The 288,358-nt window shown below is 38.6% G+C and overlaps 1 protein-coding gene and 2 long non-coding RNA genes across 4 annotated transcripts; 2 read left to right on the top strand and 1 right to left on the bottom strand.

Annotated features, from left to right (window-relative positions):
* The first annotated feature begins 47,316 nt into the window (after nucleotides 1–47,316).
* On the top strand, nucleotides 47,317–220,326 carry PLA2G4A (phospholipase A2 group IVA). Its single transcript, XM_055582969.1, has 18 exons — nucleotides 47,317–47,409; nucleotides 81,275–81,377; nucleotides 95,640–95,721; nucleotides 122,158–122,306; nucleotides 123,371–123,484; nucleotides 138,157–138,194; nucleotides 140,403–140,544; nucleotides 156,378–156,514; nucleotides 165,154–165,376; nucleotides 166,280–166,394; nucleotides 175,658–175,795; nucleotides 175,884–175,976; nucleotides 180,277–180,348; nucleotides 185,920–186,162; nucleotides 193,918–194,102; nucleotides 205,519–205,714; nucleotides 207,451–207,608; nucleotides 219,697–220,326. The coding sequence occupies exons 2-18, from the start codon at nucleotides 81,345–81,347 to the stop codon at nucleotides 219,826–219,828; spliced, it is 2,250 nt and encodes a 749-aa protein (XP_055438944.1). The 5' UTR covers nucleotides 47,317–47,409; nucleotides 81,275–81,344; the 3' UTR covers nucleotides 219,829–220,326.
* LOC129653376 (uncharacterized) lies at nucleotides 119,557–140,287 on the bottom strand. The gene is made up of 3 exons (XR_008715088.1): nucleotides 140,173–140,287; nucleotides 136,744–136,875; nucleotides 119,557–120,192 (listed from the first exon to the last, which is right to left on the bottom strand). It is a non-coding gene; the product is annotated as an uncharacterized LOC129653376 (long non-coding RNA).
* Nucleotides 220,327–262,427: 42,101 nt separating the features above from the next.
* On the top strand, nucleotides 262,428–279,080 carry LOC129654067 (uncharacterized). 2 transcript variants are annotated; one of them, XR_008715372.1, is made up of 4 exons: nucleotides 262,428–262,514; nucleotides 263,355–263,513; nucleotides 264,478–264,622; nucleotides 278,692–279,080. It is a non-coding gene; the product is annotated as an uncharacterized LOC129654067 (long non-coding RNA). The 2 variants fall into 2 exon arrangements; XR_008715371.1 differs by lacking the exon at nucleotides 278,692–279,080 and adding an exon at nucleotides 264,879–265,056.
* Nucleotides 279,081–288,358: the final 9,278 nt, after the last annotated feature.

A 288,358-nucleotide genomic window follows, 5' to 3' on the forward strand; every position in this document is an offset into this window, starting at 1 on the left:
AGATACAAAAGGAAACAATAAAGCCGTCTCTCTGGGTGACATGATTGAACTTGTAGAAATTCCTATGTAATCTATACAAAATCTACTAGAACTTACAGGTAAATTTAACAATATTTTAGTATCAAAGCCAATATGCAAAACGAAATTGTATTTTTATGTTTCTAACACTGGAGAGTAAAATTTAAGATAGCATTTATAATAACTCAAAATTATAAATACTTAGGAATAATGAATTGTAAGACTCAACATGATTAAAAGTATAGTTGTCCTCAAATTGTTCTACTGATTTTTTTTTTTTTGACAAGTACACACTGCGTTATTTATCCGTGGTTGCACTGGGTCGTTGTTCCTGCAGTGGGATTTCTCTAGTGGTGAGAAGGGGTACCTCTCTAGCTGCAGGGCCTGGGCTTCTCATTCAGTGGCTTCTTTGGTTGTGGAGCACGGGCTCTAGGTGCACAGGCTTCAGTAGCTGCAACAGAGGAGCCCATTAGCTGTGGTGCAAGGGCTCTGGAGCGCAGGCTCCGTAGTTGTGGCACACAGGCTCAGCTGCTCTGTGGCATGTAGAATCTTCCAGACCAGGAATCGAACCTGTGTCCCCTGCATTGGCAGGCAGATTCTTATCCACTGTACCACTGGGAAAATCTGGTCTGTTGATCTTTGTAATCACATTCTTAGCAGACTTTTTTAAAGTAGCAGTTGAGAAGATAATTGTAAAATTTGTGTAAGTAATTCAAAGAACCTAAAAGAAGCAAAAATTATTTTTAAAATAAATGGTGCTAAAACCAGTGGGTATCCATGTGGGGGTGAAGGGGAAAAACTTGACCTTTACCTCAAGTCATATGCAAACATTAATTTGAAATGAATGATAGTCCTAAATGCAAAAGCCAAAACTATGAAGCTCCTAGAAGAAAAAAGGGGAGTATATTTGCAAGTTTGTATTAAGTATTTTCAGAAATGACACAGAAATAAAGCTAAACTTAAAAGAAGTAATGATAAATTGAATGTTAATATTCAAAATTTCTGTTCATCATTAAGAAAATGAATATACACTAAGAAAATGAATATACACACCATAGGCAAGGAGAAAAATACTTGCAACACGTATATTTGAGAAAAGGACTGGTATTCAAAATATAAAAAGTTAGCTACATTTCAATAATACAAAAATAACCAGCTCAGTATAAAAATGACTAGCAGACTTGCAGATACTTCACAAAGAAGATATACAAATGGTTAATAAGATCAGATCAGATCAGATCAGTCGCTCAGTCGTGTCTGACTCTTCGCGACCCCATGAATCGAAGCACGCCAGGCCTCCCTGTCCATCACCAACTCCTGGAGTTCATTCAGACTCATGTCCATCGAGTCAGTGATGCCATCCAGCCATCTCATCCTTTGTCGTCCCCTTCTCTTGCCCCCAATCCCTCCCAGCATCAGAGTCTTTTCCAAATGGTTAATAGGCACATGAAAATATGTTAAGCATCTTTAATCATTAGAAAAATGCCAATTAAAACTATCATGTGAAATAATTACATGTAGCCACTAGAATGGCTGGGCTTCCCTGGTGGTTAAGACAGTAAAGAATGTGCCTGCAATGCGGTAGACCCAGGTTCGATCCTTGGGTAGGGAAGATCCCCTGGAGAAGGGAATGACCCATTCCAGTATTCTTGCCTGGAGAATTCCATGCACAGTGGGCTATAGTCCGTGGGGTTGCAAAGAGTCAGACACAATTGAGTGACTAACACTCACTCACTCACTAGAAACACTAAAATGAAAAGACATAATCAAATGTTGATGAACATGTAAAGCAAATAATAGAATGTTGTTGTTGGAAGTGTAAAATGAGGTATCTATTTTGGAAAACTGGTAGTTTTTGAAACACTTAAACATACTTCTACCCTATGACCCAGCAAGTCCAATTTTATTGAAGAGAAAGAATAATATGTCTAAGAAAACTTGTACAACAATATTCACAGTAGTTTTATTTCTAATAGGTCAAACCAGGAAACAGACTAGATTTCCACTAATGGAAGAATGGATAGACAAATATACAATGGGATACTACTCGGCTAAAAAAAAGGAATAAATTACAGATGCACACAGCAGTATTATACAGAATGAAAGAATCCTGACATAAAGAAATATATATTCACATAAACTGGTAGTACAAAAAAATATTTTTTGATGGTGATGAAAAATCTGACCAAAGCTATTCTTACTGAGAAGCAATTGACTAGAAATAGGCATAAGCAGAATTTTCCAGACCCATAAAAATGTTTTATATTTTGATAGGGTGTAGATTACATGAACTTATCCATTTGACAAAACTGTATCTTTGAAGTCTATCTACCTCACTACAGTAAAATAAATCTCAATAAAAAGGGTTTAATAGCACAAACCAAATACTAATGGCAAACTAACATTCCCAATACAAGATAAGTTTTTCTGTAGATATTCTACTAGGCAGGCAAACTGTCATAAAGAACTTTCCTTGACCCTCCCCAGGTGGCTCAGTGATAAAGAATCCTCCTGCCAATGCAGGAGATGCCAGTTTGATCCCTGGGTTGGGACTATCCCCCGGAGGAGGAAATGGCAACCCACTCCAGTATTCTTGCCTGGAGAATCTCATGGACAGAAGAGCCTGGCAGGCTACAGTCCGTGGGTTCAAAAAGAGTTGGACATGACTGAGCACCCCACAAAAATGCTTAACTTTCCCCATTCCAGACTTTTCAGGACTTTGTTTTCCTCTTCTTCTTGTCCAGTATGAGACCTATGCAGAACAGAGTACAGCTGACATCCCCACTGGAGGTCAAAATATAGTCAACTTTAGTGAGTCAGTGGAAATGTGAGGATTACGTCATTTGTTCATATTGTTTTCTGATTCTACTAGTCTATCATTACAGGCTAACTTCAACTCTGACTCAGCACACTTCTATTATATTACAAAATACAGTTTCCCAATATTATCCAGGGATTGGTCACTGACTCTGCTAAGCCACATTTCTTCCTGGTCCGTAGATCGCTATTCTTCCGTGATCACAGTGGTCTTTGACATGACATTCCTTTTGCCGGAAATTTTAAGGTCGCAAAACATATGTATAATTTGTGATGCAGGTTTTTGTTATTAATAGAACAACTTGTTCTTGTTACTTTGATCCAGTGGTATGCAAGGAGAAATGAATGGCAAGCTTTTCATTTCCTGGATTACAATAAAAATTCAACTTTAGTACACTCTCACATTTTTTAATTACATTTTTCATGTTATTATTTACTCATTGTGTGAGACTGATGGAACAGTACTAACAAGTAGCCAATAGTACCATACAAACCGTGCCCTAGGTTAGTGGTATATATGAACTCTGGCTTGGACAATCTAAAAGTTTTTTGTTTTTTTTTTTTTTCTATTTTGCACAGATTTAGTTTATAGAGAGAAGATTAGGAATTTGATTGCTGTAATTTCTGAGCATATGCATTGATAAAAGAGACCACATTTCCTACTGGAGAAGTTTGACTATGGTACCAAAGTGCTCGGTATTACAACAGTTTCCAGGAGGCATTTCCTGTCTTTATTGTGCTACTTAATATTGTTTAGGTTTTCAGTATGTGAGCAAACATTTGGAGACCTGAACTGTTTTGGTTACACAGTTAACCAGATAAATGAAGTGAGTTTTAAAGACTACTTATTCAACATCCTGTGAGAATAAAATGTTTGAGAGGTTCTTGTCTCCTGGCAATTCTTGTATTTATGAGTCTTTGAAGAGAGAGGGGGAAAAAAAAAAAAAAAAAATCACTGAATAAACTCAGGTGTAGCTGACCTGCTGTGATGACCTCTATTAGAGATCTAGCTGGGGAAATTAGATTTGCCCGAAGCTTAACCTCCTGGGAATTACATGCTTGAAAGTTCTGGAACATATTTTCCATTCGACACTAAACACTATGGTTATTTTTTTTTAATATTTATGTGTCTGGGCAGCCAAAGCCTGATGAAACTGACTCCCAAGGTGTTGACAGATAAGGTTGGGTGAAAGACAAGTAATTCAAACTCTACATCATCTATCCCATGAACTCTGTTCCATGCCTTTCCTCAGTCCATGCAGCCCTACTTTTTGTACATATTATTAGATTTCCACTAGCTAATATGTTGCATTTATTTTTATAACAGTTTTTAGATGTAATTCATATACCATAAAATTCACTCCTTTAGTGTGCATGCATGGTGGTTTTTCATACATTCTGAGAGATGTGCAACAATTATTAGAACCTAACGTTCAAACATTTTAAGCAGCCCCCAAAGAAACCCCATTATCCATTAAGTAGTCACTCTCCATGTTCCTCTTCCCCTCCAGCCTCTAGAACTACTAATCTAATTTTGGTCTCTATGTATTTGTCTATTCTGGACAATTCATCTAAATGGAATCATATAGTATTTGGTCCTTTGTAATCGATTTCTTTCACTTAATATATTTCTAAGACTCATACATGTTGTAGCCTGTATCACTTCATTCACGTTCATTGCTGAATAATACGTCATTGTATACCTCATTCTGTTTATCCATTTATCAGGTTGATGGGTATTTGGGCTGTTTCCATGTTCTGACTGTAATGAATAAAACTAAATATGTATGAATTTTGTGAATGAATACATATGGATATTCATGTACAAGTCTTTTGTGAACATCTTAAACAATTTCTCTTGGTAGATACCTATGAGTGAAATTGCTAGGTTAGGGAGAACTCTGTGCTTAACATTTTGAGAAACTACCAAATTGTTCTAAAAAGGGACTGCTTCATTTTACATTTCAGCCAGCATTATATGAGAGTTCTGATTTCTCCACACCCTTGTCAACACATGTTGTCATATTCAGAATCGGAAAGAAGACATAAGTTTGAATGAGGACTGTGAGGAAGAAAATAGCAGTTGAGAAGGCTAGAGCTGAGGTAATCTGGACTTAGGTCATTCAGAACTTCCTAGAACATGTCAAGGAGTCTTCTCTTTATTTGAAAAGAAATGTATTACTTTTGAAGAGTTTGCCAAAGTGAGGTAAGGTGATGAGATTTATATTTTAATGAGCCCCTACAGATGGCTGGATCAATGGTAATAAACATCTTACCACTCCCCATCTCCATCTTGCCATCTCCCCACAGAGGAGGGGATCAATGGTAAGAAACAGAAACTCTATGGAAAACCAGATTAGGCAGCTACTCTGGGAGACCTTGTTTGAATGACAGGTGGTGACAGTGGAAAGCAAGAGAGGTGTACATGGATTTAAGGGATATTTTTAAAGTTAAATCAACAGACCTGATGATGGAGGTATCACTGGTGACAGTTGTCAAGGATGACAATCGAACGCGTATGCCGCTCACTGAGAACGGTGTCACCAATCAGGTGTGAGGCAACAGTTGTGGTTTTAAGTGTTATCACACTGAGTTTGAGGTGCCTTTGAGAGATCTAAGAGATGTCAAGTAAAGTAAGATACATAGGTTCAACTATGTATCTAAAATTCCAACTTGGAATTTTAGATAGCTTGAAAGGTAATCTGGGGGAAAGAATTTTAGTCTATAAAATCTTATAAAGAGAAAAAAGAAACACCCTGCTCATTACAAAGAGTATCTTATAAAAATTAAGTGCAAGACTATAGTCATTTACAAAGTTATAACAAATTTTCTATGCTTTCATGTGAGGATGTAAGAATAAAAGAAGACTCTGACAAATGAATACCTAACTCCTTCAGAGAGCTTAGTCAAACTTTTTGACCAAGTTTGGCTCAGTCACTTTCTTTTTTTTTGTTAACTTTTAAAGTTGTATTGGAGTATAGCCGATTAACTATGTTGTGATAGCTTCAGGTGGGCAACAAAGGGACTCAGCCTCATATATACGTGTAACTATTCTCCCCCAAACTCCCCTCCATCCAGGTTTTGGCTCCGTCACTTTAATCACCACTGTAGACAATGCCTTCAACTTCTCTTCCCAACCTGCTAATTTTTTCCTTGTCTGATGGTCAAGTATTTTTATGATGCATTCCAGAGCTGTGGTCATTTATGAGTTTGTGCTTGGGTCATGTGTGTTGCTGTTTGTGTTTTTCACACTTTTTCCTTCTATTATAAACTGGACTTTAGAGTAGCAAAAGTTGTTATTTACTAAAGAAATTATGTAATCATAAATAAGCAAAACACCCCTGAGCAAAAAATTAGAATTTCTTGAAGTAAAACAGGTAAACAGAAAATCCAATAGGTTGTGTATCTCAAGAATCTTTATAGTCATATTACTATTGTACTTAGACTATCTGCTCACTCACTGAACTCAGTTGCTTTCTGGTTTCCAAAACATCAGTAAACACTTACTTACCTTATTCTTTGTTAGGTTCTAAATTCCTTGGGAGGAACAGTCCCTTTCAAAAGGTTCCTTATCACCTCAGAGCCTCTGTAGGAGTTTGAATAGGAAGTCATAACTCATTTTAAATTATGTCATTTGGATTTATGAATGGAACTCTTGACAGGGTTCAACAATAGGAAATTTAACAGGAAGCCAGCATTTTAATTCAGCCAAGAGATGCTAATAGAGTGTTCTGTTAGACTTCAGTATTTGCTAATTTGGAAGGATGTTTTTATTTTATACTGCACACAATAACTTAATTTCTGTACTTTAAAAATAAAACAGCTAAAAGGAAGTTGCTGTGGAAATGAAGTAACAAGTAAGTCAGTCTGAATCATTCAGATAGGGTGAGAAAACCTAGAACTAAATGTCAGATCTTCATTCTTGATCTAACGCTCTTTCCATAATGCCAAACAGTTTCAATAATTAGTAAGACTGTGGTATAAAGACAAGGGCCTGTGTATAAATGTGTTAGATACATCTCTACACAGTGCACAGAAGCTACCATTTTGTATTTTTACCACTGCTTCTACCAGTCCCCAAGCCCTTTCACCCAAACTACATTTGAAATGTCATTCTATTTCATTTCTTTATACTCGTTTGTATTTTTTAAAGGAACCTTCCTACACTGTTGATAAGAATGTCAACTGACACAGCCACTATGGAGAACAGTATGGAGGTTCCTTAAAAAACTAAAAATCAAACTATGATGTGATCATAGTTCACATGATTCCACTCCTGGGCATATAGCCAGAAAATAATTATTATTTAAAAAGATATATGCACCCCAATGTTCACTGCAGCACTGTTTACAATAGCCAAGACATGGAAGCAACTTAAATGTCCATCAACAGATGAATGGATAAAAAAAAAATATGATTATATTTATAAGATGAGGTATTACACATCCATAAAAAGAATGAAATAATGCCAATTGCAACAACATGGATAGATCTAGAGATTATTATACTAAGTGAAGTAAATCAGACAAAGAAAGACAAATACCATACAAGGTCATTCATATGTGGAATCTTAGATATATGTATCAGTTCAGTTCAGTCACTCAGTCATGTCCGACTCTTTGCGACCCCATGGATCCCAGCACGCCAGGCCTCCCTGTCCATCACCAACTCCCTGAGTTCACTCATACTCACCTCCATAGAGTCATTGATGCCATCCAGCCATCTCATCCTCTGTCGTCCCCTTCTCCTCCTGACCCCAATCCCTCCCAGCATCAGAGTCTTTTCCAATGAGTCAACTCTTCGCATGAGGTGGCCAAAGTACTGGAGTTTCAGCTTTAGCATCATTCCTTCCAAAGAAATCCCAGGGCTGATCTCCTTCAGAATGGACTGGTTGGATCTCCTTGCAGTCCAAGGGACTCTCAAGAGTCTTCTCCAACACCACAGTTCAAAAGCATCAATTCTTTGGCCCTCAGCTTTCTTCACAGTCCAACTCTCACATCCATACATGACCACAGGAAAAACCATAGCCTTGTCTAGACGAACCTTTGTTGGCAAAGTAATGTCTCTGCTTCTGAATATGCTATCTAGGTTGGTCATAACTTTCCTTCCAAGGAGTAAGCGTCTTTTAATTTCATGGCTGCAGTCACCATCTGCAGTGATTTTGGAGCCTAAAAAAATCAAGTCTGACACTGTTTCCACAGTTTCCCTATTTCCCATGAGGTGATGGGACCAGATACCATGATCTTTGTTTTCTGAATGTTGAGTTTTAAGTCAACTTTTTCACTCTCCTTATATATAGTAATGTTGTGTCATACAACATTACTATATATAAAATAGATAACCAGCAAGAACTTACTGTATAGCACATGGAGCTATACTCAGTATTTTGTAATAATTATATACTACAATATATAAAATATACATTACATTAATATATATTATAATATATTACAATAATTACATAAATATATCAATATATATTACAATATATAATATACTATATATATATACAATATATAATATCCAATATAATTGCAATATAGAATAATATTTCCTATAAAGGAAAATAATCTGAAAAAAAAGAGCATATATATATATATATATATACATATATATATATATTTTGTGGAGGGGACTGCAATGGGTCTTTGTTTGTGCTTTAATTGACGTGTAATGGGCTTAGTTGCCCTGGTAGATGTGAGATCTTAGTTCCCCAATCAGGGCTCAAACCCACAGTCCTGCATTGCAAAGCAGATTCTTAACCACTGGTGAATGGGGAAGTCCCCAAAAGTATATATTTCTTGATGCAAATACTTTCAGGAATGGTAATCATGGCTTAGTAGTAAAGAATCCACCTGCAATGCAGGAGATACAGGAGACACGGGTACAATCTCTGGGTTGGGAAGTTCCCTGAAGGAGAAAATGGACTGAAAAATCCCATGGAAAGAGGAGCCTGGTGGCTACAATCCAAAGAGTCTCAAAGAGTCAGACACGACTGAGCAACTGAACACATGCAATCCTTCAAATACACTTTTATGTGACTCTATAAATCAGATAGTATCCTCATGGGTTGTTTGGCCACTAGATGGTAAAAGAAAAAAGTGTCTACTGGGGTGGTGAGGAAGCCAGATCAGAGAAAGAGGCACCATGAATGAGGAAAAGTGCAGAGGGGATCAGGCGACTGGAGACAGGCTTCCCAGTAATCTTGCCTGAAACCAAGTCTTTACTTTTCTTATACAGCACATTCCTCACAAATCTTTTAATCTTTTATGGATTTCCATATTCCAGGACCTCCAGTTAAGAGCCGTCTCACAGGCAACTCAATTCATAAAACAAATACAGATAAGCTCTATGCAAATATCTCTCACTATGACCTCATATATCATGTCGGATGAAACATCCTTCCATTTAAGAAATATAGGACATTTTGAGCAGATATTATGAGAGGAAATCACAGAGAACCAGAGGTCTTACCCTTTGTTTCTGTTCCCATAACAGATTTGGTAATGATGGAAATGTCTTTTAAGCAAATGAGATTTTATACATTCAGACCAATTCTCCAAGCCAGGCTTCAACAGTATGTGAACCATGAACTTCCAGGTGTTCAAGCTGGATTTAGAAAAGGCAGAGAAACCAGAGATCAAATTGCCAACATCCGTTGGATCATCGCAAAAGCAAAGAGAGTTCCAGAAAAACATCTACTTCTGCTTTATTGACTATGCCAAAGTCTTTGACCATGTTGACGACAACAAACTATGGAAAATTCTTCAAGAGATGGGAATACTAGACCACCTTACTTGCCTCTTGAGAAATCTGCATGTAGGTCAGGAAGCAACAGTTAGAATTGGACATGGAACAACAGACTGGTTCCAAATCGGGAAAGGAGTACTTCAAGGCTGTATATTGTCATCCTGCTTGTTTAACTTATATGCAGCGCACATCATGAGAAATGCTGGGCTGGATGAAGCAGAAGCTCGAAACAAGATTACCAAGAGAAATATTAATAACCTCAGATATGCAGATGACACCACCCTTAGGCAGAAAGTGAAGAAGAACTAAAGAGCCTCTTGATGAAAGTGAAAGAGGAGAGTGAAAAAGTTGGCCTAAAACTCAACATTCAGAAAACGAAGATCATGGCATCTGGTCCCATCACTCCATGGCAAACAGACAACAGTGAGAGACTTTATTTTTCTGGGTTCCAAAATCACTTCAGATGGTGACTGCAGCCATGAAATTAAAAGACACTTGCTCCTTGAAAGAAAAGTTATGACCAACCTAGACAGCATATTAAAAAGTAGAGACATTACTTTGCCAACAAAGGTCTGTCTAGTCAAAGCTATGGTTTTTCCAGTAGTCACGTATGGATGTGAGAGTTGGATTATGAAGAAAGCTGGGTGCCAAAGAACTGATGCTTTTGAACTGTGGTGTTGGAGAAGGCTCTTGAGAGCCCCTTGGACTGCAAGGACATCCAACCAGTCCATCCTAAAGGAAATCAGTCCTGAATATTCATTGGAAGGACTGATACTGAAGCTGAAACTCCAATACTCTTATGTGTGTCCAGTGTGGATATTGGTTAAAATACAGCAAGCAGGGGCTAGGGAGAGTAGGTAATCAAGAGGCAATGGTGTGAATAACCTTGGATGCCCTTCAGAAAATGACTGCGTAATAACCGTGTCCAGCCTTGAAACAGCATAGTTGATTATGTTTCTGAATGCTCTATTCAATCATTTCAAAACTTGTCCATGGTTAAAGAGTAACAACATTATTATTTTCTTTTTCCCAAGGGAATTACCAAATTGCAAAATCCTGTTATGAGGACCCAGGCCTCTGACAACATACTGAGTAGGAAAACCTCACTCAGAATAATTGTGCAGGCGGCTCCCTTGTTCTGAATGGGGTCTCTGGTGCGCTTTCGTAAATACTTTAATTTATAGACTATTTTGGAAAAAATGTGGCTTATTCATTTCCAGCACATTTTATGATACTCACATCAGTGAGTTTGGATACTCGTAGTTCACACCATGGTTTCAGCGATATTGTCTTAGAAGAGCCAGACAAAATTATTTGTAGCTCCAAAAGTTAACAACAGCAATGAGCAAAACTTTCAAATGAGAAGCTTAGATGTTTGTTTTAAAGGCTCTCCAAACTCCTATTCATTATTTTCCCCTCAACTTCAGCAGTATTTATTCTTTCAGATACCCACTGGGACCACACAGTTTAATTTCATTTCCTCTCATTAAGGAAAGAGGAATAGACCTGAAAGTAACTATAAGTGCTTTGAAATAACTAGTTTCCAGCAACATGAACATAAATCACCCAGGATGTGAACTTTCTTTCAAACATATAATGAATCAATTTGTCATTATAATATCACCAGGCACCTAATATTTTTACTTTCACAGTTTCAGGTCTTGTCATCTATGTTGAACAGATTGAAAATATATATTACTTAGGTTGACTGTGTGTATATAGGTGGATTATTGGATGCAAAGGTAGGATAAACTTAAAACAATTTTGTGCCGTACTTATAGATTCCTTTTCTTTGGAAATATTCACCTTTGTTCTGTAGAGAAGCAAAATTTGCCACCCCAAAATGTCTTTTCAGTATGGATAATTTTTGAGCTGAAAATAATCAAGGCCAAAAAACAGAAAGAAACTTTGATCTCCCCCCTAACTGCTTAGAAGAATTTAGAAAGAAGGCCTATTCCTCAAATAGAGCTACCATCTGATATATTTGCAAAGAGTTGGGTTAAATGGGCTTCCCTGGGGTCTCAGTGGTAAAGAATCTGCCTGCCAATGCAGGAGATGCAGGTTCCATCCCTGGGTCGGGAAGATCTCCTGCAGAAAGAAATAGCAACTCACTCCAGTATTCTTCCGAGAAGGCAATGGCACCCCACTCCAGTACTCTTGCCAGGAGAATCCCATGGATGGAGGAGCCTGGAGGGCTGCAGTCCATGGGGTCGCTGGGAGTCGGACACGACTGAGCGACTTCACTTTCACTTTTCACTTTCATGTATTGGAGAAGGAAATGGCAACCCACTCCAGTGTTCTTGCCTGGAAACCCCAGGGACGGGGGAGCCTGGTGGGCTGCCGTCTCGGGGGTCGCACAGAGTCGGACACAACTGAAGCGACTTAGCAGCCACTATTCTTGCTAGGGAAATCCCATGGACAGAGGAGCATGGTGGGCTAGAGTCTATGGGGTTGCAAAAGAGTTGGATGTGACTTAGTGAACAAGCACCACCACCAACAACATGGACTAAGTACGGGGGGGAAACTTTAGGTACAGCCTGGAGATCAGAGGCAACTCTGTGTCTCATTGTCTCCCAGGGCTCAGCGTGCATTTGTTTACCAAATATTTGTTTGCCCACCTCCATGTAAATTACCTTCCTCCTACTTGAGGTTCCAAACCACTACTCTCAACTTCCTCTTTTGTATTTAGCTGAAGGTAGTATTTAAGTGACTTGCTTAGCCATTTTAGTAACTTGCTCAGTCTTGTGGTATCTTTCCCATAAATACATCTTATTAAACTTCTGTTAGTTAATCTGTCTCATGTCTTAAAAAAAAAAATTTTATAGATTGATTGATTTTATTTTTGGCTGTGCTGGGTCTTCATTGCTTTGTGCAGGTTTTTTCTGGTTGCAGTGTGAAGGTTTCTCATTGTGGTGACTTCTCTTGTTGCAGAGCATGGGCCAAGTTCCTCCAAGGCATGTGGGATATGTCTTGGACCAGGGATCAAACCCATGTTCCCTGCATTGGTAGGCAGATTCTTACCCACTGCACAACCAGGGAAGTTCCTGTTTCATGTCATTTTAATTTTTAGACCTGTCAAAAGAACCTAGAAAGAGAAGAATTTCTCCCTTCCTGATTATTTGAAAGTTCATGAATTATACCAATTCACCCCTGGATCCAGATTGCCTGGCCCACTTGAGGAGGAAAATAACCAAGCTGATGAAAACTGCTTCTGCAAAGTACATCATGAGAGGGTCGGAGCTGTGTTTATTAATGCAAAAGACATTAAGTAATTAACTTACTTTCTACATTCTCTTAAATACATGAGTTGCTAAAGTTGATTGAGTTGCAGTCATCTGGGGGAATCAGTAGTTGGTAAGGACAATTGTCCAGATCCTAGCTGTGACAACAGAGAAAGCACAGCCCAGCGTCCTGGTTTCCATTGGTGCATAAAGTGAATAGAAAGCTGCTGCTGCTACTGCTAAGTTGCTTCAGTCGTGTTCGACTCTGTGCGACCCCATAGACGGCAGCCCACCAGGCTCCCCCGTCCCTGGGATTCTGCAGGCGAGAACACTGGAGTGGGTCGCCATTTCCTTCTCCAATGCATGAAAGTAAAAAGTGAAAGTGAAGTCGCTCAGTCATGTCCAACTCTTAGCGATGCCATGGACTGCAGCCTTCCAGGCTTCTCCGCCCATGGGATTGTCCAGGCAAGAGTACTGGAGTGGGTTGCCATTTCCTTCTCCCATGAATAGGAAGAGTGCAGGCTTTTCCCTCACTAGCTCCTTCAAATAGCTTTTTCCCCCATGAATTTTTTTAAGACTTAAAAAAATTGCAGGGTTGGGAAGAAAGCTGAGTGCCGAAGAACTGATGCTTTTGAACTGTGGTGTTGGAGAAGACTCTTGAGAGTCCCTTGACTGCAAGGAGATCCAACCAGTCCATTCTGAAGGAGATCAGCCCTGGGTGTTCTTTGGAAGGACTGATGCTAAAGCTGAAACTCCAATACTTTGGCCACCTGATGCGAAGAGTTGACTTATTGGAAAAGACTCTGATGCTGGGAGGGATTGGGGGCAGGTGGAGAAGGGGATGACAGAGGATGAGATGGCTGGATGGCATCACCAACTCGATGGACATGAGTTTGAGTGAACTCAGGGAGTTGGTGATGGACAGGGAGGCCTGGCTTGCTGCAATTCATGGGGTCGCAAAGAGTTGGATACAACTGAGCGACTGAACTGAACTGAACTGGGGAGGGAAGAATTGGGAGTTTGGAATTTGCAGATGTAAACTAAATATATACAGGATAGGTAAACAACCAGGTCCTGTTGTATAGCACAGGGAACTACACTCAACATCCTCTGATAAGCCATAATGGAAAAGAATATGAAAAAGAATGTATATATGTGGATAACTGAATCACTTTGCTGTACAGCAGAAATTAATACCACACTCTAAATCAACTATACTTTAATAATATTTTAAAAATAAATTTTAAAATAAAGTTAAAAAGAAACAAATTGTAAGCTGTTTTATATTTGCCTCTAAATAAGCACTTAAAATTTCTTTTATTTTTTAAAACAATTAAAAATGGCAAAATCTCCTAAAGCCATCTGTTCCTCACTCACTCCTAACCAGACTTGATACACTTGCCCTGACTGTGTGAATCTTTACCAGCTTCCCATATGATATGTTGTGCCAAGATGCAACTCTATAGCATGAATTGTGTCTCTTAATACTTGACTTAAATTTTATTGAGGATAACTTTGCTTATTTGTTCCAACAACCACTATTCTAAAGTTCTTCTATAGTTACAGTCTGTAATGCTCCATATCACTAGAGGAATTCTATAGTTTTTCCTGGGCTGACTCTGATTTTTATCTGCTTTTTAAAAAAATTTATTTTAAAGAGTGAGAAATTTGCTTTAATTCTGTTTTAAAATGAGTTGATTTTTGTGACAGTGATTAAAAAATAAGGACATGTTTGTAAAATATAAGCTGAGAATTTTAAATAATTTTGTTGCAATATTGTGATTTATAAGAAATATTTATATTTGATCATATATGTGTGTGAGTGCTGTGTACTCAGTCACGTCAGTCATGTCTGACTCTGTGATCCCATGGACCGTAGCTCGCCAGGCTTTTCTGTCCGTGGGATTCTCCAGGCAAGAATATTGGAATAGATTGCCATTCCTTTCTCCAGGGGCTGTTCCTGACACAGGGATCGAACCCTGGTCATATATTTATATTTGGTTAAATATATTTCTCATATATATATTTTGTTTTCATCTATAGTTTCTGACTTGTAGTTCTCAAAACCTTTGAAATTTCCTGAAAAATAAGAGTATCTTTGTTATAATAATTGCTCTCTTGTGCTCAGTTTCTAAAATGCTTCTTTGACACAAAGGTGAAATGGGTAAAATAGGTGTCTTGCTATTCGCAACAGGCTCCAAATAAGCATTAAAAAAATTTTTTTTAACAATTAAAATTAAAAAATCTCTGAAATCCATCTGTTCCTCACCCATTCCTTATCCGGTCATAACAAGTTCTTATAAGAACATTTCCATGCACCACAGTGCCAGGCCCCATGCTCCATAAGGACAACGCCGCCTTGTGTGGGACCCCCTCCCCACCTCCTTACCACTCTATGTTTCCCTTTGTCTGGCTGGCTCATATCCTTTAATATCCTTTGTAATAAATCAGTGATTGAGAGAGTGAATGGACTTTCTTGAATCCTGTGAGCCATTCTAACAAGCTAATGAAACCCAAGGATGGGGTCAGAGGAACCTTTGATTTATTACCAATTGGTCAGAAGCACAGGTAACCAATTGGACCCGAGACTGACATCTGAAGTGGAGGAGGGTATGGTGGAACTGAGCTCTTTTCCAGTGGAATCTGATTCAATCTCCAGTTAGATAGGGCCAGAAATGAATTGAGTTCTTGGACACCTTGCTGGCATCTGAGAATTGCTCATTGGTTTGGGAGCACCCCCCCCACCCCCGACCCTGCCCACACACAGATAGGAACTGAGTCCAGGAACAAAATTTATTTATGCAGCAATATATTAATTTTCTACAGAAGTCTAGAAAGATAGTTCTGAAAACTATAAGGAAACATGAGATTAATGCTGCTAAGTCGCTTCAGTCGTGTCCGACTCTGTGCAACCCCATAGATGGCAGCCCACCAGGTTCCTCTGTCCCTGAGATTCTCCAGGCAAGAATACTGGAGTGGGTTGCCATGTCCTTCTCCTATGCATGCATGCATGCTGAGTCGCTTCAGTCGTGTCTGACTTTGTGCGACCCTATGGGCAGCAGCCCACCAGGCTCCTCTGTCCACGGGATTGTCTAGGCAAGAATACTGGAGTGGGTTGTCATTTTAGAAGGGAATAAAATGAGAAGAGTCACAGCTGTCCTGGGTGAATTTCATTGGAATGCTTTGTTCATTCAAAGATCTCTTCTCCAACTACAGGAGCTTACAGGACGACAAGAAGGCTGGTGAAGTGACACCCCCTGCTGACCTGTGCGAGAATGCTATGTCATTTCCCTACGTTTCGTCTGACAGGCCTTTTTCCTGAATGTGATGATGATGATGGAGGACACATTACGTTCCATCCTCCCAGGTTACAATGAAACTCAGTAATTGCTGGAAAGTTTAGAGGTTGATTTGGGACCTTTGATCCTTTATTCTGATATTTAGAGTCTATGACACGAAAACTGTCCTATAATTTGACTCGTTCTAGCCAGGAATGTGCTATCTTGGGATTCTACTATACTGACAGCACTAGATAACCCTAAAGCAGTTAGGCCAGTATTATTAGATCAGTTTTACAGAAGAAGAAACTAACTTTTAGCAAACAGGATAGATAAAATGGTATAGTGCCAAGTCTAGAGAAATGAGTTTTCCATTTGTTGTTTTTTCTTTATTACTTAGACTATCTAGATTAGTGTGGTTGTTATTCATTGATGTCTCCATAAGACCTAAAAATCTTCTATTTTCCAATGGCTAAATGCCTATTTTCCAAATGCCCTATTACTAGCCATTTCCATAGGAGAATGTCTCACTAACAATCTTTCTTAATAACTCTTGCCTTAGGATTTGAGCAGACTTTGGGTTTTCTTTTAATGGTTGCTTATTTAACTACTACACAGAGTACATCATGAGAAACGCTGGACTGGAAGAAGCACAAGCTGGAATCAAGATTGCCGGGAGAAATATCAATAACCTCAGCTATGCAGATGATACCACCCTTATGGCAGAAAGTGAAGAGGAACTAAAAAGCCTCTTGATGAAAGTGAAAGTGGAGAGTGAAAAAGTTGGCTTCAAGCTCAACATTCAGAAAACGAAGATCATGGCATCTGGTCCCATCACTTCATAGGAAATAGATGGGGAAACAGTGTCAGACTTTATTTTTTGGGGGCTCCAAAATCACTGCAGATGGTGACTGCAGCCATGAAATTAAAAGACGCTTACTCCTTGGAAGGAAAGTTATGACCAACCTAGATAGCATATTGAAAAGCAAAGACATTACTTTTCCAACAAAGGTCTGTCTGGTCAAGGCTATGGTTTTTCCAGTGGTCATGTATGGATGTGAGAGTTGGACTGTGAAGAAGGCTGAGCACTGAAGAATTGATGCTTTTGAACTGTGGTGTTGGAGAAGACTCTTGAGAGTCCCTTGGACTGCAAGGAGATCCAACCAGTCCATTCTGAAGGAGATCAGCCCTGGGATTTCTTTGGAAGGAATGATGCTAAAGCTGAAACTCCAGTACTTTGGCCATCTCATGTGAAGAGTTGACTCATTGGAAAAGACCCGGATGCTGGGAGGGATTGGGGGCAAGAGGAGAAGGGGATGACAGAGGATGAGATGGCTGGATGGCATCACTGACTCGATGGATTTGAGTCTGAGTGAACACCGGGAGTTGGTGATGGACAGGGAAGCCTGGCGTGCTGCAATTCATGGGGTTGCAAAGAAGTCAGATACAACTGAGCGACTGAACTGACTGACTGACATACTTTAAAATTCTTCCTTTAATACTCCAGCACCCCAAAAGTTAGTGATTTGTATTATGCACCACAAAATAGCACACTTTGGACTAGAATCCAATTCTGAGCTTAAATAAATTTCTTAAGGATAGGAACTGGGTCTTCCTAAAATTGCTGTAACACCAAGTAGGCACAATTCTCTTTAAAATCCTTTGTTAATTGTTTTGCCAATGGGAGAAATTCGTGCTAAGAACTGGGGAAATTTCATTCTACTTACAGTCCCACAAAAATGTTGGTTTATTACGGTTTACCAGTGCATATCATTTAAAAGTATATACTTTAGATTTCAAGTTACTGAGAGCAATACGACAAAGCTACAGTAATCAAAATAGCATGGTACTGGCAAAAAACAGACATACAGATTAATGGAACAGAATGGAGAGGAGGAAATAAATCCACACAGACCAAGTCAGTTAATCCCCAACAAAGGAAGCAAGAATATACAGTGGAGAAAAGAAAACCTCTTCAGCAATCGGTGTTGAGAAAATTGTACAGCCAAATGCAAAAGAATCAAACAAGATAACTTTCTTATTTCATGCATAAAAATAAACTCAAACTGGACCTAAATGTAAGATATAAAACCATAAAGCTCCTGGAAGAAAACACAGGCAGCACATTATTTGGTGTTGATCTTAGCAATCGTTTTTTGGATATGTATCCTCAGGCAAGGGAGACAAAAGTGAAAATTTTAAAAATGGGATTATGTCAAACTAAAAAGCTTTCTTACAGTGAAGGAAACTATCAACAAAACAAAAAGGCTGCCTATTGAATGAGAGATTTTTGCAAATGATATATGCAATAAGGGGTTCATATCCAAAATATACAGAAAACGCATATAATTCAATATCAAAATAACAAATAACCTGATTAAATAATGGATAAAAAGAATGAATAGACATTTTTCTAAAGAAGACACACAGATGGCCAACAGGTACATGAAAAGATGGTCAGCATCACTAATCATCAAGGAAATGCAAGTCAAAACCACAATGAGATATCACCTTACACCTGTCATAATGATTATTATCAAAAAGACAACAAATCACAAGTATTGACGGAGATGTAGAGAAAAGAAAACTCTTGTACACTGTTGGTGGGAATATTGGTGCAGCCACTATGGAAATAGTATGAAAGTTCCTAAAAAAATGAGTTTGCTGTAGTCCTATTTGTTTATTTTTGCTTTTGTTTCCCTTGCCTGGGGAGATGTATCCAAAAAAGCATTGCTGAGACTAATGCCAGAGAATCAGTCCAGCCAGTTTATTCCTGGATATTTATACAAAGGGAAAAAAAGTTCATTCTAAATGATACATGCACCACTAGGTTTGCTGCAGCTTTATTTACAATATTTACAGGATATGGAAAGTAACTAAGTGGCCATCAATAGACACATGGATAAAGAAGATGTAGACTATACAGTTTCAGCCATGAAAAAAATAGTCTTGCCATTTGTGAAAACATGATAGATAGATCTAGAAGGTATTATCCTATGTGAAATAAGTTTAACAGAGAAAGACAAATATTGCATGATCTCACTTACACGTGGAATCTAAAAAACAAGACAAATGAACAAACATAACTAAACAGAAACAGAAGCATAGGTACAAAGACCAAGCAGGTGGTTGCCAGATGGGAGGGGGTGGGGAGACAAGAGAAATAGGTAAGGGAGATTGAGAGGTAACAAACTTCCAGTTACAAAATGAATGATGGTTATAAAACGTACATTATGGGAAATATAGCCAATACTTATACAAGATCTTTGTATAGTGACAGATGGTAACTAGACTTAACATGGTGATCATTTTGAAATGTACAGAAATATTGAATCACTATGTTGCATAAGAAAAGAAAAAAAAAAGAAAGTCGCTCAGTCGTGTCTGACTCTTTGTTACCCCATGGACTGTAGCCTACCAGGCTTTTCCATCCATGGGATTCTCCAGGCAAGAATACTGGAGTGGGTTGCCATTTCCTTCTCCAGGGGATCTTCCCGACCCAGGGATCGAACCCAGGTGTCCCGCATTGGAGGCAGACGCTTTAACCTCTGAGCCACCAGGGAAGCCATACCAGGATCAAATATAGTGTTGTAGGTCAATTGTAAGGTAAAAACAAATAAAACTCATAGATAAATAGATCAGATATATGCCTGTTAATGCAGGAGATACAGAAGACATGGGTTTAATCCCTGGGTCAGGAAGAACCCCTGGAGGAGGAAATGGAAACCTACTCTAGTATTCTTGCCTTGGAAATCCTGTGGACAGAGGAGCCTGGTGGGCTGCAGTCCATGGGGTTGCAAGGAGTTGGCTACAACTGAACATGGACACACATAATCACCAAAGGTTGGGGGTAGGAGGTGGGAGAATTGGATGGAGGTGGTCAAAAGGTATAAACTTCCAGTTATAAGATAAACAAGTACTATGGATGTAATGTACAACATGATAAATATTATTAACACTACTGTATGTTATATAACATTTATGGGAGCAAATAAATCCTAAGAGTTCTCATCACAAGGGGAAAAAAATCTGTATTTTTTCTATTTCTTTAATTTTGAATCCACGTGAGATGATGAATATTCTCTACACTTTTCATGATAATCATTTTGGGATGTATGTGAGTCAAATCATTATGCCATACACTTCAAACTTACACAGTGCTGTATGTCCGTTTTCTCAATGAAACTGTATGGGAAAAGAGTTACTGAGAGCATTTACTGGATGTGTTTTGTTAAAAAGTATTATATTCTTCTACTTTGACACATTTCAAATTCTCATTGAAAAATGACGTCACATCCAGATTTAAAATAGCAGTGCTTTGAATAGGTCCTGGCACGTAGGAAAAGTCCATAAACATCAGCTATTATCAGATGTTCTAAAGCAACAGTACTTAGGGGTCCCCAAAATCCCATTAAGAAGTCCACAGGGAGAAACATTTTCATAACAATGCTAGGGTGTTAATTGCCCATTATTCATTTAACCGTTGTATTTAGTCACTAAGTTGGGTCTGACTCTTTTGCAACCCCCTGGACTGAAACCTGTCAGGCTCCTCTGTCCATGGGATTTCTTGGGCAAGAAGACTGAAGCGGGTTGCCATTTCCTTCTCCAGGGGATCTTCCTGACCCAGGGATCTAACCAGCTTCTAGTGCATGGCTGATGGATTCTTTACTGCTGAGCCACCAAGGAAGCCCTATTTAACCATTATTAGAAGTTACTGTACTCTTCACTGCTAGAACTAGTACTCATTAGAGTCACTGAATCCTTTACTACCATACAACCTCAGTTTAAAAAAAAAAAAGCCAGCTTTATTTAAAAATGCCCTTTATGAAGTAGTAAAATATAGTAATTTTGTTATGAATAAACCTCAACTTTTGAGTATATTCCTTTTTAATATTCTATGTGATACAAACAGAATACATAAAACAGTTCTGTTCCCTGAATATGATGGTGTTTCAAGGAAAAAGCTTGCGTACAGTTGTCTGAGCTTTGAGCTAAAATAGTCACATTTTTTTAGAAACTATCATTTTTAATTGAAAGGCCCACTGACTGACAGATTATGATTATTTTGACTTTAATTTTTGGCATTCATTCTCAAAAATGAATGAAGTGAGACTCTCACTTCAAGGAAAACAGCTAACAATGTTTGTTGACAATAACATTTGAAGTTTCATATGAAAATCAGAATTTTGGAAAACTTATATCCAGCACTGTGAGCTTGACAGTTTCCAAATACCTAAACACTTTTCTGATGAGATAGGTAGTAATATTAACAAATGTGACCTTTCATTTTTTATAATGAAGTGTGCCAATGTTTTAAAGAGTGTGTGACTCAGTCAACCAATATTTTCCAAAGACAAACACATTTGCCACAAAATCATGCATGAGTAAAAAAATCTATTCAAGCATAAGACAAGCCAATGAATTTGAATATAAAAAAAAGTACAAAAAGTTTATTGATATTTGGTTTCAGAGTCCACATTTCAACTCACATTTAAGAATATTAAATTGTGGAGTGGTAGCAAAGGTAATTGTTTGTTTAATTTCATTTTGGCCGTGCTGGGTCTTTGTTGCTGCACATGAGGTTTCTCTAGTTATGGTGAGCAGGGCTATTCTCTAGTTGCAGTGCGCGGGCTTCTCACTGTGGTGGCTTCTCTTCTTGCAAGAGCATGAGCCCTAGAGAGTGGGTTCAGTGGTTGTAGCAGAAGGGCTTAGTTGCTCCATGGCATGTGGAATCTTTCCAGAGCAGGGATCGACCCCAAATCCCCTGCATTGGCAAGTGGATTCCTAATCACTGCACCACCAGGAAAGTCCAAAGCTAATTGTTAAAGAGTGATTAAAATATTTCTCTTTTCCCAATGGCATATCTGAGTGAAGCTGGATTTTCTTTGTACACTTTAACTGAAGCAATATATTGCAATGGACAGACCAGGGACAGTATAAGAATCTAGACATCCTCTCTTCAGCCAGACAGTACAGAAATTTGCAAAAATGTCCAATAATGCTACTCTTCCCACTAATTTTTTTTTTGGCTGGAGAATCTTATTTATCCCTAAAATATATCAATGTTCTTATTAATGAAGCTATTATTCTTATTTTTAGATGAATATATAGATAATTGTTTTAAATGTTTCTGTTTTAGTGGCAAAGGCTTTGGTTTCCTCATATGTAAAATGGGCAAGGTAATATCATCCATTTCACAGGATTATAGGAACAAATAAGAGAATGTTCCCTAACGATGGTAAATCTCCATAAGAATGTTATTGCTACTGTTATTATTATTGTCATTACTTTTTTTTAATGTGTGTATGTATTTTTATATCCCCAACTAGATTACAAGCTTTTGGAAGGAAAGTATTGAGTCATTCTTTACTTCAATATTCCTCCTTGGTTACTGGTATGTAATAAAGGTTTGAATAAGGCTTACTGAATGTATGAATAAATTTTTACAAAAAAGGAATTAAGAGGGCTGTGGTAATCCACAAATACATTTTTGTTTCGTTAAGAGAGAAAATACAGGGTGGCAGCCTAGCAATGTGAAGATTATACTGCTTTTGCTGAGAGATTGCCTTATAGTGATGAAAACAGTCTGTCTTACTACTGAAATCTTTTGAGCCACAAGAATTTTTAAAAGATTCCAAGATAAATAATTTATAGCTCCTCAAGGGAGATTGAGGTCAAAATTCTACAAGGAAAGAATGAACTCAAAAAGGAGAGACTTGAGTATGAATCAATATGAAAAATAGAACTATAACAGAAAATGGTGGTTCTGGATTATTTGCTAAGTCATCTCTGACTCTTGCGATCCCATGGACTATAGCCTGCTAGGCTCTGCTGTCATGGGACTCTCCAGGCAAGAATACTGGAGTCCTGGATCCAGGAATCAAACCCAAGTCTCCTGCGTTGCAGGCAGATTCTTTACCGACTGAACTATGAGAGAAGCCCATTATTTAAAATAAGTTTAGCTAAATTCCGGGACAGTAGTTTACCTCTTACACAAAATAATGTAAAAGAGATGAAAGTCATCTAAATCAGTGGTGCCCAACCCTCTAGGCACCAGGGATTGGTTTCACAGAAGACAATTTTTGTATTGACTGGAGAATGAGGACAATGCTCCTGGGATGATTTTCATGTGGAGCACGCATTCTAGATCCCTCATAGGTGCAGTTCACAGTAGGTTCAAACTTCTGTGAGTAGTGTCTCCTGCATTGGCTGTTGGATTCTTTACCACTAGTGCCACCTGGGAAGCCTGGTCTATATAGTTAAGCTCTTAATATTCAATCAACTGAATGATTGGCAGGTTATATGAAGAAAAGCTATGACCGACCTAGACAGCATATTAAAAAGCAGAGACATTACTTTGCCAACAAAGGTCTGTCTAGTCAAAGCTATGGTTTTTCTAGTAGTCATGTATGGATGTGAGAGTTGGACCATAAAGAAAGCTGAGTGCTGAAGAATTGATGCTTTTGAACTGTGCTGTTGGAGAAGACTCCTGAGAGTCCCTTGGACTGCAAGGAGATCAAACCAGTCCATCCTAAAGGAATCAACCCTGAATATTCATTGGAAGGACTGTTGCTGAAGCTGAAGCTCCAATCCTTTGGCCATCTGATGCAACGAACCAACTTATTAGAAAAGACCCTGATGCTGGGAAAGACTGAAGGCAGAAGGAGAAGGAGGCGGTAGAGGATGAAATGGTTGGATGACATGAGTTTGAGCAAGCTCTGGAAGATGGTGAAGGATAGGGAAGCCTGGCATGCTGCAGTCCATGGGGTTGCAAAGCGTCGGACACCACTGAGCAACTGAACAACAGCAATGATGAAGGATTATGGTTCTATAAGGAAACCAATGTTAGATGAATAAATTTTCAGTGCTTTCAGAATTACAAGAAATTTTCTTAAATTTCTAATAAGAAAATACCATCTTGAGTTAATATAACTAAAATTAAATTCTGATCCAATGAGAATATTCAAGGTTAAGATCAGGCTTATAAGAAAAGGAGTACAGCACCATATATGTGTATGTAAGTGGGAATAGAGAAGAGCAAATAGACCTCATAAATATAGGGATCAAATAAGTATGATCCAACCAGAGGATGCACCCAAGAGGATAATATCTGTCCTGTCTCCTTCTCATTTCCTTTTTCCAAACTTTATAGCTGGACTTTTTTGACACCTATGGGCACTGCTTGGCTCTGCTTCAGACTCTGGAACCAAATCATAATAATCACTAAAATAATAGTTTGTTAGCTCAGCCTCCAGCAAAAAATGTTGCTAATCTCTCTCTGACTTTGAGACTTACCTAGTTCTCGTCTTCTGCCTCTTACTATGATTGAAGCGAGCCCCTCCTTTGTTTCCTCTATAGCTAAGCCCTGGCTGAGCTGGGGTCTTATACGGTAACATGTTACTTTTCACCACTTATCTGTCACAAACATATCACTGATTCTTCTAAATCTGGGGTGTTTTTGCCTTCTACACAATATGGGAAAATAAATTACAAAACTGTAAACAAGATACATTGAAAAAGCACCTGCTGCTGCTGCTAAGTCGCTTCAGTCATGTCTGACTATGTGTGACCCCAGAGACGGCAGCCCACCAGGCTCCCCTGTCCCTGGGATTCTCCAGGCAAGAACACTGGAGTGGGTTGCCATTTCCTTCTCCAATGCATGAAAGTGAAAAGTGAAAGTGAAGTCGCTCAGTCGTGTCTGACTCTTAGCGACCCCATGGACTGCAGCCCACCAGGCTCCTCTGTCCATGGTATTCTCCAGGCAAGAGTACTGGAGTGGGGTGCCATTGCCTTCTCTGCCTATTGAGGAAAGAATGGACTTTCTGTAATAACATGTAAAAGAAAGCTAAGAACAGTGGACCTTTGATGTTTTGGTGCTGAAGCAATGAGACCCACAAGCACAGCCATCTGGAGTTGACCCACTGAGCAAGCACAGTCCAACTCTGTGACAATTCCATGGACGCCAAAGCAGCAGATCTAGCACTTCAGTGTCGCAGGCTAAGCTGTTGGCAGAGTGAAAGAGCTAAGCTGTGCTCCACAACAACCTTTGCAAACATGATTAATTTATTTTGGTTTTCAGTGACATTGAAAATAAATTCATATTCTAAAGCTAAGATAGTGACTTGTGTTAAGGGACGAGGATAAACATTAGTAAGTTTGGCTGAATGATGACAACTAAATGCTGTTGGCTAAAGTAGAGGGGTCAAATTGCTGATTTGATAAAGTATGAGTTAAGGATTGAGATGGGTAAAATAATGGATGATCTTCAATTATAGGCTTATGTGGATCTAGTGACTTGTATGGCAACCAGTGGGGTAGATCGTAAGAGAAAACTATAAGTTAACTGAAAGCAAAGGAATCTTGCTGGCCTTGAGAATCTGGAGAGCAGGAATTTATGGTCAGCTGATAGAGATATTCATTCATCCATTCATTAATCTTATATTTACTGATAATTTGCTATGTTCCAAAAAATGGTCTGAGCAGTGAGGGTAGGAGGAGAAGGGGATGACAGAGGATGAGATGGCTGGATGGTGTCACCGACTCAATGGACATGGGTTTGGGTAGACTCTGGCAGTTGGTGATGGACAGGGAGGACTGGCGTGCTGCGGTTCATGGGGTCGCAAAGAGTCGGACGCGACTGAGCGACTGAACTGAACTGAACTGAACTGTGAATGTAAACAACAGGGAGTAAAACAGACATGGCTTTAAACCTCATGGAACTTACATCTTAGTGGAAAGAGTCAGAAACAGATAGTCAACACATGGGAAAAAATACCAGATAACAATTGCAATGCAGAAATTAAAGTGAATACTATGAAAGAGACTGAGTTTGAGTTTTTTTTTAAAATCTGGGGATGGGGAAGGGAGGTGAGTAGGGGAGGGCCCTTTGAAGATGTGATATTTAAGCAAAGTCCTGATGTCAAGAAGGAGCCACACACATACTCTGAGGGATGTGTGGCTGAAATGAACCCAGTCTGGTGGAAAAATTTCAGCAGACAGACTAATTCCAAAACCCTGGGAGGCCAACGTGGCCAAGAAGGAGTAGACAAGAAACAAATGGCTAAGCAAGCATGGTAAGGACCCTGTGAGGAAGGATCTCAGGAACTTAAACCACGATTCTGAGGTATACAGAAGCAGAGAACCAGTTCAGAGAGAACGTGTCCAGAGCTGGGTACGGGGGTAGGTGTGGGATTCAGTCACAGATAAACTGGGCAAAGTTAGAATTAAGTGCAGTTCGCTGTAAGTAAGGAACCAGAAGTTAACTTGGATCTGAGGCAGTGTTTTCTGGTGGAGATCTTTATAATAATAATAACCACACTGACAACCACATTATCATAGTAATCTACCCACATACCTCTGACAGCCTTCCGTTCTCTCTTTGCCTTCATAACATTAACTCATTTTTGCCTATTGATTGAAATCAGGTGTCCCATTCTCTTGACCCAAATTTCAAAATTTTAAGCATATATTTATTTATTTATTTGGCTGCATCGTGTCTTAGTTATGGCATGCAGGATCTTTTGTTGCAATGCATGGACTCTAGTTGTGTCTCACGGGCTTCAGAGCACACAGGCTCAGTAGTACTAGCATTTGGGCTTAGTTGCTCTGGGTATGTGTGATACGTGTGATCTTAGTTCCCTGACCTAAGGGATCAAGCCTGAGTCCCTGCATTGCAAGGTGAATTCTTAACCACTGCACCACCAGGGAAGTCCCTCAACTTTCAAATTGAGCTTAAGATTCTACCCTCAGGGATCCACCAATGAACAATGTACTATTATTCTCACACAGGGCATTGCTTTATATTTATATTTTTACATTTTGATACTATGTGAGTTTTTTCAGGGTGAGGGATTACATTTTATTCTTTATATTACAAATAACTGACATAATATCTGGCACAAGGAAATGTTCAGTATGTTTGGTTAAATAAATGAATTTAAAAATGAGTAGATGATGGCTTATTTAAATCCTTTGTGAAATCAGGCAGGGCAGATATATAAGACAGTAGCTATTAAAAGTGTGAGTGTGTTTAATACATGCCAGGTGCTATATCTGTGTTGCTGTTGTTCACATGTAACTCTTTGCGACCCCATGGACTGCAGTTTTCCCTGTCCTTCAGTATCTCCTAAAGTTTGCTAGAACTAATGTTCATTGATTCAGTGATGCCATCCAAAAATCTCATATTTTCATTATATCTGTTAATTCTCACAGCAAGTCAATGTGGTAGAGTGTGAAATCATTTACAAACTGCAGCTCAGAGCGAATAAAAAGCAGCAGCAAGGTCATACGCCTGATGATAGGCAAGGCTGGGAAACAGTGGGTTCTTCCCACTACTGTGCTTATCTTATCCAGTTAGCCCAAGATCACAGCAAGGATGGTGATGAACTCACAGACATATGTGCAAGAAGGGGAATTTTCTGTCCGGGTGCAGATAGTTCCTGATTGCTATGAATGTTTTCACTTTACTAGGCAATGGAGAACTATTTAAGATTTTAAGTGATACAATAACATGTAATATGCTATGATGGAAATGATCTTTGAGATAATTATTTTCATTGCTTTGGCTACTTTGTACAGGCTGACCCAACAGAGAGATCAGTTGGTGCTTATCACAGATCTTCCACATGAGGAATTATGGAGAATTAGAATTGAAGCTGTAGAACTAGAAAGGAAAAGAATAATATAAGAGATACTGAGTAGGGGAAAAAATGACAGAATCTCATTAAATGTAGGATAACATGGAGAGAGTTCTTACAAATTTAACTCTAGGAATATGAGCCTATGGCTCTTAAGAGCATTAGGGAATTTGGAATAGAATCCAATTTTAGGAATGTGCTAAGGGCTGCTTAAAATTCATTACATTTTTAAGGTATCCTAATGGTTCACTTGGGCTTCCCCAGTGGCTCAGTGGTAAAGAACTTGCCTGCAATGCAGGAGATGCAGGTTTGATCCCTGAGTCAGGAAGATCTCCTGGAGAAGGAAATGGCAACCAACTTCAATATTCTTGCCTGGAAAATCCCATGGACAGAAGAGCCTGGGGGAGTCTATAGTCCACAGGGTCACAAAAATGTTGGATATGACTTAGTGACTAAACAACAAAATGATCTCTTTAAATATCACAGACTGGGTGAATGTAAATTAGAGCACAATTCATCTCTCAGTTCCTCATATTCGAATTGACGAGAATTTTATTAGGTGATTTTGAAGGTCATTGTCCCCTAAATTTGTAAGTTTCTTGTGAATTGAGGCAGCTTCCTTCTTTTACATTCCCCTCCCCTTCCTTCCCTCTTTTTATTTCAAAATGATGGTCCTGAAAGTGACCATTATCTGAATGAACAAATATGTTTAAAAACAAGTATATAGTCAGAAATCTTTCCCAGGTTTTACACACACTAGTGAATTTTTTTAGTTTGCAAGGCCTGAAAATGTTTGCAATTGCTTCTTCTCTTCAGTAAGCATTGTTCCACACCACCGCCTACCATTTTTTCTTTTTTAAAATTTAAACAACATTTAAATGTTTAAAATGTATTAATATTTAAATTTAAATGACAACTTAATCCATAGTTATGAGATGGTCTTCTATTGTGGTTTCCTTTTCCTCCGCAGTAATTATTTGACAAAACGCTTTTTCTGTTTACTTCCAACCATTTCACCAAATTACACCCTCAGGAATCACAAAGAAGCCCTTCTGTCATCAATCATCCAGTCGAGCTATGTTGCAGGCTTAAGACTTCATTCTAGAACCTTAATATGAGAAATAGAAGCATACTAGCTTGTGTTATTTATGGTCCTGTATTCATTGCATCTTATCTTAAAGAAATTAAACCAGAATTTGGGAAGCATAACACAGACTTTGGTAACACAAAGAAGAAATGCTACAGGAAAACATGCTATTATCATATATTAAATGCAGAGCAGTAGAACCTTGGAAAGTGCGATACTGATTTATCACATTGTCTCTTGACTGAATTAAGATCAGTTATTGAAACTAATAGAATAGAAAATAATCTGACAAAAGAGCTTAGAAAGCTAAGCAGAGATAATTCATTCATTGGAAATATGTATAGAGTTAATAAATTATTGAGTTAACCTAATAAATAAGTTAATTTCAACTTATTTAGGTATCATGCTTTAAATTGGTTCTATCAGTCAGCTCAGTCGCTTAGTTGTGTCCGACTCTTAGCAACCCCATGGACTGCAGCATGCCAGGCCTCCCTGTCCATCACCAACTCCCGGAGTTTACCCAAACTCACGTCCATTGAGTTGGTGATGCCATCCAACCATCTCATCCTCTGTTGTCGCCTTCTCCTCCTGCCTTCAGTCTTTCCCAGCATCAGGATCTTCTCAAATGAGTCAATTCTTCGCATCAGGTGGCCAAAGTATTGGAGTTTCAGCTTCAGCAACAGTCTTTACAATGAATATTCAGGACTGATTTCCTTTAGGATGGACTGGTTGGATCTCCTTGCAGTCCAAGGGACTCTCAAGAGTCTTCTCCAACACCACAGTTCAAAAGCATCAATTCTTTGGTGCTCAGCTTTCTTTATAGTCCAACTCTCACATCCATACATGACTACTAGAAAAACCATAGCTTTGACTAGGCGGACCTTTGTTGGCAAGGTAATGTCTCTGCACTTTAATATGCTGTCTAGATTGGTCATAACTTTTCTTCCAAGGAGCAAGTGTCTTTTAATTTCATGGCTGCAGTCACCATCTGCGGTAATTCTGGAGCCCCCCAAAATAAAGTCTCTCACTGTTTCCATTGTTTCCCCATCTATTTGCCATGAAGTTATGGGACCAGATGCCATGATCTTATTTTTCTGAATGTTGAGTTTTAGGCCAACTTTTTCACTCTCCTCTTTCACTTTCATCAAGAGGCTCTTTAGTTCTTCTTCACTTTCTGCCATAAGATGACTTTCTGTCATCTGCATATCTGAGGTTATCAATATTTGTCCTGGCAATCTTGATTCCAGCTTGTGCTTCTACCAGCCCAGCGCTTCTCATGATGTACTCTGCATATAAGTCAAATAAGCAGGGTGACAATATACAGCCTTGACGTACTCCTTTCCCTATTTGGAACCAGTCTAACTGTTGCTTCCTGACCTGCATACAGATTTCTCAAGAGGCAGGTCAGGTGGTCTGGTATTCCCATCTCTTGAAGACTTTTCCACAGTTTGTTGTGATCCACACAGTCAAAGACTTTGGCATAGTCAATAAAGCAAAAGTACATGTTTTTCTGGAATTCTTGCCTTTGATGATCTAACAGATGATGACAATTTGATCTCTGGTTCCTCTGCCTTTTCTAAATCCAGCTTGAACATCTGGAAGTTCATGGTTCACGTACCATTGAAGCCTGGCTTGGAGAATTTTGAGCATTACTTTACTAGTGTGTGAGATGAGTGTAATTGTGTGGTAGTTTGAGCATTCTTTGGCATTGCCTTTCTTTGGGATTGGAATGAAAGCTGACTTTTTCATTGGTTTTACAGCAGAGCGCAAAATAGACAGTTCCTTTGCTCCCCAAGAGTATAGTCCAGAGCATGAAACTATAGGGAATGTAGGGATTGCGTAAATAACTTGAAGTTTTCAGATGGAGACTTGCTGGGGAAATAGAAGGAAAAGGGGAAAAACCTGGTTTGTCTGGGCAGAAGAAGGGGAAGTGTTGACCTGGTAAAATCTTTTTGGAAAAAGTAATGTTTAAATTGAACATTGACATTAACTAGATGCCAGCATGGCAGAGATGATGAAAAAGAAATGGAATACATGGGATGATAATTAGACAGTCAAGAGTATGAGATATTCTTTGAACACAAGAAGTCTACATAGCCATGGAACAAACAAACAAAAAAACCTACAAATAGAACTATTGTTATGACTCAGAAATCCCATTACTGGGCATATACCCTGAGAAAATCATAATTAAGAAAGGCATGTGTACCCCAGTGTTCACAGTAGCACTATTTACAATACTCAGGGCATAGGAGTGATCTAAATGCCCGTTGACAGATGCATGGATAAAGAAGAGGTGGTACATATATACAGTGGAATACTACTCAGCCATAAAAAAGAATGAAATTGACCGATTTGTAGGACAGGGTGAAGTAAGAAAGAGGAAAATAAATATCATATATTCATGCAAATATGAGAAACAGATGATGATTATTGGGTCAAGAGATGGTGTCAAAGAGAATGGGTAGCATCCCAAAGGAAGTGGGGAGCCATTGAAGGAAAGTGACAAAAGATTTGTGTACCACAGTGATCATGATCTTATTGGATCCTATTGGAGAAAGCTTTGGAAGGAAAATGAATGAAAGTGGGAACATATGTGTATATATCTATATGTGCCTCTGGGAAAATACGTCTACCAGATAATAAGGTAGATTGTATTAACTGCAGAAAAAGCAAGAAGTTTAGTATGATGATTTATCACATTTACGCAGCCTGGGAAGTCTTCTTTCTTGATGACAACACTCATTGTGAGATTGTAAATGTTTGTACTGCTGGAAGCATTTCAAGAAAGCAAGATTTTCTAGCCTTTCTGGAAAGGGTTCAAAATTTTGGTTCTCAGACCTTTGGATATCAGGGATCAAAAATTACTTCCCTCTCCCCTCCAAAAAACAAAACAAAGCAATAGCCCCAATAAAAACTTGGATTGCTATTTTTAATGCTGAATTTTTTTTAAAATTTATTTTATAATCATTTTTCCATTGAATTCTTTTTTGCCACACCCCACAGCATGGAGGATTTCAGTTCCCTAACCAGGGACTGAACCCACACCCCATGCAATGCAAGCATGGAGTCCTAGACACTGGATGGCCAGGAAAGTCCTTAACACCAAAATTCAAAGAGCATATAATCTCACAGTAAATGGTAAGGCTTTTCATTCCTGTGAAAAGACAGTTAATAACATGTTTGCGTACATGATTTTTCTAGTTATATAGTTCACAAAGCTATAACATGTTGTCTTATTCACAAGGGCCCAAAAACTGAATTTGTGTATGCCTCAGCTCTACCTACCAGAGAGACAGGATAAAAACCAGTGTTGCCTTTACTTGTGAATCAAACATACCCCAAGTCACTTAAGGGTTTGACATATACCTTAGGTCCACAGCTGTGTCTTTGGCTTGGGGCTTCCCTGGTGGCTCAGTAATAGAAAAATCTGCCTGCCAATGCAGGGAATGCAGGTCTGGAAGATCCCCTGCAGAAGGAAAAGACAACCCACTCCAGTATTCTTGTCTGGGAAATCCCACTGGCAGATGGGCCTGGTGGGCTATGGGGTTCCAGCCCATGGGGTTGCAAAGAATCAAATATGACTGCGCCACTAACAACAACATCAACCAGGTGATTAACCTCTTTTACCCAGAAAGCAACATTAGTTGCTTATTCATTGGAAGAGAGCAGATGTTTCTTAGTTTTCTTTTGTTTGAAAGCTACTAGATTTGTAAATATTCCCTAGGACACAACACAATTCTGATGAGTCATCATGCTTTCATTTAAGGGTGCTGAAAAGGAACCCCAGAATAGGAACAGAAACTTAAAACCTCTTATTTTAAGACTTCCGTGACTTGTGGCATTTTTCTAAGGAACAGACACCTAAAATAGCTGTATATATATTAATTTATATTGAAAATGTTTAGGGAAAATAAAGATTCAGTGAGTGAGCATCTCTGAAAATGTTTATCGACATTATATTTTCACTTTCCTTTTATTCTTAACTAAAATAGTTCATCTGGTGGAAAAGAGCTTTGGAAACATAAATCTAATTTTTGTCTCTATATAAAGCAGGCTTAAGAAGGTCTGTGTGTTTAGTCTTCACCTGGAGAGGAACATACAAGCATGCCTCTACTAGCCCACCAAGAAGAGCATTTCCAGAAATTTGAACTTCCTGCTTCCGTCATCATTTCTTACATATTTTAGAGCAGAATAAATGCTATTATTATTAGCTAAAATCTTGCCTATGTACAGTGTTGGTCAAACTTGTTTTAAGTTATGCACATTAAAAGAAAGAAAAAAAAGCAATTAAAAAAGCCATGGGCTTTGAAATCAGGAAGACTTGAATCTGGATCTCTGCTCTAACACTTACTAACTTAAGCTTGGGCAACTTAGGGAAACTGTGCCTTAGTCTTTCATTTATATGGGAATATTATTAATTATTAATTAATGTGGATAATACCTTGTCACAGTGCAGCTGAAGTGAATGACAGATCATCAATATGTTTTCTGGACCCTCAATAAATGGTTGCGATTCTCTTCTCAAGCTCATTCTTCCAGTTCTAGTGTTCAGTGCTTCCTTTCCACTTAGATCCTTTTGAATATAGAGGATGGTGGACATCCATCTGCCTGATCTAGAGTGTTCTCCACAAGGAAACATGCAAATGGTAAATTTCCCATTGCTTCTCAAATCAAAGCTTGCCCCTTTGATTAATTCTGGATTTCAATTGAGTTTTAGTTACAAAAAATTTATCAAAGCATTGTTTATAACAGTGAAAAGTTGGAAACAGCATATCCTAAAATACTTCTCCTTTAAAAAATTCTAGTGTACCATATATTATAATTTTACACAATTGTTAAAAATTGGCGTGTTAAATATTTCCAACATGCTGTGAATAGGGAGAAATAGAAATAAAACAATGTATACAGTGTAATGATATAAAAAAGCATATGTACATGCATAGAATAAAAAACCAGAATGATAATACAACAAATGTTAATCATTGTTAACTCTGGGTGTATGATTTCTATTTTTTTTTTCTTCTATTTAACTAGGCCAGCAGCTATGACTTCTATAAGCCAGGATATAAGAAATACCATGTTTCTTCTATTTTTCTAGTCAAAGTTAAACCCAGTTGCCATCTGGCTAGGACATTTAATTTCAAGTACTGTTGAAACTTATTTCCTCTTAAAATTCTCCAAGTTTGTGAAAATGTCCTGTGGATATTGTAAAGTTCCAAACTTTTAAATAGAATCTTCAGCTTTTGGCATATTCTCATCATCCATGGTAAGCCCAGCATGCCTTTCAATCTAAGAATTGTTCTCATGCCTCTGTGCCAAGCTTGAGTCCTCTGAACTCCTGCAGATATAGTCCGCTAACCCCGTCATCATTCATTTTGTAATTCCCAATCTCTTCATGCTTCCTCAAATTGTTTTTCTCATTTCTTTTTTTTGATGGTGCCACATGGCATGTGGCATCTTAGTTCCCAGACCAGGGATTAAACCCATGCCCCCTGCAATGGAAGCCCTGGGAGGGTGGAGTCTTAATTACTGGACTGCCAGGGAAGTCCTGTTTTTCTCTTTTTCACATGGTAAAAGTGGTTCCCACTAAGAATAAACTGGCTTTTTTGTTTAAGAATTAATTTGTGATGTGTGTAAATATAAAGATGAAATCTAAAAATACATGATCAAATGCATACTATTGTGTATCACTGTGTATTACCTGTGTACTACTATGTAATAATATCTATTACCTACTATGTGTAAGGCGCTAAGTCCTTAATTCTAAATGGAGTCTCTGAACCAGCAATCCTACACAAATTATCTTCCATCATGTCACCAGGTAGCCATTCTGCAGAAGTCTTGTTACCTGCTCTTTATCTGAGGCATGGGGTTACCAATTCTCTGTAAATACACAAATCACCTGGATCCCTTCTACCTTGTCTTCATGTTTGTTCCCTTTCATAATTCCCTACAAGAATTTGCACTTTTCAAACATAATTGGGAAAAGGCATGGAGGAAAGTGGGGAGTCCACAGTAGTAATCTCCATGCTTTATGGTGGTTGCTTTTACTTCTTAAAAGATTCTTTATTAAGGGAACACAAAATCATGACTTGGAATAAAAAGAAAAAAATATCCACAATCATGAGGGATAAACAAAAAAGGATGGCACATACATTTTTCTAAATGTTCAACAATGGAATTGTTACCTTTCTAATGTGAATTAAAAAAAAAAGTTATCAGGGAACAAAGCAAGCAGCTGTAGACAAAAACTCAGAAACGTTCCCATCTCCTATTTATTTGGGAGCTTTTTCTTTGACTTCTAAGGCGCAATTAATTTATCTGTGAATTTGTTGTTGTTCAGTCTCTTAAGTTGTGTCTAACTCTTTTGTGACCCCATGGACTGCAGCATGCCAGGCTCCTCTGTCCTCCACTATCTCCCAGAGTTTGCTCAACTTCATGTCCACTGAGTCAGTGATGCTATTTAATCAAATGTGAATAAGCAATGGGAAATGGCTATAGATATGTAATTTGAGGTCAAAGGTTTGGTTAAACTTTGATGTTCAATTTTGGGTAAATCTACTTTACAAGGTTGGGGTAATGCTGCAAAGACCCGCCTTAATTTCAGAGTTTACACTCCATCAGAAGACCTCAGTACAATGGGGTCTTAAAGAAGAGTTTCTTCTTTAAGCATTCATGTCTGCCCCTCTGAGGATTTAAAAGCAGAGGATACATTTTATAATCCTAAATCTCCTTTTCCTGTAAATTGTTTTTCACAACTTTCAGATGGCAAAACTAAGAATAAACTGATTTAACTTGTTCAGACATAAATATATGAAGTAAGAGGCAATTTGGAGATTATATCTTCAGTCGCTCAGTTGTGTCCGACTCATTGCTTAATTCTTAATAAAACACTATTAAATACATACCACATATAAGTCATTAAGTCTCTAGATTGAGTGTCTGAATCATCCATCTGATACAGATTATCTTCTCAGATCAAATGGCTTGATTTATTCCTGTAGCTGAGTTTTGTCAGATTGCCTCAACCTAGTCTTTCCCATTTTGATAATTCTCCTCCCTTGGGAGTTGACCATTCCTTTTTGACACAGTAATAATTCTGGGTTTCCCCTCCCCACATTACAGTCTCCATTCTTCTGTCTCTGCTACTATCTTCCTAAATACCAGGTTAATAATGTCATTCTCTTACTAGGCCAAGAAACCAACACCCATCTCTGACAATCAACTACCAAATTCAAAACAAAATAGTGTAACTAACTACTTCCATCATTTAATAGCTGAGAAGTTTCTTTTTTTCTTTTTTTCGAATTTGCCACATTCATTTATTCTCTTTGTAAAAAATGTTTTTCGTTGCTGAAGTATAGTTGATTGACAGCTTCTTGGCTAGTTTCAAGTGTACAGTAAAGTGATTCAGTTATACATGTATATCTACTCTTTTTCATATTCTTTTCCCTTATAGATTATTGCAAAATATTGAGGATAGTTCCCTGTGCTATATAGTAGGTGCTTGTTGGTTACCTATTTATATGTGGTAGTATGTACATGTTAATCCCAAACTCCTAAATTATCCCCCTTCTTCTACTTCGGTGATACCTGGGGAGGTTTCTTTCTTTCTTTTTTTTTTTAATTAATTCATTTTGGACTGTGCTAGGTCTTCAATGCTCTCATGAGGGCTTTCTCTAGTTGTGGCAAATGGAGGGGTTGGGGGGAGGCTATTCTTCCTTATGGTGCATGGGCTTCTAATTGAGGTGGCCTCTCTTTTGCCGAGCACAGGCTCTAGGGCGCTTGGGCTCAGTGGTCACGGATTGCAGGCCCTCAAGCTTGGGCCTAGTTACCCCTCAGCATGTGGAATTTTCCTGGACCAAGGATCAAAACTTGGTCCCCTGTGTGCCCTGCATTGCAGGTGGAGTCTTATCCGCTGCACCACCTGAGAAGTCCAGGAAGTTTCTTCTTCGTCACAGGAAAATGTCTAAATTCCTCCATCTGTTTTTTCATGAATTTTTAAAGTCTGAGCCTCAGTGTACATTTCTGAACTGCTCTCTTCACAAGCTCTTCTCCTTTCTTAGAATTGCCTTTATACTTCCTCTCAATTGTTAATTCCTCCCTTACCTTTGCTGCTTAAATTGATCACACTGCTACTGCTAAGTCACTTCAGTCGTGTCCGACTTTGTGCGGCCCCAGAGACGGCAGCCCACCAGGCTCCTGTCCCTGGGATTCTCCAGGCAAGAACACTGGAGTGGGTTGCCATTTCCTTCTCCAATGCATGAAAGTGAAAAGTGAAAGTGAAATCACTCAGTCATCTCTGACTCCTAGCGATCCCATGGACTGCAGTCTACCAGGCTCTTCCGTCCATGGGATTTTCCAGGCAAGAGTACTGGAGTGGGTTGCCATTGCCTTCTCCGAAACTGATCACAGCGACCCACCAAAATCCAATCCTAGTTTCATGGCCCAGTTTGGATTTCAGATTTGATTTAGTGCTTTCTTGTCTCTTCCTTACTGTCGTATTTCCTGTTCAAGACACTCGTAATTGCTTTGGGTCATATATGTCTTTCATGATTCATGTGACAATACAGGTTTCTATGCTTGTACTTGTTTGTTCTGTCTGAAACTTTCCTCTCACATGGTTTCATGATTGGTTGGTGTATTCTCATCTTTCAAGTAAAAACGTATCCTTAGAGCAGCCTTTTCTGGACATGTTTTTATTTTTTTGTGTCATTATCATGTTTATCTTGCTCCTTGTCTACTGCCTGCGCTAGGATATAACCTCCATGAAAACCTGGACATTGTTCGCTCTCTCCAGTGCCTAACCATATGCTAGGCACAGGGTGAGTAGGCAAGACCTCTGGGGACTGGCTGTCTGGAGCCCTTGGTAAAGTTGGGTTATGTTTCCAGGAATTCTCAGGGCCAATCTTGGCATAGAGGCAGGGTAAACGAGTCTTATTTTCAAGGGACGAAGTGACTTGGCCACTTCAGTAGTAATTCTGTGCTTACTGAGTTTAATTTTTGCTTCCCCAAGTGTATTACAAAATTTGTAAAGGATTTCCTAGCATGGACATTTAAAAACTGTTGTGAATGAGTGACCAAATGAATGAATCATATTAACTGGGTGAACTGATGCTGTTTACTAAACACAGATTAAATCCAAAGAGAATGATGTATGAGAGTTAGTGGAACATTCTAAAATAATGATGATATATAACTTAAGTCATGGGTTTATTACAAATAGCAGAATGGCTGTTAAAGAAAGTAAACAGAACTATCTAGAGAGCCAAATGAAAAGAAGAATGTTTTTCTAGAACTATTATTTATAGCAAAATAGTCGTACCTTCTTCTTTCTTCCTATTTTAGTGATAAAGGGAAACATTATCTGATATTTCAATGCTTTCTTTAAATTTAGCAATTTATAAGTGACAATGGACATACAACTGTTTAGGATATTAGTCTAAAATTTTATTTTTAATTCAATTACTGGACCACTGCTATTTTCAGGAAAGCAAAAATACTTCAGTAAGGTATTAATTAGGGAATGTTTAAATTTGTTTAATCAGCACTGTTTTCTTTAATAGTCCTGTTTATATGTAGAAACAGTTGGATCATTTTGTTAATTTGGAATGAGTTAGATTAGTAGAAATTTTTTTTTTATAACTTCTGGATTTTTGTTATTGTGGTTATAAATGATCAAATTTTACTCTATCCAAAAAAATAAACTTGGGACTAACTGGACTTAAAGGCTAAATTATAAATGTAATGAAATTAAAATTTGTTATGTGACTATTTTTGTTATTTGGGTGAGGATCAAGAGTTCTCTTTCTTGTGTTTCTAATCAGAGAACGACTATATATATATATATATTCATTCCTTATATATAAAGAATGAATGAAAACATATTTTTCCAAAGAGAAAATGTTGGTCTTGACAATATATTTAAAAAGTCAAATAGCAAAAGTGCTTTTGAGATGCTTAGTCACTGGTTTTATAAACATAAATATAGAAATGCTATTACCATTCTCTAATGGAAACCCTCTACTGACATCATAGAGCTCAGTTAATTGAGGAACGCTGGACATTTGCTTAGCAGTAATTCTTCCTAATCAAGATTGCCTTCAAAGCAAAAGACATGGATTCAACCTCTTGCATGACTGCCAGTACATTTAAATTCCAAAGGCACAAGAATTTTTAAATCCCTATAAAGTGTCTGCAAGTCAGTTTCTGAGCTGTGTGACTGGGTTTGTGCCCATTCTGACAGAATGGCTGAAATTAGACATAAGCTTACTTTACCAAATTTAGTGGGATCTTGAAGAGAAGAAAATAGCTTGTACATTATTGCCACAGCGAGTAAAATGAATTAGAACCACTTGGTTTTGTCACAAGTTCCTGAACATGGTTCTACTGTGTATTAAGATACATTAATCACTGAAAATATGACTCCATTTGTACAACATAAATTTGTAAGCCAGGGATTTCGCTGACTTGGGAGAGGCTGAAAACATGGTCAAACAATACTTGCTATAAGAGATGGCATGACACACTGAAATAATTGTCAGGCAGACTTGGATTGAAATCCTGGCTTCACTACTGATTTTGTGTGCTTCAGTTCAGTTCAGTTCAGGTCAGTCGCTCAGTCATGTCCCGCTCTTTGTGACCCCATGAATCGCAGCACGCCAGGCCTCCCTGTCCATCACCAACTCCCGGAGTTCACTCAAACTCACGTCCATTGAGTCGGTGATGCCATCCAGCCATTTCATCCTCTGTCGTCCCCTTCTCCTCCTGCCCCCAATCCCTCCCAGCATCAGAGTCTTTTCCAATGAGTCAACTCTTTGCATGAGGTGGCCAAGGTACTGGAGTTTCAGCTTTAGCATCATTCCTTCCAAAGGAATCCCAGAGCTGATCTCCTTTAGGATGGACTGGTTGGATCTCCTTGCAGTCCAGGGGGCTCTCAAGAGTCTTCTCCAACATCACAGTTCAAAAGCATCAATTCTTCAGTGCTCTTCTTCAGCTTTAACAGCCGAGAGGAGCTACCCCACGTCTGAGGTCAGGGGCAGAAGCCGGGAGGACCCCATGCCTGAGAGGAGGTGGCCAAGAGGAGTTACCCCACGTCCGAGGTCAGGGGCAGCGGCCGAGAGTGCCAGGCTGCGATGGCACAGGAATGGCCGAGAGGAGCTACCCCGCGTCCGAGGTTAGGGGCGGCGTCTTGGGTGGCCCTGCGGGCATGGCTTAGTTTCATTGAGTTAGACAAGGCTGTGGTCCTAGTGTGATTAGATTGACTAGTTTTCTGTGAGTATGGTTTCAGTGTGTCTGCCCTCTGATGCCCTCTTGCAACACCTACCGTCTTACTTGGGTTTCTCTTACCTTGGACGTGGGGTATCTCTTCGGCTGCTCCTTTGTGTGCTTATGGTTCTAAATAAGGACAATAATGCTTAATTTAATACAGTGGTTAATGATACTGCAAATGAAGTGGCTCTAGATAAGGAGCAACAGTGATATGACTACTGCTTTATTTGGGATTGCTGTTGTCATTCAGATGTTGAGTTGTGCCCGGCTCTGCAACCACATGGACTGTAGCATGTCAAGTTTCCCTGTCCTCCCCCATCTCCCAGAGTTTACTCAAACTCATGTCTGTTGTGTTGGTAATGCTATACTATTATTTGGTATAGTCCTCTGAATATATTTTAAAAAAACCATTGAGGAGGAAAAAGTTTCATAAAGTAGTAATAATCTCTCTAACATGTTCAATTAAAAAAATAGTAATTGAGAGAAAAATACAACTTCCATTTTTTAGGTCAAAATATTGATGCAAACATGGGTACAGTAAATGTACATTGAAAGTATAGACGATAATCCCTGCTGCCAAGTCGCTGCAGTTGTGTCCGACTCTGTGCGACCCCACAGACAGCAGCCCACCAGGCTCCCCCGTCCCCGGGATTCTCCAGGCAAGAACACTGGAGTGGGTTGCCATTTCCTTCTCCAATGCATGAAAGTGAAAAGTGAAAGTGAAGTCGCTTAGTCGTGTCCGACTCTAGCGACCCCATGGACTGCAGCCTACCAAGCTCCTCCGTCCATGGGATTTTCCAGGCAAGAGTACTGGAGTGGGGTGCCATCGCCTTCTCTGAGATGATAATCCCTAGTAGGTAATTCAGCTATTAAAATAGAGTTCTTATTGCTCATAAATATACTCTCCCTAAATCTGTGTTTTCATCATGACATTTAATTTTTATGTATTTTTAAAAATACGGATTTATTTTGGCTGCACCATGCAAAGTCTTGGTTCCCTGATCAGGGACTGAACCTAGACCATGGTGGTGAAAGCTCAGAATTCTAACCACTAGGCAACCAGAGAACTCCCATGATATCTAATTTTTAAATTAATTGTAAATATATTTTAATTAGGGTTCATTTCACCCTTGTCTCTGATTATCTTCATATTTCCAGCAATTTTATTAGTGTGTGTGCGTGCGGGGGGTGGGGTGGGGGACATAGGGCTTCCCTGGTGGATCAGCGGTAAAGAATCTGCCTGCCAATGCCTGCCAGTATAGGAGACACAGGTTTGATCCCTGGATCAGGAAGATCCCCTGGAGAAGGAAATGGCAACCCACTCTAGTACTCTTGCCTGGAAAGTCCCATGGGCAGAGTAGCCTGGCCAGTTACAGTCTGTGGGGTCACAAAGAATCAGACATGACTTAGCAACTAAACAACAACTGTGTAGGGGCATTAAAAAAATTAACATTTTCTTCTTTAATAATGATGCAAACGGCAGTGACAAGTAGGGTGCTAATTGGGTGTTAGGTTTAAGACGTCTTTGAAACTAATATCATCAAAAACAAATTCAACAAACATCCTTTGAGCTCCTAATATGTTATAGACTTTGTGTGGAAAAAGGGTGTACTAAAATTAAGGTTTGTTTCTTACCATCATGGAGCATAAAATATTTTTTCTTGGACAGCTGAGTGTGATACAAATTTATCAGTGCTTTAATAAGTGTTCATCTTGAAATTGAAAGAATAATTCTGCTGGAAAGGGGAGTGGGTAGAGAAACTTTTCAGACAAGGTATAATTGAGGTAAGCCTGGCAGAATAAGTAGGATTATTTTAGTAGAGAAAGTTGTGCTAGGAGATTAGTTTCTATGGCAGTCTGAATGAAAGATGAGAGTTAATTAGCTGGATGCCAAAAAAATTCACAAGTGAGAATTACTTTCATTTTCTTTGATTGGGGTGTCTTATTAACTTGATTTTGTTAATACATAAAGAGAGGAATGACTCATTAATTATATTCACAAACAGCGACAATACCAATTTATTGTTTTACTCTCACTATTGTTGCATTATGGACTAGAACACCCAAGTGAAGCAGTATACGAGAGGGACATATTATTATAAGTAAATTGGTTCACTGGTGACGATTTAGAACCTTCTTTGTTCTATCTGCAATCTGTATTAGAGTCCTCTATTCAGGTCTCTCTACAAGCAGCCCGTGTTGGCTAATAATTTTCACTGGATGTATGGATTAAACTATCAAATATTACCTTATTCCTCAAGTCCAAGGTCATGGGAGACTGATCATTTTCATGTGCTTAGAATATAGGAAAGGTGAAGCAGAAGTTGTGAAAAAGAGAACAGAAAGCGACTGCACATATAGGAAGAAAAATCAGTCATGAAAACATCAGTCTTCTTTTTTGCTTTTAAGCCATGGGTTTTGACAAGTAACTACTTTCTTGTAGTTAATTCAGCAAGTTCTTAGGCTGTTCTTTTTGCTTACTTATCTAGTGATAATTACCTTATTATCTTCTGTCTAAATTTTTCAAAATTTTCATAACTAATGGTAAAAGATCTGAAACTTAACGACTAGTAATAATGCATAAGGTGGGATTGGACTTAAAGAGGCTGCTACATACAATATTGCTCAGTTTCAGATGGGCCCACCTATATTCCTTCTAACAAACCTTCTTGATGGGCAGGCCCAGTACATAGGATGAATAACAGTCTTCACACCTAATTCATCCTATATATTGAGACAGGCTATGAAAGCAGGGACTGTATTACCTAAGGTGGAGATTCTTGGAACTAGTAGGCTAATGTTGGAAACATTTTTGGAGGAACTAGGACAAAGCAAGGACAGCCAATTTGAATAGGCATCATTCATCAAGGAGTCTATGTAAACAATGAGATCATAGGTATGGAGCCAAACTGAATAGAATGTGGGCAATGGGAGGTGATCTGACATGCATTCCAGAGAGGAAGAGACATACCTGCAGTAGATTATTCACTATAAGGATGGAGTTAAGTCAGCCTGATTTAGTAAGGGTGGAAAGAGGCAAACATCTGCCCATACATTAAAAAAAATTAATTTATGTATTTTAATTGGAGGTTAATTACTTTATAATATTATAGTGGTTTTTGCCCATTGACATGAATCAGCCATGGGTGTACATGTGTTCCCCATCCTGAAACCCCCTCTCACTTCCCTCCCCATCCCATCCCTCAGGGTCATCCCAGTGCACCGGCCCTGAGCACTCTGTTTCATGCATCGAACCTGGACTGGTGATCTATTTCACATATGGTAATATACATGTTTCAATGCTATTCTCTCACATCATCCCACCCATGCCTTCTTCCACAGAGTCCAAAAGTCTGTTCTTTACATCTGTGTCTCTTTTGCTGTCTCGCATACAGGGTCATCATTATCATCTTTCTAAATTCCATACATATACGTTAATATACTGTATTGGTATTTTTCTTTCTGGCTTACTTCACTTTGTATAATCGGCTCCAGTTTCATCTACCTCATTAGAACTGATTCAAATGCATTCTTTTTAATAGCTGAGTAATATTCCATTGTGTATATGTACCACAGCTTTCTTTTTTGTTTTTGTTTTTGTTTTTCTCTTTCTGACTGCACTTTTTTTTTTTTAATTTTATTTTATTTTTTAAACTTTACATAATTGTATTAGTTTTGCCAAATATCAAAATGAATCCGCCACAGGTATACATGTGTTCCCCATCCTGAACCCTCCTCCCTCCTCCCTCTCCATTCCATCCCTCTGGGTCATCCCAGTGCACCAGCCCCAAGCATCCAGTATCGTGCATCGAACCTGGACTGGCAACTCGTTTCATACATGATATTTTACATGTTTCAATGCCATTCTCCCAAATCTTCCCACCCTCTCCCTCTCCCACAGAGTCCATAAGACTGTTCTATACATCAGTGTCTCTTTTGCTGTCTTGTACACAGGGTTATTGTTACCATCTTTCAAAATTCCATATATATGCGTTAGTATACTGTATTGGTGTTTTTCTTTCTGGCTTACTTCACTCTGTATAATAGGCTCCAGTTTCATCCACCTCATTAGAACTGATTCAAATGTATTCTTTTTAATGGCTGAGTAATACTCCATTGTGTATATGTACCACAGCTTTCTTATCCATTCATCTGCTGATGGACATCTAGGTTGCTTCCATGTCCTGGCTATTATAAACAGTGCTGCGATGAACATTGGGGTACTCGTGTCTCTTTCCCTTCTGGTTTCCTCAGTGTGTATGCCCAGCAGTGGGATTGCTGGATCATAAGGCAGTTCTATTTCCAGTTTTTTAAGGAATCTCCACACTGTTCTCCATAGTGGCTGTACTAGTTTGCATTCCCACAAACAGTGTAAGAGGGTTCCCTTTTCTCCACACCCTCTCCAGCATTTATTGTTTGTAGACTTTTTGAGAGCAGCCATTCTGACTGGCATGAGATGGTACCTCATAGTGGTTTTGATTTGCATTTCTCTGATAATGAGTGAGGTTGAGCATCTTTTCATGTGTTTGTTAGCCATCTGTATGTCTTCTTTGGAGAAATGTCTGTTTAGTTCTTTGGCCCATTTTTTGATTGGGTCGTTTATTTTTCTGGAATTGAGCTGCATGAGCTGCTTGTTTATTTTTGAGATTAATTCTTTGTCAGTCGCTTCATTTGCCCATACATTTTGTTTGCTTGTTTTGCCATACTGCGTAGTATGTGGAAGCTCCCCAACAAGGGATCAAAACCATGCCCTCTGCAGTGGAAGCATGGCATTTCAACCACTGGACCACCAAGAAAGTCCTCCCCATATGTTTTAACCCTAATCATAACATACCCCGAATTCTCTTTAAAAGCATTTAATCAAAACTTTTTGATTAAATGTTTTTAAAGATGTATGGATGTGAGAATTGGACCATAAAGAAGGCTGAGTGCCAAAGAATTGATGCTTTCAAACTGTGGTGTTGGAGAAGATTCTTGAGAGTCCCTTGGACTGCAAGGGGATCAAAACAGTCCATCCTAAAGGAAATCAGTCCTGAATATTCATTGGAAGGACTGATGCTGAAGCTCTAATACTTCGGCCACTTGATGCGAAGAACTGACTCATTAGAAAAGACCCTGATGCTGGGAAAGATTGAAGGCAGGACGAGAAGGGGACAATAGAAGACAGGATGGTTGGATGGCATCATCGACTTAGTGGACATGAGTTTGAGCAAACTCTGGGAGATCGTGAAGGACAGGGAAGCCTGGTGCGCTGGAGTCCGTGGGTCGCAAAGAGTCGGACACGACTGAGAGACTGAACAACAGAATCAAAACTTTTATATTTAACAGGTTACACACTGTTGGCTATCCCCTCCAAATACTGAGGTACAATTTTTTATTATCAAACTGATTTGAGCATGGTGAAGCTGTTTTTCAAAGGAGTCTTTCTTCACAAGAGTCTTAGGATGTGTGCCATGCAAAACATACTCTTTTTTTTTTTTTTTTTTACCTTGGGAAAAAGGTAAAAAAAAAAAAAAAATAGTAGTGTGCTCTCTGTTCCTCTACTTAGCATACTTAACCTTCAGAAATTCAGAATCTTCTTTGGAAAGAAAAAAATCTTGACTTTTAGAGATACCACAGACCTTTTTTTTTTTTAGGAAGGAGAGATTGATAATATAGCAGTTTGAATTTATGGGAGAAAATCAAGACAAAAAGAAGTTGGATCTTGGGCTACAGAAAGCAAATAATTTTCCAGAAAATTTAATGATGGTATCTGTGGAAGTTATAGTCTTTGAAAATGTTTTAAAAGAGTGTGCTCAATATGAAAGATAAAACCTAGAGCTTGTTATACAGAGTGAAGTAAGTCAGAAAGAGAAAAACAAAATTCATATACTAACGCCTATATGGAATCTAGAGAAATGGTACTGATGAACCTATCTGCGGGGAAGCAGTAGAGACACAGACATAGAGAACAAGCTTATGGACACAGTGGGGAAGGACAAGGTGCGATAAACTGAGAGAATAGCACTGAAACATATATACTGCTAAATCGCGTCAGTCGTGTCCGACTCTGTGCGACCCCATAGACGGCAGCCCACCAGGCTCCCCTGTCCCTGGGATTCTCCAGGCAAGAACACTGGAGTGGGTTGCCATTTCCTTCTCCAATGCATGAAAGTGAAAAGTGAAAGTGAAGTCGCTCAGTCATGTCCGACTCTGTGCGACCCCATGGACTGCAGCACCAGGCTCCTGCGTCCATGGGATTTTCCAGGCAAGAGTACTGGAGTGGGGTGCCATTGCCTTCTCCAACATATATACTACCATATGTAAAATAATAGCTAACGGCAAATTGCTGTATAACAGAGGGAGCTCAACCGGGTATTCTGTGACAACCTCCAGGGGTAGAATGCAGTAGCCGGTGGGAGCAAGTTTCAAGAGGGAGGGGACATATGTATACTTACGGCTGATTCACACTGTTGTACGGCAGAAACCAACACAACATTGTAAAGCAATTATCCTCCAATTAAAAATAAATTTTAAAAAGACCAAATTAGAAGATCCTGTGTTTGAAAAGCAAGATATACTAAATGGATAGGTCAGTCTTTAAAGACACTAATTGATTCTTATGGAATTTGGATAAATTTAATCTACATACCTTCTTTGTTACAGTGACATCAGGTATTTGAATTTACTTTGCATATTTTTGATTTAACCTGATTTGATTTTTTTCCCCCTAAATCCCAACATATGTATTACATTCTTTGGTATGTCTTTAATCTTAAATTTACAAACACGTGGTTATTAACTGGCCTTTGGTGTTTGGAGAGGAAATATTTAAATGGATTTCATTTTTAAAGTGGTCTAATAGTTCATCTCCAAAATGTGTAGCCTATATTTTAGGTTCGTTATAAACTTTGCCTTTGTAAAGAGGAAAAAAATGGGTTATTCATCTTTTCAATTGAGTTCTTGTTTAGAAAAAAAAGGAGGAAGCAGTAGCTACTTAAGGACAAGAAGTATTTTCAAACATACACACATACACAGCATCCATGACATTTAGAACTGGTTAACTTACATTTTACTTGTGCATGTTGGCTGACTTCAGGCTCCTAGTTCTAAACAGTAAACATTGACATTTAAGATGTTAGCTCCTCCAAGAACAGCGCTTTCCCTCCCTTCCTCTTTAATTCCACCTTAACGCATCTGCAAAGACGAAAGGAAACCAGCCCACATTTTAGCCCCTCCTACCAAGGGTAAGACTTGAACTTCTCTGTGGTCCCGGGCTAAGAAAGGATCCCGACAGAAAACTAGAGGCGTAAAGGAGCCCGAAGGATCTCACTGTAACTCTGGGAACTGTAAGCAATCTATTTACTCTTCCCCCACCCCCACCCCCGCTAGCTCCAGGTCTCGCTCCCACTCTCGCTAACTTTTAGTTTCTACTTTGCTTGGAAGGAAGAAGGGACGGAGGGAAGACTAGGAGTCATCGCTCTCTCGAAAGTCTGCATGTCCTCTGCCTTTTGCAATGAGACACAGATCGGGGGACCTTAATTTCCTTCTAACAAATGCCGATTTGCTTTCCGGGGGCTAGATGCACTGTGGAGTCCGAGATAAGGCGTTTCCTTCTTGTACAGCCCGGAAAGAAAGCTAACGTTCAGAACCGCGGCGAGGTCACTCTAGCTAGAGCTCCACGTGAGGTGGTGGCCAATACCCATACTCAAGCAACCTGCTGTTTGACAGCCCTGAGGATCTTTAGCCAAGGAATTTATCGATTCATTTAAGGTTTAATTGAAAAACGGTCATTTCGGTTACTTATGCAAAGCGTACCTGGGTATTTAATGTGTAGCAGTGTTGTGCAAAAAGACAGACAACATTGAAAAAATAATTGTACAATGACTGGCCTTCTGATTCGTCCTTCTAAGTTATTGGACATGCCAAGAGGGCAGAGCTTGAAACTAGATGTGGAAAAGATTTGCTCAAATAAGAAAGTTAAGTTTTGAGTGTGAAACTATTTTAGTAATTTTGTATTGAAAGCATTCCTTAAAAAAAAAAATAAAAAAGCCACTTGGATTTGAAATGATAGTGGTTTAACTTATTTAATGTACTCATTTTAGTCTTAGAATTGACCTCAAAAAGTAAAACAAGAAATGGTCTTCAGGTTGGTTGATGACGTAAGCACTTATTCATCTAAGGGAGATGGAGCATACTGGAGGCAGACCATTTGGATGTATGTCAATTTCAAGCTATGATATTTGCATGTATAACCTTTTGGGTTCAAAGGGAATTTCTGTTTTGTTTTATTTCTGTTTGTTGCACAAATTTGAAACTGTGGCCTAAGAGAAGTTTGCAGGGAAGAGTAATGAAACAAATCTTGCTTAAGAGTTTTAAAATTATATTCCAGATATCTCTAAACCTTGCCGATCAAGTTGAATATTGGGATTAAACAACAGGTATTTGGTTCTTTCAGTGTGCAAGAAAGAGTTAAATTTTCATTTAAGCAATAATTGTGAAATGCACAGAGAAGTGTTTAATCTGCATTTGCTCAAAACTGCTTCACAAACTTCCTGTAGGGGAAGCACATTTCATGGGACAAGAAACTAAGAAATCTATTTAATAATTTTCCTTTTCTCAATTAAACATGAATGAAAAATATCTCAAAAGTGACTTGCAATGTTAATTTCTTTCTTTTCTTTTTTCTTTTTTTCTACATTTTACATTTATCAGCTTCTTGCTAACAGTACCTGATAAAGCTCGTCCCACAGAGGTAATTTGCCTGTGTTTTTAACCCATTAGTATCATTCTTAGTGTCTGCTTAGAAAGCAAAGTCATAAAAACCAAATTGTTTGCATATTAAAAAAATATGTTCCAGGAATAAAAAAGAGGAAGACAGAATTAGCTGTGGTTCCTTTTCCTCTCTTATGCCTTTTATTTACCATTAGTTTTTTTCTTCCTCTTGCTTGCAGAGTTAAGCTTTAGTCATTCTCAACTTCTTTTTTATTTTCACAGACCCTTTTACAAATCTTATGAAAGCTATAGACCCCTTCCCTGAATAATGACATACGTTCCTCTAAAATGCACAAATTTTTAAACACCTTTAGGAATCTCAGATTCTCCAAATGATTCATGTCATGTGAAAACATAGTATTTCTTAGAATTTTGGAGTTTTCTGACAGTATAAAATAATTAGAAAATTATATCACTTATAAGAACTGCCTTATAGTAAATATTGCATTTATTCCGTTAGTGTTTCAGAACTCTAAATAATTGGTGTAATGGAAAAACTACTTGCCTGGAGATCAAATGACCTACATTCTAGACTTCACCCCAATAGTAGCTGTACAATCTTAAGCTTGCTATTTTTCTGTAACATCTGATATTTCTTATCGCCAAATGCAATCAGTAAAACATAATAGGGAAGTAAGATACATGTTTTTTTTTTATTAGATTGTAGGATGTCTATATTTGCTACTTGTGCTCCAAAATTCCTAATGACATTTCCCAGCATAATTATGTTTTATCATATTCTTATTTATTACAAAGATAATTCATCCTTATTGGTTAAATCTTGTCAAATATAGAAATTGCAAAGAGGAAAAGGAAAACTGTGCATATAGTCCCCCTAAGGGGTAACTACTTTTAAAATGTCATTTATTCAATCAGAAATATTTATTGAGTAACTAGCATGCATCAGCATAGACACAAGGAATTCAACTATATACATCTCTTTATATTTCTAGACATTTTTCTGTAATACATTCATCCATATGTAGATTTCACAAAATTGTGATCACACTTGTTAAAAGATAAACTGAGGCATATTAAAAATTTTTGAGTTTATTTGAGGAAAAAGTGATTGGCATGAGGCAGTGCCCAATCAGAAGTGGTTAGGAATGCTTCACTGACACTATATGGGGGAGAGATTTTATAGAGTTAAAGCAGAAGCAGAGTAAGAAATATATTGATTGACTAAAGCTTAAAGCTTAGTTGGCTGTTTCAGAATGATTGTCCTTAGTTTTTGATTTTGTAACTTTGAGGCATTTACTGGCTTAAATTTTGGTTTGCTGATGCAGGTTGTGGTGGGATTAGGGTCACCTTAGTCTAATGACCTCCATGTTTAATTAATTTAATGCGCTGTTCATGCTGTTTTGTAACATGCTTCTCCTCAATCATGAAATTTTCTCTCAAGACATTTTTATAGTCTTTGGTTTTTCTTTAATATTCATTCATATAATAAACAAATATTACTGAGCCCTCCTATGTGTCAGGCACTATGCAAGCAATGGCAATCTAGCCATGAACCAGAGAGTATGGTTCTAAGATCTAATTTTTTGTCAGTGGAAATTCTGTATTGGCTGATTATAAATTGCTAGATCTTTACATGGATGAAAATTTTCTGCTGTTATTAATAGTGTTTCACTTAGGACCTCTCAATACAAATGTTTGTTTATTTCATTTGGATAGATTTTTTAAATTTTATTTATTTATTTATTTTCGGTTGTGCTGGGTGTTCATTGCTGTGTGCCAGCTTTCCCTAGTTGCAGCGAGCAGGGGCTATTCTTCATTGCAGCGATTGGGCTTCTCATTGATGTGGCTTCTCTTGTGGAGCACAGGCTCTGGAGCATGAGGGCTCGGTAGTTGCTGCGCTGGGGTTTCAGCAGTCATCGCGCACCAGCTTAGTTGCTCTGTGGCATGTGGAATCTTCTGGACAGGGATCAAACCAGTCTCCCCTGCGTTGGTAGGTGGATTCTTATCTCCTGTGCCACCAGGGAAGTCCTGGATAGATTCTTAAAATGTATTTTTCAAGTTCTATTAAAAGTTCTCCTAAGTACAGGTGAGATCATTAAGTCAAATGCTTTATCAAAATGTTCTTTTGTCAACTGTAAAAGGTTAATAATAATATTTATTGAGTATCTAGAGGATTTAAAAAATATTCAGCAAAATATTGTAGAGTGCTAGTTATTATTTTTGCCAATTTTCTGTTGATAAATATTGTATCCATGTATAAATAGAATAAGAGTATAATTTCCCTAAGCCAACATGATGTTAATATATAAACAGAACAAATAACAGCAAATCAAAAAACTGAGACAATTGTTCTATGAAAATGGTATCTTGTTTAAATTTGCATTTCTTTTAGAAATAAGGTTGAACAGTTTTCATGACAGCCTCTTCTGTCTCTGTGTTTATGAATTGCCTCTTTTAATGTGATTTTTAAATCTTTTTTTCAGTTTTAATTTCTAATATGGTAAATATCAATGGATATAATTTATATAATCAAAGGCCCTTTCAGGTCCTCAATAATTTTGAAGAGTGTTAGGGGTCTTAACATTAAGGGCCAAATTTTGAAATGGAAATAGAAATTCTGTAAACATTGCTTTTTTCAAGTTTAGAGGATTGTTCATATTGTTTCCTGATAACTTTTAGTAAAAAGTGGGTGAGATGCATAGAAAAATGAAAGCAAGTTATTTTTATTCTCATCGACTGTCATTTTCTACAAAATCTGGGATGTAGAAGAGGTTTCCGAGAAGAGGGCCAAAACTTTTGTAGAATCGCCCACAGCTTTAGGAACGTCCAGACTTGCTTAATGCAGAGAAGATGGAGACAGGACTAAGGGTTACAGATGATTCTTTCTAAAGGCTTTGTAAGAAAAATGGTGTCCATGTTTGTCAAGAACCAACTTAGAGACAATGAATTTAAGCTTTAGCTATTGATCTTCTGCTCCTTGGCCACTAGGGCAGTGACAGTTGGGAGAACCAAACAGTTGGTTCTGGAGTTCTTTCCAAAGAAACCAGTACCCCAGAGCCGATTTTGTTGCTGTCTTTTGATGCTGCTACACACCTGAGAAAAAGAGATGCACCCAAATTTTGCTACCCTTGCCAGTGTGATTCTCACTTTTTTGGGGATTCTCTTTGATTTCTGGTCCACCCTTAGAACATTCTTTGAATATATAATTTATTTCTCCATCATACAAATATAAAATAAGCTTAAATAATTCTGTGTTCTCCATAAGCCGATTTATGAAGCTGCACCACCAGTTTGATTGCTTATTGAATGAGTTGAAATAGCTTTAGTGAAACTCAGCAATCGTCTGTAAGTGATCCCTGTCAGAGTTTAATAACCACTGAGTCAAAGATGAAGGACTGGGACCACGTTGCACTCATTTCCCTTGCTTTCCCTTTTTATAGGGAGGAGAGTGCACTTGTAAATCAACTGCGCCCTTTTCCTTAATCTTCCTCATTTGCTTGACTTCTGAAGTCTGCAGGGAAGTTTATGCATTTTAGGTAATAGTTTGTTTTGAGTTAGAAAACAAATATCCATAATATGTGTGATTTCAGTCTTCCATAATATGAAAAACTCATTTTTATAACACTGAGCTTTGTTTTTCATTTTATTTAATTTACAGTCTGTTTTCTGATTACATAGTTTGAAACAAAATATCAGAGGAACAATAATACCTTTTGTTTGCATAGCGTTTTGTGGTTTGTAAAGAGATTGCTTAAGAACTTTGTTCACATAATAACCATGTAAGTTAGCAGAGCAGATACTCACATTTTACAAATGTGAAAGAGGTATGGTTGGACAGTTAAATACCGTAAGTCCCTTATATACAAACCTTCAAGTTGTAAACTTTCAAAGATGTGAACATATGTTGCATCCCCTGTATGCCAGCTGTTATACCATACTACTGTACATTTCAAAGTACTGTACTGTAAGATTTAAAATGTTTTCTTTATTTTTTGTGTTGGTTTTTTAATGTTTATATTATTTGTGTGACAAATATTATTAATATAAACCCGTTATAGTACAGCACTATATAGTCACTTGTGTTAATTGGGTACCTAGGCTACCTTTGTTGGACTTATGAATACGCTCTTGGAATAGAACTAGTTCATATGTTGGGGACTTGCTCTAGTTTATTTAGTATCCAAGTCTTATGATTTTTATTTTGATGCATTTGGTATGCTTCAATTGACTAATTGATTGGTTTATATTTCCAGTTTTGATGCATGTTATTTAAGACTGTCAACCTCTTCCTGTTTGTGTTAACATCAGAAAAATTACAGGGGAAGAACTAGAGAGTATACATCCCAACAATTCCCCTATTAACTATTCTGTTCTTATAATGGGATTACTGATTGACATAATAGAGAAAGTTACATAAACATTTAAGAATGATTGAAGAAGTAGTATATGATTTATTTATTTGTTGAATTAGCTCCTTTTTAATTACAATTTTTTTTCCTTTTTTTCCCATTTAATTAATTAATTTATTTTTGCCTGAGGCACTGCAGGGCATGTGGAATCTTATTTTCCTGACTAGAGATTGAACTTGCACCCCTTGCATTGAAAGCACAGAGTCTTAACCACTGGACTGCCAGGGAAGTCTCAAGAAATATTATATAATTTAGAATTTCTTACTTTGTAACTATTTAGCATTGTATAGAGATATATGCTACTTTAAGAAAATAAGGTATATGAAGTTTAACCCAAAAATACAAAATAGACATATTATGAATTGTACAAAAAACATGAATTCTACCGAAGGTTTTGCTTTTATTTAGTAATAGAGCATTTTTTAGAATATTCTGAGTACAACCTGTAGAGCCTATGGTTCTTTTGGCCTCATTAATATTGGTGGTTAGCTTAAAGCATTTGTATCAAAATAGTTACTCTGACTTTGGATTTATCATTTGTATGAAAAACAATTATTTAACCTTTCCAAACAACTCAGTAGCTTACCTAAACTAAATATTTTTTTTTTTTCTGGAGTAAAAATCAACTTTAGTTATAGAGTGGCTTATTACACATATATATAAAACTCCATCATAAATAATACACAGTAGGTCATGTTTGACTGCTAGATGAAACTGTGCCATTTGATACATTAGGTCAGCAGGTAGCTTCTGAATTTTGGTCAGTAAACTGGCACACTTCCTATTTGCCCCATACTTTTATGTCCACAGCTTCAACAAGATGAGTGCCGTACCTCAGCAGTAACTTGAGATGTTAGACCCTTTATGTATTCTTGAGAGATTCTTGCATCTGTAATTGTAGAAGAGACAGTGTCTGCCTGGGATTGTTTAAGAGGAGATAACTGGTGTCTGTAAGTTTTCTTCAGCCTCTTCTTGGCATGCTGGATCTTATTCCCCGATCAGGAATCGAACTGATGCCTCCAGCAGCGGAAGCGTGGAGTCTTAACCTCTGGAACGCCAGAATTGTCCCCAGGTTCTCATTTTGTATTTCTTGAGACAAAAAGGTAGTCCATTTTGTGGTCTTTTTATATGTAGTTGATGCAATATTATGTGAGTAGTAAGAAAAGTGCATGTGTGTACATGTGCTCAGTTGCGTCCAACTCTTTGCAACCCCATGGACTGTAGCCTTCCAGGCTCCTCTATCCATGGAATTTTCCAGGCAAGAATACTGGAGGGAGTTGCCATTTCCTTCTCCAGGGGTTCTTCCCAACCCAGGGATCAAACTCATGTCTCTTGTGTCTCCTGCATTGGCAGGCAGATTCTTTACCACTAGTGCCATCTGTCCAGTAAGGAAAGTAATTTAGAGCAATTAAGTAACAATGGCACCCCACTCCAGTACTCTTGCCTGGAAAATCCCATGGATGGAGGAGCCTGGTAGGCTGCAGTCCATGGGGTCGCGAAGAGTCAGACACGACTGAGTGACTTCACTTACACTTTTCACTTTCATGCATTGGAGAAGGAAATGGCAACCCACTCCAGCGTTCTTGCCTGGAGAATCCCAGGGACAAGGGAGCCTGGTGGGCTGTTGTCTATGGGGTTGCACGGAGTTGGACACGACTGAAGTGACTTAGCAGCAGCAGCAGCAGCAGCATCCTGGAGGAAAGTATCTAAAGATGCATATGGTTTTGAGGACATACTAGATTCCTGCATTTGTAATCCTTCAATCCCTGTTATTATCTACCTCAAACAGGTATCAACTTCCTTTCCATGCAACTGTCATGAAGAAGTGGCAGACGAGTTTAAAACTGGTTGAGGTTATATGAACTTAGATCTCAAAGAGACAATGCTAGGGCATTTCTGTAGTTCATGGAATAGTTTTCAAAATCATTGCTTTCAGTGTGCAATGGGAATTCATGTTCAAATATAACTTCAGAATATCATTATATCATTGATAAGTATGCTCTTAACATATTTTAGGATGATTTCTCACAGCAAAAATTCTAATTTAAAAAGATTTCTTAATTAAAAATTTAGTTGCAAAATATTAAGATGCATGGTACTTATTTTTTGAGGCAGTGACAATCAGGGGTTTATATTTAAAATATATAAAAGTTCACAATGTTTATATGAGATTTTTTCTTATTTTTATCACTAATGACCCCTCTGTTGTCAGTGAAAAGCAATAGAAGAACCAGTTTTTTGAGACTCATTCAGTGTTTGCAGAAAATTTTACTGTCTGCTTAAATTATGTGTTAAATTGATAAATTGGTTTGGTTGATTAATACCTTATGAGCTATTGTCACAATGAAAAGAGCACTCTTGTAGAAATTATAAGTTTCTGTGAAGAAAAGAATTTCTAGATACTGTTCATGAATATGATTTGATCCCTGGGTTGGGAAAATCCCCTGGAGGAGAGCATGGCAACCCACTCCAGTATTCTTCCCCCGAGAATTCCAGGGAAGAGCTGGAGCCTGGTGGGCTACAGACCATGGGGTGGCAAAGAGTCGGACAGGACTGAAGTGACTTAGCATGCACACGCATTCATTAATATATGTAACATGCCTAAGAAAAGAGTAGGAAACATATACCTTTTTTAAATTCTTCAAAGAAGAAGAGGTATTAGAGAAAGCATGTTAGATAGTCTGTCTCACTTTTTCACTTAAGAATTTTACCTGCTGGGTCAAGGAAATAAAAAGGCAGATGCTAGTATTATCCAGGAATATTTGATCTCTGGGCTATGCACATTTTTTCCTTCACGAATTCAGTATGTTTTAATTAATACTAACTACATGCTAGGCACTGTGCTACGTTTATGACATACCTGAATAAAGAGCTAATTCCTTCTTGGAGGAGAGAGATAATAATTAAGCAAATAATAAGAGGAGCAAATGGACTTTATTAGTACAGGCTAACCTGGGGAGGTGAAGGAAAGGTTTCCTGGGGAGGTAAAATTTAAACTGGGATGTGAGGGTTGAGAAGCCAGGCATGAAAGGGGAAGGGATTGAGGGTGGTGAAGCTCAGATGGGAGCTTCAGACAGAGAACAGCATTTGCAAATAAGCCTGCAAAGGAACAACCAAGAAATCTGATGGAAAACCAGGAGTTAGGATGATGTCATGGAACCACAAAAGCAAAGTGGTTCCAGAGAAACAGGATAGGACAGTTGACAACCACATTTGAAAACTTGGACGTCATTAGTGGTGGTAATAAAAGCAGTTCCAGTGGAGTGGTGGGGATTCGATAACATGGCTGAGGGGATGGGAGGTAAGGACTCTGAGGACATGAATAGATACACTGGGAGCAAATGGCCCTTTTGAGAAATCTGTCCACGAAACACAACGTAAAAATGGAGACACTCTTGGCAGAATCCTGAGGAGTTATGTTGTAGCATCTTTGCTACTGATGTGGTCACAGAGTGTAGAAGTGGGAGTTTGTCTTTTGAGAGACCCCAGACATGTTCACTGATGGAAAAAGAGGGTGGAAAAACACCCAGAGAGAAGGCAATCTTCGACACTGGAAAACAGGTTGGAAGGGATTTTTTTTTTCAGCTTTATTTGGTAATTTATGGATATTTTAATAGTAACCATAATTGTTTTTCTAGTCGTTAAAGAAAGTGGTGTATTCCTACTATTTTTTAAAAAATGGAAACATGAAGGGAAAAGAAATGTGAAGTCAGCGGGGAGACTAGCAAAATTTGCCAATCAGCTGATCTAGTAGAAAGTAAAGTTTGATAACTTAGGAAAGAAAGGCATGGCCATTAGGGGGAAGTACCTGAGGAAGATAGAGGGATTTTGTGTCTAGAAGCCATCCATGGGTCGCAACAGGAGGAGGAACTCTGCCTCCTTCATGACGGGGAGAAGGAGAACCCGAGTGCCTGGGCAGACAGGTTTGCAGAGTCGCTGGTGGGAAGACGGGGAACTTCAGCCTGCTGCGTTCTGTTTTTTCAGTGAAGGGAAATGAGGTCACAGCCAAGAGTGAGGGTGGGGTTACATGAGAGACTTGAAGGGGAGAAGAAAGTCTTTCTAGTGTTGGCATACAAGGGCACCAGAACAATTTAGAGAGATGCTGTGTAGTCGTGAGAGCCTCTCTGAGATTTGAGAAAGTGAACCTAAGATTAAAAACCAGTTTGCCAGGTTCGGTGGTTTTTCTCCAGCTATGTTTAAATGCCAAGAGCAAACCTAGAGAAGCCAGAATGGCTTAAGTTTTTCTGGGGAAGTTTGTTTTGTTTTGTTTCAGCAGGAGTGAAAGAAATCTAGAAAGAGTGAAATCTTTAAAGAGTGAAAGAAAATCTAGAAATCCTTAAAATAAACCACCAAATACACAAAGCAAATAAAACAAAACACCGAAAACAAAAATACATAGAAATTCATGAGCTTGTAGAATACACATCCTTTTTTCTAGGGTAATTATTAACTAGTAGGGAGTAGTCATAAATTAGCTTCATTTCCAGCATCTGATTGGCAAGGACTGAGTCTTTGTTCTTTTAAACTCTTGGACTCTGGGCTTAGCCAACTGGTAGGTCTGGTTCTATACTTCAGTGACCCTCAGTGCCTTTACCTATTTCCAGGAGCCATCCTGCTGGGCTCCTTTTCCTTCCTATTTGACAGATTGTTAAGTTCTAAAAGTTTAACTGTTGCCTTGCCAACCTTTCTTGGATGTCTAGCTGGGTTCTTGTGTATGATTTATATCTTACTCCTCAACTCCTGCAAGCTCCTAAGGCCACCTCAGTGCTCCCTAGAAGACAGTGGTTATAGACTTGGAACCATTCAGATAAGATCAAATCAGTCACTCAGTCGTGTCCGACTCTTTGCGACCCCATGAATCACAGCACGCCAGGCCTCCCTGTCCATCACCAACTCCCGGAGTTCACTGAGACTCACATCCATCGAGTCATTGATGCCATCCAGCCATCTCATCCTCTGTTGTCCCCTTCTCCTCTTGCCCCCAATCCCTCCCAGCATCAGAGTCTTTTCCAATGAGTCAACTCTTCACATGAGGTGGGCAAAGTACTGGAGTTTCAGCTTTAGCATCATTCCTTCCAAAGAAATCCCAGGGCTGATCTCCTTCAGAATGGACTGGTTGGATCTCCTTGCAGTCCAAGGGACTCTCAAGAGTCTTCTCCAACACCACAGTTCAAAAGCATCAATTCTTTGGCGCTCAGCCTTCTTCACAGTCCAACTCTCACATCCATACATGACCACAGGAAAAACCATAGCCTTGACTAGACGAACCTTTGTTGGCAAAGTAATGTCTCTACTTTTGAATATGCTATCTAGGTTGGTCATAACTTTCCTTCCAAGGAGCAAGCGTCCTTTAATTTCATGGCTGCAGTCACCATCTGCAGTGATTTTGGAGCCCAGAAAAATAAAGTCTGACACTGTTTCCTCATCTATTTCCCATGAAGTGATGGGACCAGGTGCCATGATCTTCGTTTTCTGAATGTTGAGTTTTAAGCCAACTTTTTCACTCTCCACTTTCACTTTCATCAAGAGGCTTTTGAGTTCCTCTTCACTTTCTGCCATAAGGGTGGTGTCATCTGCATAGCTGAGGTTATTGATATTTCTCCCAGCAATCTTGATTCCAGCTTGTGTTTCTTCCAGTCCAGCATTTCTCATGATGTACTCTGCATCTAAGTCAAATAAACAGGGTGACAATATACAGCCTTGACATACTCCCTTTCCTATTTGGAACCAGTCTGTTGTTCCATGTCCAGTTCTAACTGTTGCTTCCTGACCTGCATACAAATTTCTCAAGAGGCAGATCAGGTGGTCTGGTATTCCCATCTCTTTCAGAATTTTCCACAGTTGATTGTGATCCACACAGTCAAAGGCTTTGGCATAGTCAATAAAGCAGAAATAGATGTTTTTCTGGAACTCTCTTGCTTTTTCCATGATCCAGTGGATGTTGGTAATTTGATCTCTGGTTCCTCTGCCTTTTCTAAAACCAGCTTGAACATCAGGAAGTTCACGGTTCACATATTGCTGAAGCCTGGCTTGGAGAATTTTGAGCATTACTTTGCTAGCGTGTGAGATGAGTGCAATTGTGTGGTAGTTTGAGCATTCTTTGGCATTGCCTTTCTTTGGGATTGGAATGAAAACTGACCTTTTCCAGTCCTGTGGCCACTGCTGAGTGTTCCAAATTTGCTGGCATATTGAGTGCAGCACTTTCACGGCATCATCTTTCAGGATTTGGAATAGCTCAACTGGAATTCTATCACCTCCACTAGCTTTGTTTGTAGTGATGCTTTCTAAGGCCCACTTGACTTCACATTCCAGATTGTCTGGCTCTAGGTCAGTGATCACACCATCGTGATTATCTGGGTCATGAAGATCTTTTTTGTACAGTTCTTCTGTGTATTCTTGCCATCTCTTCTTAATATCTTCTGCTTCTGTCAGGTCCATACCATTTCTGTCCTTTATCGAGCCCATCTTTGCATGAAATGTTCCTTTGGTATCTCTAATTTTCTTGAAGAGATCTCTAGTCTTCCCCTTTCTGTTGTTTTCCTCTATTTCTTTGCATTGACCACTGAAGAAGGCTTTCTTATCTCTTCTTGCTATTCTTTGGAACTCTGCATTCAGATGTTTATATCTTTCCTTTTCCCCTTTGCTTTTGGCTTCTCTTCTTTTCACAGCTATTTGTAAGTCCTCCCGAGACATCCATTTTGCGTTTTTGCATTTCTTTTCCATGGGGATGGTCTTGATCCCTGTCTCCTGTACAATGTCACGAACCTCATGCCATAGTTCATCAGGCACTCTATCTGTCAGATCTAGGCCCTTAAATCTATTTCTCACTTCCACTGTATAATCATAAGGGATTTAATTTAGGTCATACCTGAATGGTAGTGGTTTTCCCTACTTTCTTCAATTTCAGTCTGAATTTGGCAATAAGGAGTTCATGATCTGAGCCATAGTCAGCTCCTGGTCTTGTTTTTGCTGAGTGTATACAGCTTCTCCATCTTTGGCTGCAAAGAATATAACTGTGCAATGTAAAGAGAGCTGAAACATTTAGTGATTGTAATCCACCATTGAAAAGAAGGGTCTTTTCATGTACACACTGCTATTTAAAATGGATAACCAACAAGCATCTACTGGATAGCACAGGGACCTCTGCTCAGTGTTATGAGGCAGCCTGGATGGGATGGGAGTTGGAGGGAGAATGGATACATGTATATATATGACTGAGTCCCTCCACTGTTCACCGTGAACTATCACAACTTTGTTCATCAGCTTTACTCCAATATGAATAAAAAGTTTTATGCTATGCTATGCTAAGTCACTTCAGTTGTGTCCGACTCTGTGCGACCCCATAGATGGCAGCCCACCAGGCTCCCCCGTCCCTAGGATTCTCCAGGCAAGAACACTGGAGTGGGCTGCCATTTCCTTCTCCAATGCATGAAAGTGAAAAGTGAAAGTGAAGTCGCTCAGTCGTGTCCAACTCTTAGCGACCCCATGGATTGCAGCCTAACAGGCTCATCCGTCCATGGGATTTTCCAAGCAAGAGTACTGGAGTGGGTTGCCATTGCCTTCTCTGAAAAAGTTTTATAAAGGTTATTAAAAAAAAAGAAATACTGACTCTTGTATTTCCTCAAAGTTTAAAAAAAAATCTTGTTGTAATAAATTTTTGATTCAATAGCCATTTTTCATAAGTACTTTTATTGAAGTCTCTAATTTTATACTGTTGATGGCCAGGTGCTTCCATGAGTGGAAGCAGTGAATCTGTGTGTGTCAGGCTGGGCAGGGAGGTATGGAGAGGAAGCTCTTTGTGATCAGATGAACTTGAGTGTGCTTCTGGCTCGGATGTTTCTCAAATGCACTGCCTAGCACTCAGGAGATGCCTCTTTGTCCTCCTTCCCTCCCTGTTTCAATGACACATGTCTAACATGTGTTGGAAAGTCATCCTGGACTTTATTCCTGGTGCTGCCCATATTTCCTTAGGCTGTGGTATAGTTATCAAACATCTTCCTGTCCAAAATGAAGGGAAGAGTGTAACTTTGCTTTTGGTAATTTTGCATTTTCGCAAACCCATTGAGGCATTATATTTCATGGGTGGAAGCTCAACTGAAACATTCTTACAGGTTTTATTTATGTTCTTGTCTCTGTTCTCTGCTGTTGATCAAAGGTTGAGGAAATGTAAACTTCATAATTTGGAGCAAATGAGTATTTCTAGTTCATTTCAACCTTAACTATACCTAACAACGTGGCACAAAATGCCAGGAAAAGGAATGGGTTTTGAAAAGTGCATTTATTTCTGCTTATTATGTGTGTGTGTGTGTGTGTTAGTCGCTCAGACATGTCTGACTCTTTGTGACCCCATGGACTGCAGCCCTCCAGTCTCCTCTGTCCATGGGCTTTTTCATGCAAGAATACTGGAGGAGGTTGCCATTTCTTTCTCCATATGCTTATTATATGTAACCCCTAAATATTCAGGTTGGGTTTGCATGTTTATTACAGTGCTAGCAGAGGGAGAACAAAAGCAATTTAGTTTTCTATTGTTTTACCCCTTATCATTCTGTAAGTTCTTCTGTCTTAAAAAATTTTACATTGAACTTTAGAATTACATGGGTGTATTCCACAAAGGTAGCAAGAGAAAACGCAAGCCTTCAAAGCATACATAAATACCATTTAAGAGGTCTACTACACTGCATAGAGTCCATGTATGTCAGTATAATTGGTTTCCTTTGTAACCCAGTGTTCTCATTTTAAGAATTTTTCAGTGTCAGACTGTATCATGGGGTCTGTAGGCTTCATCAGACTGCCAGAGAGATCCAAGACACAAAACATATTAAGGGCTCCTGAGAACTCCTCCTCAGATGCACACTTTCTATGAACAGAGTTCTTAATCCTGCAAAAGACTAAATTTCTGGATTATTTCAAAAGCGAATTGTCATTCACAGTGTCCAGAAGCCCCTTCTAAAACTTCTTACAACCTGAAAACAGAATGATGAACTTGAATTCATAATGTTACACAATCCAGGATTTGTAGAACGCTCATGTCATGCTTCATGGTTTAGCTTTCCAGTAACCCATGAGATGGGCGGGTATACCGGGCCTCTGATCTTCCACAACTCCTGCTATTTTTTTCTTTCATTTTTTTCCACTTCGAGATCATAGTCAGCATCCCACTTTTAATTATGAGATCAACCTCAGTGGCTGCTTTAAATAGTTACAGTGTGAGTTGAAAAGTAAAACTTCTCCAGAATGTTATAACTCATCCAGTAATAAAATGGCTTTCATGAAACACTGAAGCCAGCATGACGGTTTTCCTGGGGATTTTCCCTGGACTGTTTTCTTTAGAAAAAGATATGGCTTTCCCTGCTGTGGCAATCTTGAGTACGTCATAAAAAGAGGCAGCAATTAAAGAGGGAGTGGAGCCCTCAACAAAACACAGATACACTCTAGGGGGACATATTTGCAAACTGTCTGGTCTGGAGAGAGAAAATTGTAGAAATAAATGCACTTTTCAAAATCCATTCCTTTTCCTGACATTTTGTGCCACATTGTTAGGTATAGTTCAGGTCAGTTCAGTTGCTCAGTCGTGTCCGACTCTTTGCAACCCCATGAACCGCAGCACGCCAGGCCTCCTGGTCCATCACCAACTCCCGGAGTTCACTCAGACTCACGTCCATCGAGTCAGTGATGCCATCCAGCCATCTCATCCTCTGTCATCCCCTTCTCCTCCTGCCCCCAATCCCTCCCAGCATCAGAGTCTTTTCCAATGAGTCAACTCTTCGCATGAGGTGGCTAAAGTACTGGAGTTTCAGCTTCAGCATCATAAGAAGCATTAATACTGATTCCTCTCCATGATAGGTTTCTTTTATATAAAGGTGGAACATTTTCTGAAAATGAGCATAATATAGTTTGTTCAGTGTCAGTGAGACATTATTCCATAGCGGTCTGTGTGGGGAAGAAAATTTTTAAAAACTTTTTTTTTCATATTTTATTTTTGGAATATACTTGCTTTACAATATGATATTAGTTTCTGTTATACATCAAAGTGAATCAGCTATATGTACACAGGTGTTTCTTCCCTCTTAAGCTTCCTTCCCACCCTCCACTTCCCCTCATCCCACAACTTAAGATCATTACAGACTACCGAGTTGAGCTCTCTGTGCTACACAGCAGGTTCCCACTAGCTGTCTATTTCACCCCTGGTAGTGTATATATATATGTCAGTGCTACTCAGTTCACCCCATCCTCCCCTTCCCTCTCTGTGTCCACACACCTGTTGTCTACATCTGAGTCTCTGTTCCTTGCCTGCAAATACATTGATCTGTACAATTTTTCTAGATTCCATATATATATATATATTAATATATGATGTTTTTCTCTTTCTGACTTACTTCACTCTGTATGATAGACTCTAGGTCCATTGTGAGAAGAGGAATTTAAAAAAAAATCCATGTAGGATTTGTAAGTCAGCATCTAATAACTATGATTCAAATCTAAAAAAGTATAAAAGGTGAAAATGGTTCTTTTCCAGCTTCATTTAACCAATCACAGAGAGAAACTCAGTTATTTCTTTCCTTCAGATTCATATCTTAAGCCTGCTTCACACCACCAAAAAATAGCTTAGCAACTTAAAATAGTGGTCAAGCTAAGTTGTATACAAATGCTCTTCTAATTTTGGCTCTAATGTCTTTTTAGCCTGAGTGTTTCCGGGGAGTGGAGGGAAAGGAGAGGAAGGATGCTGAAAGGGTGTAAAGAAAGGGCCCCAGCTTGAGAGTGCAACATGAGTTCAGCTGTTCTGTAACTGCGTGAACTCTAGGTTTGTTTATATCTTTAGACCTCAGCTTACAAATGTGCACAAGGTCTGTCTAGGTGGTGATTATGACTGCTTCTTTTTTGTGATCTTAAAATAGAGCCTGAGTGGCTCCTTATTTTTTGCCACCAAAGAGGTGAAACAATGGAAAAATAACAGCAAACTATTAGGAGACATTATTGCTTTTTTGTAATGCAACGTGTGAAACTGGGCTAGCCAGTTCTCTGGTCCTTAAAATAGTTTTGTACTTCCCAATCATGAAAGGGTGAACTAAACTACATTATGCATTGTGTCTCACTTAAGTACAGTGTGTGTGTGTGTGTGTGCACGCACACATGCGCACATGTGCACGTATGGGGTATGCTTTCAAAATAACCAGATGAGGGAGGCTGGTCTATCTAAATAGTGCTGTGCTCTCTCTCCTTTATCTCCTCACAGTCCTATTTAGGTGCCTATTTTATGACCTAAACTAGGCACCTCTCTAGTTACTCTAGGGACCTCTCTGCTGGTTACTCCTCCCTTCTCAAATGCCACCCTTCTCCATTAACAACTGTATGCTTATTTGTTTATCTGTTGCATTTATATTACTGAACTGCGATAGACTAATTTGTGCCCCTCCCCATTCATATGTTAAAGTCCTAACCACCCCCACCCGGGCCCTGAGAATGTGACTGCTTTTGGAGATTAGGTCTTTAAAGGGATGACAGAGTTAAACGACGCCCTCAGGATGGGCCCTCATCAAACTGACTGGTGTTATTATAAGAAGGGGCTTCCCTGGTGGCTGAGATGGTAAAGAATCTGCATGCAATGCAAGAGACATGGATTTGATCCCTGTATCGGGAAGATCCCCTGGAGAAGGGTATGGCAACCCACTCTGGTATTCTTGCCTGGAGAATTCCATGGACAGAGGAGCCTGGTGGACTATGATTTATGGGGTCGCAAAGATTTGGACACTCAAAGAGACACCAGGGGAACATGGGTACAGAGGAAAGACCATGTGTGGATTCAGGAAGAAGCTGGCATCTTCAAACCAAGAAGAAAGGCATCAGAAGAAGCCAAACCTGGGACTTCCCTGGTGGTTAAGATATCACCTTCCAGTGCAGGGGTCATGGGTTCAATCCCTGGTTAGCGAGCTAAGACCCCACATGCTGTGGGGCAAGTAAACCTGTGTACTGCAAGTATTGATCCCTTGTGGTCTAGAGCCCCTGCACCACAAGAGAAGCCAGAGCTACAGCTAGAGACTCTCATGTCCTGCAACTAAGATTCAGCAAAGCCATAAAACCCCAGGCCTGCTGGCATTTTGCTCTCAGTCTTCTGGCCTCTAAAACTGTCAGAACATAAACTTCTGTTGTTTAAGCCATGTAGCTTGTGGTGTTTTATTCCAGTAGCCTAGCAAACAAATGCAGAGTGTCACTTCCACTGTGTCCCCTTTCTCTGCCTGTGCTGTGGGTTCTTCTGTAGAGTGGCAGAATGATGTGGAAAGAGAACTTGGTATGAGTTAGAGGGTCAGGATTCTAGGGCCAGCTCAACATTTGTCAGCCGGATGAGCTGGGAAACATTTCTTAGTCTTTCAGGAAGTCAGTATTCTCTTGTAGAGTATACAGGGGCCCATCTGCCTCAGTTTGAGTTGTCAGTGATTTTAAAACTGATTTTAAACACTCACCCTTTATTTCTAAAATGGCAATAGCAATCCCTCTCTTATTATGAAGATAAAACAAGAGGATATATATAAACCACTTAGCACAGCATCACTGGCATCTAGCAAATGTTTAATGTGAACTTTGAAGATTAAGTATTTAAATTAGTAATTGCTGAGATATTTTCCAGCTTGTCATTCCACGTTCTATAATTAGGTTCTACTTCTCCTTCACCTCATCTATGGTTTAATCAGTTTTCCCCTCTACTCCATGCAGATCCCCAAGTTTGTTCATTCATCCCTTAATAAATATCAGTTTAGTGATCACTTGAGGTCCAACAAGAATAAATACGGGGAGAATGAGACAGAATTTCCCTCTTGTTGCTCACAGCTTGAGGAGACATACCCTCTAAATCATGGCAGTAGAGTACATAATGCTGTGGTAAGAGATATCTAGGAGAAATACAGGGTCCTAACCATGTAGATAAAAGACACGCTTTACTTCCAAGAGTGAGTTTATGCAGAATCCTGAAGGACAGGCAGAGACTCTGCTGTACTGAAGGCATGTGGGGGAGGGAGTCCCTGGTAGCCCAGTGGTTAAAACTCTGTGCTTACGCTGCCAAGGGCCCCAGGTTTGAGTCCTTGATCCAGGAACTAAGATCTCACAGACCATGCATGGCAAGCCCAAGAAGGTATGTGGGGGGAGGAGGGTAGGAAGGTTTCAGGTGGCATTTTGGGGTGGCTGGGTAGCACTGACGAGAGCCTGAGATGGGTTGGGCATCTCTACTGTGGCTGTAGCTTGCTATTCATGACCTTTCCCCACAGCACATGTTTTCATCGTCCCCTTTCTAGACATCTGCACCCTTTCCTGGTTTCAAATATCAGCTCAGATTTTTGCCTTCTCCAGCAAGCCTTGTCTGTTTTAAATCACATAAATCTTTCTCTGTTCTGAAACTCTAGGAGATTTTCCATATAAACTTGTCTGAATAAACAATGAACTTCCAATAATGAAAATTTGAGAGACAAAGAAGCAGTGTCAGTGGTCTAGGAATAAAAACAGAGTGGAAAAAGTCAATTCAAAAGGAATATTGTGGATGAACATCAGTGAGTGAGCCCAACAGGCACAAACCATACTCTTGGTTTCCTGGCTTGAGAAACAGGCCCAGCTCATTAATCTGTACCTTTGTATCTGGTGGCATGCTTTTCCATTTCCATGGAAATGGGACAGTTATTTTAACAGATTTTGTGTGTGTGTGTGTGTGTGTGTATTTAATTTTGGGTTGCACTGTGTCTTTGTCGCTGCACAGGCTTTCTCTTGTTGAGGGTGCAGGGGATACTCTCTACTTGTGGTGTGAGGCCTTCTTGCAGTGGCCTCTCTCGTTGCAGAGCACAGGCTCGAGGCGTATGGACTTCAGTAGTTGTGGTGCACGGGCTTAGTTGTTTCAGCGTGTGTGAAATCTCCCTGGACCAGGAATTGAACCTGTGTTCCCTGCATTAGCAGGCAGACCATTATCCAGCGTACCATCAGGGAAGTCCTTGTATTAAAATTAGGGTTCAGCCTAAGAGACAGGCTTCCCAAGTGGCTCAGTGGTAAGGAATCTGCCTGCCAATGCAAGGAATACAGGAGACACAGGTTTGATCCCTGGGTTAGGAAGATCACTGGAGAACGAAATGGTAACCCTCTCCAGTATTCTTGTCTGGAAAATCCCACGGACAGAGAAGTCTGGTGGGCTACATTCCATAGGGTTGCAAAGAATTGGACATGGCTTAGTGACTTAGCTGGAAAAGGAAATGGCAGCCCACTCCAGTATTCATGCCTGGAAAATCCCATGGACCGAGGAGCCTGGTGGGCTACAATCCATGGGGTCTCAAAGAGTCGGACACGACTGAGCGACTTCTGTGTGTGTGTGTGTGTGTGTGTAGTGATTTAGCACACATACACAGCCTGAGAGACAGTTCTAATATAAAGCAGCTCATTTAGTTAATTCTTATTGTTTCTTCATTCTTCCAGAGAAGGCAATGGCACCCCACTCCAGTACTCTTGCCTGGAAAATCTCATGGACGGAGAAGCCTGGTGGGCTGCAGTCCATGGGGTCGCTAAGAGTCGGACACGACTGAGCAACTTCACTTTCACTTTTCACTTTCATGCATTGAAGAAGGAAATGGCAACCCACTCCAGTGTTCTTGCCTGGAGAATCCCATGGACAGAGGGGCCTGGTGGGCTGTCGTCTATGGGGTCGCACAGAGTTGGACACGACTGAAGCGACTTAGCAGCAGTAGCAGCAGCTTCATTCTTCTGTGCTGTTGGTGATGTCTAACTCTTTTCTTAGCCTAGGTTTTAGAAAAGCAACAGCAAAATAATTTAAGGATTTAAAACTTTGCTGATGTCTTAGTAACTATGTGTGTGTGTGTGTGTGTGTGTGTATTTATATTTATGGATGATGATGGAAACAGTAATGAACTACCCTTAGTGCTTTTAAAACATGTTTCTATATCCAGAATAATGGAGAAAGCTTTGAATTTAGAAGCAGATAAATCAGAGATACACACACACACACACACACATATGTACGCATATGCTGCTGCTGCTGCTAAGTCGCTTCAGTTGTGTCCGACTCTGTGCGACCCCATAGACGGCAGCCCACCAGGCTCCCCCGTCCCTGGGATTCTCCAGGCAAGAACACTGGAGTGGGTTGCCATTTCTTTCTCCAATGAAAGTGAAAAGTGAAAGTGAAGTCGCATATCAGATCAGATCAGTCGCTCAGTCGTGTCTGACTCTTTGCAACTCCATGAACCACAGCACGCCAGGCTTCCCTGTCCATCACCAACTCCCAGAGTTCACTCAGACTCACGTCCATCGAGTCAGTGATGCCATCCAGCCATCTCATCCTCTGTCGTCCCCTTCTCCTCTTGCCCCCAATCCCTCCCAGCATCAGAGTCTTTTCCAATGAGTCAACTCTTCCCATGAGGTGGCCAAAGTACTGGAGTTTCAGCTTTAGCATCATTCCTTCCAAAGAAATCCCAGGGCTGATCTCCTTCAGAATGGACTGGTTGGATCTCCTTGCAGTCCAAGGGACTCTCAAGAGTCTTCTCCAACACCACAATTCAAAAGCATCAATTCTTTGGCGCTCAGCCTTCTTCATAGTCCAACTCTCACATCCATACATGACCACAGGAAAAATCATAGCCTTGACTAGATGAACCTTTGTTGACAAAGTAATGTCTCTGCTTTTGAATATGCTACCTAGGTTGGTCATAACTTTCCTTCCAAGGAGTAAGCGTCTTTAATTTCATGGCTGCAGTCACCATCTGCAGTGATTTTGGAGCCCCCCAAAATAAAAGTCTGACACTGTTTCCACTGTTTCCCCATCTATTTCCCATGAAGTGATGGGACCAGATGCCATGATCTTCGTTTTCTGAATGTTGAGCTTGAAGCCAACTTTTTCACTCTCCACTTTCACCTTCATCAAGAGGCTTTTTAGTTCCTCTTCACTTTCTGCCATAAAGGTGGTGTCATCTGCATAGCTGAGGTTATTGGTATTTCTCCCGGCATCTTGATTCCAGCTTGTGCTTCTTCCAGCCCAGCGTTTCTCATGATGTACTCTGCATATAAGTTAAATAAACAGGGTGACAATATACAGCCTTGACGTACTCCCTTTCCTATTTGGAACCAGTCTGTTGTTCCATGTCCAGTTCTAACTGTTGCTTCCTGACCTGCATACAAATTTCTCAAGAGGCAGATCAGGTGGTCTGGTATTCCCATCTCTTTCAGAATTTTCCACAGTTTATTGTGATCCACACAGTCAAAGGCTTTGGTGTAGTCAATAAAGCAGAAGTAGATGTTTTTCTGGAACTCTCTTGCTTTTTCCATGATCCAGTGGATGTTGGTAATTTGATCTCTGGTTCCTCTGCCTTTTCTAAAACCAGCTTGAACATCAGGAAGTTCACAGTTCACATATTGCTGAAGCCTGGCTTGGAGAATTTTGAGCATTACTTTACTAGCGTGTGAGATGAGTGCAATTGTGTGGTAGTTTGAGCATTCTTTGGCATTGCCTTTCTTTGGGATTGGAATGAAAACTGACCTTTTCCAGTCCTGTGGCCACTGCTGAGTTTTCCAAATTTGCTGGCATATTGAGTGCAGCACTTTCACGGCATCATCTTTCAGGATTTGGAATAGCTCAACTAGAATTCTATCACCTCCACTAGCTTTGTTTGTAGTGATGCTTTCTAAGGCCCACTTGACTTCACATTCCAGATTGTCTGGCTCTAGGTCAGTGATCACACCATTGTGATTATCTGGGTCATGAAGATCTTTTTTGTACAGTTCTTCTGTGTATTCTTGCCATCTCTTCTTATTATCTTCTGCTTCTGTTAGGTCCATACCATTTCTGTCCTTTATCGAGCCCATCTTTGCATGAAATGTTCCTTTGGTATCTCTGATTTTCTTGAAGAGATCTCTAGTCTTCCCCATTCTGTTGTTTTCCTCTATTTCTTTGCATTGATCACTGAGGAAGGCTTTCTTATCTGTCCTTGCTATTCTTTGGAACTCTGCATTCAGATGCTTATATCTTTCCTTTTCTCCTTTGCTTTTCTCTTCTCTTCTTTTCACAGCTATTTATAAGGCCTCCCCAGACAGCCATTTTGCTTTTTTGCATTTCTTTTCCATGGGGATGGTCTTGATCCCTGTCTCCTGTACAGTGTCACAAATCTCATTCCATAGTTCATCAGGCACTCTATCTGTCAGATCTAGGCCCTTAAATCTATTTCTCACTTCAACTGTATAATCATAAGGGATTTGATTTAGGTCATACCTGAATGGTCTAGTGGTTTTCCCTACTTTCTTCAATTTCAGTCTGAATTTGGCAATAAGGAGTTCATGGTCTGAGCCACAGTCAGCTCCTGGTCTTGTTTTTGCTGAGTGTATAGAGCTTCTCCATCTTTGGCTGCAAAGAATATAATCAATCTGATTTCGGTGTTGACCATCTGGTGATGTCCATGTATAGAGTCTTCTCTTGTGTTGTGGGAAGAGGGTGTTTGCTATGACCAGTGCATTTTCTTGGCAAAACTCTATTAGTCTTTGCCCTGCTTCATTCCATATTCCAAGGCCAAATTTTCCTGTCACTCCAGGTGTTTCTTGACTGCCTACTTTTGCATTCCAGTCCCCTATAATGAAAAGGACATCTTTTTTGGGTGTTAGTTCTAAAAGGTCTTGTAGGTCTTCATAGAACTGTTCAACTTCAGCTTCTTCAGCGTTACTGGTTGTGGCATAGACTTGGATTACTGTGATATTGAATGGTTTGCCTTGGAAACGAACAGAGATCATTCTGTCGTTTTTGAGATTGCATCCAAGTACTGCATTTCGAACTCTTTTGTTCACCATAATGGCTACTCCATTTCTTCTGAGGGATTCCTGTCCGCAGTAATAGATATAATGGTCATCTGAGTTAAATTCACTCACTCCAGTCCATTTCAGTTCACTGATTCCTAGAATGTTGACATTCACTCTTGCCATCTCTTGTTTGACCACTTCCAATTTGCCTTGATTCATGGACGTGACATTCCAGGTTCCTATGCAATATTGCTCTTTACAGCATCAGACCTTGCTTCTGTCACCAGTCACATCCACAGCTGGGTATTCTTTTTGCTTTGGCTCCATCCCCTCATTCTTTCTGGAGTTATTTCTCCAGTGATCTCCAGTATGATATTGGGCACCTACTGACCTGAGGAGTTTCTCTTTCAGTGTCCTATCATTTTGCCTTTTCATACTGTTCATGGGGTTCTCAAGGCAAGAATACTGAAGTGGTTTGCCATTCCCTTCTCCAGCGGACCACATTTTGTCAGATCTCTCCACCATAGTCGCATATACATATATATAATTTGATGGATCAGAAATAGCAGTACTTTTTAATCTCCATTAAACCTCATTGTTGAGTATGACAAGTACACAGTCTTTATAGAAAAGATGTTCATCAAATTTGCCTACTTGAGTTTCTTAGAAATCTTCATAGAGCCAAATAAATCTCAGAAATTTGGGAGAAAGCATCAGTTTCATAACTAATACTAATAACAAATGACAAGTTTGTATACTTAGGACTTCCTAGGTACTGTGCATAATTATTGACATACATACCTTCAATTCATCCTCCCATTGCCTCTATGAGGTGTGGGAACCATTTCTCCCATGTTACAGATAAAGAAACTACTATAATTGTGTGGAGGCTCCACACACTGCAGCCATATAGGACAGTAAACTTAGTCAATATTGTGTGTGTTCTGAAGACTCTATCCGCTGTCTGCTCCCCACCTCTGTCCCTCTCATCAGGTCTCTTTAGTCTCTAAGACACAACAATCTTGAAATTAGACCAATTAATAGGCCCTACCAGAGTACATCATGAGAAATGCTGGACTGAAAGAAACACAAGCTGGAATCAAGATTGCCGGGAGAAATATTAATAACCTCAGATATGCAGATGACACCACCCTTATGGCAGAAAGTGAAGAGGAACTCAAAAGCCTCTTGATGAAAGTGAAAGAGGAGAGTGAAAAAGTTGGCTTAAAACTCAACGTTCAGAAAACGAAGTTCATGGCATCCAGTCCCATCACTTCATGGGAAATAGATGGGGAAACAGTGGAAACAGTGTCAGACTTTATTTTTTTGGACTCCAAAATCACTGCAGATGGTGACTGCAGCCATGAAATTAAAAGACGCTTACTCCTTGGAAGGAAAGTTATGACCAACCTAGATAGCATATTCAAAAGCAGAGACATTACTTTGCCAACAAAGGTTCGTCTAGTCAAGGCTATGGTTTTTCCAGTAGTCATGTATGGATGTGAGAGTTGGACTATGAAGAAGGCTGAGCGCCAAAGAATTGATGCTTTTGAACTGTGGTGTTGGAGAAGACTCTTGAGAGTCCCTTGGACTGCAAGGAGATCCAAACAGTCCATTCTGAAGGAGATCAGCCCTGGGATTTCTTTGGAAGGAATGATGCTAAAGCTGAAACTCCAGTACTTTGGCCACCTCATGGGAAGAGTTGACTCATTGGAAAAGACTCTGATGCTGGGAGGGATTGGGGGCAAAAGGAGAAGGGGACAACAGAGGATGAGATGGCTGGATGGCATCACTGACTCGATGGACATGAGTCTGAGTGAACTCCTGGAGTTGGTGATGGACAGGGAGGCCTGGCGTGCTGCAATTCATGGGGTTGCAAAGAGTCGGACACGACTGAGTGACTGAACTGAACTGAACCGTGATCTTTAAGTGTTCACATGAAAGGAAAAGTCACATGTCTCTCACTTTAAATAAAACACTAGAAATAAGGTTAAGCTTAGTGAGGAAGGCATGTTGAAAGTTGAGATGGGCCAGAAACTAGGCCTCCTGGGCCAGAGTTATCTTAAGTTGTGAAATGCACAGGAAAAGTTCTTGAGGAAATTAAAAATGCTACTCTAGTGAGCACATGAGTGGTAAGAAAGCAAAACAGCCTTACTGCTGATGTGGAGAAAGTTTCAGTGGTCTGGATGAAAGATCCAATTAACTACAAAATTTAATTCAACCAAAGCCTGATGGTGAGCAGGGCTCTAACTCTCTTCAGTTTTATGAGGATTGAGAGAGGTGAGGACGCTGCAGAAGAAAAGTTTGAATCTAACAGAGCTTGGTTCTTGAGGTTTCAGTAAGGAAAACATGCGCAAGGTGAGGCAGGAAGTACTCACATAGAAGCTACAGTAAATTATCCAAAGGATCTAGCTAAGGTAATCATTGAAGGTGGATAAACAACGGATTTTCAGTGGAGATGAAACAACCTTCTCTTGGAAGAAAATGCTATTTAGGACTTCAATAGCTAGAGAGGAGAAATCATTGACTGGCTTTAAAGTTTCAAAGGATAGGCTGATTTTACAGTTAGGGACTAAATGCATCTGGTGATTTTAAGTTGAAGCCAATGCTCATTTACCATTCCAAAAAGCCCAGGGCCCTTCAGAATCTACTCTGCTGTGCTCTATAAATGGGACAACAAAGCCTGGATGACAACATATCTGTTTACAACATGATTTATTGGATATTTTAAGCCTACTATTGAGACCTACTTCTCGAAACAAAGGCCTTTCAAAATATTACTACTGTTCATTGGCAATGCAGTTATTACCCAAGAGCTCAGATAGAGATGAAATTAATGTTGTTTTCATGCCTCTTGACACAACATCCATTTGACTCAAGTCTTGTTCTTTAAGAAGCAAATTTTATATGGCAGTTGCTGCCTCTGATTGGTCTGAGCAAAGTCAGCTGAAAACCTTATTAAGGATTCTCCATTCTGGATGCCATGGAGAACATTTGTGATTCATGGAAAGAGGTCACAATATCAACATTCACAGAAGTTTATAAGAAGTTGATTCCGACCCTCAAGGATGACTTTGAGGGGTTCAGGATTTCAGTGGAGTAAATAACTGTGGTGGAAATGCTGAGAGAACTAGAACTACAACTAGAAGGGAGCCTGAAGATGTGACTGAACTGCTACAGTCTGATTGATAAAACTTGAAAGGATGAGGAGTTGCTTCTTACGGATGAACAAAGTGTTTTCTTCAGGTTGAATCTATTCCTTGTGAGGATGCTGTGAAGACTGTTGAAATGACAGTAAAACAATTAAGATATTACATAAACTTAGTTGATAAAGCAGTAGCAACGTTTGAGAGGATTGACTCCAATTTTGAAAGAAGTCCTACTCTGGGTAAAATGCTCTCCAATAACATTGCATGCTGCAGAGAAATTTTGCTTTGAGGAAGAATTAATTGATGCAGCAAACTCCATTGTTGTCTCATTCTAAGTAATTGCTACACACACACACAGGAAATTGCCATAGTCAGCCCAGTCTTCAGAAACCACCATCCTGGTCAGTCAGCAGCCATCAACATTGAGGTGGGACTCTCCACCAGCAAAAGATTATGACTCACTAAAGGCAAACTATTCAGTATCACAGTAATCAAAGTATGTGCCCCAACCACTAGCGCTGAAGAAGCTGAAGTTGAATGATTCTATGATAACCCACAAGACCTTCTAGAGCAAACACAGAAAAAGATGTCCTTCTAGCTCAGTTGGTAAAGAATCCACCTGCAATGCAGGAGACCCTGCTTCGATTCCTGGTTTGGGAGTATCCACTGGAGAAGGGATAGGCTACCCACTCCAGTATTCTTGGGCTTCCCTTGTGGCTTAGCTGGGAAAGAATCCACCTGCAATGTGGGAGACCTGGGTTTGATCCCTGGATTGGGACGATCCCCTGGAGAAGGGAAAGGCTACCCACTCCAGTATTCTGGCCTGGAAAATTCCATGAACTGTATAGTCCACAGGGTCACAAAGAGTTGGACACGACTGAGTGACTTTCACTCTCATCATAGGGGACTGGAATGCAAAAGTAGGAAGTCAAGAGATACCTGGAATAACAGGCAAGTTTGGCCTTGGAGTACAAAATGAATCAGGGCAAAAGCTAACAGAGTTCTGCCAAGAGAATTCACTGGTCATAGCAAACACCCTCTTCCAACAATACAAGAGACAACTCTACACATGGCCATCACCAGCTGGCCAATACTGAAACCAGATTTATTATATTCTTTTCAGACAAAGATGGAGAAGCTCTATACAGTCAGCAAAAACAAGACCAGGAGCTGACTGTGGCTCAGATCATGAATTCCTTATTGCCGAATTCAGACTTAAATTGAAGAAAGTAGGGAAAACCACTAGACCATTCAGGTATGATCTAAATCATATCCTTTATGACTATACAGTGGAAGTGACAAATAGATTCAAGGGATTATATCTGATAGAGTGCCTGAATAACTATGGACAAAGGTTCGTGACATTGTACAGGAGGCAGAGATAAAGACCATCCCCAAGAAAAAGCAATGCAAAAAGGCAAAATGGTTGTCTGAGGAGGCCTTACAAATAGCTGAGAAAAGGAGAGAAGCTAAAGGCAAAGGAGAAAAGGAAAGATATGTCCATCTGAATGCAGAGTTTAAGAATACCAAGGAGAGATAAGAAAGCCTTCCTCAGCGATCAATGTAAAGAAATAGAGGAAAACAACAGAATGGGAAAGACTGGAGATCTCTTCAAGAAAATTAGAGATACCAAGGGAACATTTCATGCAAAGATGGGCACAATAAAGGACAGAAATGTTATAGACCTAACAGAAGCAGGAGAAATTAAGAAAAGGTGACAAGAATACACAGAAGAACTATACAAAAAAGACCTTAATGACAAAGATAGCCATGATGGTGTGATCACTTACCTAGAGCCAGACATCCTGGAATGCAGAGTCAAGTGGGCCTTAGGAAGCATCACTACAAACAAAGCTAGTGGAGGTGATGGAACTCCAGCTGAGCTATTTCAAATCCTCAGTGATGATGTTGTAAAAGTGCTGCACTCAATATGCCAGCAAATTTGGAAAACTCAGCAGCGGCCACAGGACTGGAAAAGGTCAGTTTTCATTCCAGTCCCAAAGAAAGGCAATGCCAAAGAATGCTCAAACTACCGCACATTGCACTCGTCTCACACGTTAGCAAAATAATGCTCAAAATTCTCCAAGCCAGGCGTCAATAGTACACGAAGAGAGAACTTCCAGATGTTCAAGCTGATTTTAGAAAAGCTAGAGGAACCAAAGATCAAATTGCCAACATCCACTGAATCATAGAAAATGCAAGAGAATTCCAGAAAAAATCTACTTCTGCTTCACTGACTATGCTAAAGCTTTCGATTGTGTGGATCACAACAAACTGTGGAAAATTCTTTAAGAGAGGGAAATACCAGACCTCTTTACCTGCCTCTTGAGAAACTTGTATGCAGGTCAAGAAGCAACTGTTAGAACCAGACACAGAACAGACTGGTTCCAAATTGGGAAAGGAGTATGTCAAGGCTGTATATTGTCACCCTGTTTATTTAACTTACATGCAGAGTACCTCATGTGAAATGCTGGGCTGGATGAAGCACTAGTTGGAATCAAGATTGCCAGGAGAAATATCAATAAACTCAAATGTGCAGATGCTGCTACTGCTGCTGCTGCTGCTAAGTCACTTCAGTCGTGTCTGACTCTGTGCGACTCCATAGATGGCAGCCCATTAGGCTCCTCTGTCCCTGGGATTCTCCAGGCAAGAACACTGGAGTGGGTTGCCATTTCCTTCTCCAATGCATGAAAGTGAAAAGTGAAAGTGAAGTCGCTCAGTCGTGTCCAACTCCTAGAGACCCTGTGGACTGCAGCCCACCAGGCTCCTCCGTCCATGGGATTTTCCAGGCAAGAGTACTGAAGTGGGGTGCCATTGCCTTCTCCGAATATGCAGATGATAAGACCCTAATGGCAGAAAGAGAAAAGAAACTGAAGAGCCTGTTGATGAAGGGGAAAGAGGAAAGTAAGAAAGCTGGCTTAAAACTCAACATTCAAAAAACTAACATCTTGGCATCTGGTCCCATCACATCATGGCAAATAGATGGGGAAACAATGGAAACAGTGAGAGACTTTATTTTCTTGGGCTCTAAAATCACTGCAGATGGTGACTGAAACCATGAAATTAAAAGATGTTAGGTCCTTGGAAGAAAAGCTATGACCAAGCTTGACAGCATATTAAAAAGCAGAGACATTACTTTGCCAACAAACGTCCATCTAGTCAAAGCTATGGGTTTTCCAGTAGTCATGTATGGATGTGAGAGCTGGACCATAAAGAAGGCTGAGTGTCAAAGAATTGATGCTTTTAAACTGTGGTGTTGGAGAAGACTCTTGAGAGTCCCTTGGACTGGAAGGAGATCAAACCAGTCAATCCTAAAGGAAATCAGTCCTGAATATTCACTGGAAGGACTGATACTGAAGCCGAACCTCCAATACTTTGGCCCCCTGATGCGAAGAACTGGCTCGTTAGAAAATACCCTGATGCTGGGACTGATTGAAGGCAGGAGGAGGAGGGGATGACACAGGGTGAGATGGTTGGATGTCATCATCGACTCGGTGGACATGACTTTGAGCAATTTCCGGAGTTGGTGAAGGACAGGGAAGCCTTGTGTGCTGCAGTCCATGGTGTCACAGAGAGTCTGACATGACTGAGCAACTGAACTGAATTGAAAGGCTGAGATGCTAGTTAGCAATAAAGTATTTTAAATTAAGGTTTGTACATTGTTCTTTGGACACAATGCTACTGCAGACTTAATAGACTACATTACAGTTTAAATATAACTTAATATGCCCTGGGAAACCAAAGCATTTTTGTGCTTAGTTTTATTGAAATATTCCCTTTGTTGCAGTGGTCTGGAACCAAACCTGCAATATCTCTGAAGTGTGTCCATGATTGGGCTTCCCTGGTACTAAGACAGTAAAGAATCCACCTGCAATGCAAGAGACATGGGTTAGATCCCTGGGTCAGGAAGTTTCCCTGGAGAAGTAAATGGCTATGCACTCCAGTATTCTTGCCTGAAGGATTCCATGGACAGAGGAGCCTGGAGGGCTACAGTCCATGGGGTCCCAAAGAGTCGGACACGACTGAGTGACTAACACCTTCAGTTCACCTTCACATGTCCATGATAACCCCCCCTTTTTTTTTTCCTGTTTCCTATAATTCTAGGCAGGGAAAAGTGTTAGTCAGTCCTGTGTCTGACTCTTTGCGATCCCATGAACTGTGGCCTGCCGAACTTGTCTGTCCATGAAATTCTCCAGGCAATAATACTGGAGTGGGTTGCCATTTCCATCTCCAGGGGATCTTCCCCACCCAGGGATTGAACCTGGGTCTCCTGCATGGTGCAGATTCTTTACTGCCTGAACCACCAGAGAAGCCAATAGGTGGGGAAAGAGAATGACAAAACCTTCTAGTCTGTGGGTATTTTTTTTTTTTTTTTCACCTCCCCAAGAGAAGTCCATCTCTCCTGCCAACATGACTAACAGGGTTTTGGATAGACCACACACTATGAAGCACTCACTGAAAGCCAAGAGTTACATCGCACCGGCAAGTGTGTGTCGAAAAGTGTATCTGCATTTCCCCCTCATTAGTGTTCAGGAAGTATCTAATTACAGGGAAGGGAGGGCACTAAAAGAATAAAAGAAACTATGAGCTTCATATTTGTTGCTTCAGACTTAAAAGACTGTACACTCACTACGATTGGTTATTCAGCTTAATTAGTAAAAACAACCCTCCCCCCAACCCTGCTCCAAACTGCTGTTTTATAAGCATTCATGATAGTGGTTATGCAAACTGGTTGCAATAATGTTTCCAGGCTGTGCTAGTTGCCAGGGGTGGTGGGGGGGTGGTGGCATTTTCTCAATGTTTAATGTGTCTAGGTGGACAGAAATGTCGTAATTCCACAGAAACTGAACATGTCTATTGCTACTATTAACAGTGTAGGGAAGTAAAGGATGAATGGGTGCCTATTTGTAACTGGAACTGAAAATGTCATCACTGTCTGGCAATAATAACCAATGATTTTTTTCGGAAGAAACTGAACCTTACCCAACAGTTTTCCCATATGACTGATGTTGCTTCTTTAAGTTTGGAATGAAAATTGTATGTATAAATTGCACCTATTCACATATAGTGGACTTTTAAGATATATTTTTTATTTTGAAATAATCTAAGTTAAGAAACAGCAAAAAAAAAAAAAAAACCAGCAAAAATTGCCATTTCCATATATTCATTACCCAGATTTCCCCAATATAATATCTTATATCCTTCAGTTGCTAAGTCCTGTCCGACTCTTTATGACCCCGTGGACTGTAGCACACCGGGCTTCCCTGTCCTTCACCGTCTCCCACAGTTTGCTCAAACTCATGTCCATTGAGTCAGTGATGCCATCCAGCCATCTCATCCTCTGTCGTCCCCTTCTCCTCCTGCTTTGAATCTTTCCCAGCATCAGGGTCTTTTCCAGTGAGTCAGCTCTTCACATCAGGTGGCCAAAGTATTGAAGCTTCAGCTTCAGCATCAGTCCTTCCAATGAATATTCAGGGTTTATTTTCTTTAGGATTGACTGGTTTGATCCCCTTGCTGATCAATGGACTCTAAAGAGTCTTCCCCAGCACCATAGTTTGAAAGCATCATTTCTTCGGCTCTCAGTCTTCTTTATGGTTAACTCTACATCTGTACACGACTGCTGGAAAAACCATAGACCTGGGCAGTTAGCTATTGTATGCATGTTGCCTATTTTTGGCTCTAATATGGAGAGAGCCTCTATCTAGGTCCTGATGCAGGATACAGTAATGACAGAAGTGGGGAAGAGTTAGGTGGTAAGCACAGGGGTTATGAATGGAGTTGCTAGAAATGGAAAGAGGAAGTAAAGTTACTGAAACCAAACTTTGGGCACCAGCAACAAATTTCCTGTAAACATTCTGAGTACTAGTCTCACTTCTTCTGGGATTTCACTTGTTCCGATCTTTTTCTTTTAAAATTAGAGATGGATATTTAACATCCTTTTACATTAAGAATAGTTAGGAATGAAAAAGAGGGACATCAAAAGAGAGTACCAGTACTATTCTGTGAATTTCCTTCATACATAATCCTGAAATTATGTAATATTTGTCCATCCATCCACCCATCTATCCAACAAATATTATCCTCAACCTACTATATTTTAGGCACAGCACTAGGCAATAGGGATGGATAACTCTATGAACAAGATAAATATGGTCACCGACTTTATGCGTCTTTAGTTCTCTCAGAAAAGGCAGACACTGTGTAAGTGGAATGAAAGACTTGAAAAAGAAGTACAAGGTACAGATGAAACTGGGAACAGGCAAACCAAACCTATTCTGAACATCATGAAAGTCTTCTCAGTGGAGGTGATGTTTAAGCTGAGTCCTGGAGGGTGGGTGAGCTCTATCTAGGTGAATAGCTGTTGCTTCCATGGCCTTGCATGATCTGCTCCTCCCCATATGTCCAAACTCCCCATGAGCCACTTTTACTCTTGCTCGCCATTCACCAGCCAATGTTTTCTCTCACTTCCTCAAACGGCCTGCCTGGAACTCTTCTAAATTCACTCCTCCTCACCCTCTATAGTTGCTCCTTTACCGAGATCAAGTTCCCAGTTATTCTCTAGTTTCACTTGCTTGTTTCCATCATTTTGTACAGCACTATTTTTAATCACTTAAAATTTCATTTAACTGCTTTCAATTTAAACTGGTACTTTAGAATGAACAAATCATTTCTTTAAAATAATCAGCATTAAAAGTTGAAATTTAATATGAATATGTTTTTAAAACTCTTAACACATAGCTAAAATGATAAGCATTCCTTTTTTAAAATTGTGAATGTGTATAGTACTGATCCAATTAAGAAAACAAATGATAGCATGTGGCTTTTTGATTATAAATAGTACAAAAATAATTTTAATTTTCCACAATTTCAATAAATTTCTCATGAAGTACTTGGCAAATGCAAAAAAAATAATCCTGGAGTTTCCTAATAATTACTCACAGAATAAATTTATCAAATACGGAAAGTAAGCAGTAATAGCAGAATATGTTTATCCTTTTTAAGTGATGTGTGTATACCCACACGTATAAACAATTAGGGAGCTCAATCCGCATAAGTCCCCTTGAGTAGAATTTACTTCCTAAGAGTCACATCCATCATCATTTAAATCTTGTAAATGCATCCAAGAAAAGGCTTAACTATAAGGACTGTTTATTTTGTAGGTTTTAAAGAAGCTAGAGTGCCAAAGAAGACTTTTGAAGTGTGAAGAGATTTCTCGTAATTGAAACCAACATGTCATTTATAGATCCTTATCAACACATTATAGTAAGTCATTTACTGCTTATATATTCTTCTGGGAGGGGGTCAGACATACTTTTGTGCATGAGTATCAGTGATGTTGCTTGTTAAGTGTCAGTTACAAATTGGCACTTGCCATGGGCACTTGCCATCTACCTACCTTTACAAGTATTAAATCATGTGCTTCTGCTGAGACCTTCAACTACCCCCTGAAAGGAGTTCAGGGTAGAGAGTATAAATGAAGCAGGTAGTGAGTATAAATGTGCTGAAGGTGGGGAGCAGGGGTGGGGAACTGGCAGAATAGGTCTTTAGATAGATATTTTCAGGAGCCCATTTTATGAGCCTGATTCTTATATCTTCCATGTCTAGAAAAGCATTAAAATCCTTCATGGTGACAACTGATCCTTGTGACTAACAACACCTTCACAAGACTAGTAGAAACCTTCTGGAAAATATGTGCTTGATTGCATGTATTCACCCTTCACCAAAATCACATATATACTGACCTCTTTGGAGCAGATTCTTAGAGCTATCTGAAGTTCTGTCTCCTGGATTGCAATCCTCATTTTGCCCCAAATAAAACTTAACTTGAAGCTTTCTTTTAAGTCGACAAAAATATAAAAATCTATGAAAAGTCTAACATTTTTAGATGAAAATTATGTGAACTTACTGTGGTTCAAATAAGGTAGAATCCGTAATAAAACTAACTCATCTCTTCTTTTTATCACTGTAAGTTTCCAGAAAAGAGGGATTTGGAAGGGAAAAATGCCAAAATATCTGAAATAGCATTGAATGTTCATGAAACAATAAAAAGTGTAGTTCAGTTCAGTCGCTCAGTCATGTCCGACTCTGCGACCCCATGAACCACAGCAGGCCAGGCCTCCCTGTCCATCACCAACTCCCAGAGTCCACCCAAACCCATGTCCATCGAGTCGGTGATGCCATCCAACCATCTCATCCTCTGTCATCCCCTTCTCCTCCTGCCTTAAATCCTTCTGAGCATCAAGGTCTTTTCCAATGAGTCAGCTCTTCACATCAGGTGGCCAAAGTATTGGAGTTTCAGCTTCAACATCAGTCCTTCCAATGAACACCCAGGACTGATCTCCTTTAGAATGGACTGGTTGGATCTCCTTGCAGTCCAAGGGACTCTCAAGAGTCTTCTCCAACACCACAGTTCAAAAGCATCAAATCTTCGGCGCTCAGCTTTCTTTGTAGTCCAACTCTCACATCCATACGTGACCACTGGAAAAAACCATAGCCTTGACTAGATAGACCTTTGTTGGCAAAGTAATGTCTCTGCTTTTTAATATGCTGTCTAGGTTGATCATAACTTTTCTTCCAAGGAATAAGCGTCTTTCAATTTCATGGCTGCAATCACCATCTGCAGTGATTTTGGAGCCCAGAAAAATAAAGTCAGACACTGTGTAGTTCTCACTTAGCAAATGTCAACCTTCACTCTTCATATGAAATGATAGAGAGAGAAAATAATTATTGCATTAAGGACTATACTTTAGTATGCATTTTCAAGGTAATTAATTTTGTAAACTGTCCTTTAGTTAGATATATTGTGTGTGCTCAATCTCTCAGTCATGTCTGACTCTCTGTGACCCTATGCACCGTAGCCCACCAGGCTCCTCTGTCCATGGGATTTTCCAGGCAAGAGTAATGGAGTGAGTTGTCATTTCCTATTTCAGGAGATCTTCCCAACCCAGGGATTGAACCTACACCTCCCATATCTCCTACATTGGCAGGCAGATTTTTTACCACCAGCACCACCTGGGAAGCCCAAGATATATTTAAACAAAGTCTTTTATGGTTGGGTAATTTTTAGTAAAATGTTGAGCATTTCAGATTTTAGTGTGGAACTTTCCAAATTCCATTAGAAGTGTACTCTCTCTTCTGATTGTAGAAGCAGAGGAGAAAAAATTTCTTTGCTAAGTTTAACACTTGAGATCCAGTTAGATTTATATGGACTAGAAATAGTTTTTATGGATATTAAGGAATAATACAAAGCCTCATTTCTATTTAAATTGAACTGCTCTTCTCTTACCCAAAGCCTCACAAGCTGCCATCCTCTCTCTCTGTGCTTGGATAGCAAGGATTACTGTACTGTAACTTTGTGTAGTTCTTTCTTCCATTCACAACTTGAATCATTGAAAACTGTATTCAGCTTTTCTACTTCACAAAAGGGTCTCATCACTAAGGACCTCTTTGCTGCTGAATTAAATAGATTCTTCAGGTACCCCTCACCCCCATCTCTGCTAGTCATTCTCTTCTTTTTAAAACTCCTGAAAACTTTTTTCTTTGCAAGCTTCTTTTAATGTTTGATTTTTTTTAAAGAACTGAAACATATAATATATAAAGTGCATAAATTTTAATTGTTCAGCTTGATGGATTTTTGCACATGTATTTCACCCATGAAACCATCATCCAGATAAAGGTATGCATTATAAGTACCCTGAAAGAGTTGCTTATGTCCCTTCCAGTCCGTAAGCTCCACAAAACTAACCAGCTATTTGTCTTTTATTACCAAAGATCAGTTTCCCTATTCTTGACCCTCATTAGATGCCTGCATTCCACTCTTTGTGAGATTCATTCATGCTGTTGTGAGTAGCAGAATTCCACACTTTTACACTGCCATGTAGTATCTCATTATTTGAATCCTGTGCTCATGCGTGCCAAGTCTATTCATTCATGTCTGACTCTTTGCAACTCTGTGAATGGTAACTCACTAGGCTTATCAGTCCATGGGGATTCTCCAGGCAAGAATACTGGAGTGGGTTGCCATGCCCTCCTTCAGGGGATCTTCCTGACCCAGGGATCGAATTTATGTCTCTTAAGTCTCCTGCATTGGCAGGTGGGTTCTTTACCACTAGCACCACCTGGGAAGCCCGGAATACAGTGTACTGCAAACTACTTATCTAGTCCACTGATAACCCTCATGCCCTCACTAAATGGCAATGGTACCTTTGCTAATCGGGCAATGTATGATTTGGTTTCTTTTCAGTTCTATTGGTCTTTGTTTGCCCCAATACCAATCTACTTTAATGTCTATGGCTTTGAAATGGTAGTGTAAATCCTCCAACCTTTTCTTCTTTGAGATTCCTTGTCTTTTTTTTGGCTTCTGCATTTCCATATAAGTTTTGAAATCACTCTGTCAACTCACGTACACACACACACACACAAATGCTGGGATTTTTTTTAGAACTGAAATTGTTTTGAGGTAATTTAGGGGAGAGATGACATGATAATAATATTGAATCTTTCAATCTATTTACAATGCATGAAGCGTTAGTCTCTCAGTCATGTCCAACTCTGTGCGACATTATGGACTGTAGCCCACCAGGCTCTTCTGTCTGTGGGATTTTCCAGGCAAGAATATTGGAGTGGGTTGCCATTCCCTTTTCCAGGGGGTCTTCAAGATCCAGGGATCGAACTTGGGTCTCCTGCATTGCAGGCAGATTCTTTACTGTCTGAGCCACTAGGGGAGCCCTCAATGCATGAAACTAACGTTAAACTAATGTTCAACTAGAAACTAAAATACCAATGTTGCATTTATATGGAAACAGTTTTTGCAGATGCAGTGAACTTACTAAATTTCTTTATTAATTCTAATAGTTTGTAGGTTCTTTTAGATTTTTAACTTGTACATTCCTGCTATTGGTGAATAACTCATTTTATTTCTTCCTTTTTAATTTTTAATATTCATTTATTTTTCCACTTTACTGATTGTAGACCATCTATTTTAGGTATAGCTTACAAGTTTGAAAATATTTTATTTTCATAATTGTTCAATTAAAAGAATTTTCTAAATTTTATTATGATTTATTTTTTGACACATAGATTAAACATTTATTTCTTAATTTTCAAACATTTGGTAATTTTTTTTTGTTTCTCTTTGTCATTAATTTCTAATCTCATTCCTTTCTGTTCAGAGAATATACTCTATAATTTTTGCTGTTTCAGTTTTTACATGAGATGCTCTCGCACATTGTCTATTTTGGTAAAGGTTCCATATACAACAATGTGTTTCATATTCAACTTTTGCTTTATGAATTTTTAAGATATATTATTAATGCATATAAGTTTGAATTGTATATATCTTTGTTTAATTGATATTTTATCATTATAATAGGTCTTTTTAATCTCATTATTAGAGACTGAATTTTTACTTTGTCTTTTATTAAAATAATCCCTTTTAGTTTCTTTGATAAGTGCATCCTTTCACTTTCAGTTTATATTTTCCTTATATTTAATGTGTGGTTCTTGTAAAAAGCATATAATCAAGGTTTAATTTGAGATAATCTTTGTTTTCTGAAACAATATCCTACATTCCTTCCACCATTATGGTTTTTTGTAGATGAATTTAAAAAATGAAGGTAAGTTCTTTTTAACTGGTTTTTCATAATGATGACATTTCTATATTTTTTGTGCAAATTAGTTTTTTTCCTCACTCTACCATCTCAAGATATATGGATAATTTCTGTAACTCAGAGAATGCAATCAAAGTGTTGACATGGACACTTTGGCACTTGAAACTGAGGAGAAAGATAAGGTTAAAGTGTATAACCCTGAGCTTGGGATGAAGACCAATTATAATTCTAAATCTTAACATTTGGACTTTGAATTCACTCTGACTCCAAATTTATTTTAATTTTTTTTTTTTCTGAGCACTTATCATCATTTATTTTATTTTTTAATTTTTATTTTTTTGGTTGCAGCTTGTAGGATCTTAGTTCCCAGACCAGGAATTGAGCCTAGGCCCTTGGCAATAAGAGTGTGGAATTCTAAACACTGAACTGCCAGGAAATTTCCTTTATCATAACTTATTGAATGCCCATTGTGTTCTAGTCCCGGTCAGTAGGCACTGGGAATCAAAATAATCCCTGAATCGAGCTTACAGTGCTATATTAGTGCTCGGTCAATTCAATTCAGTTCAGTTGTTCAGCCGTGTCCAACTCTTTGTGACCCCATGAATTGCAGCAAGCCAGGCCTCCCTGTCCATCACCAACTCCCAGAGTTCACTCAAACTCACGTCCATCGAGTCGGTGATGCCATCCAGCCATCTCATCCTCTGTCGTCCCCTTCTCCTCCTGTCCCCAATCCCTCCCAGCATCAGAGTCTTTTCCAATGAGTCAACTCTCTGCATCAGGTGGCCAAAGTATTGGAGTTTCAGCTTTAGCATCATTCCTTCCAAAGAACACCCAGGACCGATCTCCCTTAGAATGGACTGGTTAGATCTCCTTGCAGTCCAAGGGACTCTCAAGAGTCTTCTCCAACACCATAGTTCAAAAGCATCAATTCTTCGGCTCTCAGCTTTCTTCACAGTCCAACTCTCACATCCATACATGACCACTGGAAAAACCATAGCCTTGACTAGATGGACCTTTGTTGGCAAAGTAATGTCTCTGCTTTTCAATATGCTGTCTAGGTTGATCATAACTTTCCTTCCAAGGAGTGAGCATCTTTTAATTTCATGGCTGCAATCACCATCTGCAGTGATTTTGGAGCCCAAAACTCAGTCACTTAGTCATGTCCAAATTGAGCTTATATCTGGCAGACAAACAATCTATAATAATCGTAATGACTCTGATAGCAGATAATGAAGATTACTCTGGGGATATACAATGTGAATAACTAATAACAGGAATCCTTCTGGAATTCCCTGAGAAAGTGACATGTAAACACAGACCTGAAGGTTAGGAAAAGAGCGAGAAAATGACTGGATTGGAAAGGGCATGTGTGAAGTAAGTAGTCTGGAGGTAAGAAAGTACATACCATTAGGAATAGAAAGAAGTTAGGTATGGTTGGAGGATAATACGTTTTGAAAAACATTATTTCAAATGACCTTCGCTTTTCTACCTCATTTGACCATTTACCTCATTAACGCCTGTGCAGTCCCACAGGTCTCATGGCAGTTGACCATATTACCTGGCCATTTAGTTTCTCTTTTTTTTTAAACAAGGGATAAAATATTTAAAATCAAACTGTATCTGAATATTTTAAGGCTCATTTCTGTCATCTTTCCTTGCAGATTTTGTTAACTATAGCCAAATACGTAGGTCATAATAATTATCTCTCTCTCTCTCTCACTCAGTTGTGTCTAACTCTTTGCGACTCTGTGGACTGTAGCCCACCAGGCTCCTCTGTCCATGGAATTCTCCAGGCAAGCATACTGGAGTGGGTTGCCATTCCCTTCTCCAGGGGATCTTCCTGACCTAGGGATCGAACCCAGGTCTCCCATATTGCAGGTGTATTTTTTGCTGTTGGAGCCACCAAAGAAGCCCAATAATTACCTGTATGGCACCCTAATGTGATGAAATGTGCCAAAGCCACATACCTGTATCACATTTTTCTTGACCTTCCCTAGCATCAGAATTGGACACTCCGTCAACATTCCAATGTATAGCCCTTTTCTTTTTAAAAAACTTTTTATTGTATATTGGAATATATCCAGTTAACAATATTATGATAGTTTCAGGTGGACAGCAAAGGGACACAGCCATACATATACATGCATCCATTCTCCCCTCAAACTCCCCTCCCATCCAAGCTGCCACATAACATGAGCAGAGTTCCCTGTGATTGTATAGCCCTTTTCAATACAGAGGATCCTAAGAGCTTTCTGGTATTATTCATGCTTGTTTTTGTTATGTGTTTAAAACAAACAAACAACTATGCATGTGTGTGTCTGTGTGTAAATTGCTTTTGTGACAAAATTTCCTGCTTTAGTTTTCACAGAAAGATACTATTCACAATATACAGGTGAGTGCACTCAACACAGAACAGTTTTATTAAAAAGGAAAGATGTGGAAAGCTAAGCCAACTTACTCGTAGTGAAGGGTGCCAGATGGGCCAACGCAGTTTCAGCTGCCTCAAGGCAGTGAAGATTGGACTCATCTTCACCATACCTGTGATGCAGGGACTTGTTGGAGAATCCTGTGGGCTGATACAGCAAGTTCTCGTTTCCACTGGTGCCAACTTTTAAGAATGGAGGAGAAAGTGGAGTAACACATCTATGGCAGAATAATGTCCACAGGTCTAGAGTTGTTCTGAGGTTCTGTCCAACCTGAAGGGTCTTTATGTCTCCACAGTCTACTGAAGTTGTGCTGGATTAGGAAGATATCAGTGTTACAAAGATAGATCAAATATAAAATATTTATTAAAAAAAATTCCATCTTTTTACTCTGAAGGGATGAGTCACTTCACTGGAGTGAAAAAAATCCAGAGCTCTTCCCACCACCTATTAGCAATGGAGGGCCAGGGCCCCACATCCATGGAAATCTGAGGTTGTGTCCACACTGAGGTCAACCACCTGGGTATGCGAGACTGCCTGCCTGCTAAAATACAGGGACCTTTGAAAAAGGTCATTGTAGGATGACTGGAAATGTTACCAAAAAAGTACAAAGCTATTATTCTAGATTATTATGGTAACATGGTGGGGTGGGGGAAACCACTGAGTAGGTCATCAAAGAACTAGTGTTTTAGAGGCAATTCCAGACTTCAGTTACGTGCTCTTGAGCACTTAAACTTTTAGCTGCTTCACATGTAGTATGAATAGTACCTGTATGTCTGCTCCACAGGGCTTTATAAATAATAAACTGTTACGTACATAAGTATTCTTTAGAAACTTAATGAGGCAAGATATTTCCAGGGGGCAGCAAGAGGTGAGATACTGCTGCTGGGAAATCAGAAATATAAAGGTGACAAAACCATTACAGAAATACCAGAACAGTGCACAAAGGAATAAGGAGGTTTATGGCAATAGCATATTTTTGGTGAGCACTAACAAATTCTAGCTAAGTGAGAAAGAGGACGGTTAATGATAAGCTTCTGCTGTTTTTCTGATACCAGCGTTCCCTGCCACAAGCCTTTCATTTGAGGCAAAAGTATGTGCATTTTAAGTAATGTCCGTATCTCTGCTTCTTCACCACAGAGCACAGGCTGGGGATCCCTAGAAAGTCACTGGGTTCACTTCTTAGTTCTTGAATTTTGATTTGGTTCTTTTTCAAAACTTCTGAGCCTTTTTTTTTTTTTAGTCGTACTGAAGTTTGACTTCAATTTCCTTAAACAGGGTAAGTGTAGTTTCACTGTTTCATGGAGAGAACTATTTCTGTGTCTGTTAATTAATTGTGCTGGTTTGTAGTCTTGGTGTGATACCCCCTCATGTTCCTAATGACCTTTGATTTTGCTGAACATCATTATAATGAAAAATCATCTCTGGAAATAATTCTTCAGAATTTCATTGGTTTCCATCAGGCTCCTTGGGAAGCCAGCAGTCTGGGATAAAGGAAATCCCAGTTTCAGGTTAGGAGAAGGCAATGGCACCCCACTCCAGTATTCCACTCTAGTCTTCCACTCCAACCCACTGTAGTATTCTAATATTCTTACCTGGAGACTCCCCATGGACAGAGAAGCCTGGCAGGCTACAATCCATGGGATCGCAAAGAGTTGGACACGACTGAGCAACTTATAACAAGGCACTGAACAGTACTACGGACTGCTTGGCTTATAAACAATAGAAACTTATTGCTCACATTTATGGGATCTGAGAAGTCCAAGATTGAGACATGAGCATGGTTGTATTTGATGAGGGCCTGGTTTGTAGCTGCAGTGCCCACTTTGTGGATGTGGCAAAGCATCTCTCTCAGTTCTTTCATAAAGGCACTTAACCATTCATGTTTTTTTTTTTTTTTCCTTCCCAAATGTCCCATCTTCTAATACCATCATCTTTGAGGTTTAAAATGTCAACATGTATTTTGGGGGGACATGAACATTCAGACTATACCAGATTGATCTAGCCATGGAGATATATTGTGAAGAATTGTCTTATGAGGTTATGGAGACTGAAAAGTCCCATATCTACCATCAGCAAACTGGAGATCCAGGACAGACAGCAGTGTAATTCAGTTCAAGACAGGAGATAAAATGAGCTCAAGCAGTGAGATAGGGGAAAAAAGGGCAAATTCTTCCTTTTATTCTTTTCAGGCCCTCAACAGATTGGATGATGCCAACCCACAATGGAGATGGCAATTTCCTTTCCCAACTCCAGTGATTCAAGTACTCATCTTATCCGCAGACACCCTCATAGACACACACAGAAATGATGTTTAATCTGGGCACTTTGTGGCCAAGTTGACAAATGAAATTAAACATCATAGTCACTTTTAGGAAAATGCTTACTTACCCTGTAAAGCCTCATTCTGTTTTTATTTATTTTCTGTGGGAAGTGGTAACTCAGATTATTTAGTCTGCCATGATCACAAGTGAAATTTAACGTCTTCCTTTTACTCTAAATCCGTTGTGCCTCTAGATAATTCGAAGAAGATAATTATCTCATCTTAAAAGATTTCCACAGATGGTAAAACTATCCCCCAAACTTGACATTCAATATTGCCTTGTGTGAAATTCTAATGTTGGAATCTGTGTTTGTAACAGGGGACCCTTGAGAAATCCCATGTAGTTGGTAATATTATAGTTGCCATTTTACAGATGAGGAAACCAAGGCTACAAGGGGTTCCTGGACCTAGTTCCAACATGTGTGTGAAGGGTTCTCCACATCAACAAACAATTCTTGGATACTAGCAGAGTGACCAAGAATTCAACTCAATTCTATGATTATAAAATGCATAATTATATAATTATAAAATTGTTATGATGATATATGTATATTTGATTATCTGAAAAACCAAATATATATATATATATATTTCTTATAAATCATAGCACTGCAGGGGTAGAAAATGAAGATGGAGAGTACAAAACACTATATTGTAAATACCTTTCTGACTTTTGCCTGTGTCTTTTAGATATTAATCACTTTACAATTAATGCTTAAGGAAAAGAACAAGTAATACAAAGAGGTTTTTAACAAGTCCCTTAAAAGGGGTATATTATCCAAAATAGTATCTGTAAATATATTCATATTTTCAAGTCTGTTGGGTCTACTAGACTTAAAGTTCACCTCTGAAAGTCATCAGTGCAAAGACATCTTAGATTTGAATGAATATGACATATCACCTAGGTCAGTAATTCTAAACCAAATAAGTATCTGACACCCAGAGGACTTTAAGGATTTATGGGGAGAACTTTTCAAGTGCACATGCTGCTTCTTGTGTTCTAGTGAGCCCCTCCAGTAGGGCAAAGGTGTATCTATACTTCACAGGCCTTACCTTAGCCATAATTACTCCTAGGAGAGTGTAGATTTTTTTTCAGGATTATTGTTACCTGAAAACTGGGTGAATGTTGAACCAAAAGACACATCAAGCAAAAGATCAAGAGAAGGAAGGATTTACTATTTGCAGCAAGTAAGGAGAATGGCAGGCTTTTTTCCCCAAATAGTGTTTCCAAAACTGCAAAATTGGGGAAGTTTTAAACTAGGGTACATGCATCTTCACGAAGAGGCTTGAGCCTTTAGTCTGGCATAATTGCAGCAAAGACTGACAGAGTCCAGGCTTTTGTTGACTGAAGTCACAAAGGCTAGAAAAGCTGCTGCTGCTGCTAAGTCGCTTCAGTCGTGTCCAACTCTGTGCACAAGTCATATTTCTGATTCTAATTTTTCTTAATGATGTCTGCTAAAGTTAAATTTTGTTGCCAAATTTGGTGTTTTGGACATTAGGGTAATTTGTACATACAGCCAATCCATGACTAATAGTTCTTAAAGCAAGTTTAGATAGAACTGTTGATTTTAAATAAACTGATTGCTCTTTTCTTTAAAAAATGTGGAAGAACAGTGTACAAGGTCTGTGTCCCTTAAATGTATTAGAATGAAATCACACTAGAATGTGACATTTAAAATAAGTATTTTATCTAAACAAGCATCTTGACTCTTGGATGACATCAATGCAACAATTCTTCTCAAAATTGCTGAGATCTGTTTGAAGTTGCCTGTGGCTGATTATGGTGATCACAATCTCTGTGTTCAGTATTGAGATTCTGTAGTCCTTATCATCCTAACAGCCTTTAGTTTTAATATGAGTTAAAATTAGGCAATGGTAGTTGAGCAGAAAAAAAAAATGTGTGCAGAATCTACCTTTTCTTCCATCAGATTTGTTTCATGCTTGTTCTTTGGTTCTTCTTTGTAACAGTAGAACTTTCAACAGATTAGGATAATCATCAAATTGATTTTATATAAATTGATTAGTTCTTTTCTCCAATCATTTTGGTTACAGATGTCAGTATCATTCTCCAGAATGAATTTAATGCAGTAGCAATTTTCATGATGACTTGGAAGTTGTAGTTGTGGGGAAAAAAAAGAGCCGGGAGGGGGGCGGGTCATGATTTTCACTATGAAAAAGATTTTGCATAAGGAAAGACACTCGGAGTAAGGTAATCCAAGACCTGAAGGCAAGGCTTAATCTTGGTGACTGAGTCAGGGCATTGAGCTTATATTTGACGTCTTACTTGAAATATGGCCTCTCTTTTGTCAACTACCAAGTAGTACTGTGCTGAGTCATTAGGTTCCCCACGGCACCACAGGGAACACTGGTTTTGTATTCAATAACATTATTTCCTCTGGCATCATTCCTGACACATAATCAAAAGTCTCTTATCCAAGTTAGAAGCTAGCCTAGTCCATACTAGTTTGAAACTGTATGTGATACTGGCCCCAGGAAACATGGCTCTCTACAGCACTTAAAAAGAGCATGATTTTGACACTCTTGTTTTGAAGGTGTGACCATTAATTTACTGGTCATCTGAAGATTTGTGATGCCTCCAAAATTAACATAAAAACCAAGAAAGTGATTGCTCCTTATCTTCTGTGAGCAGTGTGCAAGTTCATATATACAAGTTCTGACTGTAGTTAGTAAGATAGAATTGAGGCTAATGGAAATAAAAACAGGTTAAAATGGACAGTTGAATGACAGAGAAAATTACCCAATTACTAGAGAGACTTTAGATTAACTTCAGATATAATAGACTAGATTGTAACTACCTGTAAAACTTTAATAAATGGAAGTAGCCCTTTTTTACTATCAGGAATCGGTGTTGGTATTATTATTCTCTATAAGTAAAGGAATATAGAAAGAACAAAGACACTGGGGACAGGAAGACTGGTTTCTAATTCAATTTTAGCTTTTATTGTCTGTGAGATACTGGAAATTACTTAATATCTCAGAATCTTACTTACTCATCTGTAAATATATATAGTAGCATCTATTTTGTAGGATTATTGGGAAACAGAATTTGCATCTATTAGAATATTTAACATATGGTTCATTCTCAATGAATCCTTATAATAACAATACCATCTCTTTGCACATGTTATTAATAAACATTTGACATGAGTACATTTGTAGCAATTTCAAAAATTGTGTTAAATAATAGATGAGTATTGATAATCATTTTTATCTTACAGGAAAGGTTTTAGACATTTGAAAAATCTTGTGGTATTAAAAGTTCTAGGATATGCAGTCTAAGCACGGAGTCCTAACCCATGGACCACCAGGGAATTCCTTTGATTCTCTTTCTCTCTCTCTCTTTTTTTTTTTTTTTGGTGGGAGGAGTGTGTGTGATTTTTGGTAGTAGTATAAGACAATATGCCTGTTTTTAGGGATTCATTTTTTTTATGAGTGATAATTTCATTTATGTGGAATAACTTTGGCTCTTCAGAGCTCTTCTGAATATGGAAGGTATTTCTCTTTGACAATAATCTTGAATAAAAATTATCTTGAAAGATTTTATATGCTTCTGTCTTTTTAAACAAGATATGCTTATTCATGACTTCATCTCATTTTGATGCTGTTATAAATCTGAACATAAATTACTCTGTTGATAGAGTGATAATTTCAGAAATTGTTGAATACTTTATAACATTTACTTCTATATTTCACTACTGCTGGTTCTTTTGAATTTATTCTTTAATTTTTTTTCTGCCTCCTTGCTTTTAGACTCACTTCTCAGTATTGTCAGTTTCTTAGCTTCTTTTAATTAGTTATGGACTTTTCAACCAGTTTAGCAAGTCTATTAAAATTATGAAAAGTAGGAGTACCTTGGGTTTCAAAGGTGGGTCAGTGGTAAAGAATCCACCTGCCAACGCAGGAGACACCGGTTTGATCCCTGGGTTGGGAATGGCAACCCACTCCAGTATTCTTGTCTGGGAAATCCCATGGACAAAGAAGCCTGGTGAGCTACAGTCCATGGGGTCACAAAGAATTGGCTATGACTGAACACGCATGCACGCACGCATGCACACACACACACACAAACATACACAGTTGCTGCTGCTGCTGCTGCTAAGTCGCTTCAGTCGTGTCCGACTCTGTGCAACCCCGTGGACTGTAGCCTACCAGGCTTCTCCGCCCATGGGAGTCTCCAGGCAAGAACACGAGTGGGTTGCCATTTCCTTCTTAAGTGGAAAGTGAAAGTGAAGTCGTTCAGTCGTGTCTGACTCTTAGCGACCCCATGGACTGCAGCCTACCAGGCTCCTCCATCCATGGGATTTTCCAGGCAACAGTACTGGAGTGGGGTGCCATTACCTTCTCCCAACATACACAGTAATAACTTATAAATGTGAGTCTCTCCTAAAACAAAAATGGTTGAACTTTAGATAAAGACTGTAATCTTTACAGTTGCTCAGAGAACTTTGTGAATTCCTGCTTTCCCATTCTGCTTTGGTGAGTAGAGTTATTTGAAAACTAGTTTCCAGTTAGGTGTTTAATAAAGTGTTTAATTAAGTCTTCTATCTCTTAATATTTCCTATGTGCATACAAGCTATTAAGCTAATAGAAACTTTTGACATTGTCATGTATGGTTTTAACAGATATGTTAAAATTAAGTAGTTTGCTGGTTATTATTTTAGATCCAAAGAATTTTGAAAACTGCTCTGGAAATGTTATACCAGAAAAAAGAGTTTTATTGAACAGTAACAATAAAAACAAGCAAATTTAGATAATGCAAACATCTTCCTCTGGACTTCACCTTCCTAAGGCAGGTCTTACTTATCACCCAGTACAAAGCCTGATTGTACACTGAGAAAGCCTGCAGTCCTTATTTACATTTTTCCTCAGGGCTTGATAAACCCTGTAAAGTAGGGACTGCAAAGCTGTTCTAGCAGTCAGGCTGTAGGGACGTTATAAAGCATGATCTAAACATCTCAGTCGTCTGTGCTACAGAGAGGAGAGGATCAAAAAAGGAAGAACCTCAAGATCAAATAATGTTTCTGGTATGCATGTTACTTCCTTTCAACTGGAATATTTTTGATTTGTCTCAAGGAAGCAATGAGAACAATTTGCTTGAATCTTATATTTCAGGCTTGTTTTAAATTCATTATTGCTTATTTTCTTCCAGGTGGAGCACCATTACTCCCACAAGTTCACAGTAGTGGTGCTGCGTGCCACAAAAGTGACAAAGGGAACCTTTGGTGACATGCGTAAGTTCTCTTATTTGCTCTTCTGTTGAAAATACATAAATATGATTCACTCTTCAGTGGCTTGAGTACCTTGACAAGCCAGGGGCTGTCCCTTCTTCAGATGTAATTATCTTTGTCTACAGCTTTGAATGATAACATTTCAAATGGTTCTATGATGCTCTTTTATCTGTTGGAATAGTGTTCTATGTTGACTTTACATCAGTTGCGAGTTCAGTTCAGTCGCTCAGTCGTGTCCGACTCTTTGCGACCCCATGAACCGCATCACTAATTTCCTGTCCATCACCAACTCCTGGAATCTACCCAAACCCATGTCCATTGAGTCGGTGATACCATCCAACCATCTCATCCTCTGTCGTCCCCTTCTCCTCCTGCCCTCAGTCTTTCCCAGCATCAGGGTCTTTTCCATTGAGTCAGCTCTTCACGTCAGGTGGCCAAAGTTGTGAGTACTTGGAGTCAGATAAAATGACTGTCCTATGACATACAGAGTTTCGGATTTCAAAGACATTTGTATTCTCCTTTAGAAGGAGGACTGAGTCAAGAATTTAAATTACCTGCGTCTGTGAGATATTGTGCCTATGGGATTTTTTTTACAATGCAGTTTATCTAATTCTTACTCCTTTAAGTTGTGTTTTTTATGTGTGAAAATAGCTATAGAAACTGGTGTGGGACAGTTTGAAATGATGTGAACAAAAGCCTGAGGATAATTTTGAGTTAACTTGTTGGCAGTATCCTTCTCTGTTTTAAAATGCAGTTTTCCTGGTTAATCTTACCATTCAAATGACTGGGAGTCATGGATGTGGGCATACAAAGAAAAATGAATAAGTACTGTGATGCTGAATTGGGTAAAGTTAGTTGTAGATTATTGCTAAAATATGGAAATGGCAATCTACCTCTCAGAACAGGTTCTGAGGAAAGAATGGAGATTGCCATTAATCAGTCTGGGAAACAGGGAAGTCTTTCCTGCTGAAATGGCATTTAAACTGGTACTTGAAGGAGGAGGATCTAGTGCTGAGAGCAGGGAGAGTCTCAGGCAGAGAAAATAGCATATTCAAGGGTGAGAGAAGGGCAGAGTACTTGTGAGGTCGTGAGCTGTTGGACGTACAGCAAAGGTGAAGGAGAATGAGACTAATTCAACAAGGCTGCAATTTTATCAGAAATGCAGCAGGAAGAACTTGATGGCATTTGAGTCACAAGTCACGTGATTCTCCCTTTATTTTAAAATATATTTGTTCTGCTTATGGTTGCTGGGGGAGGGGGGAAGGATGGCGGGAAAAGATAGTTAAGGAATTTGGGAGGGACATGAGCGCACTGCTATATTTAAGATGGATAACAAACAAGGTCCTACTGCATAACACAGGGAACTCTGCTCAAGGTTATGTGGCAGCCAGGATGGGAGGGGGTTTGGGGGAGGATCGATACATGTATAAGTGTGGCTGAGTCCTTCCGCTGCCCACCTTAAACTATCACAACACCATTGGTCGCCTATACTCCAACATGAACTAAAAAGTTAAGAAAAATGATCTTGCCATAGTATGTTAAATATATTTGAGGTGACTGTAGAATATGCTTTTTATATTTAAAAATAGGAGTGACTTGAGCTTGTTGAAATCACAATGAAAATGGGCCACGAGAGAGAGAGGTTAAATACTAAGGAATGAAGAATTTGAGCTCAAGCCTTCAGTGATTGAAGAAGAGTGTCCAGGAAGTTAGTAAAAGTTGGAAATCAGGGGGTGACCAGGAGGTGGGATCTGATGAGCAATGCTTCTCAGGAGACATGATGGAACAAGGACAATTTCTTTACATCTAATCTGATCAGGGATTTATTTTCTAAATTTTTTCTCATACAGTGATACACTTCAATTAATCATGCCTCTGCCAATGTTTTTATTGTTATTCTTCTTTTGCTTTTTATACTACTTTGAATTTTCATCAATTCAATGAGAGTTCACCAGAAGAAAGGTATTTGTGAAAAAGAAGTCAAATCAGATGCCATATTTAAAATCTGGTAACCCTGTGACCTTGAGAAAAGCACATGCCTTACAACTCTAGATGTACTGTTGGTTAGAAAAGCCATTTATAATTCGACTAAAGGCTATGTCAGTGACTCATCAGCCATGCAAGTTACTGACCTAATTTGACTTTAAAAATTTTCATTATCTCTTATACAAAGTAGTATGGGCTTCCCGGGTGGCTCAGTGGTAAAAAAATTCACCTGCCAAAGAAGGAGACACAGGAGACGTGGGTTCAATCCCTGGGTCGGGAAGTAGGAACTACTTACCTTGGAGTAGGAACTGGCAACCCACTCCCATATTCTTGCCTGGAAAATGCCATGGACAGAGGATCCTGGAGGGCTACAGTCCTTGGGTTTGCAAAGAGTCAGACAAGACTAAGCACATACATATAAAGTAGCAGCATCCTTTTCTGTTATATCAGTGCAGAACTCTGTCCTAGAGAGACAAGGATCTTTATTATGCTTGAGGTGAGGTCACCAGCAGTTTAAATTCTACTCTGAATCTCTTCAACTAGTATGGATCTGATTTCTGAGCAGTCAGTACTTTCTCCATAATCCTCAGGCGCTTTGGCAGTGCTTATTTATTGTAGTTCTGGAGAAGGAAATGGCAACCCACTCCAGTATTCTTGCCTGGAGAATCCGCTTGACAGAGGAGCCTGGCAGGCTATGGCCTGTGGGGTTTTGAGAGTCGGACACGACTGAACGACTGAGCACACACACACACATTTATTGTAGTCAAGACTGGAAAGAGAGTAATGTCACAAATGTCGTTTTAAACCTACTTGAGTTGATATTGCTAACACTATTCAAAAATAAACATTGGACATTAATTCATCTTGCAAAATAGCCAACAGGTATGTTTTGGATCCCCATAGTGTATACAGCACAGGTTGCTCTCCTGAATTCCAGAAAGCTTGTTATTTATTTATTGACGTATTTATTTGCTGGCCATGCCAGGTACCTTGTGGGATCTTAGTTTCCTGACCAGTGGTTGAACCCAGGCCCACAGCAGTAAAAGCATCGAGTCCTAACCGCTGGACCACCAGGGAATTCCCCAAGGCTTCTTTTTTAAAGTGAAGCACCCATGAAAAGGATAGTCACCTGACATTAATCACTACTGGAGAAAGGATTGTGTTGTGAGATTCTCCTAACATTTTTAAACAGCATTTGTCATTTGACTTTATCTTGCTTGAGTTATAATCTTTTTTTGAGGGGGAGGAATTATTGCCACCCCGTGATGTCACCTTGACGAGTTTACAGAAAGAGAGTCTTAGAGAAATAAATTCAATAATAAGGTTGGTAAGCAAAAGTAGAGGGACAATACACCGTGCCAAACTATTTTTGAGAAGTTGTAGGTGATTATTGTGAGAAAAGGCATGGGCCGGCCTGAGCTGTCACTTAAGAGTCTTGATGGTGTTGCTTGGTGAGCTTGGTCCATACAAATTACCTAGTAAACAGAGTTTGGCATGTTTGTGCATAGAAGTTCTTTAAAGATAGCCAAGGATAGAACTATAAAAAATGTCCTAAGATCTGCAAAGGATGACAGGAAACTAGGCGCACTTCTGCTGTTGATAGTGTCTACATTTATTTAAAAAGGCAAATTTCCATATAGGTTTGCATGTTGGTAGAGAAGCGTGACCGATTGCTATTGGGTTTTTCAGTTTTTCCTGTGCATGTGGCGGCTGAATCAAGGATGCCACTTGAATCAAATAGCTGACACCTAACAAAATACCTATGTCTGATTTTTTAAAAAAATCTAATACTAAGATTGTATCTATTTTTTATTTTGTCCCTTGTAAAGCCCTCCTATTCTAACTAGATTCATTTTGGAATACCATCCCATGTTGCTAAAACATCATCACAGCATCAGGAGCACCCCACAGTCTCTCTTGAGAGGAGTAAGAGCTGACATCTGAATCATAACATCTCACTCTTTTCCTTTTTTTAATTTTTTTTTTAACCTCAGAGCACTGGGCCAGCCAAGGACAAGACAGCCCCTTCCCAGACATTGCTGTTAACCTCGGTTTGTTCAAATGTGTCATTAATACCCAGGGCTTCAGGGCCACCTTTCCCTGCCTTCGTACGCTCAGGCCATATGAAGAGGTAGTTTGAAGTTCAGATACGCACCTGACTCATCCTGTGTTGCTCAGTTGCTAAGTCATGTCCGACTCTTCGTGACCATATGGACTGCAGCACGCCAGACTCCTCTGTGTTCCACTGTCTCCTGGAATTTGCTCAAATTCATGTCTGTTGAGTCGGTGACTCACCATAGACTTATTTTTAAAAAAGTAGTTTGCATTAATTTGACCTGCCCAGGAGCCAGTCGGTTGTGCCAGTGCCAAACGTTGGTTGGATTAGATAACATTTTATTAAATATTATATTAAACTCTGTATTTTGGATTGCTCCTTTCCTCTTCTAACAGAAGATATATATTTGTAGAATGAGCACGGCAACAGTACAATTTCAGTTGGTTATTTAGTTTCCTTTGTGCATATATGAAACAAAGCACACATCCCTGGCCACAAATCTCATTTTATAACCAAATAAGATCGCTGGCACAAATGCGGTAGCTCCTTCATTGAATTTCTGTTCCTTTAAAGAAGCTGGGGAAAACAGATCATGTATGATAACAACTGATAATGGAGGCTTGTCTCAGAATTCAGAACTAGGTTGATGAAATCATTGACTAAGATGAAATCCCTAAGGGTGATATCAGATAATAAATATCATAGTGTTCTTGAAACAATAAAATACCTTATCAATGCTCAACATTTTTAATATCCTAATTATGCACATGTACTGAGAATTCTTGTCTCCTTGGATGCTGAACTCTTCACAAAATTAGCATCATAAACATTAGGGCTTCTAAGGACAGTTATAGAAATGCAGATAGATCTTCTTTCAGCATTCAGGAGACAACAAAGCTTAATGCCAACATTTAAACTCTATGAAGAAAATAAAAATACTTGGATGAATTGTGAACTCATTGTATTTAAACCAATTTTTACAAATTCTTCCTGCTTAATATTTTAAGGAAACTTTTCAAGGTTCTTTTTTTTTTTTAAGGATCCCACACTTTAATTTTTCATAATGTCTTTGTCTATGGGTAAAGTGTATTTATTTCAGATAAACTCAACAAGATCTGTATCAAATTCTTCATTTTTAAATAGCAGATCTGAGGCTGACCTAGTCTCTCCAGATAGTGCTTCTCAAACTTTAATGTGGCTATGAATCACCAGGGGATATTGTCCAAAATGCAGATTCTGATTCAGAAGGTCTGGGGAGTAGATTCTAACACACAAATGATGCAGACATTGCCCATCTATAGACTGCATTTAGGGAGGCAAAGTGAAGTCTCTCAGTCGTGTCCAACTCTTTGCGACCCGTGGACTGTAGCCCACCAAGCTCCTCCATCCAGGGGATTCTCCAGGTGAGAAAACTGGAGTGGGTTGCCATTTCCTTCTCCAGGGGATCTTCCCGACCCAGGGATTGAACCTAGGTCTCCCACATTGCAGGCAGACGCTTTAACCTTGTACCACCTTGGGGAGGCAAGGTCTAGGCAATTTCTTTTATGTTTGCTTATTCTGAGTCTGGGGCTTCTCAGGTGGTTCAGTGGGTAAAGAATACACTTGCAGTGTAGGAAATGTAGGAGACGGGGGTTTGATCCCTGGATCAGGAAGATCCCCTGAAGGAGGGCATGGCAACCCATTCCAGTAATCCTGCCTGGAAAATCCCCATGGACAGAGGAGCCTGGTGGGCTACAGTCCATGGGGTCGCAAAGAATCAAACAAAACTGAGTGACTAACACACACACATCCCGAGTCCACAGTGCTTAAAAGCTCAGAGAAAAGAAACAACATTGAAACTTTAAGTATTCCAAAATGGGCAAAGATTCTAATGTTTTGGGGTGTCTGCTGATTTGCCTTTTCTTAAACAAAATAACCATGAACACTTTAGTACATTTTATTTTTTAAACTCCTATAAAGGATTAATTACATGCCTCAATATATTCCTTGAGACAAATGATAGAAATAAACACAAAGATCTTAAACGTCCACCACAATTATATTATGAAATTCTGAAATTTATAATATAATTGCATGATCATTCTAGATGAAAACAATGAAGAGAGTAAGGCATCTATTTTTACCATTTCAAAGGTCAGTTCAGTTCAGTTCAGTTGCTCAGTTGTGTCCGACTCTTTGAGACCCCATGAACTGCAGTACACCAGGCCTCCTTGTCTATCACCAACTCCCGGAGTCCACCCAAACCCATGTCCATTGAGTCGGTGATGCCATCCAACCATCTCATCCTCTGTTGTCCCCTTCTTCTCCTGTCCTCAATCTTTCCCAGCATCAGGGTCTTTTCAAATGAGTCAGCTCTCTGCATCAGGTGGCCAAAGTATTGGAGTTTGAGCTTCAACATCAGTCCTTCCTGTGAACACCCAGGACTGATCTCCTTTAGGATGGGCTGGTTGGATCTCCTTGCAGTCTAAGGGGCTCTCAAGAGTCCCACCACAGTTCAAAAGCATCAATTCTTTGGCACTCAGCTTTCTTCACAGTCCAACTCTCACATCCATACATGACTACTGGAAAAACCATAGCCTTGACTAGATGGACTTTTGTTGGCAAAGTAATGTCTCTGCTTTTTAATATGCTGTCTAACTTTCCTTCCAAGGAGCAAGCGTCTTTTAATTTCATGACTGCAATCACCATCTGCAGTGATTTTGAAGCCCAAAAAATAAAGTCAGTCACTGTTTCCACTGTTTCCCCATCTGTTTGCCATGAAGTGATGGGACCAGATGCTGTGATCTTAGTTTTCTGAATGTTGAGCTTTAAGCCAACTTTTTCACTCTCCTCCTTCACTTTCCTCAAGAGGCTCTTTAGTTCTTCTTCACTTTCTTATATAACAGTGGTGTCATCTGCATATCTGAGGTTATTGATATTTCTCCCGGCAATCTTGATTCCAGCTTGTGCTTCCTCCAACCCAGCATTTCTCATGATGTACTCTGCATAAGTTATAATAAGCAGGGTGACAATATACAGCCTTGATGTACTCCTTTTCCTATTTGGAACCAGTCTGTTGTTCCATGTCCAGTTCTAACTGTTGCTTCCTGACCTGTATACAGGTTTCTCAAGAAGCAGGTCAGGTGGTCTGGTATTCCTATCTCTTTAAGAATTTTCCACAGTTTATTGTGATCCACACAGTCAAAGGCTTTGGCATAGTCAATAAAGCAGAAATAAAGATCAGAGTACACACTTAAAGTGAAATGATCAAACGTATGGAAGGTACTGTATACCTGTACAAATATATGTACATGAGAGAAAGAGTGCACTGTACAAATATAGTGCACTCTTTCTCTCATGTACATAAATATACTCTCCCTGTCATATACACAAATATACTTTTCCTCTCATATACACAAATATATTCTCTATAAATATTTTAATATGGTTTAATGCTCCCTCAACTTAGTAATCTGTGATTTTATTTAGGACATTTCTAAGAACACAGTCAGGGTAAATTTAGGTACTCTGCTTTTCATTGCTGTAACATTGTGAAATACTATTTCTCTCTCTGCAAAGAGCTTTGACTGAGATGTGCACTCGAAGTGTGTTGACTGCAAGAAGTTTGGATAAAAGCTTATCATTACTGAAAACTTGGCTGTTCTTCACAAAAGAAGTTTCAATTGTCATCTTTCACTTATTGTCAAAGAATGTATAAAAACATGGTGCTTCAAAAGGAATGGAAGACTTTTAAAATATTCTGGACCACCTGACTTCTTGTGGGGATTCAGGAAGAATGTTGGGTTTGTACCCCTTGGTCATCTTGCGGAGAGAGGAAACACACACTTGTGGCTTTACTCCTACTTTCTGGGGTGGCGTGGAGTTGAGGACCAATCAAAAACGGTACTAATTCAGGGCTTGTGACCTGGGGCAAGTGGAGCAGCTTTAAGATGGTTTGAACTAAACGCAGAAGTTTGTGTACACTTATTCATATGTAAAATAGGCATCAGGTGCTAATTGTTTGCAAGTGCTCAATTCCTTTTGAATCATTCTGTGCTGCTTTTTATGGTTTTCAGTCCTATGGAGTAATTACTCTTAGAGTTCACACATCTCTGTGTAGCCAAACAACTATTCTCCACGCTAATCAAGTCCATAAAGTTTCATCTCTTATGATTTTTCTAAATCACATTAACTTTGGCTCTGAGCCCCTGGCTCACAGATTAGGTAGGGGATTAAGGGTGATCTCCCCCTCCTCAGGGTCCTTCAGGTGTTTTAGTCACTTAGTGCTTAGTTTCTCCATTGTGTTCGACTCTTTGCGACCCCATGGACTGTAGCTCACCAGGTTCCTCTACTCATGGGGTTCTCCAGGCAAGAACTGGAGTGGGTAGTCATGCCCTTCTCCAGAGGATCTTCTTGACTCAGAGTTCAAATCCAGGTCTCTTGCATTGCAGGTGGATTCTTTACCCCCTGAGTCACCAGAGAAGCCCTCAGGCACTTCGAGTTGCCTTTAAATTAGGAGTGGGCCTGCCATAAGCCTTGGTGGCTGCCGTCATTGGTATCAAACCTTCAGCTAAATGTTGTTTGCATGGATCTGGGCTTTCCACTTGGACAGGCACTAGGATATGTCTCAGAGTAGTCTTCCTGGTGATCACATGCCATACCAGAGAGAGATTCTACTCCTGTGCTCAGGGCTACAGTACTTATAGACCAGACTCCGTGACCATCCCGTAGTCATCATGCTGTGCAGAGAACAGCAGAAGCATGACTTTTCAACTCTTGTAGAAACTGCAGAAAATTGAAACTCATTTGAACTTTAGGACAGGTAGCCCTCTTAACTCCAGTCTTATCTCTCCAAAGCAGCAGTCTGAATCCCGTCGCCTCTAGACTATCCAGAGGATTAAACTTCTTCAAAGGATGTGACTCCCAACACAAAGTGTTAATAATTCCCTGGGAAAGGCAGTCAGAACTCATCCTTCCTATTTGTAAATGTTGGGCCAAGAGGCGTGGTGTTGGGTCTGTATGTAGAGAAACATCACCTATCAATCTTTTGAGAATCTTCATTAGAAGCAAGGGCAATGTAGAAATTACTATGAAAATACATTATCCTCTCCTGTAGCCATTAAAAAAAAATTTTTTTTTGGGCCACACCATAGGGGATCTTAGTTCATGACTATAAGGGATCTTGGTTCCCAAACCAGCGCTTGACCTCAGACCTCCGATAGTGGAAGCATGGATTCTTAACCACTGGACCACCAGGAAAGTCCCTTCCTCTAGCTGTCCTTGAGTTCCACAGTGATCAGAATCCCCAGGGAGGAGGCAGGATGTATTTATGAAAGAAAGTGGTCTTCGGGGCAAAACGCTACTCATTAGTCTTGTGTCTTCAGGCAAGTTTCCTCTTTTTTTTCCTCATCTTAGAGATGTTGATACATGTGATGCATTTACATGCCTCATGCATAGTAATTACTCGATGAATATTATATATTATTGTTAAAATGATTTTGGATATGCACGTAAGAAGACATTAATTTCTTATATATAATCTTTATATGAATCAAAGAATTTTCTATTAGGTAGATTGTGCACTTGACATAATTTTCAGTTTTTCATCTTGGAAACAGGAAATTTCCATTCTGAATTTCTGTGTTGAGCATCTGCTCATCTGCTGATTGGATCCTTGCCACCTGCCACCCCACCTCCCCACCCCCCGCCAACACTCTGGTCTTTTTTTTTTTTTAATTTATTTATTTTTTGATTGAAGGATAATTGCTTTACAGAGTTTTTTCTGCCTTTTTTTTTTTTTTTTCTTTTTCAGCTCAAGAGAAATGGTGGCATGGTGCTTTCACTGTCTTGTTGATAATCTTGGGCACAATTCACTCCTTTGCTGCCTTGACAGCTGTCCAGGCCTCTGTTTAACACTTAGCACATGCAGAAATTCCCTGGTGGTCCAGTGGTTAGGACTCTGTGCTTCCACTGCAGGGGACCAGGGTTCCATCCCTGGCCTGGGAACTAAGATTCTACAAGCCACATGGCATGGCCCCCCAGTGAAACAAAACAACCCCTTCCCACAAAATACTTGTCACATGTACTTGTAAGGCAGGGGCCTATTTCTCACTTTTTAGAAAATAAGTGCTTGAGTCTGGAAGATCTCAGAGGATTTTGGATGAATTAATAAAATGCATAAATATGTATAACTATACCTTTCTTCTAGGATATTGCTTCCTTTTTTGCCTCAGTAGAGAGAGAATTAAAAAAACAATTTCATACTGCATTTTTGTAGATTATAAACACTTCTGCTATTTTTATCCATACCTATCCAAAATTTTCATAGGTTTCAAACGTGTAACACCGTGGACTGATTTATAACATAATTAACCTTTTCTTGGATTAATTATGGAATTGCAAATACTTCTTTTTATAAATGGCACTGCTCTTGTTGTCTCTTCTGAATCAAACTTTTCCCTAACATCAGTTGTGATTGAACATGAATTTTGGTTTACTAAATATTTTTGTAATATTTTTGAGTATCCACCCATGACTCTAAAAATTCTGAAATATTTCCCAGTGGGCTTTTTATGCAAAATAATTCCAAGATGAGCAAAGTATTCTGGAACACACACATCTGTCTCTTATCTCTTATCTAGTATTTTCTATGTGGTAGGAAAATAGAAATGTATTAGAAAGGCCTTGTTGTTTAGAACTTAATTAGAATGTCATGCAATTTATTAAGTTGTCAAATGGTTTTGTGAGTATGGTTAGTCTTTTTCCTCTCTATCTAAATTTCAATGGATTTTTTTGTTTGCTTGTGGGTATATATTTGTGTGTTTTCAGTAAATGTAGTGAACCATTCTATTTTATGATATTTTGTTAACATCCGTGGATCCTTGGTGGTTTTCACCACGTTTATTCAATAAGATAAATGGAGCTATATTCCAGTGGTATATTTGGCAGCCATGCTTTTGTGAGATAATTTATTAGCAAGTTCCTGTCAAGGTGAAGAGTACATTACCAGTAGAGTAGTAGGGACACAACCCATGTGTTCTCTTTTTATTTTTTTAAGACCTATCAGTAATGGATCCTACTCACCTAGTCTTCCGGGGAATTCCCTCCTTAGTTCTTTATTGTATATATATCTTATACTTGAGCTTCTTCATCTTAAAAACTTTTTATGTTTTTCATACATGCTATTTAACATCTCAGTGTTCTACAAAGTATCTTTAATTTTCTAAAGTTAAAGGAAAAAAACTTTAATTTTTAAAACCATTTTTACAGCTGAGGGATGATAACCTTCTTGTTATGTGCTAAGTAGACACTCTTTTGTCCAAAATCATATGCCACTTCTATTAATATATTGAACCGCTGTGATTAATATCTAGTGGAATTAAATTAGAAAACAGGTTAAATGTTTCTTAAATTTCCAAAGAAAAGCATACTGTTAAAGTTTTCATTTCAAAGAGCGTGGCTCTGCTGGTCTAAAATTTATGGGAAGACACTTATCATATATATTATTTTAGTATATTTAATATTTTAACTTTTTTCTTAAAAAGAAAATTGTATGATGCAGAGATTGAAATGACTAGTTACAGTTCACTGAGATCTGGTATGAGGGGTTTTGTAGATTTTACTACTCTTTGGAAGCACTTTTACCTTCTCACTCCTCATTTGCTGTATCAGCACATTTTTCATAAAATATTTTAGATAAAATCCTAGACAAAATTATTTTAAGTTGGTGTTCAAAGTGTAATCTAAACCTCCAGATGCAAAATGAAGTAACAGTTCTGAAATTTCAACTTTGGAAAAGAAATGTTACACATAACCCAGTGCTTATCCCAGCACTATTAATGTCATCAATGCGTGCTGAATCAGTTATGTGTGTACGCACACACACACACACACACACACATATGATTATTTCAGATTTTTTTTCCCTTATGGGTAATTACAAAGTGTTCCCTGTGCTATATAGGAGGTCCTTGTTGGTTATTTATTTTATATATGTTAATGGTAGTGTGTTTATGTTAACCTTAAACTAATTTATCCTTCCTCCATCCTAGACTTTTTTTAATGAGGATTAAATGCGACTGTGAAATGCTTAGAAAAGTGCTCGATGCATAATGTACACAATGTGTTTGTTAAATGAATAAACAAAAATGCTAAGCAGAGTTCTTAGGATTTTATATTTCATATACTCATTTCTGTAGCACTGTGAGATATGTGATGTTGTTAAATTTACCAATGTAGGGATTTGTTTAAAGACATTAAATGAATAGCCCCAAATCACACAGCTATTCTGTTTTGGGGCTAGAACTCAAGCCTGTCTCATGCTGATGTCTATTCGTGCAGCAGCTTTTCCTTTGCGCTATTTATAACCTAGTTGGGAGGATGAAATGAGTGTAAATAGCTCAGAGATTGTGTGTTTAGATTACACAGTATTACTAATTTTGAAAAGTGTTGACAGTAAGCTTCTGAGAAGACTTTGCAGCTTGAATAGAGGTAGAGATGGGTTTTATAACTTAAGTAGAGTTTTAATGTCTGGAATGGATATGGATGTGGGATATTTCAATTTGGAAAAAATATAAGAAAATATTTTAAAAATGGGATTGACATAGCCCATTGAATTACACTACTTAGGGAATTTGGCTAATTTCTAATGATTTATCCCAAGAATAAATATCAGATAGCAGGGATAATGCCCTCTAGTGCAATGGTTCTAAACTGGTGATTAGTTTTGGCCCCAGGCACATTGGGAAATGTCTGGAGACATTTTTGTCTTGATTTATTTTTTATTTTATTTTTTAATTTATTTGGCCACCCTGTGAGGCATGCAGGATACTAGTTCCCTGACCAGGGATCAAACCTGCACCCCTGGCATTGGAAGCATGAAGTCTTAACCATCAGACCATCAGGGAAGTCCTGGAGACATATTGAGTTGTCACAGTTGGGAGATCCTGCTGCATTCTAGTGGTTATAGGTCACAGACAGCGCCCCAAAGGATTATCTACCCTCAAATGTCAGTAATGTCAAAGTTAAGAACTCCTGTTTTAATGAAAAAGAATTATTCTTGCATAGAGTGGAATTATATATACATATAATATATTGATGAATCCACATATCTAAAATTAATGATATAAATATATTAATATGATTTATAATACTACAGAAGAATTTCTAGAGATTTACTCTCCAACCTAAAGGGATTCCAAGAAACATCCTTAGTTTATGAATCTTTAAAACGTTCCAAGCAGAAATACTGATAACAGAAGTATTTTTGTTTTCTTCCAAAAGGGTATCATAGAGATTTAATTAAGAGGGCAATGCAGGCAACAACAAAACTTGATGTTCTGTTTTAGATCTATGTTTAGCTTTCTTTGGGTCATTTTCCATGTATCTTTGTTCTTTCATCAACACCAGCATTCTTTACAATAAGTCATTTTTGCTATACACCAGATGGTAGCTTGCTTTGTTACTCTAGTAAGTCATTTGTTAGTACAAAATGTACCAAGTCAATTGTGAGTAGATGTTATTGGGCTTTCTTTCTGACATCAATTTGGCTGATGGTACATTCTGATAGTTTCATATTCATTTCAAAAGGAAACATGTGACGCTGAGAAGACACCATGCAAGATCAGAGGCTGTGAGAAAAAAGGAAAGTGAAAAATAGGAGGTGTTCAAATTGGAGACTCTGCCTGATAAAGGGATCCTCAAACAGTGTTAATAAAATGGCTTCATAATTTAAAATGAAGAAAAAACATTCTATAGTTATTTGAGTTCCAGACAATGCTGCCTTAATTATAAGGGTTTTGCACGTCTCTCCCCAATTTATATAGAATCACTGTCAAAGATCTGTTTTACTAAACCACATTGAATTCTTCACTAACTTTTCCAGCTTCTGCATTTCCAGAAATTTGCAGGGGTTGCCCTTCAGCACCTATAGCCATAACAATTCTAATTTTGAGCACATTCTGGAGGGAGTAGGGGCTGCTACTCATAAACCCTTAGCACTTTGCCCTATTTTTTGAGTTATTAAGGAAGGCACTCTGGGATTTGGAGATTTGCTTATTTATTCATTTATATTTGTGTTTACTACTTGGAAATAAAAGTTAAATTCAAATGCACTTGGAAAAAAATAAATGACACTGATATTTGTGTATTAAAATACAAATAAATGGGGTAGGACAAAGTACTAGGAAGTATGAAACATACTAACAAAGAGTGGAAAGAAGTTAGAGAGGAGAGATGGTTGTGCCTATAATAAAGGTCACCACTTCTACAGTATTGCTGAGAGCTAGTTAAAGATTATGTGGAATTATTTTTATTTTATGAAGATGAGGCCACTAGGAGACACGATTGACAGTGCCCAATGTAACCCGAGAGGAAAATAGAAGTTGACTTATGAACTAGATAAGGGAAGCATAGAGAGAACATCTCATTCCATGCATCTTTTAAATGTACCGTCTTTGGACCCTTATCTTGGATAGTCTTAGGACAAGGACAAAGACGTGAATAACAGTTAGTTATAAATGACTAGTGTTTGGCTATCAGCTAAACTGTCCAATGAAAACACAATGATATGCTTAAGTAAAAGAGAAGCAATGTTCTCTTGGATAGAACAGATGCTTCTGCCGTCAATGTGACTGTGCAGTGTGTTTGAAATGTGTGGATTCCAGAGATGCTCCATGGCCTGAATGTTCTAGTGCCTGTTGGAAGAGGGTCACTGACCAGAAAGAAACCTGGGGTCCAGTGGGGGAGGCCCTTGTAGGCCTGTTATCACAGTGGTTAGGCTTGCACTGAAGGTCAAAAGTGTTTCACAAAGACAAGTATGGCAGTATTATGGAGAGTGGCTTCAATGTGGGATGACAAGCAACAAACACAATTATGTGACTAGTCCAGTTGACTTAGTTGAACTGGGTAGGTGACATTTCGAGAGGAACTGAGGAGCCAGCATGTTAGAGGTGAAATAGGTGAAAGCTGGAAACAGGAGCTGTGAGGAAAAGAGAACGACTCTCATGTTTCTGGCTCAAACAGCTAGAAATGATGGTACTCTTAATAAAATAAGAAATTTGGGAAAAAGAACACATTTTTATTTTAGTTTTGTTTTGCTTTGTTTTTTCTTTCCTTTTGCATTTAGGGAAAAAAATTCAAAATGGACTACTTAGCAATAGATGATATATGGGTGTGTAATGAAGAATCTTGTATTTGTCATTTCCTCAAGGCTGCAAGGAGGAATGTATGACTGCCATTTAAACCTGAAGATGATTGGCTTTAGAGGATCTGAGAATAGTTATACTATAGGATTGATATGTGCCGTGTGACTTGAAGGGTGCACACTGAGTATTCTTAAGACTGTATAGGACTTCCCTGGTGGTCCAGTGGTGAGAACTCTGTCCATCCACTACAGGGGACATGGGTTTGCTTCCTGGTCATGGACCTAAGATCCCACATGCTGTGTGATAGGGCCACAAAAACCCAAAACTGGATAAGTAGCTGTGATAATTCCTTTTCAAATGTTTTTGACTACGTTAACACTAAATTTTTTAGAGTTCACTTTCTTCTAAAACATTCTAATGGAGATTTGTAAGACCAATGACGAGAAAGTCCATAGTTCAGTGGTAAGATTTCTTACCACTGGGGTTAGTTTCTTACTAAACTGGGGGTAAAAGATTTCAGATACAATGAGGAAACAGAGATGTAGTTAGGGAATCAGAAGAAAAAAAAAAGATGTTTTGAACACAAAAGAAGATAATTGCGTAAAGGGCATTGCATATATGCCAAATCAAATGAAAATTGAGAAAAAAAAACCTACTGAATTTTACATTGAAGTTATGATAGGGGCATGGTGACTGTCAGGAGTTAATGAGAGGAGGAGGTCGACATAGAGAGATGTTTGTTAAGAAGTACACACTTCCAGTTATAAGAAGAATAAGTTCTGGGGCTGTAATGTACAGCATGCTGAGTGTAGCTAATTGCATTGTACTTTGTTTCTGGGACTTCCCTGGGAGTCCAGTGGCTAAGACTCTGCCCCCCCAATGCTGGGGACTTGGGTTCCTTCCCTGGTCAGGGAACTAGATCCCACGTGCCACAACCAAGACCTGGCACTGTCAAAGAAATAAATGAATCTAAAATAAAAAAAACAAACAAACAACTTGTATTATGTTCCTGAAATTAGCTAGGAAAGTAGATCTTAAACGTTCTTACCATAAAAAAGAAACGGCAATTATGTTAGGAAATGGAGGTGTTAACCAGCTCAGCTGTGGTAATCATTTGGCAGGTAGGTATGTGTAGCAAATAATCATATTGTATGCCTCTAACTTACACAGTGTCATTTGCCAATTACATCTCAATAAAATTGCGAAATAAGAGAGAATAGACATGATGGTAATAAAATAAGGCAGAGCATAATAGGTTAGGAGTTTATGGGTAATGGGACTTAGAAGCAGTAAATATGAACTATATTATTTTTCCAAAAAACTTTGATGGAAGAGAGGAAAGATCTTGAGGAATTGGCAGAATCAATTAAAGTTGTGTTTGTTTTTTAGAATAATCAATATTTGTTTGCATTTATAGGTTGAAAGGAAGTAACCATGCCCAAGCAAATATATACAGATTACATTTGGGGTTGGAGATAAATAAATGAGAAATCTCTGAAAGGAGGTGGAATAGTCTGAAATTGAGAAAAGAGTGTATGGAAACTTATTCTTCTAAGACATCAGGGAAGAATTTAAGTATGAATAAATGCAATTTCCTTTTATAAATATATTTTTTAAATTGTGAGGGATGGGGAAGAGAAACTAGAAGAGAACATTCAATCTTCTCCTTCTTGTTTTCCTAGTGAAGTGTGAACCCGAGTTGTTTTCTTAGATGAGAAATAGTGAGTAGGGTAGGCGACTAGAGAAAAGCAGTAAATGTTTGAACAACCACGTGGAGGATGGAAATAAAAAAGAATAGGGATTGGTTATATGTTTGTTCAAGTTAATAGTTAAATGATCATTGGACTATGCTGAAGTAACTAACAGTGGAGCATTCCTTTCTCCTAAGAGCAATTTAGAAAATACAGATTAAATTAATTTTTTAAATGTCTGAAAGATTGAAAAGCCGCTGAGTCAACTAGGATTTGCGGGACTAAGATCTCAGTGAGAGGAGGAGTCACTGAATTAGGTCCAGTATTCTGCTAGCCACTTCCCGCTCAATCCACTGTGGAATCTCAGTGGGTGTAGGGGTGATGGGGATGTGAGGTGTGGCCAAGTAGTGAAGAAGCAGGGAGTCCACTAGAACTTTGGCAATCTCAAAGGACTTGGGGATATGAAAGCTGGATTTCAGAACCAAGTCAGTTAGAATTTGAGGGACAAGATCCCCGAGAGAAGAGAAGCATAGACAAGCCTGGAAGTCAGCACCTGCACCATGTATAGGAGCCAAATTTGTAATTTATGCAAGGCAACAGGCTAAGAAGCCAACACAAAATATGAGAAAAGCAAAGCAGTGTTGTTGGCAGTATCATAGTGCTAAGAGGGAAAGAAAAATGGGTAATAGAACTGCCAAATAAAAGGGGCCAAGGAAACACCCCAGGCCCTCAGTTGAGAGGTTTTGGATGAGAGTGGATAAGAAGTAGACTGAACTTTAAAAATTCTGGGTTGTAGGCTACACATATCCCCAAATGTTCAAGATAATGCCTTCCTAATGATTGCCAACAAAGGTCCATCTAGTCAAGGCTATGGTTTTTCCAGTGGTCATGTATGGATGTGAGAGTTGGGCTGTGAAGAAAGCTGAGCACCGAAGAATTGATGCTTTTGAACTGTGGTGTTGGAGAAGACTTTTGAGAGTTCCTTGGACTGCAAGGAGATCCAACAAGTCCATCCTAAAGGAGATCAGTCCAGGGTGTTCTTTGGAAGGACTGATGCTAAAGCTGTAACTCCAATACTTTGGCCACCTCATGCGAAGAGTTGACTCATTGGAAAGGACTCTGATGCTGGGAGGGATTGGGGGCAGAAGGAGAAGGGGACGACAGAGGATGAGATGGCTGGATGGCATCACCGACTTGATGGACATGAGTTTGGGTGAACTCCGGGAGTTGGTGATGGACAGGAAGGCCTGACATGCTGCAGTTTATGGGGTTGCAAAGAGTCGGACACGACTGAGCGACTGAACTGAATTGAACTAAAGGAAGTTGAAGAGAGAGAATTAGTAAACTGAATAGGCCAGTAGAAAGTATCCGGACTAAAATACAGAGAACAAAATGTGAAATAAAATATAGTTTAAAGTATAATGAATATCTGGGGTATGATTTAAAAATCTCTGGGGAAGAGAAAGAGAATGGGGCAGAAATAATATTTGAAGATATAATGGCTGAGAATTTTCTGTAACTGATAAAAATGCTGTTATGAACTCAAGGGTAAATACAAAAAAATCAGATATATTGCATTAAAACTGTTGAAAACTAAAGGCAAAGAAAAAACATCCTAAAAACATCCAGAGGGGAAAAGACATATTCAGAACAGCAAGAGCTGATTCATTGGAAAAGACCCTGATGCTGGAAAAGATTGACAGCAGGAGGAGAAAGGGGCGACAGAGGATAAGATGGTTAGATAGTATCACGACTCAACGGACATGAGTTTGAACAAACTCTGAGAGGTGATGAAGGACAAGGAAGCCTGGCGTGCTGCAGTCCATGGGGTCGCAAAGAGTCAGACACGACTCGGCAACTGAACAAGAGAAAAGCAAAAAACTGAAAGTAAATTCCTCAACAGACCAGATCGAAGCCATGAGGTAACAGAATGACATTTTTTAAGTGCTGAAATAAAATAATAATAATAATTTACAGTATAATAAATTACTTAAAATGCAATAATAATTATCATAGTTTATGATAAAACTATTATTTATTATAAATTGTAATAATACTAATTGGAGTTGCTACAAGCTTAAATGAATACAGCAGTCTATAAGTCCATAAACACTTATACAACCTCTTGATTAATGAAATGTTTTTATTGTAGTAATAGGGTTAAAGGCAGCATTTCTAATTAATAATGCCAAGTTTATTGGACAAAATTTTGAGTATGTCTTTTACTTAAGAACATACCCAACTGACCAATAGAAACACATAAAGAATTATTCAACCTCAGATAGTCATGCAAGATGTGTGAATTTAATCTACAGTGAGATATTGTTACATATCCACCAGATGTTTAAAATTACAAAACTGACAATATTAAATATTGAGAAGGATTTCTGCCATGTGAGTATTAACATCAGGATGTGCAAAGGCGTAATAATTCCACATCCAAGGAATTGCATTCTTAGGAATTTCACATCAGAAACATAAAAATGTGTGCAACAAATGTCACGTCCAAGAATGTTCATAGCAGCACCATTAGTAATAGCCCAAAGTAGAAACAATCCAACATCCACTAATGGTGGAATGGATAAACATTTTATGAAATGCTCAAACAGTAAAACAGTTTACACTAAGAATGAATGAGTGTGTCGATATGGATGAATCTCACAAATTTAATGGTGAGCAGAGTAAGCCAGACTGATATGTACAGGAGTACATACTGTTCTTGATTCTATTTATATAAGGATAAAAATAAAAGTAAAAATATTCTCTAGTGACAATGTAATGGTCACCCTTCTGGAGGAGGTGGGGAAGGCTTTTGGAGTGCTGATATTGTTCTGTATCTTGATCCGGGTGGTGGTATCATGGATGAATTCATTTTATGAAAATTCAGCAAACTGTATGGTTAAAATAATCTATTAACAATTTTTCTGCATCTATCTTATACTTCAATAAAAATATTACATTAAGAAAGGAACTGAACTGTTACTGAAATTCATATGTTTATAGTGGAGCTAACCATCACTTTCCCAGGGTTTATGTTAGTAAATGAGCCGGCTTGGTGCAGGGAGCGCTGAAGAAGCCTGAGCCCCAAATTGATGCATTCAAACTGTGGTGTTGGAGAAGACTCTTGAGAGTCCCTTGGACAGCAAGGAGATCAAACCAGTCAGTCCTAAAGGAAATCAACCCTGGATATCCATTGAAAGGATTGTTGCTGAAGCTCCAATACTTTGGCCATCTGATGTGAAGAGCTGACTCTTTGGAAAAGATCCTGGTGTTGGGAAAGATTGAGGGCAGAAGGAGAGGGGGTCCGCAGAGGATGAGAAGGTTAGATAGCATCACCAACTCAATGGACATTAATTTGAACAACCTCTGGGAGGTAGTGAAGTACAGAGGAGCCTGTACTCCTTTGTGTGTGTACAGAGAGTACCACTCCTCTGGTGTGGCGCAGTCCATGGGGTTGCAAAGAGTCAGACGTGACTTAGCAATTGAACAACAAAAAGTGTGGAAATAGTGAAAAGGTTGGCATCATAAAACATTGATGTTTTTAAACCTTTAAGTTTAAAAGCTTCAAGTTCTCCATCTAATTATTATTCCTAAATCATAAATATTTAAAGGAGTGACCCCATTGGAAAATAGTATTCAGAGGCATTTTTCAACAAATTACCATTTAATTTTTGGTCTTACTATGGCATTCATACTTTGGTGGCAACTGAAACAGAACACCTGAATATTAGTCCATCACCTTAAATAGATTGCCAGCTCACACATCCTCATGTACTTTATTCTTGTATTTGTTTTCATTTGGTCACTTGAAAATGTATTTAATGGCTAGAGAGAAACAGACATGAATTAATTTATTGTGCTTAATATAGTCTACAGGCAGAATAACTCCATGACGAAGTCTGGTGAGCTTGTTGACTTCTCAATGCCAAAATGTTCCTACTTTTCTGTGGGTATTAATAAACCATTGTTCTTTATTTGATTGTCATGTGTGTGCTATCTGCTCAGTCATGTTCGACTCTTTGCAACCCCATAGACTATTGCCCACCAGGCTCCTCTGTCCATGGAATTCTCCAGACAAGAATACTGGAATGGGTTGCCATTTCCTTCTCCAGGGGATCTTCCTGACCCAGGAGCCAAACCCGGGTCTCCTGCATTGCAGGTGGACTCTTTACTATCTGAGCCACCAGGGAAGCCAGTGATATATGATTGTCATAATGTACTTTAAACCCCACTTTTCAAACTTGTGTGCCTAAGTATCATCTGATAAAGTTGTTAAAATGCAGATTTCCAGGTCTGTGCTGAAGACTGAAAATGCAAGGTGTCTGCATTTTAACACTCTAGGTGATTCTGTGGAGATACTTTAGTGGACTGTGTTTTGGGAAACACTACTTTAAGCTCATTGTCAGTGGATTGCAGCTATTCAGAATGGGATTTTTTTTTTTTTTTTAAATTTATCTGGCTGCCTTGGGTCTTAGATGTAGCACTTGGCCCTTTTGCTGCATCATGCAGGATCTTTCGTTGTGGGGTACAGACTCTCAGATGTGGCATGTAGGCTCCAATTGCAGTTCATGGGCTTAGTTGCTCAGAGGCATGTAGGATCTTAGTTCCTTGGCCAGATATCCAACCTGAGTCCTCTGCATTGAAAAGTGAATTCTTAACCATTGGACCACCAGGGAAGTCCCCAGAATGGGATATTTTACTGTAGATTTGGTGGGGGGACTTTTCCTTTGTTTTTTGTTTGTTTGTTTGTTTGCTGCATATATCACATGAATTGTAACATTATGGGGCATCTTTGGGCTTCACCAGTAGCTCAGCAGTAAAGAATCCACCTACAATGCAGGAGACTCTGGACACTCAGGTTTGATCCCTAGATCAGGAAGATTCCCTGGAAGAGGGCATGGCAGTCAAATCCAGTATTCTTGCCTGGGAAATCCCATGGACAGGGGAGCCTGGTGGACTACAGTCCATGGGATTGCAAAGAGTAGGACATGACTGAAGCAACTAAGCACAGCATGAGTCATCTTTATTTGAAGCAAAGGGTTTAAGGTGCTACTGAGCAAAGTGGATATGAGAAAGCAAATGGAGCATATTTAAAATCAAACTAGGAGTTTGGAAGCTGCCACCAGCTTCTGTGATGAGTCATAATATATGACTCAGACAAAGCTGAAATGACAGATGGCCTTGTTATGACTTTAGGCGGGCACTCCTTCAACTACTGAAGTTTATGAGAAGTTTTACAACCCGGGAATTCTGAAGTTATTTCTGATGCGTGTAGTTTCATGTCATCTTTATGGGAGCAAAAAAGATCTGTATCTCACACCCCCAACATGTTTGTTAGTCACGATTCAAACAAAAGGATATCATGTAAGAAAGTCTGTGCCCACACATTGCATCTTTACCACCCCTTTCATTGGAGCTAATCAAGGTGAAGCTGAATCAGTGGCTCAACACCCTGTTAATCCGATAGGCATTAATTCACAAAGGCATGAAATAAAGTTTTTTTTTCATGTGTTTGACTTTTTCTCCCCTTAATGCATTTCTAGGAATTACTCTAAAGTATGGGCTACGTTTTGCTGTCAAAAATGGACTGATGTCCCCTTTCAAAGCTTCCTGCCAATGAAGATTATAGATTATGTTTTTTTTTTAAAGTGAGCTGAGATATGTAATTCTCTTAATCCAATTTTAAAATAGCTTCTTAAAACTTCCTTTCATCCTGTGTTGTCCACCCCTGCTACAGCTGTTTCTTGACTTGCAGAGATAAGCAGTGGTGCAGATTGCAGTATCACGGTTTGCAGCTGTTAGTGGTTTTCCACTGTCTAGCAACCTTTGATGTCTCCTCTTTGATGTGTCTTATTAATGAAGCAAAACTAGAAAAACCACCAGTCTTGACAAAAACTTTTAGAGTATTGACTGTATTCAAAAGTAAAAATAAGAATCTACAATGACAGCTTTGCACCAGATTTCAATTTTTTCTTTTTTAAAAAATGTCTGTTGGACTTCCCTGGTTGTCCAGTGGTTAAAGCTGCAGCGCCAGGGCAAGAGGCATGGGTCACTTCTGGACTGGGGAACTAAATTCCTCACGCCATGTGGCATGGCCAAAAGATTAAAAAAAAAAAATCTGCCGCTGTTCTGACATATAAACACAGGGCTGGCATCATGTTGTATGGTATTTCTTAATTATTTTGCAAGAGTTAGAATCTGGAAAAGCATATGACCCAATGAGAGTCCAAAATGAGAAGATGATAATATCGCTAGTTGATTCATGCCACTTCAATTTGCTGCTTCCTGCCCCTATCTAGTTCCTCACAAAGAACTTCACTTTCTACTTTCTCTTTCTTATTTGACTGGAGAAAACCTGTCCCTTCTCTTTTTCAAAGATTCAAATAAAGATCAAACCTCATAAGGCCATTTCCCCACCTACGATTTAACATTATGTACGTGTAACCACCTGGGTGACTGAGTTACTAGTCACTAGGTTAGTGTATCTGCTTGTCTTCCTTGCCTCTAAAATTAGGCTCTTAGCATCTGACTCACTTCCACGTTTCAAATCTGCGCCTTCATGTTTGACTCCCTCAAACTGCTTCTTGAAGTGCAGTCCCTGGCGTTCAGTAGGCACCCAAATATTTGTTGAATGAGTGAATGATGTTTACCATGCTTACTTCCCCTTCCTGGCATACTTTTTGCTTTCCAAGATTGCTTTTGCTTGGTTTTTTGTTTTCCAATATTTTCTTGTTGTTGTTAAGTCTCTAAGTTGGGTCTGAGTCTTTATGACCCCAGGGACTGTAGCCCGCCAGACTCCTCTGTCCATGAGATTTACCAGGCAAGAATACTGGAGTGGGTTGCCATTTTCTTCTTCATTTCTAATATTTTGGGGCGGGTTGAGGGGGAAAGAGCATTAGTCCCACAAAAAACTAAATTTACGGGATGAGGAAGGGCTACGTTTTTGTACATTTAATGTGAAGTGGCATTGCATATTCTCTTTAAGAGTATGTATTTACTTCTACTCAGAAAAGGAAAGGTATTTTTCTTTATAATCTTCCACCTCATGCTATTCTAATAATTTTATTTAGTTATTTTTGGCTGCTCTGGGTCTTCTTTGCTGCATGTGGGCTTTCTCTAGTTGTGGCCAGTAGGAACTACTGTCTAATGGCAGTGCATGGAATTCCCATTGCAGATGGTTCTTTTGTTGTGGAGCACAGGCTCTAGGATCAGGGGCTTCGATAATCGTGGCTCTTGGACTCATTAGTTGTGACACCTGGGCTCTAGAACACAGGCCCAGTAGTTGTGGTTCATGGGCTTATTTGCCCCACAGCATGTGGAATCTTCACAGACCAGTGATCAAACCTGTATTCGCTGCATTGGTAGGTGGATTTTCAACCACTGGACCACTAAGGAAGTCCTCTACTTGCTATTCTAAATATGTAGTTTTATTTGTGGTTTGCAGCCCTGAGCACTGGTAACATGGCAGAAGCATGGTTAAGGAAAAGGAACAGTCATCTCTTGGTTGAGGAGTGAGTTGAATCCCCTTGTAGCATGTCCTTCTCTTGTTTGGCCCATTTTCTCTTGCCATCCTTCCTGCCTAGTCTTCTGTTAGTCTTCTAATTTGTCTACCATTGACCTGTCGAGAGAGAAAAGCATCAAGTTAGAAATTGCTATATATAAATGTTCTAAACCAATACATTGTGTACCTTACACAGTGTTACATATCAATCATATCTCAATATGAAGAAATACATAAATTCAATGAAAATAACTAGCTATTTCCTTCTGTATAAAAGAAAGATATCAAAAGTGTGAACAGACACGACCTCCTCAGATCAACTGAGTAATTGTTTAAAAATGCAGATCCCCACTCTCTCTATAGATCTGATTGTGGGTCTTATGGAATGAGGGTCAAAGTTTTGTGTATTTAATCAAAACCCTAGGCATTTATCTTATACTCTCAGTCTAAGACTCAGCTGCCCTTGACTAATGATGCATAAATTTCAAGTGGAAAAATTAACTAAATGAGAATCTCAAATGCTTATTCTTCTTTTGTAGATCTTCTAACTTAACAGTTAAAACAAAAAGCCCACTTAAAAAGTCTGATAACCACAGAGAAGAACTGTGATGGGCATCAATTACATTATTTGACCATAACTATTATAAAAGGACAAAGTATATTTTAAAAAATTATTCAAAAAATTATTCTTTGAAAGCCAGTCATTTAAGAACTATTGTTTTTGCTTTTCCTTTGTTTTCAATGTTTGCATCTTTTTTTGTGTGAACTTTTGCACTTCTCTCTCTTTCTTTCCACCCTTACCCTCTCTGTTTCCACTCTCCCTCTCTTCCCTTCCTCCTGTCTCCCTTCTTCTTCTCCAAAACTCCTTTCCAGCTCCTCTTTCCTTGGCAAGCCACCCATTGTGATCACATCTTTAGCACTTAGGAGCATGATGTCAATGAGAGAATGACCGTTGCAGTCGCATCTTGCTCTGATACTTACTAGCTGTGTGATATTAACACTTCTCATTTCTTGTTGCCTCAACACTGAAAGTACTTTATAGTGCTGTTTTGTGAGATTAGAATGAGACTCCCGCGTGTGAAGTGCTCAGCAGAAATCCTGTCAGTCATCACTTGATGGCTGGTTTTCGTGGTTTTGAGTTATAATGGCCACACAGGAAAGGATGTGTTAAAGAGAAAAGTTGAGTCCTTAAGTTAGAGGACCTTAAATATTGTGATAGTTGTTAGATTCTGGAGATGTTGTTCACAGTCTTGTAGGAAAAGTGCAGCAGTGTAAGATGAGGATTCAGAGGAGCCACTAAAGAGAGAACGATCAATATTTCCACACACAGGGTCAATTACCTTGCTATTAAATATATATAGAGAGAGGGAGGAAATTGAAACAGTTCATTGCACTTATTTCTCTCAGTTTAAAATGGTACTCATATCATGTCCTGACTCAGTGGGTCTTTGCATGCAACTGAAAAAGCTGTCATTTCCTTGATATACTCACTTCCATCTGATTGAGTACCCCCATAATAAATACAGAAATATGTATTGACTACTATTGTAAATGCCTCCTGTTAGAGTTTTTCAGTATACAACTTGTACAACCATCCAAGGCAGCTTTATAACCTTAAACAGTATTTATGTCACACTGGCTTCATTATTTGGTTTGGCAAATAACGTAGTTGGGTAATTTTTCTAATACAAACAATCATGATGATCCTGAGCTCATAATCTTGTCACCATTGTAGTCCTGGGGTAGAGGTTATGTTGTGGTTAGCTAAATGAGATTGTTATCATTGTCTGTAGTTGGACTGAGATGTTGATTGCGGTGACCATGACCTCTAGGCAGTCCGAGGAATTCTGAATAGGTCACCTAATAAATGATTCCCTCTCAAAGGACTGTTAAGAAGTACAGGGGCATAATATTTAGAAAGCATATAACTTACAACGTTCTTCCATTATATATTATTTGGTCTCAGACATTTCAAATATGTAATTGTAGATTCATTGAAAATAACCTAACACATGTCAATAAAAACAAATCAGAATTTAATCACATTTTTGCTTCCTTCTCACTTGTGTTTAATGTCTACAGTTGACACTCCAGACCCTTATGTGGAACTTTTCATCTCTTCAACCCCCGACAGCAGGAAGAGAACAAGACACTTCAATAATGACATAAACCCTGTGTGGAATGAGACCTTTGAATTTATTTTGGATCCTAATCAGGAAAATGTTTTGGAGGTAAGTGAGTCATTGGGGGATAGTGGGTCAGTGGGGGTCAAGTGAGTCATTGGGGGGGGGGCGGTTATCTTCAAGTTGAGCTTGAAAGCATCAAATTTTTCCTCTCACTGCCTTCATCCTTCTCGGTTATACAGCTGTGCAGTATATGGTAGATGAGCTTCTAGCTGCTACACATCAAGCTATGTGAGCGTCCAAATGCAGAAGTTAGGTGGGGCTAGAGTCTTTAATCGGAGAAGGCAATGGCACCCCACTCCAGTACTCTTGCCTGGAGGATCCCATGGATGGAGGAGCCTGGTAGGCTGTAGTCCATGGGGTCGCTGAGAGTCGGACACGACTGAGCGACTTCCTTTTCACTTTTCACTTTCATGCATTGGAGAAGGAGATGGCAACCCACTCCAGTGTTCTTGCCTGGAGAATCCGAGGGACGGGGGAGCCTGGTGGGCTTTCGTCTATGGGGTTGCACAGACTCGGACACGACTGGGGCGACTTAGCAGCAGCAGCAGCAGAGTCTTTAATCCTCACCATGTACTTTGCTACAGTCCATGGGGTCACAGGAGTCAGACGTGATTTACTGACTAAACCATGCCAATCAATTGCACTTTGGAGAAAACATTCTTTCTGTTTTAAAAGGGAGGATAGGAGTACAAAAGATAAAATATTGCCAATTGATTAGGATGTCAAAATAAGTTAACTTTATTAGCTTAAATTTGAAATACTTAGCTTTAAAATAAGTTCACATAGATCTTTTTCAACCGTTGCATGAGTTTTCTACATTAACTTCTTTCTCATATTCCAAAATAGCATTTCCTCTGAGAGGAGAGAAATTTCATTTTTCGAAATGTGATAATGAACAGGTCAATCACAAAAGTGAAAACATGAATGATTATGTTAGAAACTCAGAAAAGACAAAGTATTATTACTAGTAGAATATTTAGGATTTCAAATGACTATTAAATATTACTTGAAATTTTTCATTTTTTTAAAGTGTGGTGGAGATTTTAGATATAATTTCCAAAGATCCCGGAAAAATTTGATACCTGTGCTCTATTTTTAACTCTCTACAGATCACTTTAATGGACGCCAATTATGTTATGGATGAAACTCTTGGGACGACAACGTTTCCCATATCTTCTATGAAAGTGGGAGAGAAGAAACAGGTTCCTTTTATTTTCAATCAAGTAAGCAACACAACAGAATTATTTTTCAACCTTATATCAGATAAAGTCTAGTTAATCTGGAAAGTTGGAGTTTAATGTTTGGAAATCCTTCCCTTCCTTCCTTTCTTTTTTCTTAGGTGTGCTGCATTTCTGAGATTTCAATAATTTTTTTAAGAATAATAAAACTCTAGAACAATTATTTACACTGAGCAAACATTAGATTCTTTTTACAGGAAACTAGCATTTTACAATGAGAAATGTAAGCAACTGGTAGACCAGGATTCAGAAAATGTCAGTGCATTAATTTATTCTTGTTGGGTACAGCTCAGTGTTTTTGTCTCTTCAAATGATTTTCCAAATCTCTCTCCTCTCACCTAAATGTACATATCTCTTAATCTTACCTCCTTTCCTAACAGTTACCATCCTGAATTATCTTTTTCTTCATGAACCTCCATGATAATTACATGTTGTTCATTGGGACTGAATCTTTTAACTTCTTCAAACTAACATCCTGTAGGCCAGGAATTTAGAATAGTGGTCATGCATGCCTAAGAACTGACTTAAGCCCTGAGGACTACCTGATCAGTTCTTGTAGTCAGAGGAACCCTGGTGCCTTATGAACGCTGCACACACTCCCCACTGATTCCTTTAGCTGCTCCAGGAAGCATGTCTTCTATATGTTTTCTGTCCAGTGCCAAGAGATACACTGGTCACATTTTAAAGTTATTTCATTCATTCCTCTTTCAAGTGTTTACTGGAGTCTACCCATCATTGTATTGTGTTCAAGGCATCTAAAGAAGAATAAGATATAGGAAGCTTTTCCCTCAATTATCTTCATCTGGGGCAGAGGTGAGGTAGAGGTTGGGAAAGCAAATGGGTATAGGGAGATATATGGGATGAAAAGAAACCACCACACAGCAAGATTAAGTATCAGTGAGGTATATACAGAATGCAGTGGGAAGACAGAATAAAGAGTGTGTTATGAGAGGAGGCCAGGTGTGGATCCGTATCAGTGGGTGATTTTGAGCAGGTCCAACAGTGAACATAGCTGTTAACACTTTGTCATTTGAAGCCAGATTGTTTGGTGTTTAAATCCCACCTTTGTTTCTTACCACCTGTTTCATCCTGGCAAAATCACTTAGCTTCTCTGAATCTCGATTTACTCACCTGTGAAGTGGAGATCCCTCAAGGAGGAAATGGCAACCCACTCCAGTATTCTTGCCTGGAAAATTCGATGCTCAGAGAAGCATGGTGGGCTACAGTCCATGGGGTCTCAAGAGTTGGACATGACTGAGTGACTGAGCACGCAAAGTGGAGATAATATCTCATAGGAGAATCGCTATGATTAAATGAGTTAATTCTATTTATATATATCTATATAATTTATATATAATATAGTAAATATATTGTAATGCATATTACATTTAAATATACTCTGATATAATTATTCAGTTCAGTTCAGTTCAGTTCAGTCGCTCAGTCGTGTCCGACTCTTTGCGAGCCCATGAATCACAGCAAGCCAGGCCTCCCTGTCCATCACCAACTCCTGGAGTTCACTCAAACTCATGTCCATCGAATCAAAGATGCCATCCAGCCATCTCATCCTCTGTTGTCCCCTTCTCCTCCTGCCCCCAATATCTCCCAGCATCAGACTCTTTTCCAATAAGTCAACTCTTCGCATGAGGTGGCCAAAGTATTGGAGTTTCAGCTTCAGCATCAGTCCTTCTAATGAACACCCAGGACTGATCTCCTTTAGAATGGACTGGTTGGATCTCCTTGCAGTCCAAGGGACTCTCAAGAGTCTTCTCCAACACCACAGTTCAAAAGCATCAATTCTTCCGTGCTCAGCTTTCTTCACAGTCCAACTCTCACATCCATACATGACTATTGGAAAGACCATAGCCTTGACTAGATGGACCTTAGTTGGCAAAGTAATGTCTCTGCTTTTAAATATGCTATCCAGGTTGGTCATAACTTTCCTTCCAAGGAGTAAGCATCTTTTAATTGGCTGCAATCACCATCTGCAGTGATTTTGGATCCCCGAAAAATAAAGTTTGACTCTGTTTCCCCTGTTTCCCCATCTATTTGCCATGAAGTGATGGGACCAGATGCCATGATCTTAGTTTTCTGAATGTTGAGCTTTGAGCCAACTTTTTTACTCTCCTCCTTCACTTTCATCAAGAGGCTTCTTAGTTCCTCTTCAGTTTCTGCCATAAGGATTGTGTCGTCTGCATATCTGAGGTTATTGAGATTTCTCCTGGAAATCTTGATTCCAGCTTGTGCTTCTTCCAGCCCAGCATTTCTCATGATGTACTCTGCATATAAGTTAAATAAGCAGGGTGACAATATACAGCCTTGACATACTCCTTTTCCTATTTGGAACCAGTCTGTTGTTCCATCTCCAGTTCTAACTGTTGCTTCCTGACCTGCATACGGGTTTCTCAAGAGACAGGTCAGATGGTCTGGTATTCCCATCTCTTTCAGAATTTTCCACAGTTTATTGTGATCCACACAGTCAAAGGCTTTGGCATAGTCAATAAAACAGAAATAGATATTTTTCTGGAACTCTCTTGCTTTTTCGATGATCCAGCGGATGTTGGCAATTTGATCTCTGGTTCCTCTGCCTTTTCTAAAACCAGCTTGAACATCTGGAAGTTCACTCTTCACATATTGCTGAAGCCTGGCTTGGAGAATTTTGAGCATTACTTATATTTATATAATTTTATATGAAATATGATTATATATTAGTTTATGCATTAAGTATATAGCATTACATTTAAAATGTGCTCAGTCATGTCCAACTCTTTGAGGCCCCATGGACTGTAGCCCGCCAGGCTCCTTTGCCCATGGAATTTTACAGGCAAGAATACTGGAGTGAGGTGCCATTTCCTACTCCAAGGGATCTGCCCAACCCAGGGATCGAACCCACATATAAAATATATATGAATAATTGATTATAGAAATATATATAATACTCACATAGATTAGCCATCCATACATATAGTATTTAGTGCCTCATACATGTGTGTGTGCCTATTAAGCAGTATATAAATGTTTGTAAAGAGCTGAATTTCAGTAGGCAGAGAAGCAGTTATGAGCATTCTAGTTCCTAGTAGAAACTGCAAAGGCATGGAGTCTTGAAAAAAGAAAGCAAGCTGAGGCATGACAAGTTACACAGCTTGGCAAGTACATGCTGGTAGGCACTGGGTAGAGAGTTAGAGGTAGTTAAAGGCTAACATTACCTGGGCATGTTACTAAGGTCAGTTCTCAACAGACCCTTGTTGAGGGCTTTGTAAGCACGATGGGCCTTTCCAAAATGGAACGTTTTTTTCTGCTCTTCAGTCTATGACTCAAAGATTGATTTTAAGAGAGGAAATTGTAGGAAAACATGCATTACCTCTCCTGTCATTTCCTATGCTCAGGTGTGTGGCTGCCGGGCTCTGAAAAAGACTTTCTGCATTCCTGAATTTTGAGTAGCTTATATAATTATTTTCTTTAACGTGCTTGAAAAAACAGTTGGCCAAGCAACTTTTTTTTCATTACACCATTCTCAAGAGTCCTTTGTAGTTTCAATCTGAATGAGAGTTCTTTTTTTTAATTAATTAATTTATTTCTTAAAATTTATTTCTTTATTTTTGGCAGCACTGGGTCTCCGTTGTTGCCAGCTAGCGTTTCTCTAGTTGCAGCGAGCAGGGGCTAGTCTCTAATTCTGATGTGCAGGCTTCTCATTGTCGGGGCTTCTCTTGTTGCTGAGCGCGGGCTCTAGGAGTGTGGGCTCTATGGCATGGCCTCAGTAGCTGTGGCTCATAGGCTTAGTTGCTCTGAGGCATATGGAATCTTCCCAGTCCAGGGCTGGAGCCTGCACCTGCTGCATTGGAAGCACTGAGTCTCAACCACTGGACCACCAGGGAAAGTCCCTCCATTAACTTATTTCTAGATACTTTTTAATTCATGAATTTCTATGCACTAGAAAGAATGTCATTTATCATTTGACTGTTTTTACCCAGAAGTTTCCAATGCTTCCCATTTACAGATATGGAGAATGATAATGTAATAATTAAAATCTAATGATAATGCAATAATGATATCTAATGGAAATGATAAAGTAATAATTAAAAAAATCTTTTTTAGGCATCTTTGAAGTATTTACGCAGCCATAGCTTATTTTTTAATATGAGAATCTGAGTCTTTACAGTGTACCTAAACTTTGTTTAATATCAGGAAAGCTATCAAAAATTTCATTTTCAAGGAACTAATAGTCTGTTTGGAGAAGGAGTAAACATTCATGGTAGGCTGATAAGTAATAGAATAAGCAGTCTCATGACACATCTATTCACTGATTGATTTGTTCAACACTGATTGTGTTCCAGGGAATATTCCAGGTGATGGGCAGACAGCAGAAGACATGGTGAATGATGGTTCCCAGGGAGCTTGCATGTTGAGGGGAAAAGTAAATAGGCACCAGCAAGCAAAAGGATAATCAACATGACATCAGCCAGTGATAAATACTCTGGGGAAAATAAAATAGAGGGGTGTGATAGAGAACAGTTGGTGGGCAGTGGAGTTTATATAGCCAAAAAAGGCCTTTCACAGGTATTATTGTTTTCTTTAAATTTTCTTATCAAAATTTCCAAGCATATGCAACGTTGAAATATTTTTACATTGAATAGCCATATAAATGCTACCTAGATTCTACAATTAACATTTTATGCTATTTGCTTTTCACATATTTTTCTATCTGGTCCATCCATCAAACCATCTTGATACATACTTATGTATGTGTGTATATATATATATATATTGTGGCCATAATAAGGCTTGTGAGATCTTAGTTCCCTGACTGGGGATCAAATCCAGCCTCTCAGCATTGAAACTATGGTGTCCTAACCACTGAGAATCCAGGAAAGTCTCCATCATGATACATTTGAAAACAAACTGCAGGTCAAGAGGGATGGGACATATGTATACCTATTGCTGATTCGTGTTGATGTTTGGCAGAAACCAACACAGTTCTGTAAAGCAATTATCCTTCAATTAAAAAATAAATAAATTTCTAATTAAAAAATAAAACAGACTGCAGACAACAGCCTGTTTCATCCCTAAGCACACTTCAGCACATCAGTAACTAGAGTTCAGGATTTATGAATTGTAATTGCAAGTACCAAATAAATCATGTAGACAGTGTAGACAATGAGAATTATACGGAGGAATTATTCATCCATTTATACATTTTGCAAATAACAATGGAGCACCTACTGTGTGAACAGTCTTTAGGCACTACTTGTTCAGCAATACACAAACATACAGGAATCCTTCCCCTCCTGGAACTCATATTCTATTGGATTGGCCAAAAAGTTTGTTTAGGTTACTCCCATAACAGCATACAGAAAACCTGAATGAACTTTTTGCCTAACCCAATACCTAGTAAGATAAATAAGTAAAGGATACCTATGTTGGACAGAGAGCTAAATAAATCAAGGAAGGAGGAGAGGAAGTAGGCATATGTCTGTGAAGAGGGTTGCAAATGCAGTTCCAAAAATGTGACTAAGAACAGCATCTGTGATGCTATCTGAAGGCAGAAGGCGCTTTTGAGTGGGAAGGTCTTGAAGTAGAAGTTGGCCTGACTTGTTGAGAACAGCGAGAGGGAGAGCGTGGCTGGAGCACAAAGAGTCACAGGGAGGGTGGCCGGCTGGAAATGAGGATGGGCCTGTGGTCACAGTGGACCCTTGTGGGTCAGTGGTGGGGGCTTGCTCTTAAGGGCAGGATGCAGTTGGGTCACTGAAAGGTCAGAAGTCCATTCTGGTGGAGAGAAGAGCCCTGAGCCCTTGCTCACAGTTCCAGGACTAAAAAGGACAAGCATGTTCAGGAAATGGCGTCTAGACGAGTGCCGGTGGGAGTGTGGGGGTGGGCAGAGCATTCATGTGTAAAGGAAAAATAGGTACGTGGAGATCAAGCCTTAGCAGGGCTCAAATTCGAGATGCTGAAATTCGAGTATCATCTTACTGATATCAGTGAGTCATGGAAGGTTTTTGACCAGGTCATGGGGGAATTTAGAACAAACAGGATTTGGCTTTTCCTCAGAAGTATTACTAAGTCAAAAGTTGGTACGTAGAGATATAGAATGTTTGATATTGAAAACAGAAGGTTGATATAGCTTTAACAGACTAGCTCTGTTGAAAGTGGCAGGTATAGATATGAGGAATACAGGGTGACATGAGCAAACAATACGTGTGGCATTAGCTTTAATGTGTCAGGAAAAGGAGAATGAAATGATTGCTCAGTGACAGTGAGAATCAACTGAAGTTGGAAAGCAGGAAGTTTTTCAGCTTTTCCTGAGACTATGATTTATCATTCAATTCAATTTTAGAATGCTCTTTCTCTTTCGCTCTCTTTTTTTTTTTTTTTGAGGAGAAAACTAATTTGAACCCCACAGTTTTGTTTCCCAGCTAACGTTCATAAAATCTGGGTTAGGCTGTGCTTGTTGGAATCATAAGTTTGGAGAGAGTCAGAGTTGTCTTGCGAGCGAGACTGGTGAGACGTGCAGCTTTTCAGACCCTAGGCTTAGAGTCAGACAGACAGCTGTCTGGGTTGGAATCATGATTTGGCTCCTTATTCACTGTGTGATGTCGGATGAATTTTTTTTTTTTCTTTTAGCCGTGCATTTCTATTTGTGAAGCAGAGTTATATGTAGTACCTACCTCTAAAGGTTGTGGTTATGGTTAAATGAGTTAATAGATGGAAAGTTTTAGAGCAGTGCCTGGCTCACTAAGCACCAAATAAATATTAAATATTCTCATTATAATTATACTGGCTGGATTGAAGTATGAACCTGACTTAACTATTAACACTTGCTGATTTGAACTTACTGACCGAAATGAACTTCTTTATATACAGGTAGAGACTGTACCTGATTTAGTGATCATTGTTTCAACCCAGTTCAGAATCAAAAATGCTCTAATCACCCATTCAGTTCAGTTCAGTTCAGTTCAGTCGCTCAGTCGTGTCCGACTCTTTGCGACCCCATGAATCACAGCACGCCAGGCCTCCCTGTCCATCACATCTCCCGGAGTTAACTCAGACTCACGTCCATCGAGTCGGTGATGCCATCCAGCCATCTCATCCTCTGTCGTCCCCTTTCCCTCCTGCCCCCAATCCCTCCCAGCATCAGAGTCTTTTCCAATGAGTCAACTCTTCACATGACGTGGCCAAAGTACTGGAGTTTCAGCTTTAGCATCATTCCTTCCAAAGAAATCCCAGGGCTGATCTCCTTCAGAATGGGTTGTATATCAAGTGTGACGTTTGTTGCAGTATCTCATTTTTAAGTGGAAAGATACGGTTTCTTCTGAATTTAATATGTTTTGTGTAAGCAAAATCACCCACTTCAATAAAATCATGAACATGCTAAGGTTTTGAAGTTAGATGGGTAAAAATTACACTTTTTTTTTATTCTCTAGATGAATCTTTATCTTGGCCAATACTCTGAGGAAGGTAGTCTTGGATTTCCCACTGTATGGTGTTTCAATTGGACATATTTATTTAGAAGTTAGTGTTATTGTTTTAAAATAGCCATATCTCATGTTTTCTGTGGTATCTTAACTTTGACTGAATGTTTTCTTTGGTTATTGTGCATTCCTGATTGTGACTTGAAAATGAATGAGAGAGTCCTATAGAAAAGATAGTGGCAAAATTAAGAAAAGGTAGTTTTGATGGTGAGTTAGTATCAGAATGATTGCATTGGAAAACTATGTATTGATGTGTGAAGGCAAAGACTACGATTTAGCACAGTGAATGAGACAGAGCAGACTTTGGAGGGAAAGCAAGAGATATATATAATTTTGTGAGAAATTTGGGAGATCTTCAGCTAAGATGTGAATGCCATTGTATTAACACAGGGCAGAGTTCAGACATAGGTCAAACAATTCCTGACTTTATGAGAGAATGCATTTGTATTTTGGCGTACTAGCAATGAAAACTTAAGTGAATCTATTTTGATACTTCTACAATTTATAACTTTTAAACTTCGAGGCACCTGAGCATGCCCTTGCATCCTTGGGATCCTCTTCTGGACCGAAGCTCCATCAAGGACTAGAACACTTTCAGTATGTTTAATGTTACTTATCTGACCTGACAGGCATCAGATACTTTCATTTTTGAATGAATGGATAAATAAATGTGGGAAATACAGGAAACCTGGAAAGTGCTCAGATGAGCATAATGAATGTAAATGAAGTTTAAAAAAGAGAAAAACTTAAGAGCATGAGAGATTCCCATTTGAAAAAGAGGTAGTATTTTGGTTTCATAGTAGTGCTATAAGAAGTCTGATTTATTGTATGATAGCTAATGGTTACACAGTTCTTTCTGAATTTCCAATCTCCATGTTAAAAAAAAGGGACTTTATGGAAAAACAGACTGTTGTCAAATGTAAACAGGAAAACTCTGTGATAAAGTGAAACATGGCTACAGAAATAATAGTGTATTTTTTTTGTCTTTCAAATCTTTTAAGACTGCCTGGGATATTTTGGGAGGTACAACTGCCCTGAATTCTTGGGTGATAGATTATATGATTCCTGGTAGTGAATGCAAATTTAATTTTATTAAGAAGCTGTATTTGTTAGCAAGACTTACTGTGGTGATCCTATGGCAATATATACAGACACCAAATAATTGTTATATACCTGACACTAAGATAATGGTATATGGAATTACATCTCAATTAAAAAATGTTAGTTTGCAGTGATATCAAAAAATCATATGTATTTTAAAAAGATGATTTTTAGCAGCGTATCATTCAATTTTAAACATGCAAAATTTATTTAGATGTGACTTGTATTGGTGAGATTATAATTTCCCCTCTGTACCTGGATTGCCTACTTTTTTACATCCACATCTGATTCCTTCTTCATAGGATGAAGTTACAGTTTATGTAAACATGATTCTTTGTAAAAATGACCCTTATTTGTTGATATAATTTTTTTTTTGTTATCTTGCATAGGTCAGGTAAATACAGATAAAGTAGAAAATATCATGTAATTCTCCTGAAAGATGTAATGATTATTGAGTCAATACGGTAATAAGCTGCTCTTTGTTTCTAACAAGGTGGGGAATGGGTAAATTGACTTAGGAAGGATCAGAATTCAAAACCAGTTTTATTGAAAGTAAAGTTTGTAAATACTGGAGTGTTATAGTAAGTGATAGTATGGCATATTTGAAGAGCTCTTTACTAATACAATAGATTTTCAAGTTAAAACTTATTTGACTGTGTGCATCTTTTGGAAATAATTCTAACGGACTTTCTTAATGCTGGGCACTATGCTGATTTTATTTGCTTTATTATTTCAAAATAACCCTCGGAAGTTTGCAAGAGAATTAGTGGGTTAGATACTTTAAAAATTATTTTTAAGTCTGAAATGGCTTTAGAAAAATAGTTTCTCGCCTATAGTTCCCCTACCCTGCCTTCCCCAACTGAACATCTTCCATTTTAAGCATAGAAAACTGTTTTACACTGTGAAATTCAAAGAAGAGATTGTTGTTTATCCCTAGAATATGCAGTGAGTATAGTCTGCTTTTTATATTAGTAATTCCTAGAAGAGGTGGACTTCTCCTCATTGTCCTGGCTAAGTGTATTTTGGGCTTGAGGAGCCCAGGGAGATTTGACCACCTTTCCTTTTAGTAGCCTTGATAATGCAAGCAACCTGGAAGAGGGTGATGTAGAACTGCTTCATGTGATGTGTGGGAAGGAGTTTTCAATAGTTGTTTAATGCCTCACAGGAAGTACATATTTTTGTGGCTCTTTTATCTGTAATGATACGTTCCAGGTGAAAGATGCAGAGAGATTGTGAATGTCCATCTTCATAGCATGTCTGAACATAGAGCATCAAGTAGGGGAATTTAAAATTTCCTCCAGGCTGTGGGTGGTCCTCTGGGGCAACACATGGAAGTAAGGACCTGAATCCATGTGACAAGAACCATGGCAGCACCTTCTATAATGCTCCAAATTTAAGAAAAATCATGTCTTCTCTTCTCTCCTCCTGCCTTCATTTGAAGAGTCTTATCAGTCTGTCTAGGATCACGAGTGTCTTAGCCAAGAAATGTTGCATTTGGTTGTAGAAGGGACATTCTCATGGAGAAAACAAATATGATGATAAACATAGCAGTTAATTTTCCTTTTATTATTGTTGGGACAATGCATTAGATATATTCAGGCGTCAGATGTTTTTAAATATAAAATATTTAGAGAGCTTCTGAGAGCAGTTGAGAAGCCAGCTTTTTTCCACTTTCTGTCATGAGGTGGCATATTGAAATAGAAAGCCCATTCCAACTTAGAATTTTTCCATGAGTTAGAAAACTCCATAGTGTAATCTTGTTCTTTTAATTTCCATTCTTTCTTGGGGCTTTTGCCCTTTGAAGATAAAAACAGTAAGTCTAGTCTCATTTTAATACCAGTTTTCATGTATTTTTTTTTTTTAAACAAGCAGACCGTGTTTTATCCACTTGTTTTTCTTACTGAATATCTGAAGAAGTAACCTCACTCAATGTAAAATGTTTTCCAAGCCCCTCTTTGGGAAAGACTCCATTTGAAATGTGGAAATGGAAATGTGCTGAAATGTGGTCTGAGCAGTGCTTTCCTTGATAGAATGCACAGCAATTACATAAATTGTTTAGAAGCCAATCACCTTTGTGACTTAAAACTGAACTATATAATTTATCTAGGCATGAATAATTCCATTTGTACTGGGATTCTTGGTTATTTTATCAACTTCAAAGTAATACTGAATATTCATAGAATTCCTTATGAGAACTGCTGTGTGGGTGGGACCAGCCTATGATTTTTCCCTCTAGTAGCAATGAAATATTTCTTGACAGGAAATGATACCTCATATGCTCCTCTTCCACACACACATGCACAGTAATTCAACAGATACTTATTGATTGTATGTTATATGCCAAACACCATGCAATGAACTTGTAATAGAGACCTACTTAAGACAGAGCTTACAATCTACAGGCAAATTTTTGTACAGATAATTTCCATGCCTTTTTCTTACTCATAAAATTCAGTACTGAGAACTACCCATGAGATTATTTTAACATTTGGAAAGCTCCATCTAGTTTGTTTTATTCCATCTCCTGAAACTAAAAAAAGAAAAAGTCAATAATCTGCAGCATTTTATGCAGGCTCAAAAAATATCCTCTTCCCAAGTTAAGAGGCATATCCTCAGTTCAGTTCAGTTCAGTTGCTGAGTTGTGTCCGACTTTTTGTGACCCCATGAATCACAGCATGCCAGGCCTCCCTGTCTATCACCAACTATCTGAGTTCACCCAGACTCACGTCCATCGAGTCAGTGATGCCATCAAGCCATCTCATCCTCTGTTGTCCCCTTCTCCTCCTGCCCCCAATCCTTCCCAGCATCAGAGTCTTTTCCAATGAGTCAACTCTTTGCATGATGTGGCCAAAGTACTGGAGTTTCAGCTTTAGTATCATTCCTTCCAAAGAAATCCCAGGGCTGATCTCCTTCAGAATGGACTGGTTGGATCTCCTTGCAGTCCAAGGGACTCTCAAGAGTCTTCTCCAACACCACAGTTCAAAAGCATCAATTTTTTGGTGCTCAGCCTTCTTCACAGTCCAACTCTCACAAGACCACTGGAAAAACCATAGCCTTGACTAGACGAACCTTTGTTGGCAAAGTAATGTCTCTGCTTTTGAATATGCTATCTAGGTTGGTCATAACTTTCCTTCCAAGGAGTAAGCGTCTTTTAATTTCATGGCTGCAGTCACCATTTGCAGTGATTTTAGAGTCCAAAAAAATAAAGTCTGACACTGTTTCCACTGTTTCCCCATCTATTTCCCATGAAGTGATAGGACCAGATGCCATAATCTTCGTTTTCTGAATGATGAGCTTTAAGCCAACTTTTTCACTCTCCACTTTCACCTTCATCAAGAGGCTTTTGAGTTCCTCTTCACTTTCTGCCATAAGGGTGGTGTTATCTGCATATCTGAGGTTATTGATATTTCTCCCGGAAATCTTGATTCCAGCTTGTGCTTCTTCCAGCCCAGCGTTTCTCATGATGTACTCTGCATGTAAGTTAAATAAGCAGGGTGACAATATACAGCCTTGACGTACTCCTTTTCCTATTTGGAACCAGTCTGTTGTTCCATGTCCAGTTCTAACTGTTGCTTCCTGACCTGCATACAAATTTCTCAGGAGGCAAATCAGGTGGTCTGGTATACCCATCTCTTTCAGAATTTTCCACAGTTTATTGGGATCCACACACTCAAAGGCTTTGGCATAGTCAATAAAACAGAAATAGATGTTTTTCTGGAACTCTCTTGCTTTTACCATGAACCAGCAGACGTTGGCAATTTGATCTCTGGTTCCTCTGCCTTTTCTAAAACCAGCTTGAACATCTGGAAGTTCACGGTCACATATTGCTGAAGCCTGGCTTGGAGAATTTTGAGCATTACTTTACTAGTGTGTGAGATGAGTGCAATTGTGCAGTAGTTTGAGCATTCTTTGGCATTGCCTTTCTTTGGGATTGGAATGAAAACTGACCTTTTCCAGTCCTGTGGCCACTGCTGAGTTTTCCAAATTTGCTGGCACATGGAGTGCAGCACTTTCACAGCATCATCCTTCGGGATTTGAAACAGCTCAACTGGAATTCCATCACCTGCACTAGCTTTGTTCGTAGTGATGCTTTCTAAGGCCCACTTGATTTCACATTCCAGGATGTCTGGCTCTAGGTCAGTGATCACACCATCGTGATTATCTGGGTCGTGAAGATCTTTTTTGTACAGTTCTTCTGTGTATTCTTGCCATCTCTTCTTACTATCTTCTGCTTCTGTTAGGTCCATACCATTTCTGTCCTTTACCGAGCCCATCTTTGCATGAAATGTTCCCTTGGTATCTCTAATTTTCTTGAAGAGATCTCTAGTCTTTCCCATTCTGTTGTTTTCCTCGATTTCTTTGCATTGATTGCTGAAGAAGGCTTTATTATCTCTCCTTGCTATTCTTTGGAACTCTGCATTCAGATGCTTATATCTTTTCTTTTCTCCTTTGCTTTTCGCTTCTCTTCTTTTCACAACTATTTGTAAGGCCTCCTCAGACAGCCATTTTGATTTTTTGCATTTCTTTTCCATGGGGATGGTCTTGATCCCTGTCTCCTGTACAATGTCACGAACCTCATTCCATAGTTCATCAGGCACTCTATCTATCAGATCTAGGCCCTTAAATCTATTTCTCACTTCCACTGTATAATCATAAGGGATTTGATTTAGGTCATACCTGAATGGTCCAGTGGTTTTCCCTACTTTCTTCAATTTCAGTCTGAATTTGGCAATAAGGAGTTCATGGTCTGAGCCACAGTCAGCTCCTGGTATTGTTTTTGCTGACTGTATAGAGCTTCTCCATCTTTGGCTGCAAAGAATATAATCAATCTGATTACGGTGTTGACCATCTGGTGATGTCCATGTGTAGAGTCTTCTCTTGTGTTGTTGGAAGAGGGTGTTTGTTATGACCAGTGCATTTTCTTGGCAAAATTCTATTAGTCTTTGCCCTGCTTCATTCCGTAATCCAAGGCCATATTTGCCTGTTACTCCAAGTGTTTCTTGACTTCCTACTTTTGCATTCCAGTCCAGTTCTGTTCTATTTGAAGTTATTCAACACATTCATTCAAACTATTTTCTTAAGGTAACTGATGTAATAAAAATAATAGCACCATTTTACAATTGTGCAGCAAACTTTGAAACATTTTCTCATTTGCTTCTTGTAACAATCTAAAGTTACATCGTTTATCACTAATGGCAGGAATAACATTGAGAAGGTCTTTCTATACAATATATTTATAGTCTCTGGAAAGACATTTTCTAATACCCCTTTTCTCTGTGGATGTTAGTCATTCTTTTCTTCATTAAACCCATATCGGCCTGTTGGAAGGATTGAGTCCTCCCATACATTTGGTTGGTTCACACAGTATTGAAAAAATAAAACCTTGAGCCCCACATCCCACTTTCAGATGCTTCTTACACTGACCGCAGTTGGCTGCCCCTAGGTCTTGCTGTCCACCGTGGACAGGCGTTCTGCTTTTGGTTTACTACAGCGTACATTTGTCACAAATGCACAAATGTGACTTTTCATCCAGGTTTTCTTTAACTTTGGCCCCTGATTTTGAGGCCTGGGGATAGCCCCTAAATAATGGTACACATCTCTATAGTTTTAAATCTTAGGAAATTTTTATGATTTTTGAAAAATGATTTTTAAATGCACTGCTTTTTTTTGATGAAAGAGGATAACAACTCTATCAAGGCTATTCTTATGCTTGTTAAAATCACATATAAGACTTCTCTGGTGGTCCAGTGGTGAAGACCCTGCCCTTCCGCCATAGGGATGAGGGTTCATGCCCTACAGTGGGATGGATCCCTGTTCAGGGAACTGTGATCCCACATACCCCATGGCACAGCCAAAAAGTAAAAGGAAAAAATGGTTATAAAGTAGGCTTATCTCATCAAAAAAATAGCAAAAAATTATTTGTTGAAATATACCTGTAATTCATGATCTTAATAGAGCTATGGTACTTTTATTTTTAATATAGTTTTAGGTTAAAAGTCCTCTGTCACTCAAAAATTATTTTGACTTTGTTTGCATTATAAATAACACACATCCATTTTATGACCTAACTGACTAATTTATCTGTTCCAGGTCACTGAAATGATTCTGGAAATGTCTCTTGAAGTTTGGTAAGTGCATTTATTTCATTGGATGGAAAATATTGTGAGCCACAGATTTTAATTGTTAAAACATAATGCTTTTAATATACGAAGTAATTCTGACAGCTTTGAGTATCAAAAATGTGCACTAAATGTAGTTCACTTTTCTTTAGCTCTCTCCTAATAGCTACAGCAGTAAAACAAAACAAAACAAAACTAATATTCTTTGCTTAAGTTTCCAGTGATTTGGTGGTTAAATCATAATTGTCAGAAGAAGAGCCTTTAGAAAGGGCCCTCCATCAAGTTAAATATATATTCCCATAGAAATAAATACAACTATGGAAGCTGATTTTTCCTGGTTGATTCAGATGGATATTAAAAAACATGAAAGTGATCATACACAGAAAACTGTAAGAGGAAACACTGAAAATTGAGACTGCCTTTGTTCATAATGATCAGCCGGAAAACAAATGATTAAGTTCCACGATGTGTGTTTTGCTTTCAAAGTGGCCTCCAGTAATGAATGTTGGAAATTGAATTTACTTATTTTCAAATGGTGAGCCTTAGGGGAGTCAGGGCTGCCTTGAGAATAAATTCGTCTCTGATCTAAGACTGAGGTCAATAGATGCTGCCTTCCTCAAGCTCTCTGCATCTCTTTGAAGTGGGTTTTTACCAAAGTTACTAATACACACTTTATTTACATGAACACCACAGAATCAGTGTAACATTTTATATCTTATAATTTGCTAAATGAATGAGGATACATTGACACTGGGTTTATATATTTTTCATATTTTGATCCCTGGATAATGTTGATTCAACTTAGAAAATTATTACATAAGTTACTGTTGCCCTTCAGTATATATCAGGATATATCAAAGGACAGTCCAGCTTTTTTACTTCTGTTATTTTGCATTACATCGATTCTCGCTTATAAGTGATATATTTTGGCATGAGATTAGAAATATTTTTGTTACTTGACTATGAAAGTAATGCTATTCATTTTAATGGGAAATGATCTCCATTGGTGTAATTAGGACACTATCTTGCCTGGAAAATCCCATGGACGGAGAAGCCTGGTGGGCTGCAGTCCATGGGGTCGCTAAGAGTCGGACACGACTGAGCAACTTCACTTTCACTTTTCACTTTCATGCATTGGAGAAGGAAATGGCAACCCACTCCAGTGTTCTTGTCTGGAGAATCCCAGGGACGGGGGAGCCTGGTGGGCTGCCGTCTCTGGGGTCGCACAGAGTCAGACACGACTGAAGCGACTTAGCAGCAGCAGCAGCAGCTTTAGCAAAGCAGAATTATCAAAAATAATGTAGGAAAAAAACTGCAGCTAAATAGTATACATAGGTCTAGAAGCAATTTACTATATATCTACAGTAAACTTTAATCAAACTCTAGTTTTACGTGTTAATTTGTCTTGATTCTAAAATGAAATGCTCTTTAAAGAAAAATTCAATTTTTATGGAAAGTCTTCAATTAAATAAAAAATAAAATCAGGAAATAAATTAATTAGAGAGCTTAAAGATGGTACAGAAGATATGAACCATACTTCTGTTACTATATTTGCCAAATTACTCAGAACGTTTTGAATTTTCTTTTACATATTTTCATACTGATATCTTTTAAACATCTATGTTCATTGCTTTATTTGTAGATCTTTTAAAAATCATGCTTCTTGTGCTTGATGTAAGATAATGATCAGTATAGTTTATTACAAAGAACATGAGTTGTATAATGAGAAGTCCTGGATTTAAGTATCTGCTTGCTAATTTTGGTAATGGTTGAAATATTTCTAATCACTTTTTTATTTGCTGCTACTCAATCCTCAAAAAAAGTTCAATGGAAAAAGTGATTTGCAGAATACACCTGGTTGATAGCATTTACACAAAATATTAAAAACCTATAAAATGACTCTATATTATTTAGACCTAAATGCATAATGTAAAATTATAAATAAGTACATCAGAAAAATAAAGAGCAAGTTTAAGGTAGTGGTTACCTGTGAGGAACAGAAGAGGAGATAAAACTGAGGGGTGTCCCTTGGATGTCGCTGTGATAAGATCCAGTAGCATCGTTTTATAGTTTCATTTCAGATCCCCTCCTAGGAAATGGCTGAGGGAAGAAGTGAGAATATATCAGTGTAGTTATGGGGGCTTGTGGGAACTGGATGATGTATAACAAGGCTATAGACTTGAGGACATTAGTTTATTATCTCTGTTTTATATGCAGTTCATCCCCAGACCTCCGATTTAGTATGGCTCTGTGTGACCAGGAGAAAGCTTTCAGACAACAGAGAAAGGAAAACATTAAGGAAAACATGAAGAAACTGCTGGGTCCAAAGAATAGTGAAGGCTTGCATTCTACACGTGATGTGAGTTGGAAATTTTTCAAAATGTTTTTGCAATTTAATAACGATTTTGTTTGTGCTTTCTCTCAAATTCCTCTCAAATGTGAAGATATTGAGACTGAGTATTATTTCTTTATCTTTCTAAGGTAAGGTGAGTGTTTCATAAATGGAGACTCTTTGAGGAAGATCATCACAAGGACTGCCCATATTTCATAGTATTTATCAGATGTAATTTTTAAAGAGGCATAGGCATACTGATGCACAAACAAGATGCTCATTTCGTTTGTAGGAAAAGTTTAATCTGTAAACGGATCATTGAATTCATTTTAATACAAACTAAGATTAAATAATTGTGGAAATTATCTTTACTGAACCAGAACAAAATGTTATAAATCTTAATGACAACAATAAACAAAATTTTTTTTCTTAAAAGACGTGAATAGGGGAGATAAAAGGAAATGTTTCAAATTATTACTATTTCATAGCAAGGAGTGAAAAGATATCCAAAGTTGACCAGGTAGTTAAAACAATGATCTCCACATGTGAATATTTTTCATGATTCTAATTATAGAGAGATGTTAAAATTTAAAAAGTTTGTCAACGAATATTGAAAGTACAATCCTTCAATTGTACTTTAACTCCTTTTTCTTCCCTTAAATTCCAGCAAAGTAAATGCCATTTATTTTATTCAGTAACATATATATAATCCAGTTTTTGTCTGCTTATCTACTTATCCCTTCTCTGATTTATGTATGTAAGTATGTATGTATGTATGTATGTATCTACGTGCCTACCTACCTATCTACCTATTCATCCGTCCATCCACCCATCCATCCATCTATTGGTCTATTCTTCTTTATGAAATCTAAAAATAAATTCCTGCCATGGTTAATAATTCTGTATTATATATTTTAAAGTTGCTAAGGGTAGATATTAAAAGTTTTTATCACAAGAAAAAATTTTTTAACTATGTATAGGGATGAATATTAGCTAGACTTATTGTGGTGATAATTTCACAATATATACAAATAACAAATCATTATGTTGTACACCTAAAGCAGTTATAAAATATATCAATCATACCTCAATGAAACAACATTAAAAAAAGTGCTGTAGTGATGCTCATCAAATGATGATAATGGAATTTCTTCTTAATGGCATATCAGGTAATAGTTTTTACTTATTGCTTTGAGCTTTTCTGTTCATTGAATATTTTAGATGAATATAATTTACTTTTAGAAAGATATTAAATGCATAAAAGTGGAAGTCGCTCAGTTGTGTCTGACTCTTTGAGACCCCATGGACTGTATAGTCCATGGAATTCTCCAGGCCAGAACACTGGAGTGGGTAGCCTTTCCCTTCTCCAGCAGATCTTCCCAACCCAGGGATCGAACCCAGGTCTCCTGCATTGCAGGTGGATTCTTTACAAGCTGAAACACAAGGGAAGCCCAAGAATACTGGAGTGAGTAGCTTTTTCCTTCTCCAGGGGACCTTCCTGACCCAGGAATCGAACTGGGGTCTCCCGCATTGCAGGCGGATTCTTTACCAACTGAGCTATTAGGAAAGCCCCTATTAAATGCGTAAGCCAATATATATCTATAAGCATGCATATTTATCCCCATGCATGTACTCACAGACCAGGGATTCAAGATTATTGTAAATTAAGGACCAAATGCAATTGGAAATGAGAGAGAAATTCTGAGTAAGGGGACCAGATGTGTACCTGTTCCATATGTGATGACAGAGTATCTACCTGTGTTTCTAGGTGAATATCGGGGTCAAAAGCTGGTCTGCTGATGCTGAAATGGCTTTGCTATGATAGGAGCAAACTATAAGATAAGATGTTGCTGATGGGGAGTTTTTGCTAAAAGGAAGCTTGGAGGAGGAGCAAAACCTCCGTGGATATTTCTATTTAAGAAAAAATGAGAGACTTCTCTTCAGTCCTTCATCTTGTGGTTGTCTATTGTCTCAGTTAGCGTGACTTCCCTGGTGGCTCAGACGGTAAAGCATCTGCCTACAATGTGGGAGACCTGGGTTCGATCCCTGGGTTGGGCAGATTCCCTGGAGAAGGAAATGGCAACCCACTTCAACATTCTTGCTTGGGAAATCCCACAGATGGAGGAGCCTAGTAGGCTACAGTCTGTGGGGTTGCAAAGAGTCAGACACAACTGAGTGACTTCACTTTTTTCACTTTTCATTGTCTCAATTAATAAGTCCTTGAAGACACATCCTTGACTACATATTACTCAGGAGTTTCTGGTTTCCTGGGATGTCTTTATGATTTTGGTTTCTGCCTTTCTTCAGCAGTTCCATACCTTCTTTTTGTCCCCCGCCTTGTCCCACACTGTTGTATCTTTGGAGCAGAGAAATGATATTTCAAGTTAGTTTTCATTTCTGCCATTTGTCATTTGTTGAGACATTGTGCTAGGAAATGAAGGTGAACAAAGCTGAAATGGTTAATACCAAATAGTCACTTTCCTTGGTGAGGTTTACAGCCTCCCTGGGGAGAAAGACATTTAAGCAGAAAAAAAGTGATGGAAATGGGTCCCGCTGTTAATTCATGGCTCTCAGCTTCATTTGGGAGACCCTTTCTGGCTGTCTCAGTGCTTCCTCACCTTGCTGCTTTCCATTTATTTGCAAATGGAATGAGATTGTTTCTTATTCCCAGCTGCTTATCCACCCTCTGGCTCCCTCACAACGGATAGACTTGGCTGCTAATCTGGGAAATTAAAGTCATGAGATGATAAATCTTTCATTTCTTGCCAGAGGACTGACATATTCCATACCCCGGGCTTAGCCTTTGCCACTTCCATCTGAGTTCAGTAGAAGAAACCACACCTTTTCTTTCCAATTCAGTCACCTCACACCACAGATAGGGATCGCAAACCCCGATTAGGAATCCCAACATAGCGACTTTCCAGTCTTTGCAGGACCACTCCCCGCCTCTGTTGGCCTCGACCTCTCTGTGAACTTTCCCTATAAAAACATAAGCATGCTCTAAACTCTGATACATTTAGAAAAAAAAAAAAAAAAGAACCAGAAAAATCCCCTGGAATGGACATTCCCTTCTCTTTTCCGCTCTGCTTCTCTCCTTATCGTCACAAACTTTTTCACAGTTTCCTACACAATCTCATTCTACTTCCTTGCTTTCCTCAGGCGTCTGCCCTCATGACGCTACTGTAGCTGCTCCGCAAGGAACACATGCAAAAGGATCTTCTGGCTCTGTCTTAAACCTAACTCGATAGCTGCAAAGGACTCATGTTTTCTGCTATTTGAAACAATCACTCTCCTTCACTTACTATCTTCTCTCTTTTATAAAAATTAGTTTTTTGTCGGAGCATAGACACTTTACACTGCTGTGTTGGTTTTTACTGTACAGCAAAATGAATCAGCCATACATACACATCTATCCCCTCCCTGTGGGCTTCCTTCCCATTCAAGTCACAACAGTGCATTAAGAAGAGTTCCCTCTGCTATTTGGGCTTCCCTTGTGGCTCAGATGGTAAAGAATCTGCCTGCCATGCAGGAGACCCTGGTTCAGTAGGTTCTCATTAGTTACCTATTTTATACATAGTATCAATAGGGTCTGTGTCAATGCCAATCTCCCAAGTGTTCTCACCCTTTCTCCCCTTGGCATCAATATGTCTACTGTCTTCTCTTTATTCTCATCATGCCTATTTGGTTCCCTTTACCAGATCTTCTTTCTCTGCACATTATTTATGAGTTCTTCAAGACTCCGTGCCAAGCCCCTTTTGTCTTCATTCTGCGCTCTTAAGAATTTTCTCTCTCTTCCATGTGTCACCCAACACCTTTGGGCTAAGATGGTGTTTCTCAGTGACTGAGAACCTTCATGTTTCTCAGTGACTTAGAACCTCCCTTGTGATCTTCAGACCTGAATATTGGTACCTCCTTTTACTGATTCATTCACTTGTATTCTTCACATCTCACACTCAGCATATCTGAATCCGAACATCAAATCCTCTCCTTTTTATAGTTCTACTGATGCTTGTCCTCCTTCTTTCCATTTTTTGTTCACACTGAAGTCTCAGCGATCTTTCCAAAACACAAATCTGATTTTATCAAACTCAAGCCTAAATTCCTTCCCCTGCTCTTAGGACTGGCCTCAAAGCATCTTTCCAGCTTCACATGTTGCTGTGAGTGCTAAGTCACTTCAGTCATGTCCACCTCTTTGCAACCCTGTGAACTGTAGCTCACCGGGCTCCTCTGTCCATGGGATTTCCCAGGCAAGAATCCTGGAGTGGGTTGCTGTGCCTTCCTCCAGGGGATCTTCCCAATCCAGGGATCTAACCTGTGTGTCTTATGTCTCCTGCATTGGCAGGCGGGTTCTTTACCACTAGCACCACCTGGGAAATAAAGTATACAGCAAAGTGTGGACGTCCCTGCTGATCTAGGTGGCTGAGACACCCACGTGCTGCTAGTTCATCCCCAATCCCCTCCAGCCTCCCCACTGAGTACCTCTTGGCTCCAGATCTCGCAGAACCCTTTCCCAGTTTGCATTCTCGTGTACACATTGTTGCTTCTGTCTGCCCCCATCCCCTCTCCCTCCATCCCACCCCCTTTTCAGTGAACTTACAGCCTCTCATTCTTGAATCAGAACACGTGTTACTCAAGCAGTCTTTGTCATTCGCTCCTCCATCCTTCTGTCTCTCCCCCTGGGTCCAAATTAGGTCTCTCAGTCATGTTCTTTTATAGCACAGGTATGTACATTATCTTCTCTGGATTTCCCACAATCGAACTTTTAAAATGCTTGTACAAATATTCATTTAATGTCTGTTTTTTTTCCATTAGAATATAATTTTCATGAGGAGCAGAGCAGTGTCTGTGTTATTCACCTTTATATGCCCAGCACCAGCTCAGCTCCTAGCTTGCAGTAGACCCTCAGTAAACATGGAGTTGTAATTAAAACAGGAAGGAAAGGGGCAAGGCACAACCTTTAAAAGAATGACATAGCCATAAGGTACGACAAAAAAACACCAACTAGGTTCAAGGTGGTCACATACTCGACTTCCAATGGACCTTGAGCCTTATTATACGCTCATTATAATAGTTAACTAAATGATACACCCACCAGCGCCATGACAGTTCTGAGGCTAACCATCAGAGGCCAAAAAGTGAACCATGGCATCATTCCTGGAAATCTCTGCCCCTTCCCCCAGATAATTGGAATATTCCTCCCACTGATTAGGCTGATTACTCAGCCCGTTAAAACTAACCACACTAGTTTTCAGTGCTCTCTAGCTTTCTGAGAGGGCTCATACTCGGTGGAGTGTATTTTTCTCTAAATAAACCCACTTCCGACCTATCAGTTTGTCTCTCGCTGATTTCTTTCACAGTGAGACATCAAGAACCTCAAATTCATCAGGAACAGTAAGAGTCAGGGCACAAATGTGGGCAGTGGTTTGGCATTTCAGCCAGGGGATGGGTTCACTAGAGAGAGAGAGAGAGCAGGGGCTCATAACTGAGGAATATTTGATCAGGTTATTGGGGAGGAGGGGGTTTCTCAGGTGGCGCTAGTGGTGAAGAACCCGCCTTCTGAGGCAGGAGCTTCAGGAGATGCGGGTTCAATCCCTGGGTTGGGAAGATTCCCTGGAGAAGGGAATGGCAGCCCACTCCAGTATTCTTGCCTGGAGAATCCCATGGAGACAGGTACAGTCCAACTCTCACAAAGAGTCAGACGAGACTGAGTGACTAACACAGACTGGGGAGGAGACAGGTTTGGATGAAAAGATCGCAGTTTGAAGGGTTGAATTGAAAGTCTATGGGGCATGTTGCCACAAAAGCCCAGTGGCCTTTGGTCATAGGTTTTCCTTTTCAAAAGGAAAGTTGCTGCCTCATCTCCTAGGCACTCCTGTTGTGAAAAGGAGTCTTTCTGGGAAAATGAAATTTGGCATACTATTCCTACATATTGACTTTTCTGCAGCAGATGGAGAATGAAGTAATTATGCTTTTCTCTGGGCTAGTCTTCAAAAATATTAAACTCATGTTTTTGGTAGTCATTCCTAGAATTAAAACTTTTGATGTTTTAGTTGAGACTTTTTGGCAGAAACCATCCACTTAGATGTATTCAGCACCACCCATTCCCATAACACAAGTATCACTTTCCTATTTTGTGTTTCTCCTGGGCCAAGGGCCTCTTAAGCTCCCATTTCCCTTGCTCCCTGCCAAGATCTTCACCTTCGATTCAGTACTGGCTAGTTGGCCTCCTGAAGGTAAAAGGAGCAGACTGCTATAGCAGTTTGTCTAAGACAGAACAGTCCTACTCAATATTGATGCAGAGATGGTGCCTGTCTTGTTCCCAGTTTCCAACAAATATTTTGCAGCATCCAGTTTAGGATACCAATGTCGACTTAAAATGTAGAATGAATTTTGGCAGAAGGAATTTGGGTCCCTTGCTTCTTCCCTGTGTTTCACTTGTGAAATAGAGACAATGTCTCTTATTCAGCTAAAAGGATGAGTATAAAGTCTTGTAAAGCAGCCCGAACAATGTGTAAGGCACATCTTGATTACTTAATACTATAGTAGCACTTAATACAATAGTAGCTATTAAACCAATATGTGGGTTTTGCTGTTACATAACACTCCAGGGCAATGTCAAATTCAATAAAACCTTAGCTTTCCTACTTGGATAATGCTGTGTTTATTCGTGCAGTCATGTCTGACTCTTTGCGAGTCCATGGACAGTAGCCAACCAAGCTCCTCCATCCATGGGATTTTTCCAGGCAAGAATATTGGAGTGGGTTGCCATTTCCTTCTCCAGGGGATCTTCCCGACCCAGGGATCGAATCCCGGTCTCCCACATTGTAGGCAGACGCTTTACCGTCTGAACCACCAGGGAAGGCCTGATGAATATAATTCCTCCATAAATAAAAAGGGCTGAGGTCTTTCTTGTAAGATCTGTGACACTTTGTGTGTGGAATTTTTGTCATATTTGGATTATTTAAAGGCCAGTTCTTTTAAATGTTCTTGTACTTAATACAATAGTAGCTATTAAACCAATATGTGGGTATTGCTGTTATATAACACCCCAGGGCAATGTCAAATTCAATAAAACCTTAGCTTTCCTACTTGGATAATGCTGTGTTTAGTCGTGTAGTCGTGTCTGACTCTTTGCGAGTCCATGGACTGTAGCCCGCCAGGCTCATCTGTCCATGGAGATTCTCCAGGAAAGAATACTGGAGTGTGTTATCATGCCCTCCTCCAGGGGATCTTCCCAACCCAGGGATCGAACCTGCATTGCAGGCGGATTCTTTAACATCCGAGCCACTTGAATAAGTCAAATAGTTAATGTTTCAAGTAACCCAAGAGTTTCTTCTCCTAAGCACTAAGACTTAAAAAAAAAAAAATTATCCTTGATAATAAAAAGTTCTAAAATATATTGATTTTAGTCATTTGGATGAAAAGTTTCTAAAAAGCATAACTCTTTGTCTAGACTGAAGTGGTTTAAATGCTCTCGTGTCTGCAGCCATTGCGATCAGCTGCCATTTCTCCAGGCTCTATGTATTCCCCAAAAGTAATTTCTTCAAATCATCCCTTTCTCTTTCAACTTTGTTTTTGTGGAATTAAAATCTGATAAGTGAGCTTGTTATTGGAACAGTGTCTCTGATGAATATAATTCCTCCATAAATAAAAAGCGCTGAGGTCTTTCCTGTGAGTAAGATCTGTGACACTGTGTGTGGGAATTTTTGTCATATTTGGATTATTTAAAGGCCAGTTCTTTTAAATGTTCTTGTTCCAAAATAGCTTTTAATCAGATGAAGTTTCCAGATTAGGGTCTCTTATTTGAAGAGAAATGCTACTTAACAGTTTTCATGTCCCCACATAACTGACTATAAAGAGAGAAAGGACTGGTTAGGGGACTCAGATTTGAAATTAAATTAGCAGGGAAATGAGAGAAGGAAATTTTGCTCCAACTTTCATGGAAGAATAAAGATGGAAATGTTTCTTCTCAAGGCAGAATATAAGGAATACACAGACAGATAGCTTTGTATGAAAATAGGAGTATAAGTAATCCTTAAGTAATATATTCTGTTATCTAGACTACTATTATGTACTTAAGTTTGTCAGATAAATTAAGTGAAAAACTAGAGAAATAAGAGACTGTGTAGTGACAGAGGGGGAGAAAAAGCCAAATAATTTCAAAGAAGGAGGTAATAAAAATCAATCTTGGGTTTTCAGTCAGAATTTTTATTTCTTTGTTTATTCGATTTCCTTCATTAAGAATATTCTTCCTCTCGCTTCCACCTTCATTATGACAATAGCACTTTCCTGTGTCAATTCTTATTCCTTTTAGTCATAAACATGGTTGGACAATCAGTTGGAACTCCCCTTAGCTAGTTTTGAATGGGGTCCAAAACAAGAGAAGGCTCTACAATAGGACTCAGTTAAGTTGTGAGCTGCTCTGCCCCGGGGGCCATATGACCATTCAGATCTGTTGCTGCTTGACGTGTGTGTGGCAGATAGGAATGCTCTTTGCAGGCTGGGGTAGGTACTTATAGGTGGATTGCAGCACAGGCACCCTGGGTACAAGACCTTGCCATCCTCTTTGATTAACTACTATCCTTCGGAAAAGTAGCTTTTGGCCTACTTACTGGGCCTTAGTAGAGAGTGCATGCTTAACTATAGGTGACCAAGTTATCATGTGACCTCAGCTGACTGTCATGTTATCTGATCCACCCAGCCATAAAGTTGGGTTTGCACAGATGCACTCCATCATACTATAGAAGTTTTATCTATGAAATCAGGCTGACCAGGCCCTGAAGATACACATAAATTCCATTAAGAAGTGGCCCAATTGCCCATGTGTCCCACTTTTGTTACCCTAACCTCTCTTTCCATCCTGCATCCAGAGCCTCATAAGGGAGTCAGTTGACAAAAGGAAAGAACACTTGTTTCTTGTCACAGGTGATTTTGCACCGAGTTTCGGTAGCACCTGAAAGAGGACAGCTGTAGGACCCCAGTCCCTTTCTGGGATACCCTTGAAGCAAAGTTGTGAAGGGAAATCGTTCCCAGAGGGCAGAGTTATAAGAGGCACCTAGTCTTTCATTTTGCTTGGGTGGGGAAATGGCCAGACATGAAATTATATACTGATACATGGCCTGTGGCCAATTCTTGGGCTGCTTAGTCAGGGACTTTAAAAGAACACAATTAGAAAACTGATGACAAAAAAGGAAAAGATTGTACAGGAGGTGTATGAATTGATCTTTTTGAATGGATGGAAAATAGCCATGTCTAGGTCTATGCCCACCAAAGAGTAGCCTTAGCAGAGAAGGATTTTATTAATGAAGTATACAAGATGAACTGTTCTGTGGATACCAGTCAGTTTCTTTCACAAGTCACCCCTGTCATCACCCAATAAGATCATGAAAAAAGTGGCCATCATGGCAGGGATGGAGGTTATGCTTGGATTCAGCAGTGTGGACTTCCATCTGCCAAGGCTGAACTGGCTACAGCAGCTGCTAAGTACTCATTTGGCCAGCAGCAGAGACCAACACTGAGTCCCCAGCATGGCATCATTCCTATGGGTCGTCAGTGGCAGATTGATTACACTAGACTGCTGCCATCACGGAAAGAGCAATGTTTTGTGTTTACCTGAATAAACACTTACTCTGGATTCAAATTTGCCTTCCCTGTACTCAAGAATTTTGCCAAAACTTCCATCTGTAGACATACAAAATGCCTTAGTGTCATAATATTCTGTACAGCATTGCTTCTGATCAAGGAAATCGCCTCTCAGCAAATGAAGTATGGCAATGAACCATGTCACGGAATTTACCTGCTTTATCATCTTCTCCACCATCATGAAGTAGCTAGTTTGATGGAATGGTAGAATACCTTTTGAAGACTCAGTTATAGTGCCAGCTCAGTGGCAATACCTTGCAGACCTGGAATATGGTTTTCTGGGAGGTTTAAATCCTCTGAATCAGCATCCAAAATTGGTGCTATTTATCCCCAGGATTCATGACTCCAAGAGTGGAAGTGATTGGACTCATTATTACCCCTAGTGACCCACTAGCAAAATATTTGTTTCCTGTCTGCATGACCTTATACTCTTCTGACTTAGAGGTCTTAATTCTGAGGAAGGGATACTTCCACCGAAAGTGCAACAGTGATTCCACTGAAGTATAATTTAAGACTGCTCCCTGACCTTTGTGGGCTCCTCTTCACTCAGCAGATAAAGAAGGGAACTACTATCCTGGTGGGGGTGATTGATTCCTGACTATTAAAGAGGGATTGAACTCCGGGAGTTGGTGACGGACAGGGATGCCTGGCGTGCTGTGATTCATGGGGGTCACAAAGAGTGGGACACGACTGAGCGACTGAACTGAACTGAACTGATGATGTGGTAAGGAAGAGTATATCTGAGATACAAGAGATCCTCTGTGGTGCCCGTCTGTTAGTATTACCATGCCCTGAGTTACATCAAGGGAAAACTCGAAGAACCCAATCCAGGAAGGACTGCTAATGACCCAGAACTTTCCGAAATGAAGGTTAGATCACCCACCAGCTGAGGTGCTAGTTGAAGGCAAAGAAAATACAGAATGGATAGTGATAGGAGGTAGTTATAAATATCAGCTATTACCAGATGACTGAAATGAGATTGTATTTGCCATGAATATTTCTTCCTTAATTTATTATGACTGTGTGTGTGTGTGTGTGTGTGCATGCACACACAGCATTATAAAAACAGATTCATATTTAAGTTATGAGGTATCAAGGAGAAGAATAAGCATATCTAAGGACTTGGCATTCTTTTCTGGGGAAAGGATTAGTGCATTTCCATTTGCACACAGGATATCTATATCATGTTAGGTAGGAGTATGACCTCGTTGTCTTTATTTGGAGATTAAGTATGGTTAAAGGGATGCATATAGCTGCTGAGTTGAGAAGGGATGGACTTGTGATAGTCAATTTTCATCAGTGTGGTGGATGTTTTTTTATTTGATTAGTATTTATTTATGTATTTGGCTGCCCAGGTATGACTTGTAGCACATGGGATCTTTAGTTGCTGTATAAGAATTCTTGGTCACAGCATGTGGGAACTAGTTCCCTGATCAGGTATCAAACCTGAGCCCCCTGCATTGGGAGCATGAAGTCTTAGCCACTGGACCACCAGGGAAGTCCCTTGATTGATCTTTAAGTCAGTGAAATTTGAATAATCAAGTTGTCATCTATAATGTGGGTGGGCCCCATCCAATCAGTTGAAGGCCTAAATAGAACAAAAGGATCAACCTTACCAAGCAAGAGAGAGTTCTCCAACAGACTCGGGCTTCACCTGAGTCATCAGCTCTCTTGGTTCCTTACCTATTAGCATTTGGACTACAACTGCAAATCTGGACTTGTCATTCTTCATAATTGTGTGAGTCACTTTCATACATAGATAGATAGATTATCTTCCTATCTATCTACCTACAACTGGTTCCATTTCTTTGGAGAACTCTGACCAATACAGGAACCAAGAAGGCAAAAATCTTATATAAATTGTTGGAACTTAAAATCTATTAAAACATAAAAAAAAAATCTTTGAGCATTTTCAAATTTTATTTTGCAAAGGAGGAAATTAATAATATCCGCAAGCCCATGCATGAGAATAATTTAATCAAAATACAGGGATTCTGGTAAATAAAATTCATTTCCTGTAATCGTATGACAGAAGTATGAGAAATATTCATTGATATCATTTATACACAAATATTGGTGCAATTAAGTCTAAATATAACCTAAAATCTCACAGCAACTTTTATTTGTTTCATTTTTTTAGACTTAGAGCCAGGACTAACATCTGCACCTTATAAGTCCCCCATTATTCTTTGCAAGTTATTTCAGAATGACTACCACTATTAAAACATCCAAAGTTAGTCTTTATCCGTTACATAAAATTGTGCTGGCATCTGAAGTGATGCATAAATCTGAAATGTGACTTAGGGAATTCCCTGGTGGACTATGTGCTTTCACTGTTGAGGGTGCAGGTTCAACCCCTGGTCAGAAAGATCCCAGCAGCAATGAGCCATGGCAAAAAAAAAAAAAAAGAAAAGAAAGTAATTTAGCTGAATACCAAATGGTTTCTCTCAACAAGGATTACCCTTTTCTTTTTGAATAATGGGGAAAAGGAAAGAGCATGGATTATGTGTCCGTGACTCTGCATCTCACATTCTGATTATCAGCAATCTGGATGCAGATATGGTATAATGTGTGCACTTAAATACCTCCTTATTTGAGACATGAAAATAATAATAATCTCCTTTTGAGGAGGTTTCCTAGGTGGCACAGTTGGTAAAGAATCCGGCTGCCAGTGTAGGAGTTACAAGAGACACAAGTTTGATATTTGAATCAGCAAGATCTCCTGGAGTGGGAAATGGCAACCCACTCCAGTATTCTTGCCTGGAGAATTTCATGGACAGAGGAGCCTGGTGGGCTACAGTCCATGGATTGTAAAGACTCAGACACAACTGAGCACACACACACACACACACACACACACAAGATTAAATGAAATAAATTTTCTTCGTAAGTCTAAATTTCCTTTCTATTTATAGTTAATAAAATTTTTAATTTTATATTTTAAAAATGCATATTCTGTATGACTTATGGAATCCAGAATGTTACCAGTAGCAAAAATTTTATTAATCTTACCCTCAAATTTTTTCAAAGAGGATTTCCTTTGCTAAGGTCCCTGTAGTTATGGGGGAATCTTTCCGGTGGAGCACAGTGAATTTAAAACTTCAGAATCTGACAAACCCAGCTTTAAATCCACAGGACACCACTTTCTGGCTTTATGACAGTGGAAAAGTGATGTTTCTTGTGTTTCAATGCCTTTATCTTTAAAATGGCAATAAGATATATCTCATAGAATTGCAAAAATTAAATGATGCACAAAACATAGTAATTCATGTGCAATAAATAAGGTTGTAAATTGTAATCTGTACAGTTCAATTATTTCATTATTTAATTTTTATATACAAATAATATGGCATTTTCTTTCAAATGATAGCAATCCAAATTTCTGACCTGAAAACCTCTTTAGGTTTACTGTAAAGCAATGATGAAAACTGAGTTACATGAGTCCCAGTTTAATAAGTAGCTGTTTTCAGAAATTCCTAACATAAGATTGTCATCCATAAGTATGTGTTGGGCTCCTGGCATGTGAAGAAGGACATCTGGGGAATTGTTTTCTTAGGATTAAAGAGGTCTTACATTCAATTTTCCAACTTCTCTTATGAAATTTCTCTTTGAACAATATTGTAGGTTTTGTATTATATGTTGAAATGAAATAGTGTTACCTGTTACTTTTACTCTGAACTACCTTATTTGTATTGGGCTTATTGTTATTTTCAATAACACAGTGTTGCAAGTAACCAAATCAACAGACTTAAAGGCCCCCACATAATTTTTGAATATAAATAGTCTTCCACCTTCTAAAATATCAACCCTGACATTTTTTTCCCTTTAAGTCTTTCATAATCTTTTTTTCCTAGCTCCCTAGTATAGTCCTACTACTAAGACTGATCTTTTCATCTCAGAATCACATACCTTTTCTTATTTGTGGCTATTTTAGTGAAGTCACTCAGTCTTGTCCGACTCTTGGCAACTCCATGGACTGTAGCCTACCAGGCTCCTCCATCCATGGGATTTTCCAGGCAAGAGTACTGGAGTGGGTTGCTATTTCCTTCTCCAGGGGATCTTCCTGACCCAGGGATTGAACCCAGGTCTCCCACATTGCGGGTAGATGCTTTACTGTCTGAGTCACCAGGAAAGTTATCTAGTGTTTGGCACATAGTAACAGTAAATCGTTTTATTATTATCATTATTATTATAGTACCTATAAACTCAGCCCTTCATTCAAGGCCTAACTCAAATCCCTTCTCCTAATTTCTAACTGGCATCCTTACAACTACTCTTAATACTGTATTATACTCCATTCGCCCACTTTATAACCCATTTTAGTTTCCTATCTTAGCTTTCATCCCTCTCCATGTAAGTTTTTCAGAACTTATATATTTTACTTTATTTACAATTTAAAAACTATGTTTCAGAGCATTCTGTTCATCTAAGTATACACAGGTTCAAAGCCATTTCAATTGCTTCATTGCTCTGTGTTTTCATGAATGAGGGCTTCAATTGGCTTGAAATTTGATAGCCACCAAGTACTGCAGAAGAGCTCTGGATTAGGAAATCAGTTCTGGTTGTCCTGCCATTCACTGTTCTGCCTCCAGTAAGACCTAACCCCTATAGACTTCCCTTTCTATATGTAAGAATTCTATAGCCTTTTTGGTCCTTTTAGTTCTCAAAAAATGGTGTCACGAATATCTATATTTATCCCACTGGTGAGTGAACACCCAAGCTTTAGGATTTAAGTGCTTGAAACTCAATGCAGGTTATTCTTATATGTGTTTTTAAATTCAAACTGTTGCTATATCTAATATCATATAGTCTCTGGAAAATTCCATTTTACATTCATGAGAAAATGAGATTGAAAGAAGGAAAGTAAGATCTTCTTGTTATGGTGAAAAGACTTTTGACTTTGTGGGCCCCCTGAAAGCTATGCACACGTGAGATAAGGCATACTACCAGGGCCGAGGGTATGACTCTTGACTCAACCATGCTACTTATTGGTTGCATGACTCTACACAAGTTTTCCAAATAAACACACTTGTATTTCAGTCATGTTACAGACAGTCTATGCCTCTCTGTTTCGCTGCAAGTACTCTTCATTGGCCTATGCTGTTCCCATTCCCCAGAACAGCCTTCTCCCTTGTCTTTATCCCTCCCTATGGAATAATTTTGCATCTTTAACATCAAGCTCAGGTTTCTTTGTCTGTGAAGCTTTCTCCACCACTCCAGTCCTTCTGATTAAAACTGACCACACCTTCTGGACCTGATGTGCTGCCAGCCTGAAGCACTTGACTTTAAGGCATGCTGACACGTTGAGTGTGTGACTCTTGACTCAATTCTGCTACTTATTGGTTGCGTGACACTTAACACAAGTTTTCAAGGCGTGGGTTTCCTCACTTGTAAAACAGAAATCTCATAGGGATTTCCTGAGGATTAAATAAGGCAATGTCTACAAAATATTGAGAACAATTCCAACCAGATAATAAGAGCTCACTGAATGTCATCTATTCCTTTTTTTGTTGTTCTTGTCATAATTACTATTACATTTCTGCCTCACTTAAATTAACTATATTCCCCAGATCCACTGTGGGGATGCCTGAAACATAAAGGTCACTTAATCAGATTGATGAATGAATTAAAGATAGAAGAAATAAATTTTATATGTCTTTAAGATGATTACATTCTTTTTGATGGCTTAAATAATAGCATATTTTTTGAAGTGGGTCAGCATAAAGGATCGCTAAGAATTCTGGACCAAGAAGGCAAGGTGCTTCCTCAACTATAGATTACCAGCTAATGGATCTTATATAAGTAATAGCATCCTTTCAGAACTTCCATCTGCAAAATTACCAAATACTGTTTTTGCTCATTTACAGCAATTTTGAAAGGATCAATTAAAACAAAAAGTACACCCCAAAGCAAGCCCCAAACTGCAAAGAGTCAAGCAAATATAAAGGACTGCTGTTGCTATTATTGTTGTTTTCAAGTAGGGTTAGTTGTCCTTTTTAATAATGTCTGCTATCTAACAGACATTAATTCTTGATTTTCTTTTTTTTTTAATTCTTAATTTTCTTAAACATTATTTTATATTTAACAGTTAGATAATATCAAAATATGAGTAAACTTATTATCTCTTATTACCAAATGTGGGACATGTCAAAATGGAAATGAGCATGACATATTTTACGATTTTATTTGATAAATAACCCTGTGTTTCATCATTCCAGGTGCCTGTGGTGGCCATATTGGGCTCAGGTGGGGGATTTCGAGCCATGGTAGGATTCTCTGGTGTGATGAAGGCACTGTATGAGTCAGGGATTTTGGACTGTGCTACCTACATTGCTGGTCTTTCTGGATCCACATGGTTAGTATGCATTTTACATCTTGGCTTTATCATCCTAAATGCTTAGCATTTATCTACCTGAAACCAGAAAAGAGTGTTTTAAAAGTTGACATTAACTTCAAATTACTGAAATATTCCAGCTTGATGCAGAAATTTGTTTCTTAAAAATATTTTTAAGACAAATTCATACCTATTGATGACTCTCATCATAAGTTTGCTCCCTTTAAAGCCATCTGTGACTTAAAATGTAATAGTTAAACCTAAAACAAAAAATAGATCAATTGAAATAATTCTATAGAAAAATCTCATAAGTGGAATAACGTACTCCACCCATAATTAATTTAATCTTCCTATAATTTACTGATTTGTAATCTTGCAGTGATCATGTCTAAGTCTACATGATTCACTAGGTATTCATTTTCTTCTTTAGGGCAAATAGAGTGAAATGCAAGATACATTAGTATACAGAAGAAGGAAAACAACTTTTGAATGAATAAATGCAATAAATTTCAGTGATTTATATCTGACTAATTATGAAATTAATCCTTTAAATATATCTAAGTTCAACTAAATTTGGATGGAGTTAAGGCATCAGTATGTATAATATTTGTAAATATTTGTATACTGTAGGTCTGCCTTTTCAAAAATATATTGTAAAACATTTTCAAAGATGATACTATGTACCTTTTGGTGTGCTTACCTCACACAAGCACATTGAAAATCAAGTGTCTTGCTTAGCTGTCTCAAATAAAAGTATCACCTATTACAGAATGGTTTACAAGGCCTTTTAGTCATTCAGCCTGTGGTAAAACTTATCTTTTATAATATTATATTGTATGTAATTATATAACATAAGTATTATATAAGTATATATTATATAATTATATTATATATTATTATATATTATATAATATATATAGGTATATATTATATAATTACAATATATATTATATATGTCTGTATTTTAAAATTTCTGTATCTTCTCATCCCGTGAGTTGGCTGTGAGCTTCTTCGCTTTTCAAGCAAAGAAAATGTGACTCAGAAGTCAAGTGATTTGTCCAAATCATAGCAGAGCCAACATAGAAGCTCAGGGTTTCCACCCCCTATTCTGGATTCTTTCAACTCAACCGTAACCTTCTCTTGTACATCTGTCTATTCTACCTAAAGAATCTATAGTTTCTTAAATATTTGAACCAGATTCTTTAGCTGAAAAACAGGAACCTAAAACCATGATTGCCATCTATTTTGTCTGTCCCCTCAACATGATTTATCTCTTTTGAAAGAAGGGTGTAGCCCATCATTATTCCTTCCCTTGAAGGAAAGAGCAGGCACCTGCCTGTTTAATGAGTAATATGAATATGATGGAAAAACTTGGACCCTTAGATTAACTTCACCTACTCAAGCATTTTATTATTACTCTTCAGATAATTTTCTTTATCTAATCGTTATTTTTTTTTAGATCCCTTTGGTCCAGCACTGACTAATACATTGCAAGAAACTTGTCTTCTTAAAGTCATCTAATAGAGAAAGACCAGACCTTCAGTGGTATTTGCAGGGTGTAATGGTGTATATTTGGGCTTAATTAGAGCTTCAGTCATTGCTTTGGTTATACATTTAGGGACGCATCTAAAATACTTTCAGGGTTCTGAATAAAGAATAATCAAGGGAATTTTAAATATTACAGCCCAATCATTTAAATATTGTAGGTCACTGTTTTATATGTACAGCATTTCTGCTCTATCCATTAGTGTCTGATTTCCTCAGATTAGCTTTCTTTTATTTATTCTATTTCCTTAAAGGCCATGTACTCCTAAGGCCTTCCCAGATGGCTCAACAGGTAAAGAATCTATCTGCAGTGGAGGAGACACAGGAAATGTGGGTTCCTAGGTTGGGAAGATTCCCGGGAGAAGGGCATGGCAACCCACTCCAGTATTCTTGCCTGGAGAATCCCATGCCAGAGGAGTCTGGTGGGTTGCAGTCCACAGGGTCACAAAGAGTCAGACATGAATAAAGTAACTGAGCATGCACATGCGTGCACTCCTAAAATTCTTACAGTCCTTTTTTACCTGGAGACCACATAATTTCCAAATATAATGGTGTCTTTAGAAGTTATTTTCCTTGACTTTTGCAGGGAGTCTGGGAAGATGAGGTTGGGAGTTGAGACATTTCACACACTTTGTCCCTCTTTCAGATCCCACCTAGCTTGCCCCCCGCCATCCTCTCTGATTGCCCTCTCTTCACTGTTGTTTTTTCTGCTTCTACTACTTTTCCCCTTTAAATTAGCTTTTCTCCAGGACCTCCCTTTTGTTCTATTATATTTACGCATCTTCCCTTAGTAATTTCATAACCTTCTGCCACTTCAGTTATTATCATCAGTCATTCCATTTGTAGATCTCCAAAACATCCAAAATGTTAGTGGGCCGAAAAAAGAAGAAGAAGAAGAAAACAAGCAATAACAGACAGTGCAAAGTAGTCAAGGATGGGGCGTGCTTCACAAGTAGTGTGTATTTTAATAGAGCAAAAATCTGTGAGAAGCTTCGCTTAGAACTGGGTTTAGAGTTTTCATGGTTTTAGCAAAAATTAAAGTAGATAAGGTAAATGAAGGGCACCTTTGATCATGAAATTACCAATAAGAAATGAATAGAATATGAAAGGAAAAAAGGTGGGAATATGAACCTTAATAGGAGCCGTTTACTATTTCAAGAAGGGGAATATAGGACCCAGGAAATGTTTTTGTTTTGTTTTCAGAAAATAAGCGACTAGAGTGTTTATGTAGAAGTCTGAGATAAAGGAAATAGTGTAGAGGGATAGATGAAAGATAAAGAAACAGATGGATCATGGATAGAAAGATCTGGGCAGAGACAAGATAGGGACAAGATAAACAGCTGTCAACCATGGAAAAGACATACTTCTTGAGACAAAAGAAAAAGTGGTCAGGATGATTCATTTTAACAGTTTTCTTTTGAAAAGTATAGGTTAAGAAGGTAGACAGTTCAAACGAAAGGATTCGGAAAGACTTGGAAAAACAAATTACACTCTTGTGTAAGTTTTTATATTCTGCTGATACATGACCATTCCCTGGCACAAGTTAGGTAATACAGGAATATCTGGAGAAGGCTGGGACCTCCCATAATGTTTTCTGTGAGAGAGCTTTATGAAAAGACCTTTATGTAAGACATATGTAATGTTTTCTGAAGAGAACTTTATGTAAGACAGAAGCTTCTCTTGTAATTGCTGCTACCTCGATAGTAATTATTTCTGAAATGATTTTTGGATGATGGTTGTTATTCATTACATAGAAGCATCAGCCAACCAGGAGAACTGGCCTGAGTGAACTGGTGACAGTAAGCCTGTGTGCTCTTACTCAGAGAACACAGCACTCTCCCTCAGCTCAGCTGTTCATCTGGAGTATCAAAGGGCTGTTGATTTTTTTCTCCTTTTTTTTATTAATAAATTAATTTTTATTGGAGCAGAGTTGCTTTACAATGTTGTGTTAGTTTTGCTGTACAGAAAAGTGAATCACCTATTCGTATACATATATCCCCTCTTTTTATTTTTGGATTTCTTTCCTATTTAGGTCAGCCCTGAGTATTGAGTAGAGTTCTCTGTGCTACACAGTAGGTTCTCATTGGTTATCTATTTTATGCATGCCATCAATAATGTATGTATGTCAATCCCAATCTCCCAATTTATCCCAACCTTTCCTTCCCTCCCTTGGTGTCTCTGTGTTTCCTCTCTACGTCTGTATCTTTATTTCTGGTCTACAAATAAGATCTTCAATACCATTTCTTTAGATTCCACATATATGCATTAATATATGATACTTGTTTTTCTTTTTGACTTACTTCACTCCGTGTGACAGTCTCCAGGTGGTCCATCCATGTCTCTACAAACGACCCAATTTCATTCCTTTTTATAGTTTGAATAATATTCCATTGTATCTGTATTCATCTTCTTTACTCATTACTTGTTGATGACCATTTAGGTTGCTTCCATGTCCTGGCTCATTTAGGTTGACTTCCTTGGTGGCTCAGAGGTTAAAGCGTCTGCCTGCAATGCGGGAGACCTTGCAATGGGATCAACCCAGGGTTTGATCCCTGGGTCGGGAAGATCCCCTGGAGAAGGAAATGGCAATCCACTCCGGTATTCCTGCCTGGAGAATCCCATGGACAGAGGAGCCTGGTGGGCTACAGTCCACGGGGTCGCAAAGAGTCGGACACGACTGAGCGACTTCACTCACTCACTCCTGGCTGTTGTGAATAATGCTTCAGTGAACCATGCCTTTTGGAGTTATGGTTTTCTCTGGGTATATGCCCAGTAGTGGGATTGCTAGACTATTGGATATTGACTGCTGTATTTGTATGTCATTATCATTGAAAGGAAAAATGAGAACAGTTCTGTATCTATAGACCATTAAGACCTGATTTGAAGCTATAAAATGAAATTCAAGAATGAAAACTTTCAGCTTATAGTCTGAAGAATCTGTGGGACATTGAAAAATGAGCCAATTTTAATAGAAATTGACCCATAAGAAATGGTAGACTAAAAGATGAAAATTATGTTAGAAAAAATATGCTGTTTGAGGTGGGGAATATGCTTATTTTGTATGCCAATGAACCTCTCCCACTTGTCCCATATTTAATGACTAAATGAAGATTTGCATAAGTAATTGCATTTTGGGGAAAAATTAATCTAAGAATTTCTTTAGGGTTTCAGGATATTTGCTTCACAGTGTCGAGGGCCCTGTCAAGACATGAGCAGCATTAGTTACATATGAGATTTACTTCTGGAACTTTTTAAGCATAGAAATTCTAAATCTTTATCCCTGAAGATTATGATTAGAAAGATCCTGAGGCACCAGGCACTAATATTTTAAAACATTAACTCTGTGATTTGGCATCAGGAATTGAGCTGAGAATTCCTTGCTTTCTGGAATAATTTTGTTTCTTTGTTTTTTTAATTTGTATTTAGCCTAAAAGGCATTCATATGGAGAGAATGAGGTGTCCCATCATATAAATATGTTGAAAAACATAAAGGTGAATACAAAAGTTAAAAAAAAAGTTATTTTAGGAAAATTGACCATTGCCCTCTATTCCATTTTTAGCCATCACCAAAGCAAAAATTCAAGTCATAGATGTCACCGCAATGATGTCATCAAAGGTCTATCCAATTCACACTTGTTAAGGGAAATTGGCTTATAAATAATGAACAACAGAGAACATTAGCTCCAGTGCAAATGGTTGAGGTGTTCTAGGTCTTTCTGTCTCTCAATGGGACTTGTATACTTGAGCCAACCTTCTCATGAGAGAGGAAGAAAGAAAGGGGAAAGAGACTCCCTATGTGAATGAGATAACTTCAACCTTTAGATAGCATAAAATGGACTGCAGCCATTCTACACAGAGCAAAAACAGAGAATTGAGCTGACGTCCATATACATTTGACCTCTTATAAAGACCTATGTCTGAAATTGTGGCACAAAGTCCTAGATTTTGAGCAATCCCTTAAACTAAGAGGAAGGATTTTCAATCTAGATCCAGTGGCTAACATTGGGAGGAAAGAACAAAAAAAGAGGAGGCTCCAGGTTTTTCTGGAGGAAATTTATGAGGCTAAGATGCTTGTTAAAATCATACATTAATTCATTGAAAGACCAACTAAATATAGAGAAGTCTTAAGTAATGTAAATGAGATTTGAGTAATTACATCTTTCTGCTGAACTGTTAAAAACAACTTCCAATAACAGAATTATCATATTGTTTCCTTTTCACCTACCTTTAAAAAAATTATTCTGTGACTGAGTTGATTTCTACTGACATTATGTAGATTTTTTTCCTTTTCCTTGTTTTTAATCCTGCTTCATTAAGGAAATGATTTAATGTAGTTTTACAAGTAAAGTAAAACTGGATTTCATACCATAAAGATAGAAGTGGGAAAAAAGTATCAATATATGTGTGTTGTATGTATATATGTATAGAACTATAAATTAAATTAAAAATTCATGTTATAACCTATAGCTTTGGGAGGCATGAGATATAGGCTTAGGTTTAAGTTTTCTAGAATTCAAGGCTAAATCCAAACAATGCAGAGTTACATAATATACATTTTTTATAAGTTAAGGGCAAGCCAGTGGTCCATGGATGTAGAACTTATTCTTGATAATAAGTGAGACCAATAAAAAATTTCTTAATGTTGTCATAAAGGATGAAACACATTCTGAATAGTTCCAGAACTGACACTTAGAGACTCAAAGAGAATTTTTGTTTTTCCATTTTTATTGTATCTTTAAATATAAACCAATATCATTACACCAATATGTGCATTTATTGAAAAGTATGATGAGGTCCAGAATTGGATCTTTAGTTTATATAGATGAATCATGTAGTAGACCCTTGGAGTAGCTATAGAAATGAATGGACTCTCCATCTTTCTAGCAATGTCAGCTATATTTTTAGTAGATATTTGTTAATTATACCAGGCTTGAGTTCAGAGTAAGCCTGTTTGACTTAATTTTTGTTGTTGTCTTCAGTCTCTAAGTTGTGTCTGACTCTTTGTGACCCCATGGACTGCAGCATGCCAGGCTCCCATGCCCTTCACTATCTCCTGGATTTTGCTCGGATTCATGTCCATTGAGTCAGCGATACTATTGCATGTTATGAGAAATGTTAAGAATCCTTAACGTTAATGTTAAGAAATGTTTGTGTAATAAAGCTCTTTTAAGAATTTTTAATTTTTTTGCAGAGCATATGTTCCATATTCAGTCTATAATCACTCTTCATTTGTTAAGTTATGGTTAATCTCAGTTTGTCTCTAAATAACTCTGAATCCAGCAAAAAATTCCAATTCAATGAGTAGTGGGAATCATTTGGTCTCTAAAACCTGAAATCATTTTAAAGATTTTTTAAGAAATAAAACCTATCAGGGGAGAGGACAAATTTAAATTTGAGTTCTTCTGTTATTAACTGGGGAACTGTGAACATGCTATTTAAATTCATCAATCCTCTGCTTATCTTTAAAATAGAAGAATTGAAAGCTATCACAAGTCTTCAAGACAATAGCTGATGAGCAATTAGCCTGCTCAGGCCTAGAACATACCAGAGTTAGTTTTCTCCCCTGTATGAAGGGAAAATAAATCATTGTGGTGGCAATTTGACTTGAATATAAGGAAACAGGAGATTTAAATATATTCACTATATTCTCTTTGGTTGGATGAAGTGGTGGAATATTTCATTATTTTGTGCTCTCAGTTCAACAGTTCAGAACAAGCATGCTTGTCATATACTGGGCATTGGCTAATCATTGAGATAAAAACAGATATAAATAAGTAAAGCTTTCCCTGATGGTGATCATAACTAATTAAGGGAGACAGTTAAGAAAACTAATAATTAATATTTAGTATGAGAGCTACGGTAGTAAAGATACTGGTTTCCAGGAAGACTGTAACTTCATTTATCATCTCAGTATCAAATACTAAGCTACATGTTGATTTCCAGCATCACCTTAAGTGGCCAAATGACTGGTGCCAGAATCTTCATAAGAAAGTGTTTACCTGACAGCACTATTCTCTCTAGGATTTCACCATTAGATTTGTATGCTCAGAAATTCTGAGACTTACAGTTGGCAAGACTTGGGATTTTTGTCTCGTTGGCCAATGGACAATTAAAACAAAAACCACACATATCAGGAAAATTAGGCATGCACAATAGTCTGGATAGCACATTCTCTACCTATAGATAATCACCATGAAAAGTGAAATTATCAGATTGCTTGGCTAGTATTATATACTGGAAAAAAAAAGTGAAGTGTTAATTGCTCAGTCGTGACCAACTCTTTGGGATCCCAGAGACTATAGCCCACCAGGCTCCTCTGTCCATGGAATTCTCCAGGCAAAAATGAGTGGGTTGCCATTTCCTTCTCCAGGGGATCTTCCTGACCCAGGGATCAAAGCCAGGTTTCCTGCATTTCAGGTAGGTTCTTTACTGTCTGAGCCACCAGGAAAGCCCATTATATCCAGAAAAGTCCCATTTATTCACATGGCTCTCAATGTGTTGTGTCATCAGTGTCTGCTGATCAGAGAGGGATGCCCATTCCTGGAGAATAGAAAGTGGAGAGTTGGCCCAGTTGGCATTCTCTCCTCTGGACTATGCAAGGGAAGTCCAGTGTTTCCTCTGAGACCTCTTCTTTACGTCTATTGTAGACCAGCTATTTTCTGATTTTTGCATTCTTTTCTTAAATGAGTTAATATCTTCAATCAGATGGAGAAGGCAATGGCAACCCACTCCAGTACTCTTGCCTGGAAAATCCCATGGACGGAGGAGCCTGGTAGGCTGCAGTCCATGGGGTCACTAAGAGTCAGACACGACTGAGTGGCTTCACTTTCACTTTTCACTTTCATTCATTGGAGAAGGAAATGGCAACCACTCCAGTGTTCTTGCCTGGAGAATCCCAGGGACAGGGGAGCCTGGTGGGCTGCCGTCTCTGGGGTCGCACAAAGTCGGACACGACTGAAGTGACTTAGCAGCAGCAGCAGTTTCAATCAGATCAGTTAATCAACTACTTCCATTATTCTTTCTTTTTCTGATAGCAAAGATGCCTGCTTTCTTTGGAGACTACTTACTATGTGATGCCCTTTATCCTTACTGATTATCTTTTATTTTCTTTACAGGTATATGTCGACCTTATATTCTCACCCTGATTTTCCAGAGAAAGGGCCAGAGGAGATTAACAAAGAGCTAATGAAAAATGTCAGCCACAACCCTCTTTTACTTCTCACACCACAGAAAATTAAAAGATATGTTGAGTCTTTATGGAGGAAAAAAAGTTCTGGACAACCTGTCACCTTTACTGATATCTTCGGGATGTTAATAGGAGAAACACTAATTCACAATGTAAGCTCTGTCTCAGTCTACAATCCTTTTAAGACAAAAAGACCATGTATATCATATTTTTAAATAAAACAAAATGTGATGCATTTTTGTAAAAGTCAGTTGGCTCCCATTATCCTGTAAATACGCACTGAGTACATACTCCCGGCCAGATGTAACTCGTCTACATTTCATGCTGTAATTGTGCCTACTAATTTATTCTAGCTGTGTGTGTCAATTATATGTTGTTGTTGGTGGTGGTTGTGCTGCTTGGCTTTTGGGATCTTCGTTCCCCAACCAGGGACAGAACCCTCACTCTCAGCTGTTTGAGTGAGGAGTCCTAACCCCTGGACTTCCAGGGAACTCCCCATGTGTCAGTTTTGATGTATAGGGAAATACTTTTGTATTCTTTTTCTTTAGAAAGCTACACATTTTAACCAACTGCTCATTCTGCCCAAGTAGCAATATTTTTAGATAAAGAGGTGAGGACAAGTAATATTTAAGTGGCAGAGGAAGAATGGAGGTTGCCTGGAGAAAGCTAGAACAAAAGGAATGAATCACATGGAAGAAACACATTTGACACATGACCATAGGGTGATATTTTATCTGAAGATAAAGTAGGCGGGTGGAGCCTGTGCCAGAGAATCTGGGGGCTAAATTCCTTCTGGGCTCCATCGCTGCTGAATCATTTTCCAGCTCAAATGTCAACATAGTCCCCAGAGTTATGGCTGTTTTTCAGAATGAAGATAATTAATTCCAGTGAGTTTTTATTTTTTTCAGGATTAGAGATTTCTAGATAATAATAAGGCTAATTTTTATCATAAAAGTTTTAAGGGTCGTGATTGGAAGCGCTATTTTATGTAGATTTTTTTTTTCTTATCTGTAACAGTTTATATATGTAAAACCTTTCCTTTCTTCTGTGGACAGAGAATGAACACTACCCTGAGTAGTTTGAAGGAAAAAGTCAATACTGGGCAGTGTCCTCTGCCTCTTTTCACCTGTCTCCATGTCAAACCCGATGTCTCAGAGCTGATGTTTGCAGGTATGGAATTTCCTCTTGCAAAACATTTCCTGGAAACTCGGAACTGTGGTTCTTAATGATTTTCTTTAGAGGACGATCATAAACAATTTTAGTTGCTTATTTTAATATACTTTCTGTAACATAAAAACATGTGAAAATCTAAGAATATTTTACACTAGATAATTTTCTGGTTGTAGAGCTATCCTATGAAACTAGCTACTAATATATGTTCATTCAAATCAGTGGGAAAGGAGATATAAAAAAGTAAATCATGAATGTAATCAATATTCAATCTTAATTATCCATTTGTTAAGGATTTTTAACAAAAGAGCTTGCCTGTTTTAGGCAATGCATATCTTGTTGCTTGCTGCTTGTCTGTTCATTAAATTGGGTTACATGACATATTTTATCATTTAAAACTTTATTCTAATTTTTATAATTTAGTACCTTAAAAGTACCAGTCTATATTTGTGACAGATGGTGAATAAAGTGCCTCATTCTGTTAAGTCTCAGATATAAACATTTATTTCTTCTGTAGCTCTGCTTCTTGGTGGGTGCTCTCAAAATACATGACTCTCTGCTTCTTTCTGGGGGCCACTGGCAGTCCTGGTTTGCAGTGTGGTGGCATCTATGGCTGTGGCTGGGAGGGTTCATTATATTTTTAGGAAAAGTACCTCAGTGACATTAGTGACATCATGAGCTTAAAAAAAAAATCATTGTAAATGGCATGAAATTAATTCTAGGTTTATATCTAGAATTCTTTTGCATTTTTTCCAAGTCTCACTTTTTCTTCAACTGACTACCCTCAAGCAAGATTTGGAATAGTTTATAAAAGCAGTACACCTGGAAATCACTCATTCAACAAGTGTTTATCAATTATCTTGACTAAAATATTTCTCATGCATATGGTTCAGAAAGCACTTATCATATTTATTATCTTATTCAATATTAACTATAACCTAGGGAGGGAGGGAGATATATTTAGCATTGCTTCAAAGAAGAAAAAACAAAATTTCAGAAAGATTCAATGATTGCCACATACAAAGTAAGTAGTCTTAAAATACTTTGTTCCTTTTATGAAAATATTGATTTCTCTGATTGCTGATGATGTAGAATGTAGTGCTCAGGGCATGAAGTATGAACTCTCTTCCCCTCCACAGTATGTTCCCCTTTTCCTGTAAGACCTAGTAATTTGTTTGAGAAATTAACAGCAGTTATTAGAGAAGTTAAGGCAAAAGAAGAGCGGAATGCTAGTATGCACTGTTTCCTTGGCCAAGTTATGATATCATTTAGCCTGTTTCCTCATCTGTTAAAGTGAAGATGAGATTCTCATAGTTTTTGCTAAATAAATGAGATAAAGTACATGAAGAACTTAATTGTAAGCCCAAATGAAGTTTCAGTAAATCTTAACAATTTGGAATCTTCTGTGAAAACTGTATGAAAAAAGTTAGAGGTCTGGATTTTAAAGATGAATGGAATTTGTATATGTAAGCAAATTTAGTTGTCAGATGGAGATAAGACATTCAATTTTATTCTAGGATATCCTAGGATTCTAGGATAATCATGGCATACTCAGCAGTAATAAGGAACCACATTTTGTGAAAGATATCATTGTTGTTGTCAGTTGTACAATCATGTCCAACTCTTTGCAACCCCATGGACTGCAGCATGCCAGTCTTCCCAGTCCTGCACTGTCTCCCGGAACTTGCTCAAACTCATGTCCGTTGAGTAGGTGATGCCATCCAACCATCTCGGCCTCTGTCGTCCCCTACTCCTCCTGCCTTCAATCTTTCCCAGTATCAGGGTCTTTTTCAGTGAGTTGGCTCTTCATATCAGGTGGCCAAAGTATTGGAGCTTCAGCTTCAGCATCAGTGCTTCCAATGAATAATACTAAGGGTTGATTTCCATTAGGATTGACTGGTTGGATCTCCTTGCAGTCCAAGGGACTCTCAAGAGTCTTCTCCAACACCACAGTTCAAAAGCATCAGTTCTTCAGTGCTCAGCCTTCTGTATGGTTCAACTCTCACATCCATACGTGACTACTGGAAAAACCATAGCTTTGACTAAGATGGACCTTTGTTGGCAAAGTAATGTCTCTGCTTTTTAATATGCTATCTAGGTTTGTCATAGTGTTTCTTCCAAGGAGCAAGCATCTTTTAATTTCATGGCTGCAGTCACCATCTGCAGTGATTTTGGAGCCTGAGAAAATAAAGTCTGTCATTGTTTCCATTGTTTCACCATCTATTTGCCATGAAGTGATGGGGCCAGATGCCATGATTTTAGTTTTTTGAATATTGAGTTTAAGCCAGTTCTTTTACTCTCTGTTTCCCTTTCATCAAGAGGTTCTTCAGTTCCTCTTTGCTTTCTGCCATTAGGGTGATGTCATCTGCATTTTGAGTTTATTGATACTTCTCCTGGCAATCTTGATTCCAGCTTGTGCTTCATCCAGCCCATCATTTTGCATGATGTACTCTGCATAGAAATTAAATAAACAAGGCGACAATATATAGCCTTGATGTACCCCTTTCCCAATTTGGAACCAGTCTGTTGTTCTCTGTCTGGTTCTAACTGTTGCTTCTTGACCTGCATACAAGTTTCTCAAGAGGCAGGTAAGGTGGTCTGGTATCTTTAAGAATTTTCCATGGTTTTTGTGATCCACACAATCAAAGGCTTTAGTGTAGTCAAAGAGCAGAAGTTTATGTTTTTCTATAAATCTCTTGTTTTTTCTATGATCCAATGGATGTTGGAAATTTGACCTCTGGTTCCTTTGCTGTTTCTAAATCCAGCTTGTGGATCTAGAACTTCTCTTGATTCACGTTCTATCATATATGAAAAGAAAAGGGCATGATAAATTGTTTTTGTTGTTGTTGTTGTTTTGTTTGTTTGTTTTCCTTCAGCTGGTGTCTTGTGAAGTCTTGGAATGCTTGGAAATTATTTGGTAAATATACACCTTAAGTGGGTCTATTATTCTCTCTGATTCTTATTTTCATTATTAAAAAGGATATTAATAAATCAGTTTATCTTACAGAGCTATTAAGACAATTGAATGAGATATGGATATACTAAATGTGTAAAAAACATTAAAATATAATAGTTTTGTTATTACTGTTATGATTCTTGGGGCATTTTCACAGTTTACTCTTTTTATTCTATACTTCCATTCAGTGGCCATTCTCAAGAGAAAATCTCAGTAAAATAATTAAAGAATGAATAATATTTTCAGTTCAGTTCAGTCACTCAGTCATGTCCAACTCTTTGAGACCCCATGAATCGCAGCATGCCAGGCCTCCCTGTCCATCACCAACTCCCAGAGTCCACTCAGACTCATGTCCATCGAGCCAGTGATGCCATCCAGCCATCTCATCCTCTGTCGTCCCCTTCTCCTCCTGCCCTCAATCCCTCCCAGCATCAGAGTCTTTTCCAGTGAGTCAACTCTTCGCATGAGGTGGCCAAAGTACTGGAGTTTCAGCTTTAGCATCATTCCTTCCATAGAACACCCAGGGCTGATCTCCTTTAGAATGGACTGGTTGGATCTCCTTGCAGTCCAAGGGACTCTCAAGAGTCTTCTCCAACATCACAGTTCAAAAGCATCAATTCTTTGGCGCTCAGCTTTCTTCAACTCTCACATCCATACATGACCACTGTAAAAACCATAGCCTTGACTAAACGGACCTTTATTGGCAAAGTAATGTCTCTGCTTTTCAATATGCTATCTACATTGGTCATAACTTTTCTTCCAAGGAGTAAGCATCTTTTAATTTCATGGCTGCAGTCACCATCTGCAGTGATTTTGGAGCCCAAAAAGATAAAGTCTGACACAGTTTCCACTGTTTCCCCATCTATTTCCCATGAAGTGATGGGACCGGATGCCATGATCTTCGTTTTCTGAATGTTGAACTTGAAGCCAACTTTTTCACTCTCCTCTTTCACTTTCATCAAGAGGCTTTTCAGTTCCTCTTCACTTTCTGCCATAAAGGTGGTGTCATCTGCATATCTGAGGTTATTGATATTTCTCTCAGCAATCTTGATTCCAGCTTGTGCTTCTTCCAGCCCAGTGTTTCTCATGATGTACTCTGCATCTAAGTTAAATAAGCAGGGTGACAATATACAGCCTTGACGTACTCCTTTTCCTATTTGGAACCAGTCTGTTGTTCCATGTCCAGTTCTAACTGTTGCTTCCTGACCTGCATACATGTTTCTCAAGAGGCAGGTCAGGTGGTCTGGTATTCCCATCTCTTTAAGAATTTTCCACAGTTTATTGTGATCCACACAGTCAAAGGCTTTGGCATAGTCAATAAAGCAGAAGTAGATGTTTTTCTGGAACTCTCTTGCTTTTTCGATGATCCAGCAGATGTTGGCAATTTGATCTCTGGTTCCTCTGCCTTTTCTAAAACCAGCTTGAACATCTGGAAGTTCACAGTTCACATATTGCTGAAGCTTGACTTGGAGAATTTTGAGCATTACTTTACTAGCGCGTGAGATGAGTGCAATTGTACGGTAGTTTGAGCATTCTTTGGCATTGCCTTTCTTTGGGATTGAAATGAAAACTGACCTTTTCCAGTCCTGTGGCCACTGCGGAGTTTTCCAAATTTTCTGGCATATTGAGTGCAGCACTTTCACAGCATCATCTTTCAGGATTTGAAATAGCTCAACTGGAATGCCATCACCTCCACTAGCTTTGTTCGTAGTGATGCTTTCTAAGGCCCACTTGACTTCACAATAATATTTTAGCGAGTGAATATTTTTGATTCATCTAGAGTAGGAAAAGGCTACTTTATGTTCAATTAGTAGTCTTTCAACATAAATGTGCCTGATTTGGGCCAGCTGCCTAACTGAGATATCGTTACCAAGATAAGAGAAGCCCCATTAACCTTCATTGTTAAGCTTCTATGATAAGGAGGTTCAAGTGGTTTCTTCCAACAGAGTTGGACAAAACCATGAAGCATTAGTTATGTGGATTTTGTACGCAGATAAGACATTCAAAGGGGCATGTTATGAAAGTTCAAAGAGCTTGAGTTGTGGGAAAAAAAAAAGAGAGAGAGACATGTCTATACTTTATGCCGTTAAAATTTGCTTGGATTAAAATGGATCGGCTATTCAGGAAAAAAGTTAAAATATTATTTGAATTGTATTATAAAAAGTCAAAGATCCCTGTTATCTTAGCTTACAGAAGTTTTATCAACTTTATTTCAATAATACTAGAGAATGTTTTTCTTCTCTCTTAGAAAAGTTTTAAACACTTTAACCTTTTGAAGACTTTAAACAAATAAACGTTAGTTGTTTAATTGGTTACATATTTTTGACTCCTCTACTTCACTACATTTCTGATAGGATTTCAAACTTTAATTTGCATTGTCAGTGAATTTCAATTACTGAGCACAATTTACAACTTCACATCATGTTAAGTCCCTTAACAGACATTACAGAAGAAAAACATAGTACTCTTCCTCAAGAAAATTCCATTCCTATTGGCAAGAAAAATACACACAAAATGCTATTGTCTGTTAGAGTATATAGACCTGACATAAAATGTAAGATATTAGAGATTTAGTGTAGTTGTAAGAAAGACTTCATAAAAGTGGTAGAACTCAGGTTCAAGTTGAACTTGGAAAGATCTACCAATTGGGGGTGAAACATCATCTTTGTGTAAAACAGTATAAGAAAATGCTCAGAAGGGAGGCCAAAGGTATGTTTCAGGGAGCAGTAAAAAGACACTAGATTTGGTTAATATATGAACTGGTGAAGAGTAGATGGTATATATGAAAAACCCATTAGTGTCAAGCTATATAGAAAGATTTGACTTCCAGATAGTAATGTTTCTATTCAATTATGATAAGGGGAAACATTTAAAGATTTTTGGTAGGAAGCTATTTAAGTTGTGTTTTTGAAAAAAAAAAAAAAAGGTATTTTAATAGTTCATATGGGTAGATTGGCACAGAAAGAAACTAAAAGCAGTGGTATTGCTATGTTTTTGTAAATAAGGGCTTAGAACTAGGGAGATACTGTTAAGGAAAGAGAGGAGAAGATGGATGTGAAAAGCTTAAATATTACCAGTGAAATGTGTGATGGATGGATGGATTTGATGTGAGTGGGTATAGGAGTGATTTCAGTTAAGAGTTTTTTTTCTGGGCTGTGATAGCATGGTTTATAGAAACAGGTGAGCTAGATCAGGAAGAAAGGTGATGAATTCCTTTCCAGGCAAGTGTAGTGGGATGTTATGACAGCATGCTCAAGTGTAAATACACAGCAGGGAGCTGGAGACGAACAGATAGAGGTTCATGAGAGAAGTTCAAGTTTGAAAGGTACTAGATCAGCAGCAGAGAAATAGTAGCCAAGATACCATAGTGACTTCTTCAGTAAGAATCAGAGAGCAAATCTGCCTCTCAAAAATGTCTCTCTTTACTGTGTGCCCAAAACCACAGCATTAAACAAGAAGAGATTGCTGGAGAAGTAGGAACCAGGAAATCTTTGTTTCAGTACTGTGGATAAGGGTGTGAAACTCACAGATAAGAAATTACTTGTGGTGATACATAAAGTTTCCTAATGGTCTCTGATTCATTGCTAGTCATGTCTCACTAACTCTATGTAAATCATTATAAAACATACCACTTGGTCATGAAGGGTATATGTGCCATTTGGCTTTGATGTGAAATGAATTGCATTGTGTTCTCATCACAATTGTGGTTTATAACTTGTTTCACAAAAGTAGAACATTCTATTATTAAGTAAATAATAAAAACATACATATACATGATTTTTTTTCCACAACTTTGAAGACAGATGTTTTAAAATTCAGAATATTTTAGATTTTGAAGTTATAAAATATACTTACACTACATATTATATGTGCTTATACTATATATTTCATAATGCCCCACTGGGGTCTTATAATCAAATAGTGATTTCTCCAGTGGGATGTATTAATATTCACGTTGAGTGGGATATGTAAAGATTAAGCCTCATATAAAGATTAAGATTAAGACTGGTTTTCTACTAAATGAGATCAGGGCAAATTTTACCATCGAATGAATAGCAAAGGAACTGCAAAATCCAATAGCAAAATCCAATGTGAATTTTGGAGTTATTTGGATTTCAGATTGTTGGATAAGGTGTTAAAGATGCAAAAATTTTAGAAAGGGAAAACGGATGAAAAAGGAGGACAGAGGGTTTGGGGTTAGGCAGGGATGCATGGTAGTTGGATTCCATAGAAAATGGTCAACAAAGACTTTGAACTAAAGGGTAAGAAGGAGCAAGCCTTATGATTACAGAAGGAAATAGTGAGCATAAGGGCTGCAAGGTGGGAATGAGCTTGGTCTCTTGGAGGAAATTAAGAAGGTATGTGGCTGAAGTAGAATAAGCAAGACAAAATGTGCTAGAAGATTGTTTAGGACATGGGTCAGTCAGGGAGCATGAGCCAGACCATCATGAACATTTCTTGACCGTGTTTCTATTTCAGTAAATAAGAAGCCATTGGAAAGTTTTCAACTGGCATTAGTATGCTGTGATTTTTATCTTTAAAAATTCATTCTGGCAACAGGGTATCTAAAAGATAGTAGGGGAATAGAGAAAATGTTTTAAAAGGCTATTGTGAAGATCCAGGGGAGAGTATGGCAGCTTATACCAGCATGGTCTTGGTGAACAAATGGATCACTAGCCAGTTTGTAACCACATCTGATGATAGAGCCTACAGAACTTGATTTTTTTCTTTTTGAGATATAAGAGAAAAAGGACCATGAAGAATAATCCTAGGGATTTCTCTGGCAGTCCAGTAGTTAAGTGATCGCCTTCCAATACAGGGGGTGTGAGTTTGCTATCTTGTCCGGGAGCTGAGATCACACATACCTTGTGGCCAAAAAAGCAACATTTAGCAATCTTGTAATAAATTCAATAAAGACTTTAAACTTTTTCCACATCAAAAAAAAATCTAAACTCTAAAAAAGTTATTCTAAAGTGTGGTAAGGATAGTATGGATGGTGGTATGAATATATGAAAAGAAGTACCATTTACGAAGAAGGGCAAGATTGAGAGACTGACAAGGAAGTGGGATTCAGAGCTAGGAATTCTGTTTGGATAGATTAAGATTCAGATGATTTTTAGACATAGTTATAACCACAGCAATACATGAAATATAATAGTGGCTACTATTTTCTGAGTGATTAAAATGTACTATGTCCTCTTCTAAGTTCTTTAAGTTTCTTAACTCATTGGTTCCTTCCCAAAATCTTGCAAACTATCTACTGATTTTATTAGCATTTTACAGATTAAGAAACTAAGACACAGAGAACACACGTAGTCTACCCAAAGCTTCATAGTTAATAAACAACAGAACAGAATTTGAGCCCAAGTTTCTGGCTGCAGCACCTCTGCTCTGAGAAAATAAACTCTGTTGGCTCTATTCCTATGCATTTCTGAATATATATAATATTAAAGCTTTGCATTGTAATCTTTTGAGTTAAAATAATGGTTAATAAGCAAAATTAAGGAAAGATGAAGAAAAGGCAAATGTTAGACACCACTTTCTTCCATTTTTATAGTCTGCTTCCATTATGAGAAAGAGTTTAATTTCTTTTGTCTCCTCCATGTATTTTAAACATCTGAGTCAGCAGTTTTAAAACTGTCTAATTAAGATGGACTTTATAACAGATGTCTGAGTTTTTAAATGCCAAAGGATATTCAATTTGTGCAAAGTAAGGAATCCTTTTGTGTTCTCATCTTATTCATCTGTGAGCTTCCTCCCCAATTTCTATATAATGTTATACACATGGTTGTTCGTTGCTGTTCAGTCACTAAGACGTGTCTGACTCTTTGCTGCCCCATGGATTGCAGCATGCCAGATTTCCCCGTCCTTCACTATTTCCTGGAGTTTGTTCAGACTCATGTCCATTGTGTCAATGATGCCATCCAACCATCTCATCGTCTATTACCCCCTTCTCCTCCCGTGATGACTCAGACGGTAAAGAATCTGCCTGCAATGTAGGAGACCCAGGCTCAGTCCTTGGGTGATGAAGATCCCCTGGAGAAGGGAATGGCTCCCCACTCCAGTATTCCTGCCTGGAGAATTTCATGGACAAAGGAACCTGGCAGGCTACAGTCCATGGGGTTGCAGAGAGTCAGACACAATTGAGTGACTAACACTTTCACTCTCATATACATGATAGATATTTGTTAATTTTTAAAAATATTTTAAATGAATGAGAATAATTATGCCAGTGTTGGAGTACTCTGTGTGTATATCTCTGTAGTATTTTTCTACTAATGGATTGCATTTTTAAAAATCATTTCAGATTGGGTTGAATTTAGTCCGTTTGAGATTGGCATGGCTAAATATGGTACTTTTATGGCGCCTGACTTATTTGGAAGCAAATTTTTTATGGGAACAGTTGTAAAGAAATATGAAGAAAACCCCTTGCATTTCTTAATGGGTAAGTGATCCCAATCTACCATGAGTTTGTTTGACTGTTTTGAATCTTGGTACATTCTAAGTCATATTCCGTGTTTGGTCTTCTTTAGGTGTCTGGGGTAGTGCCTTTTCTATATTGTTCAACAGAGTCTTGGGAGTTTCTGGATCACAAAGTAAAGGTTCCACAATGGAAGAAGAACTAGGTATTGTAAAAACATGCTTGCATTGATCATAATTATGCTATACTGATAAACTTCATTAACACATACATATAAAGTTAAATCTTCATAAAATTGTAATTATTCTAATGCTATCAATATTTTAGATGAATCAACATAATTATTTGTAAAAATATATGCTTTTACCTCTTAACTATTGTTTTGACATTGAGGTTGTGGAGTTCATAGAAACTACTGATTCCTGAGTATCCTTTTTTTTTTTTTTTGCCCCTTACTTTTTTTAATTGAAGGATATTTGCTTTACAGAATTTTGTGGTTTTCTGTCATACATCAACAAAAATCAGCCATAGGTACTCCCATGTCCCCTCCCTCCCAAACCTCTCTTGCATTTCCCTCCCCATCCCACCCTGCTAGATTGTCACAGAGCCCTGTTTGAGTTCCCTGAGTCATATGGCAAATTCCCATTGGCTATCTGTTTTACATATGGTAATGTAAGTTTCCATGTTACTCTCTCCATACATCTCACCCTCTCCCTCCTCCCCTCCCCTTCCCCGTGTCCTTAGGTCTGTTTTCTATGCCTGTTTCTCCATTGCTGCCCTGAAAAGAAATTCATCGGTAGCATCTTTCTAGATTCCATATATTTATATGATCTATGTATATGATATTTATATTTCTCTTTCTGATTTACTTCACTCTGTATAATAGGCTCTAGGTTTGTCTACCTCATTAGAACCAACTCAAATGCATTCCTTTTTATGGCTGAGTAGTATTCCAGTGTATATATCTACAGTGGAATCAATTTTACTAGAGCATCTTTATTCCTTTTAGTTATTATGTATCAAAACATACTATTTGTATTAGAGAATACAAGTGGTCCCTGACTTACTATGGTTCAACTGACAAGTTTTTAACTGTATGACAGTGCATAAGTGATATTACTCAGTAGAAACCATACTTCAGATTTTGAGTTCTGACCTTTTTCAGGCTAGCGATAAGCAGTACGATACTCCCTCCCAATAGCAAGCTGCCACTCCCAGGCATGTCAGCCACGCAATCACAATGGTAAACAACCCATATACTTAAAACCATTCTGCACCCTATCAAGCATTCTGTTTTTCTTGTGAGCTCTTCAACATTTACTATAAAGTGTACTTTGTGGTAGATTATTTTGCCCAACTGTAGGCTAAATGTAAGTTTCTGAGCGTGTTTAAGGTAGGCTAGACTAAGTTGTTGTGTTCAGTAGATTAGATGTATTAAATGCATGACTGATGCATGTGGCAAAATTTTCAGCTTACAGTAGGCTTATTGGGATGTAAATCCATCGTAAGTTGAGGGAGATCTGTTCTCCTTTTATGAATAAGGGCAGCTTTTGGACGATTAGATTCATCAACAGTTGAATACAATATGATACTTAAATTCAAGCTTGATAGTTTATTTACCTCTTCAATACTACCTCATTAGAATTCTGTTAGCTTCTTATAGCTAATTCATACCAAAAACATGAGAAAATATTTCAAATCACAGCTAATAAACTACTGCTAATAATTTTCTTCAAATCTAACTCACAAGCCCATAATAAATTAAAAGTAATTTTTATACAACTTGTAAAAAGTAGACAAACTCAATTGAGGACCAGTAGTTTTCATTTGTTATAATATTAGTGCCATAGAAACATGTTATCTTCAATGAATAAATTTGATTTACACAAAACATACATTCAGGATCTCTCAAGTGCCATGCCGTCTGTATCGTAGTCAACACTGAATTTTTGTTATGACTATTTTGACTGGAAGTAGGAAGGGTCAGGGGAATGCTGAATTTGAATCTGGGGCCAGCCCAGCAGGGTCTGGGGAGAAGGATCCTGGAGATTATCAACAAAGTACCTCCCTACCTCCTCTTCTGTGCCTCTGAAGTAGCCCACATCTATTTCAGAGTTAACAGAACAACATAAATGACTTTTTCAACAATCTCTTTGAAAAATACTTGCATGTTAACAACTTACTGTAGGATTTTTTTCTAATAAACTGTCCTTAGTTATTGCAGACAATGACAGCTGATTTAATTAAGCTCTATATGAAAAACAAAAATACAATTATAACTTTAATTGATGTACCCCAACTTGACTTTTAAAAAGTGTGAAGTCACTCTTCCTGCAAGAGTTGATTTTCGATATGTGATATATATATATATATATATATATATATATATATATATATATAATATATTAAGTGCAGCAACTTTCTATAGTCCTTAATATTTTGGGTGTAGTTCTTAATAAATAATGTGAAACTGATCTTATGATATCCCTAGAGTCAAAGACTTTAGAATAAAAATAAAAACAACCAAAGAGGCACTTTGTCCTTTAACTTGCTCCTGTCTTCTGAGCATCACACAGGGAACAAGCAGCCAAGGTTGGTGGAACTTGGAGCGATGTCCGACCTTAACCACAGAGCCACATGCTCCCAAGGGTAACTGCAAGGCAAAGTGTTTAATGCTGAAATCCTCTGACAGTGACCTATTTTAATGAACACTGTATCCCAGATGAATATCCTGTTCTCACCTTTAATTTTGTGGGTATAATAAATTCTTCTCTATGTGAAGCTATGTGAAGATTTCAGGCAAGAGATAAAAAGGAGAGAAAAAGAACAGAATTGCTGCCTTTTGTGAGGCTTGCTTCTCTTGCTCTTCTCTCTTGAATAATCCAGATAAACCCACGGTTTGTTGCTTTTTCCTCCTAAGACAGGAAGAGAACAGGACTGAAACAACACATCTGAGGCTGGGTGAGACAAAAGCTGAAGGCTGAGGAAAAGGAGAATGTTTATACTCAATATTCTTGAGAGTATTCTTTTTTGTTAGATGTCCCCTTTGAGACCAGTGGTTGGCAGCTTTTTTACTTTCACTGTGTGTCAGAATTAAGGGGAATATTGTGTCCTGAGAACCCCCGGCCGGCAGGATGCATGTTACCTCAGATTAGGGAAGGGTTTCCAGGAATGAGACCAGAGAGGTGAGTGACTGAGGGGAATCTCAGGACTCCTGGTGACCCTTTCATCCATTGGCCAGCTAAACTTGGCCTCTTAAAGGGATGTTCAGAGGTGCTTTTAGTTTCATTTTTCTCTTTCAAAGAAAGATTTTAAAGTCAATTGGAGTGTAATATGAGCAAAGCAAATGTTATACCTATATTTTTCTGAGTTTAAAAGCCCAAATGGTTCTATCACTGAAAACTATAAATTTGAAGACAGTCAAAAAAATAAAAATTCTATTGACTAATAGAAGGAAAAAAAAAAGTCACTCTACAGAAAAGGATTTCATGTAAATGTCCCCTCAAAGTTTAATTTTTCTATAAATGATGATTATAAAATGGTCTGTGTATTCCATAATTTGGGTACTTTTTTACTTGAAAAAAGAGAGCTAGGTATAATGCTAAATTTTACTCTTATCTTTAAGGCTTTATGGTTTCTATTTTAGTTTTTATAACTGTTCTCTTAATACATTCTGAAAAAGCACAAATTGAAACCAAAACACACATTTCAGTAGATAATATTCATTATTACTTAGTAAAATTCCCCTCATATTAGTAACTTCATTCATCTTAGTAAAACCATTGTATCCCATTGTAGATTTTGGCTTTACCCTATATTGACTCTCATAAATGTCATTTCAACATATTTAATTAAAGAAAAATGTATCTTTTGGGTAATAAGAATTGTATAATCAAGCTGTTCTTCCTGTAAGAATTAATATAAACAAAAATTTTCCCCTTTAAATCACATATGAATAAATTCTAAACTATTTTTTTGTGCTCTGGGAAATTTTTTTTTCCAATGAGAAATTTTTTTTAATATAAATTTATTTATTTTAATTGGAGGTTAATTACTTTACACTATTGTATTGGTTTTGCCATACATCAACATGAATCTGACACAGGTATACACGTATTCCCCATTCTGAACCCCCCTCCCTCCTCCCTCCCCGTACCATCCCTCTGGTGTGATACCAAACTCTCATACTTAACCACTTGCTACTATATTTTGTCTTTTATATACTTTGTTTCTTGGATTGTTTCAATTTTTGTTGCCGTTGTAAAAAGCATCTGACTTTTTATAATTCCATTTTATCCAAACTGGCTATTTCTGATATGCAGAAAATATATGTATGAAAAATACTCATAAATCTAATACATTTAAATTTACTACATTGATCTAGATTTACACTGATAAGTCTAGTAGAGCTCACTGTGGTTTTGCTGAGAATACTTCCTTACAGTAAATTTCACTGTGAGTCTTGATGCCTAAGATTCTTTCATTGTTTTGTTTTTTTTCTGCAGAAAATATTACAGCAAAGCATATTGTGAGTAATGATAGCTCAGACAGTGATGACGAATCACAAGGACCCAAAGGTAAGAGAGCTGGAAACTCCTCTGGAAGAACTGCATTAGGAAAGACTATGAATGTTTTGTCTGATATTCTCACTCAAGATACTAATGGTAGTCTCTGCTTAAGGCACGGAGTGATAGAATTGTAGCTTTCAATTCAGAGAGAGAATCAATGCCATATATGCAATAAAATATGCAACATATAAGTATGCCTTATTCCATTTATTTTATATACCTCAAAAATTTTATCAGTTGAACAGAGAACAAACTGAGATGGTATAACAGAAATACCAAATTCTGTGTCAAATCTGATTAGAGTACTAGGTTTCTAAGCATAGAAATGGTGATGTGGGAACATTGTTATGTAGCTTTAATAAGTAAAGTTTCATCCTTTAAAATCTTATTATTAAGTAACATTTGAAAAATTAAGTTCTCACTCCATTGCCAAAATTCTCTCTCTGAAAGGGGATCAGTGATGGAGTAGATTTATTGAGAACTTTTTGTTTCATGTATCGCTTTATTGTATAAACAAGTTCTTTTACACCTTGACAAGGCAGTTTTCACCTTGCGTGGATCACGGTAGTCCGTGTGGAGTCAGGGAAGAGCTCTGGAAAAGATCTGGCATATTTGTTGCAATTGTTATGTGGTAAAATGGAATGATTTTACATTTGGACAGAGCCATTTGGGCAAATGTTCCCAATAGCTCAAAAACCAAAAAAAAAAAAACAAGGAGAAGATTTTACAACAACTAGATGAACATGTCCTGTTATAGTTTGAATAAATTCATCTAGATTTTAAAAGAGATTAAATACTTTTTTGTCCGAAACTTAATTACTCCATCAGCTAAGGTAAGGCTATTAGAAGAGGCTGTTTTATCTTTGCTGAATCAACACTGAAATTAAAGTTCTCTTTTCATAGCCAGGCTGTTATTTGTCAGTTGTTCAGGTCTTTTTTTCTTCTATTTTGAATTTCCTTTTAATGAAGGGGGATAGAAAAAATGATGGACAGCATTTGCCTACCACTCATAGAATTAATTTTGTATTGATGTTGGGACCATCAAGTAGATTAATAATGGTTTATTGATTATTAGGTAAATGGCCAAAATCATCAGTACATTTGATCACCTCACCGAAGAACTGATGCTTTTTGTGGTGTTGGAGAAGACTCTTGAGAGTCCCTTGGACTGCAAGGAGATCCAACCAGTCCATTCTAAAGATCAGCCCTAGGATTTCTTTGGAAGGAATGATGCTAAAGCTGAAACTCCAGTTCTTTGGCCACCTCATGCGAAGAGTTGACTCATTGGAAAAGACTCTGATGCTGGGAGGGATTGGGGGCAGGAGGACAAGGGGATGACAGAGGATGAGATGCCTGGGTGGCATCACTGACTCGATGGACGTGAGTCTGAGTGAACTCTGGGAGTTGGTAATGGACAGGGAGGCCTGGCGTGCTGCGATTCATGGGGTCTCAAAGAGTCGGACACGACTGAGCGACTGATGTGATCTGATCTGATCTGACCAGTACTGGCAGATTATCTTAAAGCTGAGAAGCTCAAGGACCCTCTGAATATGGCTGCTTTGGTTTCAATACCAGCCAACATTGGAGAATGGTATTTAGGGTGTTTTTGAGGATTTCTTGTTAGCTCTTAATATTCTTTTTTCTTTTTAAATAACCTTTATTTATTAGAGTAGTTTTAGACTCACAGCAAAATTGAGCAAAAAGTAGAGAGAATTCCCATATATTCCCTGTATCCACACACACTGCCTCCACCACTTTCAATATCCTGTACTAGAGAGGTACATTTATTACAGTCAATGAACCTATCAGATCAGATCAGATCAGATCAGTCGCTCAGTCGTGTCCAACTCTTTGCGACCCCATGAATCGCAGCACGCCAGGCCTCCCTGTCCATCACCAACTCCAGGAGTTCACTGAGACTCACGTCCATCGAGTCAGTGATGCCACCCAGGCATCTCATCCTCTGTCATCCCCTTGTCCTCCTGCCCCCAATCCCTCCCAGCATCAGAGTCTTTTCCAATGAGTCAAGTCTTCTCATGAGGTGGCCAAAGTACTGGAGTTTCAGCTTTAGCATCATTCCTTCCAAAGAAATCCCAGGGCTGATCTCCTTCAGAATGGACTGGTTGGATCTCCTTGCAGTCCAAGGGACTCTCAAGAGTCTTCTCCAACACCACAGTTCAAAAGCATCAATTCTTCAGCACTCAGCCTTCTTCACAGTCCAACTCTCACATCCATACATGACCACAGGAAAAACCATAGCCTTGACTAGACGAACCTTTGTTGGCAAAGTAATGTCTCTGCTTTTGAATATGCTATCTAGGTTGGTCATAACTTTCCTTCCAAGGAGTCTGACACATCATTATCACCCAAAATCTAAGCTTTCGGGTTCAGTCTTGATATTGTGTGTTCTACAGAACGTATAATGGCACATATCTAACATTATAGTGTCATCCCTCTGCTTCCCATCCCCCACCCCCCTGGCAACCCCATCTTTTTACTGTCTCCATCATTTTGCCTTTCTGGAATGTCATCTAGTTGGAATCATGCAATGGATAAACTTTTCAGATTGGCTTCCTTTGCTTAGTAATATGCATTTAAGTTTCCTCTATGTCTTTTCATGGCTTCATTTCTCTTTAGCATTGAACAGTATTTTGTTGTCTGGGTATTATTACACAGTTTATCCATTCACATACTGAAGAACATCTTGGTGGCTTTCAAATTTGAGCAGTTATGAATGGCACTGTTATAAAACTCCATGTTCAGATTTTTATGTGCATATAAGTTTTCAACTCCTTTGGGTAAAAATGAAGGAGAATGATTGCAGTATCATGTGATACAAGCATAATTAAATTTTGTAAGAAACTTCCAAAGAGGTTGTACCACTTTGCTTTTCCACCATCAGTGTTTGAGTGTCCTGTTGTTTCAAATTCTAACCAGCATTTGGTGTTGTCTGTTTTGGATTTTGACATTTCTAATAGGTGTGTAGTGTCATCCTGGTTTTATTTGCATCTCCCTGATGACATGTGATGAAACATCTTTTCATAAATGTACTTGTCATCTATATGTCTTTAAAAAAATTTTTTATGTGTGTGGACAGGTTTTAAAATCTTTATTGAATTTGTTACAATATTCCTTTGTTTCCTGTTTGGTTTTTTGACCTGGAGGTATGTGGTATCTTAGTTACCTGACCAGGGATTGAACCTGCACCCCCTGCATCGGAGGGTGAAGTCCTGACCGTTGGACTGCAAGGGAGGGCCCCTGTAGGTCTTTTTTGGCAAGGTGTATGTTAAGGTCTTTTGCCCATTTTTAAATCAGGATGTTTGTTTTCTTATTGTTGAGTTTTAAAAAGTTCTTTGTACATTTTGGGTAATACCCCATTATCAGATGAGTCTTTTGCAAATATTTTCTCCCAGTCTGTAGTTTGTCTTCTTCTCTTGGGGCTTCTTTGTATTTAGTCAAGTGACTTTGAACATGATTTTTAGGCATTTTCAGGTTCAGTTTTTTCAAATCTGTATTGGCATCATTTTGCCTCCTCTTACAGAATTGCTGTAATCGTAAAACTAGCAAATGCATACAAAGGGCTTTAAATTGTGAAAGGCTAATGAATAGAAATTTACTATTAGTATTAAAGCTAATAAGCAAGATAAATCATTTATGTTATCTTGTTGCCATTTCCAAATATGTCATATGGAAGGTAGATCCATTGCTGGTATAGAAGTGAAATAAATTTAATAACAACAATAGTGATGATGAAAAAGGAAAAGAAGAGGAAGCACCAAATCTTTGGAAAATAATTGAGTATCTTATTCATATCCTGTGTAACTGAAGATATAAATCATTTATTTTAAAGCTTGATTTGTTCTAGTGAAAGATTTTCTTTGTCATATTTGGCATTAGAAAAGTGTGGGAGTAGAAAAGAGTATATATTTGTTTTTTCATGACTATGCAGTCATCTGGATTGGTTATGGAGAGAAAGAGCCCTTCACTTACTGAGCTCAGTTAAGCTAATCTTTTGAAGATATTATGGTTTTATGTATGTTTAGTTAGCATTTATTGAAAATTATGAAGTTTGAATATAGATTCTCTTTTTCCTCTCTCAATACACACACACACACACACACATAAAGATTTATTTATGCATGTATATTTATATTCAAAGTTCCCAGAAATCTGAACAGAAGTGTTCTAGGTAAGGGGATTATCCTCTACCATACAATGTTCTTAGATTTGAGTTATGAATGAAGAATATTGATGATGATGATTACGATGCTGCCGACTAGTGTTTACTGAGAATTTAACGTAGGCCAGGCACTTTTTAAAGAAATTTGCATGAATGCATTAACTTAGTTTATCCTCATAACAACCCAATGAGGTTTACTGATGAGGAAATGAATACTGAAAAGGGTCAATTAACTAGTAAATAGTGGAGAGAAGATTGGAATCTGGGCAGTCTGATTCTGGAACCAGTGCTCTAAATAATGACACAATATGGCTTCCCAGTAGTAGTAACGAGTGCATCGATTTTAAGGAAAAAGTCATTGAAAACTGCTTCTTTGGGAAGATTGTCGAATTTTAAGCCATTTTAAAACATAAATTTAAATTACATACTTTTAAACCCCAAACTTTATAAGCAAGAATGCAATGACATTTCAGAGGGTGTTTATAGACAAGCAAATATATGTTGAATCCTTCAATTGTCTGCTCTCAGTTTGCATGATTTCTGGATGTTTATTAAACATGACTGGGAAGGAAACCTGGGAAAGGAAGGGGATTAGCTACTATGGATATTTCCTCTTATGCATAGCCATAGCCAAGAAAAGAGAAGAAAAGAATTGGGGAAAGGGAAAAAAATGGAAAAATAGAAGTTTCTCTGGAAATCAAAGAATAAGCCAAGTAACACTGCCAAGAATATAGCGTTTAGACTGACTATTTGGAGAAGGAAATGTCAACCCACTCCAATATTCTTGCCTGGAGAATCCCACAGACAGAGAAGCCTGGTGGGCTGCAGTCCATGGGGTCGCACAGAGTCGGACACGATTGAAGCGACTTAGCAGCAGCAGCAGCAGCAGACTGACTATAGGTAAAGGGTAGAAAGAAAGAAAAGTGAAGTCGCTCAGTCGTGTCTGACTCTTTGCGATCCCATGGATTGTAGCCTACCAGGCTTCTCCATCCATGGGATTTTCTAGGCAAGAGTACTGGAGTGGGTTGCCATTACCTTCTCCAGAGGATCTTCCCGACCCAGGGGTCAAACCTGGATCTCCCGCATTGTAGGCAGAAGCTTTTTACTGTCTGAGCCACCAGGGAAGTTGGTAAAGGTAAGAACAATTTAAGAACAAAAATGATTAACTGAAATATTGACTGTATTAATTTACATGAATAAACATTTGTTGAATCCAAAACTGGAGGGATTTCCTTGGCAGTTCAGTGGTTAAGACTGTGCTTCCACTGCAGGGGGCATGGGTTCGATCCCTGGTCAGGGAACTGAGAGCCTGCATTCCCCTAATGTTAACACTCCATAGACCAAAGATCTTTTTTCATTTTTATGGATTTTAGACAATGTATAATGATCTTTTTCCTTAGGCACTGAAAATGAAGAAGCAGAAAGGGAATATCAAAATGATAATCAAGCAAGTTGGGTCCAACGTATGCTCATGGCCTTGGTGAGTGACTCAGCTTTGTTCAATACCAGAGAAGGACGTGCCGGGAAGGTGCACAACTTCATGCTGGGCTTGAATCTCAATACATCCTATCCAATGTCTCCTTTGAGAGACTTTACCATGCAAGAGTCCCTGGATGAAGACGAATTGGATGCTGCTGTCGCAGGTAGGTACACAAAATGTAACCCACAGAAGCTAATTCAAGAGATTGTTCTTCCTTTTCTGGGGAGGAGCATTTTAATTATTGTTACTAGTAACTCATTTATGATCCAATTGACATGCATGTAATGGGGGGAGGGAATTCCCTGGTGGCTCAGATGGTAAGGAGTTTGCCTGCAATGTGGGAGACTCGGGTTCGATCCCTGGATCCAGATGAGCCACTGGAGAAGGAAATGGCAACCCACTCCAGTATTCTTGCCTGGAGAATCCCATGGATGAAGGAGCCTGGCAGGCTACAGTCCATGGGGTTGCAAAAAGTCGGACACAACAGAACGACTTCACTTTCTTTTCTTTTTAATGGGGGAAGGACCATGAATTATTGGTTTTTTGGAAGAAAAAAATACACTGGACAGGAACAGCATCGTCGTGTCAGCATAAACAATTTTCATTGAAATACTGAGAGGGACTTTGCTTCTCTGTGTTGGTCAAGGATCACTCACTGGAAACAGGAAACCCTCTCGCTTGTTTAAGCGAAAGGGGTTTAAAGAAGGGAATTGAGTGCTTACAAAACTGTTCTGAGGCGTGGAGGAGCAAGCTCCAGGCTAAGCATGTAGGAATGATTCCAAAAACACTTCAGAATCACCCCCACAAACGCCCCCACAACAGTGCTTGGCAGTAGAAATAGCACAAACGCAGTCTCTTGTCTCATTTCCTCCGGCAAATCTCATGTGGGTGTTTCTCCTTGGCAAAGGGAGTAAGTCCCAGCAGACCCAGAGCTGGGAGGGAATCTTATGTACGAAGTCCTCCCCGCCCCCCTGCTCCTAGGAGTGCAGAGCAGTAATGCCTGCCCCCTAGGGGTGAGAGTCAGCCGAATTTACCTATTTGCAGCGTCCCTCCGCCTATCGAATTTTTTAAAATTTATTTTTAATTGGAAGACAATTGCTTTACAATATTGTGTTAGTTCCTGCCAAACTGTCAACATGAATCAGCCATAGGTATACATATGGCCCCTCCCTGTTGAACCTCCCTCCCTACCCCCACCACATCTCACGGCTCTAGCTTGTCACGGAGCACCTGGTTTGAGTTCCGACTTCATGCATCAAATTCCCACTGGCTATCTGTTTTACATATGGTAATCTATGTTTCAATGCTAACCCTCTCCATTCATCTCTCTCCTTCCTTCACCCACAGCGTCCACAAGCCTGTTCTCTCTGCGTCTCCATTGCTGCCCTGCAGCAGGTCCATCAGTACTATCTTTCTGGACCCCATAGAGTTCCTATTATACAGAGTGAAGTAAAGTCAGAGAAAAAGAAATATCATATATTAACAGGCTATTGAATTTGTCCCTCCAGTTCTCTGAAAGATTGGGTAACTTTCTTAAGGCCCCTTAACCCACTCACTTTCAGGATTGTCAGTTAGCCAAACTAAAGAATACTTCCCTCGATTCTTCATTTCCATGGGTGTTCCAAATTAAAAGTTAAATTTGCCTTGGTGACTAATGACTACATAATCATCTTTCTTATAATGCTCCTGTCATCGTAAACTTTTTCTACTTCATCATGCCATCTTGTTTCTCTTAACTGCCCAAATGTCATTTTTCAATCATTTCTGCCTAAGAACATTGACAGGAGGCTATGAAAATGTAAATGGAAAATTTTCCAAAAATCTTCCTGCTACTCTTTGTTGAAGTATTCTACCTATATTTGTCAAAATTCGGACATGGCTTTAGATCTTTTTGTTTAGGTAATGCTGTTTGTTTGTTGCTTGAGTTTAAGGGAAATTGCAGAAGCAAAATTTACCCCTGTTTTTAAACAAGAGAAGTGGAAACTCACTATATTTTGCCTTATGTTTGTGGCATCAAAGTCTAGGATATGAGATATATCTGATTATAAACCTGCCGTGCAAACCCTTTCATATGAACTATAATAAAAGTCTATGAATATTTGTGATAAAGTCAGTGTCTTTTTTAAATTCATCCAAAATAAAAATCCTTGACCATACAATCAGTGATGTTAATTGTGTGTGTGTGTTACTTATGATTTTACTTATTGCTATTGCCTCTTGATGAAAGTGAAAGTGGAGAGTGAAAAAGTTGGCTTAAAGCTCAACATTCAGAAAACAAAGATCATGGCATCCGGTCCCACCACTTCATGGGAGATAGATGGAGAAACAGTGGAATCAGTGCCAGACTTTATTTTTCTGGGCTCCAAAATCACTGCAGATGGTGACTGCAGCCATGAAATTAAAAGACGCTTACTCCTTGGAAGGAAAGTTGTGACCAACCTAGATAGCATATTCAAAAGTAGAGACATTACTTTGCCAACAAAGGTTCGTCTAGTCAAGGCTATGGTTTTTCCTGTGGTCATGTATGGATGTGAGAGTTGGACTGTGAAGAAAGCTGAGTGCCGAAGAATTGATGCTTTTGAACTGTGGTGTTGGAGAAGACTCTTGAGAGTCCCTTGGACTGCAAGGAGATCCAACCAGTCCATTCTGAAGGAGATCAGCCCTGGGATTTCTTTGGAAGGAATGATGCTGAAGCTGAAACTCCAGTACTTTGGCCACCTCATGCGAAGAGTTGACTCATTGGAAAAGACTCTGATGCTGGGAGGGATTGGGGGCAGGAGGAGAAGGGGACGACAGAGGATGAGATGGCTGGATGGCATCACTGACTCGATGGACGTGAGTCTCAGTGAACTCCGGGAGTTGGTGATGGACAGGGAGGCCTCGCGTGCTGCGATTCATGGGGTCGCAAAGAGTTGGACACGACTGAGTGACTGCACTGATCAGATCTGATTGCAATACCAATTAAATGCATCTTATTTAGAAACTTCGGTTTTATAGATAAGAGGTGATGGGCTTAAAAACAAAACAAAACAAAACAAAAAACCAAAAAACTTAGCCTCTCAGAGCATTTAGAACCAGAAAGAAGCATTAGTATTCTACTCCATAGCAAAGGAAGATCAAAGGAGACAGCATCATGTTTGCCTAGAATTGCTCAACTGAACTGGAATTGGGACACTTGAATAGGCCTCTTGACATTGCTCAGAAGCCTTTCCCTTCTGCTCACCCCCTTCCTCATAGCCTTTGGTTTTATTAGTCATTGTCTTGCTGATGCAAAAATGGAAGTTTCCTTGTGTGTACTTATTACATCTGTTTTATGTTACTGCTTTGATCTTTCTGTGATTTACACAGCACGGGCTCTGCATTCAACATTTTAACAACTTCCTGGTGATTTCACAGTAGATTTTAAAGTGTTAGGGTTCCTAGGTAAAGCACAGTGCTCAGTTAAATTTGAATTTCAATTCATATATATATATATATATATATATAGAGAGAGAGAGAGAGAGAGAGAAAATAAGTACGCTCCTTTGTAACATTTGGGACATTCTTGTATAAAAATCATTTGCTATTTATCTGAAATTCAAATTTAACTGGACATCCTACATTTTTATTAGATAATAAATTTGGTACCTTAGGAAGTGTGCCTCTTTCATTATGCTTACCTTATTTCAGATTGTTCTTTATTTTCCTCTTTCTTCTTTTCATCCTAAAATATGATATTACATATTTTAATATTGCAATTAAAATATGATATTAAATAGACTAAATATTTATTTTTGGGGGAAATTTTGATTTGTTCTAACCTAAAATTATTAAAGTGTTAGTAGCTCAGTTGTGTCTGACTCTACAGCTTCATGGACTGTATTCACTGTAGTCCATGGAATTCTCCAGGCAAGAATACTGGAGTGGGTAAGCATTCCCTTCTCTAGGATGTCTTCCCGACCTAGGGATCAAACCTGGGTCTCTTGTATGGCAGGCAGATTCTTTACTGTCTGAACCACCAGGGAAGCCCAAAATTATTTTAAAGTAATGAACTTTGGAAGGAACTTTAAATATTGTCAGTGTATATCTCATCAAATTATACTTGTTGTTTTGTATTTATCTGACTGAAAAAATGTATACAGAATGTTGACTAGTCAAAAATCCAATCAGATAAATGATAAGTTCATTCAAATTTATTGTTTATAAACCAGCATTATTAAAAATGACTACGTTTTAGACTGAATGTACTAAATTGATTAGTGCTTTTTCAGATAAAACTTTTACCAAGATGGACTCCATTTATCTCCTTCTGGTTATTTCCAAGTTTTAGAATGACTGTATGTTTGGAATGAAAAGTTACAAGGTTTACCATAAATGGTATTCAACTTGATTCATAAAGTCTTCATTAAAAGTTTTATCTAGTATACAATTAAAACACCACAATTTAATTAAAACATTAAGGTTATTCCTCTTTTATCTTATATTTAGAGTTTTTTATCTTATCTGTATATTATGTTGGGAAAATTGCACATTTGCTTTACTATTTTGTTTAAACAGATTAAAGTTTGAGCATCTTAAAACAATCAGCCTAAAATGAGAAAAAGTTAGTGTGCTATTTTTGTGCTTATTACTTCAGCTTGCAGTCCCTCTTTTGAAAACAAGAAACATCAGATCATAAAATTCCCTTCATTTGTTTACTTCAAAGTAGTTGTATACCTGTGGAAACTAATTTTGGATAAGCTGATCATTAGTTACGTGACTTCTTTCCTGTTTACTTTTGTGTTTATGTTATTTTCTGCAACACACGCCATCTGGAATAAGAAATCGAGACATGAGTTCATCTAGGGAAGAGTTCAAAACACAAACATCCAAATATTTGTGCATTATAAATGGAATCAGTTGATGTATTTGTAAAATGACCATGATAAAATTTCCATAGCAGAATCGCTCTAAGGAAATGGTTCATAATTATAAAACAGAGCATGTTTCCATACCTATCAAAGAACCTGATTCCCTTATTCACAGGTTTGGAAACCGTGTATGCTTTAATTCATGGGAGGATGTTCTTTCATAGGGGCCCTTCTCAAACTTTCTGTAACATTTTAGTGGATGGTAATAAATAGGGATCAAGTTCAAATAAGTTTGGTAAAACTAACAACTCCACGTCCCTCTTCACAATGCAATGGGATGCTCTAATGAGTTTGAGAGGTCCTACTTAAAGACTGCTCGAGTATAGTACTTGAAAAGCAGACTCGCTGTATCTGTGGAGAAGGAAATGGCAACCCACTCCAGTGTTCTTGCCTGGAGAATCCTAGGGCCGGGGGAGCCTGGTGGGCCGCCGTCTGTGGGGTGGCACGGAGTGGGAGACGACTGAAGCGACTTCGCAGCAGCAGCAGCAGCTGTATTTGAATCCCAGTTGTGTCATTATTAGCTGGACAGTCCTGTGCCATTACTAGCATAGCCTCAGTAAACACCGAGAGAAAAGTAGAGTGAAACGAAAAATCAGCGCCCTGATGCCGATGAACCTGTAGGTTAGTGAGTGTGCAATAGTCCTTACTGTTTACCCCAAAGGTTGACTTTAAAATAGAAATAGTTGTTAACTGCCTTATAGAGTTATTGTCAGGATTAAGTAGCATCTCCTCTTAAAAGTGTTAGTCCAAGGCATAGTAAAGAATATAGGGAACACACATTATAATTTACTGTTACTTTAAGTTGTTGAATCTTGTATTTCTCAAACTGACTTAATCATACAACTCTTATTTGTTACATAGAATATCTGGTAATATCTTGCAAAACTGTATTTTTTACAACACACTTAAGAAATATTGTTTCCTGTCAGTTTAGGTGGATAGTTGGAATCATGGTGGTTAGCTACATGCCAGAGCTGTGAGTTGGTCTACATAAAGTTTTTTCTCTCAAATGTAATCTTGGATTTAAAAGAGGAAAAAGGAGACTATCAGTTTCATGATGAGAGGGAGCAAATCAAATAGAAGAAGAGAGAAATAGTCTGTTCCTAGTTAACCTTTTAGCTGAAATTTAAAGCATCAGTTTATGAAACCCAAAAAATTATGTGTGAATTATCATTGTAGTTTCTTTATTAGGGAAAATCACTGCATTGTAAACAAATATTCCCATTAATGTTTTTAACTTTTTATGCTTATCATGAAATATGCATATCAATGTGGTTTTCATGATTGATAGATGCATGTGTAGATTACTTCTGTGCATTGCACTTCTTGCGTCTTTAAATTACCCATTTCAAAATTCTTTAGTCTTATGGCTGTGCCACTCACTTTCTGAAGTGATAGTGTGACAGTGTGTTTAGGGTTTAGACTTCGTGGACCAGGCTTTGAATCTTGATTCTTCCTATATTAAACTGGACCTATTAGGGCCTCATATCCTTATCTTTAAAATGATATAAATGATATTTCCTTTGTCTTCTGGTAAATCTTATATATGAAACTACTAATATATGGGCTTCCCAGAAGGCTCAGTGGTAAAGAATCTGCCTGCAATGCAGGAGGCACGGATTCGATCCCTGGCTCAGGAAGATCCCGTGAAGAAGGAAATGGCAACCCACTCCAGTATTCTTGCCTGGGAAATCGCATGGACAGAGGAGCCTGGAGGGCTACAGTCCATGAAGTTGCAAAGAGTCAGACATAGCTAAGCGACAGAGCACTACTACTATATGATATATTATATACACCCAAATAAAGCTACTTTTAGGAGGAATAAAAATACACAAATAAAAATTGTCCAGCTTCTTAGTAAAATATTTTAAAACTTACACAGACTCACAATTTTTTACCTTATAAAATGGTTAAACAATAAAAATTTCAGAGGGATAGATGTTAAAGTTGGGTTTGATAATATACATGTAATATAACAAAGGGGCTTCCCAGGTGGCGCTAGTGGTAAAGAAGCCACGTGCCAATGCTTGAGATGCAGGCTCTGCATGGGATTTCCTAGGCAAGAATACTGGAGTGCGTAGCCATTTCCTTCTTCAGGGGATCTCCCTGAATCAGGGATCAAACCCATGTCTCCTGCATTGGTGGGTGGATTCTTTACCATTTATTCACCAGAGAAGTAGCACCCCCCCATTCCTGTTACCCTCTATTATTTTTTTCATTCCTTTTATCAGTGCCTGAACCATCTTTTAATGTATTTGTTTACTGATTTACCAGTAGTGTGCTCTATTGGAGCAGAGTTTGCATCTCTTGTTCAGCACTTAAGTAGTGCCTAAAGAGCAGCAGACAATGTGTGTTTGCTCAATTGATTGGACTATTCTCCTGGACTTCCATCACCTAGAGAGATGCTTGTGGGATCCTTCAGACTCTGCCACTCCCTAGTTATGCCACTTTAGAGATGAATTTCATGTATTTCATCCTCCATTTACAGTATCCTCTATCTCACATGTCTGTTCTAAGTCTTAAACAAGATAATGCCTGAGGAAGTGTTTTTAAACCTGTAAAGACCTATGTAATGTAAGTAATCCTGCTTAAACTTACTCCTAGGGCCTGAGCCTTGATTGCATTTTCAATATTTTGTCCCACTTAATTCTCATAGCAGAGACTTCCCTGGCACTCGAGTGGTTAAGACTCAGGGGGCGCAGGTTTGATCCCTGGCCCGGGAGTTAAGATCTCACATGTCTCATGACCAAAAAACCAAAAATTAAAACAGAAACAGTATTGTAACAAATTCAATAAAGATTTTAAAAATGGTCCACATCAAAAAAAAAAAAAAAATCTTAAAGAAATTCCTCACAGCATTCTTACTGATAGAATCTTTTACTCTGATATTACAGATTAAGAGTCTCCAAGGCCTGAGGGTCCAACCGTATGGAATTCTTCTCACATATTTACATAACAAATAGTTTTAAATTCTAAATAATGTTAAGTGATCATTTAATCCATTCTGTTCGTTTCTTTCCTTTTTAAAGATCCTGATGAATTTGAGCAGATATATGAGCCTTTGGATGTCAAAAGTAAAAAGATTCATGTGGTGGACAGTGGCCTCACGTTTAACCTTCCATACCCTTTGATCCTGAGACCTCAGAGGGGAGTTGATCTCATCATCTCCTTTGACTTTTCTGCAAGACCAAGTGACTCTAGTCCTCCGTTCAAGGTAAGGAGAATTTATATAGCATTCCATCATCTGCCACATTCTTTTGCATGTCTTGTAGCTCTCTTCGTCTTCTGGACCACGATTTCTTGTCCCTTTAGCCTATTTTCTACTTTATTATGAGTTATATTTCTAAAACACAAATGTGATTTAATCACTTTTCCACTTAACAAAGCTTTTAATTGATTTCCCAAGCCTCATTCAAGTTCACAGTCCTGAGCAGGACAAGAACAAGGCAATACATCTGAAGTTGAGGAAGCGAATAGCCTGAAATTTGAGAGTTAGCAGGTAAAAGATAAGTAAAGCCAAGTAAAGCCATGCATGGGCTTCCCTGGTAGCTCAGTTGGTAATGAATCTGCCTGCAATGCAGGAGACCCCAGTTCCATCCCTGTGTCGGGAAGATCCCCTGGAGAAGGGATAGGCTACCTACTCCAGCATTCTTGGGCTTGCCTGGTGGCTCAGCTGATAAAGAATCTGACTGTAATGTGGGAGAACTGGGTTCGATCCCTGGGTTGGGAAGATCCCCCGGAGAAGGGAAAGGCTACCTGCTCAAGTATTCTGTTCTGGCCTGGAGAATTCCATGGACTGTTTAGTCCATGGGATCGCAAAGAGTCAGACACAACTGAGCAACTTTTACTTGACTTTTCAAAGCCATACATGGGGAATGTATAACATGAGGAGAGAAGAGGACATGAAATAGTATCTTGATGATTCAACAGCAGTATCTGGGGAAAAGGACAGAAATGAAGGAAGTATGCAGTATTCTAAAACTAACTGAAGATATTTAACAACAAGATGTCTTTGGTTAAGTAGATAAGAGCAGTTTCAATAGGGCCGAGAGAGCAGATGTCATACTGCAGTGATTTGAAGGTTAAGTGGAAGTTAAGAAAATGGAGACAATCCTGTAAACCATTCCAGGAAAAAGGAAATGGGCTATTTCTGCAGGAGGATGTGGGGAATAGGAAAATTGCATGTATGTGGAGGGGTGGGTTGGAAATACTTGAGTGTGTTTAAATGTTTTGATGTCTAGGACTTGTGAATGAAGCAATGTTGTGGGAGATGGAGAGATGATGTATACAACAGAATCACATCCCTGGGAGATTGTAGGGATGGGGAGTGGAAGGGAGACACAAAAATACAGATGGAGAGGAGTCTAGATACATCCATATTGGGACAAGACAGAAGGGGGTATTGTGGTTGTGGATTGGAGGTTAGTTGTAGGCACAGAGATGGGAAGATAGGAAACCACTCATGTACTGACTTCTAACTTTTAGAGGAATTCAGAGTTGGCACTATCTTTTGAGTAGAGAGGAGGTAGAGCCAGGGGTACAAGGATAACAAGTCTGCCTGTCTGAAGACACAAGGAAATTTTCTAACTAGGGTCATGTGGAAAGATTGCTGGGCAGCATCTAAGTGAGACATGAATGTTGTTTGTCCCCTTGACTTTACACTTCCTTTCAATATAGCTTAAGTATTACCTTTCTTGGCCTCCACAAGTATAGTTTTAGTATGAAAGGCTTAGTAATTTCTCCTAACACAGCAATTTTCATGTTGTCCTGTCTGTATTTGTTTACTTCAACTCTCTGTGAACTCTCTGTGAACTCGTTGGAGACTAGAACATTAACTTGTGTGTGTGTTTGTGTATATTTGTGTTTTGTTTTAATCATTTGGTTCTAATTGCTATATAGGTGTTAGCCCAAATTATGGTATGTAGGATATGTTTCGGAGAAGGCGATGACATCCCACCCCAGTACTCTTGCCTGGAAAACCCCATGGACGGAGGACCCTGGTGGGCTGCAGTCCATGGGGTCGCGAAGAGTCGGACATGACTGAGCAACTTCACTTTCACTTTTCACTTTCATGCATTGGAGAAGGAAATGGCAACCCACTCCAGTGTTCTTGCCTGGAGAATCCCAGGGACGGCGGAGCCTGGTGGGCTGCCGTCTATGGGGTCGCACAGAGTCGGATACGACTGAAGCGACTTAGTAGCAGCAGCAGCAGGAGGATATGTTTTATGGGTGAATGAATGAAATATTATAATAGAGATGAAGTTACTATCTCCGTTTCATAGATTAAGAAACAGGTACTCACAAGATTAAGTGAAACATTTCATGATCTCCCAACCAGGAAGAGTTAGTGATGACCCAGGTTCTTGGACGTGTTTTCATTTCTATTGTACATAATTAAGATGTTCTCGAGACCCAATAATGGTTATAATAACTGTTTAACATATATAAATCTCATATTTTAAAAGTGCTTTCATATTTCACCTTTTTTTGAGGCAGTTAGTAGTATTCAGAGAAGGAAATAAGGATTGATGAGATAAGAAATCTCATCATGCCAAGAAATTAAATAAGATAGTGGGCGAAAGGTCTTCCCCATTAAGCCATTAAGAATCTGCTTGCAACACAGGAGACATGGGTTTACTCCCTGGGTTGGGAAGATTCCCCTGGAGTAGGAAATGGCAACCCACTCCAGTATTCTTGCTTGGAAAATCCCATGAACAGAGGACAGACAACAGCCCATGGTGGTCATAGAAGAGTCGGATATGACTGAGTGACTAAATAACAGCAATGGGTGAAAAGAACATAGCCCAGGGGACTTCCCCAGTGGTTCTGTGATTAAGACTTTGCCTTCTAATGCATGGGGCATGGGTTCCATCCCTGGTTGGGGAACTAAGATCCTGCATGCCTCAGGCCAAAAACCAAACATAAAACAGAAGCAATATTGTAACAAGTTCAACAAAGACTTTAAAAATGGTCTACCTAAAAAAAAAAAAAAAAAAAAAAGAACATAGCCCAGGATCTGGCTGGGGAAATACTAGGTAAGTAATGGTCAAGGTGGACTACATTCCAAGGATCCAGGATGAGAATGGAACACTCTTTTAACTTCACTAGCTGCCTGGCTATATATATATACAATGTATATTCTTTTTTCTGTGCTGTGTGCAGCAGTTAGTGGTAAAACCTGGTTCTTGATGTCTAAAACATTTTAGCTTTTGGCGGGTGGGGAGACTTCTAAACACAAGTCATTTGGAAGGAAATTGACAAATTTTCTTGTTAAATAGTTATTTGGGTTTATATAACTATGTATATTATGTAAACCTATACAACTATGTTTATTGGGCTTCCTTGGTCGCTCAGTGGTAAAGAATCCACCTGCCAATGGTTCAGGAAGAATTTGATTCCATAAGACCCCCTGGAGAAGGAAATGCAACCCACTCTAGTGTTCTTGCCCGGAAAATCCCATGGACAGAGGAGCCTGGTGGACTACAGTCCATGACATTGCAAAAGAGTTGGACCTGACTTAGCAGCTAAGCAACAACAACAACTGTGTGTGTTATAGGAGATCCATTCGAAAATAGACTGGTGTATTCTGGAGTAGATAAGCAGGGAAATAAGTGAGATAGGATGAAAATGGCACAGAAATGGCAATGAGCACATCTGAGGAGTGATCTGATTAATGTGATAGATTTTAAGTCATTTTAAGTCATGATTCTACAAGGGCTTTAAAGAAGAATTTATGGTTGGATGATGGCAAATGGAAAATCAGTGAAGGATTTCCAGCAGACAAATGACTTCATGAAATTGGAATTTTAGAATGATTAATATGATAACAGAAAATAGGATGAATTGGAGGATGGAGAGCAAAAGGTTAAAATTAAGAGGGATTTACTGTAATGTAAGTGTAGGACAGTGAAGTATGCACCAGGGAGGGTGACTGTGAAAACCAAGAGCAGGGTTTGATGATGGATGAGCAGCAAAGGGGAAGTGAGTTTCAATGCATGACTCCACTGTGATAATTTAGGAGCTCATTCTGGAGGTGGAAGAACCTGATTATTCATTTCACCAGTGGAAGTGTAAAATGTCAAAGTCTTCATTTTATACATGAATCAGAGCTCCACCACTTTAATGAACTGATATTAGAAGGTTTTAGAATATTATATTGTACCTCTGAAAAGAACTCACTATTTCTAATTAAAAAGAATACTCATAAAAATACATCAAGTGCTTCTGCTATTCATAGACAATAGCTGTTGATATTTTGTTTTTATTTTTTTCTCTCTTCACTGCATGTGTGCATACATATGTGCATATGTATGTGTATCAACACCAGGGTTATGTATTTTTGCAATCTGCTTCTTTCTTCTTAAAGTTACATTGTAAGCATTTCCCCATGCCATTCAATATTTTTAGAACATAATTTTAAACACAGAATGATATCTCTATATATGAATAAGCAAGAATTTATTATCAGTGTTCTGTTTTCAACTTTTAGATTATTGCTATCTTGTCAATTCTTTCTTCTAATTGTCATCTTTGCACATGAATTGTTAATCATACTTTTTATTATTCCCTTACTTGGATTCTTAGATATATATATATGTTAAGATTCTTTAATAAACATTTCCAGATCACTTTCCAAAAAAGCTGTACCAGTTTATATTACTATATTAGATTGTACAGGCAAATCCTGTACATGGCTTTACTGGCATGGAAAAATATTACAGCTGTTTATGCTCATAGATGTGCTTTGGAATTATTTTGTCAATTCCCTACACCTTACCCTCTTCCTCCTATGTGAATATATCCTTTAACTATTGGTTTGGTGTAGCATGAAGCCTATCATTCTAGAAATAATGGACTGTATTTTCAGAGACTTAATATAAAAGAAATTGCAATATATTATATATGATACATTTTCCTCCAAAAAAGGACTTCAGAAAATTCACAGTGAGTGAAATGAACTTTTAAGTCTCACTTGGAATATTTAAAATGATTTTTTAAACTTATGAGTATTGTTATATAGATTGTCATTATAATAATATGCATTTCAATATGGACTTAAAAGGTTATCAAATATAATTTTTAAATTAATAAGAAATATTGTACTATTAATACTAAAGTGGAAATATTTATTATAGGTATGATATGTACTAAGTTTCTTCAGTCATATCCAACTCTTTGTGACCCTATGAACTAGCCTTCCAGACTCCTCTGTTCATGGGAGTCTCCAGGCAAGAATATTGGAGGGGGTTGCCATGCCCTCCTCCAGGGATCTTCCCAACCCAAGGACTGAACTTGGGTATTCTGTGTCTCCTGCACTACAGGTAGATTCTTTACTCCTGAGCCATAAAAATTGAATTGTACATAAAAGTTTTTGATAGCAGGGAAGTTCCAATGCAACACCTGAATATATGCAATATGGTTTTTAAAGGTGATTAAATAATGAATATTTTTCTATTTGGGTGGCTTGTCTGGTGGCTCGGTGGTAAATAATCTGCTTGCCAATGAAGGAGATATGAGTTCAGCCCCTGGGTTGGGAAGATCCCTTGAAGAAGGAAATGGCAACTTACTCCAGTGTTCTTGCCTGGAAAATCTGATGGACAGAGGAGCCTGGTGGGCTACAGTCCATGGGGCTGCGAAGAGTCAGACACAACTTAATGACTAGACAGCAATGACAACAACAAATGTCCTATTTCTTATTGGATACCATTTGAAGTTAAGGAGTAGAGCATAAATCCTGAGCAAAAATTTAGAGCCGGTAACTATGTTTAATTTCATAAATATAGTTAAATCTCAGATTTTGTCAGGGAGATATAGAATGATGGATATCATGCCTTTTGATAAAGGCAACACAGTTCATATTATATCTACTTTATAACTAGCCTAGAAAGTTCATGACGTCAATGTCGGTGATAATGAAGGATTTTGTTTTTTATAGATTAGTGGCTACACACTCTAATAATGGTCCAAATATACAGAACCTCATAACTCTAAATACTGTTATTAATTGATTTAAGAAAAATAATTTTGGGTTTCAATTTATCAAGTTCTTTTTGTTAATCATTTAATAACAGATATATGCCATGCAAATATAGCTTACCTGTAGGGTTTATCCAAGATAAATTTTAATAAGGTTTGTTCTTCATATTGGTCATAAAAATAATCCAGTACCTTCATAGTCAAGTCTTCAAAATAAATAGGTTGAATTTAAAGGAGGGGAAAAAGCTTTGGATGTTTTGAGGAATAAGCAAGGAATATAGGGAAGTTTAGAGTTTACCATTCTAGATTTTTTTCCTTTAGCTTATAAAGTTTTATGTAGAGTAATGCATTTGGATTGTTATTCCATAAATTATGTTACTTTATATTATGCTGCCATATATTGGGCATGAATCTAGCTGTATTTCAGTGCCCTTTTAAATGCTTAGTGGCTGGAAGCCAGAACAATCAGTTCATCCTCTTAAAAATAAAAGGAAAGAGAGAAAGAAGGAGAAAAGGAGAGAAGGAAGCTATGAGGGAAGGGGGCAAGGACAAGAGAATTAAAAGGAAATTTGAAAGTAGCTAGTCTTTATAAATTATAGAAGTAATGTATCTAAATTAACTTTATCAAGGTCAAAATTTCATTTACCCACAAAGAAGTGCTTCCTTTATTCCAAAAGAATCCATCTGCAATGCAGGAGACCTGGATTTTTCGAACCCTGGTTTGGGAAGATCCCCTGAAGAAGGAAATGGCAACCCAGTCCAATATTCTTGCCTGGAAAATCCCATTGACAGAAGAGCCCTTCGGGCAACAGTCCATGGGGTCACAAGAGTCAGACACAATTTAGCGATTAAACCACCACCACAAATAATACAAAAAAGAATCTGTATTTTTCAATGCTAACCTGATTTATTTGTTGACATTATGGCATGCTCCTTGGTTTAGAACCTCTGTATACGTTGTACTTAGATTGTTAAGTTGGGTCAAACCATCATGGCCAAACTAGTCCAAGTGTTAGCTCTATGGGCATCAGTCCAACATGGCTGATGAAGGGAAGTGCATGTTATTGAGTGTAGCCTTTATAGGCTTACTGCTTAAGTTCATTTTCTGGGGTTATAGAGTTGGACACGATTGAAGCGACTTAGCAGCAGCAGCAAATTGCCACAAACAACAGAAATGTATTCTTCTCTCACAGTTCTGGAGACCAGAAATCAAGACCAAGATGTCCTCAGGGCCACACTCCCTCCAAAAGCTCTACAGGAGAATCCTTCCTTGTCTTTTCCAGTTTCCAGTAGTTCCAGGCTTTCCTTGGTTTGTGGCTACATAACTCCAATCTCAGCCTTTGTCTTCCTATAGCCTTCTCCTCTGTGTGTGTGTGTTTTCATAAGAATATTCATTGTTGGATTTTATGGCCCACCCAGCTAATCCACAATGATCTCATCTTCAGACCCTTAACTTAATTATACTTGCAAAAACCTCTTCTCCTAATGAGGCTGCATTCACAGGTCCTGGGGGCTTAAAGCATAACTTTTGGAGGCCCACCATTCAACCCGCTACACCTGTTTAGTCATGGAGGCTTAGAGGCCTTGTCATGAGGAAATATACTCAACATTAATTTCTCCTTACATATTTTTGTGAATGTATAGTAACCTCTCAGCAAAGAAGAACTAAGGAGAAATGTAAAGTGCTCTGTACACTATTAGATATAGAAAATTATTTTTGTGCCTATTGCATTGTAAAGCTCTTGGGACCTAACACTTTTTTTGGAAGTGAGAATGATCATAACCACAAAATAATGAATTCTAAATTGTTGTTTTTATCCATTGTATCTTACGTTAGTTCCTTAAAAAATTTCCTAGAATTCTGTAAATTTATTTACACAGTTATACTCCTATCCAATCTAAAAATAGATTTTAAATAATGAGAAAACACATGCCCTAGGTATACAGAGAAAAAACCTCATTTCCTCTGGAGAAAAGCTAATATAATATAATATAATAAATTTAAAGTATATATTTATCTACATGTATAAATAAATAAAATGGCATATATATGCCATTCACACTATAGTTTGTACGTATTTTTATATTATTCAGATTGTTTTTCCTACCTTTCAAAGTGTTTTAGTCCTCTTAAATGAGTATAAACATCCTACAAAGTATCACTTTGAAGGATACCTTCAAATTTTTATCTTCACAGAAAATCATTTTAGTTAATACTATGTAAATTTATCATGAATTAGTCTGTGGAAATCTGAGGTGTCAAGCAGTAACCAAAATGGATGGTTAGAACTCAGTTCTGCTGTAATTTGTGGAATAGCGATTTTTTTTTGCTCACTGCATTCTTTCAAAATATTCTTTTCGAACTCGCCTGTTCCACTCATAGCTGCGTCACTGTTTCTCAGCCTTTACAAACAGTAAAATGAGACATGGGAGGGGAGCAGACGGTTTTTCCATCCTGTAATCACTGCCTTATAGTCATCAGGTTTTAATCCTTTCCACATCAGGCTCATATAAGGAAAGGGAAAGTTTCCATCACTTCCTGATTCCTGCATAGAAGATCTATCTAAAAATAGCCTGGTCTCTTGCCTCAGGCGATCCCCTTCTCTTTCTCCGCACACTCACACGTCGTTGGTCACGCCCTTGCGTCGTGTTTGCAAACACTGGAGAGCCCTTCCCTTCCCTTGTTCCCACGCAGCTCCACAGTGTGAACTTTTGGTTTTATTTTGATGTTGAATAATTGTTAATGAATAACTGTGAACAGTGCTAGACAAGAAATAACAGCCTGAATAATTCAGCTGAACAGGAAGATAAAGGATTTAGAGATAAGTTTTCTCAAGTGTCAAACACGCAATTGTCCCTGTGTACACATGGAATTTTAAGTGAAATATAATCACATTTAGCTTGACAGTTTATGGAACAAATGTTTTAATATAAATCTGTTTTCCCAGATTTTTATTCCTCAGTAAATGGCATTGAGAGAGTCGATCAGCTTAATGTTCACACTTCAGAAGCATCAGGAACAGTGAATGCTCAATGAAAAGCATTTTTTTTTTCTAAATTTAAGGTGCTATTTTAAAGTAACTATTTTCTTAACTAGGTTAACACAACTGTAAAGCAATTTTCATCCAATTAAAAATAATTTATGGGGGAAAACTCACATACAAATAAATACTTTTCTTAAATATAAATTACTGAGTTTATAAAAATACATGATCTCGCTTAATCCTCACAGCAATGCTCAGGAAGATGATCGTATCAACTTTATTTTATAGCTCATTTATTTACAAATATGTTGCTGAGATAAGAAACAGCTGAAATGTAGATAAACGGGGATTGTGTGTGTGCTCAGTCGCTAAGTCATGCCCGACTCTTTGTGACCTAATGGACTACAGCCCTCCAGGCTCCTCTGTCCATGGGATTTTCCAGGGAAGAATACTGGAGTGGGTTGCCATTTCCTTCTCCAGGGGATCATCCTGATCCAGGGATCGAACCCTTGTCTCCTGCAGCTCCCGCATTGGCAGCTTCTTTACCACTAAGCTGCCTGGGAAGCCCCAGAATGGGATTGGGAGTCTGCTACTTCAAAGATAGTACCCAACCTGGTCCATGTGTGTTGGTTGTTACTTATGACCCCTGTGGTGCCACTAGAGGAGCATCACTGCATTTTTTTTTTACACAAAACCATTTCTTCCATATGGAGCTGTTGTGCTAAGCAGTTTGTCTCAGATCACCCAGCTTGCAAGCCTTTCAGGCTGCACAGCCCAGGTGTGAAGCCATCCGTCATGTTCCCTCTCTCTTTCATACTGCACTATCATATCTATTCTTTATCTTCCCCCTTAATTTATGATCCCTAAGTATTCAAGGATAGCTCCTCTCTTATGCCTGGAACATAGGTGCTCAGTCATAATGTTGAGTGAATTAATTTGCACTGTGAGGAAATAGGCCAGGTATGCTGCAAAATCTCACGGCAAATAAATACTTTACTCATAGCATTTGCCACAGTTTTAAACCTAAAGGTTGTTTAATTACTGTCTCTCATCCACCAGGCTACGTACATCCTGTAAGAACAAGAGTTTTACTCACCATTATGTCCCCACCTCCTAGCACGGAGCTTAGACTGACGACTAATGATTTTCATTGAAGGAATCAATGTGATGACAAAGTAGTTAAAAAAACTTAAGAGGGTAGTGATCATTTCTCTAAAACTTCTGCTCTTTAGGGATTTCCCTAATAGTGTTGCTCTCTCTCTTCCTTCTTCTTTTCTTTCTTCACTTTTCCACCTTCCATATCTTTTCCTCTCTTTACTGACTCTTATTTGGCAAACGTGTATAGAAAGTAATGTGACAGGCATGCTACTGACTATTGTACTCATGTTAATTAATTTAATTCTAATAGCAGTCTTATGAGATATGGATTATCTTGACCATCTTTATTTTATAGTTGAGGGTATTGAGTGTAGAGGCCTCAGGGAACATGGCCAAGGTCCCCGAGCGTGCACTTTAACTCTGGCAGTCTGGCCCCAGAGCCTGCGCTTTCCCCGCTACCCCAGTCTGTTTCTTACTTGTCCCCTGTGCCTTTAAGCTGCATTTCAATAGAAATAAGCTCTATTCACTGCACCTCTCTCTATTGATTTATGTTCTCCAGTTTGAATTAATTATTTTTCGTGCTTTCCTTCTGTGTTAGTCATCCTTGACGCGAAAACAAGCCTAAAACCTCAGTGAGGTGAAGTCCCTCAGTTGTGTCTGACTCTTTGTGACCCCATGGACTGTAGCCTACCGGGCTCCTCCGTCCATGGGATTTTCCAGGCAAGAATACTTGGTGTGGGCTGCCATTTCCTTCTCCAGGGGAACTTCCCGACCCAGGGATCGAACCCAGATCTCCTGCATTATAGGCAGACGCTTTACCGGCTGAGCCACAAGGGAAGCCCGAAACCTCAATAGTCAACAGCAAACATGTACTTCTTGGTCATGTTACATGTCAACAGAACAGCTTCTTTTCATAAAGAGAAGCAAAAAAAAAACATAGAAGCTAATTCAGAGCAGCTCAAATGTTTTTGCATTCATAAGATGTATTCATTTTTAATCAGTTTTGTGGAGAAAATGCAGGTAAAAATTCAGTAACAGAGTGGTCCTCATTCTGCCTCAACAGATTTTTTTAACTTTGAAGGGTTAAAAAACATTCACATGGCTTGTAAATGCCCAGAACCCATTGTTGTTGTTGGTGTTTAGTTGCTCAGTTGTGTCCAACTCTTGTGATTCATGGGATTTCCCAGGCAGGAATACTGGAGTGAGTAGCCATTTCTTACTCCGGGTATCTTCCCTGAGCCTGCTGCCTTGCAGGCAGAGTCTTTACCACCCAGCCGCCAGGAAAGCCTGCCCAGAATCTCTAGCAATTGCATCAGTGTAATTTCAGTCAGTTCAGTTCATTAATAATTTTTCCAATGCCGCCTATGGAACTAGCCTTATATAAAGAACTAAAAAAATGATCATGAGTTTGTTTATGGAATAATTTTGTATTTTTTGAGATTGATAAGTTTCTTAAGAACAAGATCATTACTCATCTTTAGCAAGGAACATAATAACACATAGGAGATAGCTAATGAGTAGTGAATGATGAGCAGACCAGCTGAACAAATGATCTTTCCCTCTCTTCCATAGGAACTTCTACTTGCAGAAAAGTGGGCTAAAATGAACAAGCTCCCCTTTCCAAAGATTGATCCTTACGTGTTCGATCGAGAAGGACTGAAGGAATGCTATGTTTTTAAACCCAAGAATCCTGATGTCGAAAAAGATTGCCCGACTATCATTCACTTTGTTCTGGCCAACATCAACTTCAGAAAGTACAAGGCTCCAGGTACATCGGGAGTTATATTCTGTAAGGCAGAAAGCTGATAAAGCGTAAGAGTGACATTAAGGTGCTTCATGCTGGCACTGCCATACCAGCTGTTACAACATTGAACACTTTCTTTACCTTGATAAATGGCTACCATCCTGAGACCCCAAGCACTCCCCCTCTTTCTCACCCCAGAGTCTCCTGAGTTCTTCACAATCCAGAAACTGAAGGGTGATTAACTAGCTTGATAAACCTCTGGGGCTTTACTCCGCAATCTCAGGTTATATTTGTTCTGATGGATCGGTGCCCTTGTCATAGGCATTTTTAAATATTTTGATTGCTACCTTTGTAAGGGAGGCCTTGTTTCAGAACAAATCATGCAAAATTTGTGGGAATGTTAACTGACCATAAAAATTCATGAAATCTAGCAGTACAATATGGATAGTAATTTCAGGTCACCATGTTGCATTCCTTTAGAAAAAGAGAATTAAGTTCAAGGCACTGGCATTTTGTTTTGCCACATCCAAAGGAGTCTATGGACTCTTCTATATCCTGGAAGATACTGATTAACAAAAGGAGAGCTAGAGATTGACCAGCAAGATACTAAATGCCTCAAAGTTATATTATTTTCAGACCAGAAAATGTAGCTGTTAAAGAAAAGATTAAAAAATAGTCATGGAAGATTTGAGACTATGGGGAGGAAAGTGATCTTTTTCTAGATAGTGGACGAAGTCAGAGAAAAGGTCAACAGAGGTGGAGGTTCTCCTGAGTCATACGTCAACACAAAAGAAGGAAGAATTAGCTAGAATTTTTAGTTATTGAATAGTGAAATACCTAAAGCATAGGAAATTTTGAATTTTCTATCACTATTAATTCTCAAAAACAGGCTGTGGAGGGGATTCTTGTGACATGAAGACAGTTAATTAATGTCTGGGTTTGGGTTCTACCAGAAGCAAATTCCAAGCAAAGAGTTCACGTACAAATAGTTTATTTGGGTGAAGTAGAAACTTTAGTAAGAGAGCTGAGACCTGATAAAAGGAAGAAAGCCAGATAACAAAAGATGTGTTAGTAAGCCTGCTACCACAGGAGAACCTGGTCCTGCTGCGAAACTCTAGGAAATGAAATAGAGTCTAGTCAGATCATGCTTTCCACTTACACAGCAAGGGAACCAAGGAATTTATATGCCAATACCATAGAGTCTTTGGTTGACTGCTTCCTGAGACAGAGTATTATTGACTGGAACTTCCAGCCTGCTGCTAATGAGCAAAGCAGCAGTTACAGGGAGGGGTAGAAAGCCTTCAGGGCTTCCCAGGCAGCTCAGTGGTAGAGTCCACCTGCCAAGCAGGAGACACAGGTTTGATCCCTGAGTTGGGAAGATCCCCTGGAGAAGGAAACTCTAACCCACTTCAGTATTCTTGCCTGGGAAATCCCTTGGACAGAGGAGACTGGTGGGCCAGAGTCTGTGGGGTTGCAAAAGAGTCAGACACTACTTAGTCAGACTAAACAGTAGCAGCAGAAAGCCCTTAGGCACAGAGATGCAGGTACTGGCAATTGGAAGGTGCCCGGTCAGAGTACACAGAAGTGGGCAAGTCCAGGGTATGTGAGCAGAGGCCTCATAGTGTACACTCAGGATTATATGATCCCTGAAGGGGCTCCCAAGGTTGCATTTATGGCTATTTGAATGTTTTGTGCCCTGGACTTTAGAGATAATTTGTGGTTTTTGAAATAACATCATTTGAAATTCTTCTTATATTTAGGTGTTCCAAGAGAAACTAATGAAGAGAAAGAAATAGCTGATTTTGATATTTTTGATGACCCTGAATCACCGTTTTCGACCTTCAACTTTCAATACCCAAATCAAGCATTTAAAAGGCTGCATGATCTCATGTACTTCAATACCCTGAACAACATTGATGTAAGTATCTCTTATGATCATTGACAATGTAAAATATTTCCATATCACATGAACATAGCAATACCCCATTTTAATTCGTTAAAAATAACTTTTATGAATGATACCACCCCAAAATTTACCATTTTCATTTTTGTAAGTTAATCTCCAGAAGAACCCCATAAAATTCACAAATAAGGAACCCAGTGCCTCCAAATTGGCAGAGCCCACATTTTATGCTATTGTTTGAAGGATTAGTTGATCCTCAGCTTCTTTCCCAAAGTATCTAGTAGGTTTATCATATGATAAAGTAAACTATAAGTTGGAAGAAAAGTGATACAATGGAAATATGAGTAGAGAAGTGAGTGCTACCAGAAGTGCAATTAATCTGCAAAAATAGCATGAATTTTAATGAATAGACTCATGCCTTTAAATGTCTTTTTATTTTTGTGAATCTTGGAACTGTCTCCCGAAGTAGCAGTTTCTCCAAGTTTAGCCCTGGAGATATCAAGTGTGCCTTGTTTCACAAACATTAAAACAAGTCATTCTCTTCAGTGTTATTCCTATCACTAGTATATCTGTTGCTAAGATTCTGTATCTGTAAAATTCTTTAGCTGCGAACTCACCACTTAGGACCACTGTTGTGTAATTGGATTTGTGTTGACTTGTGGTTCCTCATCATAGTGTCTGACAAATGATGATCAGTGGTAAAAGCCCAAGTTCATGAGTCTCCTTGGATTTTGTACATTAGAAAAAAGCATAAAAGAAAAAGAAAGAAAAATTAAATGGAGAAGAAAAGGCCTCACACCTGATTTGCCAGTCCTTTTGGAGATTGTATGAATGGAGTAAAAGAATGTACCATGTGAGAATGAGTCCTCTGTGCATATGAGATTTCATTAGATTTTTGTGATCTAATAGAATTCTGGCACATCTAGTTTGTTTGTTTGTTTAGTTTGGTCTGAAACTAGTAATGATCAATTGTGTGCACTTGTAACAGTTATACCATAATATATTTATTAATCAATATCTTTAATTTTTTTAAGCATATGAAAATTTCCCAATAACCTTCAGTTTCTGCAACTCCAAAGTGTTTCTTGTCAGTGTTCATTTGTGAATAATATGTGATAGTTCAGGTAAAACATGAATAGCAACGTTTATAGTACATATCATTTTCTAAGTGGATTTATTTCTTTTCTTTTACCTTATTATTCAGTGAAAATCTGAAATTTGTATGCTACATTGTTTCTGTGGTGATGGTGAAAATTTAAAGAATAATAGAAGAAAATCAACATTTTAAGCTATGATTTTAGGGAGCAAACAGATATTCTCAGAATGCAGTTGTGTTTTATAAAACCTCATGCTGTTAAAAAAGAACTAAGGGTTAATAAAGCAATAATCTTATTTTTCCAGTACAAAGCCAGTAAACAAATAATTATATTGTCTTCTCATGGAGATGAAATGTATTAAACTTGGTCAGTTGTCCTCAAATGGATTAAAAAAATAGATTATAGGAATGTATAAATACCCATTGGACTTGGGAAAATTAAAGGATACATACACAAAGCTGAGTGCAGAAGAATTGATGCTTTTGAACTGTGGTGTTGGAGAAGACTCTTGAGAGTCCCTTGGACTGCAAGGAGGTCTAACCAGTCCATTCGGAAGGAGATCAGCCCTGGGATTACTTTGGAAGGAATGATGTTAAAGCTGAAACTCCAGTACTTTGGCCACCTCATGCAAAGAGTTGACTCATTGGAAAAGACTCTGATGCTGGGAGGGATTGGGGGCAGGAGGAAAAGGGGACAACAGAGGATGAGATGGCTGGATGGCATCACCGACTCGATGGACGTGAGTTTGAGTGAACTCCGGGAGTTGGTGATGGACAGGGAGGCCTGGCGTGCTGCGATTCATGGGGTCGCAAAGAGTCGGACACGACTGAGCGACTGAACTGAACTGACACAAACATACAAGTATATCTTTATATCAGCATATATGTATATATTCATATGTATATATATGATATATATACATATAGGTGTATATAATTTAAACAACTTCATTTTTCTCATTGTTTTCAGTTCTGGTTTATATAAAACTCACTAAGCTATTTAGGGAATGATATAGTTCTGTTTATATATTTTACAAACATTCTTCAAAGTATGAAGAATTCATCTTTGTTTGACACATAGGTGAAAAAGTTAATGCCTAAACAGAACTAGACTGAATCCCAAAATAACTGTCCTGACTTAGAGCTCATCAAACACAGATTTTTCACAAGCCATTCAATTAAGCAGGTTTTAATTACTTCTAAGAACTCACCTAACACAGTAAGTAGAAGCAAGGTCATGGACTTTATATCATGTTTAGCTCTTAGATGGGCTATTTTTATGACTTTGAATAAGCTACTTAAACTTTTTGAGCCTCAATTTCCTCATCTCTGAAACAAGTGTAACAGTACCTATCATAGTGGCAGTAGTGAATTTTCAGTCAGGTGTTCAGTTCAGTTCAGATCAGTCGCTCAGTCGTGTCCGACTCTTTGTGACTCCATGAACCTCAGCACGCCAGGCCTCCTTGTCCGTCACCAACTCCCAGAGTCCACCCAAACCCATGTCCATTGAGTCGGTGATATCATCCAACCATCTCATCCTCTGTCTTCCCCTTCTCCTCCTGCCTTCAATCCTTCCAAGCATCAGGGTCTTTTCCAATGAGTCAGCTCTTTGCATCAGGTGGCCAAAGTATTAGAGTTTCAGCTTCAGCATCAGTCCTTCCAATGAATATTCAGGACTGATCTCCTTTAGGATGGACTGGTTGGATCTCCTTGCAGTCCAAGGGACTCTCAAAAGTCTTCTCCAACAACACTATTGAAAAGTATCAATTCTTCTGTGCTTAGCCTTCTTCACAGTCCAACTCTCACATTCATACATGACCGCTAGAAAAATCATAGCCTTGACTAGACGGACATTTGTTGACAAAGTAATGTCTCTGCTTTTCAATAAGCTGTCTAGGTTGGTCGTAACTTTTCTTCCAAAGAGCAAGCATCTTTTGATTTCATGGCTGCAGTCACCATCTGCAGTGATTTTGGAGCCCAGAAAAATAAAGTCTGGCACTGTTTCCAGTGTTTCCCCATCTATTTGCCATGAAGTGATGGGACCGGTGCCATGATCTTAGTTTTCTGAATGTTGAGCTTTAAGCCAACTTTTTCACTTTCCTCTTTCACTTTCATCAAGAGGCTCTTTAGTTCTTCACTTTCTGCCATAAGGGTGGTGTCATCTGCATATCTGAGGTTATTGATATTATTGATCTTAGCTCTCCAACCCAGGATTGAACCCATGTCCCTGGCCTTGGAAGGCAGTGTCTTAACCACTGGTCCACCAGGGAAGTCCCTCAGTCAGGTGATGGATGAACAAACAGTTCCCCACAAGCAGAAGCTGCTTAATAAGTGGGAACTCTACCTGTGTGTGTCTATATCCTGCACCATGATGGATATATGTCAAGACCATGCAAATGGTGAAAAGTAAGAATATAAATAAGTCCATACAGGTAATAGCAGCCTAGGCAGTAAATGCATGTATTTTTGAATGAAAGAATTTAGGCTTCCCTCTTAAATTATATAACCACTGAGATTTTTCTTGGGTGTGTATATGTGTGTATGAGCCTCATACCCAGGGAAGACGTCTAGGTTTCACTGACATTTATCTATGCTTGTTTTTAGCCAGGAAAGTATATTTTATCAGAATCAAAGCTTCTTGATCAGATCAGATCAGTTGCTCAGTCGTGTCCGACTCTTTGTGACCCCATGAATCGCAGCATGCCAGGCCTCCCTGTTCATCACCAATTCCTGGACTTCACTCAGACTCACGTCCATCGAGTCAGTGATGCCATCCAGCCATCTCATCCTCTGTCATCCCCTTCTCCTCTTGCCTCCAATCCCTCCCAGCATCAGAGTCTTTTCCAATGAGTCAACTCTTTGCATGAGGTGGCCAAAGTACTGGAGTTTCAGCTTTAGCATCATTCCTTCCAAAGAAATCCCAGGGCCGATCTCCTTCAGAATGGACTAGTTGGATCTCCTTGCAGTCCAAGGGACTCTCAAGAGTCTTTTCCAACACCACAGTTCAAGAACATCAATTCTTAAGTGCTCAGCCTTCTTCACTGTCCAACTCTCACATCCATACATAACCACAGGAAAAACCATAGCCTTGAATAGACGGACCTTTGTTGGCAAAGGAATGTCTCTGCTTTTGAATATGCTATCTAGGTTGGTCATAACTTTCCTTCCAAGGAGTAAACGTCTTTTAATTTCATGGCTGCAGTTACCATCTGCAGTGATTTTGGAGCCCAGAAAAATAAAGTCTGACACTGTTTCCACTGTTTCCCCATCTATTTGCCATGAAGTGATGGGACCGGATGCCATGATCTTCGTTTTCTGAATGTTGAGCTTGAAGCCAACTTTTTCACTCTCCTCTTTCACTTTCATCAAGAGGCTTTTTAGTTCCTCTTCACTTTGTGCCATAAGGTTGGTGTCATCTGCATATCTGAGGTTATTGATATTTCTCCCAGCAATCTTGATTCCAGCTTGTGTTTCTTCCAGTCCAGTGTTTCTCATGATGTACTCTGCATAGAAGTTAAATAAACAGGGTGACAATATACAGCCTTGACGTACTCCTTTTCCTATTGGGAACCAGTCTGTTGTTCCATGTCCAATTCTAACTGTTGCTTCCTGACCTGCATACAAATTTCTCAAGAGACAGATCAGGTGGTCTGATATTCCCATCTCTTTCAGAATTTTCCACAGTTGATTGTGATCCACACAGTCAAAGGCTTTGGCATAGTCAATAAAGCAGAAGTAGATGTTTTTCTGGAACTCTCTTGCTTTTTCCATGATCCAGTGGATGTTGGAAATTTGATGTCTGGTTCCTCTGCCTTTTCTAAAACCAGCTTGAGCATCAGGAAGTTCACGGTTCACATATTGCTGAAGCCTGGCTTGGAGAATTTTGACCATTATTTTACTAGCATGTGAGATGAGTGCAATTGTGTGGTAGTTTGAGCATTCTTTGGCATTGCCTTTCTTTGGGATTGGAATGAAAACTGACCTTTTCCAGTCCTGTGGCCACTGCTGAGTTTTCCAAATTTGCTGGCACATTGAGTGCAGCACTTTCACAGCATCATCTTTCAGGATTTGGAATAGCTCAACTGGAATTCTATCACGTCCAATAGCTTTGTTTGTAGTGATGTTTTCTAAGGCCCACTTGACTTCACATTCCAGGAGGTCTGGCTCAAGGTGAGTGATCACACCATCGTGATTATCTGGGTCGTGAAGATCTTTTTTGTACAGTTCTTCTGTGTATTCTTGCCATCTCTTCTTAATATCTTCTGCTTCTGTAAGGTCCATACCATTTCTGTCCTTTATCAAGCCCATCTTTGCATGAAATGTTCCTTTGGTATCTCTGATTTTCTTGAAGAGATCTCTAGTCTTTCCCATTCTGTTGTTTTCCTCTATTTCTTTGCATTGACCGCTGAAGAAGGCTTTCTTATCTCTCCTTGCTATTCTTTGGAACTCTGCATTCAGATGCTTGTATCTTTCCTTTTCTCCTTTGCTTTTCGCTTCTCTTCTTTTCACAGCTATTTGTAAGGCCTCCCCAGACAACCATTTTGCTTTTTTGCATTTCTTTTCCACGGGGATGGTCTTGATCCCTGTCTCCTGTACAATGTCATGAACCTCATTCCATAGTTCATCAGGCACTCTATCAGATCTAGGCCCTTAAATCTATTTCTCACTTCCACTGTATAATCATAAGGGATTTGATTTAGGTCATACCTGAATGGTCTAGTGGTTTTCCCTACTTTCTTCAATTTCAGTCTGAATTTGGCAATAAGGAGTTCATGGTCTGAGCCACAGTCAGCTCCTGGTCTTGTTTTTGCTGACTGTATAGAGCTTCTCCATCTTTGGCTGCAAAGAATATAATCAATCTGATTTCGGTGTTGACCATCTGGTGATGTCCATGTATAGAGTCTTCTCTTGTGTTGTTGGAAGAGGGTGTTTGTTATGACTGGTGCATTTTCTTGGCAAAACTCTATTAGTCTTTGCCCTGCTTCATTCTGTATTCCAAGGCCAAATTTGCCTGTTACTCCAGGGTTTCTTGACTTCCTACTTTTGCATTCCAGTCCCCTATAATGAAAAGGACATCTTTTTTGGGTGTTAGTTCTAAAAGGTCTTGTAGGTCTTCATAGAACTGTTCACCTTCAGCTTCTTCAGCGTTACTGGTTGGGGCATAGACTTGGATTACTGTGATATTGAATGGTTTGCCTTGGAAACGAACAGAGATCATTCTGTCGTTTTTGAGATTGCATCCAAGTACTGCATTTCGGACTCTTTTGTTGACCATGATGGCCACTCCATTTCTTCTGAGGGATTCCTGCCTGCAGTAGTAGATATAATGGTCATCTGAGTTAAATTCACCCATTCCAGTCCATTTCAGTTTGCTGATTCTTGATAAGGGATGAGAAATAAAGAAGAGCCGAACTCTGAGGTAGGCTGTTAGGTCATTAGGCTCAGTCATGAGCTAAGTCACTCGCTCCTACACCATTTGATGAGAGTAAGTGACTAATTCACACAGCAACACAGCACATGCTTACTTGCTATAGACTGTCAGAGTTGCTCACCAGTTGTGGACACTCTGTATACAAACTCTTCTAATGCACCGACATCTGAGTGCCTGTCCCATGGAGGCAGTTATCAACTTTGTGGCCACAACCACTGTGACTTCAGGCGAATTTTCATCTTCAATTCACATTCCGACTTAAACCTGGACTCTGAAAAGACCAACCTGTCTCTGACAGCTCTGTGCTTCTGTTGCTTCATTTCCCAGAGATCTCCGTGGGCCAGCCTCACTGAAGCTAAATTCCCGTTCATCTTAAGAAGCTGCTGTTTCTTTTCACTTTGTGACAGCAGGCTGTGTTTCTCGTTAGCGTCAGGCTTCTGCACTTACTCAGTCCTCCCAAATTCTTTTTCACTGAACATTGCTCAAGTGCTTTTACAGTGGCAGCATATCAATTTTTTGGGTCTTTTTTCCTAAGGAAACCTAACATATAGTGACTTACACTGGTAAACAGGTGGTATGTGGAAAAGGCAGAGGCTTTGGAGTCAGACCAAATTTGGTGCTCAAATTTTTGCTGTGTGACCTTGGGGTTGTTGGTTAACTTTTCCAAATTTTAATTTCCTCATTTGTAAATGGAAACAGTGATATATATTTTACAAGATTGGGATGAGGATTAAGTAAAAGAATATAATTTAAGAGCTTAGCATGCATGAGACATTCAATAAACTGAAATGGGTAATATGATAATGATGTTAATTTTTATCCATATTCATATATATCTTCTGCTTTTAACTATATATTTAAACCTTTTAAAAGCAATGGCTTACCTTATTTACCTTGTATCCTCCAGAGATACTGATCACAATGGCCAGTACCAAAGTAAATACGTAATGAAATGTCCACAATTCGTTAGGAAAATGTCATCGACTTACTGGCTGAAACTGTTGAAGAGTTTAATATGATAGGAGAAGGGGGTAGCGAGTGTCAGGATACAGGACTCTGGAGGCAGATGCCTGACCATGGAGTAACTCCATGAAATGCATGCTGACCAGGTAATGTGGTTACACGTTCTACCCATAAACTTCCACCTTGATCTGGAGGTAACGCACCTTCCGAGGTTTCTTTTCCAAAGACGTGGTGATTCAGTTATCCCAGGAAAATTACTGGTACACAGTTTCACTCAATCAATGTATTAATTTAGCAGGCATACTATAAAAACAGTGACAGTATATTCAATATACACCAATGCTGCATAATCATGAGCTTTTAAAATTCTGTCTCCAATGATCCTGTAAAGTATTAAATATTAGGTGTTAACGAAAATGAAGAAAGGGCTTCCCTGGTGACTCAGCTGGTAAAGAATCCACCTGCAATGCAGGAGACCTGGGTTCGATCCCTGGGTTGGGAAGATCCCCTGGAGAAGGGAAAGGCTACCCACCCCAGTATTCTTGCCTGGAGAACTCCATTGACTATATAGTCCATGGGGTTGCAAAGAGTTGGACACAACTGAGCAACTTTCACTTTTCACTCAAAATGAGGAAAAACATATATCCATAAGTATTTGTATCTACTCCTTTATTTGTTGATATTTCATCATCATGTTAAGAGTATTTAGGTACAAGTTAAAGTTTTTTATCTTTTACAAAATAATTTAGAAGCTTATTATATATCATAGCCTTTTAAAAGTGTGATATCCCTAGGTATTTCTTTGTTTTTAAATTGAAGTATAGCTGATTTCCCTGGAGAAAGGAATGGCTACACACTCCAGTATTCTTGCTGGAGAATTCCATGGACAGAGGAGCCCGGTGGGCTACAATCCAAGAGACTGAACAGAGTCAGACTGCACAACTGAAATGATTTAGCAAGCATGCACACATAGCTGATTTACAATGTTAAAGTTCAAGTTAGTTTCAAGTATATAGTACACTGATTCAGTTATATATATCTATATCTATATCTATATATCCCTTTTCATGTTCTTTTCCCTTATAGGTTGCTACAAAATATTGAGTATAGTTCCCTGTGCAGTATACTAGGTCCTTGTTGGTTATCATGGCCTTAAATATTAGGCCCAAATTCATTTACTTTTAATGCTACCTATAATCTTTTTTACATCTTATTTGTTTATTAATTCAACACATATTTATTGAGTATCTACTGTGCCGGGCACTGTTTTAGGAACTAAGGATAAATAATGCACAACATGAAAAGAACAAGGAAAAGTTTTGAGTGCTTGATATAAACCAGATACATCCTTTTCAAATACTGAGCACTCAGAGCTGGCCTATGAGGTAGGTATTTTTATTCCTATGTGAGACAACTGAGTCATGGATTATTGTGGCTGACTTCTGGAAGACACACAGTTTTGCTGAGGGGCTGAGATGGGGACATAGGTTTGTTTGTTTTCTTTCTCATTCTTTCCTCACTTTTGAACCATCTGTCTCGCAGGCAGCCTTATTTCCTAGTTACTCCACACACAGCCTCCCTCCCAGCCAGCCTGCTTCCCAGGTATTTCCTGTACATGCCCTCAGCCTCTTTGTGAAACTATCGTTTTACCGAGAAGACCTGGTCTTTCCACTCCACGTATCAAATCCTGCTTGTCCTTCACCTCAGCTCAAGTCTCATTGTCCCCACGGGTTGAGCTTTATCCTGTTTAATTTGATCTCCAGTGAGTGCCTTCTGGACAGTCATTAATCTTACAAATATTTATTCTTTCCCTTCCGTGTTCTAAGTGCTGGAAGAAAAATGAGAAGACCAATTAAGACCTTTGCTTTCATAACACCAGTTTCTATTCAGAAGGCAGGCATCAACCAGCAAATCCACAGTAATTTAGGCCGGACTATCCTCTTGCCTTTTGTTATATTTAGAAGTCTTATTTCTCTTGCAGAATACACTGTAACTTTCTTTTAAGGCTCATTTTAAACTTTCTATTCTGAGAATTCAGTGCTAACTTGTGGAGTGCTTCCAATCTCACGTCTCTAAGTTTGTTCCTTTTGGGGAGTGATGACATTTTGCATGTTTTGTTTTTTTTTTTTTTTTTGCCTTTATTGCCAAATATTTAAAGGATCTGGCAGATTGGGAGACCATTAAATGGTACTAGAAAGATGACCCGTGTCGTCTTTGGGGATAGGTGATGGGGACGGAGGAGGATCATTGCTTGAATGACACTGATGGGAAGGATTTCGAGTTTCAGTGACTTTCGGAGGGGAATGAAAAAAAAAAGGTGTAAATACTATTTGCAACAGGGGCTTTCCTGGTGACTCAGATGGTAAAGAGCCCTGCAATGCAGGAGACCCAGGTTCTATCCCTGGGTCGGGAAGATCCCTTAGAGAAGGAAATGGCAACCCACTCCAGTATTCTTGCCTGGAGAATTCCATGGACAGAGGAGCCTGGCGGGCTACAGTCCATGGGATTGCAAAGAGTCGGACATGATTGAGTGACTATTCTACTATTTATAATTACTCCTAGTCTAATAAGAAAATAGAAAGGCTCAATTATAACATAATGCCTCTTTGAACATGCCTAATTGTACCACAAATCATGCCAAAAGGTTTGAATTTAGCCACTGATGTAGTAGTAAGCTCAGCCATTCCTGTTGATACATCACAACCAATGAGTATTTTCTGCAATAGTCTGAAAATCCTGGTTGATGGTTTCATAGTGTTAATGTGGAGAAGGCAATGGCACCCCACTCTAGTACTCTTGCTTAGAAAATCCCATGGATGGAGGAGCCTGGTAGGCTGCAGTCCATGGGGTCGCTAAGAGTTGGACACGACTGAGCGACTTCACTTTCACTTTTCACTTTCATGCATTGGAGAAGGAAATGGCAACCCACCCCAGTGTTCTTGCCTGGAGAATCCCAGGGACGGGGGAGCCTGGTGGGCTGCGGTCTATGGGGTCGCACAGAGTCGGACACAACTGAAGCGACTTAGCAGCAGCAGCAGTGTTAATGTGCCACCTAGTGGTTCAGATTGCACATTCTAATTGCATATGATTTAGGTTTTTCAGTTATAAATGTGGATATCCGTTTTCCTTGATAATAATGACCCTTTATTAAAAGTGTCTGCCAGATTCCAACTATGATAAACCCACTAATTTGTGATATTCATATTGTTGTTTTTGATCAAACATTGATATGTTTTTTTTTTTGTATTCATGAGTTCATTGTAAAGGGGTTGACTGCGGTCAATGTAATGTCCCAAGTGATCTTTTATATATTTTAAAGGTTTTTAGTTATTTGGGAAGTAAATAGTTCATTTTTAATTTTACTTGGGTTCTCTGCAACGAGGGTTGGTATGTCTCATGTTGCTTTGGTGCTCTTTTCAGAATGCGAGACTACGTGAAAACTTTCTGACATGATTTCTAGAATGACAGTGAGATTAATTAAAAGGAGACATAGTTGGGCACATTTGATAGTGTAATTGATTTGCTGACTTCTACCATAAAAAATCTGCTATTGGCTATTTATGGTGGGTTTATTTCTAGTAAACATTACAGCCTCCCACCTAAGGTAAAGCTCCTAAATTTTCTCATGTATGGTTAGTGAAAATACCAACAATTAATAGATGCTAGTTGCAAAATGTTTCCTATGTGCCAGGCATTAATTAATGATCTCCAGTTCCCACCACAAAGCCCAGATTAATGTTATTATTTCCATTTTAAAGAAGAAGAAATGGCTGGGGGATATAAGTTAATTTCCCTTGATATCCACAGCCAAGAAGTCCCTGTGCCTGGAGGCCCTCTAGCAAGGTCTCCATCATAGACCTGAAGCCCCTTCTTCTGTTTCTGTAGAATTATCTTTCCCTCACTCATGGGAAGGATGGGGTCAGTGGATATCTGCTTTACTTAAAAGACTCAGTAACATTTGAACTCATCTCTTTCAGTAGACAATTATATATATAATTATATATAGATTGTAAAGTTATAATTAAATTGTAAACTTTAATTATAATTATAAAATTATAATTAAATTGGAAAATTATAAAATTAAGCTAAAATTAAATTAAAATTATATATATAATTGTCTTCTGGGAAAAACACATATAAAATTAAAAATCACAAAGCAAATAAAGGTGTCACATTCCCAGGATAAATCTCTCTTCCTAGAATATGACTGTTTGTTTAAAGTTACCATTAGAGAACAGAGGGCCCTTCCCCAGTGGGTCTCACATAAGTCACAGAAGATTAATGTAGGTTAGCATCACCCAAGTCAGCATTTCTCTTCTCCCAGCTTGCCCATGGAGATTGGGTGAGAAAATGGGAAAACCCTACTGTGTACACACTTCCAAGGCCAAGTGGGCCACACCAGCTCTGGGTGGGAGGAGCTCTGATGTAAACTTCTCAGACTTGCCTCATTTATAGATAGATAGATAGATAGATGATAAGTGATAGATAGATGATAAGTGATAGATAGATGATGTATATAGAGAGATAGATAGAGATACGTATATCTTGCCCAAACAAGTGTTTCAGTGAGTCCTGAATAACACTAATTATACATCTTTTGCCTCTATTTGCAGGTAATAAAGAATGCTATAGTGGAAAGCATCGAATATAGAAGGCAGAATCCGTCTCGTTGCTCTGTTTCCCTCAGTAGTGTTGAGGCAAGAAGATTCTTCAACAAGGAGTTTCTAAGCAAACCCACAGCATAGTTTGTGTACTGGAAAGGGTAGCAATTTCTGATGTGGAGGCAGTTTGAAATTCCACGACAACTGGATTTAAAAGCCCAGGACAGGTATTAGCACTGATCTTAAGAGACTGGTTGATATTCAAAGTTGCAGTTACTTAGCTGCATGAGAACAATACTTGTAAAACTTTGCTAGATTGACAGATGATGTCAAATTTGTAAAAATATAGCTCAGCTACATTTTCTATTATGAATTTCAGTATGAATTTCCTGATGCAAATGTAGGGACATATACTGTATTTTTTAGACATTCCTCACCAACTATCTATGAGTCCTCTTTTTTAAAAGGTGGTTCCTTTTTTAGAATATTTAACGGTTCAATCTTTAAAAGACTTTGTATTGTGTGTGAGTGTAATTCACTGACTGGATTTATTCATGCCATGAGACAACACTAGTTTTTATTTATATATGCATACATGAAATAAATACATCTGTATACAAATGAGCAAGAGGTAACTGAGTTTTTGTTTGTTATCTTTAATGAACTATTGCACTCTGGCTATGACAGATGCTCAGATTCATGGCTTTCAGACCCAAAAATTGTTAACCTTAAACTCAAATGTGAAACAACATTTTAAATCATGGTGATTTTTCTTAGAAGGGAAAGTATGTGTTTTTGAGCAAATGGTGTATATTTATTCAGAATATAGGGAAAAAAAATGTAACCCCTTCTAGTTTACTTTGCTGATACTATCCTATTTGTGTGACAGACAGCAGTTACCTCAGAGAAAAACCCAGAAAAGTGAAAGTGCTGTATCTGTAAGACTTGTCTTAGGGACAGTCTGTATTGCATGACTGTGGTTTGTTACTATTGAACCACTAAGGTTCAGAGTTAGTATCCCAAATAGAAGGGCTTCCTTTTCTTGCTCTGAGTCTACCATTCTTTAATCTCTCTGTTCATGTGTCTTTTTTCCTCTCACCTTCCATTCACATTTCTACCTGTGAGGAAAGACAAGGTGTGACAGGAAGGGAACCCCTGAGAGTTCCTTCATTGGTTGATCCATGCACATGGTAAATGAGTGCCCTCTACAGGCCAACAGGCGTGTTGCAGGGTCTGGGGACACCGCTTTGGGCAACAATGACCGAAGTGCCTACCTCTAAGGACCTTGGGCTTCCCTGGTGGCTCAGGCAGCAAAGAATCTGCCTGCAATGCAGGAGACCCAGCTTCAATCACTTTCACACTTTTAAGGACCTTACTTTCTAATGGAGAGGACCAACAATAATCTGTACAAATAAGTTCCTAGAATGTTAGCCCTAGGGAAGATCACAATGAGATGGTTGTTGTTGCTGTTTAGTCGCTAAGTTGTGTCCAACTCTTTTGCAACCTCATTGACTGTAGCCCGCCAGCCTCCTCTGTCAATGGGATTTCCCAGGCAAAAATGAGTGGGCAGGACCTGTGGATATTTAAGGGAAGAACATAGCCAGCAGAGGGGATAGCAGATGCATATGCTCTCAGGTAGAGCGCCAAGCATGTTCCAGGAATAAGAAAAAGACCAATGTGCCCAGAACAGAGTGGGAAATGTAAAAAATTAATCTTCACCTATTTTTTTTCAAGATGTGGCAATACGGTTTATATTTCATATATCTTTCAAAATACCCCCTGGGAAATAACAAGACCAGAAAGCTTCCCTTGTAGCTCAGTCAGTAAAGAATCTGCCCGCAATGCAAGAGATGTGAATTCAATTCCTGGGTCGGGAAGATTCCCTGGAGAAGGAAATGGCCAACTTACTCCAGTATTCTTGCCTGGAGAATCCCATGGACAGAGGAGCCTGGCGGGCTACAGTCCATGGGGTCGCAAGAGTTGGACACAACTTAGCGATCAAACTGCCACCAGAGAGCTTAAGAGACTTGTCCAAGGTTACTAATGTCTGAGCTGGTGTCCCATACCCTTGACCTCATGGCATTTATATCATAACTGATAGTGCTTCCAAGAAATTAATTAGATGGAAACTTTAAAGACTAGTGATTATAAAACTGGAATGATCTAGGATCCTTGCTTTGTCTTCATTCACAGGCTTTCAGTTTCTTAAATGCCATTACAGAGGCTCCTTAACTCATTCAGTGTTAACAATTTGTTCATTTATAAATTTGCTAGAGTTCTGATTTTATAAAAACACACTTTGATGGCAAATTAAATCTATATATGTGTTTTTTCATCCTATCTCTGACTCAGTGAATGACTGATAAATGGGATGTCCTCTGTCTTCCTGCAAACTGTCCACATGCACCAGTAATTTTGGCTTAGTTCTTTGCTTTTTGACATAAGCATTTGCTTGTTGTTCATGTTCTTGACCGGGATTCTACTTTACTTCACCCAGTACAGGCTGACAAATTTCAGGTAACTTTTTTTTTGTTGAGTAATAAAAACACTAAGATAAACTTTAGTGTGTGTGCATGTGTATGTGTTTGTGTGTATACCTAGACACATATTTCATTTCTCTGAAAGAGATAATTTTAGACACAAGTGCTTTATTCTGATATTGAAAACTTTCATAAAAAATGTTGGCGATCATTCCTCTCTCTTTTCTTTTCCTCCTCCTCTCTTTTTAATTCTCAGACTATTTCATCCTAAAGCCATCAAGTGGGGCAGAGACAGGTAGGGAGAGATGGTGATGGTCATGGAGCCACCATGAATCAAAGTGAGACATCAGAATAAGCACAGTGTCAGAAGACATCCAGTAGAGGAAGAGCACTCGCAGTGTGAATGGGTTACACGCCTGGAGATTAATTAAATGTGCTCAGTGTAATGGAAGCCAGGTTTCTCATCCAGAGGAAGAATGAAATTCTCAACAAATATTAAAATGAAAACCAGAATGTATTCGGAAGTGTTAAGTTGAAATGGAAAGCATCGGCATCCTTATCTATATCTACTTAATGCCGACAGATCTCCTCCAGACTCCTTGGGATCATCCGCAGGAAAAGTCTCTGAGTAACACTGACTTCTCATGGTTCACTGATGCTTTTATTTAAAGGGTTGCAGTGGCAAATATTGTGCTGGATATGCTATTGCAATCCTGTTAATATTGTTGAGGCAGCGTACTTACCTATGACCATGCTGACCCAACAGGATGAATTATATACTCTTACATGAGTTTGTACTTTAACCAAGGGCAAAATTGCCAATATTTTCACTGACAGTGGACATATTTTGAAGTAGTTCATGATTTTGGAATGTCATGGAAGAAACATGTCTTCCTTACTTTCAGCAGAAATAAAATTTAAAATGGCCTTTGTGACCAGGAATTACTGAATATGATACTATTACCTGCCATTTTAGCTCTTAGTGAGATTCTGGGGCATTCTACACTTGACTTTCTGGAAGCTAGAGGACACCACCTTGCTAACCTTTCTACAGGATTGCTGCCTTTCAAGGAACCATCAGCAGCAAGATCTCTGTCATGGTCTGAAGGGCTATGTCCTCAAATGATAAGAAAAATTGGCTAGAAAAGCCCAGTTATTGGTCTCAAAAAAGGAAAAACGAGATTGGAAATTCAAAAAATACTGGTTTAAAAAACAGAAAGAGAGAAATATTGGTTCAGATCAAATAATAACCTACCCCTACTGGAGGTGCTAAAACCCACCCCTCCCCCACTGTAAATGCATCAAAACCTTGATGTATGACAAAGTGAGAGGACTCCTGAATCGGTGCTGGGGATGGGGGTGGGGGTGGGAACACTAACAAGACCAAAAGCGTGCCTGCCTCACGTGTTCTACCTGTCTGAAACACAACCCAAGGAAGCCTGATGGTACTGCTTCCTGACATTTCAAACTTGCCCATTTCAAATGGACCATCCAAACTCGTACAACTTCCTCATTCAATGGGCATAATTTGTGTCAGTCATGGTCTGTGTGTTTTCATGGGCTTCTCAGGTGGCTCAGTGAGGAAGAATCCATCTGCCAATGCAGGAGACCCAGGTTCGATCCTTGGGTTGGGAAGATCCCCTGGAGGAGGAAATGGCAACCCACTCCAGTATTCTTGCCTGGAGAATCCCATGGACAGAGGAGCCTGGTAGGCTACAGTCCATGGGGTCCCAAAAGAGTTGGATAGGACTCAGCAACTAAACAACAATAATGATCAGAAATGTTTAAAGGCTACTTATTTTTAAAAGAGTAATCACACCACTTATTTTGTCCGGTAACTCTGTACCTGGGAAAGCACATTTTAGGGATTTGCACAGTATTTTTTGCTGATGGGATAATGCATGGTAAACAAAATAAATTCATTTTGAAGGACACATATGAAATGAAAACCCTTGTCATTAAGGAATTTATGATATTTTTGTTGAGTGAAAAAAGAAACATATGAAATACCTTTAGGATTTCTGAATTATGTGCTAGTTATCATGTACGTTTTGGGAAGGACAAGAAGAATATGGACTTCAGCATTTACAGGTGGGTTCATGAAGCCATGAAAAGTTAGGAGAAAGTTCTAAGTCTGAGTCACTGCATGAATTGAGGTGCAGAGATGAAACTGAGCTTGGCCAGTTTGTCAGCTATGAGGTAACTCACTCCTGGCTTAGGGAGTGTGTGTTGATCAGCAGGTGGATGGAGTGGGGACCACACAACTAGATGTAACTTCCTGCCAAAATATGAAAGTTCATATTTGCTGTTATGTCCAGAGGTGCTTATTATATTATTAAATACATACACGCAGGCATATATACATATTAGAAGAGAGCTATACATGGACCAGGCTTCCCAGAAGGCACTAATGGTAGCCACCTGCTAATGCAGGAAACATAAGAGATGTGGGTTCACTCCCTGGGTGGGGAAGATCCCCTAAAGGAGGGCATGGCAACCCACTCCGGTATTCTTGCCTGGAGACTCCCATGGACAGAGGAGCATGGCAGGTTACAGTCCATAGAGTTGCACAGAGTTGGACGTTATTGAAGTGACTTAGCACACATACATGCATACATGGACCAATCATAAAAATGCCATGAGCTAAGGATTAAGATGAAAACAATTCTGTGATCTTGAAGTCCTTTATGGGAACAAAACAAAAAAGAAATAATAGCAAAAACACAGTAATGCTTTGCAAGCCCAATGATCCAAGAGCCTTACTTTATATCAGATCAGATCAGATCAGTCGCTCAGTCGTGTCCGACTCTTTGCGACCCCATGAATCGCAGCACGCCAGGCCTCCCTGTCCATCACCAACTCCCGGAGTTCACTGAGATTACTTTATATACCCATTAATAAATGAGAAAACAGAGTAGAGCTACTGTGGTAGAAAGTAATCCTCCTCAAACCGGTAATTTGCTCCCATTCATTTCCCTGGTGAATTGCAAGCAGATGTGATACAAGTTATTGCTGAATCAAGATGAGAAATACTACTTTTTTGTGTGAAATTTCTGAGATCTAGGAGTCATTACACTGGCATTAAGTAGCTTATGCCGACTAATACGTTACATTATGAAAACCTTCACATCTTCCAAATTCCAGACTTACAAAATCGATATGATTCATATCACATAAAGGATTCATAGCTTTACCAAGAGAGTTAATGATGAAACAAGTCTGTAATGCATCAAGAAAATGAAACATTCAAACTGAATTGTCCTGATATGAGTCAGGTTTTTGCATGACGCCCTTGGGGTAAATTTCTTACTCTGTTATGTTTTTGTTTGCTCATCTATAAAAGGGGGAATAAAATTAAATACTTTTATATTCTCATAAGATGACTATGAGTATCAAATGATAAAGGGTGTATAAAAACTTTAATTAATCTCCAAAATGTACAAGCAACACATGCAGCTCAATTCCAGAAAAAAGAAAAAACAATCAAAAAGCGGGCAAAAGACCTAAATAGACATTTCTCCAAAGAAGACATGCAGATGGCTAACGAATACATGAAAAGATGCTCAGCATCACTCATTATCAGAGAGATGCAAATCAAAACCACAATGAGGTACCATCTCACACTGGTCACATCAAAACGACTGCAAGCAATAAATGCTGGAGGGAGTGTGGAGAAAAGGGAACCGTCTTACATTGTTGGTAGGAATGCAAACCGGTACAGCCACTATGTTCTCCACATGGAGAACAGTGTGGAGATTTCTTTAAAAACTGGGAATAGAACTGCCATATGACCCAGCAATCCCACCGCTGGGCATACACCCCGAGGAAACCAGAATTGAAAGAGGCACATGTATCCCAACATTCATTGCAACAGTATTTACAATAGCTAGGACACGGAAGCAAACCTAGATGTCCATCAGCAGATGAATAGATAAGGAAGTTGTGGTACATTTACACCATGGAATATTACTCAGCTATAAAAAGGAACACATTTGAGTCGGTTCTAATGAGGTGGATGAACCTGGAGCCTATTATTCAGAGTGAAGTAAGTCAGAAAGAGAAGGACAAATACTGCACATTAACGCATATATATGGAATTTGGAAAAATCGTTCTGACGGTCCTACATTCATGGCAGCAAGGGAGACACAGATATAAAGATTTGGACTCATTGGAGAAGGCAAGAATGGATGATTTGAAAGGACAACACTGAAACGTGCACATTACCATATGTAAAATAGATGACCAGTGTAATTTCGATGCATGAAGCAGAGCACCCAAAGCCAGTGCTCTGGGACAACCCAGACAGATGGAGTAGGGAGGGAGGTGGGAGGGGGGTTCAGGATGGAGGGGACACATGTATACCTGTTGCTGATTCATTTTGATGTAAAGCAAAAACCATCACAACATTGTAAAGCAATTATCCTCCAATTAAAATTAATTAAGAATTGACAACAACAAAACTTTAACAAATACAAGGTCTTCTTTGACGACTTATTTTTTCTTTACAGAAGATATTTCCTCAAGAATCAAGAGACCAGGTACAAGGCTTAATTGTTAGCACCCTCAATAACTGAAAATAAATAAGAAATTATTAAATATTAATGAATAACAAGATATTTGATCAGTATATAAAACTCATAAGAAACACTGAGAAATATATTTGCATGTAAGTGAATCAATTCATGGCAAATAAATTGGGAAAAATGGAAACCATGACAGACTTTATTTTGGGGGGCTCCAAAATCACTGCAGATGGTGACTGCAGCCTTGAAATTAAGAGACGCTTACTCCTTGGAAGAAAAGCTATGACCAACCTAGACCGCATATTAAAAAGCAGAGACATTACTTTGCCAACAAAGGTGCGTCTAGTCAAGGCTACGGTTTTTCCAGTAGTCATGTATGGATGTGAGAGTTAGATTTGTAAAGAAAACTGAGCGCCAAAGAATTGATGCTTTTGAACTGTGGTGTTGGAGACACCTAATGTAAAGAACTGACTCATTTGAAAAGACCCTGATGCTGGGAAAGATTGAAGGCAGGAGGAGAAGGGGACGACAGAGGATGAGGTAGTTGGATGGCATCACCGACTCAATACACATGAGTTTGAGCAAGCTTCCGGCGATGGTGATGGACAGAGAGGCCCTGCGTGCTGCAGTCCATGGGGTCGCAAGGAGTCCATCACGACTCAGCGACTGAACTGACTGAAATTCTCAGTTTGACCACTAGATGGAAGCATTCCTCCAAAATTGTTCTACATTAGCACGTCTTCTTACTATAAAGAATCCGCCTGCAATGCGGGAGACCAGGGTTGGATCTCTGGATAGGGAAGGTCCCTGGAGGAGGGCATGGCAACCCAGTCCAGTATTGCTTGGAAAATCCCATGGACAGAGGAGCCTGGTGGGGTACAGTCCGTGAGGTTGCAAAGAGTCCGACGCAGTTGAGTGACTAACACTGGCACGTCAATAGGTCTGTTAATGCAAATATAGTTACATTTCTCTAATGAGAAATAGAACTTCGGAGCATATCCTGCACGTAAAAAACATGTATAATATTATGTAATATTATGTAATTGGATTACAATAGTGTAACACATATTTTAAAAAATGATTCTACCAAGATGGTAGATTTGTTCATTTTGTTTGCTACTGTAGATAATTTAAAGATACCCAGGAATAAAATGGAGTAATGAGAAAGACATAATGAAAGCCTATAAGTGGATGATCTACCCAACTCAGAGAATCACCTTCCCATTTTTAACACATTCTCAGCCATGCCTTTATACGTATTGTCCCTGGGCTTGGAATTTCTGCAAAATCCTAGCTTTTCCAGGTGCTAATTGCTCTCAGCTTTTTTCCTGGCCTTCATCCTAAGGGCAAAAAAGACCCGTTTCTCCTCTGTGTGCTTTCCTTCACCTGCACTGCCTGTGCTTATCAGCACTGTAGCAATCCCCTATAGATGACTGTCTTCAGATGACTCAGTGACTGTAAAACAACAGAGTTGTAAAAGCCCAGAATTTCTTACATTGTTTTGTGAATGTGGAAATGCTCTTTAAAGCTGTTATGTTAATTTTATAACAATGTTGTAATATAAAAGAATGTAGATAACCTTATTTCAGAACTTGCTTGAACTCATTGTATGACTAATAACTAATGATATGAATAAAAACAGATAACCTGGAGTTACGGAATTTGAACAGGTCTGAACCACATAAAGGAAATATACCCCTTGGCTCCTTGGCAACACTTTCAAGAAACTTTTATGAAATTACTGCTGTCACCTGCTGCTCAAGGAGATGGTCTTCTGCTGCTGCTGCTAAGTCGCTTCAGTCGTGTCCGACTCCATGCGACCCCATAGACGGCAGCCCACCAGACTCCCCCGTCCCTGGGATTCTCCAGGCAAGAACACTGGAGTGGGTTGCCATTTCCTTCTCCAATGCATGAAAGTGAAAAGTGAAAGTGAAGTCACTCAGTTGTGTCCGACTCTTAGTGACCCCACGGACAGCAGCCCACCAGGCTCCTCCGTCCATGGGATTTTCCAGGCAAGAGTACTGGAGTGGGGTGCCATTGCCTTCTCCGGATGGTCTTCTAGCCAATTTTAAAGAGCAAACATCTAAATTTATTACCATGTTAGGTCCTGTGAGATGTGAGTTAGATTAATCTCCTTTGTGTACAGTGTTTGGATTTTTTGAAGGTTTATCTAATATCAGAATTACTATCACATTATTAAAGCTCACCTTCTGTAACTCCAGATCTGTTTTACTACATGTAATACATATTTTGTACTTAGTGGAGACTCTTTACTAAGCTAATCACATTGCATCCCTAAATGATAGGATATCAGTAAGAATTGGATGATTATGCATTTTTCCAGACTGGTATAAAAATCTTAATTTTGAATAAGTAATTTAAAATGGACATTTTAGCTTAGGTTACAGTTATCAGTTTATTGCATTTTGAAAAACAATGATTAAACTTCATGACGTTATTGAAGCGTTCTTATGTTGTGGTGGTAGAAAGAAAATAATAAAACAGCTACCATGTATAGTACTTCACAGTCTGTAAAAGGTGTTTAATACACTATTTCATTTGATTGATAGGAGAGTCTCTAAAGACAAGGAAGGGGAATAGGATTGATTTATTTACAAAAAAAGAACTAGAAACTCATGGATTTAAGTGACTTGCTTACCACTGTAGAACTAATCAGACAGAGATTAGCTTGCAGTCCTGGTCTCCTAAGCTCTGACCCCACATGTTCTCATAATCATCCAAATGTACTGACTGCAAGCCAGAAACCCCAGTCTGATTTCTGTCACTTAAGGCCATATAAACATTAGTACCTATAGAGTTTGAATTTTATTCTCCTTGGTTGAAAAAAATGAATATTACTACCTATCTATTCTGTTTGACAAGATTACTACAAAGTCCCTCCAACCTGGTAAGTCCTATTTGAGGTATTGTGATTTCTGAAAAATATGTGTAGTAATTGATCCTGTAGGCCTGTGAAGCCAAAATCATTAGTTATTGCAGTGGCGGTGGGGTGAGGTGGAGGATATCTTTTAGGTTATACAGGCATTTGCTTACATCATAGATTATTGAAAGCATAGAACTTGAAATCAGATAAAAGTAAAATTGAGTGAGTGAGTGAGTGAAGTCGCTCAGTCATGTCCAACTCTTTGCGATCCCATGGACTGTAGCCTACCAGGCTCCTCTGTCCATGGGATTTTCCAGACAATAGTCCTGGAGTGGATTGCCATTTCCTTCTCCAGGGGATCTTCCCAACCCAGGGATTGAACCCAGGTCTCCCGCATTGTAGAGAGACGCTTTATCGTCTGAGCCACATTCTCCTATTCATATTAGTACTGCTCATCCATTTACCAGTAGTGTGACTTCTGGCCTTTAATTAATAATAACAAATCACCATATGTGTCTGTTTTAAGAGAATCTTTAAGCTAAACCACTGACAGATTTAAATTTTTTATTTTATGCAGTTATGGAAGAAATGTTAATAGCAACAAAGTAATCCTATTTTAGCTTCAAAAAACGTTTTGGTCAAGCTTATATGAAATAGGTACCATAACCACACTGTGGCACTCTTTGCTTACTTATGATTTTTCAATTTACATTTTGTCAGTAAACTGTGCTGGTCAATGCAGTGCCATGTTATTCCCGGGGAATGCATTGTCTTTTCTTACATATTCTTAAGTATTGTAATCCTTTATTACAAGGTTTCATAAAGATTAAAACAGTAATCCCAGACAATTGAAAAGCAAAAAAAAAATTATCTTAACGTTGTAGCATCAAATTCGCAAAACCCTATAGCTTCTTGGTTTTGATTGTGTAACAGTGTGTGTGTGCTCCCACACAACACAACTTAGTAATGAAAGAACAAACTCAGCGACATTCCAACAAACCACCTGCTTGACCATCTGAGCCACCAGGGAAGTCGCTTAATTAACACTCCCCACAAAACCTTCATATCAAACAGAAGACTTAGTTCCCAGGTGACTTCATTCCCAGAGGTTGCTGCCATAACGTGCTACAACTTGAGATGCTGAAAGTATGACTTATCAGGCAGAGAAACAAAATGGTAGCCTTAGCTGAGAGAAGATAAACCCAAGCAACAAATATTAACTGAGGATCTTATTATAGTTCAACCATTGGAATCCATTACATCCAGATGTGACCCACATGTCCCCAACAATAAGATGTTCAAAATTTTTTCCCCACCAGAGACTCTCCATGAACTATCTGGAAGAAGAATAGGCAGTGGTACTGGGAAAAATCTAGAACAATCTGGACAGGAAGACATACGGGCTTGCTAGAGGGTGAAGCAGCTAGAAGAATGACTTCCTCAGGAAATCTAACCAAAAGATACCCCAGTGGGGTAGAAAAGGTCAGTGACTCCCAATCTGATGTGTCAAGCACCCAAGAGATACTTCTCCAATGGCTTCTATTGCATTTGGAACAATACCTGATGGCTAAAAGCCACCGCATGACTGGGCTACTTTTTTAACCTCATTTCTTATGATATTTTTTTTTTTTCTCCTGTAAATGTTCCCCTTCAGCCATGCAGTCTGGAAACTTACCAGGTCCTCTCTCATATCAGGACCTTTGCTCATCCTTTTCTTTGACTAGATTCTTTCTCACTCGGATACTTGCTTAGTTAGTCTTCCCCACTTGAGGATACCATCACAGTGTGCAAAGCAGAAACCGTGGCTACTGCCTGCTGCTCTTAGATTATTTTTCTCCATAGGACTCATCACCATTTGACATAATGTACTATATAGTGTGGACTTCCCAAGTGGCTCAGTGGAGAACAATCTGCCTGCCAATGCAGGAGAAGCTGGAGACGCGGGTCTGATCCCTGGATCAGGAAGATCCCTTGGAGGAGGAAATGGCAACTTACTCCAGTATTCATGCCAGGATAATCCCATAGACAAAGGCGCCTGGCGGGGCTACAGTCTATGGGGTCACAAAGAGTCGGACATGACTGAGCATGCATGCAGGCGCAGACGATACAGTGTAGACACTATGTATTTGGTTGATTTTCAGTACGTTCCAAGATGGCAGCTTGCCTTGTCCCCTTTCGTAACCTCAGTGACCAGAATAGTAAATATTTATGGATGGAATTGTGATTATTTTGCTAAAAGTGTGGACAGTTTTTTTCTTCCCATTGCCATTGAAGGACCATGATGTATTCAACCGAATAAGTTTGGCACGCAGACCGTATACGCTAGACACAGTAGCAGGTGTACAATAGCAGTGATCAAGACTAAGTCCCTTCGAGGACTTTGGGCAAGTAAACAGTTAATTACATACAGGGTAATAAGATGATGCATTTCCAAGGTGCTCTAGGTGACCATAATATGGGCACCCAACCCAGGTCTAAAAAGTCAGAATATATATCCAAGAGGAGGTGGCATCAAAGAGGGGCGTGAAGGACAAGTAGAAGTTAGCCAAAGAGAAGAGGGAAGAATATTACAAATGTGCAAAAGGCACAAAAGTTGTGCCAAATGGAAATCACATGAAAAAATGTCTTAAAACTATCTTTTGTTTTTCCTACTAACCAAGGATCTTGAGTTGCAAATATCTTAATAGACTCCCACTATGCATTGGAGTGGAATGTCTCCTCAATTTCCTGTTGCTTAAGAAGAGTCACATCCTGGCCTAGGAGGAGAGTCAAGTGTTGTGAACAACAGATCTGGATTTGGAATCTTGTTTACTTAACAGCTGAGTGTTTGAGCCAAGTGTTCTAAGCCTGAATTTCCAATTGTAAAACAAGAACGCCATTACCCACTGCATTAGGTGGCTGTGAGCATTCACTTGTAAAAGCCAAAGATCCCACTGGAGGCCAGGAACAGATTTAGAACTGAAGCTGCAGTTGCAAAGATGGGTAAGAACACTGCCCTCTTGGAGTTATACCCAATTTAAGTGTCTATGTGGGCTAGGGGAAGAAGCAGACATTTAACAAACAAATTTAAACAGAAATGACATAGAAACACGAACATGAGGGCAAGATGAAATAGAGAAGTGGAGTGGGGGTTATTTTGGATCAGGTGACCATGGGTATTTTCTCAGAGGAAATATAATTTCATGAAAACCTAAAGATTAGGAAGAAGCAATTGCAGGAATTTGTGGGGGATGAAATTCTAAGCAGAATCAACAATCAGTATTAAGGCCTGGGGCTGAAATGACTTCAGGGTGTTTGAGGCAAAGAATGTAAAGTGTATATTGGATGGAGGCGATGGATGCCCCATGCAGCTCATACCTAGGATGAGATATCAGGTCAGGAGGGCAGGTGAGGATTAGATTAGGATCTTCCCACCAGCTTTATGGAGGCATAATTGACAATTAAAATTGTAATATATTTAAAGGGTACAATGGGATGATTTGATTTGCATTGGGAAATGACTGCAATCAAGTTAATTAACACATCTTTCATTTCACATACTAACCTTTTAATTTTTTTTTGTTTGCTTGCTTTTTAAAAAATCATATCTCTTCCCACTTTATTTTTTAAATGATTTTATTTATTTATATATTTTTGGCTGTCCTGGGTCTTTGTTGCTGCACACAGGCTTTCTCTAGATGCGGCGAGCATGGGCTTCTCACTGTGATGATTTCTCTTGTTGCAGAGAAGGGATCTAGGGCACAGGGCTTCATTAGTTTTGGCTCCCAGGCTCTAGAGTACAGGTTCAGTAGTTGTACAGGGGCTTAGTTGCCAGGGGGCAAGTGGGATCTTCCCGGACTGGGGATCAAACTGTTATCTCCTGCATTGGCAGGCAGATTCTTTACCACTGAAGCCCTGTTTGCTTGTATTCAGTGAGAACACTTGCAATCTACCCTGTTAGCAAATTTCAAGTACACTATAATAGCCTCTAGTGACTATGCTGTACATTAGATACTCAGGATATTCATAAGAATTAATATTCTTAATTACAGTGTCAATTCCATCTAAATTTTTAGATGCCAGTAAGAGTTTATATTCCTTCCGCAAAAGATTCTTATTTGGTTTACTTACCAAAACATCAAGGGGTTGCAATTAGTCGTACTACCAGGAATTAAACAGTCATGTTTGTCGATTCACAGTCAGTGATAAACACATCACAATTTCAACATCGCTGACAGTGACGCCGAGACACCAGTGATTATAAGATGTCAATTTTGAAGATGTTAAAACTTGAAAAAAAGTGCACTTTATGAATGATGAAATATGGAAAGTGAAAAGATAATCTAACTTTTGTAAACTGAACATTTCTTGAAAGTGAGGGTTTCTCAGTCGTGTCTGAATCTTTGCAACCCCATGGACTATACAGACCATGGAATTCTCCAGGCCAAAATACAGGAGTGGGTAGCATTTCTCTTCTCCAGGAGATCTTCCCAACCCAGGGATCAAACCCAGGTCTCCCACATTGCAGGTGGATTCTTCACCAGCTGGGCCACAAGGGAAGCCCAAGAATGCTGGAGTGGGTAGCCTATCCCTTCTCCAGCGGATCTTCCCAACCCAGGAATTGAACCCGGGTCTCCTGCATTGCAGGTAGATTCTTTAACAACTGAGCTATCAGGGATATAGGTATATAATTTACTTTTCTTAGAAAAATAAGTAGCTCCATATTACAAAGCTACCAAGTGACAGAAATTCAAACTCAAACCAGGGATTCTGGCTCTTGAATCTTATCTTTAAGTCTTTAAGCCATTTTTTTGAGTTTATTTCTATATATGGTGTGAGGGAAGGTTCTAATTTCTTTGATCTACATAAGGCTATCCTGGCGTCCCAACACCATTTGTTGAAGAGACTGTCTTTCTTCCATGCCTCCTTTGCTTTCGTGCCTCCTTTGCTGGAGATTAATTGACCGTAGGCCTGTGGGTTTATTTCTGGGCTCTTTCTTTTGTTTATCGCATCTATATGTTTGTTTTTGTCATGTCAGCTTTCTTTGATTAGCACTTGTATATATTTTTATGTTAGAAATTTACCAAAAACTGTATCTTGATGTTTCAGGTGCATTTCTTTTAAATAGAATATATCTTATGTTTTTAAAAGTCTAGTTTCACAAAATTTTTTTGTTTCTGGAGAAGTTAGTCTATTCAAATTGGTTATGTTTATGAGGTCTTAGGTTTTATTTCTTCCATTTTATTTAGTGCATTCTATTTTTTCATTTCTGTGTTTTTAAAATTCTTTTTTCTCCAACTTTGTACTTTCTGCTAATTTGAGAGTTACACTTTTGTAATTTTATTCTTTTAATATTTGCTGATATAGTTAGCAAATTTCTATCAGATCAGATCAGTCGCTCAGTCGTGTCCAACTCTTTGCATCCCCATGATCCGCAGCACTCCAGGCCTCCCTGTCCATCACCAACTCCCGGAGTTCACTCAGACTCATGTCCATTGAGTCAGTGATGCCATCCAGCCATCTCATTCTCTGTCGTCCCCTTCTCCTCTTGCCCCCAATCCCTCCCAGCATCAGAGTCTTTTCCAATGAGTCAACTCTTCGCATGAGGTGGCCAAAGTACTGGAGTTTCAGCTTCAGCATCATTCCTTCCAAAGAAATCCCAGGGCTGATCTCCTTGAGAATGGACTGGTTGGATCTCCTTGCAGTCCAAGGGACTCTCAAGAGTCTTCTCCAACACCACAGTTCAAAAGCATCAATTCTTTGGCGCTCAGCCTTCTTCACAGTCCAACTCTCACATCCATACATGACCACTGGAAAAACCATAGCCTTGACTAGATGGACCTTTGTTGGCAAAGTAATGTCTCTGCTTTTGAATATGCTACCTAGGTTGTTCATAACTTTCCTTCCAAGGAGTAAGCGTCTTTTAATTTCATGGCTGCAGTCACCATCTGCAGTGATTTTGGAGCCCAGAAAAATAAAGTCTGACACTGTTTCCACTGTTTCCCCATCTATTTCCCATGAAGTGATGGGACAGGATGCCATGATCTTCGTTTTCTGAATGTTGAGCTTGAAGCCAACTTTTTCACTCTCCTCTTTCACTTTCATCAAGAGGCTTTTTAGTTCCTCTTCACTTTCTGCCATAAGGGTGGTGTCATCTGCATATCTGAGGTTATTGATATTTCTCCCAGCAATCTTGATTCCAGCTTGTGTTTCTTCCAGTCCAGTGTTTCTCATGATGTACTCTGCATAGAAGTGAAATAAACAGGGTGACACTATACAGCCTTGACGTACTCCTTTTCCTATTTGGAACCAGTCTGTTGTTCCATGTCCAGTTGTAACTGTTGCTTCCTGACCTGCATACAAATTTCTCAAGAGGCAGATCAGGTGGTCTGGTATTCCCATCTCTTTCAGAATTTTCCACAGTTTATTGTGATCCACACAGTCAAAGGCTTTGGCATAGTCAATAAAGCAGAAATAGATGTTTTTCTGGAACTCTCTTGCTTTTTCCATGATCCAGCGGATGTTGGCAATTTGATCTCTGGTTCCTCTGCCTTTTCTAAAACCAGCTTGAACATCTGGAAGTTCACAGTTCACATATTGCTGAAGCCTGGCTTGGAGAATTTTGAACATTACTTTACTAGCGTGTGAGATGAGTGCAATTGTGTGGTAGTTTGAGCATTCTTCGGCATTGCCTTTCTTTGGGATTGGAATGAAAACTGACCTTTTCCAGTCCTGTGGCCACTGCTGAGTTTTCCAAATTTGATGGCATATTGAGTGTAGCACTTTCACAGCATCATCTTTCAGGATTTAGAATAGCTCAACTGGAATTCTATCACCTCCACTAGCTTTGTTCATAGTGATGCTTTCTAAGGCCCACTTGACTTCACATTCCAGGATGTCTGGCTCTAGGTCAGTGATCACACCATCATGATTATCTGGGTCATGAAGATCTTTTTTGTACAGTTCTTCTGTGTATTCTTGCCATCTCTTCTTAATATCTTCTGCTTCTGTTAGGTCCATACCATTTCTGTCCTTTATCGAGCCCATCTTTGCATGAAATATTCCTTTGGTATCTCTAATTTCTTGAAGAGATCTCTAGTCTTTCCCATTCTGTTGTTTTCCTCTATTTCTTTGCATTGACCGCTGAAGAAGGCTTTCTTATCTCTTCTTGCTATTCTTTGGAACTCTACATTCAGATGTTTATATCTTTCCTTTTCTCCTTTCTATAGTCAACTTTAGGCAAATTTCTATAGTCAATTAATATTTTTCACCATCCTGTCAATCAATAAAAAGAACTTAAAATTCTGTATCCCAAATGATGCTTCTCTCAATTCATGACATTATTATCTAAAAATTTGTCCCACATATTAAACATTTTTATTATTGTTTTATATAGCCTACTTGTTCAATTTACTCAAGTTTAGCAGTTCTTTTTTTGGCTCATAATATGAGTGGAATATTTGACCTTCTTTGATCATTCTTCTTCATTCATTCATTCTTTGAAGATTCTTAGTGAAGCATTTTTGAGGTAATCTTGTTCAGTTTTCATTTACCAATTTTTGGAAAACCTCTTTATTTCAGGCTTGATATTGGGAGATAGTTTCTTTGGATACAAATTTTTGCATTGAACGTTATTTTATCTTAGCATTTCAAATATTTTATCTATCTACAATAGTAGATCTTAAAAATTTCAACAAATATAGAAGAAACATAAGCTCACAATTTGTAAATTCACTAAACACATGAGAAACAAGTCACCATAAGTAACATTAGCAGATATTCAAACTGAAAAATCAGACAAAAGTATTAAAATTCTTAGATACAGGATATACTTGATATATTTAAGAATTTCAAGTATGGTGAAATTAAAAGAGGCCATAAAAATTAACAAAGCAAATACCAAGGAAGTACTTTTATAAATAAATAATTGGAAAAATTGAAAAAATTCATTAAGCATGCTAGATTGAAGATTAGACAAAACCAAGGAAAAAATTAGTGAATTGGAGGATGATCTTAAGATATTACACAAACTCTAACATAGAAAGATAAAATAAAGCAAATTAAAGAGAGAGTGAGAGAAATAAAAAATAGAAGGAAAAGAGAATATTCTGAACAAAAGAAAAGAATGAGTCGGGGAAAGCAACATGAGAAGAAAGAATGGCTGAGATTTTTCTCAGAATTAAAAAAAAAAAAAAGCATCACAATTTATATTCAAGAACCCAAATGAACCCAAGTAGAATAGGAAAAAAGAAATCTATATATAGATTTTCTGCAGTGAAATTGAGAACCTCAAAGACAAACAAGAATATAAAAAGTACCAAAGAAACTATAAAGTAGAAAAGAAATTCTGAGGGCTGCCAAGTACATTTATGCAAGATGGACACTCTACACTTGTGGTTTTTCTATGAATTGTTTCCTTGGGAATTGAACAATGCTTATTCTGATCAGGCTTGTGCTGCATCCCAGTGTCTGCAAAAAGTGGTGACTAACTTGACAGCCGACTTGTCACTGGCAACAATAAAAATGATAGCTGGAGAGCTACTTAATAGCAACCTGTGAGGACTGTCAACCTGAATCTACTCCAGGCTAAACTTTTGACTTGCAGTTTTTGGGGCCACATTCATAAACTTTGTGTCACATGATTATCACCCAGTGGTTTATGACTTTTAAGGAAGACATTTTTCTTTTCAACTCCAGTCTACCCAGAGCCAAATCTGAGACTGGAAGTCACTTTCTTTGTGGCTGCAATTTACCTGGATCTTACATCGACTGTGGCATATCTCTGGGTACACCAGCTTCACGCAGCTGTCTCATTTTAACTTCTCTCTAGTCATACCTCTATACTTTAGTGGTCATTGAGTTGCAGACTCTAGACTACCTGGGATTATCAGAAATCTTTAGTTAGGTAGGTGGTTTATTTTTTATCCCTATGAAACATCACTTCTTGTTTAGTTTCACTAATTGTTCCCTTTTTGCCATAAACCACTACCGACTGGTCAGACACTTCCCTGTGAAGTATTTAAAACTCTATAAACTTGCCTCTGTAACCAGATATTCCTGCCTAGTTGTCCTTATTATATTTTTTTTTATGGTATCTCTAATAATGTGTGACTCTTACTTGCTTCCCTGTATTCTCCCAATTGATGACAAAGCCTTTAAGTATAGGAAGTGTTTTTGTTTTTGTTTTTTTAATTCATTTCTATGTCTCTAGGACCTCAGACAGTGTCTGGCTCATAATAATTTGGTGAATGAGTGAATGGATAATGAATGAGTCCTGTTCTTTTCTTGTCCTATGCCTTTGCTCATACTGTCCCTGTGTTTGAGATATTCGTTTTCTTTGAATAGCTTCCGTGTTGATTATCTGCCTCAGATGCTACTTCTTGCTCACAGCCTTATTTGAAAGGATTTGTTCTATATTGCCATGGTAATGAATTACTTTCACATGGTCCTTGTCCCTTTATGCTTTGTTTTACACTGACTGTTTCATTCATTTATATGTTCCCCACAGTACCTGACATAATGCTGTACTTCAGGTAGACGCTAAATAAATGCTGCTTGATTTAACAGAAAAAATTGGGTCTAGATAGCAGCTTATTTCAGGGTCAAATTTTAAATCACATTATCCTGACCATTTGTTTAGTCTCTTGTTCCAGATATCTTTCTCCCATCCCCAAATGTTTTTATATTGTTAGAAGCTCAAACTCTGGCATTAATATTATGAATAGTAACAGTTTGTAGTATTTACTGAGTGCCTATCTTTGTCAGGCACTGTTCCAAGTGTCCCACATGTATGAAGTAACGTAATCTTCCCTCCAAATGCAGTGGGTGATTTATCACTTTTAAAAATACAAGTGCTCTAGAAAGCTTAAGGAACTGTGAGTATTCCAAAAATAATGGAGCAGAAGATCAGCTTTATATTTGGATTTGATGAATGACTTTAAGTAACAAACTCATTGTATTTTGGTATCCAAATCTGTAGGATTAGAATACGCTATTCTAGCTTTATGGTACTTTTGCTCCCCCAAATAATATTTTTATAACCTGCTTCTTTATCTGAGAAGTGAGATTAACACTAACAATATTCTTCTGAAAATTAAGGTAGTGCATTTGAGAGATGCTAAAATGGTGCTTGACACACAATAAGTACCAAAATAATTCTTATCAGGTTTGATCTGATGCAATAATCTCTTCATTTCTGGAATCTAAATTCATCTTCCAATTTTTGTTGTCACCGAACACAGGTATTTCTTAAAATGTGAAAGTTGTTAAGAAGGTTGTTCATTACCACCTTTCTCAGTGACAAGGTACTTCTCAACTTCTCTTTAAGGAGGAATTTTGAGCCGTTAAAATTATGTGAGTGGATTGCTTTATTTACTTTTTGCTAGAGGTCTAATGTTAGGGACACCAACTAAGCCAAAAAATTGAAGATAAATAAGAATTTTCAAAGAAATTATAACAACATGGCCTAAATCTGTGCAATTACAGACCCCTCTGCCCTAAATAGAGTATTAGAAAAACTGTGAAAGTTGTTTTGACATCCCGCTTAAATTCAACCATTAATAAGATGGAGAGCTTAAAGCAAAATCAGTTTACCAAACACTCAGAAGAATAATTTTCATCCTTTGGGTACTGGGCAGTGTACTAAGTTTAATGGAGCCCTACAAAGAATTTAGTACCCGTGTTTCTGTTCGCTTGACTATGTCCCCTGGGACCTCCCCCTCCTGCCAAAATGTTTATCAACATAGTTTTTAAAGAATACATTCAGTATTTTCTTAAAAGAATTTCCAGAACTAATTGCCAAGAAAAGAAATCTGTTTCCATTTCTTACACATGTTTCTGGCTTTGGAATAAATGCTATCTATTTCTGTGGTTCCTTTTGATTCTGCTGCTGCTGCTAAGTCACTTTAGTCGTGTCCGACTCTGTGCAACCGCATAGACGGCAGCCCCCCGTCCCTGGGATTCTCCAGGCAAGAACACTGGAGTGGGTTGCCATTTCCTTCTCCAGTGCATCAAAGTGAAAAGTGAAAGTGAAGTCACTCAGTCGTGTCCGACTCTTAGTGACCCCATGGACTGCAGCCCACCAGGCTCCCCCGTCCCTGGGATTTTCCAGGCAAGATTCTAGTTTATGCCAAATGATTTTTGGTGTCTATTGCCTTTTCAGCCCATTGATTAAGGAAATACAAGCAGAATCAGCACTGACTCTAAGCTTAACCTTATCTCATTAATGATATATTTTATGCATTATTTTTTTGTCTCAGAGTCTAGATAAAATTATGTCTGGTATAGGGGAGGCACTTAATAAGTATTTGTTAAATGAGTCAATAAAGGGCCATTTGTCAGTTGGAGATGTCATTCTCCCACCATCTCCTTTCTCATGCCCATTCAGATTCCTGACATTTGGTCTATTGTTCTGTCCCGCACTTGACCTCAACTCACACATCCCTCTCTTTTCATCAAGAGGTGATAAAATTCCCCTCTCTTGCTTCTCATCATGGACTCTACTAAAAATTCCACATCCTGTATGATGTAACTCCAGGACCTGTAATATCAATTAATTAATCAAATCCATTCTCCTTTATGATCTGCTATTGATTTTTTAGCTATTTGATCACTCCAAATGCACCTTTTCTGTTTAGCCCATTGATAATAACTCTCTAAGACCACAACAAGCTGGCGGTGGGGGTAAGGGGTGATGCTGTTGGTATATGGATGTTTTTATATATGTTTTAATACTTCCTCTTAAATCTCACCTATTTCACTTTCAAATAAGACCACCTACCTCACTAGTTTTTTATCATGATGCTAGAGGTCTGGTACTAATATTAAGACTGTTTTGCTTGTTCAAACATGTATGAGTAATGAAATACTCATGATGAAATGAGTATTTCAAATGAAATGAGACTTTCACATGAAAGTCTCCTCTGAAGCCCTTTTCTAGCACCTGGAGGAGAGAGCCAATATGCTAACTATGATTGACTGAATACAGCCCCTGAATACAGCTCAAAATTGTGAATGATGATTGGGTTTTTGCTGCTGTTGTTGTTTTTTAAACATGTATATAGTGCTTTTTATATACCAGTGAAAATTAAAGTGTAAGTGTTAGTCACTCAGTCATGTTTGACTATTTGCATCCCCATGGACGGTAGCCCACCAGGCTGCTCTGTCTATGAGATTTCCCAGGCAAGAAAACTGGAATGGGTTACTATTTTCTTCTCCAGGGGATCTTCTCAACCCAGGAATTGAATCAGGATCTCCTGCATTGCAGGCAACTCTTTACTATTTGAGTCATCAGGGAAGCCCCATTATATACAATACCTGTTCTAAATATTAACCATTTGAAATTTAAGACAATTCTATAAGATAGAAACCATTCCTGTGCTCATTTTACAGGTGTGGAAACAAACTTTTCTGAACCACAGAAAAAATAAGCAACGTGCTCAATGTTCCTTAGGTAGTAAGTGGCAGAGTTGGGCTGTGGACCCAGGGGCCATTGCTCCAGCACCCACGTTCTAACACTGCTCTGTTGTTCTTGGGACTGAAGATTTTACTGTCTTCAAGAGAATGACTGGAAATGTATTGTGTTTGAAGGCTTAAATTCTTTTTTTTTCTCCCTCTACAAATCACTCTCTTGTACTTCCCTGATGGCTCAGCTGGTAAAGGATCCACCTGCAATGCAGGTTTGATCCCTAGGTTGGGAAGATCCCCTGGAGAAGGGAAAGGCTACCCACTCCAGTATTCTGGCCTGGAGAAATCCATGGGGACTATACAGTCCATGGGGTCATAAATAGTCAGCCATGACTGAATGAATGACTTTCACTTTTTATATAAGAACAAAAGTGATTCTGGACTATTTCAACAGAAAAGGAATTTGTTGAAAGGATGTTCAGTTTGGTTCAGTTCAGTTGCTCAGTCATATCCGACTCTTTGTGACCCCATGGACTGTAGCACACCAGGCCTCCCTGTCCATCACCAACTCCTGGAGCCTGCTCAAACTCATGTCCATCAAGTCCGTGATGCCATCCAACCATCTCATCCACTGTTGTCCCCTTCTTCTCCTGCTTTCAATCTTTCCAAGCATCAGGGTCTTTTCCAACAAGTCAGTTTTCTGCATCATGTGGCCAAAGTATTGAAGCTTCAGCTTCAGCATCAGCATAAGTCCTTCCAATGAACACCCAGGACTGATTTCCTTTAGGATTGACTGGTTTGATCTTTTTTCAGCCCAAAGGACACTCAAGAGTCTTCTCCAACACCACAGTTCAAAAGCATCAATTCTTCAGCAGTCAGCTTTCTTTATAGTCCAACTCTCACATCCATACATGACTACTGGAAAAACCATAGCTTTGACTAGACAGACCTTTGTTGGCAAAGCAATGTCTCTGCTTTCCAATATGCTGTCTAGGTTTGAAAGGATGTTGGATAGATCAAATAATCATCAAGAATTCCAAAGAATTGAACTTGGTAATGTTTTGGAAGAAAAGAAGCTAAGGAGCTAAACCTCGCCCTTGAATCAGACCAGTGGAGATACTGTTGTTTCTGCCGCTGCTACTGGACACAGTATGCCAAAGCTTTCACTGCTGGGCACCACTGCATCACAAGTGTCCTTGTTACCATGGAAACTTGACGCTGCTGCTGTGGCTTCCGCCAGGCCAGCGACTAAAGGGAGTCCCCACTGTGCCTGCTTCTTCTGATTCAATATCTGGTCGATCTAGTGCATCTAACTGATTAATCTTAGGTCACAGGACCATTCTGTGTCACATCCTGACTCCATAGGAGACTGGGAAAGCAAGATCTTGTCTTCTAGGGTAGCAAATTTGGAGGCTTATCCTTATTGAGCATACTTTTACTGAAAATTCATTTTCTATTTATGTGAAATTTAAATTTAGCTGGGCATCTTGTGTTAAATCTGACAACCTTATTGCCTTCTTAATTTCTATATTCAAGATAAAACAAAGATTCAAAAGTGGACAATTTTCAAAACATAGAGTAAGTTCTCTATTGAGAAGAAACAAAAAGACTAATATTTATGATACTCCTTTCTAATATTTTTCCTTATAGTCACAGCATAATAATGTTGCAGTAGGGAAAAAAATACCCTCTGGCATCAAAATAACACTCAAACTATAATCCCTAAACATTTTTTAACCAGTTTTTTCCCCAATGTTGTATCACAACCACTTTAATTCTCTATAATTTGAGGTGATCATTTGGACAGCATGATTTTATTACTAACATAAGCTTTCTTTTTTGACAATAAATAGAACCCTTGTTCTCAATCCAAAGGAAATTTCATTGTTGCAACCCAGTCAAGCTGTATAAATATACAAAAACATTATATTGCAAAATGCATTAGTCAAGAAATCTATGTCATAAAATTTCACTATATATCATTTACTGCTCTGTACTTTAGTGTCTCATCTTCATTTTCTGAAGTGAAATATCTATATTTATGAAGACAATATTCATGAAAAATATTTTGGAAGCTCTTCTATAGATAAAAGTGATTTTGAATGTAAAAAATATTAACAGCTTAGAACAAAATAATTTATCCCATAATTCTCTTTAAATAAAACTTTCTGGCAAGTTCACCCCAGAGTCAAAAAGAATAAAGTAACTGACAAAATATTTTATTTTGTTTATAATTCTTTATGAATTTTCACTTTATATGTCACATCTGTTGAATTTTAAGCCCTTCAGAAGGAGAGTTGGAAGTAAGGAAATAGTCTAATAATTAAACAGAACTCTGGCTAAAGCTATAATCATAAAGAGAAATTTTTTATTATAATACTACCATAATTATTTAGACTTCCTGTATTGATTTGCTATGAAAATACAGACTTTTACTAATATCAATGCAGTCCATAAACATTGCTGGAAGAATTACCAATTTGATAAGTAATGAAAAGGCAACTCATTTGGACTTTAGCAGGAGAAAACAGTCTCTTTAAAAATTTATTTAAAAATAAATAATAAATACCATATTAGAGAATTCACGTATGCAATTATCTGCTTACAGACACTATTTAAATTTTTGTCTTTATCTATTCTCCAGAGCAAAACAGTAGATTAGATTTTGCAAACAGTGATTGCATAACAGGAGGAAATGATAGATGGCTAAGTAGTGGAGGAGTGTCACCTAGAGCCAGACATCCTGGAATGTGAAGTCAAGTGGGCCTTAGGAAGCATCACTATGAACAAAGCTAGTGGAGGTGATGGAATTCCAGTTGAGCTATTTCAAATCCTAAAAGATGATGCTGTGAAAGTGCTGCACTCAATATGCCAGCAAATTTGAAAAACTCCGCAGTGGTCACGGGACTGGAAAAAGTCAGTTTTCGTTCCACTCCCAAAGAAAGGCAATGCCAAAGGATGCTCAAACTACTGCACAATTGCACTAATCTCACATGCTAGCAAAGTAATGTTCAAAATTCTCCAAGCCAGGCTTCAACTGTATGTGAATCATGAACTTCCAGATGTTCAAGCTGAATTTAGAAAAGGCAAAGGAACCAGAGATCAAATTACCAATTTCTACTGGACCATCAAAAAAGCAAGACAATACCAGAAAAACTACTTCTGCTTTATTGATTACACCAAAGCCTTTGTGTAAATCACAACAAATGGTGGAAGATTATTCAAGAGATGGGAATATCAGACCGCTCTACCTGTCTCCTGAAAAATCTGTATGCAGATCAAGAAGCAACTGAACTTGAGATGGAACAATAGACTGGTTCCAAACTGGGAAAGGAGTACATCAGGCTGTATACTGTCACCTTGCTTATTTTACTTCTATGCAGAGTACATCATGCAAAATGCCAGGCTGGATGAAGCACAAGTTGGAATCAAGATTTCCAGAAGAAATATCAATAACCTCAGATACGCAGATGACACCACCCTTGTAGCAGAAAGCGAAGAAGAACTAAACAGCCTCTTGATGAACATGAAAAAGGAGAGTGAAAGAGTTGGCTTAAAACTCAACATTCAGAAAACGAAGATAATGGCATCTGGTCCCATAACTTCATGGCAAATATATGGGGAAACAGCGGAAACCATGAGAGACTTTACTTTTTTGTGCTCCAAAATCACTGCAGATGGTGACTGCAGCCGTGAAATTAAATGATGTTTGCTCCTTGGAAGAAAAGCTATGACAAACCTAGACAGCATATTAAAAAGCAGAGACATTACTTTACCAACAAAGGTCCATCTAGTCAAAGCTATGGTTTTTCCAGTAGTCATGTATGGATGTGAGAGTTGGACTATAAAGAAAGCTGAGCACCAAAGAACTGATGCTTTTGAAATATGATGTTGGAGAAGACTCTAGAGAGTTGCTTGGACTGCAAGAAGATTAAACCAGTCAATCCTAAAGGAAATCAGTCCTTAATATTCATTGGAATGACTGATGCTGAAGCTGAAACTCCGATACTTGGGCCACTTGATGAGAAGAACGGACACCTTGGAAAAGACCCTGATGCTGGGAAAGATTGAAGGCAGGAGGAGAAGGGGATGACAGAGGATGAGGTGGTTGGGTGGCATCACTGACTCGATGGACATGAGTTTGAGTAAGCTCCGGGAGTTGGTAGTATACAGGGAAGCCTGGCGTGCTGCAGTCCATGGGGTTACAAAGAGTCGGACATGACTGAATGACTGAACTGAACTGAACTGAAATAGTGGGGTGGCATATAAATATTCTAGTTTGTTTGGTCTCTAGATTGTAGCAAAGATCTGGATTATGTTCTTGACAGTTAATAAGCAGGAATTCTGATTCTCAGTTACACAAGTTTTATTATATTCCTCTGAATCTTACATATAACTTTATTTCCCATGTACAAGTATTTCATTTTCCTTTATTGTATTCACAGAAAAAGCATCAAGCTAATGATATTTCAAGATCTTGAAAAAGAGCTCTTTGCATGATTTAAAATAGTTTTTTAAAAGCTGCTTTTTAAAAATCCTTTAAAATATTTGATTATTTACAGTTTATTGTTTTGTTTTATACTAAATAAAATAAATATGTAATTATTAAAAATCCAGATGATAGAAAAGCTATATGTTAAACAATTACAATCTTCTGTTTGCCAATCTCAATAGATAACCATTGATAACAGTTTGATATGTAACCTTGTACAATTCTCTCTAAGGATACACAGATAGCACTGATAATAGTTGAATTTTAATCATTCATTTAAAAAGTGAGATTCTACTATAATTTGTAGCTTTTTTAAATTTAAAAATGTTATATCATAAATGTTTCCCATGTAAGTGCATACATATCCACCTTACTCTTTTCAGCAGCTACATCACACATTATAGTTTTTATATAATTTGACATTAAAAATTTCTAATTATGAAGTTGATTCACACTTGTTACACATTTAAGCAACACAAAAATGTACTTATTATGCTGTAATTAATCTAGCTATTCCATATTTATGGACATTTAGATTGCTTCCAGTTTTTTAGTGTCAGGTAATTCGTGGAAAACATCTTTGTCTGTATAGGTTGTTACACTTGGGTAAGTAGGTCATTAATTTTAAAATCTTGAGTAATTCTTGCTACTGTTCAAATACAGACAGACCATACCTTCGATGGGCTTCCCAGGTGGCACGCATAACCTGCTCCAGTATTCTTGCCTGGAGAATTCCATGGACAGAGGAGCCTGGCAGGCCATAGTTCATGGGGCCACAGAGTTGGACATGACTGAGCACAAAGGTGGTCATACCTTGGATATTTTATGCATAGACTTCCCTCAAATATTTTAATCGTATTACAAATCTTGATAGTGTCTATGAATCAGCAGCAGATGAGGTGGACTGTATTTTTTTTTCTCTCCTTTATTTATACATGGGCACAACAGGAGATGAGATTTGAAGTCAGTAATGAGATGGTACATATATTATTCAGTCAGCAGTGTTTTGGCACTTAACACATGTATGTGTAAACACCTCCTCTTCCCTACAAGAGACAGTACCACGGCTAACCAGGGAAACTGTTCATTTCCATTTTTTAAAGAAATAGGATCCCTTTATCATGAAAATCAATTTACTCCTCTACCACTAGACACGAGAAAGCCTTTGAAAACCTCCACATGCTCCTCAATCTTTTCTCAGCTTTACTTCCACTTCTCTGTCCTTGTCTTATCTTGCTTTTAAACCAGTGATGTTGTCAAAGAATACATAAACCAGCTATGAGCTGTGGCTTTTCTTGGCCCAGGCTTAGAGCAGGATACACATTAAAACAACTTTTGTTGCCTCATCTCTTTGATTTGTAAAATACCAATTTATAAACTACTCTAACCCTTTAGAAAATCTTTTCCATTCTTAAAATCTTTTTTCCCCATTCCTCTTACCCTCATAGGCCTCAGACCTTGAAACTTCTTTCTCCCTACAAAACTCTCTTTGACATCAGCCTGTTTGGGATCTTGGATTTTTCTCCAGCTTGGGCTTCCCTGGTAGCTCAGAAGGTAAAGAATCTGCCTGCAATGCAAGTACAGAGACACAGGTACAATCCCTGGGTCAGGGAGATCCTCTGGAGAAGGAAATGGCTACCTATTCCAGTATCCTTGCCTGGAGAATTCCACGGACAGAAGAGTCTGGCTGGCTACAGTCCACGGATCGCAAAGAGTTGACCACAACTGAATGACTAAGACTTGCACTTTCTTTCACTTTGCTTTCCATATGCCACTGTTTGATTTTTCTAAATGTAAATTTTCACTTTTTCTGCTGCAGTTCCTCTTCTCCACTTCTCCTACTCGCCTTACCTTTCTCAGATTATCCCGATCTGACAAATAGCACCAAGATCGTTCTAAGAGTTTGATTCCTCTATCTTCATAACAAATTTATGAGATGGGAACTATTGTTATTCTCACTTTACCTATGAAAGTATGGAGAAGTTAAGTAACTTGCCCAAAGTTACACATCGAATGAGCAGCAAATCTGGAATTTAGATACAGGCAATCTGCTTGTAGGAATGTAATTTATTAGCCTCTTTTCTGATCTTTTTTTTTGTATGTACAAGAAACATATACATTTTATTTAGGTCTGGCTCCATTTACCTTCCTTATTATATATGGTCAATCGGTTCTCTCCAGTTGCGGGTAATGGAAAAATGCAATCCAAATCTCTTGAGAATAAAAATGGAAATTTAATGGTTCATGAACTTGAAAACTTATCCAGGAGTAGAGCTGGTTTCAGGTGCAGCCTAATTTCAGTCTCTAACAGTTCCATCAGAGATGTGACTTTCTGTCTTTCTACTTTATGCTGCCTTTGGCAGGTTGGTTTCACTCTCAAACTTTACATGATGGTCAGATGTCTGCAGTAGCTCAAGCTCAAATTCAGTTCTAAAGAGAGAGTCTCTTTTTTTGGTAGCTCTTGCCAAAGTTCTCTTATTCACTGTATTTGGGCCAACCTCGGACACAGAGAGGTGGAAGGGTGAATTTCCAAAGGAAAATCAAGATTGTTGTCAAAAGGAGAAGAAAAGTGATAGTTCTTATTTTCACCAATACTTCAACTGCAACAGTGAACCTCCTAACTGCCCCTTTTTTATTCACTAATAAAATAATGTAGAACTTTTGACAAAGGATGCACTGTTTTTTCTTCTTCTATCCCAAAGTTCTGCCTGTTGTCTAGGAGACCTCAATTTTCACGTAGGCAACCATCCAACAGTACTTTTTATTTCCTGGATTTAAATGGACTTTTATCTATATTCACTGAATGCAAACTGTTTAAATAACATTTATTGTGCTTAACTATTTGCATGCCATTTTCCTCCAGACTATGTGTTCTTTGAGGTTGGGTTGTATATCTTCATCCTATCATATTGGCTGCCATGTCTGTTAAATATGCATAAAATTAGTTAATACCCCTTTCAGCAACACCCTGGGTCTGGAGTGAAAAAGGATAGCTGGCAAACTTGTTGTGGCAAGGCGAGGGAGGGAAACCGCTGAAAAGAGAGCTGGATTATTCTACCAGTGGAATTCAGCATGACGAAGAGGGAGGTGCAGGGTAATTGAGAAAACAGGGAGTTATCTAGAAATTTAAAGTTGTGGTGAGCTTGAAAAGGAGAGTTTAGTCAGAAAGAGTGAGACATGGAACGCAAGAAGTTGGTAGTTATAACTGGAAGTTTCATAGTTCAGTATTTCAAAAGTGAATCAAATTGGACATGATGCGATTCATGCTGAAAGAACTTAGAATTGAGGAAATAAACCCGAATCGAGATGAGGATCATTAGGAGGCAGCAGAACTCAATTGCCAAAAACTCAGCTTTTGAGATCAGACAGAGCTGGATGTATATTTAATTCTCTTACTTAGATCCTGTGCAAATGAAAAAAAAAATTAACCTTTATCTGTTTTCTCATCTATAGATGGAACTAATATTTGTATTGGGCTATAAAATTAGATACAAAATTTTACTATCATTATAGTAGAGTGGATTGGAGAGCTATGATACAGAGACCTTGAGCCAGTCAGATCTCTTTGGATGATAGAAGGAGCCAGTCTAGAGAGGAAAACAGTGAACCTGGTGCTAATATCCTTGTTAAACAGAAACGGCCTAGAAACGTGGGCAATTAAACTAAGCTAGAGGGATGAGGTCCAAATAAGGAGCTTCTGTGAAATGAGGACAGTCACCAGAGGCCTGGAAACTGCAGTGAGGAGCCAGGAGAATGCGAATCTTCCCTGACGGCCTCCAGGCCGGGTAGAATGCTACCAGCAGAAATACAGCTGGCTTTTGGTGTAATCAAACGTCATGAACACTAAAGGAGGGAGGAGGGTTCAAATGAAGGTGAAAACGAAACGAAATGAGAGCAGCGGTGAGTGTGGGCCGCCAGATAAACTAGCAGGGTGTTCCCCGTGCATTTGGACACTGCAGTGCCTGGGCACAAGCGAGTAAAGAGTTTCACATGAAGGGAATTGCAGAAAAAGCAATATCCTCAAAGGATCCAGATTCAGTTAAGAAAAGGAAATGGAGGGATCCATAGGTAAGAATCAAACATTCATTCCATTGCAAACTCATACATTCCAACCTTTAAAATATTGTCTAGTGATCATTTCCTATGTCTTTATTTCCCTTTTCTCCTGTTTATCCTGTGTCCTCCTTTACATTTATATTGCTCTAAGTGGATTTTTTTTTTTTTTTGGAAGAAGCAGAAGGAACATTTTGGTATCTTCGGTGTTCTACCTCAGATCTCGGACCCACCCTAGTCCAAACAAATTACTATATGACATTCTTTGCCACAGGCTAAATATGTTCCAGAAATCTAGCCCTAATGTACTTGGAAAAATGGATACACTAAATTATTGATGGACAGTTCTTCATATTATTCTGAATCAATTCATGACTTCCATCTGTTATGTTGAATGAAAAGGTCTATCAGTCATTGTACCAGAGTAGAAAGAGATTAGCTTCAATTGCCTCAGAACAACCAGAAGCTACTCACAGGAAAGTAGAATCAGACACCTCGATCATTTCCTCTGCCCCTCTTGGATATTATCAGAGCAAAGAGTAACTAAAATAACTCATTTTTTTTCCTTTATGGAAAGTCTAGGAATCACAGGTATCGCATATTAAATAGACTTCTTTAAAAGAAGTCCTTTCTTTTCACGTTTGAATCTTCCTTTCTTCCTTCTCTAAAAAGGAGGGTTATCTTTAGAACAAAGGACTAGTCATTTTCTGAGAACATTTTGAGTGATTAGAGTTCAGGAGTTAAACGTTTGGTATGAAAAAATATCTGTGGGTATAGTCTCTGATAGTGATTAAGTGAGTGATAGTCGCTCAGTTGTGTCCTGATAGGGAAATGGTTAACAAGAGCTTTGGGTTTACAGATTTATCAGAAAACAACAATTCCTGTGGCTTCTGCTTGTCACTGCAAGAACAAACCACTCCAGATTTTATGGGTAGAATATGATTGCTTTTGATTCTGATGTGATCTGTGGTAAGATCCCACATGAATGTGCTGTGCTGTGCTTAGTCACTCAGTCATGTCTGACTCTGTGTGACCCCATGGACTGTAGCCCACCAGGCTCCTCTGTCCATGTGATTCTCCAGGTAAGAATACTGGAGTGGGTTGCCATGCCCTCCTCCAGGGGATCTTCCCAACCCAGGGATCAAACCCAGGTCCCCTCATTGCAGGCGGATTCTTTACCATCTAAGCCACCAGGGAACCCCTCCCACATGAATATCTAGTATTCATAGTTACCACTTTGACTACAACTATACACTATACTATCCTGTTTTTATAGGTGAAAAAATGGAAACTCAGAAAAGTTAAATAATTTATCCAAAGTAACACATTTAGTAAGTTGTCGATTCAGAATTCTAACCCTCACTTTTTAGTTGTTGTTGTGCAGTTGTTTAGTCTGTAAGTAGTGTCTGAATCTTTTGCAACCCTATGGACTGTAGCCCTCCAAGCTTCTCTGTCCGTGGGATTTCCCAGGCAAGAATACTGGAGTGGGTTGCCATTTCTTTCTCCAGGAAACTTTCCTGACCCAGAGATCAAATCCACATCTCCTGCATTGACAAGTAGATTCTTTGTCATTGAGGAACCTGGGAAGCTCTTTTTCCCCAGTACTATACCGTTTACAGGGCTTCCCAGGTAGTTTACAAGGTAAAGAGTCCACCTGCAATGCAGAAGACATAGGAAATGCGGATTCAATCCCTTGGCAAGCCACTCCAGTATTCTTGCCTGGAGAATCCCATGGAAAGAGGAGCTTGGCAGGCTCTGGTCCATGGGGTGGCAAAGAGCTGGACATGACTGAATTGACTGAGCACGCACGCACACGCACGTACTGCTTATAATTAAAACATGGGTGATTTATTCCAGAAATAAAATTGCAAACATTATTATACTGAAAACAATAACAGAAGACCGAACAAATTTTACAGGCATTTATTTAAATTAATGCTGATAGAGTGGAAAGATATCTGACCGGGTATTTACATTTAGATGATCATCTTTCCATTATTTTGAAATAGTTAAAGAAAAATGCACTATGACTTAATTTCCAAATAGTTTCTTTCCGAGCTTATGGTGAAAGGGAATGCTGCATTGGAAAATTCATAACATCAGTGAACAATTTGAATCAAATTAGACAGAATTCAGGAAGCAGAACAATTGGCTTCAAGACAAAATTTTTCTAACTATTTTCATATATCCTCAAGGAGTGAGACAGAATTACTGTGGGTTTACAGACCAGACATTTCCAGGCATGTTTTCTCATTCAGCCCTGTGGGTCTTAGGGGTCCGTGATTTCCAGCCTATTCTCTCTGCTCCGAGCCTCTCTGACCTGAGACATCAAAGTAGCTGTTTTAATGTGATGTCTCAAGCCATTTCCCCAGCTTTGTCACCTTTATCACCATCTCTATCAACTTTGCCTTCCTCCTGTCCCTCTGACCTTGCACTTAAGTTTTAGTATGGTGCGTAGAATGAGTGTTTTACATAAATGCTTTTGGAAGATCACAATTCTAAGTTATTCTTTGAAAATTAAACTCTGATGACTACAAGTGCAGTTTCAATAACACTAATTATTGAGAAAGGGATCAATTTCAATACATTTAAGGATGCTCTTCTGCACCCCCAAAGAGTTAAATGGTTAAACAAGCTCTTGTAAGACCTATAGTTCATTGTCATAATCAAAGTTTACCCTAGAGCAGACTAAAATGAGTTTCAACCCTCATGTGTTACTGTATTGTTTCTGTGAGTTTTTCTGAGCAAGGTGAACTCTTATCACCTTTAGGAATCTCTCTCTCTTTCAAGAACATCTTTATGTTTTTCTTTTTAACTTTTTATTTTGTATTTATTCTGTATTTATCTTCTATTGTTAATGGCTGTGAGGGGTTCTGGCTGACAAGCCCATCTGAAGTCCTGATTGATAGTCAACAATGACTACCTGTCATGTCAAGAAGGAAGCCTCTAAGATGAAACCAGACATCATTTGACTGCAACTTCAAGAAAGTCCATGGAATAAAAACTACTTTATGCCCAGTCAACTACCAGAATTGGAAGAGATAAGAAACAATTGTTTCTGCTTTATGCTACTCTGCTGAGGGAGGTTATTATGCAAGATGTTAGAACTGGAGCCACCTAAATCAAAACCCTTAAAATAAAAGCAAATACCTTCATTGTACAAAAGATAGACATCACTGAAATTAAATTTTAATAATGTGCATCTTGTAAAAATAGTGAGGAGTTTATAGTGCACAAGAAAAGTGATAGATGCCCCTGTTCTATGTCTTCCCACTTAGCAGTCTTCCTTTTCAGTAAATAACCAGGAGTGATAAACTTCTCTAATATTGTGCCTCAGATAGGACAGCATTCTTGTTTGTTAGTGCTTGGATTCAGAGCAGGGCAGCCACATTCCCCAGGTTTCCTAGGATGGTCCACATCTACATATGTGTGGTCCCAGGCTTGTTACTGATGACTCCCCCATCCTTTGCTTTGCTTTCAAAAATGTCCTAAATTGGACAATAGATTATATGGTCATGCTTATCTGACCAAATACACAGTCAGGTAGGTCATTATTCTCGAAATTTTTCTCACCCACATTAAAATGATGGTTAATGTGTGAAACTGCTTTATGTTAATTAACCTAGTGAGACCACATCCATAGATCATGTCTGTGCAGAGAGTACAATGGCTAGGCTTCACCACATCATGATCAGTGAACCCATGAACATTTGGGTTACATGGCTGTCCATCACAGTTATACTGAATTTATGAGGATTATCAATGTCATGCTCTAATGAAGCAGGATTTGATATGTGGGCAACAATCAAGGGAGGACCAAGGACAGCATGCAAGATTCATTTGTTCCAGAAATACCATAGAAAGCTCACAGCTTCCTTCTATGAGGCATTGCTACGTATTTTACAGCAAACAAGAAGTAGGAGAAAATCTTGAAGTACTAAAGCTCGAAGCCATCATTTACTACCCAGATTGGATTCTTCCTTGCTAAAGAAAATGGAAATAAAAGTTCAAAGTCAAGGGAGCTTGCAGAATGCCAATATTAATCCTGTAGCCTTAGAAAATTTTATAAAATGGCAAAATGAAAAGAACCCTAAAATGTTGTGCAGGGAGGAGACCAGACAACTCTTTATTCTGCATTAACAGTATCCAGGGAAGAAAATTCCACTCTTTTTATCTTAGCAGCCTGTTTCAAAGTCTAAAATTTTTTACAATTAGTGAAGCTCTGTTTAGTCACAGACATACAGGTTTTCAAAGTGCTTTTGTATAAATCAACTCTGGCATTGAATAGAAAAAACACACACACCTGACTGATTTTTTTTTTTTTTTTTTTTTTTTTACTGAAACTGCATAGCTAAAACCTGATAGTTCTAGCTAGTTTTAAATTTCTTTCATGACATTCAAGTCTCTCACATTCCTCCTCCTTTTTAACATTTAGATCATTTTAGATGAATTTTCAAATCACATACTTTCTTCAGCTCTCTGGTTCCTTCTGGCAAAATGCTCAGAGGCCATGGTATCCATGCTTTTATCAAATGTTTTAATTCATTATTTTAATTTAATATAATTTCTCATTTTTATTGGTGTGTAAGTGCAATCTTGAGAGTCCCTTGGACTGCAAGAAGATCAAATCAGTCAATCCTAAAGGAAATCAATCCTGAATATTTATTGGAAGGACTGATGGTGAAGCTAAAACTCTAATACTCTGGCCACCTGATGAGAACTGACTCATTGGAAAAGACCCTGATGCTTGGAAAGATTGAAGGTGGGAGGAGAAGGGGACGACAGAAGATGAGATGACTGGATGCCATCACTGAGTCTACGGACATGGGTTTGAGTAAACTCTGGGAGTTGGTGATGGTCAGGGAAGCCTGGCATGCTGCAGTCCATGGGGTCGCAAAGAGTGACTGAGCGACTGAACTGAATTGAAGTGCCATCTGTGTGTGTATTTAGTCTCTTAGTCATATCTGACTCTATCATGAATCCATGGACTGTAGCCTGCCAGTCTCCTCTGTCCACTGGATTCTCCAGGCAAGAATCCTGGAGTAGGTTGCTATTTCCTTCTCTAGGGCATCTTCCTGAACCAGGGATCAAACTCACGTCTCCTGCAGGCAAATTCTTTACCATTGAACTACTGGGGAAGCCCAAGTGCAGTCTAGAGTATATTATCTTCCATATGAATATGTTTCTTAACAGAATATTATGATCATAGGGAATGATTAAATTCAAAATAATTGAAATGCTCTTAGCTTTTTGCTGTTTTCAAAGACCACTTCCTTCAGTTCAAGTTTTAAATAATATTTTTATGGTTTTCAATGTAGTTTTAAACTGTCTTAAGCATTTACATTTCTGTAAGTCTTCTAAAAATAACAAATACCCTAAAATAATGTATGTAAATTTGATATATACAACTAGATATAAATAAACAGTTAAAAATGATACACACATGTATATTTAGTATATCCATATAGAATATGTTGGGGCTTCTCTGGTGGCTCAGTGGTAAAGAATTTGGCTGCAGTGGAGGAGATGCAGGAAACATGGGTTTTACCCCTGGGTTGAGAAGATCCCCTGAGGGGATGACTGGGGAGGCCACAGTCCATGAGGTCACAAAGAGTTGGACACAACTGAAGCAACCAAAACCTGAGCACATACAACGTATTAAATTGGAAGAACCTGCATATTACAACAAGAGAAGTAAAATTTGACCTGTTCACTATATTTGTGTTTTCCGAAAAATGACAAAATATATCGCATAGGAAAGTCTCTATTTATAAACATTGGTCCATATCTGCCAGGATTTGTAAATACAAAATATTGACTCAAAAGCATCTGCTTCAAACCTTATTCTTTGAGAAAGACATTTTCTTATCCTTAGCATTTTGCTCTATTTTTCAACGATATTGAGTAAGCTACACTTTTCCTAATGTAGTTCATAGGCCAACACTATATGAATCCACTTTGGTTCTTTATTTATATTAGGAGATGATAATAAATAATAGAGCTAAGAAAGCGAGGAGCAGGAGCTGTCAACAGCACAGTGTTGGTAGGGAAGAGTGATTTATTTCTCATTGTTAAACATCACTGTTGAAATCTGTCAAGCAGCTTGACGGTCAGCTATAAAAGTGTCAATAAATACAGGACCCAGGCTTCATGCTGGAGAACAACAGAGAAGAGTCAGGAAACATTCTTTTCCTTGACGGAGATAATGAGGCACTCAGAGAGACATAATAGTTCCACCTGATTTTCTTCTATGCAGCTCCAAGTTCAAGGATAGCACTCTGCTCGCCGTGGGAATAATACAAGCTTTGTAATAACTTTAGCCTAGGACTGCGTAATAGGATTAAAATGGTATCAAGTTTGTTTAGTTGACTAGCATGTACCAGGCTTGCACTGTGAATAGAGATCCTAACCCCATGTTAGAGGAATTTCCTTAAGAACAAAGTGGGGAAAATGCAGAAGGTGGGAAGGGAATCGACTAGGAGACGGTGGAGATCAGGGCAGATCGTGAGGGAGGAGTGAACTTAGAGCCAGAGGATTCAGAGAAATTCTTGCTCATTTAGCATAACCATGCCCGCATCCCCTTCCCAGACCTCCCTCTTGTCCTGGTTTTTATTCTGCTTTTTTTTTCCAATCCAAATTTCAGGGAAATCTCAACTTCCTGAATTTTTGCTCTTTCTTCTTAAGCTTTATAGAATATTGAAATTGGAATCAGGCACATGATGATAATTTGAGGCTATAAGTATACAAAATTCATAATTTCTCATCTTTACCTGTGAACCATAAGACACACACATCCCAAAGGTATTATTTAATATGGTTTTCCTGTGGAGTTTTATGTGGGTTTAGAATAATAAATTTAAAGATCAAAAATGTTGGCTTTGTGTCCCAAATGTCGGGTTTAGAATTTATGATTACCACAAATCCATTCTTCAAGTAAAGAGGATTTGCTATTATATTTTTATGACAATATGAGACTTTCTATATAAACACAAGTCAGACAAATATTTAGACTCTAGGCACTAATTAGTTGTTTAGAAAGTATACATAGTAGTGTAATTAGTTATATGAAACAATAGAAAATGTGGTTGCTATAAATTAAATCTTCTCCCACTGCTGGAAATTCACAACATGTGGGTTGTGCTGAGGCACTTGTGGTGGCCTCATCTTGATAGAAAAAAAGACAGAAGGGCAGGGCTTCCTATAATATTAATAGCAGCTCTGGAGGTGCCCTATATCACAGGTTTCTAGAATTCCATCAGGCTCCCCTCTGGTTCAATACAATTTTTAGCTTCTTTCTAAGAAGAGCAATTTCAATCTCATGAGTAGAAGTTGGGCTTTAAAGACTGATGCAATTGATGTGTAAACATACTAACATTATAAGAGATATAAGTATTTTGAGGTCAAATGTTAGAGTTGAAAAGTCTTTAGAGATCATCTAGTCCTACTTGCTGCACAATGCATAGATCCCTTTCTTCCAACTGTGGATCATAACTCATTCCACAGACCATTTTGAGAATCTGATGAGAAGTACAGACCCTTGACCCCAAACATGGGTACACACAACCTAAAACTTTGCATTCACACAATATATTTGAATCCATACAGCCATTTATTAAACAAATATTATTATGTATCGACCGTGTATGTGTCAGGTATTCTCCTAGACATCTGGAAGATATTGGTGAATCCCTGCCTTCCTTGAACTTAGGCTTTCTTGTTTACATTTCTGGATTTTTCCCTGGTCTACATTTAAAGTTTTGAACACTGGTGCTTAAATTTATGCATTTCCGAAAAAGTCAAGAAAATAACTGACTGCTGAAACATGCTGTCATTGCCAAGGTGTGAACCGTAAAAATAAGAGCTATGCTTTTGTCTAGTGAGGGCTCCTTGCTGGATACAAGAGGCCATCTGCTCAGTCTAACATGCTTTGTCATGCTTTGTCACACTCAGTAATCACACTCTTGAGGTCAAGTGTGTTTTCACTGAATAACCCATCTGACAGGACTGATATGGTGATGTCTTACAGGGTTATTGTGAGGATTAATTGAGACGCTCTAGATAAAGCCTTTAGCACTCCTAATTTGGTATGACCTTACCAAATTAGGTTACCAACCCTTAACCTTCTAGGGTTACTTCTTGGTAAAGTGTGAAGTCACTTTAAATATGGACTAGCATTAAATTAAGAAAAATGATTCAAGCCAATAGATAGAAAGAAGAAACATAAAGAATGGTTTGATGTGTATGTGTGTTTGTATGTTTAAAATTCACTTTACCATCTTTGCCAGAAAACGAAATGCTGGTTTAGAAGTATATTTTCTCAACTTCTATATTTAACTGATTCTATCCTGTAGGACTTAATCACACTAGACTTTATTTACAGATTTTCACAATTCCAAGGCCCTCAATGAATAAAAAAATCCATGTTGAAATAAATTGATCAGACATGTCTTCAGTTCAGTTCAGTTCAGTTCAGTCGCTCAGTCATGTCCGACTCTTTGCGACCCCATGAATCGCACCATGCCAGGCCTCCCTGTCCATCACCAACTCCCGGAGTTCACTCAGACTCATGTCCATTGAGTCGGTGATGCCATCCAGCAATCTCATCCTCTGTCATCCCCTTCTCCTCCTGCCCCCAATCCCTCCCAGCATCAGAGTCTTTTCCAATGAGTCAACTCTTCGCATGAGGTGGCCAAACTACTTGGAGTTTCAGCTTTAGCATCATTCCTTCCAAAGAAATCCCAGGGCTGATCTCCTTCAGAATGGACTAGTTGGATCTCCTTGCAGTCCAAGAGACTCTCAAGAGTCTTCCCCAAACCATGGTTCGAAAGCATCAATTCTTCAGTGCTCAGCTTTCTTCACAGTCCAACTCTCACATCCATACATGACCACTGGAAAAACCATAGCCTTGACCAGACGGACCTTTGTTGGCAAAGTAATGTCTCTGCTTTTGAATATGCTATTTAGGTTGGTCATAACTTTTCTTCCAAGGAGTAAGCGTCTTTTAATTTCATGGCTGCAGTCACCATTTGCAGTGATTTTGGAGCCCCCAAAAATAAAGTCTGACACTGTTTCCACTGTTTCCGCATCTATTTCCCATGTCTTAATGATCAATTAATTCTCCAGGTGCAATTATATCTTGGCTTTGGCAATCAGAAGTATTCTATAATTGATCACTCAAACATGTCCCATTTTGTTTATTTCAGATGCTCAAGTTCTCTAAATTTGAAGGGAAATTTTAGTGTTTTAAAAAAACTAACTTATTTGGTTCTCTCAAGTTTTACATGTTGTCAAAAATTGATGATCTGTCCTGTACCCCCATCTTTCTCTATTTTCCCATTCATTTCAGGGCTTTCCAATGCTTGGCTAATTTATAGAAACTCCACAATTTCAAGCACAATGTTCAGGTCTATAATAAACTGCATTTAATGGCGGATTGCCGTCGTGATAACTTTTGTTCATCATTTAGTATGATATGGCTATGAAATCTGATAGAGGGATACAATCTGAAATTGGTAATGATCTTACAGTTTCATACCATGTTAGCTTGGTCTTTATTCTGTTCATCTTTTCCATCATCTTCAGTTCTGTATCTTTATTATATTCTAATCTATACTGTTCTAGTTTTTTAAAATGCAGTTATCTGAACTTCCATTTAGAATATAAATGACAAGTTAGAATCTATTAAAATGTTTAAATCACTACAATCACCATATGATTAGAAAAACTTTTTTTTCCTCACTTTGTTCTTTATGTAGCACAGAGCCTGGCTCTTTAAATTTAATAATGTGATTGTCATGTATAAATTGCCTCATAGCTTCTGCCTTATACAGTATGGCACTACTTTCAGAAACTGATAATCCACAGCAAACATGAAATATCTGACATGTGTTTCATGACTCCTCTATTCTGAATGAGCTCAGACAACCTACCCAAGAAGCCCAGGAGTCTGTGATACTGAATAGGAAGAAACTGAGGAGAAGGGTCAAGACAGTTTATCAGTCCTGGAAACTAGATACAGAATCAGACAGGCAAAAGCTTCTCTAGCATGAACATGTGCAAGTTTTGCAATCACATTATTAAATTTTGTATTAGCAGATTGCTTGAGGTATAGTTGCTTGATCAGCATGTGTCAGATATATTGGCAGCCACCTGCATTTTTTGAAAATGCAACCCATATAAATATGAGATCTAAGCCCAAGGCAAAACTGACACAGAGGTCTTCTCAAGCCAAATGATGGCAGAGAATATTAAGACAGGTTTTTTATGATTCAGAACAAGACTCCCCATCATAAAACTGCTTGGTGAGTAAGGCTAAATTGTTTCTTCTACTTTAAGTGTAATATTTTCATACCACGCAGTGTCTTATACCATTGAGAACTGAATGCCTATTATGTGTGTGACCAAGACATATGAAATGGAATAAACTTGTGTGTTTGCTTGGGCATCGAGAAAGGACATTTTTGCATCATTGTCTTTTTAGAAGAAGCTGCTGTTTGTTTGTTCATCTGTGTCTTTTCTCACTGAACGCGTGTTACGTACATCTGTTGATGAACAACTGTGGCTCCTGGCTAAGGCTGCTGAGACTACTTAAGAATTTTGCCTTTTGGTTGGCCTGAAAATTTTTCTCTAACAACAATTCCACCTCTTATGGCTGGCACCAAGCATCCTGTCACCATGGTGTACACACGCTAAGTCACTTCAGTTGTGTCTGACTCTTCTGAATCCATATAGACTGTAGCCCTGCAGGTCCTCTGTCCATGGGATTCTCCAGGCAAGAATACTGGAGTGGGTTACCATGCTCTCCTCCAGGGAATCTTCCTGATCTAGGGATAGAACTCCCAGACAGGCTCTTTACGACTAGCGCCACCTGGGAAGCCCATCACCGCTGTACTTCTCATTTATCCACATGCTATGGTAAAGCATTTTCCTGTTTTCCAGTTTGGAATCACCTCCCTCTCAGTCCATAACGAAACAGCTAATTGGACATTGCTCTGCATCTGATTCTTTGCAGACTCACCAGTGTGGACTGGTTTTACCAAAGTACTGGGAAATTATACACATTCTAACATTCCATTTTTGCTGACTTTGTTATGTCATTGAATTGTAAAACTGAAAAAATATTTTTAAAGTCATTCATTATACAAATTCAGAATGTTGTTTTACTCTTTCCGGAAGACTTTTAGTTGAGACCTAGTCACTGCCATTAAGCCACTAAATATAATGTGTATTGTTAGTACAAGAATCCTTGCCAGAAACATTCTACACCTAGGTACCTGCATGGCACACTCCTTCATACCTCTGCCCAATTATCATCTTTTCAGAAAGGCTATCTCTGACTCCCCAACTCCCACTACCAAGCTGGCACCCCTTGTCAACCCTGTCTTGCATTATTTTTGATATTAATACACAGGAATATGACCTAGACATTTATCTGGGCTTTGTTTCATTCTCTGTTCTATTTCCAGCTCCTAGAACTATGCCTGACTAGTAGGTGCTCAAAATATACGTATTGATTAAATAAATAAATGAGACTAATTATTCATGGACCCATACTCTAACCTGGAGCCTTTCAGCATAGTGCCCCTTTTGGTTCATTCTCCTTTTTGAGGATAAATGTCTCAGGGAACAGAGGGTTCCTCAAGTAACAGAATTTAATGTTACTTTCTCAATCTGTAGTCTTGATAGAAATTAAGTTGGGGTATTCCATTACTGGAGAAATGTGATATATAAAGGATATCTGCTTCAGATTTATTATCTAACCAACATAATTGTTCTAGTCCATTCCATCAATAAGTGGATTAGCCTGACCTTATGGATTAAATTACTTCTTGCCCAATTAGCATAATTAAATAGATGTCATCACTTTTCACTTTCATGCATTGGAGAAGGAAATGGCAACCCACTCCAGTGTTCTTGCCTGGAGAATCCCAGGGACGGGGGAGCCTGGTGGGCTGCCGTCTATGGGGTCGCACAGAGTTGGACACAACTGAAGCGACTTAGCAGCAGCAGCACGGTATGTGTTCAGTCTAGGACTGCAAAGATTTAAGCAAGAAGAAATTGGCTTAAAAGAAGTGGATGGATTTTATTAGTCATAGCAATAAATTTTCCTGATTATCACCATGAGTTAAAATATACAAATCAAACAAGAACATTTGTTGTCTACTGAATCCTTAGTATTTGCTGACATAGTGCAAAGAGGCTTCTATCTCACTCAGTACTCATGACAGTCAAGTGAAGGAGGTATTCCCATTTCCACTGAACAGATGAAGAAACCAAATCTTAAAGCACTGTATGGAAACTAACCTAGGGAAGAAGCTGAACTGGCAGAGATGTAATTCAAAATCTGATTCTCTCAACTTCAGATTCTATCTTGATCTGCTTATGCTGAGGCTATTGAAAAAGAACAAAATCACATCTACTTGAGGGAGCTCCATAAAATGATTAAATTGAATTGTCTTGAAAATAGAAAATAATATGACCGGTTCCAATTGAAAAAAATTCTTCCTCAGTGCTTGGTTCATACAGACTGCTACTGTGTGTTCGATCATCCTCATAACCTGAGATACTGTCAGCAGAGCAACTTTCTCAAGAACCATAAGACACTGTCAATTGAAAAGATGACATTAATAGCAGAAGTGGAAACGAGGGCAATTTGTCTTATGTTTCAATTTCAAGATAATAGACTAATCCCATCAATGGGAAAGTTTATCTTAAACCTCTTTTCTCCTCATCCCACTCCTCTCCCCAAAATAGCATCTCTCACTCTAGACTTTCCAAAGTATTCTCTAAAAAGTAGTCTTTTTTAAATTCTTGGATTTGGAGATAATGTGTTTTTTTTTTTTTTTTTTTTAAGAGGTAGACTATAAACTTGATCCATCAGTAGCCAGTCAAGGGCTTTCATCCATGAACTTGTTCTGGAGAGGGTCATTGATATTTTAAGTGCTTTTTGACACTGAAAAATAAATCAGGAGACAACTTTATGGAAAAATGCTGTCAGTGGAAAATGCAATTGGTGAGTGAGTTTGATCAGTTTGATTTTAACAGAAGGGAAAATCAAACAGGAATTTAAAAATACTCTTTGTTAGTCTTTTTAAAAAAACTTTTACTCAGCAAAACTACGGAGACAGTAAAAAGATCAGTGGTTGCCAGGGGCTCGAGTGGAAGGAGGAATAATAAGTAGAGCCTATTGGATTTTTAAAGGAGTGAAAATACTATAATGATGGGTATATGACATTCTCCATCTGTCAAAACCCTTAGGATATACACCACCAATAGTGAACCCCAATGTAACCTGTGGACTTTGGGAAATGATGATGTGTCTGTGTAGGTTTATCAGTTGTAACAAAGGCACCACTCTGATGGGGGATTTTCTTTTTTCTTTTTTAAAATTGAAGTGCAGTTGATGTACAATATGTAAATTACAGGTGTACCACATAGTGATTCATAATTTTTAAATGCTATATTCCATCTACAGCTACTACAAAATACTGCCTATATTCCCTGCATTGTGCAACACAGCTTTGTAGCTTATTTATTTTGTACATAATCGTTTGTACCTTTTAACTCCTGTCCCAATCTTGCACCCCCACCCCTTCCCTCCCCACTTGCAACCACTAGTCTGTTCTCTATATCTGTGAGTCTGTTTCTTCTTTGTTACATTCAGTAGTATGTGGTGGGGGATGTTGATAACGAGAGAGGCTGTGCCTGTGTGGAGACAGAGAGTATATGAGAAATCTCTGTACCTTCTTCTCAATTTTGCTGTGAATCTTAAACTACTCTAAAAATAGATTTTACAAAAATGTAGGTTTTTTTCGGTGACCTTAACGTGAAGGAAGAGTCCAAAAGGGAGGGGATATATGTCTGTGTATAGCTGATTTTTTTTTTTTTTTGCTATAGAAACTAACACAACATTGTAAAGCAACTATGCTCCAATAAAAATTATTTTAAAAATATATGTTTTTCTTCTGTTATTTTAGAAGATAAAGCAGCTTAGAGTGACCTGGAAAGTTTGCTGACGAAAAACTCCCCCTCTGGTATAGATGCATTCTGATGGTCCAAGCCTGTCTATAAGGCTGGTTTCTGCCTGCGGAAGAGCTATAAAACCTTTGCTCTGTATCTCAGGTAAGACCAATATCTGATTAAAAAGATGAATGAGCTGGTAATTAAGATATATATTTGTTGAAACTGAGAAATTATTCATAAACAGTACTAAAAATATATCCACAACTTGACCCAGAAGCAAGATAACATCACTAAAAATGTCCTTGACAGGAATAAAAAAGTGATAAACAGCATTTTTAATGAAAAATAGTCACTGGTTTTAATACTTTTTATTTACTCTTTTATCTGAATTTTGATATACTATCTCTGTATTTAGGAACTTTTATTAAACATATCCTGAAATTAACACTTGTTTTGTATGAGACTGATGCAATGGACATGAACTTGGGCAAACTTCTGGAGATGATGATGGACAGAGAGGCCTGGCCTGCTGCAGCCCATGGGGTCGCAAAGCATTGGACATAACTGGGCATCCGAACAACAACAATAAAGTAGAAGCTAATAGTCAAGGTTGCCTGCCTTATCTATTTACTGACTCGCAAATTATTGTTATAACTAGTCTTGTTGGTTTCCTATCGCTATAGTAACAAATTGCCACAAACTCAAAGGTTTATTCGGAGTGTTCTTGCCTGGAGAATCCCAGGATGGGGGAGCCTGGTGGGTTGCCATCTATGGGGTCTCACAGAGTCGGACATGACTGAGGCCACTTAGCAGCAGCAGCAGCAGCAAAGGTTTATTACATTCCAATCTGGAAGTCAGAAGTTCAAAACAGATCAGCAGGGCTGCGTTCCTCCTGGAGATTCTGAGGGAGAATCTGGTTGCTTTTCTTTTCTAGCTTTTGGATTATCACTAAGTTGTGTCCACCTCTTATGACCCCATGGACTGTAGCCCACCAGGCTCGGCCACCTGCAACCCTTGGCTGGTGGTCCCTTCCTCCATCTTCAAAGCCTGCAGTCAGTGTGGCATGATCCAGTCTCTCTTTCTCTACTTCCATTGTCACATCAGCTTTTGATTGACCCTGCTGCCTCCCTCTTATAAGGACCTTTGTGACGACATTGGACCCGCCCAGAAATTCCAGGATAATTTCACAACTCAAAGACTTTAACACATCAGTAAAGTCTCCATTTCAATGTGAGGTAACATATGCACATGTTCCAAGGATTAGGACATGCACATTTTGGGGGGACCATTATTCTGTCTGCCACACAAAGCTCCTGGATATAGATAGCTCCTGAAACCCATTCCAGCAGAGTCTAAACATGCCAAATATTTTTAAGTTTTATTATATCACACATTTAATAATGAATACATAAACGTATTCTCATTGTCATATATGCAAAAATATTATGCTAACACCAAGTCTTACTTCACCATCACATTTAATGTCCAGGCCCTTCCCTTCTGGTGACCATTATTATTTATTTGGCTGCATCAGGTCTTCGTTGTCATGCAGGATCATTCGTTAGGGGCACAGACTCTCTAGCAATGGCACTTGGTCTCTGGAGCGTGGGCTCAGCAGTTGCCACCCACAGGCTTAGCTGCTCCACAGCTTGTGGGATCTTAGGTCCTTGGCTAGTGACTGAATCCAGCCCCCTGCCTTGCATGGTGGATTCTTAACCACTAGACCACCAGGGAAGTGCCCAAGTAGCTATTACTATCAATGAATATCATATACGCTATGAAGCCTTTCTATATATTTGCATAAACAAATGTCTCTATACAAAATGGTATGTAGTATTATTTTTTAAAGATCTAAATGATAATGTATATTTCCATATCCAAATAACATTTTCCCATAAGATGCTAAAAGTTCAGAAAAAGGATGTAATATGTTGGAGTATAATCATTTTGTTGATATATATGCTTATTTCTCTTTCTTAAAACAAGCAATTTTAACTACTTAAAATTGCAGCAATACCTCATACATATCTCTCTAGACACACTACTAGAATGGTTCTCTAGAGATCTCTAGGGCTGGAAGTGGCAAGACATAGATGTGCTTCAAGAAGTTCTGGTATATATATAAATATATATACATATGAATATTAGTCAAAAAAAGGAATGAAATTGGGTCATTTTCAGTGATGTGGATGAACCCAGAATCTGTCATATAGAATGAAGTCAGAAAGTGAGCACAAATATTGTATATTAATGCATATGTATGGAGTCTGGAAAAATGGTACCGATGAACCTATTTGCAGGGCAGGACTAGAGACATGGACATAGAGAATGGACTTGTGGACACAGCAGAGAAGGAGATGGTGGGACAAATTGAAAGACTAGCACTGGCATGTACACACTATCATGAGTGGAATAGATAGCTAGTGGGAAGCTGCCGCATAGCACAGGGAGCTCAGCCTGGTGCTCTGTGAAGACCTGGAGGAGTGGCATGAGGTTGGAAATGTAAGGGAGTTTCAAGAGGGAGGGGATATATGTATACATATAGCCGATTCTTGTTGTTATACAGCAGAAACAAACACAATATTGTAAAGCAATTATCCTCCAATTAAAAAACAAATCTAACAAAATTGCTTTCCAAAGTGAGGGCACCAATTTACTACTAGCAGCTTTGGAGAGTTCTTTTCACCTTTAGGCTCAATAGCTTTTGATATTATAGCATTTTCCCCCTAATTAGATTGTTTTTTAAAAAATGGCATCACACGGTTGCTTTAATTCCCATTTCCTCCTGACCCGTGAGGCTGCGTGTCCTGTTTACTGGCTGTTTAGTCTTCCCCTTTGGAATCGCCGATTTATATTCTTTCCTTATTTTTGTAGAACATTAAATTTTTAATTTGTAAGAGTTGTGTTTTTATATGGCTGGACATTAACTATTTTCTTGTGATAGAGATTTCAAATTTATTTCCCTTTTCTATTGTTTGGTTTAAAAAATTTTATGGTCACATTTATCATAGATAAGGCCTTAATTTTGATGTAGTCAAATTTATTACTCCTTTAATATTTTGTTTTTAAGTGATGATATCACTTATTCCAGGCTTATAGATATATTATTCATAATTATCTTGAAATTTGCCTTAGACTTATGAAAGTGGAAGTTAAAGTGAAGTCACTCAGTTGTGTCTGACTCTTTGCGACTCCATGGACTGTAGCCTACCAGGCTCTTCTGTCCATGGGATTTTCCAGGCAAGAGTATTGGAGTGGGTTGCCATTTCCTTCTCCTTAGACTTATACATTGAACTAATTTAGAATCCATTTTGTGATTTCTGTGAGGTAGAGTCTTTTTTTTTTTTTTTGGTAGAGTCTTAACTTTACCATTTTTTAGAATTAATAGTCAACTGCTCCAACCCTATTTATTGAACAACATATCATTTCCTTAGTGGTTTAAAAACACCAACTTTAATGTTGGTGTAGATTATTTACAAAATCTACATTTATTAATGTGTCTGTTTCTTGATTCTTTGTTTTGATTGATTGATATGCTATTCTTATTGTGATCCCTTTTTTTCTTCTTTTTTTTTTATTAAGTTGCTCAGTTGTGTCCAACTCTTTGCCCCATGGACTATATAGTCCATGGAATTCTCCAGGCCAGAATACTGGAGTGGGTAGCCTTTCCCTTCTCCAGGGGATCTTCCCAACCCAGGGATCGAACCCAGGTCTCCCACATTGCAGGCAGATTCTTTACCAGCTGAGCCACAAGGGAAGCCCAAGAATACTGGAGTGGGTAGCCTATCCCTTCTCCAGGGAATCTTCCCAACCCAGGGATCTAACCCAGGTCTCGCACACTGCAGGTAGATTCTTTACCAACTGAGCTATCAGGGAAGCCCTATTGTGATCCTAGCCAGCTTAATTTCTGTATGTTGTTTAGATATGCTTTCATAATACACTTTTTTCTTCTTTGTCAAGAATGTCTCGGATATTCTTATAGTTAAGACCTCCTACATGATATTGTGAATCAGCCTGGCAAATCCCTTCAAAAATCCTGTTGGAATTTGGATTTGGATTACACTAAGTTTAAGACTGTTTTTTTGAGAATTATAATGAATTTCTTCATTTCTTCATTTTATTATTTCTATCATTCTGGATAATTTTATGGTTTCCTTAAACAAAGTCTGGCATATTTTAATTTCTCTTTTACAGGGTTTTAGAAATGTTTTTCATTTATTGTCTTAGTGCTCTGGCAAAATGCACCATTACAGTGTTTTAATTAAGTGATAGCAGAGAAAAATATTTCTGATTTTCATCAAATGTTAAGCGTGATGCTTACTCTTGAAATTTTGTAAATATCTTTTATTAGTTAATGAAGCGCATTTTTAGTACTTAAAAAACCTTCTCTCTTTTCTTTTCATGGTGAAATGAGGACTAGCAGCATGGACTCAGTTTGTTCTTGAATAAGAACAGAGTTCTGGAGAACCGTGAGGGTTCTTCCATTTTTACTTTTTGAGTATGTGCACAGCACATGCTCTAAGATAGACCACCTGGCCAATGCCTAATTACCCTCGAGGACAACTCCTAAGCATCTTTGTTTTTGTCAAAATCACACCAACATCATTTTTGTTGTCATTCTACTAGCTAGAACCCAGTCGTGTGTGATATGATTAATTGTGAGAGAAGCTGAGAAATGCAACCTCGCTGGGTGTCCGGGAAAAAAGAGAGAACATTTTGGTGAAGAGCCAGCAGCTTTTGTCATAATCTGTATATAGAAGACCCAGAATTTGAGCCCAAGTTTTCAGCCTACAAAGTCTCTGCTCTTTTCATTATATCATAATGTCCTTGACTATGCACCAAATAGAAGCAGAGTTTTTGTACAGAATAAACTCAGCCTATCGCATCTTGCCCATTAACCTGTCACAGAGAGACTGGCCTGGAGCTCATCACTGGCACTCTTCATTATTCTCCACTTTGCAGGCAACTGCCAATCTCCCTTCTAACTGCCCAAATTCTTTGAAATGCAATGTTTCTGTTTAATTTTCAGTGTTCCTTCATCCACGACCTAAGTTGGAGCCTTGCTCTAAGCCAAGTTCACAAGAATAAGTTTCTCTTTTCCTCCAATTTGGGTTCCCCTCTGCTGTCTTGCTCCAGAAGAAAACTGCTACTACTTCCACATGGACTCCTAGGGGGTCATTCTTTGCCTACATCATACCTGAAGGTTGCCAAGACCATGTGGAAATATGCCTCACCCACTATGATGTAAACTTGGCTCCTGTTTAAATATTTACCTAGTGGATGGTTTTCAATCCTTCTTCATGCCTTCTGTGTTGTGTTCTGAATAAACTATTAGACTTTGCTGAGAAATTGTTGTATAGGACAGATCCTAGATAAAGTGTGGAAAAGATATTTCATTTTAACTTGGCTAGAGTATAAATCATGCCACCTCTTACACAAATCAACAAGTAAATTCTTTGTTACTTTCCAAGATAACCCAGCATGATCCTTGTTAGCTTTCATTCTGTTTAGTGAAAGATACACCACCATCAGATATTTTTATGAAGTAGCTGAAAGAAAAAAGGTCTCAATCAGCATGTTGCAAAAGTTGATATTTATTAACCAATATGTTACTAACTGCTACTGCTAAGTCATTTCAGTCGTGTCCGACTCTGTGCGACCCCATAAATGGCAGCCCACCAGGCTCCCCCATCCCTGGGATTCTCCAGGCAAGAACACTGGAGTGGGATGCCATTTCCTTCTGCAATGCATGAAAGTGAAAAGTGAAAGTGAAGTCGCTCAGTCGCTTCCGACTCTTAGCGACCCCATGGACTGCAGCCTACCAGGCTCCTCCATCCATGGGATTTTCCAGGCAAGAGTACCGGAGTGGGGTGCCATTGCCTTCTCTGAATATGTTACTAAAGTGTTTTTTTTTTTTTTTTTTTTTTAATTTCCACTATATTTTCAGCCAGTCCATTGGTTATTTCTAGTTATTTTTATCACTTTAATTTTTTGTCATTATAACATGCATTCTGAATCTCCAGTAGAATTTTCTTACTGAGTGACCATAAAAAATGAGATGTGTGAAACATCCCTAAAATGGGTTTTCATTTCTTCATTGTCATCATAAAGACACTCATTGAATAAATTGAAACAGGTAACAAAAATTGACCTAAATTATTATCTCACATACTATGAGTCTGGAAATATAAAATAGAAACTAAGATTATAAACATATGAGTTACTTTGCAACATTTTTTCAACATCTTAACAGTTCATAAGAGCAATTTAGGATAACAAAAGTCTGGATCTCTAGGAGTCATTGCAAATCAACATTCAGAGCCATGAGCAACATGGTGTAAAACAGTTAAAAGGATCTCCAGTAAGCTATTGTTTATAAGGAAGCCCCTTGTTGGGCATGATTTAAGGTCAATATTTTACATTTTTAGACTCCCATTTCGATACTCATGTGATGCAGCATTGTGCATATTTTCAGTCTAACCATGCCTGTGCTAGTATTAATATAAGCGGCTACTGCCCTAGTTTGTGCCTGATGAATTGATCATACTCCTTTGTCCTCTGGATGCGTACTATGAGCCAAGTGGCATTTTTTTTTTCTGCTGCCATAAGCTGCATCAATCTGTAAGCACTTGTTCTACATTTAAGTGATACTTAGCTCAGCTCACTTATGAAATTGGCTTTGGTGTCATGTATTAAAGACGTAGTTGGCTTTGCTGTTCCTTAAAAAAAAAAAAAACCCTGACAACTGGTCAGACATTATAATGTAAATGTGCTAATGAAGACAAATATATCTACTGAATTAAAAACATTATCTCAGAACCACAGCTCTCTGTATTTTTCTGAAGACACAAATGATTTTATTCAGAAATTCTTTCCCTCGATGGTATTGGAAGAAATTTACAATACAGTCAATACATGCTTAATTAAAACATTCCACATATGATATCAAAGCATTTAAAATTTTCTCACTGCAACAGAAATAGGACTATCCAGTATAATAAAAAGAAGACTGAAGAAATATCATGGGGCCACCACAGCTCCACAACATTTAGACACAAAAGTCATTTGATGCTGTGAAAGTGTAAGTTAGCATTCAACTAGTTTTATATTGAGACTCTGTGACTTGAGAGAAATCCCACAATACTAGCAATTTTAACTATCAGATCAGATCAGATCAGATCAGTTGCTCAGTCGTGTCCCACTCCTTGCGACCCCATGAATCGCAGCACTCCAGGCCTCCCTATCCATCACCAAATTCCGGAGTTCACTCAGACTCGCATCCATCGAGTACCTGATGCCACCCAGCAATCTCATTCTCTGTTGTTCCCTTCTCCTCTTGCCCCCAACCCCTCCCAGCATCAGAGTCTTTTCCAATGAGTCAACTCTTCGCATGAGGTGGCCAAAGAATTGGAGTTTCAGCTTTAGCATCATTCCTTCCAAAGAAATCCCAGGGCTGATCTCCTTCAGAATGGACTGGTTGGATCTCCTTGCAGTCCAAGGGACTCTCAAGAGTCTTCTCTAACACCACAGTTCAAAAGCATCAATTCTTCGGCGCTCAGCCTTCTTCACAGTCCAACTCTCACATCCATACATGACCACAGGAAAAACCATAGCCTTGACTAGATGAACCTTTGTTGGCAAAGTAATGTCTCTGCTTTTGAATATGCTATCTAGGTTGGTCATACTTTCCTTCCAAGGAGTAAGCGTCTTTTAATTTCATGGCTGCAGTCACCATCTGCAGTGATTTTGGAGCCCCAAAAAATAAAGTCTGACACTGTTTCCCCATCTATTTGCCATGAAGTGATGGGACCGGATGCCATGATCTTCATTTTCTGAATGTTGAGCTTTAAGCCAACTTTTTCACTCTCCTCTTTCACTTTCATCAAGAGGCTTTTTAGTTCCTCTTCACTTTCTGCCATAAGGGTGGTGTCATCTGCATATCTGAGGTTACTGATATTTCTCCTGGCAATCTTGATTCCAGCTTGTGCTTCTTCCAGTCCAGCATTTCTCATGATGTACTCTGCATAGAAGTTAAACAAACAGGGTGACAATATACAGCCTTGACGTACTCCTTTTCCTATTTGGAACCAGTCTGTTGTTCCATGTCCAGTTCTAACTGTTGCTTCCTGAACTGCATACAAATTTCTCAAGAAGCAGATCAGGTGGTCTGGTATTCCCATCTCTTTCAGAATTTTCCACAGTTGATTGTGATCCACATAGTCAAAGGCTTTGGCATAGTCAATAAAGCAGAAATAGATGTTTTTCTGGAACAATCTTGCTTTTTCCATGATCCAGCAGATGTTGGCAATTTGATCTCTGGTTCCTCTGCCTTTTCTAAAACCAGCTTGAACATCAGGAAGTTCATGGTTCACATATTGCTGAAGCCTGGCTTGGAGAATTTTGAGCATTACTTTGCTAGTGTGTGAGATGAGTGCAATTGTGCGTTAGTTTGAGCATTCTTTGGCATTGCCTTTCTTTGGGATTGGAATGAAAATTGACCTTTTCCAGTCCTGTGGCCACTGCTGAGTTTTCCATATTTGCTGGCATATTGAGTGTAGCACTTTCACAGCATCATCTTTCAAGATTTGAAATAGCTCAATTGGAATGCCATCACCTCCACTAGCTTTGTTCGTAGTGATGCTTTCTAAGGCCCACTTGACTTCACATTCCAGGATGTCTGGCTCTAGGTGAGTGATCACACCATCGTGATTATCTGGGTCGTGAAGATCTTTTTTGTACAGTTCTTCTGTGTATTCTTGCCATCTCTTCTTAATATCTTCTGCCTCTGTTAGGTCCATACCATTTCTGTCCTTTATCGAGCCCATCTTTGCATGAAATGTTCCCTTGGTATCTCTGATTTTCTTGAAGAGATCTCTAGTCTTTCCCATTCTGTTGTTTTCCTCGATTTCTTTGCATTGATCCCTGAAGAAGGCTTTCTTATCTCTTCTTGCTATTCTTTGGAACTCTGCATTCAGATGTTTATATCTTTCCTTTTCTCCTTTGCTTTTCACTTCTCTTCTTTTCACAGCTATTTGTAAGGCCTCCCCAGACAACCATTTTGCTCTTTTGCATTTCTTTTCCATGGGGATGGTCTTGATCCCTGTCTCCTGTACAATGTCACGAACCTCATTCCATAGCTCATCAGGCACTCTATCTATCAGATCTAGTCCCTTAAATCTATTTCTCACTTCCACTGTATAATCATAAGGGATTTGATTTAGGTCATACCTGAATGGTCTAGTGGTTTTCCCTACTTTCTTCAATTTAAGTCTGAATTTGGCAATAAGGAGTTCATGGTCTGAGCCACAGTCAGCTCCTGGTCTTGTTTTTGCTGACTGTATAGAGCTTCTCCATCTTTGGCTGCAAAGAATATAATCAATCTGATTTTGGTGTTGACCATCTGGTGATGTCCATGTATAGAGTCTTCTTTTGTGTCGTTGGAAGAAGGTGTTTGTTATGACCAGTGCATTAGATTGACTAGTTTTCTATGAGTATGGTTTCATTGTGTCTGCCCTCTGATGCCCTCTTGCAACACTTACCGTCTTACTTGGGTTTCTCTTACCTTGAGCGTCGGGTATCTCTTCAAAGCTGTTCCAGCAAAGCGCAGCCAATGCTCCTTACCTTGGATGAGGGGTAGGAAGATAAAACTGAATCAAAGTGATTATATCACGTGGCTGTGATGATAACAAATGTATGTGCATATTGCCAAGGTATATAATTGTAGTTAGAATTATTGATTCAAAATATACTGGTATTGAAAAAGCATCAGCAACCTGCTCTGCTAAAAGTAGTTTCCTCAGCTTTTCTTTCTGCTGTGTCTCTGGGGAGGTTTCTCCTGGGAGAACTGCCACCAATCGTATTCAGGACCAGAAGCCCTGAGGGAAAGATAATGCTGATACACAGAGGGAAGCATCAACATTCATCTTTGGGTGAAGACAAATCAAAGCCACTTATTTATTATAATTGATGTTTGAAATACTTTTTCATTTTATTCCTCAGAACTCAGCTAAATAGACCATATTCTGAGTTCTATGCCATTATATGAGCTTCCCTGGTGGCTCAGATAGTAAAGAACCTACCTGCAATGTGGGAGACCCAAGTGTGATTCCTGGGTTGGAAAAATCCCTTAGAGGGAGGGAATGGCACCTGACTCCAGTACTTTTGCCTGCTTCATTTTTAAATTTTATGCCATTATATTGGCTGAGAAAATATATTTTATTTTTTTAAATATAATTTATACCAGTTACTAAGCAGTTTAGAAATTGCAGACATTTGTTTTGTTGTTGTTCCATAGCTAAGTCGTGTCTGACTCTGCAACCCCATGGACTGCAGCACACCAGACTCCTCTGTCCTCCACTATTAGTTAATACCAAAGATTAAACAAGTAAAAACTCTGATAGTCTTTGATTCTTAAAGTTATAAATAATATATGAAAAAAGGTCTTCTTTTATTACCTTATTTCTTTTTATCATTCAGTTTTATTGGGGCTAATTTACATGCAGCAAATGATGCTGTTAAGTATATCAGCAAATTTTGAAAACTCAGCAGTGGCCACAGGACTGGAAAGGGTCACTTTTCATTCCATCCTCAAAGAAGGCAACACCAAAGAATATTCAAACTATCATATAACTGTGCTCATTTCACATGCTAGCAGGGTTATGCTCAAAATCCTTCAAGCTAGGCATCAATACTAGGTGAACCAAGAACTTCCAGATGTAAAAACTGGATTCAGAAAAGGCAGAGGAAGCAGAGATCAAATTGTCAACATCTGTTGGATCATAGAAAAAGCAAGGGCATTCAAAAAAAAAATCTACTTCTGCTTCATTGACTACACTAAGGCCTTTGACTGTATGGATCCTAACAAACTGTGGAACATTCTTAAAGAGAGGGGAATGCCAGACCAATTGACCTGCCTCCTGAGAAACCTGTATGCAGGTCAAGAAGCAAAAGTTAGAACTGGATATGAAACAACAGACTGATTCAAAATTGGGAAATGAGTTCATCAAGGCTGTATATTGCCACTGTGCTTATTCAACCTATATGCAGAGTACATCATACGAAATGCTGGGCTGGATGCAGCACAAGCTGGAATCAAGATCGCTGGGAGAAATATCAACAACCTCAGATATACAGGTGCCACCGCCCTTATGGCAGAAAGTGAAAAGGAACTGAAGAGCCTCTTGTTGAAGGTAAAAGAGGAGAGTGAAAAAACTGGCTTAAAACTCAACATTCAAAAAATTAAGATCATGGTGTCTGGTCCCATCACTTCATGGCAAATAGATGGAGAAACAATGGAAACAATAGCAGACTTTATTTCTGGGGCTCCAATATCATTGCAGATGATGACTGCAACCATGAAATTAAAAGACGTTTGCTCTTTGGGAAAAAAGCTATTACTAACCTAGACAGCATAATAATAAGCACAGATATAACTTTGTCAACAAAGGTTCATCTAATCAAAGCTTTGGTTCTTTCAGTAGTCATGGATAGATGTGAGAGTTGGACCATAAAGAAAGCTGAGAGGTGAAGAATTGATGCTTTTGAACTGGGGTGTTGGAGAAGACTCTTGAGACTTCTCTGCAAGGGGATCAAACTAGTCAATCTTAAAGGAAATCAATCCTGAATATTCATTGGAAGGACTGATGCTGAAGCTAAAGCTCCAATACTTTGGCCACATCATGTGAAGAACTGACTCAGTTGAAAAGACCCTGATGCTGGAAAAGTTTGAAGGTGAGAGAAGAAGCGGACAGACAGAGAAGGAGATGGTTGGATGGCATCACCAACTCGATGGACATAAGCTTGAGCAAGTTCCGGGAGTTGGTGATGGACAGGGAAGCCTGGTGTGTTGCAGTCCATGGGGTCTCAAAGAGTCAGACACGACTTAGCGACTGAACAATAATAGTGATATTTTATTAATATTTTATTAGTTTTTCAATTTGCATTTGCCTGATGACATATAATGCAGAGTATCTTTCATATGCTTATTTACCATCTGCACATCTTCTTTGGTGAGTTTTCTGGTAAAGTTTTTAGCTAATTTTTCAGTTAAATATTTGTTCCCTTAGTATTGAGTTTTAAGTATTGATGTATACTTTGAATCACAGTCTTTTATCTTATGTGCTTTTCGCATGTATTTTCTCCAACTGTGGCTTGTCTTATCTATCATTCTCTTGACATTTTCTTTTGTGGAGCAGAAGTTTTTAATTTTAATGAAGTCTGGTTTATCAATTATTTCTTCCATGAATTGTTTCTTTTTTTTTTTCACCTAAAGGTAATACCCAAGGTTATTAACGTTTTTTTCTATGTTATCAACTAGGAGTCTTTCAGCTCAACATTTTACATTTAGGTTTATGATTCATTTTGAGTGAATTTTTGTAAAGGGTCTAAGGTAAGGTCTGTGTCTATATTCATTTTTTGAACTTGCCCCTGAATTATTTGTTGAAGAGACTATCTTCACCTCATTGTATTGCCTTTGCTCCTTCATCAAAGATGTTTTCTATATTCCTGGGGTCTGTTTCTGGGCTCTGTATTATGTTCCATTGATCTATTTTTCTGTTTTATCACTGATTCCAGACTGTCTTGATTACCATAGCATTATAGTTAAGTCTTAAAGTCCGATAGTGTCAGTTTTCCGACTTTGTTATTCTTTCTTCTTTCCTTCAGTATCACATTGGCTGTGCTGGGTCTTTAGCTTCTCCATATAAGCTGTAGAATCAATTTGTTGATACACACAAATTAATGTGGCAGGATTCTGATCAAGATTCCATTGAATCTATGTCCCTGTATTTTTCTCATATAAATGGAACCATATAATATCTATCCTTTTGAATTTGGCTTTTTCACTTAGTGTAATGCATTTGCAATTTATTTGTTGTTGAGTGTATTAGAAACTCACTCATTTTAATTGCTAAGCAGTGTTCTGTTTTGTGGATATAACTGTTTCTTTATCCATTCATCATTTACCAACTGAAAGCCGTTTCAGTTGTTTCTAGTTTTTGGTAATTATGAATAAAGTCATTATAAATATTCAAATACACATTTTGTATGAAAGCACAAGTTTTCACTTTTCTTAAGTAAGCAACTAGGAGGAGGATTACTGGTCATATAAATGTATAAGAATTACTTTAGAGGGAAAATCTGTGAAATACATATATGAATATTGTATAATAAACTATATTTTCTTCAGTTCAGTTGAGTCACTCAGTCGTGTCCAACTTTTTGCGACCTCATGGACTGCAGCATGCCAGGCCTCCCTGTCCATCACCAACTCCCAGAGTTTACTCAAACTCATGTCCATTGAGTCAGTGATGCCATCCAACCATCTCATACTCTGTCATCCCCTACTCCTACAGCCTTCAATCTTTCCCAGCATCAGGGTCTTTTCAAATGAATCAGTTCTTTGCATCAGGTCGTCAAAGTATTGGAGTTTCAGCTTCAGCATCAGTCCTTCCAATGAATATTCAGGACTGATTTCCTTTAGGATGGACTGGTTGGATCTCCTGGCAGTCCAAGGGACTCTCAAGAGTTGTCTCCAACACCACAGTTCAAAAGCATCAATTCTTTGGCGCTCAGCTTACTTTATAGTCCAATTCTCACATCCATACATGACTACTGGAAAAACCATAGCTTTGACTAGACAGACCTTTGTTGGCAAAGTAATGTCTCTGCTTTTTAATATGCTGTCTAGGTTGGTCATAACTTTCCTTCCAAGGAGCAAGCATTTTTTAATTTCATGGCTGCAGTCACCATCTGCAGAGATAATATGTTCTTAAGTTACTTTAAAGAATTTTTTAAAACTTCCTTAGTAACTTATCTAAATAATACTACTCATACCCACTTTTTTTTTTTTTTTTTTTTGGTCACATTAAGAAGGTTGGCTGGGTTAGATTTGTCTACTAACAGTATTTTATTTTTTGTCTTGATAAATTTCAGGATTAAAATGTAAAACAAAATTTTAAATAAAATATATCATTTTCATATTTGTTTGTTACACTACTATATACTTTCCTTTCTTTCTGGCAATAGATGCCAATTCATATCTATTCATTCACTCTGAATAGAGGGAGTCAACTTAGGTAACTGAAATGCATATTAAATAATGGGAATACACACCAATAAAATCTTATATTAGGTCTTACTGGTCTTTTGCTTACCAACTGTCTTCTGCACTACCAAGATATTGACAGATTTCTGATATTACCATCACATGGCTTATATCTTCTGATCAGTTCCAGCAACCAAATAAGAGAGAGAGATGGAGAGGAGAGAGACTGGGGAAGAGAAGAAGGAGGATGAGAGAGAGGTCAGGAGGAAGAATGGAGTGAAGGAAAGAAAGAAGAAAGGAAGGAAGGGCTTAATGGACCCAGATAATCCACAATCTGCAGTCTAATCACCACTTGTATATTTAACGTTTACAAAACCGCAACAATAGGACAGTTAACTTTCGTGTTGATTTATATTGTATTTTTTGTTCTTCAATAATCATGAGAGTAGAGATCATTTCAACTATATTTATAAGAGTAATACTTGAAAGAAGACACTACTTGAAAATTATGAAATCCGCTCTGGGATGCATCTATCAAATTAAATTCTTATTTCTTAGGAACTTTTAACAAATTATAATAAAATGATAGATTTGTTAATTGCTCAGTACGAAGTGTAACACAAAGAGAATAATAAACTATTTTAAGCTCTAATTATTATAGTTGCTGCTGCTAAGTTGCTTCAGTCGTGTCAGACTCTGTGTGACCCCATAGATGGCAGCCCACCAGGCTCCCCTTGGGAGTCCCTGGGATTCTCCAGGCAAGAACACTGGAGTGGGTTGCCATTTCCTTCTCCAATACATGAAAGTGAAAAGTGAAAGTGAAGTCGCTCAGTTGTGTCCGACTCTTAGCGACCCCATGGACTGCAGCCTACCAGGCTTCTCCGTCCATGGGATTTTCCAGGCAAAAGTACTGGAGTGGGGTGCCATTGCCTTCTCCGAATTATTATAGTTAACAAATAATAATAACAATTATTATTATTGTCTTCTTTCAAAAGTAATGTGTTAGTGATTTTGCACAATTCTGTACAGCTAAACACTGATAGATGCTTAAACACTTTTAAACAATGCTTTTATCAAGTTTTCTCAGCACAGAAGCATCATTTTTTAGAAACCTTGATTGAACTCTTTACTTGGTAAATTATTTATCTGTTTCATTAGTTGCTTTTTCAGAATTATTTCCTTGTTCTTTCATTTGAAACAAATTTCTCTGCCATTTCATTTTGCCTTATTCTCTCTGCCTCAGTGAAATTAGATGAAAGAGTTACCTTTCCCAGTCTTAAAGAAGTGTCCTTGTGTGGCAGTATCCCATACAGTCTGCCTAGGGGCTTTGGTGGGAGAACGGTATCTGAAGTGAGCAAGAATCATATCTTTCCCTAGGGTAAGTTGACAGCTATCACTTGGTAGGAGGTGGGGCTGGAGATGGATGGATGGGGCTAGAGCCAGAGCCAGGTGTGAACCCTGGTGTTTCCTCTGTTTAGCGGCCAACACCATCCTATTGGAGGGCAAAGTCAGGCCTTAAGTTGCTGGAACAGAAGCCTGTGGGTCAGGTCTGAGCTAGCTATGCCTGCTTCCAGCACCTGTACCCTTGCCCTACAGAGAAGTAGTTCTGGGGCCAGATGGGCTGGAGTAGGTGTTCAGCGTGGGTTGTGGTACAGACTGGGGTGGTCCTGCCTCCAGTGACGGTTCTGGACTTCTACCAACCCACTGTCTCTTTAAGGACAATCAATGGCTGTCCTCTCTCCACTCAGATACTTCATCATGCCAGAGACGGCTCCCAATAGGATTACAAGGTACAAACTCTGTGTATGAAATAAATAAGCTACAAGGATATGTTGTGTAGCAAAGGGAATATACCCAACACTTTATAATAACTTTAAATGGAGTATAATCTATAAAAATATTAAATTATTATATTGCACACCTGAATCTTTGTGATTCAATATTTAAATCAACCCTACTTGAATTTAAAAAGCTCTGATTGTAATTAAGTATAAAGTATGTATTTTAAGAATAAAAAGAAAAATTTTCAAGTAAAATATATTTAAATTATACTTTTAAAAATGAAATTAATTAAAAGTAAAAATGATAAATACATCAGATTCTGCAAGATTGAGTAAGTATATCAAAATATAAAATTTTGATGACCATTCATGCTTTCCATAAATATTATTGACTACCTGCTATAAGCCAGATACTTTTCTAGGCATTGAGGATAAAGCAAAGAACAAGACTGATAAGACAGGAGCTGGCAAATATGGTGCCTGAGGCAAATTTGTTCTGCTATTTGTTTTTTAAATAAAGTTTTATTGGAGCATAGCCATGACCATTCATTTAGGTTACTGTGTATAGTTTCTTTTATGTTATAAGGGCAGAGTGCGTGCATGTTCAGTCACTTCAGTTGTGTCCGACTCTATGCAATTCCATAGACTGTAGCTCACCAGGCTCTTCTGTTTAAGGGACTATTCCAGCAAGGACACTGGAGTGGGTTGGCATTTCTTCCTCCAGGGATCTTCCTGCTTCAGGGATTGAACCCATGTCTCCTGTGGCTCCCACATTGGCAGGCGGATTCTTTACCACTGAGTCACCTGGACTTCCCATAAGGGAAGAGTGAAGTGAAGTGAAGTTGCTCAGTCATGTCCAACTCTTTGCGACCCCATGGACTGTAGCCTACCAGGCTTCTCGTCCATGGAGTTTTCCAGGCAAGAGTACTGGAGTGGGTTGCCATTTTCTTCTCCAGGGGATCTTCCCATCTAAATGCAGTACACACCATATGGCCCATACTGCAAACAAAAATTTACTATCTGACCATTTCTATAAAACTTTTGCAAAATCCTGGACAAGACTGTTCTCATGGAGCTTATATTCTAGTCGGGAGGTGATTGGGACAGAAAAATTATGCATGTACATAAGATAATATCAGATTGTGCCAAGTGTAAATAAAGGTAGATATGTTAGAGTGGAACCAGAGTTTGGATAATTTCTTTATACTGGATGTTTTTAAGGAGAGGATATTTGAGATATAATCTAAGTGAAAAGAAAGGTTCAGGTATGAAATAATCTGGAAGTAATTTTCTTTAGGCAAAGAGAATAGTAGGTGCAAAGGCCCTGAGTTAAGAAAAAACTTGGCATGTGTATGAAACAAAAGACAATAAGGCCTGAGTTAATACATCAGAGCCAAAGGGAGAGATAAGGTTGAAGTGTTTGTTGATGACCAGAACTCTTCAGGTCTTATAGACCAGTGGTCCCCAACCATTTTAGTACCAGGGACTGGTTGTGTGGAAGACAATTTTTCTAGGGTTGTGGGGAAGATGGTTTCAGGATGATTCAAGTATATTGCATTCACTGTGCTTTTTATTTCTATTATTATTACAGTCTGATATATAACGAAATAATTATACAACTCACCCTAATGCAGAATCAGACCATAAGGCATTAGGTTCTCATAAAGAGCATGCAACCTAGATCCCTCGCATGCACAGTTCACAGTTCATGCTCCTATGAGAATCTAATGCTGACCCCGGATCTGATGGGAGGTGGCGTTCAGGCTGTAATGTGAACAGTGGGGAGCGACAGTAAATGTAGACGAAGTTTAACTTGCTTGCAGCCCACCACTCACCTCCTGCTGTGTGGCCTGGTACCTGTCTGTGCCCTGGGTTATGGGCCCCTGTTATAGAATATAGTACGGAATTTGGGATTTTCTTCTCATCATAATGAGAAGACACTGGAGCAACTTAACATTGGGGGTGATTTTATCTGTCTCAGTGCTGAAAATATTTCTAAAATATAAATTCCTGGTAAAGTGACCTTATAAGTCATTAAGTTTTTTTGGTAAGGAAACTATACTGCTGCTGCTGCTGCTGCTAAGTCACTTCAGTCATGTCCGACTCTGTGCGACCCCATAGACGGCAACCCACCAGGCTCCCCCGTCCCTGGGATTCTCCAGGCAAGAACACTGGAGTGGGTTGCCATTCCTTCTCCAATGCATGAAAGTGAAAAGTGAAAGTGAAGTCGCTCTGTCATGTCCGACTCTCTGTGACCCCATGGACCGCAGCCCACCAGGCTCCTCCATCCATGGGATTTTCCAGGCAAGAGTACTTGAGTTGGGTGCCATCGCCTTCTCTGAACTATACTACACACCACTAGCTAACATTTATTTAGTGATAAACACTGTAGGCATTGATTGTCATTATAATCACAGATAAGAATATTACCCCTTTTATTTAATATTATTTTGGAAATGCTAGCTAATGTTATAAGGAAGTAAAATAAATAAGAATTGCAAATACTGAAGAGGGAAATGGAAATTATTTTATTATCTGTAGGTATTGTAGCTGAAAATCAGGATATGCAAAAAGGAAAAAATCAGTAATTACAAAGTAAATATACTGGCATAAAAACAATAGTTTTCTCCTTATCAACAAAAAGCAACTCAAACGTATAAAAGAAAAAAACTCAAATATAATAGCATAAGAAATATAAAATAGTTAGAAATATTTAAGAAAATACTCAAGAAAGCTAGTGAAAAATCCCTGAGTCAAATAAAACAGCTTGAGAAGAGATACTTAGCATTTTTCTAATAGGAAACCTAAATAAAAACAGAAACCAAAAAGTTGACAATTTTTCCTGAAAAAATTGATAAATTTAAGTTAATCTCAATTAAAGTCACAGAGCATTAATCACCAAGAGCAAACTCTAAATATTCATAAAGCTTGGGAAAAAACACATACAACTTCTCCACCAAACAGAGAAAGCACACTTCTTTTAAATGGGATATGCTGCCTAATTGGCAATATAATAAGTGGACTAATGCCAGTGACTGGGCATGTGGGGTTAGTGGGAAAGAATCTGCCTGCCAAGTAGGAGACGGAAGAGACTCAGAAAAGATCATACAGTAGCCCCTCATTTATAGAGTTACAGAACACAAAGACAAGATGAATCCGTGATAATGAGAAAATAATAGACAACACATAACATTAAACAAAATTTTATTAAGATATAACTTACATGAAATAAAATGCATCCATTTTAAGCATAGTTAGATAAGTGAAAGTCTCATGTCTGACTCTTTGCGACCCCATGGTCTATACAATCCATGGAATTCGCCAGGCCAGAATACTGGAGTGGCTAGCCTTTCCCTTCTCCAGGGGATCTTCCCAACCCAAGGATCGAACGCAGGTCTCCCACATTGCAGGCAGATTCTTTACCAGCTGAGCCACAAGGGAAGCCCAAGAATACTGGAGTGGGTAGCCTTTTCCTTCTCCAGGGGATTTTCCCACCCAGGAATTGAACCAGAGTCTCCTGCACTGCAGGTAGATTATTTACCAACTGAGCTATCAGGGAACCAACCCCGCAGTTAGATAAGTTTTGACAAATGTATAACACATATCATTATATGCTTATAATCACCCCAAAAAGTTACTTTATGCTTCTTCGTGGTCATTCTTTTGCATTCTGATCCCAGGCAACTATCCAGGCCCTGTGAAAACAACCATTCAGAAAACAACCATAATGGCAAAAGTTTTTCATTTGTTATCTTCATTTTCACTTTCTGCTCCTTCCCCCTCAATTTATCCAGGCACCAAGCTCCAAGTGTTAATCATTTAATGAGTTACCAACTCAGGGTACCAGGATTGGAATAGAATAGAACACATCTACAAATAAAGTATTTCAATAGCAAAGAAGTAATGAAAGAATTTCCCAGGAGCAGAAACAGGCTTATGGGAGATATTTCATCTGTGTGTGCATATATGTGTGGTGTGTGCTCCTTAGATGCTTGACTTCCTGAGAGGCAAAGTATGAGAATTACATGAATTATTAGGTATATTCATACAACAAAATACTAAAGAGTCATTGAAAAGAATGAGATACATTTATACCTCTATATTTGTGTGTAAATAAATAATAGAAATAATAGATTAGTATGCAGAGAGAAAAAAGATGGAGGGACATGTTTCGTTTGGTTAACTGAAATTTTTGGTGAGGAGGACTTTCTTTCCTTTTTAAACTTATTTCTATAGTGTTTGAATTTTGCATAATTTTTGATGAGGAGGACTTTCTTTCTATTTTAAACTTAATTATTTCTATAGTGTTTGAATTTTGTATAATTTGAGCAATCAGAAAAATAAATACTAAAACTCAAGGGAACTCCAAAGTCTGCCTAAAGTGGAAGCTTATCTGGTGGATCCATAAATTAAAGTAACATAAAACACAGCAGCTTAAGTATTCACCGTATGTTTGGTTAAGAGAGAAGGTGCCTTTAACTTTAAGAATGTGAAACTGAAGAATACAGGTTACATTGTTTTGTTCCACAGAGCTGATCATCTCACTTCCAACAAGTTAAGGAAAGTAGAAAGAACGGGAAATGAAAAACTTATACAGTGATGGCTGTGAGACAGGAAGGAAAAGACTGACAATCAACCAGAGTGTGTTCCAAGAAATGAGCACACAATCAGACCAAAGTACTAAAAGGACACATTTGAGAAGGGGACCCAGAGTGATGAGGAGCAGCAGCAGCAGTATATGTTCCCGTGTGTGAAGCCCTCCACGTGGTTCTCCTCAGTTCATCCCCACATCACCATGGTGAGGACACTTACCCTTTCGGAGCCTCAGTGTTCCCCTTTCTAAAACGGGTATGAGCAACTCGCAGGCTGGTTGTGAGGATTAAATGACATGACGGCTGTAAACACTCAGCATAGTGCGTGAGAGGCAGCACTGCTTGTTCCCTGTGACTGCTTTCTTCACCCCCGTTTCACAGACGTGGGAATTGTATCTGAAGCTTGCCCAAGGTCTAAGCACTAGTAAACGGCAGAGCTAATATCTGAATCTGGGCCTGTTTGTTTCCAATCTGTTTCAGGATTTATGTGAAATAGTTACATTCTGGAACCCTCTTTAAACACCCTGAAAATTCCACTAGTTTGATGATAGTTTTTAGGATCATGATGTACAAGTGTAACTAACTAAGACCTATTGTTGCAGGCAAACGGAAACAGACTCACAGACTTAGAGAACGAACTTACAGCTGCTGGGCGAAGGAAGGAGGGAAGGCAGTTAGGGAGGTTGGGATAGATGTGTGCATACTGCTGTATTTATAATGGATAACCAACAAGAATGTTGGCGATTTCCAATAGAAAAACATCTGTTTCTGCTTTATTGACTATGCCAAAGCCTTTGACTGTATGGATCACAATAAACTGTGGAAATTTCTGAAAGAGAGGGGAATACCAGACCACCTGACCTGCCTCTTGAGAAATTTGTATGCAGGTCAGGAAGCAACAGTTAGAACTGGACATGGAACAACAGACTGGTTCCAAATCGGAAAAGGAGTACATCAAGGCTGTATATTGTCACCCTGCTTATTTAACTTATATGCAGAGTACGTCAGAGAAACGCAGGGCGGGAAGAAGCACAAGCTGGAATCAAGATTGCTTGGAGAAATATCAATAACTTCAGATATGCAGATGACACCACCCTTATGGCAGAAAGTGAAGAGGAACTAAAAAGCCTCTTGATGAAAGTGAAAGAGGAGAATGAAAAAGTTGGTGTAAAACTCAACATTCAGAAAACGAGGATCATGGCATCCGGTCCCATCACTTCATGGGAAATAGATGGGGAAACAGTGGAAACAGTGTCAGACTTTATTTTGGGGGGCTCCAAAATCACTGCAGATGGTGATTGCAGCCATGAAATTAAAAGACGCTTACTCCTTGGAAGGAAAGTTATGACCAACCTAAATAGCATATTCAAAAGCAGAGACATTATTTGCCAACAAAGGTCCGTTAAGTCAAGGCTGTGGTTTTTCCTGTGGTCATGTATGGATGTGAGAGTTGGATTGTGAAGAAAGCTGAACGCCGAAGAATTGATGCTTTTGAACTGTGGTGTTGGAGAAGATTCTTGAGAGTCCCTTGGACTGCAAGGAGATCCAACCAGTCCATTCTGGAGATCAGCCCTGGGATTTCTTTGGAAGGAATGATGCTAAAGCTGAAACTCCAATACTTTGGCTATCTCATGTGAACAGTTGACTCATTGGAAAAGACTCTGATGCCTGGAGGGATTGGCAGCAGGAGGAGAAAGGGACAACAGAGGATGAGATGGCTGGATGGCATCACTGACTCGATAGATATGAGTTTGAGTAAACTCCAGGAGTTGGTGATGGACTGGGAGGCCTGGTGTGCTGCGATTCATGGGGTCGCAAATTCGGACACAACTGAGCAACTGAACTGAACCAACAAGGACCTACTGTATGGGACAGGGAACTCTGCTCAATGTTATGTGGCAGCCTAGATGGGAGGGGAGTTTGGGGGAGAATGGATACATGTATATGGCTGAGTCCCTTCGCTATTCACCTGAATCTGTCACAATGTTGGTAATCAGTGTTAATAAATTTTGATTAACAATAAACATTGTTATCATTGTATCAGTTCAGTTCAGATCAGTGCTGAATCCCAGCATGCCAGGCATCCCTGTCCATCACCAACTCCCAGAGTTCACTCAGACTCGAGTCCATAGAGTCAGTGATGCCATCCAGCCATCTCATCCTCTGTCGTCGCCTTCTTCTCCTGCCCCGAATCCCTTCCAGCATCAGAGTCTTTTCCAATGAGTCAACTCTTCACATGAGGTGGCCAAAGTACTGGAGTTTCAGCTTTAGCATCATTCCTTCCAAAGAACACCCACGGCTGATCTCCTTTAGAATGGACTGCTTGGATCTCCTTGCAGTCCAAGGGACTCTCAAGAATCTTCTCCAACACCACAGTTCAAAAGCATCAATTCTTTGGCGCTCAGCTTTCTTCACAGTCCAACTCTCACATCCATACATGACCAGTGGGAAAACCATAGCCTTGACTAGACGGACCTTTGCTGGCAAAGTAATGTCTCTGTTTTTGAATATGCTATCTAGGTTGGTCATAACTTTCCTTCCAAGGAGTAAGCGTCCTTTAATTTCATGGCTGCAATCACCATCTGCAGTGATTTTGGAGCCCCCCAAAATAAAGTCTGACACTGTTTCCACTGTTTCCCCATCTATTTCCCATGAAGTGATGGGACCGGATGCCATGATCTTCGTTTTCTGAATGTTGAGTTTTACGCCAACTTTTTCATTCTCCTCTTTCACTTTCATCAAGAGGCTTTTTAGTTCCTCTTCACTTTCTGCCATAAGGATGGTGTCATCTGCATATCTGAAGTTATTGATATTTCTCCAAGCAATCTTGATTCCAGCTTGTGCTTCTTCCCGCCCTGCATTTCTCTGATGTACTCTGCATATAAGTTAAATAAGCAGGGTTTATAAAACAATATACAGCCTTGATGTACTCCTTTTCCTATTTGGAACCAGTCTGTTGTTCCATGTCCAGTTCTAACTGTTGCTTCCTGACTTGCATACAGGTTTCTCAAGAGGCAGGTCAGGTGGTCTGGTATTCCCATCTCTTTCAGAAATTTCCACAGTTTATTGTGATCCACACAGTCAAAGGCTTTGGCATAGTCAATAAAGCAGAAATAGATGTTTTTCTGGAACTCTCTTGCTTTTTCGATGATCCAGCAGATGTTGGCAATTTGATCTCTGGTTCTTCTGCCTTTCCTAAAACCAGCTTGAATATATGGAAGTTCACAGTTCACGTATTGCTGAAGCCTGGCTTGGAGAATTTTGAGCATTACTTTACTAGTGTGTGAGATGAGTGCAATTGTGTGGTAGTTTGAGCATTCTTTGGCATTGCCGTGCTTTGGGATTGGAATGAAAATTGACCTTTTCCAGTCCTGTGGCCACTGCTGAGTTTTCCAAATTTGCTGGCAAATTGAGTGCATCACTTTCAGAGCATCATCTTTCAGGATTTGAAATAGCTCAACTGGAATGCCATCACCTC

The sequence above is a fragment of the Bubalus kerabau genome, chromosome 5 (assembly GCF_029407905.1).
Source record: "Bubalus kerabau isolate K-KA32 ecotype Philippines breed swamp buffalo chromosome 5, PCC_UOA_SB_1v2, whole genome shotgun sequence".
In the NCBI taxonomy this organism is placed as follows: Eukaryota; Metazoa; Chordata; class Mammalia; order Artiodactyla; family Bovidae; genus Bubalus; species Bubalus kerabau.

Bases quoted from the DNA above. Each gene is read 5' to 3' on its own strand.
- PLA2G4A (XM_055582969.1), top strand. From the start codon at position 81,345: ATGTCATTTATAGATCCTTATCAACACATTATA. The intron at 123,485-138,156 runs GTAAGCAACACA...TATCTGTTCCAG, and splicing joins TTCCTTTTATTTTCAATCAA to GTCACTGAAATGATTCTGGA. The intron at 207,609-219,696 runs GTAAGTATCTCT...CTCTATTTGCAG, and splicing joins ATACCCTGAACAACATTGAT to GTAATAAAGAATGCTATAGT.